At 41.7% G+C, this 288,358-nt stretch overlaps 1 protein-coding gene across 1 annotated transcript; it reads left to right on the plus strand.

Annotated features, from left to right (window-relative positions):
- The first annotated feature begins 38,869 nt into the window (after positions 1-38,869).
- Positions 38,870-192,949, plus strand: KCNH5 (potassium voltage-gated channel subfamily H member 5). The gene is made up of 12 exons (XM_029964152.1): positions 38,870-38,942; positions 40,124-40,267; positions 51,942-52,065; positions 58,784-58,890; positions 63,209-63,337; positions 78,915-79,030; positions 82,551-82,943; positions 97,881-98,310; positions 139,678-139,877; positions 151,423-151,675; positions 162,581-162,777; positions 191,258-192,949. Exons 1-12 carry the CDS (start codon positions 38,870-38,872, stop codon positions 192,203-192,205), a joined length of 3,114 nt encoding a protein of 1,037 aa, XP_029820012.1. The 3' UTR covers positions 192,206-192,949.
- The last annotated feature ends 95,409 nt before the right edge of the window (positions 192,950-288,358 follow it).

Raw genomic sequence — 288,358 nt, forward strand, 5'->3', positions numbered from 1 at the left:
TGTGAAATTTAGGTATAATGTATCGTGGGGGATCTGTGGCTGCTGAAGACTGTGGTGTGGTGCTGTGCTCTGCACTGTGCTGCCATCAGCTGATGCAGCCCCATGAAGCTTTTAATGGTCAGGGCTCCCTTTCACTCCCTTTCATTCTCCCACAGTGGCACATTTAAGTAAAATGAGCCATTTGCCACCATCTTGGAGCTGTCTGGGTTCTCTCCCAGTGTCTGCCATTAAAAGGTAGGAATCCCTGTGGGTTATTTTCCTTAGTTCAGAAGCACTTGGGACCACGCTGTCTTCATGACCGTGTATTTTGCACTGGTGATACCTCAAGAGATTTAGTGGGCAAAACTGACTCCCAAGATTTTCCAATTTTGCTCAACAAAACAAATACGATGTAGATAACAAGTATAGTGAATAATATGGAGATCCATTCTCAGAGAACTATTATTCACTGAGCTTAACTCCAACACAATTTTTTTTCTCTCTTCAGGACATTTGTGGTAATAGTCAGATACAGGTTGCTGTTGTTACAGCAAATGTCTAGAAAGTGGTCAGGATGATCCATTCTCTTTCTTGTCTCTCTAATTTGCACCCTGCAGGCATCAGACCTCATTATTTGGGCTGCATTGGGATGATCTCTATATTTTCTGATGTGCAGAGAGCACATAACTTCTCTTCCTCGTCTGTGGTTGTGGATTTTGGGTAGATCCAGAGGGGATCAGTACGGTGTGGAGATGAACAGATATCTCAAAAAAAGTGTTTATTTCACAAATTAAGCAAAACATAAGAGGAACTAACTTGAAGACAACAAGCAGCTGATGAGCTTCTGTAATTTACATTTCAAACTTCTTTAATGGGCTTTGCTGATCAGTGATAGGAGCAGAATAGCTCCCAGTTTACCTGCAGGTGATCTGGAGACACAGACTGATCTCAGTAGGCATCATCCAGTAGAACATTATCTTAGAAAAGCTTTTCCCAAAGCCCTGGGCCCATTATGCTCATCTGAGCCCTGTGACCATATGTTGCTGTGGCTTTTGCCGTGGGTGCCAGCTGTGAAGCTTTCCTTCCATCACACATTGTCGTCTTCTTTTTCCACTTGGGCATCCAAGCAGCTTGAGAGCTGCAGGAATCACCCCATAATCATACCCTCCAGAGCAATTCCTCTTTAACACCTGGGTCACAGAGCTTGTGATGACAGTGAAGCACAACCAGGCTCCCACTTTCAGTTGTGAGCCCACCAGCCTTCATCACCACCATCGGCTGAGATGAGAAACCCACGCGGCAGGTGCTGTTCAGGTATGCAGTAGCAGAGAAACCAGATGGCTTCCAAGAGCATTTCAGTCCTTCCTGTCCTCTCTGCAGGTCTCTCAGCCATATTTCAGCCCCATCTGAGAAGGGAAAGTGCTGGAGTCCTGGAAGATGCTATGTCTTTCCCTCTCTCGTGGGTGACAGCCCTCTCCTCTGCTTGCAAATGAACATCAGGAATAAGATGCTTCGTTTCAGCCTGTCACTGTTACACAGTTCAAAATCCTCCAGTGATTTTTAGTCCTTCCTGTAGCTCGTCTTCAGAGCTTCATCCACTTTCAAAATGGTCATTGAGACCCATTTTGCTGCGTTAGTTACTGGATAAATAATACAAATAAATAATAATCTCCAGTTCAAGCCATTCACTAAACATCTGAATAGTGGCGTGGTGCTTACATATAATTCTCCTCTTTCTTAGGTGTCTTGAGCACTGTTAATTTTTTTTACCAGGTTGGAAGTAGAGCTCAGATTGCCACCATTTCAATACCTCTTTCCATTTCACCCAGACCATCATGGGCCACATTTTGATTACTGGTGAAAAAAATAAAATAAAAAGAGAAATAAAATAAAAATAAACTTACTTTATAGGTTTTCCCAGAGAAGTAGATGCCAAACTCTCCAGAAATCTGTCCTCATGAGATTTCCCAACTTTTTTGACCAGGTCCTGTTAACAGTCCTTTTCCAAGTTTGTGCTGAGGTAAGGAGGACAGGAAAACAGTCCATTGGGAAATCATACGAGAGTGGGTTCATGTGACAGATCGTTCTGCAACTTGTCATGCCGTGAATAGCAGAGCAACAGCCTTTCAGCACTCAACCATGTCACTGCCTGCCTTGCTTTTGATGGAACTGGGGTGAGTGCGTGCTTGTGGAAACAAGGAAAAACTTAACTAGCGCTTTTTATCTCTGCAAAAGGTCTGGTTTGCATTCTCATTCAATGTTTGCATAATATCCCAATTTAATTGCCATCCTGTTACTGTGGCCCCTGCTCCAATTGCTCTGTGCTGGCATGTAGGATTTGTATCCAGCATTGCTTTGAAGACAGCAGTGGAAACTCACTCCTGTTACACCAAGCATTGTGCAGAGGCCCCGGGGAAACTCAGCAGCTCTGGCCCCTTGCAGTCTAAAGGTACAAGTGACAGTGGGGGAAGCAGGAGGGAAAGGACTATCCAGCTGATGTGTGAGGTACTAGTGTTGCCAGAAATAGAAGCCCATGCCCTTGACTCATAACCACTCGTTATCTCCTGCTAAGATAAATGCCTTCCAGTCACGTGCTGTGCCTAAAGCAGGTTGCTCGCAAAGCAAGACCAAGGCCAGACTATCTGTTTGTAGGACATTTCTGCCATGGGACCTGCCACTCTGCAGTATTTGGGAAGGTCTGAGTGTAAGGTGCTAAAACTGAAAGACACAGACCTGTTGGAGTGAGTTCAGAGGAGGCCTTGAAGGTGATTAGAGGGATGGAGCACCTCTGCTAGGAGGAAAGGCTGAGAGAGCTGGAGCTGTTCAATCTGGAGAAGAAAAGGCTCTGCAGTGACCAAAGTGCTGCCTTTCAGTGCCAAAAGGGGATACAAGAAAGCTGGAGAAGGACTTTTTATATTGGCAGATAGTGATAGGACAAGGGGTAATTGGTTTAAACTGAAAGAGTGCAGGTTTAGATTAGATATTAGGAAGAAATTCTTGACTGTGAGGATGGTGAGACGCTGGCCAAGGTTGTTCAGAGCTGTTGTGCCTGCCCCGTCCCTAGAAGTGTTCAAGGCCAGATTGGATGGGGCTTGGAACAAACTGGTCTAATGGAAGGTGTCCCTGCCCACGGCAGGGGGTTGGAACTAGATGATCTTTGAGGTCCCTCCCAACCCAACGCATTCTATGATTCTGATATCACTATGAAAACTGTCCTCCAGGTAACGCTTGAGCAGGGCAGACAACCTGCAGGGCTCAGCCTGGGACTCCTCTCCATCTCTCTGTTACATGTTTGCCTGGAAATGTTTGGAAAAGTACATTCCCTCTCCTTATCCATCTGTATCAAAGACTGTAAAGCCATAGGCAGTGAAAACCTGACGACACAGGGGCCTTCCCTTAGTTCAGCTCTTTCATGCTCTTCTAGTTGCCTGTCCTTGTTGAGATCATCCCTGTTGACTGGGCTTGAATTTGTGTTTGAACTTGTTGCATCCTGCAGCTCACACCAGCTGCTACCATCGTGCCCTGAGAGGTAAAATCCAAGTCTGGACACTTCCTGTCACTAAATTTCTTTGGCTGGCAAGTCCCTTGATTCCCAGCCAAAGCAAATCAGTTTGGGAACCAAATGTTGGCAAATTTCAGGGTTTGAGAAGAGTGGACTCAACATGGGCTTTAAATGCAAGAGGATATGACAATATAGCTATGAGATCTTCTCAGGTGCACAACTTCATCCCACCTTTTCTTCCTTCCAGAGTGTAGAAACCACATTTACATCTGAGCAGGACAGGTCTGATGGGGCAAGCAATTTCCCATAACCACGGGGTTACTTCTCACAGCAGGCAGCTGCTCACAGCTGCTGTTTCCCACTGTGGACACACACAGCTTTGCTGTTATGATGCAGGGGGAAAACTTGAGCTTTCAAACCCTAACAAGCTATTTGCTTCGCCTTCTCTGTCTCTTCACACTCCTGACCTCCGTATCCAGCCGTGAAGGCATTTTCTGGTGTAAAACTAGTGTTGAGCAGAGTGCCAGCAGGTGAAATCCCAGCCTCTCCTGCTGCTCTGTAATTAGCAGCCCCTAATATGGAGCAGTGTTTGACCCTTTGACATTTTTTCCTAAGGCTTTTATTAATTTGACACTAGTTTTCATAGCAACTCGCCAGAGAGCTGTAACAAACACTCAGCTGTACCTGAAAGAAAATGGGGGGGTTATCTTCCCAAAAGGTTATCCCAAGCGTCAGAGGCCAACTGCGGTTTGAATCCTGGGGAACACTCCAACTGTTTGATGGACAAAACATAGAGAATTAAAGTGGGAACAGTACAATTTAAAAGCAGGGTTTGTGTCACCTTGAGCTACTGAGCTCTGTTATCGTGGTCTATCAAAACTCCTACTCTCCGTGGAGCAGGCAGGAAGGGGACTTTTAACACCCCAATGTCACTGTTTCTGAGGGCACTCTGCCTTGTCACCTCTCAGGTTATTAAAAATAAAGAGTTGTTTCATTTGTTAGCTGATGGAGAATTTTTTCATCTTCTGAAGTGGGGTTTTCTGTTATTTCTACTAAAAATTGATTCTCAGTGCTCTTGTGATCCCTCTGCTCATGCTCTGTCCATTTCTGGTGGGAGCACACTGTTGCACAGTAATTCTTGGACACCTCAGATTGTCTCTTGTTTTGGGCCAGACACTGATAATGGCCACGATAGTGACCATTATCATATAGTGACCAAATGCAAGTTTTCGGTATTGTGTTTTTTTGGCGGACTTAAACTTTTGGTTTCGTGTGTTGTTTTGTCTCAGGGTCCTTTACCCTAATGCAATTTAGTGGCAGTGTTCACCCAGCATATGCTCAGATTCACTGAAGATCTCAGCAAAGCCTCCATAAAATGGCCTGTGGTTGAGGCAGGAATTCTCTCCTCCTTTACTCCCCGTGACAACAGAATATATAATGATTTGTGCCTATTAACTGCAGGTGGTCTTACAGGGGTCTTCCTGATGCTCATTTTGGTGAGCAGGTAAATAGCCCCATGCTGCTGTCCTTCCCCAGTTGCTTCTGTTTGCAGTGAGGTGAAATGAGATGGACTGCAGCTTGCTTTCATTTGCGAAGCAAAATCATTCCTAGGTGTAGGCAATTTTGGGATGAAGGCAAGGACAAAGAGCATCCAGACATCATAAAGCAGCAGTCTGTGTCCAAATCATACCCCAATGCATTTTCACAGCTGCCAGCAGAGAGGGGTAGCCAGCCATATAGACAACAGCTGCATTGCCAAGGAACAAAATTACAGAGCCAGATGTTCTTCTTGGAAGTACATTACACCGAACTTGGTAGATGAGTGCGGTAGCTGCCAAGTGCTTCTCTTATTTGGTCATAGGTAATGATCCCTCTATCAGGGAATGCAGAGGAAAAAGACCACACAGAATATCCTCATCAAAATGTTGTACTTGAAACATTAACTTCTCTTGGACCAAGAAGATTTGGGAGCTCCATGGCAACCTTCACATCTTTTTTGAAAGAGAATGTTGTTTACTACCAGGCATGAAGTGAGAAATTTACAGTTACTGAAGCCAAATGCTTTCAAGGTATTTGCTACTGAAAGGTGACTAAGATATAATTTTTATAGCAACCACAGTTGTTTGTGGGCGCTGTTGTAGTTCTCAGCTCAGACTGCAAGTGAGAAGGAGAACTTCTGGTTCTGTCTCTAAAGCAAATACCTGGAGGTCGGGTTTCTGAGGACGTATTTGTGCTGCAGCCATGCTTGGAATGCAGACCCAGTCTAGCTTTAAACTAGCCAGCTGGGTGTCAGTAGAGACTGGCCATGGCAGTGCTGAGCACCTTCATCCACTGTGTCTGTCTTCATTGGAAAATTTTGAAGCCTGGTGTTGCCTGTGTTTCTGTCTGGAGCTAACACTGTGAGCGTCCTTGGTGCTCTTCAATGGCTCCATGTAGGCACATAGGCTCGCATTCCTGACAGCTAATCAGATGCAGCTCATGAAAGTGGCTGACCTGGGGAATCTGGTTGCCAATGGAGAAGGATTAATAACTCTTTAGCGAGATCCATCCCTCCACATACCCCAGACACCTCTGTAAGTACTAATCTAGTGAGAACTTAGATGACTGAGTTTTTGGAAATAAGTAATATTGGCAACTCTGAGATAACTGGAGAGATAATTCATGTCTTGTGTCTCTTCAGTCATCTTTCTTAAACTCTCTGAATTTGATCTTTTTCTCCTGGGACTCACAAGCAAACCCAATTCTTTCTTGAAGTACCTTCTATTTAATAGCCAAAGAAACTCAAAACAGCGCAAATCCCTCTGCCAAATAAATCTGTCAGTAAGGAACTTACCCATAGAAATTACTTTGGCCCAACATTTCCTGTATATAATATTAAACTTACTCCTGCACCATCAACGAATTTAAGATCCAACATCTCTGGGATTGCAACAGAGCCCAGAAAAACTACAGACCATAAATGAAACCTGCAGATCATACGGAGGGATTTCTTTGCCTCTGATTACATCTAGTTTATGGCCCTTCCACTCATCTGCAGCTGAGGGAGGGAATCGGTCAGGTTAAACACTGAGGGTTTGGAGTGACAGCACACCATGCTGCTTTACGTATTTTCCAGGGATTTAGGGACAATAAGTTTCTCTCCCCACCTAGTGGTCATTAAGAGACTTTTATCAGAGCAGCAGCCTAAACCAGGGTGCTCAGCAGCCCTCTGCCAGCGATGCATTTTCCAATTTTCCCATGCCAGCAAGGGAGGAGGCAGTTGCTCCTTTTGCTATAGGTTATCTAGCTCAGATGAAAGCAGAGGGGAGGGTTCCTGGAGGATTACCTTTGTTTCCAGTGCTCTCTTACACAAAACATTACAAGGGTAAGAAACTGAACTGATGGTAGGAAATGATTGTGAACCAATGACTTGGCAGTGGCCACTAGTTTTTCCTTCCTCTGTAATCCTCCTTCTGTGGGTTTTGTGGTGAGTGAGAGCAACTTTGAAATATGACAGGCACAGAAACATCTTCATTGCTCGATAGCATGTTTGGCCCAGCTGTGGTTAAGTCTTTCTGCAAAGAGCATGGCTTTGGGTGAGGGAAGAGGAACGTGAAATTAAAATGAATGTGGATGCTAAGCAAAGCTGATACCAACTTTCCTAAATTTGAATAAGGGAGCCAGGAGAGTAAGTAGTGAAAGAAAACAAAGTTGTTTGAATTATTCCCATTCCAGTGCCCTAAGGTGTTATCAGTAGCATGGGAAAAATATATATAAAGCAATAACGTGGTCACAATATTAACACAAGACAGTCCACTACCTTCTCAGAGACTTCTCATCACTCACAGTCTATAAGACTGCTAACTGGGGAGTGGTCCTTTGGGGAAAGCAGTGCTTTTTTTCTGCTACCCTCTTTTAAAGCAGGTCATGAAATACAGCACAGAGAGCAGCCCCAGTGATACCTTGTGCTGACTCTGGGTTACCCAGGGATGTCTCCTTGCCTCAGAGCTAAATGAACCTTGCCACGTTTTCCATCTCTTCCCTGTAGTTTTGTTAATCTGCAACTATGAAATGAGAGCAGTGATATTTTTTTTGCTGTGAATAAAACTTTGAAAATGAAAATTGAAAAGCGTAATTAAAGACCTCAACTACATTGAAAGTGCTGGCAGAGGCTTATTATTTGCAGAACAGCTCAAATGTCCTTTCCTCCAGACAGACACGAGCCAGGGAGACCCAGTGGCTGTGCTCCTGTCCCTCATGCACAGGCAGGGTTAAGACAGAGGTCCCAGCTCATGCTGCTATTGTTTCCCCCAACAGACAAAGTTCCTAAAGGACCCTTGTAGAAAATCCCTGGAATTTAGGGCTGCACTGATTTCTTTGCCCCTTATCTCTGACTGCAGAGCCAGGTGCTGCTCCACCATCTCACCCTGACCACACCTAATTCAGCCCTTGCTGATGAGCCTTCCCCTCCTGCACACTAGTAAAGTCTTTTGGTTGAGATTTGAACTTCTCTAAGCTCTATCAGACTGGGACAAGCTTCCCTGGAGAGGAGGCAGATGTTTCCCCTTAGACTTCCCATGAACTGCCTCAGCTATCAGACTGACTTTGTCTTTAATAAATACCTAAAATAGGAAGAGAATCTAAAAGCCCATGGGCACCATGGGAAGGGATCAAATTGTCCTTTGGCTCAGGTGAGGAGGAGAAATAAAAGTCTGGCAGAGGTTTTCTACATGTGACACCATCTTTCTGGAAGGTATAGTGGGATCAGTTGGGATGGAAGAAGTACATGTTAAATTTCTTGTCATCTCAAACCTACTTATTATTTTCTCTACTTGGCTCTACAGAGACCTTTCCTGCTGTGCCTTACAGTGGTGTAATAAGGCAGATGGAGAGAAATGTGCATCTTCTCTCTAGCTCTCTTATCAATACCTTTGTTCAACAGTAAATAACAAGGAAATAGAGCCTGCTTGTCAATGTTCCCAGCTGCCGTGGCTTTCTTTGTATATACAGTCAGATATTTATTGCTAACTGTTTTGAAATATATAACAGCATGGGACAGTGCTGTGGACACATTGTCCACAGATATTACTGACAGCCAGTGTTAGATATCTTGTGTTTTTTTTTTGTTTTGTTTTGTTTTTTGTTTTTGTTTTTGTTTTGTTTTGTTTTGGTTTTTTGTTTGTTTGTTTTTTGTTTTGTTTTGTTTTGTTTTGTTTTGTTTTCAGTAGATGTTTCCTTTTCAGAGGATGCCAGAGAAGCTGTCAAGGCAGTCAAAGGCAGACTAAGTCACTAATTGATCTCAAATTAGGTTAGTTTGGCAGCTAACCCTAATTTACACCTTGAACATCTAAAAGGTATGTTTCCAGGGGTATGTAGGTGCTGATGCCTCACTGGCACAGCTCCATGAGTGTGTAAGGGGAGTGCATCCCCTTCCCCACCAGCATCATGTCTCCCGGCCCCTGCCTGGTCACACCTGGTTCTGGTTTGTCTGTGGGCATATCCTGCCCTCCTTGGTGTGTATGACCCTCGTAATTGAGGCCACCTGCATGTTCCTGGAGCTTTACTTTGCCTCATTAACATGAGGAATGGAAATATTGAGTACAGCTGAGCAGGACTGACCACTGCAGGAGCCCATGTGTGTCAGTCTGAGGACAACTGGTTGTGACAAGTTTTTGCAGGCTCCTGGAAACCACATTATCCTTGTTTCTCATCACTGAAATCAAGACATCCAAAGTCTACCACCTCCCACCTTACCAGTCATCCTGTCAAAGAGGGAAATGAGTTTAGGATGGGTACAACGTGTTCTTGACGCATCCACTCTAGCTTTTTTAAATCACTCTATTGTTCTCCTGGTGTTTATAAACAGATTGTTTAATAATTTGTGCTATTTTTTTTTCCAGACTGATGGTTTTATGGTTCCCCAGATCCTCATTTTCCACTTTTACAAGTGAGGCGTACTCTGTTTACCCTCCTGGTATGCAGCGCAAGTAATTTCATGTGAAGAAGCAGAAAACTGATATTGTAACAACTATTCTGAGTCATCCTGAGGGTCGATCAGGAACAACGGCAGGGATAGGACCTGAATGTTCAGGGTGATAACAAGGCAGCAGGGAGGGGCTGTGCCAACAGTGGGGTCCCACCTTTGCAGAGGGTGGGTGGCAGAAGCAGTGGCTCAGTCAGGAGAGAAGAGCATCTGTCAGACAAGAATTCCACATGCTGGAGTATGGCTGGAATCCCAACATTTGGGTATTTGGCTCCTGGTATTTTGACATTTTGAAAGTGGAGTGTTGACTTGGTGCACTGCTGTCCATCTCCCGGTGTGGAAAAGCCAAACTTGCCTTTTCCAGAATGCACTGGTGGCCTGAAAGAACTGAAAGGTCAAAGTAAGACATGTAGCTTCTGTCATAGCCACATTAATCTCTGGTGTTTAAAAAAAAATGAAAGAACCTTGTAGTTTAATAAAAAGTGAATTAACTTCCCAAACAGTTTATTTTTAAAAAAGTTTATTTTTCTCTGGCATTGCATGATTGACCTATTTTGATGGATTAGGTACTGGGACATGATGCTTATATAAACTTTCTTAATAAGCTATGCTAGGCACAAACATCCCTTATGAAAACTATTATGTACTTGCTGCTGATAACTGTATCCTTGTTATTGTTCAGAACATAATACAAAGCAAAAGAACAGAGAATCCATAAGACACCTGCATAATTAATTACTTTATAATTTTCCCTTTGCTTGTCTTTGCATGTAAGAAAGAAAACGTTTAAATACGACTGTTTTGTGTTTATAGTTTCTGTTTCTCACAGCTTAGAAAATGAAAGTTTGGGGAAATCACATAATTCCGGTGATAATGAATTTTATTTTCTAACACCTTTGATGTGTAAAATAACATGAAATATACTTTTACTTAACATTAATCAGGAGTAGTGATAGTATTGCAGTGATTCCTGAGGCTCTCTGTTTACTGTGTGGGATTGTGGCTCAACCTCAGCCCCTTGCTATGCAATGTGAGTCCTGTGCATGGCAATTCGACTTGATCCACTAAAGGAAACAAAGAGATGACTGAATTCCTGAAGATGAGGGCATATTTTAGCATTTGCAGGATCAATCCCTTAATTTGACATTATCCTTTTAGGGTAAAAACATCAGGATTGTAAACTACAGTACACATTGCAGCATACTGGGCTACTGCCTCCACAGTGCAGAAAGTGATTGAAAAGATGTTGCTACTTCTAGTTACCAGTTTTATGTGTACAGAGGCAGCAACCACAGATGAAATCTTCCATCTCTTAGTAGAACCTGGATCCCCTTTTCCTCAGCAAAGAGAAAGGAGCTGCCTGCTTTTGTACCAATTCTATGAAGAATATAACATTATTACATACTATTCCATGTTGCAGCACATTTTTGCATGACAGACACACTACTTTTTTGGCAGAGCCCCTGGAGAGGCTGTGTGTGGTGTGTGTCTGTCATGTCCTTAGTGCTGCTTGCAAATCTCCCGTCCTGTGTCACGCATGGAAGAGTATTCGGGTCCCCACCTGGTTTAAAGTGGTCCAGAGGGCTGAGATTGGGCTGAAGTTTTTCTCTTTCCCCAATTTTTCCTAATATCAAACCTGAACCTCCCATGGCACAAATTGAGGCCATTTCCTTTTGTCCAATTGCTTGTTACTTGGTAGAAGAGAGTGACCCCCACCTGGCTGCAACTTCCTTTCAGGGAGTTGTAGAGAGTGATAAGGTCCTACCGAGCCTCTTTTTCTCCAGGCTAAACACCCCCAGCTCCTCAGCTGCTCCTTACAGGATTTGTGTTCCAGATCCTTCCCCAGCTCTGTTGCCCTTCTCTGGACATGCTTCAGCACCTCAATGTCTCACTTGTAGTGAGGGGCCCAAAACTGAACCCAGGATTTGAGGTGTGGCCTCACCAGTGCCCAGCACAGGGGGACAGTCACTGCCCTGGTCCTGCTGCCCACACTGTTGCTGATGCAGGCCAGGATGTCACTGGCCTTCTTGGCCACCTGGGCACACACTGGCTCATGATGAAGATTGCCAAGTCAAGTCCCTCTTTTAGTTCTACCATTGTGTTCTTTCCTTCACACCACAAGTTTTAAGTAAACTTTGCTGATGGTTTCTTTTCCCAGTGCCTTTCTGCAGTGCTTTCACACGTGACAGACAAAAGCATTTTAAAGTGATTATTTTTTTCTTAATACTAAAGCAGCTGCATCATGTTCCCAAGTCAAATATCCTCATTATTTAAAACAGATCTCTTCTTCATTCCTTCAGTATTTTGTCAGAAGAAATTAAGTCAGCAGAAAAAACGGTCACAAAGCCCAACTGCCAAATATTTCCATTACAGAGAGCTCTCAGTCAAGTGTCTGCAGACATAATGAACAGGAACTGCAGCCAAGTTCACAGTGTATTGGAGACAATTTAATGAGAAGCTCACAGGAGAGACTGCAGCTTACTTATATAGGCATACCCCTTTTCTCCCTAAAAAAGTACTTAAAAAGTGGAAGGTTTGATGGTAGGGCCACTAGAAGTATTGAGAAAGGAAAGTCCTTTGGCATAGTCTGTCAGTATGCTGATGTGCAATAAATGGTTGGGGTCAGCTGCAATGTACACTCACCTTGGTTCTTGGGGAAATGACACAAGGGCTGCTCAGGAAAATTAATCCTCTGCTTTCAGTGGAAGCAGCAGGATTACTGGCTTCAGTACTCTTATGTCCTGTTGTTCCCTGGTAATGGAGAAGCTGTGTAGGTCCCTGTGGTTGGGAAGGACTGTGATCATGGCCGATCATCTACTTTAGCTTTTAAAAAAAGCCATAGCTGTGAAGACACCTCACAAGACATACACAATCACTTTTTTTCTTTCCTTTGTGGCTGATAAAATGGCCCTGACTAAGGAAACAATGTCTTGCATCCTAAGAATATATCTCAATAGAAGTGAGGTAAAAGTGGGCAATGACAGCAATGTTGCCACTGGCATCACTGAGTGTTTAGGAATACCTTGGAGGTGTTGAACAGCCTTTGGTGCAGAGACTCCTCCGTTTTGGTGATAACCTCACTAACTTAGTGGTGCAACACCTCTAAAACAGCTCAGGAAAGCATCTGCCCCTGATAATATGAAAAAGGAAATAATCAAAATAGCAGAAATCAGCCATGGAGTGTTATTTGAAGATGATTAATTGACACTGACCACCCAGAAAGAGCAGAGGCTGAGTAAATTACACTTTATGAAACAGGGCATTGAAAAAGCTGGAGTATGTGTAATCTTTCCTAAATGGTAGAGAATCTCTGACCAGATCCTAAGTCAATGATAAGGGACATGAGGAAAAGGTACACTTTTTTTTTTCTCTTGGTTAGTTGGTTGGTTTGGCCTTTCCCACTGAGTTATCTTTTTAAATAAAACCTAGGTAAGGGATGTTGGTGTTTGAGCAGTCAGGCCATCCATAAGCCAGGCTGGCAGGTTTCTGACCCTCTGAAGCTGACTCTGAAGGTACATCTGGTACAGAACTAACAATCTGCTGAGGAAACAAAAGGACATTTCCCTTTGGCTTTTGGGAGACATGGAAATGCACAGCTCCCCAGTAACCTACAAAGGACATGAAAGCTGAAGCCTTCTCCTTTTCCAGGAGATGGAAATCCCTTAGATACCTCCTGAAGGCAGGCAGCAAGCTGTTTGCTAGGATTAAGGTTTTGTTTCATTTCTGCTCCCTTGGAAAGAGCTGGTGTCACTGCAAAGACCAAGATGGAAAGCTGGATAGGAAAAAAAAATAAAATAAAAGGAAATTCAAGGATATATTCAAAAGTTAAAGGATGGTGTCTGAGACAGAATGTATTTAAAAAGTGGAAACAGGAAATGTGTCTAAGAAAATAAATGAGTACTGACTGAAGATTTGAGGGGGAGGACTAAACTGACCCAGGGTGTGATTTTGTTGGCTTTTTTTAATGTTGCTCCTGGGATGAGTTTGGCTCAAATTCTGTAAATGTCAAAAACAGGTCAAAAGATAATTGTTGATGTTATTTGCACTTATACTTGCTCATGGTGGTTGCTGTTCACTGCTAAGGCTCCTGAGAGGATTAGTAATACAACTAACGAAGACTAATAATGCAGGTAAATTAGTTTGCACCTGATGTAGTGTAGTGGGCTATTTTTAAAACTGAGATGATGTAACTGGGAAATCTGTACTCATTTTAAAGTTCCAGATGGTTTTAGAGTGAAGTCTGATTTTCTGAAAAAAATGCCTCAGATACATCATCTTCAAAACATCTGTATTTAAATCATGTCTGTCTTGTCCTGTATGATGAGCAAGGTATGTAGTTTCCTCTACTCTTCCAGGAAATGTGATTTATGATTTTATACTGTGCAGCAGAAATAACAAAATGGAAACTGAATTAAGAAGAAGCAAATTTGGTTGCTGTGCAGGGATGGGGTCCAGATTTGGTTAATTACTTCACACTGAAGGAATGACCACTTTAGCTGTGAAATCACTGCCCTGCATGTGATTTGGCAAGTCTTCTAACAACCAGTTCATACCCATAAACTGAACTCTTGACACTGCCTGTCCACCCATGACAGTACAGTGTGATTTTTTTTTTCCCTCTCAGTCCCTGTTTTTCACATGCACATTGTGTTCTTGTCTGGTGTTTGGGGTCTTGGTAAAATTCAGGCTGAACTTCCTTTCAGATTACTGAGTTTGGATAGATAGTTCCCCTGGGACGTGAGGGGCAGCCGAGCAGAAAAGATGAGGCTGCAGAGCAACACACCCTCATCTTCCTTCCCTCATACCAAGTCAGGGATTTGATGTGGAGATAGGGAATACTCCCACAATGCTTTTTAAGAATAAGCTTTTCCCCAACACTTTTCATATACAGATTTTCATATTATTTTCTGTAAAAGTGCATTTAAATGCTCTGATGTTAGTCTTATTCTCTTTCTACCATTTGTGACCCCTTAAAAATTAAGCTGCAGGCCTTGGGCAGCAAACTGAAATCCACCAGCTGGAGTGTATCCCATACCACATTGCTTGGAGCAGCCAACATAGTGTCTGCAAGTTTGGCACGTCCTTCCCTTCTCTGAGCACCTTGCAGCAGTACAGCAAATAAACCAGCTCTCACGTCTGTTTAAAACATGCTCTTGGCCCCTCTTCGGGTAGGAAAATTGTGGGCAGAGAAATGTTTTGTTTAGGTTGGAGTTTTTTTGAGCATATGCATGTGAGGTCTTTATGGAAAACTCTTCTCCAACAGCCAACAGCATGTGTGTGTGATACACATCCAGGAAAGGACTTGGAGGAGATTTCCTGGAGCTCTTGTTCATGAACCCCAAACACCCTAGTACTGAAAGAAGGTTTTGATGGGAAGTCTGCTTTGCAAAATTCCTGGATGCCTTTTTGCCTTCCTGACTTTAATTTACAGGACAGCTTGTTGTGCCCCTTTGTAGCACTAGGAAGTTGTGTTGATTAATATGCGTTACCTGTGTGTTAGTTTTAGTTTAATTTCTGTCCCCAGCTGAAAAATAGAACAAATTGTTGCAAGGAAACTAGTAAACTCCTATGGTGTCACAGAACTGCAGCCAGTGGGTCACACAGCTTTTAAAGCCAAAGTTGTGATGGTCAGAAGGTAAAACTTCAGGTGGAATAACAAGAAAAAATTCCCAATGGTGCATTGTACCAGGCCTTTGAATAATGCATGTAAGGAGCGTCTAAAGTCCAGTAAAAAGGGTAATTTAATGAGCAAGAGGAACCCTGGTGAGTGGGCACCAGGGACCAGCTGGGTATATGGAGGGGTAATGTGGCTTCTGGCCCTTTCTAGTGTGTCTGATTTTGTTCATGAACAATAACTACTGAACATCTTAATCTATGCTTAATTCTGGTTATTGTTAAATGTTTTCTTCTCTGTTGTTTCTCCAGGGAAATGTTAAATTATTCTTTCTTTTTTTTTTTCCTCCCATCTCTCTATTGGTGTTTATCTCTTCCTGGAAGAAATCCAAGTCTAGTAATTAAGGCACTAGGAACAGTCAGAGGTTTGATCAGTAGATAAAACGTAATTATAACAGATCTACGAATCTCTCTGCAGTAAATATTTTAGCACCTTAGGCCAAATCCCCATTAACATAAACAGAGTTATTGGAGATCACACTGTCTTACACCTGCTGGGGATCTGTGTAAAACTGCATTGACAGCTCCATTGTGGTTGTGTGGGAAAACTTAAAAAAAAAAAATTACCTAAGAAAGATGATGAGGTGTGATACTCTGCCCAGCAGGCAGTTTGGATGAAAGATGTGGGTTTTTTCTCACATCCTGTGATATATACTGGCTTATCTTTTTTCCCTTGGCTGTTTTCAAATATCCTGAAATAGAATTATGTCTGTATGGGTAAAATTCTCAGAACTGATCTCTTTGGTCGCAGTGGTGAGTAGTTGTATTACATACATTAATTAGGGAAGTGGTGTAACTTATTCCCTAATTTGGGTGCTTAGGTGAGGGGTGATAAAAACATTTCACAGACAAAAAAAACCCCCAAAATTCCCCAAATCCCATAATTTCTGGGTATCTTGTTTACCCTCCTGCTGAAGTCTGGAGCAGGTTTCCATGCCATAGCTAGTGGCACTCACTATTTCTGGCCTCCCTGACCTGAGAAAAGGGTCTTATGGGACATCCCTCGAAGTTTCCCTCAGCTGTGAGCCCTGGGGGAGACTGAGATCAAGTGTTATCCACTGAACCTGCAAAGTGCCAGATGTTCTGTCGCCTCCTCACCCCTCTGGCATGGATCAAAGGCTGTAAAGGGACACATGGAAAGGTTGCCTGCCCCTCTGGCACATGTGCTGGTTTTGGCTGGGGTAGAGCTAATTTTCTTCTCAGTGGCTGGTATGGGGCTCTGCTTTGGGTTTGTGCTGAACACAGGGTTGGTAATACAGAGATGTTTTTTGTTATTGCTGAGCAGGGCTTACACAGAGCCAAGGCCTTTTCTGCTTTTCATACTGCCACACTGAGGAGACTGAGAGTGCTTGGGAAGCTGGGAGGAGACACAGCTGACCCAAATTGACCAAAAGGATGTTCCAGATCATATGCCATCATACTCAGTGTATAAAGTGGGGGAAGAAGGAGAGGGACATTTGGAGTGACGGTGTTTGTCTTATTAAGTTATCATTATGTGTGATGGGGCCTTGCTCTCCTGGAGATGCTGAACACCTGCCTGCCCATGGGAAGCAGTGAATTAATTCCTTGTCTTACTTTGCTCAGCTTTTGCTTTCCCTGTTAAGCTGTCTTTATCTTAACTCACAAGTTTTCCAGCTTTCACCCTTCGATTTTCTCCCCGATCCTGATGGTGAAGGAGTGAGTGAGTGGCTGTGTGGGGCTTGGTTGCTGGCTGGGGTGAAGCCATGACAGCATGGAAAGGGAAGGACTTTTGGGTGGAACCACAGTCCTATAGGAGAGAAAATTTGCTAAGGAGACTGTATGGATGAACCACAACACAGTTTGAGAAGCCATCCCCACTCCAGGCTGTGTTGGCAGTCTTTTCAGCTAATCAAGACTTAATTCCTAAGGAATTTAAAGATTTTAGCACAGAAAAAATAATGGGAACTGGTGGGGGCGGTGAGCCATGCTGCCACCCCCTATGATGTGTGCTAACCACTGCTGCCAGGTAGAGGGGCTGAAGCATTTTCACGTGTGAGATCTTCACTGAAGGAAGGGAGCTGAGCAATCAGCTTTCTCCTTGGTCACAGATGGCCTTTGTAGGGTTCAGGATCATGCTCAGAAGTAGTAATGGAATCTTATATAGAAATGAACATTTAAGCCATTGGGCAACCTATTTGCTTTACTCCTTCTTGTGGCAGTTGTTTGCAGAAATTGCCTGATGAATATTTTGGAGGGTGCTTGCCATCTGATTGCATCTCACTGGGAGGTGGTGGTTCAGAAACTAAAAGGCATCAAAAGAAAGACAAAAGAGAGGAAAGACGAAAATCAAAAAGAAAGTGAATTTTAAAGTCATGGAAGCCTAGTGGCAATTCCTACTCACCAAGACTGAGGAGCACAGGTCCTGTAGGAGAGGTTAGGCAGCAAGGGCAGCAGCAGTTAGATGGGAACAGACAGCTTATTGCATAGTAAAAGAAACTAATCCCTCAGTGTGTCTTCCTTCAGAAGCAGAAGAAATAATGTAGCTCACTAACACAATAAAGAGTTTAAAGAAAGCATTGAATAAGAACATAACATTATTATAATATGAAGAAATATAGTCTCATTAAAATGTTAGGTACTTAATCCTTTAGAAAACAGAGGTTTCAGGGAGATGACAGTAAAAGTTAAGTCTATAACTCTTCTTGTATTAAGATACAACATTATGTAACATAAAGTATAATATAATATCATCATCATGGCTAGGCTTCGTGAACGAAAATTTAGGAAGGCTCTATCCACGTTTGTTACAAATAATACAATATAGTAGTATAATAATATAATAAAATTAAAAAGGCTTCTGTTCTTCAAAACCAGGGTCCAAGGCTCATCTGGCCTTTCTGGGTGGCCTCTTTCCTTATGTGGAGTTGATATGAAAACACTTACCTCAAGCTCATGTCTGCACTGAACGTGTGATCAAAGAGCAAACCGCGGCGATCTTTAAAGTCGTCACAAAGCCGCATGTCTGCAGAAGACGTATTTCATTATGATTTGGAGAGGCCAAAAGCATCTTTTCCCTTCAAGGTTTGCCAATTCATTTGAAACAAGACGTAAAGGATGCATCTGTGCAAAAGGCTTGGAGTTACACAGCTGCAAGGGGGGGGGAGATGAGTTGTTTATCTCTTCAGAAGTCTCGCGTTCGCGCAAGCAAACGCTGCACAGATTGGAGAGGATGTGCCCCACACCACACAGCGACGTCTGTCTACGTCTGGCTGTGAGTGCTCAGAGGGGAAAAACTGTGGTTGGCTCTGACCAAAAGCAATAATGAGAAAAGCTCGTGGCAGCACCAGCACATCTATAAAACAGAGTGATGTTCCCGTAGAAATATGCCACTGTGGTTAAATACAGACCAAGAGAAAATATACCCCATGCAGATATCTTGATCATATGGTTTCTGGCAGGGGAAAACAATTAGAAGGAGGGATTCTCAGGCACAAATTTACTTTCTTTGGGCTGAGCAGCATTTGTGAAGTAAGAAATGTAGATCTCAGCCATGCCAGATACTCCGCTGCCCTTGGCAGTTTCATTGCATTTTGGTGTCAGAGGGTTGTCCCAGGGGCAGTCAGTAGTTGTGGGTTATCTGGGTTCCAGGGAAACACACCAAATTAGTTTATTTTGGGAAAATGTGTTTTGCAAACAGTGAAGAAAGATCAAAACCCATGAAGTGACAACTTTCATTTCTATGGGATATTTTTATCCTCTGAAACAGAACTTGGTAATGATGATTGAAATGGGAAGTTTTTTTTGTTGTTGTTGAAACTAAAAAAAGAACAAACTGTCTGCAAATAGAATTTTCAGTTGGGGTGGTATTTTTTTGGTGGTTTTCTCCCCCCCCATTAAACTTAAGGACACTTATTAGAAATTACCAGTAGGAGCTATAGAAAGTGGTCTTGTTATTTCCAACTTGTTATTTATATGTGTAAAAGTTAGTTCTTTGATAAATGCTTATTGTTTATCACGGTTCATTTTGGTTTTGTTTTCCTGAAATCCAAGTTCATATTTGGGTAAGAAGGCACCTTAAAGATCATCTCACTTCAAACTCCCTGCTGCATCCAGGGACACCTTCCACTAGACCAGGTTGCTCAAAGTCCCATCCAACCTGGCCTTGAACATTTTCAGGAATGGGGCAGCCACAGCTTCTCTGGGCAACCTGTGCCAGAGCCTCAGCACCCTCACAGTCAAGAATTTCTTCCTAATATCTAATCTAAGCCTGCCCTCAGATCCCCCCGACCTACGTGCAGGACCTGGCACTTGGCTGTGTTGAAGTTCGTGAGGTTTGTTACACTTTTTATATGAGATTTTTTTTTTCTTGGAATCAGTCTGGATAGCAGCTGCTGCCCTCAGATTTGCTATTACAACAAACAAAACTTTTGGTTCAGATATCTGTCTAAGGGCTCAAAGAGCAACTAGACGAGCTTATGGAGGAAGAACCTGCTTGTTGATATTAAATGCAAAGGAAACACCTCTGGCTTAGGAAACTCCTGAAGTGCAAAATATCACAGTTTGGGAGAGTAACCTCAGACTGTACCTTCATATGATTGCCAGGTTCTTGTACACCTTCCCATACACCTGTTCTCAGTCAATGCTGGAAACAGGACAATGGGTCTTTCATCTGCAGTAGTATCTCAGGTTTTTGTCCTTATGTTTTTATTCCATGTCATAAAATCACAAAAGCTTTCCTACTTCTAACATGTTTCTCAGCAGTAACTCACCTGATTTTTGGAGCTACTTTGGCTCCACACCATGGCAGAAAATAAACCAGCTTGTTGATATGGTAGTCTATGTGGCAAATTTTGCGTATGAAACACAAAAGAAATAGGGTGTAGTGCAAGGTGGTGCAACTGGGTAGTCCCCCCAAGTAACTCTGGAAACTGTCACGTTTTGAAAGTAACCACTAAAAATTAAAAAGACGTGATTAAACCTCATGAAAATCCCTTAAAAGTTTAATCCTGGTCCCCAAATTTCATTAAATAACAAGCAGAGAAGTAAACTATTTGTGGTTGGTTCTGGTCATATGAGCTCATTTGTTGCTTTACTTTCTCTTGATGAAATTCTTTGTGAGAGCTGCTCTTAAAGGCAGAAAAAAGAGTGGGTTATTTTCATATATCTGATTTAATAAGATGACCCAAATTACTACTTTTCACTGCTTCCAGGGAATCAGAAACATCCCTGTATCTTTTCTCCTCAGTCTCTGGTGACTCTGGCATCCACAGTGTTTGGACCAGGTGAGTGCGAAAGAAACACGTGGTAGCAGAAGCCCAGTGGAAAGTTTAAATAAGTGTTTCAGACTCCTACAGCACTTGCATGGGGTCATCTGGCTATAGAAATCTTGGAGAACTTTATATTAGAAATAATCAGTGGACCCCCAAGAGGTTGTGACAGTTGCTTGATACAGTCACTGACAGGACAAACTGATAGTAGCTCCACTGGCAGTGCTTTGGTGGGGTTCAGTTCGGCTAAAGAAGCACCCAGCTGTGTGTTAGGGAAGAAAAGGCCTCTCTGCAGATGGCTAAATAATCTGGTTTAGCTGTATTGGAGAGGCTCTTGCACTTACTTGGTGCTATTTGCATTAGCTCTTGTCACACCGGTGAACCTGGAGTGCTGTATTTGCAGGCTCTCTTGTGTTAGCCTGCCTGGAAAATATCCCAGGTGTCAAAAATAAACCCATCCGTCATTCTCTTTTGGGTTTTCTTTTTTTTCCCCTAAACTTTATAGTCAAGAATTGAAGTTTGATAAGTGAAAAATCGAAACACCTTTCAAAAAAGGAAACTACAAATTAAAAAGACATGTTGCCTTAACAAATGTCTTCAGTTAATTTGAACCGGACAGCTGCTTGAGGAATCCCAGAAGGACGTAACATAAGGCAATGCCTATTTTTCACCAGCAGCTTCCAATCAAGTTTACCAATTTTTCTATTATTTATAGAAATAATAGAAATGTGTTCTTTTATAGAATCTTCTCAGCAGGGAGTGGTACTCAACCTCTGCCTCCAATGGCCTGGGCAGAATTGCGTGCTGTCTTTGACACACTGGTCCCTCAGAGCCTGGGAAAACATTAAGAAATATGAGAAGTCCTGCAGGAATGTGGAAGACATCATGTGTCTTGGAGCTTGGTGAATTTCCAGCAAAATTTACTTATGCTCCAGATTCATATTAGTTCCTTAAAATCTGCCATTTGAGATGCTCTTAGTGAAGAAAACTGGAGGAAATTGAAAATCAGCGTAGACCAGAGTCAACCTTGCACAGGGTCTGAGTTACTTGGGGCCTCCTATCTGGATAGAACAGCCTTAGATATTCCTGTGAACCTGGTGAAAATGTCTCCACAATGCAAAGCAGCTTGAAAAGCTAAGAACAGTAAGGAAACTGTGTCAACAAGGGAATAAGGAGTAATAGAGAAAGTCAAGGGGCCTGATAAGTCAATCAGAGCTGGGCAGCAATTTAAGAAACCTCACAAGGATATAAACCAGAGCTGCTCAAATGATTTCTACCAGGAGCTGCTTGACAGATATAAAGACTGGAAGTGTTTGGGTCATTTCACTTCCAAAGGGATCTCAGGTTTTATGTGAGTGCTGGGGAGAGAGAGTGGGATTTGCAGCACCAAAGGAAAAAAAGGAGTAGTGCTCTGGTCCTGTGTATGACATGGAGCTCCTGTATGCAGGGCAGGGAAGGGGATGGAGAGGTGCTAGACAACATGGGGAGACAGACAAGGGGGAAAAGCTTTAAGATGAAAGAAGGTAGGGGTTATTGCCATGGACTGGCTTCAGAACATAAGGATGTCCTGGAACTGCAGGATTTGAGAAATAAATTTGTAGGTGCAGTAAGAGAAAACACAGAAGATTTGAGTAAAAAGAATTTGAGCTAATACTTTCTACATTGAGTCTCTGTTTGGACTAGAGAATATAGGATTAGTAGATCTTATTAATTAAAAGCAGAATTGTGTTATTTGATTTTCAATTAGTAGGTGGATTTCAGCCTCCTAAGCAAAAGCAATAGAGTAACTGGAGACAGACCTGCTCATGCTGCAGTTCAAGTTGCTTTAATCTCTTTTAAGGGTGTTCCTTACTGACGCAGCTCCCTGCTCCTCTGTCTGATCATGCCAGCTCACAAATCAATGCAGTGTATTCACATTTCTGAAATACATAATGCTTTGCCTAAAATCTTCTTATAATTAGTGATGGGTAAAGATCATCTTCAGATCCTGATCACTATTAGTCATTACACACAACATGAAAGAGGGGAATGTGCTTTTTTCCCTTGGAAAAACATCATATCCTTAGATAAGTTTGGTGGTTCATGCAATGGCAGTGCTGTTTCCTGATTCCATTGTGTTTATCTGCTCTGAATCTGTTCCACCATTGGAAGAGGCCGGTGGAGCAGTTAAGTCCCAGAAGAAGCATTTAAGAGGCAAGAGATCAGGAGTTTGGGTCATGAAAAGGAGGAAAACAGGAGAGTGTGATGAGTGGGAGCATGAGGTGGAGGGAGAGAGAAAAGGCTTCAAAAGGAGGGAAAGGCAAACATACTTGGTGTGAGCTGGGAGGATGTGGGGGCCACTGGAGCTTGGCAGAGGGAGCACTGGTCTCAGATGGGACAGGACCCATCACTGAGCCTGCAACTCAGGGCTCAAGGAGACCATAGAGCCTGTGATGTGAAACATCATGTGCATTCCCTGTCCTCTGCTCAGCTCTTGGGACTGGGGTTGGATGTCACCTAGAAGGCAGCTGATATCATGGCAACTCTTCAGTGTCAGAAATTGATGTAACCAGAACAGGAGAATGGTTTGGAAGAGGCAGACAGTTCTGCTTTACAGCATACTCTGATTATATTATGTTTTCTGGTTTTGTTGGCAAAAATCTGCCAGCATGAGACAACAAATGGCTTTTAACTTATTGTTTTCTCTAAGGAAAGCATTATTTTTTAAAGATCTCCGCATTAAATCTGCATACACTTGGAGCCTGAAGAAAACAATCTGAAGGAGCAGGGGGGAATGGAACAGCTGAAAATCTATTTGCTAAGTCCTGCAACGGAGAATATATATTTTAATGTGAAACAGTGATGACAAGGGAAGCTTTAGACAGCTTCAAAGCAAAAGCATCCAGGCAGGCAGTCCTGCAGGACTTCAAAACCTTGCATGGAGACAAAGCTTTTTGTACATCAGAGCTTGAAATTCAAATCAAGCAGAGAGCGAGCCAAGCCAACTTTGAGCATTTTGCATTTCACTTGATATTCTTAAAGGCTGCAAGATTTTCATCATCATTTGCTTGCATCACATGCCATTTGCAGTGCTCTTTTGCAGCTGCTTCCTTGAGCTTTTTCTCCCAGTTTCATTGAGCAGTCACACAGATTTGTAGTGTTTCACATGTGTTTTTTAAGGCTTTTGTTCAATTGGATTCTCCTTCCCTCCCTCCAGCCTCAAAGGCAGATTTACAGGAATTTTTTAGAGATATGACATTGCATTATTTTAAAAGCTTTGCTCTGCTTATCTTCATGGCCTTAGAGGTCACAAAGGACTACATATGAGGATAAGCATCAGGTTCCCCAGCATGGAATAAAGTCAGGATGGATTACACAAAACACTTTAACAGATAAACCCAGATACTCTTTGCAGTATCTCCCCTCTCTCCTATTACTGCTGAGATTTCTTGAATTTATTTTTAAAAAGACAGGAGGGGAGAGTGCTAGAAAGAGCAAAAATATGTCCAAACCTCTATTGAAGAACCTGAAACAACATTTTAATTCCATCCAAATAATGCTGGTTCAAGAGTGGCTCAGTAGAGACATTTTTATGTCAAAAGATGGAAAGAAATTTTGTTGACTAATTAATGATAGGATTTATATTTCATTAATGAATATCCAAAAGATCATCTAATATAAGATGCTTTCAAATTAAGGGCAGAGAGGAAACTATGTTTGTTTTAGTTGAAGGAACAACTGTATATTGAAAAATTGTTGCAGTGACGAGGCTTTGCTGGATTTGATTCAAAGAAATGCTGAAAGCTTGGTTCTTTATTGCCCATGTCTTACAGCATAATTTCAGCTATTCCATCTTTCTCCATATGCTGTTGCAATTAAGGAACCGGTATGTTTTTTACAGTTCTGGCTCAGCTGTGCCAGAGACGGGGAACTGGGAGACTTTGGGTATGAAACTTGGCTTTGGCCAAACCCAGCAGACAGCTGAGGAGACTGGAGGGGTGGAACTCCAAGGCTTTGCTCCCAGGCATTGGCCCACAGGCTGCAATATCAAAACCTGCATCAGCTGCCTCTCCAGTCTTGGTAGGATGAGACCCAGGTGACTGAATTAGCACCAACCAATGCTCCTCCTGGGACAAATAACAAAAATTGTATAAATAGGGCTTGGTTTTACTGGGGCCACTTGTTACTCTGCAGAGTACTGAGGTGCTGGGTGGTGCTTGGGGGTTCATGGTCTCTCATCCTGAGTGCCCAAAGGGTCTGAGCCCCTCAGGGACCTGCAGTGTGTGGGTGCCACTTACAGCCTGGCAGGGGGTGAACTGAATGGCTCAAGAAAAGCTGTGCCCAGCACAGGTGAGGAGTAGCTCTGCCAGCTGGGTGCAGAGGGTTAAGGCAAGCGGCAAGAAGCAGCTCTGCTGCCCTTTAAAGCAGCACAGCCTAAAAGTATGAGGTTTGGCTGTGCATGGTGTGGCTGAGGGAGAGGAGGTTAATTTGGCCACCAGTCACAAAACATCTCCTTGTGTTCCCCCACATTTCAATATTGTTTCTTTTAATAAACAGTTCAGTGTGCCCCTCTCAGTCCTAGCCCTGATATCCCTGGTGTGCTTTTAACCTGAGACAGTCCCCCAAGAAGAGGCAACTACTCTGGGAGCTAAGGTAAGGGAAGGAAATACAGCTAAGTGGTAATGGCTTCAAACTGAAAGAAGGCAGATTTAGATTAGATATTAGGAGGAAATTCTTGACTGTGAGGGTGCTGAGGCACTGGCATAGGTTGCCCAGAGAAGCTGTGGATGCCCCACCCCTGAAAATGTTCAAGGCCAGGCTGGATGGGACTTTAAACAACCTAGTCTAGTAGAAGGTGTCCCTGACCAAGGCAGGGGATTGCAACTAGATGGTTTTTAATGCCCCTTTCAACCCAAACCATTCTGTGATTCTGTAACACTGACAGTCACTTAGACTCTAGGCAATTTCTCCACCTGTAGGGTGGAGACCAGATGTGTCTCCAGGAGGAGCCTGGCATTTGTGGATACCAGTTCTGGGCTCACTTCCTCTGATGAACCCGGAGCCTGTAGTATCATCTCCTCACAAAGAAGAGGAGATGGCACAGGAATCCTCACAAATGTAACAACTTTAATGGTGGCATTTGCAGTAAGATGTGAGAGGATGGTAATTCCTGCTGTGTGTCTCCAATTCTAATGCTATTCCCAGGTCAAGACAAGAGAATGGTCTTTGCATTTTGCTTTGCTGAATAGGTCTGAGCAATTTGTTACTACCATAATCTTAAAGGTCTTTTCCAGCCCTAATGGTTCTGTGATTCTATACTGAGTGATGTCTTTCTGAGGCACAAGATGCTCAGCCAGCTATGGAGGGCCCAGCACCCTCCTCTGGGGGATGTGTCTGCCAGCTGGGAGAGACAGGTACTGTTCAGCTGTGGGTGGCTGGCAGTGATCCTTGCTGAAAGGCAAAGGTACAGAGGTGGGTACAAGCACCAAGCAACCTCCTGACGCTCACAGAAGTGGTTCTCACCTCTGAAGCTACTGACTCTCTTACTGCCACTAAGACCACAGGCAGCAGGAGTCTCTCAGCATCTTCTGCTGCGCAGAGCCAGGTGAATCACTGTGCACAACCTTCACTCAACAGAAAAAATGCTGTTTGTCAAAGAAATTTTGGTAAAAACCCCTTCACTTTAGGTATTTTTGTTTACTTGTTCTTGGGGTTTTTTTAAATGGAGGGCAATTCAAATCGACTACAGAAAACACACCCAGCTGAAGATGCTGTTAGTTTTCAGTTTGGAGGTCTCCTCAGAAATTACTGAAAAGTGTTATGGAAAAGCTAAAAAACCCAAGTAGTTGTTTTCAACACCTGACCCACATTCAGCATTTTAGTTTCTAACAGGTAACACAGAAACCCTCGGTTATATGACTGCTGGTTGTTTAGTTTGGAGAACAGGAGATCAGGGGGGACCTTGTAGTTCTCTACAACTGCCCGAAGCAAGGTTGTGGTGAGGTGAGGGCCAGTCTTTTCTCCCCAGCAGCAAATGGCAGGACAAGAGGAAATGACCTCAAATTGCACCAGGGAAAGTTTAGATTGGATACGAAGAAAAATTTCTACACTGAAAGGGTGTCAAGTACTGACACAGGCTGCCTGGAGAAGTGGAGGCATTTAGAAGACACATAGATGTGGCACTTAGGGACATGGTTTAGTGGTGGGGTGGGCAGTACTGGGTTAATACCTGGACTCAATGACCTTAGAGGTCTTTTTCAGCCTTAGTGATTCTATGATTGCCATGTGCAGTGACTGAGCCTCCAGGACAGGATATTGCAGATCTCTCTTGTTATATGGGCTGGCTTTGTAGGCACAGAAGCGTCATTTGTACCAGAATGTGGCTCCGTGTCTGTAAGGGAGGTGAGAAATTAATTCAGGTGAATCTGGAGCATTATCTCTGTGCCTGTATAAAATCTTAAATGTTCCGTGGGATGCTTTAGTCAGCAGTAGGAGATGAGGAATCCCTGTGTGCACTGGCGAGGGTTTAAGCTGTATATAACCAACAGGGGGCATTAGGTTTATGCTTATTAAATGTGTATTTCTATTCCTAGCAGAGAAAAATGTCTGAATAGTTTGATTGAAAACAGCAGGATGTGAATCTCGTACCCCAAAAAAGATGCAGAATTCTGTTTTTATTTTTTTTTTCCCCGAGAAGATTTAATAACTCTAAGTCTGCCTGGTTTTCTTTCGTTTTAGCTCACATCTATTTTGAGATGAAGATAAGTGCGATTGATGTAATTAACTATCAGATGATTTTTTGTGTGTTTGTAGCTCAGAAAGCACTTGAAAAATATAAGGGTTTCTGGTGCAAATTAGTTTGTATTGATAATTTCCAGTTTTCTAACCAGAAATTAACGTAAGGCTGCAATTACCTCTTTCTGATGGAAATGAGATTCAGCAGTACAGTCAACTCTTGCCCTTCATTATGGAGGAATCCTTACCCTGAGTTATTTGATTACTGAATGCAAAGGACTTCAGTGAGGAGCTACAGTGCAAGCACAAATTGTGGTCTCCGAAAATGAAAGTAATATTTATTACAGAGATAATTATTATGGCTACAACCACTCATACTCCTGTCTGTGGCACTATTCATACACACATTCCTTTCATATTTATATTTTGTATTCATAGCATTGACTGTAGAAGCAACTTCTTTCTCTTAACACATGAAGTTGGAAAACTGTAGCTTGCTCTGCACTCCTCTCACATCCAAGCAGCTGGAGAACTGTTTTAGGTGAAGTGATCTCTACAGTCTATAGCTAACTGGAGCTGCATATGGAAATATATTAAGAGAGTAGATGTTAAATAATTAGGCAATAGAGCTGAGGAGAACTGCTTTCATAAAGCAGTGTCAAAACAAATTGTTGGCTAAAACGTACAGATGCTCTAATTTTCAAGTTGATTTAATTACCTGCCTTATGTTAAAATGGGTTTTACATAACCTAATAACTTTAATTTCTTCCAAAGTAAAGCCACAGTCATGATGTTGAAATAAAGTAAACAAATGAGCAACCTCCAGCAGTTGCAGGGGTTTTTCCAGGGATGCTGTGAGCAATTCTTGGCCCCCCCACAGTCAGAGAAGAGAAATTCTAATGGATCAGTAGCACACAGTATCTCCCTTCCCCTGAGCCCTCTTCATATCTGTTGGTCATTAAAAAAACCCAACAGAATAAGAGGAGTTTGGTTCACTTTTATCCAGCCAGAATGAAGGTGAAGGAGTAACAACTGCAAACAGATAGTCCTGTGGCAGGGTGCTGCAGAGAGAAGAGTTTACAAAGTAAAGCACAGTTTGCCTGAGAAAAATGGATATCATTTTGCAAACCAGCAGGTGACAAGGGAAGGTGTAGTTTTTGTCAGGTCTCTTTAGATGGTCCCTGAAGCAAGGTGGGTTGACACTTCCCAAGCATTTATTCAGATGGTAAATGCATTCAACCAGAGTCTTCCCCAGGGTGCCTAACCCCAAACAGCTCTTTTGGAAGTGGGAAATGCCTGGCGGTGGCACTTCCCAAATGCCTGGGTTGCTCTGTTGTATAACTGACCATCAGACTGCTCTCCCACCACCCTGTGCTGTGGCAGGACACAGCTCCATTTGGGTTCTCCGTGTGTGAGTACAGGGCATTTGGCAGCCTCCTTGGCTGGAGGAAATCCTGAGGATGGTACAAACGCTTGCGTGTCCCATTTGCTGCTGCCTGGTGTTCCTGACCTCTGCCTGTGCCCAGATGGTGTGTTGGATGTTAACAGGCATCTCTGCATTATTAAACAGGTCGTGGGAGCCATCCCAGAGCACGGGCTCACAGACAGTGTCATTAAGTGCCGTATCCACATGAGGTGGACAGCCCAGACCGCCTTCAATGCACACTAAGAAGCAGCTTAGTTTTAATTGTTTCCATCAGCATGTAGGTTTGCCTGCATGAGTAAATGAAACCCTTAAAGACGTCAGAGTTTAAGTTACTAAAAGGTAATTGCTGCAGTAGCTTCCTCTTAAAATCTGCTCCTATTTCTGCATATATATGACTATCTTTTTAATGTTAACAGTAATTTTTCCCCACTACAGTCTAAATGCTCAGAGGTGAACCTCCCACCCAAATCTTAAACACAGGAGCAGCTTCTAATTTGAAAAATAGTCATTATTTGGAGAGAGAGTTGGATCCAATTAATCAATAGAAAGAACACTCACATATCCATCTCTTTCCTCATCTCTCTTCCCCCTCCCTGACGTCTGTTTTTTTGATCTATGTACTGAACAACTTACCATCTGTAGAATAACTTTTCTTTTTGCCCTTTCAGGATACCTTTCCTGTAGATTGCACTGCACCTCTGCTGCAGCCTGGTACTTGCATCAATGAGTGGATGGTGCTAGAGTGCAACTTGTCTGTAAAATTTCAAAGCCTGAAAGCTTGTTGTGGGTGTACTGTAATGCCTTTTAAAGGTCTTAGTCAGGTTTTCCAAAGCATGGATCATGGAGACCTAATATGTGGGTCTTACTTGAGCCCAGGAGCCATATAACAAAATTAAATCCCACTTTGATGCTTGCAGACCTCTTCCAAAGATGGCCTTGGGTTGCTCTGGCCCAAGCTTAGGAGTAGTTTCCTGTTCTTATGTGTATGTGTTGGTCTTGATGCCTCATTTTGTGCCAGCCCCAGAAGCAGTTGTGATTTCTGTGGTGCAGGTCTTTTGTTGCTCTTGTGCACTTTTCTAGAGCAGTAAGAAGGTCTTGAAGAATGGTTAGAGCATGATGGTGTTTGCAGCTGCAGTTTCAGCCCCTGAGTGGTGACAGCTCTGGTCTCCTGTGTCTTGGGATGTGTGTCCTGGGCCAGGAGGGACCCTGTGGTTCCTCCAGCTTCACTGGCTTATCTCTGAGGGGCACCACATCTTAAGACTTCTTCCACAGTCCAAAGGTGCTGCAGGCAGTACAAGGTCTGTAGGCTTCAGATTGGTCACCCACTATAAGCAGAAAGTGAGTTTCTTACATTTTTTACCTGGCATGTTTGTAAACTAAAGTGAAGGAACCAGATCACCTAGAAAATTTTTTGGAAGTTGCTTGGTCAATGTCCTGCCACATCCTTCCTTCTCACGAAGCAGAATTTAATGTCCTTAATGCTTAACTCAGTCTGAACCGCATTTTAAACAGGATCTCATCTATTGAACCACCCTGTGCTAGTGAAAACTTGTGTTACTCTGTATATCCAATAGAACAGCAAATTAGGGACACCTTTTCCATGCTAATCAATTAGTCATGTAAGGTGTTACTGCTTTCCAAAGAAGTGCTGGAGTAGCAGCTGTGTTACTTGTTATGAAAGGTCTGTGTGTCAGCAGATTCTGCCTCCATGTTATGTTTTCTGCAGAGCCAGCAGCAAATCCTAATAAAACTTAATGCAAGAAAACATTGCCAGTGAGGTGATAGGTTGAGATTAACTGCACTAAAAAGAGACAATTCTACGCTAAGTTTTTTTAACTTCTCTGAAGAGTTGCTATTATAAACATACCAATTTAAGAGCTTCTTTTGGCTCCTGTGAAAATCAATATGAAAACTCACACAGAATTAATCAAAAGAAGAAAAAGCTTCCAGCCAGCCACCACTCACCCTAAAACTGGACAGCTAAACTGGGCATAGGCCACCTTCTCACGGGGCTCAGTGGAAATCTGCACTGGGGAAGAGTATTTAGCTGAATTAGATGTTTACTGGGGAATCTATGTTGTTATCCTGTACAACTTTTGCCTTAATGGTTAGGAAAAAGAACTCAAAACTAATAATTTTTTTTTCCTTTTGCAGTTAGACATAACTTGAAGGATAATAAATATGGAAGGGGCAATGTTCTGCTGCCTTACAGAATGGCATGAATAATCAGTTCCTCTGCCATGTGATGCACCCATAGGTAACTGGTTTTGCTGTAGCATACTTTGAAATTAAGGTTTCCATGTCAAACTGAGCTCTGTGAAGTGAAAGAGTATGAGAGCAAGGGTTGGTGTAGATGTGCACCTGGTGTCGTCCTTCTCTCTACCTGAAAAGGAGTTTGGGGCAGGTGCAGGAAGGATCAGGCTGGCAATAAGAGGATCTAAATCTGGTTGTGGATTCTACCCTGATTTTTTTGCCAGCCCAAACACTCTGTCTCAGTTTACTATCTACAGCACAATACTTCTTTGCCTTATCAGCTCAAGCTGAACAATGCAGGTACATGTACATATAGGTATGGTATCTTTGTTGCTGAAACTTTCTGGCTTTCCAGTAATACAAGTTCTAACGAGTGTGTTTAAACTCAAAATTTAGCCTCCTGCTGAGTTCTAATGACAATTTCTTAAAAAAAGCAAATTGCAGTTGAGCTAAGCTGTGATGCAAGTAATTTCCTTCTCAAAGACGATTTTTATAAACAAGTGTATATAAATAGGTTTAAAATTGAAAAAAAGAATCCACCAAAACCCCACAACAACTTGTTTTTAACTGCATCACTGTTATTATAGCATTTTACCCAAAACATATAAAACACTTAACTTAGACTGCCTACATTAGAAGCAAATGTTGTGTTTAAAGCCTTTTTTCTGTTGTTTGGGTTTTCAAGTACATAATTTCCAGGACAATTTAATGTCATCCACTTATGTTGATTCTTCAGCTGCCAAAAAGTCTTGAGATCTTCTAGTGTACTTGAGGCAAAACCCTCAGGCTCTCACAGATATTCCTGTAACACAAAATGTGGAGAACACAGTGGACTCCTAGTCCTGGAGAAGGTTTTTCCTGTAGCTCCTGCTGATTTCAGAAGAATCTCCTGAACCTGCATGATTCTTACATGGAGAAGGGTCCAGAAGAGGTGTCAGATGTGGGAATAGGCTGTAACACCTTGGGAAAGGAAAGCAAAGTGTCTCACTATCCTGTCTGGCACAGCCTTTGCCATGGTCACCACTGATGACTGGCTGGTCTGCCCCCCCTCCTGTCTGCTTCCCACACATCTGCTACCATGTGTGGAAGGAAAAAATATTCAGCCAAAAAAAAAGAGCCAAGATCAGAACTAGAGCTCCTTGGTTCATAGGGTTAGAGACTCTCAGCTTTCACTTCTTTAACAAAGAAAAGTTTTTCCACTTGGGAGTCCCCAAAAACACCTGGAAACATGGTCAGATCACAGCCTACAAAGCAATTCATGTGTTTGAGTCTGCAGGAAGCCTGAAAAATGGCTCTGATGCAAAAAATGGCTCCATTCTCCAGCAGGATGCTTGCTTTCCTCCCATACCCCATGTGTGGCCATGGCCATGTTTGCTGCTTTTCATTTCACACTGCCCCAGATCCTCACTGCTGGGACCGGGACCTGTCAGGACCTGAGGGAGGATACCATGCTATCTGGGACCTCTATCAGCCTTTATCCAGACTATTATTCACCCCTGCCTGAAAAAATATACCTTTCTGCTCTTAGGATAGCATTTACTTCTGAGTTCTGTGCCCATATGGTGTCAAGGATCTATTGTTGGTTCAAGTAGTCCAAAGACCACCCCCTTTCCCCTTCCCCCCCCAGCATGGCACCCTGGAGTTAAGAGCAGGTTTTTTTGTGTATTGAAAACTGAACCCAGGAAGGACCTGTGAGCTTGTGCAGTCCTTGCCTCTGTTACAGATTTCCTCAGACCACACCTGCAAGGATGGTGTTGGAATAAAAATCTAGGATTAGTCAAAAAGGCAAAGAGAAACATAACATGCTTCTGTGAGGTGTTTTTAGCTGGACACTACTTTAAATGCAAAATGCTTCTTTTAAGATAGAACAGTGAATTGTTTCCTGTTCTGAATATTTTCTGTGATGATTCAGCTATTGGCAAAAATAAGCCAAAGAGTATGATGCTGAAGCACGGGAATACTCTGTAATCCCATCTGATTGTTATTTCAGACATTACCTGTTTCTGGGTAGAAATATTTTCCCATTTTAAAAAAAAAAATAGAAGAAGAGAAGGACATGAGTCTGTTTTTCCTGGTTTTCTGTAATAAAATAAATCCAGTGATTTATTTCTGTAAAGTCTGCCAATAAATTATTGGTTTCTGTCAATTTATTTCTCAGGGAGAAACCCTGGAAGAGGAAGTTGTCATGGACTTAGTAGAGCCCCCAGTGATTACCCTGATTAACCTCAGTGCTGACATTTGCTGTCCTTATGATGGAATGATGTTTGTTCCCCTTATTCCACGTACCCTTTTGACCTGGTGGATACCAACCATTTACATTTACACCACATTTACATCCCTGTATGTGACTGTGGCCTTTTTACCCTTGTCCCAAACCATGTTTTTTGGCATCTGTGAGCTGCCATCCTGTGGTACTGGTCATACTGGTGTTTCAGGTTAAGTCAGAGGACTCTCCTCCTCTCCTTTCCAAGTGAGAGTTTGAGATTCCCACTTCTTCTCTTTCAAAAGTCTCAAAGATATGAAAATTTTCACTCCTATCCCCATGTGTTTATCTACCCAAAAATGTGCTGCAGCATGTGTCATGATTTCCTTTCAGGGTTAGAATTATGAACTCTCTACCCTTGAAAAGAAGGAATTTTCCCTTCTTCCAGGGAGAAAGTCCACAGTATTCTTGGTTTGGACCCTGTAGCACCTGCCTGGTGCTGTGATAATGGACTTTAAAAGTTTTGATGCTGTCAAATTCAAGGTGTTATTTTAGGTCATTTCAGAAGCTTTAATGGCTTCTTGTGACTGCACAGCTGGACTCATGATAACTGAAGCACAGTCTTTGCAGGTGAAGGAATATGAAAAACAACATTAATAAAATGATAGTGTTTTAAAGGCCTTTTTCCCAAGTGTTTGATTCTGATTTGAGAAAAGTCCGTGGAAAAGTAAAATTGGGTTTCTAAGCACTCCAAAGGGAGGCAGTGCCTATATGATGGTTGATTTGCTTCTGCCCTTACGTCTACACATTGCAACACAGTCTTTAGTTATATTCCCCACAACATTTCATAAATGTGTATATATAAACCTCCCCCACTGGCTTCCAACTTCTGTGCAACTTTGGCCTGTAATATCTTCGGTGTGCTCACTAGAGAAAATGAAAGGTATGAAGCAATAAAGCAAGGACTATAAAAAGTGTCATGTTAAAAGCAAGCAAGTGGTAGAATTGTTAAATCTCCAGTTAAACAGGGCTCTTCCATGAAGTTGTGCAAGTCATTCAAACCTAGTGTCTACCACCTCCCCATTCTTCCTATATTTTTATAAGTTTGTGGGGAATGCACAGGTTGTGATCTGGAGACATGCTTTGCCCTCGCAGCTGTAACTGAAGTCACTAGATACTGAAAATATAATCTTCTACTGTACTGGGACTCCTCTGCTAAAGGATCCTGGATGTCTCAAGTTGGACATTATGATTTAGCAGACAATTTTGACCTTAATCTCCCTGTGCCCCAGTTTCCTGTCTGATCCCGGTGTGACGAGATAAAATGCAGAAGATGCTCAATGGTACCTACAAAGCACCAGCAGATTAGGGATGAGCACCACGAAAAAATTAATTGTGCCACAGTTGAGCAGAGGTTGGCTGGTGTCCCAGGAATGTGGCACAGGGCCATGCTGAATGAGAAGTATAAAAAGGAAAGGCTTAGCTGAGCCATCCTGAGTGCATCCTAGGTGCATGATACATAGGGAGCCTTAATTATTCCTAATTCCTGTGTGCTTGACTCAGCAATCCAACACTCTCTGAATGCTGTTGCCTCGTGTAGGTTCTGCATCCCTTTGCTTTGGACTGCCAGAGACTAAGGGACAGGAGATCCATAACCTCCAAGTCTCGTTGTCCAGGCTTAACTTGCCCAACCCAACAGAGAATAAAGAATTCTCATTGGTGCCAAATCAGAATCCAGCAAGTACTTTGGCTCCGAGGTTTCATCAATACTTTCCATCAATTTTTATACCAAAAGCAACAACTTTTGTCAAGTTTTTATTGATTTCCTGTCTGCCAAAGTGCTTTTTCAAATTTGTAATGGGGTAAGGAGCAAAATGCCCAAAATAGGAAAGAAACTGTAATTTATTCCCTCCCCCCACCTTTTTTCTTTTCCTCCTAAGTATTTTTTTCAGGCATTATCAGCTGCTGCTATGGGCAGAGGTATTTCCTCCTTTCTGAACAGAATGCAGCAATGTTGTCACATATATAAGCAGATCTGATGCCATCCCCTCAGCAACTTTGAAACTCAGATTCCACTTGTATGGTGAGCAGGATGGTGGGCTCAGAGATGCTGGCTTTCTTCCTGCAGATTCCTGACAGTTCTTGGGTAGTGTTTTTGGAGCCAGTAAAAGCGAATTGACCTTACAGTCCTCCCTGCTGAAGGGAAGAAAGTTGCAGTATGACCTCTGCTGTTGTCACTCTCCAGTTTCTGACAACAAGTGTACTTTACTCACGGAGACAGATTTATTAAGGATCTCATGCCTCATAGTTACCAGAAAAGCCTCTTGTGTCACATTCTTCAGTGCAGTTTCTCTGGACTTTAGGGAGCAAACTCCACCTGCTTTTCCCACAGTTAGCATGCTTCAAACATCTCTCTCTTGCATCTGTTTCCCACTTGAGCCCTTGTTTCAGCCATATACCTCTAAGTCATGAGACATGACACACCGGAAATCAAACACTGCTAATTTGGAGTTCAAAGACCAATTTGTACAAATTTCTTTGTTTATAATAAAAGCTTGCGGTCATCTTGATTAAGATTTTTAGAATGGGAGATCTTCTGTGTGCACCTGAGTTAGAAAACATCTCTGAGCCTTGCCAGGAGTATCTCATCACTCAGTTCTGCTCTCAATATTTTTAGACCTATGTGGGTGAGTCTCATTGGGAGCACAGGGTGGTCCCAGGGAATCTGATTCACCTTATTACACACTGAAAGCAAATGAAATATGAGTCTGTTCAGCAGCTCCAATGTTCTAATGACTCAGGCCATCGGGGTGGATCAGTGCCTGACCTATTTATGCTGGTCTATGTCTCCCACCTCTTCTAGGAGCCCCCTGAGTGATGATTCTGCAATTAATACATTCATGGAAGAGACACTTAAAGTTTTGTGCCATGCATAAGAACCAGTTCTGAAATGTTCAATAGTCCCTGAAGTAAAATAACCCTCTCCTGTAGGTTTAGATTCAAAGGGTCAGCTCTTCACCACATGCAGCTGAACTTTATAGTGTGCACTGTCTCCACTTGCTGTGGGAGTTTGATGCTTGCCCACTGCTGGCTGGATATTGAGTATTGTGCCTTTTGTAGAAATACCAGCAAAGAGGTAAATCACCCTGAGCAGGTGTTTCAAATTTCAGAAGAAAAGAAATAGTGAAGCGGACGAGGAAGGAATCGTGATTACTTTTACTCTGCTACAGCAATGTGCTCTTTCCCTTTCTGCCTTTTTCCTTTTAGGAAAGGAATACTAGTTTCTTCCCTTAAAGAAATAAAGCTTGCAAGCCAGGAAGAAAGAAGAGCTAGGAATCTTCTGATCTTCCATCAGGAATTGTTACATTTAGCTTCATATCCTCAACTTTTCTAAAAATGTTTTAACAACTAATTGACTCCTTAAAATTGAAACTCTGTTGACTTACCTCTTCTGGGATAACAAAAGAAATGCTTTTTGAATCACAGTGGATTTTCTGTCACATTTAAGAACACCTGGTTGAGACTGGGGTATTTTTAATGTGAAAAGAAACTGCTTAGCTGCCCTTTTCCTACTTAACACTGACCTCAAACCTTTCTGATGGTTTCCTGCACGGTGACTTGGTACTGTTTCCAAGCACAGTTTGAAGACTCCCAAAAGAAGACAAGTCTCCTTGCAGTTCCCAGTTTGCTTTCTTTGTCAGACTCTTCTTTTCAAGGTTATCTTTAGCCTCATCCAGCATTCCAGGAAAAGAAAGACATGTCCTCTGGACTTTTTTTGCAACTTTGATATAGAGGCAAGAATTCCACCCCATGTCCTGCCCTTTCTATATGACGTCTGTGACATTTAAAGATACGTTTTTGGAGCTTGTCCCTCTTCATAACCTATTGTTTAACTAGTGCCACTGGAAATACAGCAACAGAACTTAATAGTGGGATCTGAAGTTGAGGATATGAAGCAGGGAGGAAGAAGTGACACTTAGGCATGACTGCCACATCAGAACAGAGATGTTTAGTGGAAAGGATAAACAAGAGGGGGTTTGATCAGTTAATGAAAATGGGGCGGGGGATAAGTAGACAAATCTAGGTTTCAAAACGAGGTTGGGAAACGAGTAGAAAAATTCAGACTGGGTTCAGATTGGGTGGGATTGAGGGAATTGGGGAGTAGAAGTCCTGGCAACAGTGTCCAGACAGATCAGTCACACAGTATTTGTTGGTGCACAGATTAGACACATGATTTAGACATCTAAAACACGTGTTTTAGATGGCTACTGCTCACTTGAAAAAATGAAGGTGTTATCCTCCATCCTCCAATTATCAGGAGCAAAATTTCCCTGTACCTGGGGCAGTGCTCAGCAGGAGCATCTTTTAAACGACACCACTCTGAGGAAAGCCCTGAAGATTTCAGACCTGGGGGGAAAACAATAAATGTTTGACAAATTGGGTCTCGTTCACCTCTTGACCTAGTTTTCTATCAGCATTCCCAAGCTGATTGTAATGGAGCTGCTCCTGATTTGCATTTGTTTAAATGAAATCACAACCAGACCTTTTCCAGGGACAGCAGTACTGGCAGCTGGGAAAGAGCTGGTCCTGAAAAAGCTCCCAGTGTGGTAGAGATTTTAAACTTTAAGCAGAGGAGTTGAGGTAACCTCAGTGTGACATGTTGAACCAAGACTGAAGCACGGGAAGGAGCAGGTGCTGAAAACAGGATGAAAAAATAAATAAATTGATTTTTCCACAGTGGAATGATGTCCTCTGGGAGAAGCACGGCTGCTTGTGCCAACCAGGGCAGGAATGTGCGGCACACCGAGATGTGCTTTGCAGACCATGCTCCTGCTCTGGACAAACAGCGATTTTCTATGTCTTGGTTCCTTCTTAGGATCCTTTCCTGTCTTCAGCAGCATGCAAAATTAGTAGAGGCAGAAGCAGGAGGTGGAGAAATTCCTTCCAGGATTTTACTGTCCACAGATTTAAAAAATACTGTCGGAGTCATGAAAAGGCTGGAGGGAGGAAGGCGGCTGGGTCAGGAGCAGGGCAGAGCTTACACGGAAATTCGAGTGCAGTGTCTCACGGCACTGACTCACCTGCTTCTTTGGGGCTCCGGCACAGCCGAGCCGTGTCCCTTTATAAAACGACAGAAAGGACGTCTCCAGCCCCAAATCTGCCTCCCGTTGCCCCTCACGAAGAGAGGGAGAAATTCTCCAAAAAAAAAAAAAAAAAGTTTGAAAGGCTGATGGCTTCAGGCAAGGCTGGTGGCATTGGTGGCATTTTACACCTTACCTTGCACTTCGCGGTTATCATTTGAGGGCAAAGTGCAGCCGCCCTTCCACTGTGCAACGCAAGCATGTTCCCAAGTGTTTTCCCGCAAACATGGGAACGCCGGTTTAAAAAAAAAAACCCAAAACACCTTGTAGGTGCAAAAACAGGGGGCTTGGGTTTTCGCTTAGTTTCGCTCAGGGGCACAGGGCAGAACTTCTCAGGGGGATCCCCGGAGAGCGCGGGAAGGGGCGGGGGCCGGCGGGGGATGCTCGGCGGGGCGCGGTGCCTCCGCCAGCTCCCCCGCGGGCTCCGCGGGTCCCCCGCCCCTCCGCGCCGCTCCACCCCCCTCCTCCCATCCCTCTCCCATCCCTTCCCCATCCCCCCGTGCCCCCCCGTCCAGCCGTGCCGGCGCCGTCGCAGGCGCAGGGGGGGCGGGCCGGCGGCGGCGGCGGGAGCGCGGAGCGCGGCGCGGCCCCCCACAGTACCGCGCTCGCAGACCGGCCCCGCGGGGGCGCCACTACCATGAGCGGCCGCGGCCGCCCCTCTGCCGACTCCTCAAACCGGCACCGGGCGCTCCCGCCGCCGGCCGGCCCCCCCGCCGCCCGCCGGCCGCCGCCGTCTGCCGCCCGCATGCCGCGCGCACCCCCAGGCCCCCTGAGCCCAGGCGCTGAGGATGCCGGGGGGCAAGAGAGGGCTGGTGGCACCGCAGAACACCTTCCTGGAGAACATCGTCCGGCGCTCCAGCGGTGAGAGAATCCCCCCCTCCGCCCGTCCGTGCATGCATGCATCCATCCGACCGTCCGTCCGTCCACCCGTCCGTCCGTCCATCCAGCTATCTCTCCGTCTGTCCAACCCTTCGTCCCTCCCTGCCGCGCCTATGGGTCCGTGCCAAGCGGTGCCTTCAAGGAACGGGCTCCGCGGTGCCCCGCTGGGCTCCGCCGGAGCATCCCCCGGCGGTCCTTCCCTCGGCTGTCCATCCCCCGGCGGTCCTCCCTCGGCTGTCCATCCCACCGGCGGTCCTTCCCTCGGCTGTCCATCCCCCGGCGGTCCTTCCACTGTCCCCCCCCCTCCGCACTTAGATCGCTATCGCTACTATAAATTTAACCCTTTTTTTTTTCTTCCTTCTTTCTGTGAGACGCCTCTGACAATAAATTGTCATAATTTACTTTTCTAATATCTTCTCTACTCATCGGGTCATTTTTTTTTTTCCTTCTCCTCCTTCTTGTTCTTTAGTTTTGTAATAATCAGACTTGCAATCGTTTCCATTCAGGGGTTCAAAGTTTTTGCGATTCTGTGACACTTTAAAGTCTGTGGCAAAGGTACCGGGAAAGCGGTGAGGGAGTGACTGTGCTTTGGGTGATGCTAATCCTGTGGCTCAGAAAATATGGAAAGAACGGTCTGCAGTTGCTTATCTATGGCCCCTCTGTTAGGTGACTGTGTCGAGGGCTAGTTCAGGACTGTGTGGCATCGAGTTATTCCTTGCTGCTGGAGTGAATTTCACCCTTTCTTGCAGTGCAAAGCACTGAGCAAGAAGACTACATAGCTCCAGTAAAGTTACAATGTGTTTGCAGCCCATGGTCTCTTCGGGTGTGCTGATGTAGATGCTGCTTTAGGCAAGCCCTGTGCTTACATTCTTTTTTAATGTAGTTTTTGCACTGGCACATAACCACAGAAACATAGGAGTGTTTGCAGAAATGTAAGAGACCTCAACTTTGCATCTGCTAAAACATAACTACTTGGTCAGCCCAAATTTGGAGCGACCCTGCCATGGGGAAGCACAGCTGTGCCAGCCTTCATCTGGGGACAGGAGTGGGAAAGGTGGCCAGAGCAGAGCACTGAGAAGAGTTGCCACATTTATTACTAAACAAGACACTAATGGGATGTGATATCGTGGTGAAAAGTGTTCCCTTCCGCCTTCCTATTGCAGAGTTCTTGATGTACCTCACATTTGTACTGATGTGGTCTGATGTGCGGATTTTGATGGCAGGTAGTGAATTAGTGATTCATGGACTTCCAAAGCAGCAGGATGAGGACCTGGAATTTGTTATAAAATGTTGTATGTTAGAATGTAGTAAGCCATCAGCTGTTTTTTTGGGAGGCTTCCTCCCTCTCGTGTTGCTTGGGTCAGTTCTGTGGTCGGCAGCTGACTCCCTCTCAAGCCCTGTAGCTGCACAATCACTGAGAGCTGCTTTCCCGCAATAGTGTATTTATTTCCCAGAATATTAAATGCAAGCTTAATTAATAAGGGTTTATATAGCACCTTCCCTCTGACAATTTCAAAGCGCTGGGTGGAATTTAATTACACTTCACAGCTCCTTGTGGAAGAGGACACACAGAGGCATTCCCAACCTGTTCTTCAATTTGTGGCGTAAATGGGGGCTCAGGGCATCACAGCTGATTTCCCAAGGTCATGCGGCAAGGCAGAGGCAGAGCTGGGAACATGGTTTGGGAATGCCATGCTTTTGTATCATGCTCTAATTAAATCACATGTCCTCCCTGGTGAAAGCTCAGTAAAGCTTTGAGATGTCAAAAATTGGAAAAGCGTGGAACATTGTGCTTTAAAAGCATGTATTCTCTTCCGGCTTTTAACCTGGTCTAATTTCAGAGCGTATATCATGCTGATCTGGTCATTCGTGCTTCTTTTTCTCTGGCACTGGTGATGCCTAAGCATGATGCTACAGAGGCAAATCTGCCCCGTTGGACGGCAAAGAGGAAAGTAGATTGGGAATTTGTTTTTAAGTCATGTAAGTTGTCAGTATTGTGGCCTGAAACATGATTTAGTTCTTATTTTTGTCATCCAAGACATAGCCTTATTTATCCTTTATAGAAATAGTAATTTTCATTGGATTCAGCACTGTTTAATCCAAACTTAATAGTATACAGTAGAGCAAATCTGGTTCAAGTATCTCCTGCCAGTGCTCGGTAGAAGACAGGGATTTGGTCTGCTGAATATCTGCTGAGTTTGTTTTTATACTTCGATTCACCAGTTTCCAAGAGATTTTTCACTGGCAATTTGAGGAACAGGATGAAGGAAAGACTGGTGATTGTTTTTTAAAATACATCTTGAGCATCAAGAAAAGCCCTTCTGTCAACTTTCCTGGTTAAAGAAAGTTATGCTTTGAGATTTGTCACATTTATGCAATCCCATTGCGCCTCTTGATCATAAATCTTTTCCTGTCAACCAGGAGAAGGTTTGTAAATGCAAGTAATAATTTCTGATAGGCTGCAGGTACTGTGGGAAAAATCAGGCAGGTATGTCAGCAGATAGGCTCTTCTTCAGGTGAAATGGAAGCAATGGCTTCAAAATGAAATGTAGGTGGAGACAAATTACTCAGAGTTGCCAGAGATGGATCCGAATAACAAAATTTATAGACAAAATTGTAATAATTTTAATATGTGGAAAATCAGAACTGGGAACGGGCTTAGTGGGTGTGTAGGCTTAGCGTGGTGGTCAGCCTGGTATTAAAAGCAATAATATATTGAATTTCCAGCATTATTTAGGCATTTTCTGTTTAGGAATGTTGTGAACCTTTCCTTTGTACCCCAGCTTTGGCTACAAATGATATTAAAACTGTGGGAGAAGCGCTCACAAGAAAGTGTGTAGTCAGGAGGAAAACACAAAAGAGCTGAGTAGAAAGGAGCAGGGTGGCCGTGAAACGGGGTGGCTGTGGAATGGGGTGGCCATAGCTCTTTGCCCTCTGTATTGGAGGGTGGGATATATGGGATGCTCTGCCAGATGTTCCTCTCCCAGCCAATGTGTTTGGGGAGGATGAAGCAGCTGTCAAAAGTGATGGAGAGGTCCCACGGTGTCCCTTTGCCCGGGGAACCTCTCTTTTGGAGATGAATTTAAACCTCGGAGCTTCTGAAGTGTTTCAGGTCAGCGTTATACTTCGGTGTTTGGACAGCACCAGGTTACAGGTGTTTCCCAAAGCCTTTTGTGGTGGATGGCAACCTCTGAACTGCTTTGCAGGTTTTTTTCCCACACTACAGCTGAGTTCCACTTGAGGAGAGATGAAGTCTGTGGAGAGCAGCGGGGTCCGTCATTAGACTGGCTGCTGCGGCTGGTAAAAGGGACGAGCCCTCAGAAAACACAGACCTGTCTTCAGGGTGATCTCAGTGCACTCTCTGCAATCATCTTTTTTTTTTTTTTTTCTTTCAAAGCACAGTGAAAATCGAGGCTTATCTGAGGCTCACAAAGATTGATACGATCTCGCTACAGCCTTGGCTGTGCCCTGGATCTTAAGAGCACCAGGTGTTTTGCTGAGCTGAAAGAAGAAGTGTTTTGTGAGAGCACTGGGTTAAATCACATTAAGGTGGCTGCCTTTTGCTGCCATTAGTATTTGGGACTTTTAATAAGGACCATCCTTAGGGCAATGTTCTCTCCTAAGATGTTCTCACCGGTCTGTGCCCATTATTACTGATATTTTTTTTTTGCTTCTTCAGTGCATTCAGAGCTCCTGCTCGTACTGACCACAGCTCAGTATTGCAGAAGTGCAGCAGGTACAGAATTGGGCAAGTCTCTAGATCAGGGCTGGGCTTTGTGGACCTGTCCCATGGGCAGAGTCATCCAGCGAGTTGAGCCACGCACACAGGGGCAGAGAAACCTGTCTGTCTTGCCTATCCATCTTACCCTTCACATACTCTGGCAGCAGAAGGATTAAGCGTGTGTTAATGGCATAAATCGTTTTTATAGTAGAGGATGAGTTTGTGAGAAAAGCAACTCTGGGACTTTGCAACAATCTGCAGTAAAGTCTGCTAACAGTTTGGAAGAGGGGCTGAATTTAGTGGAAGAATATAATCTTATTTATTTGACAAGAGTGATTATTACTGGATGTTGGTTCTGTTACAATAACTCTTAGAAGCTTCTTCAGGAAAGTGGGTCTTTCACAAATGTATTTTGACACTGGGCTGAAATCTTATCTCTGTAAGGCTTACATGGGAATTTCAGCAGGAGCTTTAATGAAGTTAGCGTGTAATTCCTGGTCTTTTTCAGCTTTGTGCCATGTTCCTACAAAGCAGTTCCTTCACATAGACCTTTATGCCCTGCTGGGTCCCTGTGACTTCGATGGGATCAACCCTGTTCCCAGGTGACTGTGTTGTCAAGGCAGGTTACCCAGGAGGGGGGAAGGAAACAAGAGTCACATCTGTAGCGCTAAGACACCTTTTTAATTTTTATTACACTGGTACTACGGATAAAATAAGTACCTATTGTCTCTTCTGTCCTTCTTACTAGCTCATGCAGTGTACCTGTCTTACAGGTAGGGTGATGAAATGTTGGTCTCGTGGGAGGTCATACATGTGGGCTTCTCTCCCCTGAATTAAAACAAACTATGTTTCTATCTGATCCAAATTAAATTACACATGCTGCAGAGAGAAAGTACTTAAAAGCAAGTTACTTCAAGTTTACTGGATGTCTGTCATTTGGGATCCTCCAAAAAAACCACGGAGCTCAGCGGTTCCCTAAATCTCTACTTAAAAGTCATGATATGCTGTGGGGTGAAAGTTTCCATCCTCCAGGTCAGCTCAGAAGTTACTGAAGGGATGACCAAGGAGCTTATGTCATTAGGGCTTCTTTGGCATTTGAAGGCAGAGGGTTCCTTTTGCCATTCCCGTGACTGCAGGGTGCCTGCTGATACATGAATCAATGCAAAGTGGATTTTTACATTGAGAAGCATTATTAGATGACATTTGTGAGGAGTTTTCAATTGCAATTGCTCTGCTTTCCTTACTTTTCAAGTGGGCTTGCTGAGTGCAGAAAGACCAAGCGTATCTGACTGCTGCTGAAATCGGGGGTTTTGCATGGTCTAAATTTTTTAATTTTATTAAAAGAAAAAGATGGTTGTGGCAGCTCTGTGCCACTGTATTAATTTAGAAACCCAAAGAATGCTCTATTGCTAGTTAAAGGAAAAGATGGATTTCCTTAAGATTTGATCAGCTGCGTTGTGGTCTAATTTCTAATTGTGGGTCTAGTCTCTATTTAATTTCTTTCATTTCTTTTCTTTCTTGTATTTCTTTTCTTTCTTATATTTCTTGTATTTCTTTACTTTCTTATATTTCGTTCTGTGCCTATGGCTGGTGGGATGGGGCGGTGGGAGAGGTATCCTTTTGTTTTGGGAGAGGCTTGAGCGCTGCTGAGCGTTGCCACAAGAGGTCACTGCAAGAGTTGTTGCATTCCCAGGTTAATGTTTAAACGTGAGAGAGAAGGAAAAAATGAAATTATTGATTTTTTTTTTTTTGAGTAAACATTCAGGTTTTTTTATTGCTGTTGGAACGAGTATACAGCCAAAAAATAATGTCAGGAAGTGAAGTGAGCTGTGGAAATACATTTAATTAGCCTGTTGTAAAATAGTGCTGTTTGGTGGTTAACCGGGATTTTAAGTTATTCTCCTGGAAAGCTAAAGGAAATAGAATTTTCTGATTTGATAAAATTAAATAATAGAATATTTTGGAGTTGGCACTTTAATAATCTGCTTTTTAGAAAAAAAACCAAAACAAAACAGAACTGGTTTAATCATCACACTCAGCGACTGGCTATTTGTAAATGCCAAACCCTGGGTATCCCAAATGGCCAGGGCTTGATTCCACACCCGGCAGCGGTTCTGGCTGTGAGTAGCCCCTGAGGAGACTCTCCTGAAGCATCACCTCAGTGCTGGGCTGGGATCCGTCCTGTTGATAGCTTTGCTTCAGCCACTGGCACAGAGGAGAGAGCAGGGGAGAGGCAGATGAATCTCTGCTGAAGCAGTTTTTTTTTTTGAGATGCAGCCAGGCTCTGTGGAACTGCAGCCAGGACTAGCTGCGGGCTGAGTGTTTGCAAGAGGAGCCCCTGTGTCTGAACAGCTCCCGTTACCACAGTTTTCTCCTCTGGGAGTGTGGAGCCAGCACTCTCATTTGTATAACGCTAGAAATCTGGCTTTTGGTTGCTCCCTGAGGGTGCCTGAGTGAGAGCTACAGCGTGCTCCAGTTTAAATTTAGTCTCGGAACATCTCTGTTGTGTTCTGCATAATTTTAATAGAGAACAGATTCAGCAGTGGCATTTAGATGATAACCTGGATAGATGAGGATTAGTTTAATTCTAGGATAAATGGATGTGTGTGGGAAAAACTGGGATCAGAATTGTATGAAATGTCATTTTTCAGGCAACTTATAGGAATGCTGTCTTGTCCTTATTGCCTCAGAGCTCTTCCTGGGGTCAGTGATGTTGTGCCACAGTAGAGGCAGGGTCTGTTTGTGGGCTTTCACATTCAAAATGATTACAGTTAATTTTTTAAGTTTTCAGGAGGTAAATTTCAGTCAGACCCTAATCTTTCTTCTCTAGCTCACTTGCTAAATTGCTGAAAGCTGCTGTGTTCTCAGCTAAGTGACTTACACATGGATTTAATATTTCAGCCAGTGCTGGATTATTTGTCTTCTGTTTCTTTTGAGGAACACTTATTTGGGGCAGGAAATAGATCATTTCAACATAGTCAGCATGGTGGCACCTTGCTCTGGGTTTAGCCCTCTTTGCATTTTCATGATATGAGTGTTAAATAAAGACAACACTAGCACAGAAGGGTGACGTAAAGAGTTAGTCCTTTGAGAGATTTATTTTTCAGGCAAGCAACGCTTAATGTGCTGGATAAATTGGATGACACTGATGTTTTGCATGCTTTAAAGACACTGGGGAAATAATAGCTTTGTTAGAAAACAGCACTGTGGTTTCATAGTAAGGAGTACAAAGTGTTGGTGGAGGTTGCTGCTTCAAGAAGAGAGGTTTGTCTGCAGCCGACCCTGGAGCTGGAGGGATGTTGGTCCCCTTTGAGGCAAATCTCAGAGGGCTGTGCCCTCTGAAAGGGCTTAGGATTTTTGCTGTATTCCGTGGGGATGCAGTACATCTGGAGCGTGTGGTTGGAGTCACCACAAACAACGCCAGTAGAAATATGCATTGTCAGGGCCAAGACTTGCTCAGGAAAGCTAAAAGAAAATTAAAAAGGAGAACTTTTTTTAGGATACTCCTCCCTGGCACACACACGCAGGGGATCACCACTGGTTTTCCAGGTTGCTCTAAACAAGTCTGCAGCAATGTGCTGACCTTGTGTAGTTATAAGGAGAATCAGCTGACAGCAGTTTAAGTGGTTTGGGGCTTTTATAAGACAACATTAGCAAAAAAGGCAAATTCCAGACGTTTCACAGACCCTGTCTGGTCTAGTCTGCATTTGCTCTGCAGTGGAAGGGTGATAGTTCTGAAGGACAGCTCTGTGTAAATTTGCTAGAGTTAGGAGTTTGTTCCTGGATGGAAATACTGCTTCTTTTTGTTATTATAATCATTATTATTACTTTGGTTCTTCTACTACTTCATTTTTTTAGAACATCTTTTCAGTTGCGAGTTTTCTAAAAAGATCAGTTGCCTATTTTCTCCAGATGAGATGGAATTCTGAAATGGTGATTTAAACAATTTTGGCTATAAGTGGTATCCAAGCATTCTTGAGAAAAGATGATTAGAGACAACATTTCTCACTTGGCTAAGCATATCTCCTGGAATGATTTAGCTGTTCTTGCTCTCCTGTCATTACATAACATGAATTTTACACTGCTTTGGGCATTTTGTTAGTTAAAAGATTTGCTTGCACACTGTGGTGTTTTTATTTTATTTAAATAACAAAACAAGGCTCAGTGCTGTGCTGGGTGTTAGCTACTGCAAGATAGAGTAAGATTAAAGGCTTGCTGCTCTACAGCATTGCCTACCTGTATACAAAAGAGTCTCTATACAAAACAGAAGTGTGGCAACAGCAAATACAGTGCCTTTAAAAATTGTTTCCTCAATTGTGTTTACCAACCTGAAATTTTGCTAACTGTATGCCTCTAATACCCTAATTCTTTGCCATAAGTATTAAACCTTGTAAATAGGAGAATTATAATAGCTAACAAAAAGCCTGATGCCTTAAGAGGAATCTAGCAACTCTGAGACAGATGAATCTGCTGGCAGAGCCCTGCTTCCCTGCTCTTACAGACAGACACTGGGGTTTAGAGGTGTCTAGTCAAAGAGCTTATACAACCTACAGATTTGTGATTTGGGCTCTCTGCAATATATCAGAAAGGGGGATGGGTGAATAAAATGATTGGTGGAGGCAATGACATCAAGACAAGCTTAGAAATAACAAAAATTGACTTTTTATCTCTAAGGAAATGAGAAGTGGAAATGCATTTTCAGTGCATTGGAGAAATCCAAGCAAGGATGAATACATTACCAGAGATTTCAGACTAATCATCATGCAAGTTTTGAAGTTGGCTGCATATTAATGTTTTCAGAGTATGTGACACTGCCCCATGGTCATCTGGATCCCAGTTGCGTAGAGTTTCATGTGCTGGATCTGACCACTGTCTGTCAGATTTACTGTCCTGCTTTCAGCAGTGGCCCATGTCCAGCTGACCAGTGGGGAAGTTCCCAACCTCCGTAGTAAAATACTGGTGAGATTGGGAGCTGCTGTAAATGGAAAGAAAAGATTTTCCTTTCTGGGCCATAGCACAGATACTGCACTAGTTAGTAGTGCTGTATGGCAGAATACAAGCTGTATTTATGCATTACCATCTGTAACTCTGGCTATCCTTGGCAGTCCCTCCTATGATACTGTTCTTTCAGTGAAGTTGTGGTTTGCTTAAATCCGTTTGTTCCAGTGTGGGTGTAATGGATGAATTTGGTGTTGTCCAGTTATTAGTAGCTCAACTCTGTTAAGAAATACTTGTTATTTGAAATACCTCCTATATAACATATTTTTTCAAAAAACTTGCTTGCAGACTGTAGCTCTTGTGTATTGAATCTGACAGGACTAGAGCTGTGGAGATCCCAGTGCTGGTGTCCTTGCTATGCTCATCACTCTGCCATTTGCAGACCTTCTGTTTGTTCCTTTTCTTTTTCTTCTGCAGGAGGCATAAAACACTGGTTTATCTGTTGAAGACTTGAGCAGGCAAAGAGAGCTTGCCTCTACCCTGAAGGGAGTCTGAACACCTCTGGTTTTGGCTGCCTTGTGGCAACTGGAGATGGAGAGGAAATTAGGCTTTTCCTACCCTGGTCTCTTACACCTTGTTCAAGCAGCCAGCTGGAAATGGAACAGAGTGGAATTTGCTAAAGACTAATGGAAATTGTAACCAAAGACACAATTGTGATTGACCTTAGCAAGGAAACCATGTCTCTGAGCTGTAGAGAAACAAAAGTCAGGCATGCAGGTGGATTTAGTAGTCCAGGACTGGCTGTGGATCCATCTCAGGGGAGGTAACTGCAGAAGTGGACTTTCGATGAGTGGTTAGTGGTGGTGGTGTGATTTTAAGAAATTATGACCAAAAAAGAGAGGGTCTTTTGAAGTGTCTTGTAATCCAGTACACGTTTTGGATGTTTGCAGCTGAGTATGGACTGGATAGTGTAGAGTTAAATCTGTCTGGAGTTTTGATCTGGAGAAACTCTGGAAATAGGAAAGAATTAATTGTGTCTTAGTTGGAGAAAGTAGCATGACTCCTGATAAAATATAAGGTAGGTTAAATATAGGGAGTCCTGTGGATGCTGAGACTTGGGTACACAATAAAACCCAAGGGTCACATGCTGACCCTTCTTTGAATTTTATCAAGCTGCTCAGTGAGCAGCAACATTAATGGAACGTGGATTCCTGTGGCTTTGTGCCCACAGTTGAATTCACTGGTCTTTAACAAGAGGTAAACATTGATTCAAGATTTTCCTTCCATTGGAATAGGACACACACACACACACACACACATATTGATAGTGGATCTGGCAGTGCTGGGCTTGCAGTTGGACTCTGTCATTTTACAGGTCTTTTCCAGCCTAAATTGTTCCATGATTCATAGTCACATGTGGAGCATGGATGAATAAGCCTTACTTGTTTAGGAAACAAGGGTAAAAAGAAGTCAGTTAAGTAAAAGAAAATTCGTGAGGACAAAAGAAAACATATTCTAATATCTGGTCAGTTTTATAGTACACATACTATATATCTGATCTAATATTACAAATACTAGTGTCAACCAAGGTACTTCTAGTGTCTTTTTTTTTCCTTCCAATTTTTATGGGATTTTAAAAGAAAACCCACTCATCTATCAATAGTTTGGCTTTATGTTTTGTTCCCTCACATGTTTCTTGTGGACTTATCAGTTTGTTGAGTGCCTTATCAAGTATTTTGAGACCCTCTGATGTGAAGAAGTATAAAGTCCATAAAAGACAACCATTAAATGCTGTTGATCAGCTGCTGGCTGCAACACGAATCTTCTGCTGTGTACTCTGTGTCCTGAAACAGTGACGTGGTGGGAATACACAATCGAGTTTATGTCTGTGGATGGGGAGGCTTTGGAGCAGGGTTATCTGCTTTTGGACTGTGGTCCTCTGGGGAGCTCAGAGATGTGCAGAGCATCCATGAGTGCATTTGGTATTGCAGCCTCTCCTCAGCAGGTTGTGCCCTTTGTGTCGAGATACGTGAGCAGAATTTTGGCAAAAGACAATTCTATAAAGATAGTCTTTTTGAATTTAACCAGAGGGCTTGTAATCTTGGTTGTTTCCTAGTGGGATGGGAAATTAAGAATTGCTTGTGTTCCCATCCTCTCCAGCTGCTGGGATGTGGTGGTGGCAGGGTGGCAACCATGGGGAGAGCCTGGCAGGTTTAGAGGGCTTGTGGTGTCTCCACTTTTCCAAATTGGAGAAGAGACAGGGTGTTGGGGGAAACATAACACAGTGGGATGAGCTACAGTGAACCCTTTGGATCCCAGGGGTTCCACAATGTCCCCTGTGTTACTGTCTGTGCCACGGTGAGGAAAGCTGGGCTGAGTCCCCAGGCAGAGAGGGCTGTGGGAAGCCAGGGAGATTTTATGTAATGCTCAGGCTTTTCTCTGTGTCTCCTGCTGCTTGTAGTGAGGGCTTCTCCCTTTGGGTAGGAAAGCAAATTTTAAAAGTTGACATTTAGGCTTAAGAATATTTGTGATGGATTCAAATAAATGCTTTGAGCTTAAAAGTGTTAGATTTCACAAAATCTAAACTTTTATTTCTCCCATTGGTCGGCTTTTAAATATTTTTAAATCTGCTTTTCTATACATAATCCAATAATCTCCAGATTATTTTTTTTCTAAATTCATGCTTATAAAGGAAAAAGAAATATAATTTTTTTTAGTACATGTTCCTAATTCAATAGAATAATGTTTGCATAATGTACATTCCAGTAGGGTGTAGCTCATGCAAATCCCATATCATTTTATGTGAAAATGAATGTGTGCACCTTAGTATTATGTCTGTAGTTGTCATAACCATTCATGGCTATTATGAGGAAAATTTGTAAAAATATCCTTAATTTTTTTTCCCCACAAGAACTGCTGAAAGGAACATTTCCTATAATTTCTATGCAGCAATGATTGTTAATAGTTATATTTTAACAGCTTTTTAGCACTACTGTTAGTTAGTTAGTTAGCTTTTTAGCACCAGTTAGTTCCATAGCTGCAGTCAAAATGAAATTGGAAACTAACAGTAAAAACAAAGAAAACACTGAAGATTACAATAGACCACAATTTTAGAACCTCTATGAAGGGAGAATATTATTTCTGAAACAAAATTAGGAATGTTTACAGTGTCAATGAACGTAAAATCCCACAACATTGTGTTTAAGTAAAATGGGTATTTCCTTCTCTGGAAATGCCTTACTATAAGCAGGGATGGAAGAATAAAACTATTTTAGGACTAACTCATAATGTGTTGGTGTCAGTCCATGCATATAAACTGTAGGCACTGACTGAAAGAACAGATGACTGAAGCGATATTTAAACCCGAGTTCAGCCTCCCAGAAATACTCCCTGCCCATATTTTGTATTTGCAGCAATGGATGCATGCTACTAGGATGTGCCAAACCCACCTATTTGCATTTTTAGTAGACTGCCACTGAAATTCATAGAATTATAGAACGGTTTGGGTTGGAAGGGACCTTAAAGACCATCTTGTTCCAACCCCCCTGCCACGGGCAGGGACACCTTCCACTAGACCAGGTTTCTCAAATCTAAACTTGCCCTTCTGTAATTTTGAACCCATTACCCCTTGTCCTATTGCTACATGCCCTTATACAAATTCTCTTTCCATCTCTCTTGTAGGCCCTTTAGGTACCTGTTTTGTATTATTTGAATGTGTAAGTCCCTTTGGCACTCATCATGCTAAATTTCCATATCACAGTTAATATCCACACTCCCAGATGTGATGTGGGACGTGGTGTACTATGAGATGTGACGAGTGCAACCTGATCTTCCCTGGCGGCTCCTGACACTCTCTGTCCCTCATCCCAGTAATGCTGCCTGTGCTCTGCAAAACCAGCTTGGACCTGTCAGGAGGAAAAAGTTACTTATCTCAAGTGAGAGAGTTGTCATCAGTTTTGGGCTCACATACAGTTTAGCATTCAACACTCAGTTTGCAAGTTAATTTAGGGTTGATTCCAAGATACATATGAAATAAAAATCAAACATGATAGCTTGACCAGATGTTTTGAATAAATGAATCCTTTCTAAATTGTTAAAACATTGGTGCTTATATCAGTATTTTGGGGTGTAAGAAGCTGCTTACATTACTAGGAGTTATCCTGTTTCATCATGATTTCTTTTCTGATGCCCATTTTGATTTCAGTTCCCTCCGAAACGTCACGATAGAAGTTACCACCATGAATGATTGCTGTGTAACACATGGAGGATTTAATTGTACTTTGCCACTGACAACAGCCCTGTCTCTCTTTTTCTCGTTTCAGAGTCCAGTTTTTTGTTGGGAAACGCCCAGATTGTGGACTGGCCCGTAGTTTATAGTAATGACGGTTTTTGTAAACTCTCTGGATACCATCGAGCTGACGTCATGCAGAAGAGTAGCACTTGCAGGTATGCCCACTGTCTGTCTGCTGACACTTGATGCACTTGTAAGTTTATAATATGCTGGGAAGAACAGGGAGGTTTTGGAAAAAGGATTGATCTAAGACAGGCCTTGTCCTGCAGGAACTGAAGTATTAGAACAGGCTTTAAAAAATGAAAGCAGCAACTTATCCAGAACACGGCAAAGCACTTTGAAATTTATCCTGGCTAGTATTGGTAATAATATGCTCTATCTAATCATGCAATAAAGAATGGGTTTTTAAGTTAACTAATATACTTCAAAGACTTTTTTTTGCTAGGTTGTTCTGAATTCTGCTCTTGCCATGCCAGGAGTCAGTGGACTGTTCTGTAGCCCTCGTTGGCCCTTGTTATTAAGCACACAGAGAGCACAGTAATGCACAAAGTGCATCTTTACTCCCAAGAGGGTGATTAAGCTGCCGATATATTTACTCTAAGCATTGCAGCTTTATGGGTTTTTCCTTTTGTTGGTGGTCTTTCAGGAGCGAGCAGCTGTGATTTGTGGTCAGACATTCATCTGCGCCTTGTCTGCTGCATCCTTTAAAAGGAGATGCTTTGGGGAAGGACTGAATCCCTGATGCGTGTGCGTGTGCGTGTGCATGTGTGCGTGAGCAAGGCAAATAAGGAATAGCTGAGATACAAGTTTGTGTAGGTTTTCCCTTTCTGCCTTCAGGGACTGACCAACTCCAGGCACTGGGAGGAGGGCACTGTATGTCTGGAAGTGTTCAAGGCCAGGCTGGATGGGATTTTGAGCAACGGGGTCTAGTGGAAGGTGTCCCTGCCCATGGCAGGGGGTTGGAGCTAGGTGATCTTTTAAAGTTCCCTCCAACCCAAACCATTCTGTGATTCTGTGATCTACAGTCATAATTTTTGGGAGAAGAGTGCTGCCATACACTGATGATTGACTGATGCTGGTGGGAGCAGGGTGGGCAGTGAGCCTGTCCCCGGATGGCAGTCGCTGCTTACTCCAGAAAGCAACACGTGCTGATGTGTAGTCACTGCTCTCACGTGCAGGGAAGAGAAGAAAGCCTTGGGAATTTAGGATTGCTCTGTGCAGCCAAGTGTCCTCTGATGGGAAATAGACAGGAGATGGGCATGTGCTGCTGAAATGAAATATTCATTCACACAGTAGCAACAGAGTCGATATACTCAGTGGGGCTGAAGGAATAGCCTTATCACAGCTGCTGGATATTCATACATACTTTCCCCTTTGCTCTCTGCCATCCTGTATGTTGAAATAAATTTGCTGTGAGCCAGCACATTCATAGCCTGTGCACATTAAAATAATTACAAGTATAAAATGTTATTTTAGGAAAGTGTTGAGTAAGTGAAGGTTTAGCAATAGCTCTCTGATAATGACTCCCTTGTGCTCATGGGTGCTTATTGTGAATGTGATAGTTTCCTGTTACCATTTGTAAGGATCCTGTTTTGACCACATTGAAATAGGTCATACAGGTGAATTGTGCAGATGCAAATCAAGGGGTAATTGTCAGTTTGTAGCAAAGATTTTTTTTCCTTAATTTTCATTCTATACATCTACCTCTGGATTTTGGGAAGCCCTCTCTACACTTCAAAGCATGACCAATACTGTTGTGTCTGTCTCTTGGACAGGTTGGATGGGGCTTGGAGCAACCTGGTCTAGGTGTAGACCCCATGGCAGGGGATTGGAACTGGATGATTTGTAAGGTCCCTTACAACCCAAATCATTCTGTGATTCTACAAGTTACATATGCAGATTTTTCCTGCTTCTTAGGAGACATCCCACTTTCAGATTAACAGAGGGCTGGACAGATTTTCAGTGTGATCTGACACGCAACATGCAGCCTTCCAGAGCACTGTCTTTGGAGCTGCTCTCTATTGAGAGATACCAAAAGGAAAATGGTTTTGAAACCCAATGGTGCCTGCTTACTCAGTAGAATGTCATTGGAGAGTTTTCGATATCTGGGGCTATTATTTGTAGTATTTTCTGAGTCAGCCTCACAGTCCATTTTTGCTATGTTATGCCCAGATTATACATTTTACATAAAAATTGCTTTATGTGTAATATTTGCTTTTCTGCTCTGTGATCTGGGATGAGAGTGCTGTTGTACCATACCTTTATTGCAGGTTTCGGAAGGGTCTACTTTTACAGCTTTTCAGTGTCAAAAATTCAACTAAATTAAAAACACAGATAAAAATTATGTATGTCTACCCCCTGATTCCAGTTACTGTTATTAGTGATCATAAGTGGGATAAAGGACAGTTTATAGTTTTTGCAATGTTTGGTAAGTTTCCCCCTGACTATAAGTGCCTTCAAATCATCTTTCAACCATGCTTTTCTCCTGGTATTCCAGCAAGTATTTGCTTTATCCTTCTTCTTACCCCATACCCTACCCTGGGACTGTTCATATATCATGTAGATGTGGTATTTGTGGACATGGTTTCGTGGTGGACTTGGCAATGTTGGGTTAACAGTTAGATTTGATGATCTTAGAGGTCTTAAAGGTCTTTCCCAACCTAAATAATTTTCTGATTCTGTGATCATTGTATTCAGTCTTCAGGTGGTCTTGGCTACTACATATCACAGGGAGGGGAGGATAAACTTAAGTCCCTGGAGGTGTGAATGATTTTTGTTCCAGTTCAGCCATAAGTTAGTCCTGTGACAGGCTGGTAACCCCTTTGATTTTGCACTTCTCTCATCTTTGTAATCAGCAACAATGGGCCCATTGGCAGGAAAATCACTTAGTAGAAGTGCCAGTCTCCCTAGTTTCACAGGCACTATATACATATATGTATGTATTTTTTTATATATATATATATATATATATGTATTTTATATTATGATATATAATATATATATATATATATATACACCTTTTAAGGCACAGTGTACATAGAAGTCAGACTACATAATATTGGGTGATGGGAGTTGATATGTGTTCTTTCTGAGTGCACATGGCACCCAAAATTGCATGTGTAGCTTGGGCTGATATATAGAAAAATTGGTGTGAATGAGTGCTAAAATGAATAGAATTTTTAGGTGGAATAACTCATGTGCTTGTGCAGCATTGCTGTGCCAAATGAAAATGAGCTGACAGTCCAGGAGAAACAGGGCATCTGTGACATTTAACCTCTATTTAACCAAAAAAACTTGCCTGGATGTGCATCAGGAAGTCACCAACATCCAGGAAAACTACTGGTTTCATGACCAGTGTTTTCTAAATATTATTGCTTATCAGTTAAGCTCTGTGTTCTCATCCAGCCTTTGGAAGAGAAGGCACCCTTTGAGTGGCTGGTTAGTGGACCTACCCTGGCATTTTACACTTGGCATTCACTCCAGACTTTGCTTTGCTTACCCTTCCTTGCACCCAAGATTTTTATAGGCACTGTTTTCACTGAAACACTTGGTCAGCATCTCTGCTCTCCCTTGTTTTGATTTACTGCCGTCACAAGTGGGATTAAAAAGAGTCTGCAAGGGAAATCCTGGCTCCAGTGGAGCTAGTGGCAAAATTCCCACTGTGTTGAAATAAATGGGATTTTGCATGGTGGGTACAGTGTGGTGGACTTGAAAAAAAACTAGATTTGATACTGAGATGGCACCACTGTGACCTGATTTCTGTGTGTGTGAGAAGGCCTCCTTACTGCCAAAGCTGTTGCAAAGAAACCCCGTTGAGTGTGCCAGTGGGACCCAGGGAGCTGCACTGTTTCTTCTCAGAAACAGTGTGTGCTCTTCAGGCTTTTTAAACTATTGAGGTGCATTTGCTGTTCCTCCTGGGTAGATGTTTGTCTGCTGTAATCAATGCCTTGAATGCTGTAAATCAGGTAGGATTGGATCCCTTCTGTGCTTCACCTGTCCTGGATAATTCCTCTCAGACAGCTGTTGCTGCCCTGGCACACACTGCAAACCTGGACCTGCTCTGGTGCCCGTGCTCTGGATCCTGACAAAGGACAGAGGAGCACTAAATGAAGCTTTGGATGAGGCTTTTCTGTTCAAGGCATGCTTTCAGAGGGAGGTGGGAGCCTAAGCATCTTAAATGACAACTGTTCTGTTTTGAAGATGGAAAAAATATCTAAGATTGTGTCTTTCTCTGAGTATTTCAGTAAGTCTTGCTTCTCTTTGATAAGCCTGTTTTCTACGTAGTGAGATTCCCAGTAGCAGAGTGGGTTTGATATTTATGTCTTGTACAGTTTGCACTCAAGGCACTCGACAAGCACTAAATAACAGAAAAAAACATGAGGCAGAAAAAGACAGAGTGATTGACTGGAGAAGTAGGAGTCCCTCCATGTGTACAAAATAGGACAGACTAAATTAAATTAAACCTGTGATAAGCAGAGATCTTATATAACTCGTACAGTGAAAGGCTCTGAGATTCCTTTGGTGCTGTTAAAAATTACCTTCTGAAAAATGTTTTTATTGTTCCACAAGCCTTTAAAATGTCTCTTTATATCTGAGCATAATATATGATTTGGGTATTACAGGTTTACTGCAACCATAAGCTGCCTTTAATTTAAAACATAAAGTTGATTGATCATGTTCAGCAGCAGTAACTGGTGTCGTCCACCTCTCAACATCAAGTAGGATTTGTCATTTTAACACTAATTAATGATGACTTTCTGTGTTATAAGTCATGTAAAATCAAGCACTGCAACAAATTCTTGCTATTTTTTCCTCCAGGACTATGCAAAACATTGTTTTTAAGTCTCAAGAACACAAAAAAGAGATGCATCAGTGCATTAAAAAAGGCACAGATTAAAAAAGAAATATCAAACTCTTTTTGTTGTCGTCTCATGTATAGGATGTATAAAAGATTATCATCTGAAATTGGGAAAGAAAGGCAGGTCATTTGAATATGAGCAGTAAGCTGTGTTTTGCATCTCCTTGAGACAACTGTGTATGTTAATGATAATCAGTACATTAATGAAGTCTTGTGACTGGGGAAAACCATTTCCTGATGTCAGGCATTGTAGTGGCATCTCCACTGCAGTGCTGTCCCAAAGGTAACAGTTAGGCCACACCATTCATGGAATCACAGAGACATTTAGGTTGGAAAAGACCTCTAAGATCATCAACTCAACTGTTAGACCAATACTATCATCTTCACCACTAAACCATGCTCCCAAGTGCCATATCTTTGTGTTTTCTGAACACTTCCAGGGGTGCTTATTCCACCACATCCCTGGGCAGCCTATTCCAATGCCTGACCACCCTTTCAGTGAGGAAGTCTTTCCTAATAACCAATCTAATCAATAGAAGTCCCTGTGTTACCAGTGAAAAGGCACCTGTAGTAATATCCAGATGTTGTATTCATTCCCATGCCCTGTGCCTGCCTCCATCACCCATGTCAGGCAGCACCTTGTCCTGGGAGCAGCCTCACTGCCTCCCTCGGTTGGCTGTACAAAGAAAAGATTCATGGTCTGGCCTTCATTGAGTACTTTAATGCTTGCTGAGCCAGTAAGCACTATGCTGTTTTATTGTTTCTTTCAGAGCAGTGGACATAAAATAAATGTTTATTGAACCTTTGGAGATCTGCTGATCAATAGGAGAAGCTGCATTGAAACCACAGAAGCACTGATAGCTTTTCTCTTTCATATTCTCAGGGTTGTCTCTTGTAGGTTTCAAGCTGAAGCCCAAACTATTTGTGAACAAAGAGAATGGGAAAAAAAAAAGTCTGATCAATTAAAAGTATATTCATCCAAGTGCCTGAAAGCTTTTATCCCATGTTCCATTTTACTTCAGTTCTGTAATTGGGCATTTGCACAGAGCCGCCTTCGCTTATTTTTAATCCAGGAAAGAATGACAATAAAAGCCTGGATGTTTCCTTACAAAGGCTTTCAAAAGTTAGGTCAGGGGGTTGGGTTTACTTACACCAGCTGGAAGTCTGACCTGGAAAAGAATGCGAAGATGAGATGGTCAAGTGTCAAGAAATAGCAGAGTTAAAATTACATTTTTATATTATCAGCCTGGAGAGGGATGCATCTCTGAAAGCTTTTTAATATTTTCCACTAAACTATTAAAGAAATGCAGTATGCAGTAAGGAAAATGAGGATAAATTTGGTTGTTTGGTAGTAGTGCAGGCACAGCTACACATATATAGTTGTATGAGACAACTCATACGCTTGCTACCCGTACTGAATTTTCAGAACATTACAATCATTGTTCTTCACTGTTTAAATCCCACCTCTATTTGTAATTGGTATTTAGTAAAAGAATTCTGATTATCTTATTATCCCAAATGCATCTTGAGAAGATTAGATTTGTTGCCATCAGTTCAGCCAACAGCCTTTACCTGTAATAGCTTGCATTCCTCCTCCAGAAGGTTTTTCAAGAGGATTGAACAAAATTTGGGAGGTTTTAGAGGTTTTGTTCCATTTTCTCTGTTTTGACAGCAATCCTGCCGTGGCCTGCAGCTGTGGAGATAATGGTTTCATAAGCTGTCAGCTATTTTTCTGTAAGGATATATAACCATATATCCTTAAAGATATACTCAGAAAAAGCACTTAATGAAGCATTACAGTGGATTTATTTGTAGTCATTTACAGTAAGAAGGTGGTCATGGTTACTCACTATTGTAGGTGTCCTTGTGACACTCTAAATATTTAAATGAAGTGTAAATCATAATTAAACCTTGGTAAATGACAGTTCACAGCGTCTCGAATGCCTAGGCTGTTTAAGGTGACTGTAACAAAGTTGTTTGTCTAGAAAAAAAGAGAAACCTTATTTCTTTTTCAGTTTTATGTATGGTGAACTGACAGACAAGAAGACCATTGAAAAAGTCAGACAGACTTTCGACAACTATGAGTCAAACTGCTTCGAAATTCTCCTCTACAAGAAAAACAGTATGTATATATTTGTGTATGGTACTGGGAGTGACAATGCATATTTAAAGTATATAATAGACTAAAATAAATTTTCATTTTGACATATGGGCAAGTTGGGGCAAGATTTAGAGAAGAAACAGGTATTTTGGTTGCCACAGCTCAAGAAGAGAGCTCTCTTTTCAGGACAAGCATTCAGATTGCCAGGAATAGTTGTTCCATGCTATCTCAAGTCTGACTCCTTTCTGAAATATATTTAGTTTTGAAGATTGTTTCCCTGAAGGGAAACTGACTGGGTTGAGCGAAAAGAAATCCTGAATGAGATTCCCCCACATCCCTTAGAAGACTCCCCCATGTCTCCACAAGTGAGAACCCAGACCCTGTTTGCCGCGAGTGGATGCTCCCAGCAGTGTCAGGATGCCTCTGTGGTGTGTAAACCAACACATATGAGCTCTGGTGAGAGTACTAAATTTGGCACGTAGCCCAGGGATTAGTTAGAAAACCAGGGAATTTGTAACTTAATTAGATGCAGGAGCTGGCTCCCTTCCTCTTGGTGGCATTGGGTTTGCAGGAAGTTGCCAGAACCAGAGAAGACTTTCTTCATTTTGTCTTATCCATGAGCCACTCCAGTCACATTTTCTGTCCTACCACACGTGTGGGCTGTACTGCTTCTGGCTTATCAACTTCATAGCACATACTGAGCAAAACCCACGCTGTTGTGTGGTCTCACACTGGACTTGTGCAGTGTGGACATCTTTCCTGAGCTGGTGGTTGCGATTCCTGCTGTTGTCAGTGTAAATGAACAGCCTCCTCCACTAGCACAGACCACCTTCCCAAGATAGAAAGCCAGAACTCTCAGATGAAGCATACTCCAGAAAAGCGGGTTCCTCTACCCTGAGCAGAAAGAGCCTAGTTGATTGGGTTGGTGACTGTGTCAAGAACAAGCCAAGAACAGTCCTGATGGAGATGTTTTCTTCAGTTTGGCTTTCATTGCCCTGTACAGGGTGCAGTTACTGTGGGGCTGGGGAGCTTCCTCCCTGGTTCACCTGCCCAGAGCCCAGTACCTGAGGCTGTGCTTCCCCCTGGATGGGCCTTGGTGCTGGCAGGGAGCACCTTGACAAGCTTATGTTGGAGCTTTTTCTTGCATGTTGTGTCTGAGGGTAGGGAATGGTGTGCCTCAGGAAAGAGCTAACTGTGCCTGACTGCCCCATTTCACTGCAAACTCACATAAACCTTTCATGACATTGAACAGAGCATCCTGGATACCTCCTCTTATGCTTTACCTCTGTTTTCCCTTTTTAGACTAAGTCTTCCTCTATGTGTACTTAAGCAGCAGGAAATGTCATTAGAGTTCTACAATTCTGCCTGCTGCAAGGCATTTTAGCCAACACCTTAATTAAAAAGAGAAGCAAGAGCAGCTCTGAAGTCCAGCTGTTCCTGCAGGTGTCCAGGAGAGCCCTCCAAATGACCTCTTTTTGTTTCCTAAGCATATGGATGTGTCTGTTCTACAGATTTCTTGCTTCTCTGCCCGTTTCCTGTGCAGCTCACCTGGATGCCCCCTCACAACAGGGGAATTTCCTGGGACAGACTCCTGTTGGGTATCTTTGCTCGTGGTGCTGCCCAGCAGTGCCATGTCTTGTGTTTGTGTGATTTCCAAAGGGAATCTCAGAGATCCTGTGCTCTCCCCAACCCTGGCTTCTCTTATTAAAGAGGGTCCTGCTCTAGAACAGGCCATTCCTGAAGTAAATTCCTTTCTATTTTATTTAAGTATGAAACGAGAAAAGCCTTCTCTTGGTTACTGTCCTGTAACAAGCCAGATGGTTTTTGCTTTGGGTTGTGAATTGTCTGCTGGAGCTTGATGATGCTTCAGAGATTTATTGACCTGCAGTTGCCATAATAAAATCTTCACCTTTGCCCAGATCTCCAAGCCTACACTTTCCATAAGTTATGCAGGATTACAGAAGGACTTTGTGGAAAAGTACTCAATATTTCTTTTCAGGCTTGAGTCAGTTCCCATCCATAACATCTGTTGTCAGCTTTCTTCTCCATCACCTGAAGCCCAGAACTTCAACCTCTCACTAATGCTAATAGACTCACCTTTTGGCTCTGGTTCAGCAGCTGGTGTGCTCAGGGTTTGCTTCCATTTATCATAATCGGAGCCTGGCGGAAGAAGGTCCTTCAAGAAACCGCCTGCTTATCCTCCAGGATGAATATTGGAGCAGATAACAAAATAAAGAATAGTTATCCGTTGGTATGAATGTACTTCTGCATGGTGTAGGCAGGTACTCTGTGTAAGGGCTTGTGTTTATCACCTACATGGAGCTTGCAGAGCACCCTCCCATCTGCGCTTTGAAACCGTAGGTCCAGTGGTGCTGCGTACTTCTGATAATGTGGCACAACCTTTTTTTTTCCCTTACCCATTCCTTTATGCTTTTGGCAGAGGGAGATTTTGAGGTTTTCAAGTTGCTGTCCCATCCTGCTCTCCTTTGTCGCAGAGATGATCTTTAAGAGCTGATGTTCTCCAGCAGCATCCGTATGACTGGTGACTTTACACACTCCCTTGGTGTTTTAACCCAGCCTGCAGGTTTCAGGTTCAGACCTGAAAGCGTGCTACAACTTTCTTCTGCTTTGCTGCATTCCCTCGTATATAGGGAATGTACCCTATATACCTCTACCCACACAGCTGTTCAGCAACCATGTTAAGCACGTATATATGCCCTCTCTCTAATGTGTATGTATCTATATGGTAATACTCAGGAAAACTCTTTGCCTGCTTTTCCTCATTTTGCTGCTTCTGCAGCAGTAGCCGCCTTGCCTCCGTCTTTGATTTTTGTCAGCACTGGTGACAGAGTATTTTGCCTCCTTGCTTTCAGAGCTTTTCAAAAGATGCCTATGGGTTCCCAGGTATGAGTGCAAGTAAAGTATTTCTCCAGAGAGCTGCAGCACTCTGTTTTAGTAGTTATAAAAAGTCTTTTATCTCAGGTTAGCAACTGGGAATTAAGGTAATCAAGTAATCAGCATAATGGCTTTGGAATTATAACAAAAAGCAGTCCCACATCTCTCCATCATCCAGTTTACTGGTAGTAAGTTACTGGTTTAATCCCAGTTGAATTTCAATGAACCCTTGTGGATTTTAACCTTCCCCACAGTAGTCCTAGCCCAAATGGTTTTCATTGCCCTCTGGGATGTATCCTGCAGTTCCTGGCACAGCTCCCGGACATGGTGCATTAGAGGGGATTTGGGGGGGCCAGTGGTGCCCATGTGGGATAACAGTGGGCAAGCAGCTTGTCTCAATGTGTCAGCACTTAGGCAGCTCAGGAGAAAAGCCATTCTGTCAACTGGCTGAAAGCACATCAAATCCCAAAGGTAATTAGCTGGCTGTGAAGGCATTTACAGTGCAGCGTGTGTAGGTGTGCGTTTGGGAGGGAGGGGACACAGAGCTTTGCTGGATGGAGAGCGTCTGACATTTACATCCCTGCAGGTGAACAAGGTGTTTCTGAGAAAATTGCTTAAAGTATTCTAGGATTTTACCCCTTATGGAGCAGACCTGCATGTACACAGGGGCCTGCCATGTGTGTTTCAGCCTGGAACACCAGTTTCAGCTCCTGAGCACCTGCAGGAGCCTTGTACAGACAGCGAGGATTTACCAAAAGCCATGCTAACCACTCCAACCCTGAGGGATTTGTTTTGGCTCTTTATTTGATGAGTGGTAGGATTTGAAAAATACTTGGTTTTATTTAAAAAACTGAGTCGAGATAACTGTGTTGGAAGAGTGCTGCACTGGGCAGGGCAATGAGGAGGTGGAGGTATGACCTGAAATGCAAAAAAGAAATCAAGTCTGATTTGTCTTGGTATGACATTTAGAGTCCAACTCAACTCCTCTTAAATATTGTAGTAACATAAAATTTGGAGCATTTCACAGTATAGTCCATCAGTTTTGGATTTGATAGCTCCATAATATATGAAGAAGGAATCAAAGATACCATTCACCTGTTTTTTCTTGCCTTTTTACCTTGCAGACACTAATCTGGTGAGACATGCTGGGAAAAAACAAGAGCAAGAGGGGAAGAATAATATATTTTATTTTAGAATGGAGATTTATAAACCCTGTTATCTCTGCTTATCTTCTGGTTAGATTAATGCAGCTGTGAAAATGGGAATATGTTGTTTTCCTTTGAGGAAGTAAAATTGAAAACTCTGGAAGATGCAGAAATATTGACATATGGTCCTTAACTACATGTGTATTACAATAGCATGTAAATGATGAAGTATTCTGTATATGGGCTGGGGAAAGTTTGTGCTACACCACATTCCAATGTCACTTTTTTCTTTGCTTCAGGAACCCCAGTTTGGTTCTACATGCAAATTGCACCTATAAGAAATGAGCATGAAAAAGTGGTTTTGTTCTTGTGTACTTTTAAGGATATCACTTTATTCAAACAACCAATTGAAGATGATTCAACAAAAGGTAAATATGAAATACATTATTATTTTTTAAATTATAAAAGTGCATGCTTGAGCTTGGACCTGTCACAGGGACATGCCATGTCTGTGATCTGTGTCTTGAATTGAGGAAATATTTTGTGACCTGTCAGAGTTTCAATGTCACTCTCCTAAATTATTGCTTAAAATAAACAAGATAAATCACCATAAGTGGAAATTCCCTGCCAATGTTTTTCCAGAGTCACAAGTCTTCTTTTCTCTTTGTAATTTCATTATTTCATCACTACAGATGGCACTTGCTAAAAATTGCAAGGTTTTGAGTCATTTGAATGCTGTGTTGTTTTGGGAGACCTTTCTGTTACAGGACTGATATCTTCTTTTCAGGAAAAAAATAATTTCAGCTCCTCATGATGAGACATTTCCTCCCTTTCTCGCTCTTGGAGGTGAAATGCAAAGGAAACAGCCTGTTTGAGTCCTCTATTACTGTTCAGGAATGACAACTGCATGGCAGTGGGCATTGTGCTTGTTACTTATCAGCTGCTGGGGATGATGTTTGTTGAAATGCTCTTGTCACCCAACAGCCCATGGCCAGACCTGCAGCCTCACAGAAGGAGGGAATAGTGGGAAAGGTGTGGAGGATCTGGCAGCATCCTCTGCTTTCGTTACAAGACACTTGTCCTGTGTCAGGTTTACATGTGTATTGCTTTGGGTAAAATAATGCACGCCTGCATAAAGAAGGACATTATCCACATCCTATCGTCTCTTGGAAGTTGCCTCCTGATGATTAATTCCTGACTGTGTTTTTCTCTTCGCGCTTGAAGAAGGCTTGATATCTCACTCTGAGCTGTGTGTGCTCTAAGATGTCTTCTTTAGAATAAAGTTGGTGTCATTTGAATGCAAACAGCATTTAAACTAATTTCTTATTATCTAGATAGCACTTATTATATGTGTTTGGATAACTGAAAAGTCAATTTATAAAGGCAGACATAAAACGAAAGGCCCCTCTTTGAGCTAACACCAAATATGACATTTTTTTTTTTGTCTAGAGAGAGTATTATTCATTAAATTGTAAGATCCTGATGTAGGAATACATTCTCAACTACTGTAAGCTTTACTGCCCCTACAATTTAGTTAGCAACCTGCAAATGTTCTTTATTTTACTTTCAGTTCCATAATATGGAATTTTTCTGCCTGGAAATAGTTTGAATTTTTTAAGATAAATGCCAGTTAATTGAAAGGACTTTAATAGTAGAGGTCTGAAGGCATGGGACTGGCTCCTTGCTGCAGTGTATATAATACATAGTGTGAGCTCATCAAGGAAAAAGCTTGTCTTTACAACAATCCTCTTGTAGATTTTCCTATTTGATGCTTTCTGGGGAAACCAATATGTTTCTCATGGGGAACCATTCCTCAAACCCCTGCATTCCCTGGCTCTGCCCCGCTTCCCCCAGTACATAGTTGCACTGAGGAGTGTTTGACTACAGCAGGACACAGAAAACACATTGAAGGTGGCTCTCAAATGCAGAAATGATGAATTGTGCCTCCTTTGGATTCTCAGCCCTGGGAGCTTCATACTCTGCTGCCTTCCCTGGGGAGGCAGGGATGTGCTCCAGGGGCTGAGCTCTCCCCCTCCCCATCTTGTGGCTGAGGAAGAGCAGAATCCCTGTGGCATCCAGGAACTATGTATGTTCCTGTGGGAAAGGGCAAAAGCAGTGAAATGCATAACTTGTGTACTGCTGTTCTGCAGTGAAGGGCACCATTAGGTAAAATGCCAGGTATTAATGATGAACATCACAAAATATTGTCGTCAGGCAGCCAGAGAAGTTTGGCTGTATGTTTAAAGAGCCCTTACTTTTGTTGAAGTCATAGTCTAAAAAAACCCAAAAAGCCAAACAGAACATCCCAGAGGCAGTACAGCCCCATCTCCCAAGTGCCTTCAAGGCATATGGTTGGACCCTTAAGAATCTGCTCAGGGTGCATTGATTAGCATTGATTAGCATTGATCAGTACTTCCAACAAACCTCATAATTACAAACCACTGACCTGATTCTTCTTCTCCTTTTGCATAAATTAAAGCTTCTCTTTTCTTGATATAAGAAAATCATATTCAAATATTTGCACCATTTTACTACAAGGGCAGGAAAACAGCACTATTGCGTTACCCTTTGTGTCTCAACTGTGTGGATCTGCGGGATCCCACGGCACTGGAATCACAGTGTTTTTGTGTCAGACACGGTGCTATGAGAGATACATAATTCACTGTCCCTGCAGATAACATTACAGTGTGCTTAGAAGCTGCCAGGCCACTTTCTTTTTGAATTATGAGATTGGTAAACATATACGCTACAATTTAGTGGAGAATTTCTGAAGTTTTGTAAAAAAGCATTTCAGTAAAATACTGCTGCTGAGTGCTGGGATTTGTCGTTGAAAGGGCTATTTTTTTTTTTCCTTTTTAAAAGAAGGATATTTCTTCAGAAATTCTTCCAGGACCATGCAATACATAATACATAAGTAACTATGGTGCAGATGAGTTATTGTGTATTACTTATGGGAGCAGTAAATTTGAGATAAAAAATTCAACAGAAATAAAATATTGATGCCATTATGCAATAATCTCTCTGTACCAATACATTCTGCACTGTTCAAAGGTGTGTTGCTTTGTTGTGAAGTTTCAGTATATCACACTCCTATGAGGTATTTAAATCATACCAATGGATGTATCTACACTGCAGAGTGTGTCCTGACTCCTGGAAATATATGGTTGGCTCTGCCAAATCTGCTTGCAGGGGCTGCAGTGTGGTTGGCATCTCATGCAGACCTTGCAAGGGAACAGCAGTTTCGGGGGACAGGGATTGATGCTGAGGATGCAGATCTCTCAGAAGTGTTGAGGAGCTTGTCAGATTTGTGAAAACAGGACAGACAAATGAAATAGTTGTCTTACTACAAAGCAAATTGCAAGGGTGAAGTGGGATTTTTATTTTTTTTTTTGGTGATATGGGCTTAGAAACATGTTTGTTTCAAGGGTCTACAAAATACGCAGTTGACATCACGGGGACAAGCCCCGTGCGAGCAAAGGGAGTTAGAGAGGTCTGGGGCACTGAGACAGATGGTGTGTGTCTCTGCTTACCTGTGTGCTCACCATTTGCTGTGTTAATGCTGAAAGCAGGAGGAGGAGGATGAGGATGGGGCTTTGCTTGCCGGAGGGAGTAAAAGTAATGAAAAATTTTCCCAGGTCACCCAGGAGACTGTGAATTTGCTGCAGACCAGAAAGCTGTTGAAACTTAGTGGACTGTAAGCAAGGCTGGAGAAAAGGGATATTTAAAAGCTACCTTCCTCTCATAAAACACAATGACAGAGATCAAAACCCTTGTTTTCTGAGAGGGTACAGGCAGTTGACACTAAAGATTGGACTGGCTTGTTTTCTTGTTACTCATGCTCCTGTCTGTTATTGCTGGGCGATGTGTGGGAGACCTGTGATGTATGGCAATGCAGCAGCCACCAAAAAGTACTGTTGTATCCTTGTAAACAGAAAATTACTTTAAAAAGTGTCTAGCCAGTCAAAATTGCCAAAAGCCCCCAGCAACACAGGAAGAAGCAGCAAAGATGATAAAGGAGGGACAGATCAGCTGCCTGGCTGATGTGTTCACTCCTGGGTGAAGGTGCCACCGGCAGCTGTGCAGGTCTGGAGCGTAGAGAGAACTCTCTCCATTGACTTGGTTTATGGTTTATGGTTTATAGTGCCCCAGCTGCTGAGTCAGTGGATGGATGAGCTGTGGATGGTGCCAGGGTGGAAAAGAGGTGTAAGAATTAGTGATGGGGCAGATGATGACACTCAGTGGTCACTGGGACAGTGGCTTATTTCCTGGTGAAGGAGCTGTGCTCTGTTTTCCTGGTATCTCTTTCTTTCCCTCTCCTACTCCTCTTTGGTACTATGAATATTTGTCTGATCTGGATTCAATACTAAGCAGGAGGTCCTACCTGTGGAGGCAGAGGGCCAGATCCCCAGGAGTCCTGGCTCAGTGTGTTACACAGAAGAGGTGGCAGACCATTACAAGCATATGAAAGATTGTATTATGTATTTTCTTCAAGAGAATAAAACCCAAAGAATTCTTTTTTATTAATGTTTGTACCGTTGTCAGGTCACAGTTGGATGCTTTTATCAGCTTGCTGAGCTTTTATTCTGTCTTTACCCAATGGCCTTTTAAAAACATCTGAAGACTTTCAATTCTTGCAAAGACACACAGTGGTAATAGTCTTATGTTTATTTGTCAGAAAAAAATGAAGCCATTTTTCTGGGCTCTAACTATTAGAAGGGTGGATGGGGCCACTTAAAATGTTAACACCATTTGAAGCCAGGAGTGCTGTAGATTATATCGAACAGAAAGTTTAAGGATAGAAAAAAACCCCAGCATTTTTTGGACTATTAGTGGAGTTTCACCTGGTTGTGCAGTGTTTTTATTCCCTTTTTATTGTCAGTGAAGAAAAAATGTGGCCTCTAGGTAAACTTGGATTTTTTTTTTTTTTTGTCTAGGATTCTCACTGGTTATTTTAAGTCTCTTTTGAGTGAAATATCAGGCTTGTCACCTCTGGAGTGACTGGGAGGTTCTGGTGAATATTGATGGGATGTTGAATTAGGATGCGAAGTTGCGTCCATGAGGCCCCTACAACTCCAGACTGTGTGCCACTAACAGATGGGATCAGGAGATGGCACAGCAGGACCCTGAAGTTGCCTTTTCTTTTTCTTTTTTTTTTTCTTTTTCACTTGGTAGAGCCAGACTTTGATAATCAAGACTGTCTGGGACAATGCTGTAATGCTTCCAGTGATATAACTCTTTATGGTTATATAACTCTATATAATGATACAACTCTATCTCGGAGTGTGACAGGGCTATAAAAAGTGTAGTAGTTGCAGAAATACAGACTTATGCTTGCTAATCCTTGCTAAGCCTATAATTCTGATCCTTTTTTATCTTTAATAAGGGCAAATTATGAAACATATATAACTAGTTGCACATGGGAACTTTTTTCCTTGAGGGGGTATCAATCCTGGTGATAATAGGAGAAGTAGGTGGAGGGATTAGAGCATGAAAATGAAGTTTCTACCTTTAGCTAAAGCACAGTGTACCCTGTTAAATACATCACCTTGACAGTAATCCATCACAGTAATTTAGTAGGTCACAATTTTGATATCCTTAACATGTTTTTATTGCACTTCTCCACGGCTATAATGATAAGGCTCTCAGTACTATAGAGACCCACTTGTTCTCATGCTGTTTCCTTTGCTCTGATCACCAGTTTCACTCCCCAGCGCCTTCCAGGAGATCACCTGCATCTCTCCTTTCTCCCCTGGGTTTTGATTAGCATCCAGGGACACTTGGGCTATGAGAAAGAATTTTGAGGGGGTGACAAGAGAAGTGGTCATTTCCTAGGTGGGTTTTCAGTGTCAAGGATAGACAACTCAGAGGAATGATGCTGAGATATCCTCTCTTGGTGTTTGAAACCATTCATTTTGGATAGGCACAGGAAGACCTTCCAAGGTTGCTTTTTTCCTATTTCTGCAGGACAAGCATCCCTGTTATTGTCTTCAGTGACAGGCTGGTGGCACTTTCTGCAGATAGTGCACAACCTGAATAGTCATGAAGAGATAGTTGTTTCCTGACTCTTAGGAGTGATGCTCCAAAGCATATTTTCTCCCCCCTGCCCCCCATCCTTTCTTGCTTTTCTGCTGTTGGAGACCTGCTGTGATGAAGAAGAGGGAGTTTCCATATCCAGGGCTGTTTAGTTTCCTTCACAGAAATCGAATACTTCTCTGAATCTGATATTGCCTTTGGAGCCCTTTGTGTGCTCCATCAGTAATCCAAAATGCACATTAACTGTCTGAACATTTCTGTAAGTTTAATGTGCAATGAAAAAGAAATCCCGTTGAAATAAAACCTAACCCTGTGAGAGATTGAATTAAACTGGAAGCTGATCTTTAAAGCAGTAGCTGTTTGTAGAGGGATACACTTTCTATGTAGAAAACTGAATACTCCTCAGTCATATGTAAAATAATGAGTAAAAATGCAGTAGAGTTAGAGTTTAAAAGTCTAATCTGTATATCACAGGGCATTGCACTTCACTAAGTTGCTCTTCTGCTGAACCCATAAACTTGTGTGTAACTAAACCATCCCCTCCAGACAAGCATCCAGTATTGATTTAGAATTCTAAAGAGGCTGAGGATCCATGACATTACTTAATATTTTTCTTGCTTTTCCATTACACTTTAGGCTTTAAAGAAGCACCATATTTAAATTAACCTGAATTTAGCTTCTTGCAGCGGCGTCTTCTTACGCATTTTTTTCCACTGCATTAAGAAAGTCCCATTAAGGCATTTACATGTATAATCAAGTCATCACTCCGCCTTCTTTTGATAAAGTAAATGAGTTCAGCTCCTTAAACCTCTGTCTAGCCTGAATTTGGAGGTCTGGTGATGGCAGATACATGGATATTTTTGCTGCCCTTTAATCCAGCTCATGAGCAGCAGTGGGGTTGAAGCTGTGGTGGCCTGGATTTCAGTCTCCCAGGTCCCCAACCACTTTCTGCAACCAGTACTGTGGCTGGGTGGGCTCCCAGCTAATTCCTCAGTACTGCCCATTGCTCAGCTTCACCAAGCCTGGTTCTTACTGTTATGTATACAAGGAACAGGTAACCTTTTGCTAAAGCAAAGCACATGCTGAATTGCTCATCTACCAAGATCTTTGGATCCTTTTCAGAACTGTTCTTTGCTAGGGACGTTCCCCCCCCCCGTGCTGGAGATACAATTTGCCTTGCTTTTACCTCAGTGTCTGTTTTCCATTTAAAACATATTTTAGTGGGACGTGCCCGGTTATCAAGCGCATCATCCTGTGTGACTGCCCTCACTGCTGTTCAGCTTTCCTCTGATCTTCCCGTCCTCTGGCATTTTATCAGTCATTTTATAAGGACTTTCAGATCATAGAGAAAAGCACTGAATAGAAGGATACTTGGCCATTGGGGTCCAGAAGGTTCTCAGTAATAATTTTTTACTATTTTCCACCAACGTCTTGTTGAGAGTGTCACACAGTGTCAGTTCAGAGCAGATTACCCTGCAAGAGGTTTTGGCCAGTCTGTCTCTCGGGTGATTCAAATGCAGCACCAGGACAAGGTGATGTGATGGGATGAGCACTGTGGCTGTGCTGACTTGGGAGCTGGTGGGTCCTTGGCTGCAGGTGGGAGCAAACCAAGGGCAGCCACTGAGATTGTCATCAGGTCAATGGTCCATGTTGCTGCCCAGCCCAACCCCAGCAAGGCAGCACTGGTGCAGGGAGCTGCCCAGGCTCGTTCCTCTCCAGTGCACATCATCTGCATTTGGCTTGCAGCTTGTTCTGTCAAGGTGTTTGGCTGTCTTCCTGAGCCAAATTCATACTCTTATAAAATAATGAAATTAGCATTGGTGGGGCATTTTACATCTTTCCGTGCTGACAACTATTCATTGTGTTCCTTTCCTTTTCTGTTTTATTAAACATATTGAAACTCATTGGTTTTTCTGTCATTTTGCCTGGCACTGAGATCAAGCTGGGTCACCTGTAAGTGCTTGGGTTATCCTGTTTACCCTTTCTGCATATGGGTGCAGAAGCTTTTTGGTTGTACTCTGTAAGTTCTTTAAAAACTTCATCGTTACTGTAATAAATCTAGCTGAAGAAGATTTTTTCCCATATTTCTTTAGCTTTTCCATGTCCATCCTCATAAACCATAATTTCTGATTCACCTACTTACTTTTTCCCCTCTTTTTTCCATCCCTGTGTGCTTCATTGTACGCTGCTTTTTAATTTCTAGACAACTGCCTTTCTTTTGATCCCTAGCCTTTGTATTCCTTTTTTTAAACCATTGAATGGCACCATTTTGCTATCTGACCAACTCCTAAAAGCCAGTTGACTGAAATTTACAGTAGTCAGTATTTTCTTTTTTCCCCCCCCTTCTTCCCTAAATTTGCACTTGTTTTTATAAACTTACAGGAAATAAGTCCTTAGTGGCCCTATGTGTATAAAGCTTAGCTTTAATTGCAGAAAAGTGAAATCTAAGAAGTTGGGCACCATAAATTTGTGGCTATGTTAGAATTAAATTTAAAAATACGTTGTATACCAAATGTAGTCTAGAGGCATATAAATCTTAGCCCTTCTTATCAGTAGGTCTCACAATGGCTTGCAAAGTAGGTCATTAGCATTATCTTCACTTTAAGGAAGAGAAGACTGAAGCTCAGGGAGGTAAAGTGATATGCCCAAGATTATCCATTAGTTCTTCATCCATGTTGAGCTCCCCAGCAGTTGCAGTGGGTGGATGGTAACTGGGAAGACAGCATTCAGCAATAAAGGAGGTTGGATGTAAAAATTTTCCCAAGAGTGCAGTACATTATTGGACAGTGGAACGCACAGAATTTCAATCCAGAAAATTTATCCCAATATTTTGAATTACATTTGAATAGAATCTCAGTCCAGAAATACTTTTACTGCATCATGGGAGTGACTGAGCTTTGTTTGACTATTATGCTACATATTCAGGAGTCCCATTTATCCCTCTCTCTCTCTGACAAACCAAAACCAGGATGATTAAGTTTTACAAAGAGACAATGAACTCTTTCAGCCATACTTTACCTGCAGTAAAGAGCAAACAGCCAGCCATTGTAATGATTTTGCTGTCTAAATGTCTACAAATACTTGGGATTTATACATGCTAACTATTTATGCCAAAGGATGATCCATGTCACCAGTCGAATTCCCTACTACCTAACTCTGAGCAGTGTTACCTTTTGTGGATATGTCGTAAATTATATATTATATAGGCATTCTGCATGTTGCATGCTTCACAGGGAGAGGAGAACAACTTTTCCATGGTCTGGGGGTGTTCCCTACACCCCTGCAGGCAGGAATCAAGATGAGCACTGCTGTAATTGCCCTCTGCAATTATTTTTCACACAGAATATAATTCTTAACCTGAGTGTTTTCACTGCAGTCGAAGGTATGGGATAGTTCCCTGTTATACTGATTTAAAGCCATCATTATTTCTTTTAGGACCAGACAAACCTTGACAAAAGGGTTAATTGCAAGCCAGTAGAGCTACACTAATGCTTTGTTAGGGGGAACTAGCCATGCCTAGGTTTTTCAGAGCAAGTGCACTATAAAGAACATTAACATCTCACCTTGAGATTTTAAACTCTTCATAAACTCTGTTGTAAGAATTTAGCTTTAAAATAGCATAGTATATTTTATGAGCTAAATCTTTTGTTTTCAGTGTGGCTGTTAGCTGGGTAGTTAGATCTGTATTTGCAACTGTGCACAAATCCTGTCAGAGAGACTGTGAATTTTCAACTCCTAATTAAATTATGGTGAGAATTTGAAGGATTTTCTGACTTGCACACAGTTATATTTGAAAATATTTGCTTTTATCTGTGAAGGCAGTGGGTAGGCCTATTGACTGCTGAGGTTTGTTCAGGGAAAGTGGCTTAAGCAATAGTGGACCAAAAGAGCCAAAGTCCTTTTTTGCTCATTAGCCCATGCCCGGGCAGAAACTTTCCCAGCAGAGGGAACTGCCCAGATCTGACCCATCCTCTGGGCTGGAGTGTTCCTGTGTGATGCACAACAGGACCTGCTCCTTGGTATTTGTGGGAGCACTTTCAGAAGACTCACAGTTTTGGGTGAAGTCTAACCAATTCTCTGTTTTGTGACCTTGGGAGGAACCAGAGGGATTTAAAGATTTTATCTGAAGATAGTCTTTAGGAAAGAGTCTTAGAGGTATTTTCAAACCTAAATGATTCTGTGATTCTGTCCCATCCCTTCCACCATCTCTTCTGCTTGGGGAAGCCTTCCTTGCTGCACTTTCTGTGGACAGCTTTCTATGTTTATATGTTCTCTGGTTCTTTTAATGCCCTGCCACACACTGCAACAACATCTTTGACCTGGCGGACATTTCTCCTTACTCAGAGAGGCAGCAGAGATGAGGAGCGGGTGTTGGAGATGGATGGGAGTGTTTGTGTTCTGGATTGATCTGCAGGGTGTATTAATGGGAAGGAGCTTGGTAACCAGAAGGGCAGAGAGAGGTCCCTGTGGCAGTGCAGGAGTGTGGGTGTCAGAAGGTCCCTGCACACAGAGAAAGCAGCAAGTGCGGGGGTGGAGGGGAGGTTTTTGGAGAGCAGCTGCCACAAAGCTGTTCCCATCCCAGCTGTCCAGTGTTACACAGAATGATGGATTCAGGATCTCAGGAAGAAAGTTGTGTGAGCATAGTATTACTCTTGTTGGAGGAGTAGCTGATGGAAAGGCACATGCTGTAGTGAGTAAGATAATTTGGACTTGCTGATGGTGAAGGGACAATAGGATGAAGTTCTAACATGGAAATAGCGTTTCCCCCTCAGGCACCACGTAATTTCTGTAGTGGTGTATGAATCTAGGGAGTGGCTGAGTGAGCACCTAGGACCCATGTGGAAAGCTTTTCCTCCTCTGAGGAGGTGTTTGGGTGCTCTGTCTGCTTCACTTGACTATTGCCTACCTCCCTTCTGTGCTCCTGCACTCCCCCAGGCATCCTGTCACAACATTAACAGCTTCAACTCATGTCATGGCATCTAAGATATGAAAGAAATATCTATTTATTTTTTTAATTGATTTAGTCCTCCTGTTTTTTCTTCTCTTCAGAGAAACCTTTGGCTCAGCCACTGTGTAAAGTATGCCACCAAGTCACCTCCAGCTGTTAGCCCCACAGTCAGAGGGCAGTCCTAATTAGAGCAAGAGACATGGAAAATATCTTGTGGATGTAAAATGTTTAATTGTGTCTAAATTGCATGGAGGAAGAAGAAAGTTGCAGGCTTGGCAGGGCAACATTACAGCTGGGCCAAGGCAGAGAATAGCTTAGTCCATGTCTCTCAGCATGGTGACCTTCTTCATGTTCTATTCTGTTAACTCTATGGGCTTGTTAAATCTTCATATTCAGTTTATTGAGAATGCAGGAGTTTTGTTTTGAGTAATGGACAGGAACAGGGAAATATTTTGCTAGGCTCCTGTTTAAGAGACCCTTGTTTTGGATCATGAGAATGAATGCAGATCACGAGGGTTTTGTTTAAAGCAGGGGTACAGATGCTTCTTGTTTTGTCCACAAAAAGGAAAATAATTAAGGAGAACCAGAGGAAACAATCATTGTATGTGTATACTATTCCAGAATTTTCCATTTGAGGTAGTTAACATTTTTGTCTGAAATACCCAGTTTAACTTCTTGTAAGGAGGAGCAGCTGCTGGCCTGATCTGGTGTGTGATCTGATGATGTTGCTTTTTTTTCCCAAGAATCTGAGTGCAATGGTGCAGGTTCAGAGTGTTATTTTTCAAGTGGTGCTATGGAAGAGAGACACAATCCAGCCGAGCTGAAGAGAGCATCAGAAGTGTTGCTTTTTCTCACAAGTAGGTTCTCCCCCCCCTTACACCTGCTATTTGTGCAGCTCCTTTACTCCTTCCAGAGTGAAAATATCTGCGAGGACAGGCGGTCACTAATACAGGAGATAAAATTATCATTCTTTTCAAGTCTCTCTCTATAGAGGAAAAGAAAGGAGAGAATCGTTTGAAGAAACATTGACAGCAGTAGGCAGCTATGCAAATTTTTCTCTGGTCTATTTAAACATACACATTGGTTTTAAATATAATTCTGAACTTATCCAGTCTGCAACAAGGTCAAGAAATGGAGAAATGTACCCTGTACAGATTATTTCAGACCCGAGGCAGCCTGTATACATTTTCACCTTCCCACTCATACCCCAGCATCTTGCTGCTACGTTTTTTGTTCTCTTGGGTCGTAAATAGGAAACAAAAGAACTGGGCACTTTTTTGTCACACTATTGCAGATGGATAGATATAGATTGGAGCAGGTAAAATAATGCTGGACTTTGTGCTGAATTGGAAAAAAAAAGTCATTTTAGTGTATTCTATGCTTCTTACATCCAGAATCATGAGCTTCACAGGGCTGAAAGAAGTGTGAAAATGTGAAGTCTCTAAATGAGGCTGGAAGGGCTTTTGCAAAAGGTCTGCTCTGGCACAAAGCAAAGCTTTGGTCTTGGTGGAGAAAGGACACGATGAAATGGTTTGTCCTATGAAAAGAAGAGGTCAGACCAGATGAGCAGAGTGGTAACCTTGAATGCTAAAATTTGTGGCTTCTTTCTTTCACCTGACGCTGATGATCTCACTGAAGTGGTAAGGGGGGATTTAGAAAAATCATAGTTTTTCCTTTCTTTTATTTTTACAGCAAAATGATTGCTGTTGTTTACAGCAAAATGATTGCTCCAGCTCTGTTTTCCCTATCTTCCCCATGCATTCTGTATTTGTGGTTAATGCAGGACAGATGCTTTTCTTACCTAAAACAGTGACAAGGGATTTCTTACCAGTTTTGCTTTTATAAGAAGAGATGCATTTTAAAACCCATATTTTTGTGAGTGGTATCTCTCAGCCTGCAAAGCACCATGGAAAAGGATTTCTAGAGAGTACATGAAGCCATCTCCTATCATTACCAGCCCCCAACTCTTCTCCAAATCCTTATTAATCACTGCACAGATCAATGCCCTACACCTTCATAAGTAAAGTAAGGTAAAGTAAGTAAGTAACCTTGAATCTTTAACCATCAGCTGTCAGGAACATCACAGAATCACAGAATGGTTGAGGTTGGAAGGGATCTCTGGAAGTCATCCTGTCTAAACCTCTGTTCAAGCAGGACCAGTTGCCCAGGGCTGTGTCCATGCAGTTTTTGAATATCTCCAAGGATGAAGACTCCACAACATCTCTGGGCAACTTGTGCTAGTGCTCAAGTGACCTGTGTGTGACTTGTGTGCTGTCATCCTCACAGTAAAACAGTGTTTTCCTGGTGTTCAGGCAGAACCTCTTGTGCTTCATTTTGTGCCCATTGTTTCTGGCCCTGTCACTGGGTACCACTGGGCCTGGCTCCATCCTCTTTGCACCCTCCTATCAGATATGTGTACACTTCAGTAAGATCTGCCCCCCCTCCAAGCCTTCTCCAAGCTGAGCAGTCCCAGCTCTCTCAGCCCTTCCTCAGATAAGAAATGCTCCAGTCCCTTAATCATCTTCGTGGCCCTTGGTTGGACTCTCTTCAGTATGTTCATGTCTCTCTTGTGCTGGGGAGCCCACAGCCAGGCACAGGACTGCAAATACTGGCCTCACCACCTCTGAGTAAAAGGCAAGAATCACCTTCCTTGACCTGCTGGCAGTATTTTATCTAAGTCAGCAAAGGATACTGCTCTCTTTTTTTCCAGCACAGACATGTTCAATCTGGTTCCCCAGGTCCTACAGGTCCTTTTCTGTCAAACCACTTTCCATGTGTGTGTCCCCCAGCATATATTGGTGCATGGGTTTGTACCTCCTTAGGTACAAGGCTTTGCACTTTTCCTTGCTGAACATCATGAGGTTCCTGTCAAGAGCTGGAGTAGCTGACAACACTGAGATGTGACAAATTGGGACTGTATCCAGCCATTTGTCTGTGGTGGTTTTGGCTTTGCTGAGCATTTTTCCATCACTCTCATATCAACTCTGTGAAGCAGGATGGCAGACTGAAGCTTGGGGACTGGCCCAAATTTGTCCTTATGGACCACAGGGAAGTGTCTTCCCAGGGGAAGGGGACAGTGATTGTGTGTGCATGTGTGTATAAGTACCTGCACAGGGAAGTGGGTGAACACCTTCCCAGAGGAGAACTGCTCTTTTTCTCTGATTCTTGCTGTGTGATTGCAAAGTGCCAAAAGAAATCACCTGGGTGCACCGTGACCTCCAGCAATTACTAGAAATTGGGCAGAGTTAGGGCAGAGCTGTCACAATGCTGTTACCGTGCTCGCTTGCTCTTTGAAATTGCTGGTTAAGAAAGATGAAGAACAGTTCTGACTTCTGTCTTAAAGCTTGTAGCAGTTTTATAGACAATTAGCAAAAAGAAAAGCACAAGAATTTATTCTAGAAATTAATAGTTCATACTCAGATCACTGTAGTCTCCCTTGACCTTGTTTAATACAGAAAGTGCATATTCCTAATTGAATATCCCTGTAAGCTGAACAAGCATGAGGCATACTCAAAGCTCACATTTTAAGTTTGCATTTCAAAAGTTAATAAAATGCTTCTATTTTTTACCTTTTCCCAGTGAATTTTTTATGTGCATTTTTGAGGTCATATATAAATAGCCAGACACAAATGTTTGTGCTGTGCTGGTGGCATACCATGATATTTTGGGCTGTTCTAATTGCTAAATGATGAACAATGGATTTACATTTGCGTGAATGTGATATCTGTGTGGTAAAGGACAAAGTCAAATTGTACATTATTTTTCTTCCTGAAGTTTCATTGTCTTCTCTGTTCTCTGCTCTTTATTTTATCTACCACTGGGCTTCCCTTAACTTTCCAAGTCTCTGACTCCTGTCAGACAGGAGGCATTTAAAATTAAATCTAGCTAAGACAGAAATGTTGTGTTTCCTTTCTCAGATATTAATATTTCCCCCAATTTTCACCTACTCAGCATTCAAGTTAAATAACATTAAAACATTCTCCTGAAGCCATTTCCTGTCTATAACTTCTTTGGTATTTTATCCACACTCCTCTGTTAAAAAAAAGAGATGTTACACCTGGCTAAACTGAATGTTGAGCATCTCCTTCAATGTCCTTGGGGGGATTTTTCCTTCCTGCATATACCTGATTTTCAATTTTCCTGCTTAACATTGAGGTGCTACACTGCTTAAACCCGTGCCTTTTCTTTGCTACCACCCATCTACTCCATCCATTGACACACTCACGCCAGTTGTCACGTTGGGGTGTTTTTCCAGCAGGACCGACTTGATGAAACATTCCTGGGTTGGTGCTGCTGTCAGTAACAAACTCTGCTTCTTGCTGAATGCTGCAGAAAAAAAGTTCCCCAGGTACATCCCAGTATGTGGATCGCAAGCTGCTCAAAGCAGCTGTTTATCATCAGTATAATAGCTAAATGTATTTCTTAATGCCATTTAAAATCGAGTTTCTAATCTGTCTTTAAAGGCTTAATGATTCCTTTTGTTTTCATCTGAAGCATTTCTGCTGGTGCAGTCCTGAATTATTTTTTTTTTCCTAAGTTTTATTTTTGTCCCTGAATTTTAGCTGGGGCAAGAAACAGTAAAGACTTAAGGATCAGACTTTTGGGGCTGCTCCAGCGGTCCTGAATTAGCAGGAGCCTTTCCGTAGCTGGGGAGGATTTTCCTTCAGCAGGATTTGCAGACCTGGAAAGCATTTGCATTAACTTCAGTGGCTGAGAGTTAGATTTCAGTAGCAGAGTAAGTGCCCAGAAGACTGAAAGCACGATGTGATCCCTCTAATATAATGTGCCTAGCAGGCAGAGTAAAGCACGTTGTGATTTCACTCACATTCACCCGTGGTTGCCTGGAAGGAGCAGTATTTTTCCTCTCTGTCAAGGTCTGTAAACCCAGAGCCTGGGGCTGCTCCGTGCAGCAGTGTAGCGAAACTGGTCAAGTCCAAGACTTAAATATCAGCGAACGCAAAGGAGATTTACTGGCGATGAGTGAGGCCTGAGTACTTGTGACGTGATTTCCCTCTTTCCCGCAGGTTGGACCAAGTTTGCTCGGCTGACGCGGGCCCTGACCAACAGCCGGAGTGTGCTGCAGCAGCTGACCCCCATGAACAAGGCCGAGGTGGTGCACAAGCACTCCCGCTTAGCCGAAGTAAGTGGGACGGACACCAGCCTGCTCCCTTCCCAAGGCAGGAAGAGACTGGGGAGGGGGGGAAACCCCCCATCCTAATTCCCATTGATAAATAAGATTTTTAGAGGGAAATATTTCCCGACTCTGATTTTTTCAGCCTCTCCTCTACTCGTCCTAAAGCACCACTGCGTGCCAAGGCCACGTTTCTGGGACAGGTCACAAAAACATTCTCCATGGGTCGCTTTTACTTACATCAACTGTTTCTGTGCATGCAGTTTTCTGGTTGTTCTGTGACTTTGGGTGCACAGTGTGCTCCTCCATGTGGAACCAGGCTTGATGTCCTTGAGTCCTGTGGATGGTTGCTTACTCTCCCAGGGACATGGGATTGGTAGAGAAACCTCTCTGGAAGCATCCCTATGTGTGTCCCTGGGATTGCACAGGCACATGGGCTGTGTATATACCCCAGTCTCGACTTTCTTACAAAGTCATTCCTGCAGTATTTTACTCATCACTTTTGTCTTCAGAACTGATGAATGAACCTCTTTGGCAGGTTGCAAACATCTCCTTAACAGTGCAGATGGTGCAACAAGTGAATACCTTCAGGTTAACTGATGAAACAGAGGTACTGCTTTCATCTTCATGTCCGTTGGTAATGAAAAATAAATGGGTCAAAAATATATGGTCAAAATATATGGGCTACTGAAAATTACAGCCCTAGTCAACTTGTGCCAGAGAGTTTGTCCTGCGTTTGATGCTGAGAACTGGTTGCTGCTTTAAATATTTTTATGGTTTTTTTCATTCCCTTTCTGGTTTTAGTGAACTTTGATAATAACAACTCAAATTTGAAGAGGAGCATTATCTCCATAGCTCACCCCTTGCAGAGCATAATGCTCCCCTTTATCAGGCTTAACAGTTATCAGCCACTTTCATTAGCTATACACAGGAATAATTCAGAGAGTCTGTGGTGAATGCAGCTGACTAACAAGATATTGTGTATTCTTTAGTGATTTAAAATTAAAAATTCATGCAGCATGAAAGAAATAATCATTATAGTTCAGTGGTCTCCACAGCCACTTGCCACCCACTCACCATGTCAAACTCAGCATGATATTATGTTAAGAATAATAATTATGCTTTTACAGTATCATGGGAACTCCTAAGCACTCCACCACCAGAGGCACAGGGAACTATCAAGCATATGTTAATCGCATTCGGCTTGAGCCCTAAGTAGCTTATTATTCCAGCTATGGTGAGGATGTTTCCAGCTCCTGCCCCAGTGAACAAGGCAGGGAACAAATAGGTCTGGAGAAACCAAGGAAAGAAGTCCCAGTGCTGATTTATCATCGAAGTGTTGAACGCTGATGAGTCCAAAGAGATAAACGGAGATAAAAAACAGATTATGAGGCAAAGCCAAAATGGTGTGTTACGTGTAGGGGAAAGTTTTGGCTTTGAAAGAAGTTTCATGGATTTTCACAAAGGCTGCTTTGAAAAAATGGCTGTATTGATCATTGCTTTAATTCCAGGGGAACACCCATGGATCCACCAGTGAGTTCAGTGTGCCACAGTGGCCAGCTTTGCCCATTGGGTGGTTATAGGAATGTAGAAGTGCTGTTAGTGAATCTTTCCTGGTCCTTGGGGAGGGGACACCTGGAGGCTGATACTTTTATGGGTCTCACCAGGGGTTTGGCATCTGTGAGAGTCTCTGACAAGTGGCAATGGGACTACACTGCTTGGTGTGTGTTGCCTTTCAGCTGGAGTTCAATACAGGGCTTTGTGCTACAGCAGAGCTGGTGTTGGCAAAGGGAGCAGTCATGGGCTCCTGGGGGGCTCTGCTGCACTCTCACTGCTGCCTGGGTAGTGCGTCTAGTGCTTTTCTGGCCACGGGGTAAATTTATGCAATTCAACTGACCCTGTAGAATATAAATGGCTAACTAATGTAACAAGTTAGTTTTTTGTTGTATCAGCTTAACTGACTTTCCTCACAGATCGTGATTGCTAAATATGACCTTAGGGAGGGTGGGAACAGGTTTGCATCCCTTCAGGGTGCAACCTGACATTGGCCCAGATGAGACATGTTGGGAAGCCACATCCCCTGGCAAAGTATGAGAGAGGCTGCTCTTGTTGCTCCTTGGTGATTTCTGAAGAACAGATTTTCAGCACAGCCAGACTTTTACTGTCTGTTTTCAGGAACAGCTTTCTCTTAAAAACATCTGAAAAACAAGACTGCAAAGAATTAATGGAGAATCTGCATCTGTGGTACTTGAATTCATATTCTTAGCTGTTGTGCAGTTTATTCAGAGCCATTTACTCCTCTTCATCAAGGAAGCATCCAGGGGTTTATCAGTTTTACACATATGAGACTGCTGTTTGCAATCCAGCTCTCCCTGGAGATACAGTGCATCAGCTCCAAAGTGGGACAGGTTGAAAAGAGTTTTAAAGTTGCCATAATTATTTATTTTATCCCACAGAGACTTGAGATCCACAAATGTAAAAGGTGTTATTAGTTCCAAAATACACGTGGATCTTTCAGTTGTCAGAGCAATATATTGCCACGTGTGCATTCCTTTGTGCTTTTGTTTCTTGTGTTGGACTGAGATAAGCGGTAATTAGATTAACTGGGAGGAATGTCTTAAGTGAATTTGGCTTGGTTCCTTTGCAGTATTTCCAGTTCCACATTTTCCAACAGTGAGCATACAGGAGATTATAGTCCTGCGCAAAAAATGAGAGGTAATTACAGGAAATAAAAGAGAACCATCTAGTGATATTGAGCTTGTAAGAACAGCAACTTTTTGAAGAAAATAAGAAGGAAGCATGATATTGCCACCAGGGTGTTAGGGCAGGAGTTGTGCACACAATGTTTCATTTTAGGAGGTCAGCCAGCAAGGCTGGAATCTGGTTCACCTTTGATAGGGTGTTGCTCTGGCTCAACAGTGGTTTAAAAAAGAGGTCAGGCACAAGGAATTAGTCTTGTAATGCTTCCAAATATGAGTGCTCATGTTTAGATTAAGTGTTAGGAAGAAATTCTTTACTGTGAGGGTGGTGAGGCAGTCGAAAAGGTTGCCCAGAGAAGTTGTAGATGCTCCATCCCTGAAGGTGTTCAAGACCAGATGAATGGGCCTTGGAGCAACCTGGTCTAGTGGAAAATTCCCTGGTTGGAGATAGAACAGTTAAGGTTGGAAGGGACCTTAAAGATCATCTATGATTCTATGTCCAGAGCTGCAGAGCACAACCTGGTGTGGCAGTACCCACAACCTGTCTATGGAACCTCTCTTCCCTTGCTGTTGGCATGGTTTCCCCTCAGTCCATCTGGAGAGACCTTTTTTGCAGGAGTATCCTTAGATGCCGTGCTGCTCCTATTCATTGAGTGATAGTTGCCTCCACACATTCTAAATAAATCAGATAATTTGAAAACTGTGGGTTGACTTGCAGTGTCCAACAAACACCGTCCCATCTTTGTTCTGCTCCTTACAGAAATCCATAAGACCCCTTATTGGATCATATTGGTTGAAAACAGTAGCATTTGCTTCTCTGTCTTTTACAGGTTCTCCAGCTGGGATCTGATATTCTTCCTCAGTACAAGCAAGAAGCTCCAAAGACTCCACCACACATTATACTACACTATTGTGCTTTTAAGACCACTTGGGACTGGGTCATCTTAATTCTAACCTTCTACACAGCAATTATGGTTCCATATAACGTGTCCTTCAAGACAAAACAGAACAACATTGCCTGGCTCGTGCTGGACAGTGTAGTGGATGTTATTTTTCTGGTTGACATTGTTTTGAACTTTCATACGACCTTTGTTGGCCCTGGTGGAGAGGTTATATCTGATCCCAAACTCATACGGATGAACTACCTGAAAACGTGGTTTGTGATTGATCTTCTGTCCTGTTTACCATATGACATCATCAATGCCTTTGAGAATGTGGATGAGGTAAGTAATTTTAGTCTGTCTCAAAAGGATTATTTTAATTAGGGATTAATTTAGAAGCATGTTCCCAAGCAGCTGACAGCAATAAGAGGCAACTCATGCTCTGTGCAAATACGTGGGGACGGCCTTAAGCTGCTGGGTTTTACCTACAAGACATTCCTGTGTTGGAGAAGAGGTGTCTTATGATTTCAGTACCACGTGTGGGTGTTTAGAATTGCTTGCTTGTCATCCAAAAGCATTGGTGCAAGTCCATATCAAAATGGACTGGACCAGTTGGGATGTCCCCTGTCACAGCTTCCTTTTCAGCTCGTACCCAGCAGTCCTAATCTATTGCAGGGCCTGATGTAAATAATTACAATTCTGTATCTACTCTGGCTGAAGCTGGTGGCAAATTTGCCACTGACTTATACAAAAGCAGAGAATGGCTCTGAATGAGCATTTTTTAAATCCTGCCCTAGGATTAATTTGAACCAGGCTGTAATTTTTTTTTTTTTAATTTGATTTCACTTTGAATGTCTGGCTGGGAGGTAGATGCATTTCTGGTTTGGTTTTTATTGGGTTTTTTTTAAACAGTTCTTCAGCTACTGCTGGAATTTTAGAAACCGTTTGAGGAGAGAAAACATAAATATCTTAAATGGATGCTGAATTAGAGCTTTTTAACTGCTAAATGTGTTAACATTTATGAAATCGAGCTTGCAGCCTGAGCTAATAGAGACCACAAGCAATAACTACGACAAATAATGCATGCACGACTCAGTGTAGAGAAATTCATTATTAAAATGCAACTATAACGGCATTAGGACTTGTTTTAATTTTTCTCTAGAGCCTTTTATCTTTAGGGCCATAAACAGATGAAAAAGCCACTGATAATTTTTTCACATTGTAATAGTTTTTTCTCAGAACATCGTTTAGTGTTTTGTTTGTTTGTTTTTATAATTCTCAAATTCTGCAGTTATATATCCTCACTATATAAAATCTACATTCTTATTTTTTAGTGCAGAATTTGCTGCAAATTTGTAGAGCTCCTTTAAAATTCCATTCCTGTCTCTGTGCTGAGTACCATCTTTTGACATTGTTCCATTTTATTTATAGCGAATATGACAGAAGTGATAATACTTGCAGCTTAAATTCAAGATCATATGAGGGCTGCCCATCTGAAAGCAGGTTGTACAGTCAGGCTGTGTAAGAAGGTGGTATTATAAAGGTTGTAAAGATAATACAGATTTTTAAGATAACCAATTTCAGGCTCAGAAGAACCTGATTTTTATAAAAATGCAACATTATCTCTAGTTTTTGTGTTTTGATTTGTAAAACAAAGAGAAAATTTCTATGCCCAAACAATACATATTTAAATGATGAGCTTAACCTCTTCCTCTAACATATAGATGGGAAATAAACCATCTGCAATATTTGTGACAGGAAAGAGAATCACTGGCATAGTGCATTATAATTGAGACACTTAAAGTGGCAAACTTGAACCAAAATATAATAACAGTAGCAAGATATCATGATCTCCAGTGATCCTGGAGCTGCTGTCACCTGCCTTAAAAAAAATGAGATATTAACTACTTTTTAATAAGAGAACCAAGAATAATATTTGCATGTCATGAAATGGTGTGTTATGGCTTTGGAGCCTCCAGCAGACATTGGCTTTTAACTGCTTTTGTACTTGATTTCAAACCCCACCAACTCCAGTTTTCCCTAGTGCCTGAAAAGAATTGATTTTGAAACAGGTATGTAAACAGTCAGTCTTTCATCCTTGGGTCAACATTTCTCCTTTTCTCTGTCTTCCAAGGGAGTTTTTTTTATTATTATTTTTTGGTGATAAGTCTTCATTTGTGATATTTAAGAGCTTTGAGCTGGTTGGTGTGTTCTGGATGGTTGTAGTTATTAATGCTCTTTACTTTCATTTGGTTTTTAACATACATTTTAACTGGTACTTCTTGTCTGGGATTTAACTTTTTGGCCCCCCAGCAGCAGCATGTTCATACACTGTTCATAGGTAAAGAATAAGGAAATTGATAATCTTAATTTGGAAGAGATGCTCTGATTAAAAGGAGAGTTTCTCATTAGAAGCTGTGTGTTTCCTTCTTAAAGCAAGTAGGAGAGAGAATTCTTTTAGGTCTTGATTTTGATAGGTTTTAACTCTATCCCTTGGCCCTGTGTGTTGGTAAGGATATTTGTAGCTTTCGAGTCAGTGATTGTGGCATTTCAGATAAAGTTACAGAAAATCAGAGCTTAGCAGTAAAGACCTTGGTGGCAGGTCCTGGTGCTTTGAGTTCTTGGTGCAGTGGTGAGGGATGGACCCAAATCAGAGTGAATAGCCCTAAAAGCCAGAGAGTGAAAGGTGACTTTCCAAGTTTCCCTAGTTTGTCCCACCTCCATCCTTCATTTTTCCACATAAAGCATCAAATTCATTTTCTTCTAGTTGTTAAGGGACTAGATGAAAAGGGGAGAATACTATTGCAGGGGGTTTCTCTTCCTCCCTGTGGGCAGATCTCTCATAAGGAAGGATATGGCTGAGGAAGTTTGGGTTTGTGCCTCTCCATTGCAGACTGCTCTGTGTGATACAGGTGCTTGAAGTGGATTAAGATGCCTTAAGCACCAGAGTGCTATTTATAATGCCAAAATTAAGGAGCAAAAACCAAAGATTAAAAAAAAAAAAGGAGTTTGAAAAAAAGAAGTGTGTACTTTCTTACCGAGGGTTGTAGCTGTTCAAATGCAGCCAGTCTTAGCCTGAATAAGAAATGGTGTCATTTCCATCATAGTGTCATTTCCATCATGGGCAATGTTAGGTCAAGGCTGGATTCTTGTGAAATTCCCACCTGAGGCAAATATGACTGCAAATCAAAGTTATTTTGTTGTTCAGTGGATGTAGAGGCTTGGTAGGAGGATTTGATGGAAAGGATTATGGCACACAAATTGAGAAATGGCGGGTATTAAGATGATTTGAGGCAGAATTAGAGGTGTAGGTTTCCATGCCTGGAGTTACAAAGCCAGGCTGTTAGAGTCTGCTCAGGGGGATTGGGATGTGTGACAAGGAGGGGGAAAGATAGGATAATGAGGGATACCTTACACAGCATAGAGTGATCTAAGTTGATGTGATGGACGAGGAATTAAGTGGCTTTAGTAGTAGTATTGAAAGGGTAGCAGAACAAGGTAAAATAGACTGGAGAAAAATGAGCTAAGAGAGAGAAAATGGAATCCTTAGTGGGATACTTACTTTATTTAGTAGAATTGGTAGGATGGTAGTCCTAGAAATCAGAAAAATGCATGAAATCTTTTCTGATTGGGAAGCATTACTTGCACTGAAATACATTCTGGCTAAAACAAAGCCATACAGAAAACCTTTCTTATACAGAAGTGTGAGAGGGGACACTGTAACACAGACTGAGGAATCCACAGCCAATTTTCAAGGTATGAACCAGAATGCATAGTGTGTGCCCAGAAGCTCTGAAACTAGGCTGATTTTTATTTCTTTTTAAATAAAAGAGTTCTCCGAAACTTCATATTTAATCCAAAAATGTCTGTCTGTCTCTTTTTTGCTGAATAAAAAAAATAGCAAAAAAGACACAAAATTTTGGAGTAATGGGTTTTGATAGTGGTGTTTGGATCCAAAGATTTTGGTCCCATGTCAGTCTGGGCTGCCAAAAGCCATTTTTTCCATGTAAGTCACAATTACCAGAATCACATTGTGCTGAAATTGCCAGCAAATGAGTTTACAGCGTGCCTGCGGGTGCTGACCAGATATGGTCAAACCATGCTACAACTCCCTTTGGGACCAAATACATCAATTTGCATCCCAGGAAACCAGCATGTTGTGCAGGTGTTTGGCTCTTGTCCTCACATGGAGCCATGCAACTGGGAGAGTTCCTGGAGCTGAAAGGACCTCGGGTACCCTCACTCAGGTACAGACACACTGATACAGTGCTGCTGAGCACTGCTTTTGAGCTTCTGTAGATAAGTATATTAGGTAAATATTCCCCACATTAGGTGGATGGACAAGCTTTTGACCAAATGCTTTCACAAATAAGGTATTAAATTCAGCCGAAAAAACCTCTTACTATACGGAAGAATATAATTTTGTTTTGTTTTGTGTTTTTGTTTTCTCCCTGAATTTTTACTGAGATTTATGAGTTTCTGAGTTTGTCATGAAACAAAACCTAAAAGCTTGTTCTCACCTCTTTTGGAAATGTGTTCGTAAAATGACATGTCACATGCTGTGAAGAATGGAACAAGAAGTCAGGGTGGTACATACAGATAACCAAATAGATAGTTTTCAAATGAGTTGCATAAAAGATCATCCTTTCTACAAAAATTAGTTTTGTGAGCCAATGGCTGGAAGCGAAAGTTACAGAAATCTAAATGACCTAAACCCAAAGTTCTCTGTCTATTGTTTAATAATTTAAGACTGCATGACCCAGTGGCCTTTAAAATTCAGTGATCTTTGCAGGGCATATTATGGCATAGGGTTCTTGTAGTTGTAATTTTCTTTTAATTATTATTATCGATCTATTTCAGCAGTGGCAGAAACTTCCTTGTATCACTGCAATTAATAGCAACTAAAATAGCAATGTCTGTAAATTGAAAGCAAGTAAAAGCTGATACAGCTACTGTAGCCATATTCACTTCTTCAGTACTTTACTGCAAACATTCCCTTTTCAGGAGGTATTTGAAGGAGGGTTTAAGGGCCCCAGACTGAGTGGCATGTGCAAGGTGAAGATAAATTGATGTGTTTCAATAATGTGGCTTTGGCTCTGAAATACAGTCCCTGGCTTGCTACCTTTTTAAAATCTAGGTGGCTTACCTGGACAAAATAATTCCCAGAACTAAATCTGCAGCCAAGTGTTAAACTACGATGAAAACTCCTAGCAATGTAACAACAGAGGCACTGAACCTGGGACCTGGCATTTTCCTCTTTTTTATGCAGTCAGAAGACAATTAAATATAAAGAATACTGTCATTCTGTTGTAGCATGCAAGAAACCACAATATAACAATACAGTGGCATGGCTATGGTATCCAAATATAAATGTATCCACTGTAGGCATAAATTATGTAGATGGTCAACCATATTCACTCCTGTCACTTACTCCCCCCTATTACCCCTTACTTGCAGAATTGCACCACTTTTCTTTGTTTTTTATTCAAGCTAAGGTTTTATTAAAGTTCTGCCACCGTTTAATTAATTAATCAGCTGTTATTTTTTTTTAAATTAATTATCCAACTATTTTAATGTTACACAAGGCCTGGGATATTTCTGCAGGTTCCCCTGTGGAGACATTAGAATGCCTTCATGATGTGAAGGGCGACTTCTGAGAGGGAGAACCTGAGCTGGAGTCAATGTAGGGGGTGGTGGGAGTGCAGGCAGGGTTGTCCCACGAGGTGGGTGTGACCTGGTAACCTGGTAACCTTGTGCTACATCATTCTCACTTGGATTATGGCAAACTGAACTGCAATTATATGTCCCAGTGGTCTTTTCCCCCCCCCCCCTTTTTTTTTTTTTTTTTTTTATTGTGGTATATATGTTACTGGGAAGCAGATGTTGGGTACAAGCCATTTAATTTAAATTTTTAGTCAGAGCTGTATTAACTGGTAGAGTCCAGTAGGGCAAATTGTGTGTGGAGTACTTCCCAGGGAAGCTTTGAGTCCTTGTGATCTCTTTGCTCACAGAGGAGAGGAAGGCTTACAAAGGAGAGGAGGTAAAGGAAGTAATCTGGTTAGATACTCACTGAAATAATGCTGATGGGAGTAGCACAAATCCACGTTACCAACTGCTAAATGCAGCCATCAGTGGGAGGAAGAGAGTCACAGGCTTAGGGACAGGCAAAATGGAGCCAAGGTGCAGCCTTGGAGAAACCAACTGCATGGCTAATCTCAGAATTAGCAAAATTTTACTAGAGAGATAGCCTTGTAACTTGATGTGAGTGTTTATTTCGTTCAACTCTAACTCTTTGTTGGTGTTACATCTATCCCTTGATGTCAGGGATCTGTGTAGCTCCAGAAGTACTCGCAGAGACTTTGTAGCTCAGGTTACTGTCTCCAGGTATTTCCTCTCTTTTTATTTATGTATTGGTATAGGAAATGTTTAGGTTGTTGCTGGCATTAAATGATCTCCTAAGTTCTGTATCCTGCTCAGAAGCTGTCCCAACCGATGAGTACACCCTTTCTTCTCCCTCCCATTTCACCTTCCCTAAGTGAATGAAAATTATCAGATTTTATTATATCATCTTTTCTTCCCTGGTCGGGCACACTCGTGCACTAACAAATAGTGCAAGATGCACCTCTTAACTTGAAACTAGAAGAAATCACCCTTCCTTTTATAACCTCAGTTATTTACTGTTTGAAATGTATTGCATTGTGTAGTTGTGCCATAAACAGTTCCCTAGAAGTTTATTTATAATGTTACAGCTTATTGACATTTGTGTTAGAGGAAAAAAAAAAAGGAAATCTCCTGAGTCCTCATGGGAAAAAAAAAGATAAATCTCAAGCAATAAATTTAGAGGTACTTTCAGAGAATGCACGAAAAAACCTACTTGTTTTCATTTTGATGTAAGGACTTAATTTTGTGCTCACTGCAGTCACTACTCCCATTGCTTCCAGTGGTGCAGGGTCAAGTATTAAACGGGTTCTGCTTATATCTGGACCCAGGATCTAGAGAGCTTGTCCAGAAGAAGCAAAGCCCTTTACTTCTGTGTGTTTTTACATAATGGAATACAACCCTAAATTCTGTTCTTAAAGTGGTGATAAATCAGAAATGTTGCTTTTTTATTTTGCTTGTTCCCACACTTTGATTTGTAGCTATGCAACTTTATTATATTAATTGTTTACAAAAAAAAAAAAAGGTTTCTGATACATATTGATTTATTTTAACATTAACTCCAGTAAAGCAGCATTAAGGAGCTAACCAGGGATTTTAGAGCTAAGCTCTATTTAAGTAGCTAAGCTCAAAAATTTCTTTTGGGAGTGATTTGCTGGTTACATTTCAAACAGCCTATGCATCCTCCTGGATACTCCTCCTGCACTGCACAGAACAGGAATTTCTGGTTATGTCCCTGCAGGCTCACCTGTTTATGTTGGCAAGGCTCACCGTCTCAGTCATTCCCAAAATCTGTAGGCACTTTGTTTTCTTTTACATTGCGTGCCATCATGTAACAACTGTTTGGTGAAGATTGCCCAAGGTTTACAGAAATCCTGCCTTTTTCACTGCTTCAATACCAAATGCTGAGCTGTAGCTTGACTATACAGAATCAGCTGAATGATTTGTTTGTGTGATTTTTTTTTTGTGTGTGTGTGTGTAAATACTTCTGCTGAGAGACAGGTAACGAAAATTTCACCTATTCATCTTTAAATAAAGTATTTAAAAATGCACTATACATGGTATTCATCTGATGAAACACAGGGACAGGCATAGTCTGCAAGGAGATACAGGCACATTTGGGGCATGGCTCCTTGTGTTCTAGGATGCATCTCCAAAGGAGGTCTGAGGACTCACCCTGCCCTAAAACATCCATTTCTCACCCTTGACTGTAATGACACTAGTGTGACTAGCTCAGATGCAGACCCCTCCACAGTTTGATTTAGGCTGAGGTGAGATGCATCCTCCCCTTGAGATTGTATTTGCCTCGCTTGAGTTTTTCAAAGGATAAAAACAAAAGTAGAAAAAAATAATAGGTGTAAAACTCACAGGGTCCTTCTGAGTCATCAACCTTAGTGAGCAGGTTCATCGTATCACCCATCCCATAAATTGTTCAAAATCTGCCTTTCCTCATGTTGTCTAACAAATCTCTTTTAATTTGCCAACATCCTTGGTTAACTATTTCTTCTCCCTCCCTCATGTTTATCTCCTCAATGTGCTTAGAAGGAATAGTCATTGCCCCTCCCCTGAATAAACATGCCTGTTTTCCTTTCCTTAATCTGAGCAAACTGGTCTTGTCTAGACACCTCATTTATGAAATTTTATGAACATTTTCTTGCCCATTCCAGCTGCCTCTCTCCACAGGAAGTTAAGTTCAAATACATCTCTTTAGGGCAGAGCTGTACATATTACTCCAGGCAGAGAATTTATCTTCACTTTGTAATTGGGGTTTGGCTTTTCCTTGGTGGTGGAAACACTCAACTGATCTGTCCTGGAGCTGGATTAACCTCTTCTGTGAGTGCAGCTCACTGATTGCTCTGAGTCACTGTGGGATTAACCCATATACCCAAATATTTCTTTTTCTCAGTAATCTTTGATTAAAGATCTTTGTAGTTGTAGAATTTTTTGTTAATTTGCCCTGTAATGGGTGCCTTGAGACTCTGTATTGTTAGGCTTTATCACACTTTCCTTTATTCCCACATGGTTATTCTTTGTACTGAGAGTGTGTTCCAAAGGTCATCAGCAGATTTTGTGACCATATACTATTTCTGTTTATTTCAGCAAGGAACTGGCAAAATCACCGAGAGTCGCCACTTGTAACCCCTGCTAGACTTGCTTTTTATGGTTTTCATTTGGCCATCCCTTCCACAAGTTCCTCAGTCATCTTAGAATTCCAGTTATGGTCCCTATTTTCTCTGTGTTTCCTAATAGTTTCACCCCTTGTGTTACCAAAATACTGCATTTCTTTTAGTTAGAAAATGGGCTGTGTTATCAGAGAAAGCTGTCAGGAAAACCTGGATATATCCCAGCTAGCCTACTCTTAGCAAACCTATTGCTGCACTGATTGCATTTTGATTTATCTCAAGGTTTCTAATTACTCTTTCCCTTAACATTTATTCAGGTAATGTATCCGTTTATTTCCTTCTTGATGCATTAGCTTTTCTAGCAAACATCAACGTCATCTCTAGAAACTAATGCATAGGATTTAATTTTTAGTGCAAGCCTGGATTATTTTTACTTCACTGCAGCTTGATCACTTTTGGGGTTTTTGTGGTTTTTTTTGTTTTTTTTTTTTTCAATTTTGAGTGTAAAGAATCTTTGGGTATTTTTTTTAATGTTCTTTACAATGAAAAGTTCAACATGACGTGGCAATTCACACTTTATCCTTATTCCTTTTAGTTTCTAAGGTGTAGTTTTCTGTTGATCAGTTTTTTATTTCTGATATATTGTCGGTTCTCTGCTTCTGTTTTCTTCCTCTGGGTGATTCTTTACAGATTTGTAACTGATGCCTAGCTTTACAAGTTTTCCCCCTTCTTTGAGATACATTCTCTGGATCTTTTGTACCTTTTGGTGTAAGGACATTCCAGGTGTCCTCTGCTGCCAGGTGTCTGACTCTTCTACCTCTCACAATCCAGTTGTCTTCACTTGTTACTGTCTATAGTTCAATAGACTTTTATAATTTATCAACTCTCACCCTTTTGAGAGCAAGAACCCCAGTCCAGTTTACTTTGTGATTGTTCATTTTTTTTAGTGAACGGATTCAATTCCTCCTTCAAGCCAATGGAGATTTCTGCAAAATGCAGTTAGAACTAAAGGTAGTGTAGCATCACTGTATATGAAGTAATTGGCTACTGAATGAAGAAATAAGCATGCTATTGCATCTGCAGAAAATCACAGCCTGCTGTTATTAAACAGCATTTTTTCTCCACACTCATCTCGAGAAAGATAAGTCTCACATTGTGAGGGAGTGCTCTGTAATATCTGTCTCTGTCATAATATAATACAGGTTTGGTTGCTGCCCGGATCAGGACTCTCCCACTTTCTAAGGATGGGTTTAATTTCTCCTCAGAGAAGCTGTGTAAGCGATAGCCTTCAGCTTGTTTGTATTCAGTGGGAGGGGAGAGAGAGACAGCTCCCTGAGGTGATTCATCCCATCCCCAGCTGTCTGAGATGGATTGGGTGAATCACTCCTCTGACATGCCCCACTCTTCACTCACCAGGGAGGAAATCTGGGCTATTCACATAGACAGGATGGTTTGCCATCGGGTTGCAGCATTATGTGATATGAATCCCACCCCAGGAGGGTGGTTGGAGCTCATTTGTGGTGTGGCCATGGCGTGTGCAGGTGTGCTCAGGCTCAGCTTACACAGAGCCACTTTGCTCTTGCTGAGCCTGGGCTGCAAACCCCTCAGAGGATTTGATCCCTTTAATGGCTGGTTTTGCTGAATGCAGGTTGCTGTCATTGCTTGTGCCCCGCACCTCTAAGCATATTAGCTTAAATTCAGCTTAAGGTCTGTACATGCTGCAAGCAGCCTTTGACTGCAGTGGCAGCACACCTTACATTTCATAGAAAGGTTCCAAGCTCTGGTCCTTTGCCACTCCATAAATTCTTTAAAACCACAATGTGCTGAACATCAAAACATAGTGAAAAGTTTTTCTTTTTTGTTTTCTCTGACCTTTTCTGAGACAGTGTTTTCTGTTAAATGATGCACTACCTATCCCCATTTTCAAAGCTCAGAGGATTTCAGTTTTAGAACACATTTAAAATGCATATTTCATTTTTTTTGGTTGTTGCTGATGCATATGTACCCAGAGCTAACAACAAATAAATAAAAAATCATGGAGTGAAATCTAATTGAAAAAGTGCCTAGAGTTAAAAACACATTGTTCCCTAGTAGAAAGAAAAAGTTATGCATGATTTACCATTTCAGCTTACTGGGATTTAATTTTGAGGTTTAAGCAGATTTTTGTATATTTAGATGGTTGAAACTAATGGCTGGTTTTGTTTTTATTTTCCTTTTTAAAAACATTTATACAATAATTTCCTACTGCAGAAAAGACTTATTAGATTAGAAATTAACCAGCTGATGAAATCTTTTTCAGATCTTTCAAACACATAGCTCTGCTGTTCTGCTACTCCTTTAGTGTAGAACAGACTCCAACCTCTCTTCCCTGGTTTAGGAGACATCTCTGGCAGAATCATTCTGGACTCAAATGATTTCCTGCCCTTGTTAACCTTCATTTTCCTTTGGTGACAATGTTCCCTTCACCTTCTTGCATGTTGGGCTCTTGACTCCTGTATAACATGATTTTGATCACTTCATCCTTCCTATTGCCTGGCTTATCAGGGATTCATTAAGTGCAGGAGAACTTTGCTCCCTGTTTTTGCTGGAGGTGCAGAGGTCTGTTCCCACGGTGTGTATTGCAAGTGCAGGAAACATCTTTCTCGGTCTTGTCGTCAGAAAAGTTTAGCTGGATGTAGACACAGAGTTTAGACACTTCTTTAGTCCCAGAAGACTGAAGTTTGACAATGTGGTAACATCTAGGGTTTGAAATGGCAAGATTCAGGTAATTTTAAAGGAAGGAGTGGTCCCTCTGTGTGTCAGATTGAGTGCTGTCATCAGTTGTGCCTCCACTATCAGACTGAATTTCATTTCTTATTGTATCAAGAGAATTTGAGAACACAGACTCTGCAAGGTGCTTGCGTCAAGAAACTTGGGCTTTGTTTAATCATGAATGTCTAATTTAATTCCAAAGTTTGAACATCCATTCCTCAAAAGTATATTTCTGGATAAATTTGACGTTGTCTACATCCTTCGTATGGCTTCAAGTGTCTCCTAAATGGAAATGGTTGTACGAAAATACCTGGTTCAGAGCTACTTCTTGTGTCCTCTCCTGATCCAAAGGCCTTAGAAGTCCCTGGGAAGGTCTCCCGTGACTGACATTTGTAATACTTAAGTAGATGATATGTGTCAGACAGGAATTTGGTTCCAAACTTGACACATGAAATGCAATTTTGAAGTAGGTGGTTTTTCAGTTGGAAGATTTCTGTAGCTGAGATGATTGATGATGAGCAGGCTGAATGTCCTCATCTGATTAGGACATGATAAAATACATCAGTCAAAACCTCAAGGGGCTGGATTGGACGGTTCATAACATAACGAGATATTCTCAGTTAGAGAACACAGATGTTACAGGCAGTTGGCTCAGTTGACTAAATACAGTTATAGAGTCACAAATGTTCCTCCCAGATGGTTTGGATCTTCACTATCAAAAATGTGTGTTATTTACACGATGCTAGAACCAAACAGGATTACATGCTCCACTCAAAATTCCTGATCACCTTTCTGTTCCTTGAGTGCTGAGGTTGCTTCTGTTAGAGCAGATGCTCATCCTGTAGTAGAAGGGTTTCCAAAGTATTCATCACCGAGCACAAAAACAGTTAAAAGAAAAATGAAATTAAAGGCAGCTGGCAATCAGTTGAGTTTAGAAAACTGAATTTCTTAATAGCTCAAACTTAATTCAAAGCAGTTAGTCTTTCAGGTAATTTCCACCAAGGAGATTGTTGCTGAATCTCAGGCAGAGCTTTGCATGTTAACCACTGTGCATTCATCATCAGCAATTTTTTGAGTATGAAGGTATGGACTTGATCCAACCCAGTCCTCAGTGCAATATATCACATGCTCACTTAGTATGTGCTTAATTGCTCTCTTCTAGGTAGTGCTTTATGAAAGAGGCTTTTAAAGTTTCCAATATTGTCTTTATATTTTGCAAGATTAGACATGGAATGTGAATGCTCAATAAATATATCTCTGATATCTTGGTCTTAAAGTAAGGAGTCAGACTGAACTGGCTTTAAAATTTACAGTGAAACTTATTTAAAGGTATTACTCTTTGGAAATAATAAATTACAGTTTCAACTAGAATGAAATATTTCTCTTTGTTTTGTACATAAGAGATGTGATTGTTTTCTGTGTGTATGAAAAAAAAAAAGACAGCATAAACTCTCTCCCAGACTTTGAATTAAATGCTGTTCAAATTAGTTGTTCAGATGCTAAGCTGTCCTCTTAAGTGAGAGAGAGAAGATGTAGTGTCACACTGTAAACTGTCCTGTTCAAGGGTTGACTCTCCCTTTGGGTTTGTGCAGTAGAAAGTGCGGTGTAAGCTGTGTTGCTGGGAGGAACTTAAACTACTGGGTGCAAAAATGGAGACTCCCAAGTTTGAATTCCAGGTCTTTAACTCCTTCCCTAGCCTTAATCTTGGTAAGGAACGGTGAATCTTTAAGTAAAATGGAAACAATGGAAGTAATGCATCTCTGCTTGACCAATGCAACAGGATTTGGTCCTGCAAAAAACCACCCTGCTGTTTTCTCCCTCTGGTTTCACAGCAAGTTATAAAATCAAGGTTAATTCACTGAACCACACTGAAGGATTATTTAATGAAGTACACTATTAAACTACTCTATAGTTTTCTTTTTTTTTTTTAATGTAGATGTTGTTTCTGTGGGGTGGGACCTTCATTCAGTAGTCCATTGTCCCCAGTCCATTGTGTCATGAATGTTGTAAGGGACTTCCCAGTTTACTGGAGCAGTTGGCTGCTTAGAGTGCCTCACAGTCATATATCCTAAAGCAAATAAGTAGATATACATTTAGATGGAAATAAGAATGATGAACTACATCTCTGTCTTGTGTAAATGCAAAATACAGAAATCAAAATGGGAAAATTCCACTTCCCTCTGTGGCATTAGTCATCGTGAGAGCTTGAATGCAAATATAGAGCTTCAATTTATTAAGGATTTGGGGATCTGAAACACATTCCAACAGGATTTGAAAAGCATACAAGAACTGTGCCAAACAGATTACATCTAGAAATATCAGATGTGTGTTACCCTTCAAATGTTAGTTGGGAAAAGGGAAAGAAGATGCAAAAGAGGAAGAAACAGAGGTGCAAAAGAGATGTATGTTTTTCTGGTATGGAAAACTCCAGAAACTCCAGTCTTTTACTGTTTGATAATATAATTAGCTAGTGTTTTGACTAGACTGATTTGATAATGATGCATAGAAAAGGGCAATTTAATCTTGGCGCAGTAACTAGGAATGTTTGCCTCATTGCTTTCTATGTCTTAATTTCTACTTTAAATTAAATGTCTTCAGCTTCTGAATGTTTTATATTAGAAACCTTCCTTTACAAACCTTCTATTTTGAGCCACTAATTAATTTAATGCACAAGTTAGATATATCATGGGATTGCAATAGATCAGGAACATATTTTTGTTCTCTTTCTGCATCTCTAAACTCTATTAAGATACAGCACAAACCATTTGTGTATTGAGGAGGACATGCACATTTCTTATTCCCTCTCAGATGTTTCTATTAACTTCTTGATGGTCCTTGTGCTCTTATTCCCTAAATATTTGTACTTCCATTTATTTGTACTTCATGTATCTTGTGTGAAAAAAAATCAAACCACTGCACAAACACTTGCTTTAGAAAAATATGTCTGTTGACTGGAAAGGAAATTAACCCTTTATGCAAAGGCATGTGCCTTGTGGTCTGTATTACCCTCACTCAGAAGGGTGATGTGACCAGAGTTGTTAATTCCGTGTTCAGTCAGTGAGCCTTCCTATAACTAACAAAAGAGCCACACTTATGTTACCTGGGGTGAAGGTTATTAAGGGGTGGAGGCTGTTGGACTAGAGGAAGCCACTCAGCTCCTCTTTGGTGGATGAGAGTGACAATAGGCAGATTTCTCTTGAGTTACCTGCTATGATTACTTTCTGATGTTTCTTTGGAGCATCTGTTAATGTTGAGGGTTGTTGAAGTAGGTAGACCACTGTTTTGACCAGAATAATAATCCTCTGCTTGGATTTAATAGAATACTCTTCTCTGAGAAACTTTGAGAAGACTCCACTTGGATGGTGTAGTTCCATCTGTGACTGCTCTTCCACCTCGTTTGATCTCCTTGAGGTCAAAACAGTCTCCTGTTTACTTCAAACTGCGAAGTATTGAATCACTCCTTTTAGTAATAAACTTGCCATTTCCCACTTTGGATTCTACAGAACTCTTGCTTTGAAAGACTGAGCTCAAACAAAATAATTTATCCACCTAATGAGTGCCGAACTTGATTCAGCCTGATGGGGACAAAAGCACTGTAGGGGGAGAAGGGTTTGATTTTGTATTCTGTTATCTGAGGCCTGAAAAACTGTATAGAAAGATTTAAAGGGGATGTAGGAATTGCTGTACAGTCTTCTGTGCTAACCAGCAGGATATATCAGATCAAATAACGATTTTTATTCTTTTCTAGGGAATCAGTAGCCTCTTCAGTTCCTTAAAAGTGGTGCGTCTTCTACGGCTCGGTCGAGTTGCCAGGAAGTTGGACCATTATCTGGAATATGGTGCTGCTGTGCTGGTGCTGTTGGTGTGTGTGTTTGGGCTGGTGGCCCACTGGCTAGCCTGCATATGGTACAGCATTGGGGACTACGAGGTTATAGATGAACTCACCAACACAATCAAAACAGACAGTTGGCTCTACCAGTTGGCCCTGAGCATTGGGACACCATATCGATACAACACCACTGGCTCGGGGCAGTGGGAAGGAGGACCCAGCAAAGACTCCTTGTACATATCCTCTCTCTACTTTACCATGACAAGCCTTACAACGATAGGATTTGGAAACATAGCACCGACCACTGATGGAGAGAAGATTTTTTCCGTGGCCATGATGATGGTTGGCTGTAAGTAGAACTCAATTTTGCTGCGTTTAACCCAAGGGGAGTTCTGTGGCTGGCATGAGGGTTGCGTAGCACGCTTGCTGTAAGCTTTCTTGACATCCTAAAAAATCTGAAGGCCCTGTAAATAATCACAAAATGAACTCAGAATTATGGAAAGCGGGAATGGAAATTATGTAGCTGCTGTAGCTTTTAAGTTGTTTGCAAAACTAAGTGTTCTGGGTACATAAGTGTGCCCACAGACAAGTTTATGTTGAATTCAGGGCCTCAACTTTTCACTTTAAAGATGGCTTTTATCACATTTGAAAGGTCTTGGCTAGAATTTGGTTAAAAGTACAAAGTGTATTCCAATTCAGATAGTCTGACTGAGTTTTGCTTATAAACTTGCACAAGCTTGGAAACATTTCATGTGGTTTTATCCAATTCTTGAAATATTTAGTGATTCTATAAAGTGATTGTGTACTTTATTGTAATGGTTTGAGTTACAAGTCCGAATTTTATCTTCTGAATGTGGTGACCTTTGTCACTAGCAAAGCTAGAAGTGAAGGAAATGATAAGACACTACACTGCACCTTTTCTCTGCTTCCTGCTGTTTCACAGCTCCACTGAAATACTCTAAAATCAATAGTGGTAAGGCACATTTCTCATTTCATGTACTGGCAAGGTTAGACCACTGAGCATCTCTACAGGTTAATAGGAATCTTCCAAAGATAGTGAAGACAACTTAAAATGTTAATACCATTTCAGAGAATTATTTTTCTGTTAAATAATTCTTGGTATTTCTCTGTTGCTTTCTATTTTCTGAGCTCCATACAAACACTAAGCAATTATGTAACAAGAGAGCAAACAAAACCTTTTGATAATAAGATCTGCATAATCTCTCTGATAATTATCTCAGCTAACACTTTGAGCTCATCTCAGAGAAATACTGAACTATAAAAAGGAAGCTTTCTTGCTACAGTCTTTCTAGGTCTTTAGAAGATTAAATCCATTTGTTTGGAGATTTTGAAGTGCTTTTTAAAGAGAGGTTGCGGTTTTAGGACTCTTCTTGCAGTGTGGTGCAATGAAATTTCTGCTGAACATCATCTCTACATGATGGGTTGATGTGTTCCAAAACATTTCCAACTTCATAAAAAGCAAATCCCCAAGGCAGAGCATCAATGAGCTGTTGCAGACAGGTCATCAAAACCCTCTAGGTGCTGTTGTGCCATTTGTTGAAACTGCTTTGTGGTATTTACAGAATCTGGAGACCTGGAGAATAAAGTGAATATACAGGATTTTATATATATATTGTAATGTTTATGTCCCTTGGGGTTTTTTTGGTGGGGACTTCTGTTGTTCTGCAGAGGAGGGTCCCACAGAAGGAACTCAGTGGTAGATGGCTTAGGGTGGAGTGAGAGCCATAAAAACATAATGAATTATGTTCATAAAAACATTATGAATTACTATTTATAATGATAACAACAACAACAAAATACATACATGGCCTCAGTAAGTGAAAATGAAGTGGTGATTGTAACCTGCTTTGTATTTGTTCTAGGTGGATTGTGTTCTTGCTTTTTCATCTCTGAAACATGTTAAAGATGGGGAAAACACATTGCAGTATCAAAGCTGGCTTTTACCACAGCCTATGTATGTGCCACTGTCAGATCTTAAAAAGTTTTTATAAGTACTACGTACAAAATTATTAAGTGTCCATGTCAAATTTGTAAGTGGTAACTGTGAGCTTAATAGGTGGAAAACCTTGGGTAGGTTTATATAAGGCTTTTAGACAAAGTCAAATGTAGATTCTAAAATTTAAGAAGCATGGCAAAAGGACAGTTGAGTTGCTTATTGCATAAAAATAATACCATCAAATGTGATGTGTCTTCTCTTGTGAGTCAGGTGAAGAGCATTGTGGACTGCAAGAAGAGTACTTTAGTTTATTTACCAGTGTAAAAATGCTCAATTATCATCAAATGGTTGAATCTTTTGCAATGACATCAATGCAGATTTAAAGATTCACAATTCATGCACATTAGTGTGATGACTGCCCCTGAAATCCAGATGATAATACAGATCAGTTCCTTGATTGGTTGAATACTGGTTAGAAAATACACCAACTCCCAGACATGCACTGGTCATGGGCTTCATACTTGCAATATTCCTGCAAAGAGATCAGACCTGCAGGATTTTATAGACATGCTTTGCAGGGCCAGCTGCTGAAAGCCTGACACTCTGAGCTCCAAAATGAAATAGGAAGGCACAGCAAACAATCAGTCGAAAAGGCAATTTCTCAGGCAATCAAAGTGGCCAGTGAGCCTGGGAGAAGGATTCGGGCCCATGAAAAGTTGTAACTAAGAACTGAAAATTATTTGAGTAGTTTTCGAACCAAGATGTTTTAGTTTCTCTTTTGAAACTGTGTTTTGAGATAAACATTCAGCTAAATTCAATTACAGTTCAATCAATAAAAATCTCTGCTTCCCAAACAGACTCCTGTTATAAGCAGAGAGAGGCTGTGAAATACCTTTGGTAGTTCTCCCGAAAAAGTTTGCTAATACCAATAGTTGATATTGGCAGTGCCTTTTCCAACAGACTCTGCCAAATAAATGTCTTAAACTTAGCACTGGAATCAGAGATAGTAATTCATCACAATCCCAGCTGCCTACTCATGCAAACTGCAGATAGGAAAGGAAATCTTCGCTGCCTTGTCAGCGAGAAGCGGCTTGTTCTGAAAGCCCCAAGTTTCCTATTCATGCCAGCAAAGTTATCAGGACCTGGGAGGAGTATTTGGAAAGACTTGCAAATCCTTCTGGTGGGCAGGATTGCAAAGTGGTGTACTTGTTAAAAATAGCCAGGTTCAGATTCTGTAGGTGCTGATAAAGCATCGCTCCGTGCGGGGCAGTGGCGGGGGAAGCCCTGATGAATGGGGATGCTTTTCAGTTTGATTGGCAGTTTGTCATTTCTTTGTTCACTGAGGACAGATTGAGTGGGATATTTAGACTGAAATACATCACCTGTCTTGCAGGAAAGAGAACTTTGAATAACTTAACCTCATCTTTCAGAGCTTACTTCAGATTTCTTTTTGCCTGACTTGTTTTATCTTGGTGTCCAGTGCTGTTCAGCAATATTTTTTCTGCTGCTTCTTGACACTTGAAAAGCTAAAAATAGCAAACATAAAGCATCCTATGACAAGGGAGCAAGTTTTTACAAGGGTTATTGTTTAAATACCTATTGTGCATTTGCTGCCTAGAGTTGCTGAATATGCATTGAAAATCTGATTTTTGTAGCACCTTTTGTGTTGATCTAGGTTATTTTATCCCCTCTCTGTGCAGAGCAGAACAAATAGATAGGTCTGTCAGATCCTTTGAATGGACGAGGAATCATTTATCATTCAGGAAGGTCCTGTCTTGTAAACCTTCCATTATCTTCTATCACAGCCCCCAAACAGAAGCTCAGTCTCTGCTGCTGCATGTTGCTCTAGTTCGGTCCACAAGCAGGTTTTAGGCTTCTGCAGCCCAGCCATAGATGCAGATGTAAAATTGACAGGGCTTGTGCCTTTCACAGGAAAAATAAAAAAGAAGAATAGTCAAGAGAGAAAACAGAAAGAAACTTTTGGTTCATACACCATTATTACTGTCTTGCAACTCCCCACTGCCAGGACTTCTGTGAGCAGAAAGTCAGTAAAAGGCAAAAGGCGTTTTGGGAAAGGTGGCGGTATGGCAAGGTGAAACAGCTTGCAGAATTCAGGAGAGGTGGGGTTTTCTGAAGGAACAAGAGTTCATGTACTGCCATATGCCTCCTTCCTTCCTGTGCTTCCACTGGGAGAAAAGTGACCAGCTTCCCAGTGTCCTGGCTGAGGCTGGGATAGAGTTAATTTTCCTCCTAGTAGCTGGTGCAGTGCTGTGTGTTGGCTGTAGAATGAGGATAATGTTGATAACACACTGATGTTTTAGTTATTGCTGAGCAGTGCTTACTCTGAGTCAAGGACTTTTCAGCTTCTCGTGCTCTGCCAGCGGGGAGACTGGGGGGGCACAAGAAGCCATGAGGGGACACAGCTGGGACAGCTGATCCAGACTGGCCAAAGGGACCTTACACACCATATGGCACCACTTTTTTCTTGTATTCTTTTATCATATCTTTATTATTCCCCCTCTTCCTTTTCTGTCCTATTAAACTTTCTTTATCTCAACCTATGAGTTTTACTTTTTCTTCTCATTCTTTCCCCCATCCCACTGGGGGAAGAGTGAGTGAGTAGCTTGTGGGGGTTTTAGCTGCCTGCTGAGTTAAAGCACAACACCCAACTTGCAGCTCAGAGGGGCTCTGACACACTCCTGTGTGCTTCTGATTTACCTCTGTCCATGTGTAAAAATGAAATTGCTCTGAATGGCACACAGCAGATTGCAAAGTCAGTAAAAATGTGGCACATTTTTATGTGCCATAAATATGGTATTTACATGAGTTTCTTCGTCCAACTGAGTGAGCCCAGCCCAGTGCATACTTCATCCAGGCAACAACAGAAATCCAGTATATTCCACTGAAATGCTCCAACAATCCTTACTGCGAGGGGAGGTCAGAACATGATATCGAAGGGAAGAGTGTCAATAAACATTGAATACTTCACTGCTTCTCAGGATGTGAAAGACACAGAAAAATCTCTTAGTTACCAATCAATCCCCAGAAGAGCTGAGAAAAGGTGCTTTGTTGTTTGTCCTTTGTTCTTCTTCTTTATCTACATACTTTGTTACTTTGGCATCTGTTTACTCCAGTTTTATGAGGAGGTTGTTGTGAGGGAGATGATATTTTTCAGTGACTGGTTTTAAATTATGGTGAAGACAGGCTTGGTAATTCAAATTGGTTTTGCATATGAGCAGAAGAATTTGTTGTGGTGATTGTACAGGATAGCTTCTCTTGAAAATGTGAGCAATTTCTAGACACTTCTTTCAAAAAATAAGTTTCTAGTTTAATGGCTTGAAATGCTGACTTCTTGTTGACATCTTAAAATACCCAGGTTGATGATTTTAAGGTAGGAAAAGGAAACAGATGCAATTGCTGTCACTTTGAACCCAAGTTCTTATTGTTAAGGGGAGAGATGACAAAGGCAAGTGTGGGTGGGTTCTTCTTGTCATGGAATCATGGAATGGTTCGGGTTGGAAGGAACTTTAAAGAACATCTAGTTCCAGACCCCCTACCATGAACAGGAACACCTTCCACTAGAAGGTGTCTGCTAGACTCATAGATATCTTAGGTATGTCGGCTAGACACATAAATATAGATATCCTAGATATCCTAGATATGTCTGCTGAACACAAAGATGTCCTCCTCTGCTTTTAATTTTACTAAACAAAGAGAATAGGACATGCTCTTCCCTTTTTTAAATGAGTGAGATGCTCTTATCTGAACCACCCCTGGTCCTAAACCCTCCTGTATTTGGCAGACAATGCTCGTGCCATCCCCTCTTGCTGCTGCTCACCTCTTTTTTTGGAGTTGTGACATGGTCTGCCAGGGATTGTCAGTCATCTCTCCGTTGATCCGTCAAACCTAATTCATTATTTAAGTGGGTTCTTTCATTGTTCATGTAACATTCATCAGTTCCCTGCCAATATATGGTAGTTAGCCACTTGAGTGCTGTTTGTATGAATCATGGAGGTTTATCTAGTAAATTTGTTAGGCAGTGGCTGAGCCCACGCACTGACACAACAGTGTATGAATGTAGGAAAGCGCTTGTCTGGCAGACTCCCAGACAAGCAATCCCAAGAGTCCATAGGATTTAATTTTTGATCCTGAGGAAAATGTTATGTGTAAGATAGCACCTTCTAGCAAAAATCATTGCCAGTAACGTAGATTAAATCATATTTCTCATAGCAACAAATAGTAATATGAGAAGGCTTTACATCTGTAGGAACTCATAGGCTGGAGTGTTTAGCGATAGTTGAAATCCAGCTCTGCCCTAAAGGTGTCCTACAAGAGTCAGTTCTGTGTAAGGGCAGTTTCCTTTCATGCAGAGATGTGGGATGTGGAGAGATGTGGCTCTGCATCACCTGTCCAGGAGCTGCAGAAGGATTTGTTTGACCTCTTCAGCAGTAGAGGCCTGCCAATTTTTGCACTGCTCCTTGCAGTTTCTTAAAATGTGGGATGGGAGCGGGAATATGTCTCTTTCAACAACAGCATGGCCCCACTAGTGAGCTCCTAAATGCTTCTTAGAATCACAAAATCGTAGAACAGTTTGGATTGGAAGGGACCTTAAAGCTCTTCTTATTCCAACCCCCTGCCATAAGCAGGGACACCTTCCACAAGACCAAGCCCACCTGGCTTTGGACCTGTCCAGGGACGGGGCATCCATGGCTTCTCTGGACAACCTGTTCAGCACACACAGATGTAATCCTCAAACTGCATTTAGTGGGTGTGTGCAGGATGCTTCCGTAGCCATCAGTGTGACATGGCTGCAGAGCTGGGTGACAGCCTGCACCCCCTGGAGGGATTGCTTGCAGGTTATTGCTGCGTTGGACTTAGCTTGACCCAGAGTGGTTTTAAACATTAAGACAGGGTGTCAAAGGTGTTCCCAGAAGGGCTGATTTGGGTGTATTTTTAGCTGTCTTGTTCTGGGCAGGTGGGCATTTGGCCTCATCACCACTATCCTGCTGGATGTAATACCAGAATTAACCTTCTGCAGCACCAGTACCCTTGTCTTTGAAGGGAGCATATTTTGGTATTTCAGAGCTTGAAGAAGGGTTCTCAAAAGGCAACGGGACACCTGAAGACTAGAGGTAAAGATTTATGTAACAGCTAGGTCAGTGATGCCATTTTAAGTGAGACTGGGGATGAATTTATTAGCTTAGTATTTCAGGTGAGGCAATGAGGAAGGTGATAAATTCTTTAACATCCAAATCAGGAGAGAGTAAAACTGTTCATTTGTATTTACCCATAAGTACAAATGGAAGAAAGCAATACAGAAAGTTACAAGAAGTTGCAAGTGGAAATTTCCCCTTTTGAGTGCCATTGAAAAAGCATTTTGACACTTTTGTACTGCTGAACCATAGTCCAAGTGCTATTAGCTCTACAAAGCATGGATATCAAGATCTTTCTGTGATTTCTTTTAATTGTAAGTAATCTTAGTTATGTCTCATAGATGGAGCAGGAGTATTTCCAGTCAGGGTACTGGTCCCAGTGCAGCAGCTGAACTTGGCAATCTTAATATTCTCTGAACAGCTGCGTGGAAAAGAGAGTATAATCATATCAGTAGCCTACAGTAAAAAAACAAGTTACTCTTAGGGAGTAAAAGGTCTGGCATCATCCACTTTTTAATGGAACTTCAGTGTAAGAGTGAGAAAAGACCTCTAAGATCAAGTCTAACCATTAACCCAGCACTGCCAACCCCACCTCTAACTGTGTCCCTAAGTGCCACATCTACACATCTTTTAAATCCCTCCAGGGATGGTGACTCCACCACTGCCCTGGGCAGCCCATTCCAAATTTTTCCTAACATCCAATCTAAACCTTCCTTGGCTCAGCTTGAGGCCATTTCCTCTCATCCTGTCACTTGTTACCTCCTTTCAGGCAGTTGTAGACAGCAATAAGGTATCCCCTGAGCCTTCTTTTCTCCAGGATAAACAACCCCAGGTGCCTCATCTGCTCTTCATCAAACCTATTCCCCAGACTGTTCCCCAGCTCCACTGGCCTTCTCTGGACATGCTCCAGCACCAGATTGGAGTGGATAGAACAAGGACAGTTGGGAGAAACACTATAGTGGGGCCATATGTGCCTTGTTTTGCTTTAACTCTGGGGTGGCAGTAGATTTTTAGATATTCGGGTTCTAGTTGATAGTAAAAAGTCTTTATATAAAAGAGCTTTAAAACTGTAAAGCAGTCTCCTTGGGAAGCTTTATGGGATTTTTTTTTCAAGGTTATAGCTAGCATGTGTTTATGTAAGGTTTACTTTTATTGTCATTGTCTTAAATGAAATTATGGTGTCAAGAGAGGTAGGACAGTGAGTGGGAGAGGTAACAATGAAGAAAGAAATGTTATTTCCTGCTATTGAGCTATATTATTTAAAACAACTGAAAATTTATGTTAAATAAATTATATGTAAATGGAGAAAATCAACCTTTATGCTCACATATAGTGCAAGTAATCACCTGAGATTATCCCAGAGGGATTATCACATTGTCCTAGATTACTCATAACAACTGTATCTCTCAGGAAGGAAAAAGTTTTAATTAGTCCAACTAGATCAGCAAATATATCCGACTAGCTAACAACACAACACAGCAAAGCTTTATAGCATATTGTGCTAGAGGGATAAACAAATCTGAAATAAAAGGTACCCCCCAAGGTATCACACTGCTTGGATGGAAGGGGCTCAGGAGATTGTGTTTTCCTGTATTGAAGTTTCTGAAAGCCAGGCGAGTGATCTGAGTCTGTGTCTGCACAGAGATCCTTGGCTAATTTTGTGTACTCACGAGAGAATCTCTGTGTGTGTTTGGCATTTAAAAAGGAGAGTTACCCAGCTAAGTCAGGCCAGTTACCACGTAGGTCCTGCCTGATTTCAGTGGAGCTGGGTTCCTCGTTGGGCCCTACTTTCAGTGGATAAAACAGGTATTTGCTGTTAAATCTCATTAACATTGGCCCAGTTTTTCTTGCAGGTAAGTGCTATGGTTTATCATCTGGAGTGTGTGAAAAGTTAGGATGGGCAGTTAAGCAAGGAGACAAGTTGTTTTAGGAAGTGTCCCAGTGTAGAAAAATTGATCATACGAGTGGTATCAGGCCTTAAAATACTATTTTTTTCAGGTCCAGCAAGAGATTTCCTGGCTTTAATTTTGTTAGGTTGACTTTCAGACCTGAAAAACTGTGTGACATTGTTGGACATCCGGAGAGGCTTTGTTTTTTCTAAATATATAAAAAGCCCCAATCTCTAGGAGGTTTCATTATTGCAGTACTGCCTGTGATACTGTAACATGTTTGGTGGTAGTTAGAGATATCAGGTAATTGGATAAAAGATGACTGATACTGGCTTTTGGTTTCTCCTTGCTTCATTTCTGGAGTTCTGAAGGAACAATGTCATGTTCCTCTTGAAAATTCTGAGAGCACTGAGGACTCATCCTGCACATCTCTCATCCTCATTCATCTTTCCTGTAGCTTTTTCTGCAAGAACTTTGGTAGATTCAGGAAAAATTTTCCACTGGTGGAAGCATACTCTACGTGGGAGTGTGACTGCAGGTTCCTCCCCGAAGAGCTCTACCCGTTTCCCTTCAATGTGGAGGAAGGACAGGAGAGGATCCAAACTGGCATCTCTTCCCTGGGTACCTGCTGTGCACCCTGCTGAGTCAAATCCAGTTGTGTTTCAGTAGGAATATTTTGGTCATAAATGATTAAAACTAGTTTTCTTCTGCTGGCCAGCAGCCAGCACGGATGTGTCGAGATGAGTTCGTGGCAAATTAATCTGATTTCTTTCTTTGACAAGATAACTGCCTGGAGAATAAGAGGAATTGAGTAGATACGATATATCTGAACTTTTTAAAAGGCTTCTGACACTTTTCTACATAGTCATCTTGTAGCAAACGAGTGAAAGATGATCTCAACACATTCATAACAAAGTCGGCGATAACTGATTGAACAACCTCTCTCGAAATATAATCAAGGGCTTCACTGTCAAAGCTGGAGGAAATTACCAGGGAAATTTTTGCCCTGTGTGTGATTCCATTCAACATTTTCATTAGCAGAGTTGAGTGACAGAGCAGAGAGAGAGAGAGCACATCAGGAGAGTTATGGGGAGGGTTGCAAGTGGTTTGGATGACAGCATCAGAATCCATAATGATCCCAGTAAATTGGAAAGGCATCCCAGAATCATCAAGGTGAATGTCAGCAGAAGTGAATGCAATGCACCACATGTAAAGAGGGCAAATCAAATGCATAAGTGCAGCATAGGGAATAAATGGCTCTGCTGCTGAGAGGCTGGAGAGGATTTTGGAGGATAATAGATGGGGAAAGTGATAGGCAACTGCAGACTGAGTGTAACAATGCAACAGTGGGCTAAAATCTGTAAATCTCACTCTGCAAAGTATCAGGAGCAGTGTCATAGGCAAACTGAAGAGGGCATTTATTCTGTAGGGACTAGGATTGGCTAGGCACATTTTTTTTTAATTTGTTTTTTTTTAATAAAGTTCCTTAAGGAAGCTGTAGACCAGCTGGAGAGATAGGAGATCAATAAAAACTTGTTACAAGGCAGGATCTCAGGGGAATAGTTGGAGGAACTGACTTTGGCTTAAGCTGATGAAAGCTTAAGGGGTACATGAAGGTTGACTTCTACCATGGAAAAAGTGTGCTTGAGAGGGAAAAAAAAAGTGTTGATCCTCTATTTTTTCTGGAGGGCAATGAGGTCAGTTAGGAGGGAGTGAAAGACTGATGTTGGAAACGGGGATTTCTAACGTCAGTTCACCAAAACTTCTCATCTGTGTGTGAATTCAGGTCATGGGCAGAGCCACCACGAGATTTGGTGGACTCCATTGATAAGTATCTGTCAGTCTGGCTGCAGGTATCCTTGCTCCTCCCTCAGTATTGCAGTTGGACCAGGCAATCCCTTGAGATCACTCCCAACCCTACATCCCTCTGATGTTGGAGAATAAGGTACAGCTGCAAATCCCTGTTGTGTGTTAAGTGAGTCTAAGCTAGCCAAGCTCGCTTTCTCTAGGTCGTTGACCATCCTTAAGTATTTAGTGATTTTTTTGTGGTCCATGATGTAGTGGCTGCAAAGTTTGAGCTGTATATTCACCCTACATCACTTCCATATTTAACCTGTAAGATGTTCATGCACTCACTGGGGTACCCTCATCCCGGGGAAGTTCAGCTCCCCAGGGAAATGCTGTTGTCATCCCAATAGTGTGAGGCTTTGAGAAATGAATGGTAGTGTCCAGTGCTAAAACAAAACTATAATTTTATAATTTTTTTTTGGCAAGTACAAGGTCTGTGTGGTAGCGTTCATATTCTCTAACAAATTCAGAAGGCATTGTTTGGAGGAGATGATTCTTGATTCAGTTATTTATGGAAGAAGAGCCTGTTCTCACTGAGGGTCTGAATCAAGTCCCCCTGTAGGAAACAGAGGGAAATTAATTTCAGTAGAGGAGTTTTGACTTTTTTTGGTTTTTAAAAGCTTTTGTAACTGAAATATAATTCTGAGCTAAATACTCTTGCCTCAGTGTTTTCATCAGGACTTTTTCATTACAAAAATTAAGACTCACACTAGAGAAAGAAAAAATACTGATTTTATGTTGGAATTTTAATTCCACCCCTTTTTTTCTTGTCTTTATTTCTCTAAAATATTTTTGTTTTAAATCCACATGTTTTGGTATAATGCACTGTTAAGAACTGTAAATGGATGGGAGTAGAATTTTCCTTGAAGTTTGAAAAAAGAAGAGAAAAGAGATATTTGGGGGCAATAGCTTTCAGTAATTTCTCTCTTTTTCCAGGGGAAACTAAATAAGTAGATAAAAGCAAGAAAACCTAGCAGATAGAAAAAGATATTTTTCAAAAGTAGATTAATAAGCTTTTATCTTACCTTGTCTACTTTTTTGTTGCATAACAACATGAAGGATTTTCTAATAGAGAAGAATATTTAATTTCTTCTAAAATGTGTAATGAAAATTAAAGCATATTTCAAAGCTCTTTTATGAAGCGTAATCAGAATTGAAATAGGATGAGGTTGATGGAAAAAGGGTTTATAAATATCTGCCACTGATTTCTGCATGGTGATGTGACAATTGCCTTTCAGGTGTTTTTCCGTACTTCCCAGAATGATCTTCTCCATAACTTCACCAGGCACTGAAGTGAGACTGAGAGGCCTGTCATTTCCAGGGTCCTCCTTCTTGCCCTTCTTGCAAACTGGGACAACATTGGCCAGCTTCCATTCAGCTGGGACCTCTCTGGGTTCCCAAGAATGCTCAGAAATGATTGAGAGAGGTTTTGCGATGACATCAGCAGCTCTTTGAGGATTCTGGGATGAATCCCATCAGGCTCCATGGATTTGTAGGCATCCAGTTGGAGCAGCAGATCCCAGACAACTTCAGGGTCTACTGGGAGGTGATCATTCTTGCAGTGATGGTCCTCCAGCTCTGAGACCACCCTGGTCAGTTATCCATGTTGAGGGCAGAGGCAAAGAAAGTGTTAAATCCCTTCTGCCTTGTCCCTGTCCCTTGTTTGTGAGGTGACCATCCTTATCCCATAATGGGCCAATGGTATTTCTGTTCTGCCTATTGCCATTAATGTATTTGAAAAAACTCTTTTTATTGTCCCCCACATTTCTGGCAGCTTCAATTCCAGTTGAGCTTTGGCCACACAAATTCTCTCCCTGCAGTGGCAAGCAGCATCTCTGAATTCTTCCCCTGTCTCTTGACCTTTCTTCCACTGGGCATACACCTTCCTTTTTTGCCTTATTTCCAAGAGAAGATCCCTGCTCAGCCTAGCTGGCCTTCTGCCTCGCCTGCTTGACTTCCAGCATTTGGGAATTGCTTCTCCTGTGCCCTTAGGAGGTGATGTTTGAAAAGTGACCAGCAGTGATGGTGACCTCAGCACCTGCAAAAACATTTTCGCAGGGGACCTTATTTATTAGTTCCCTGAGCAACCTGAAGTCTGCTCTCCTCATGTCCTAAGTTGAGGTTTTGCTGTCACTTTTCCTCCTGTAAACGGAGATTTTAAACTCAATCCCTTCGTGGTCGCTGTGGCCAAGGTGGCCACCAATCTCCACTTCATTCACAAGATGAACTCTGCTGACAAGCAGCAGATCAAGGAGGGCATCTTTCCCTGTGGGTCCCTTCCAACTCAACATATTCTGTGATTCTGTGAATTGGAGATGGCTTGGAGCAAAACACATGTGAAGCTGCTGGTGTCTCGTGAGACCTTGTGGAAGTGAAAATGATTAGTGTCACTGAGCACCTTGTCCCCTTTCTGTTCCTTGGGCAGGAGCAGGCAGGTGTTGCACCCGTGTTGAGGCTGCTCTGCTGTCTCCTCTGGGAAGTCGAGGGGTAGCACTGACTGTTAAATGGGATGTTAAATGGCAGAATTAGAGAGATTTATCTGAAGCATTATTCTCGATTTCAAAATAATAAATCTTCATTGGCAGAACTTCCTTAGCAGTTTTCAGGGATTGTAACAGATGCACATTACTCGCGTGGTTCTTGATGAGCTTTGGAGCAGGATTACAGTTTTGTTTTGTAGATCCCACAGCCTGCTTTGGCCATTTTTGAAAAAAAGAAAACCACTTTTTCCTAAGCTTCAGATTGGGGTCCAACATTGCAGCTATTTTACATGTTCCACCAACTGCTAATGGAGCAATACGGGAAAGCACAAGCTTAGATCGAGACTCTGTTTTACCTGTTAAAAGCCCCTCCAAAAAACCAGGAATAACAGAAAATATTAATGAATTAAATCCTAGAGTGCTTTGCTAAACAGAGGACTTAATGATAAATACTGGGGCTCTCCCACGTCTAGCTGTCTTAGGAACAAGTGAGATTTAAACTCCCCTGCATTACAGACAGAGTTACAGCGAGAAAATTATTCATGGTTTAAACATGGGTGTGTTTTTATTTAAATGCTTCTTATAAGCATTTAAACAAATGCCTCTAAACGCTTGCAATATTACACGGTGTGATTAGAGGCTTTGAAAGTAGTTTAATGGAAGCTGCATCAGAATTGAACACCCACATGAACACCCAGAATAGGAGGGACAGGAAGCTGAGCTGAGCAGATTTGATCCAGCCTAATTAGTCAGGTTGTTGTTGTTTTTACAGCCTATTATTGATACACAAACACACTGTTGAAGAATTAGTAATCTAAAACATTGCAGTTCATTAGAGTGTTTAGTGGTGTTCTAATAGCCATGCTCCATCTGGATGATAATAAGAAATAATGGACCATAGAGAAGTTACGCATCCTCACCTTCTAATCCATTTTCAGCCAGCTGGGAAAGCAACAGAGGATGTTTGCTGAAATATATCACTTTGTGATTATAAATTCAAAGGGAACAGAGTCCTCTGTTCTTTATCTCTGCACCAGGCATTTATTGTTTTCTTCCTTTGTGTGCTGCACTAATATTTCTGACCAAATTTATACTGTGGATAAAGGCACATCATTGTGTCAATATGACACAGACATCTCTGCAGTGGCATGGCATCTTTAATGGTTTTGATGTTGCTACAACTAGAGTGTCAGAATTAATCAGACTTTCTCATAGTTTATTGTCTTTTGGGTTGTAATTGTAGCAACAAAGCATCGTCACGTATAATGGAGGTTGTTAAGTAACGTGTTTTCATGTGTACATGAAAAGGAGAAGGAGTCAGCTGTGGTCTCTTTTAATTGGCAGCATTTGACAGAGAAACAAGAGCTTTTGGGCAGACATGTCTAAAGGTTGAGGCTTTCATGTAGGAATGTGAAACTTTTTAGTTTCATTTACAGATCTGACATCTGTTAGAATTGTGAACTTTGGCATTTGGTAAATATTGTAGTTCTTTATTCCTCTCCAAACCTAGGCTTGATTTATTGGTTTAAATGTTAAATGGCTGGGGGCAGGAACTCCACATGTTTTTGTACAGTGCCTACCAAACCACGCTCCAAGTTACAGGGAACCAAGATGAACAAATTAAAATATTTCAGGAATCAGGAAAAAAAAAAAAGAGTCTGACTGCACTGAATTAGTCTGAATTTCTATAGTTGACTCCACATAACTGGCTCAGACCTTGGGTCTAGTTCAAAGAGTGCAGGAGACATTTAATTTTTACCAATTTACAGTTTAACAGCTGAGTGAAGGCAGAGGTAAATGGGGGATGCTGTCCATTGCTCTGGCTGGTCTAATAGCCTGCAGTCAGGACATTTCATGATAGCCAGGAGTTCTTGTGGGTATGAGCCACAGCATTTGTGGGAATAAATCAGGTAAGCCTTGTAGCTCATCCTAATTTAAAAAATAATAAAATACGTGCATTGTTTTGCTTCAGGGGATGCAGCCTACTAAACAGGACCAGAGGCAATTCTTTCTACCAGGAGCAGTGTGTTCCATGGTAAATAGTTCCAGGATTAATATAGCCAGGGTACATGGGAACAGTACAGATTTGTGCTGAAATTAGTCCCTGTCTCTTGCTTCTCAGAAGAATGTGATGAGCATATGTAGGCATAAATGCCTGACATATCCTGATCTCTTAAATTGATATAGTAACGTGTAAGGCAGAGCCAATATTATTTAGCAGAATGGCAAGATATATCTGGCTGACATGACCAAGCCTCAACAGGTATGTGCTATAAATATGCAAAAGGTTTTGGAAGTCCCGTTATAGACAATGGAGATGTGAGTTGTTTAATATATTAGGCAACATATTCAAAACACTGATGGAGCTTTGGGGAGTTTTATGTCTCATTCACTGCCAAAGAGATCTTGGCTTTTACACCATGTACATATTTTCTGAAAACCTTTCCCATTGCAACCAACACACAACATTTTAAACCAGTTTAGGGATCTGTTCCTTGCTCCCCTTTTACCCTCCAAAACAACACAGATATATTAGCTATAAAAAGGAAGTGTGAGATAACAGCTACTAACAGGCAAGGTTAAGATAAAACATCAAGCCACTGACCTCTGAGCAGTAGGTCTTGGAGTGCTAAACCTTAAGAGTAAATTAATATTAGACACATTTTTTTTTTCCCTGAAGAACAAGAAACCAATTCAGGGTCTCAGTGTTTTTGGTTTTTAGATTGGTTTGCACTTTCTACATGACATTTCCTTGGGTTTTGTTCTTACAACCTGTTTCTGTCTGAAAAATTTTGGATTAACCTTAAAAAAGCCCATAATGAAGTCAGTTCTACTGCTGATGAACAAACATGTTGGTTTTGAATGCTTTTAATATTGGAAGGATATTTTCAAAGTTTTTATGTATATTTTTTTCCCAGTGTGATCAATAATTGCATAGAATTTGATTTCTGCCTATAGCTGTGGTTACTCTTACACATACTTCCAAAAATTAATGAAGAAGACTGTATTTTTCATGTAGAGCTACAACAAATGAAAACCAGTCAAATTAATTTTTCCTCAGATTTCATAAGAACATTCACCTTGACGTTAGAAAATATCAGGCCAAAACAAATTAGTCTCATGAAAGGAAGGAAGTTTAGAGTGGGAGGTGAAACTGTCTCAGCTGAGGAATGCAGTGTTCAGTCTGCAGATGATAAAACTTTTAACTCCCTTTCTTGCTCCAAACTAAATATCCTTATTTTGTTAAAAAAAAACTAACATTGAATATATATGAGTTTTGTGAGACAGTGTTACCTTACTTCCATTTCCTGCCCCAAATAAAATTTGGCAATCAACTTTATATTTGTAATATCCTCTTTCTGTCATTTTATAGTCGCTTCACATTCAAGATTTCTAAATAAAAATTATTAGCAGAGTCAGAAGATGTGGTTGCAAAAGTGTCACAAAATGAGGACAAATTTTATTTTTTTGACAAATCCAGTTCTTAGGCTTTGATCCTATTAGTTCATTTTAGAAGCCAGTATTAAACAACGGACTTTACTGAACTACATTTGGGTGGTCTGGGTGTCTCATAGATCAGATTCAGATGTTTTGACAATTACCCCATTGTTATCCTCAGAGACTCTATCCTCATGTGATGTTCTTCCTGAAATGGTTCCTGTGAAGATGGTAATTAATTTTTTTCCTGATCTTTCTCCCCAAATTGCTGATGTGGCACAACTTTTGACCTGGCGTGCAGCAAGGTAGTTTTGTGTGGCTGTAACTGGAACCAGGCCATCTATGTTGTCCCAGGGCAAAGTCTTGACATAGTTTTTCTCCTTTTTTCACAAGCAACCAGAATGTTACCTCTATGGTTTTGAAAGTGAGGGGAGACCTACAGGATCCATAGCCATGATAATAATTTCACTTTTTGTGACAAGGTAGAACATGGAGCGTGATATCTTGGAAGCTGATTTACAGGGCATCTTTTCATTAACACAAGGAAATCTTCAGCTCCCATCTCCTCTTCCTCTTCCTCTCCCAAGCTGACTTTAGTCAGGGTATATTTGTGATGCTCAGATATGAAAGTGAGTATCTGTTAACTCAGAGTTATTTTTCTTATCTGTAGTAGCATCTATATGTATAGGCAGAAAGTGAAGCCTGTGTTGTGCATCACAGTAGAATATGGAATTGCAAGAAAAAAAATATTTTTTTGTTTCTTTATGAAATTATCCATGCCATCTCATAACATAGTGGGAATAACATGGGAAATAATTGCTGCTAATTAAACATTTCTGATTTAAAACCATTCCTGTAATCTAATTAGGCTAAGTATGTGGCTGAGTATTGTATGGGTTAGTTAATAAAAATATTTTTAAGCAGGGATCATGGTGACATTAGAAAAGGTTAAAATTAGTTATGGTCAGGAATTTTTCTTCCTCTTTTTCAACCCTGAATATATAAATGAACTGGGATGGGAGAGCTGGAAGTGAGGTTTATTCTCTCTTTTCCTTCATGTTAGTAGAGGAGAGATTTTCTGCAGTTGTCTGAAACATTTATCACAGCAACACGCAGAAGTATTTTCTTTCCTTTGGGAGGTGAGTGCTCTGTGTTCTTTATACAGGATAAATAAGATTTTTCACAGAATTATGTTGTCAAAGTCTTTAAGTACAGAATATCAGAGACATTTAGAAATATACTAAAACACTTTGGGCCCATTTCGTATCAGTCATTCTGTTTGCTTTGGCTTTAATCTTGCCCATTTTTCACTGGAAAATTTGATGCACACTTTTACCACAAAAAAGGACAGATTCCTACCTTTTTATAGGCAGTACCTACAGAGCTGTCCATTGATCAAGCACTTAATAAAGAGTGCAGCAAACTTATTTCAAAAAGCAAGGAGTCCCATGTGGCACATCTCTGAGGACCAAGGAAATATAAGTACCAAATAGGTGTGCTAAATTCTCTGGGGGAAAGGATTCCTTCTAGTGACTGCATTATCAGAGCTCGTTTCTGTGTGTTTTGTGTGGATCCCTGAGATTTCACCTCTGCATAGGATGAGCAAAACTATAGGCAGAGATGGTCCAAGGGAAAAAATGGCAGACAAGTGTGGTTTTCCTCTTCCAGACCTTATAGGGGAAGAAGGGCACAGACTTTGGAGTGTCAGTAGTGACCTGGCTTTATGTTAAATCCTGAGGTGAAACTGGAACAGTTTTTCTGTGAAAGGGGCTTTTTTGCAGTGGAAATGTCTTCATGGAAAGGACAGTACACTTTTATTTTAGGTCTCTTGAAATTTCTGTAAGTGAAAGAACCAACATAGTCAGATTGAAATATTTTATCTGGATCTTTTATTCTGTCGGTTCCATGAGGTGGGATAAAAGGAAAAGAGAGTTACAACATCCTCTACTTGGAGCATGCAGGAGGAGAATTTCAGGGCACTTTCTCCTCCTTCTTGAGAAGTTTATTCTCATGATTCTAATTTCATCACAAATTTTAGTCTTTGACCTCGTGGTTTTAATCCCTTTGCTAATTTTACTCCTGAGCTCCAGGTTGAGTGGGGTTTTGTGTAAGCACATCTTTTTATCTGGTACAGTGCCTTCTTAGCTTGTTTCTGATTAAAGGCTGAGAATTAGAAAATGCTTTTATGCACATACCCAAGTGTATTCCAAGGGAGAACAAACTTTTCCTGATCCCAGAAGTTACCGTGAGACATTAAGGGCAGGAAATGTAGGCAGGGGGTGGCAAGTTACCTTACCAGGGGTATCAATGGCTTAGATGAACATTGAATTACTCCTGTTATGCTTCTTGTAAACTTGATTATCATATTATTGTAATAATGTCCTCTGGGAGGATCTGAGTTAAGGAAGGTTTGCATGTGAGTTGGATGTTAAGGCTCAGAGAGTAAGGGGAAGTTTTGGGTTTGAGTGTGCTTTGCCTGTATTTGAACCCAGCAAGGAACATAGATTTACTGACCAGCACATAGCAGAGACCAAGGATGCAGAGGTGAAAGCCTTTGCATTCTGTAATTTCTCTCATTTTAAGCTATTCAGTTTCCCACAGTGCATCAGTTTTTAAACTGAGACTTTAGTTTACAACATTTTAGCCCCTTTCATGAAGGTTTTTATTTTTTCTTTGACTTTTCCCTCTTTTGCCAGTTTCATAAAACCACCTGGTGTTTACTTTTTGTCACTTTGAGTGCTCACTCCTTTTCTTTATTCTTCTTCCCTTCTGTGTGTCACTCTATGTAAATAATCATGTTATTTGGAAAGTTCATTTGAAAGTTACTTGGTTTTGTCTGTGGTGAGTTCCATGGCTGGCAACCACAGTAAGGCATGGAGGTACCATGACACCCTTGTGCACTGGACATTAAGACTTGATTTACCAAGGGCAGAGTGAGTGCAGTCAGCTGGGAATGTTACTGACTCCCAACATCCACATGAACAGTTTTGTGGGGATGTGCTGTTGTGCAGCTGTGGCCTAGAGTTGGTTTTCAGGATAGCCTTGAGCTCAGAGCGTCGTAGTAACTTGTTTTCTGGGCTCTGTAGTGATCTGGTTTTTGTTTCACCTTCCATATAGTATGTAGGGGGTAAAGGGTAATCTAATTGAATTTAGAATTTGATGTTCAACTGCTCCTAAGCAATTATTCCTGCAGACAGCAGGAAGGCATTTTTCAAATGCTGATTTATTTTTTCCTCTCACTGTGCTGGAAAACTCACAGATTACTGCTTTACAGCTTTTCTGTTTGCTTATCCCAGCTTTTGATCAGCTATAGAGCTACACAGTAAAAATGCTGATGAGATGTTCATCCGGAGTAGTGAACAAAAAAGAGGAGGAAATGCATTGTCAAAATTGTTCCTGAATATCTTCTCCTTCCTTTCCATCCCAATGACTCTGTTTCCTAGAAGCTAACTCGCCTGACTTGGGGTAAAATTCATCAGTGCAAATTATCATTACCATTATTATTTAAATAACACTGTTTAATTAAAAAGAAGATTTTGTCTGTTATTCTTCCACCTCTCCCTTTTTTTTTTTCTTCCTCCTTTAAAAAAATTGAATGCCAGCTCTGTATCCACTCAACAGCCTCAGCAATTTAAATATTAAGTACCTGACCATACACTGACTTTCAAAGATGATAGATTGGAACAGCTGTAATGCAAAAAATCTTTGGAAAAGCTACCCAGAACCAAGGATGTCAGTGCTCCCTACATTTTAGTATCTGTCTTAGTGGTGTTTCATTTGTTAAATGAAAAAGCAGTGGTGCTGATAAAGATAAGAGGCCTGATGTTAGAAGTCTAATCTGCTGGTAAAGCTGCCCATGTGTTTTTGATGTTCCTGCAAGTGCCATGAATGCCAGGAGGAAGCCCCAGCCTCATCCATGCTCAGCAACCACTGATGGCTCAGCTGGGTCACAACCAAGGCTTGTCAAAGTTGCACCAATTCGTTTGGCAGCTTTGAAATTGCCAGGTGGGGAAAGCTGGAGCAGGAAAATAGCATGATGTGTGTTGGAAGATGGGTTATGAAGAAACTGAGGTCAGAGGGGCTTTGTGTGCATTCGAAAGCTGAAAGAGGGGAGAAAGAGGGAGAACAACATTTAGCAGATGATTAAGGGACACTTGTGCTGTTTGTATGCCCCAGTGCTGAAACTGTCCTGGGTTAAGGGAAACTGTGTGACCTGGCTTGTGAGAGGAGGGCTGAGCTGTATTTCTTGGTAAGAAAAGGGTATATACGTGTCTTTCATAAGACATGTATGAGATGTAAATATACAGCACTATACACAGTGCATACAGAGACCTTCTCCATGCATGCACAGGCAGACTGGCTCTTTAACCATGTCCTTGACCACTGTGTGAAGCTGAGGGGTCATTTAACCTCTTCCCTAAGATGATGTGATAGAAGTTGGAAAGACTGTGTCTCTATAGTATGGGAATATACAGTGAAAGGAGGAGAGAGCTTTGATATGATGACAAAACCATAAATGCTGCATAACCTGATGTCAAAGTAGCTTAGATAATTTCTTAAATAAGAAGATAAATTGAAATGGACTGTATTTGTAGTCTAATGGAAGCAATAGCTTAGGTATGCTGAATATGTTTTAATTACAGTTTTCCAGGATGGTTCTGAGCCGAGAGTTTTCTTTACGCTTTATCTTGTGACAGATGCTTTATAGGCATTCCAGTCACTCAAGCTGCTATATTTAATGCATGTATTACTGCTAACACAGAAGGTGTTAATACCCAAAATGATGTTTCCTTTGAAAAAGCCAGCAGCATTTATTCTCACTCTTTAATGTGATTGTCAAGATTTTGCTATGTTGGAGAGGGAAATTATGACATTCAAGCCACCTCAGAGTAATAATTCCATTAGAGCACTTTCCAATTCCTTAGCTATGGCCTTGCCTTCTTTAATTAGCAGAGAAATTTAATAAAGATGTATTAGTGAAAGGAAACTAATACTTGGAGTGTTATCTGAAGATAAAAACAAATACCTGCTTTACTGTTACAAGGGTGAGTAAACATGGAGAGCTGAACTGGATCCACAGGATCTTCTCCAAGGATTTGTTTTGAATGGTGAGCACCAGAGGTTACAAAAATGCCCCGCCACAACAAATCTAAGCGCTGGCTAAAGCTACAAACCTTTTAAATTCTGCAGGTGCCTTTTACCTGCTTCCTGGATGGGAGCATGGGCAGAAAAATATGGAAATGGCCAAATGAGTTTGGCAATATCTGGTGAATTTCTTGTTGAACATGGTGGGTATCTGAATGTTGAAAATCCTGGGAGCAGAAGCTTATAAGGCAGAGTGGCTACGAGGATCCTCTGCCCAGCTAAGACCCACCACCACAAGTGCAGTTGGAGTCAGTAGTTACCCTTTGAAAGGAGCCAAGGGGGGTTCACTGTGACAGAGTCACTGCCCTCCCTCTACTGAGGGGAAGCTGATCAGAATATTTCCCTAGAACCTGGGCAACCATCCTTGGTCTGAGGGACTTCAGTCCCTCATCTTTCGCCTTCTAGATGTCCCAGGTCACCTTTCCATCTTATCCCTCTTACTACACCTTGCCCTGGCCTTCTGCCTATTTCTTTCCCAGATGAACTGATTCCTTTGTGACTAAGCCTGGTCACTCTTCTTGACTCTTTTTCCCACATCCTCCTAGTTTCAGCAATCTCCAGTGATTACAGGTCCCTTTGTCTGGTCCCTCCCATATCTTTGCCAACTCTCTCAGTCTCTGCAGAAAAATAGCACAGAAGGTGACATGACACTATTGAGATTAAAAACAGAAGCAGCTGATGATTCTGAGTAATTCCATGGCTGGTCCTTATTGTAACACAATGATGGAGGCATCAGAATTTGCTTAACCTTTTCGGCTTGTGCTTCTTCCTTGGATGTGTTCCATGATGTCCAAAGACCCTAACAGTGATTCATTTTTCACTTTGCAAGGCACTCATCCAAGTGAAATTCTGCGTCCTGAGTGTTTATGCTGAAATACTCTGGCGTGGGAGCAAAGCTGTGTGTGCAGACCAGTTTTGCCTGCAGTACCCTGCCCTGGCTTCTTTTTGTCAAAAAATTTCTATGACTAAGAGCATTTAATACAATTACATAATCACATTAGCAGAAAAAGTAAACTTTTTAAATGGAATGCTTCTTCCAAAATTGGTATTTTAAAATACACTTGCTTCTTGAAAAATCAAATTATCTACGAGGTATTTTTTGTGCAAATGCTTTCTATTTTTAAGGGTTTTTTTTGGCTTTTGCAAAAAAAGTTGAGTACATTAATGAGCAATTGAAAAACATTCAAAAATGCTATAGCCATTTTATACTCCTTGTAAAGAAGGGAGAAAATAAAGAGAATGTTTTCTATTCAGGAAAGGTATACTTTTTTTTGCATAAGTAATGACCTTTTATTTTTCAAATGCCTTTCACTCTATGTTTACTGCTATTTGTACTAAAAGGAGCAACTACAGTACCTTTCTTGAGAAGAAAAGCCGAAAACAGGCAGCTTAAAATAACCACAGTCAGGTGGTTGTTGGGGATAAGGGCAGAGAGGAGAAGGTTGCACCTGTGTTTGCCATCCTGGTGCAGCTGACTTCTTAAAATCTTTGATCACTTAGTTTGTCATTTCTTTCCTCAGTCAAAAATAGTGCTTGGCTAACAAAGCAAAGCACTGCTTAAAAATCTTTTACCTTTCTGTTTTATTCCCTCTTCTGCTGGTGCTAAAATCAATACACATTTCCCAAATATGTCTCTGGAGTTGCTTGGGGCAAAGGAATCAGTCTGCAGGTTTGCTGTCAGAATCATGTTAATTCAGCACCTCCAATAATGCAGATAATGTGAAACAGTGGATTAAAAAAAAAAAAGTGAAACTTCTTGGATTCTTAAAATAGGTGGCAGCTTTTCTGTATTGATTTTGGATGGATCATGAAAAGTTCATACAACAAAAGTAGAAGGATTCTAAAACCATTATTACCAACAACTGGGAAAATTATTTCCAATGAAACTCAGTCCTCATTCCTCATCTTTGCTCTTCCCTTCCCTAACCTTACCCTTACTTTTCCCTTTCCTTCCCAAGGGACTTTTAAAAAGAAGTTCTGTCAGCTCCTAGGAAGGACTGTTGCAATCACTGGAGTTTGATTCTGCTGATTCCAGGTTTATGTAACTTATGTCTCCAGAACGTCTATTGTCACTTTTCTCTCAGTAGAAGATATTACACCTAATACAGACTCTTTTTATCTTTTTTTTTTGTCATTTAAATAAGATACCTATAAATTTAGAACCTGTTAAAAATTATTTTTAGTTAAGAAAAGAAAGTGCTGGGTAATGTTCTTAATGTTCTTTTTTTCTGACCAACTGCTGGTTACAAAGACCTGATGAACAGCCTATAGAGCCTCTAGTTCATCAGTGACAGCACAGTATTAAGTCATCTTTGAGATCCATGCAGAGGACAAAGTCACTGCTTCTCTGTGGACAGGTGTGCTGCCCTTATCATGATTTTAACAAAGAGAAGTTTTAATGATCCAGTTTCTACTTGAAATAAAGTAGGTGAAACATAGTGTGAAACAGACTTGCTTCTGAAAGACTGTGCTATATATTTTTAGTAGTTAATACTGAGAAGTACTGTTTTTTATTTTTCTCTGAAGGAAAATGAAAAATATCATGTGGATAGTCTTGGTAAAGGTGTTCAATAGCCTTTCCCCAATGTCATCTTAGCCTGTGTGAGGACCATGAAATAAAAAAAAAAGTTTTCTTCTTCCAATAATTAAGAAAAAAATCAAGATATTGGATGAGCAGTTGCTTTCAAATTGCTCATAATAATTTAGTACTAGACTGTGCTGCAATGGTAACTTACCTGAATATCCTCATGAGTTTAAATACAAAGATATTCAGTGTGGCCCTCATAAGTCTGAATGCCCTGAATGCAAATACCATTGGAGCATTGCAGAAATCCCCTACTATCAAGTAAATTGGCAGATTATTAAAGCGAGTTAAAATCTATGAGGGAGAATATTATTTCAATAGAAGAAGCTAATTTGTCAAAGAAAGAAGCATTTAACTGATCTTGCCAAAACATCTTTTAAAAACTCTGTGTCCCCTTCCTTCCATTATGTCTGATAAATATGGGACAAACTGACCTATAAAATTTGTCATTAAGCATCCTTAGCTTGGAGTTTTTTATTGTTTAGTGTTACCTAGTGGATATAAAACAGTGCAAAACCAATTAATTTTAATTCCTATCACCATAACTCATCCCCACCTGCCCAAAATTTTTGAATCTAAAAATTATTGTTTCTTTCCAGTTTGGACTGAAAGTTTCCTGAGAAAAAAAAGAAAGTCTGAGCTATATCAATCTCTGCATATTTTTTTATGGGCAAAGGAGATAAATTTACATATATCTATCTCAAGGTGACTCTTTGTGGTGATGCTGGTGTTTTCCTGAAGCCTGTTGTGTTTAATGTCCATGCACTTGGTACCTGTTAATTAGGAGACTGTAAGGGGACGTGCTTTGCCACGTGGGCTGCACACTGACTCTGGGTGACATTCATTTCTTTGGGCTTGTCAAATTATGGAGCAATTAATGACTGTCTGCTCAAGGCAGGAGGACATTTGTGGGGTGGGCACAGATTTGCTTAAATTGTCTGTGAGTCCTTTGCAGGGTTGAAAGGATCATTTCTCACCCTCTGCTCAGTCCCCCTCAGTGTATGTTCTTTGAAGTACTAATTGTTGGCTGATTGCTTGTAGGGGATGAACCTGGAAATGGGCTGTCTGTTCATTTTGTGTAAATGAGATGGGAGATGGGTGAGCTCTTAGTAATTATAATCAGTAAATTGTAGGTTTTGACAATTTTAATTTGCTGTTGTTTTGGTTACAGCACTCGGAAATGTCTTTCATAAGTGAAAATAAATATATTAGCTAAATAAATCAGTCCTTGAATCTACCATCAATCTGAATAATTAAAAAAAATGAAATTTCATAAATAGCCTTATGCCTCTGAAGTGTGAAAGGGAGATAACATCAAGGACTTCAGACACAATGTTGTTATTTGACTTGTTACTTAAGATTTCATTAGCTTATCCCAGACTTGTGGATGAATCATCATCAACAACAATAAAAGCAGGTTTTGCTCAGCAAGTTTGTTAATAATGTATAAATGAAAATAAATGGATCTTTTCTTACCATAAAAAGCTTGGCTATTCCCAATCTGTATCAGATGCATATTGAGTGCACAGTTCTGAAGAGCAGAACCACAGATCTAGTGGTGTGTGTGAATAAAAATAATGGATATAGTTAACATTCTGTTTTGCTAACAACTTTCACAAGGACAAATACAGTATGAGGGTGGTCCATGCTGTGTATTTCAGACTGCCTTAGGTACAAATTTTGGTCCTCTATGTCGAGTCTGTGTGACAAGTGTTGTTTGACAGCTGGACTAAAGGTGCTCTTAGTGTTCACTGTGTAAAAAAACCTGGCTGGATGGCCGGGCTCAAAGAGTGGTGGGGAATGGAGCTGCATCCAGCTGGAGCTACATCCATGAGTGGTGTCCCCCAGGGCTCAGCAGTAGGACCAGTCCTGCTTAATATATTTATGAATGATCTGGATGAGGGGATTGAGTGCACCCTCAGTCAGTTTGCAGATAACACCAAGTGGAGCAGGCGTGTTGATCTGCTGGAGGGAAGGAAGGGTCTGCAGAGGGATCAGGACACACTGAATCCATGGGCCAAGGCCAGTTGTATGATGTTCAACGAGGCCAAGGGCTGGATCCTGCCTTTGGGTCACAACAGCCCCAGACAGGGCTAGAGGCTGGGAGAAGAATGCCTGCCAAGCTGTCTGGTGGAACAGAACCCAGGGTTGCTGTTTGACAGTGGCTGAACATGAGCACAAGTGTGCCCAGGTGGCCAAGAAGGCCAATGGCATCCTGGCCTGTATCAGCAATAGTGTGGCCAGCAGGACCAGGGCAGTGACTGTCACCCTGCACTGGGCACTGGCAAGGCTGCACCTCAAATCCTGGTTCAGTTTTGCACCCCTCACAACAGGAAGGACATTGAAGTGCTGGACTGGGTCCAGAGAAGGGCAACAGAACTGGGGAAGGGTCTGGAGCAAAAGTCTTACAAGGAGCAGCTGAGAGAGCTGGGGGTGTTTAGCCTGCAGAAGAGGAGGCTCAGGGGAGACCTCCTCACTCTTTACAACTGCCTGAAAGGAGGTTGTAGCCAGGTGGGAATCGGTCTCTTCTTCCAGGCAACCAGCAGTAGGACAAAAGAAAATGGCCCCGGGTTGCAGCAGGGGAGGTTTAGGTTGGATATTAGGAACGAGTTCTTCACAGAAGTGATTGTCAAGCATTGGAACAGGCTGCCCAGGGCACTGGTGGAGTCACCATCCCTGGAGGGATTTTAAAAGATGCATAGATGTGGGCTTGGCAGTGCTGGGCTAATGGTCACTGACCTCAAAGGTCTTCTACCACCTAAATGATTCTGTGACTGTATAAAGCTGTGAAATCTTGGACTGCAGCAGAAGAAAACTTTAGGGAAAAAAAAGTTTAGCCCTATTATTCCAGTGAAACCTGGCTGCAAGGATTAGATCATTGATTATTTTTTTATGGATGTGTGCGAAGCTAGGGAGTTGGTGAAGGCAAGATGTTCTGTATAAATTCTTCAACAAGATCCAGGAATGGAGAAATATGGAGTAATTTCTTTGAGTGTCATGGCAACCAGCTCTACTCAGAGGAGGCATCTTATCAATTAGGTTAAATAATTAGGAACAACATTGAGTAAAATGAAGAAAAACAGCTTAGAGTCATGTCAGGTGGGAGGCAGCTAAGCTACTAAACAAAATAAAAAATATGCTATATCACTTCTGGAAGACTTCAGCAGAGGCTGAAAGGAGACATGGAGAGGAGGAAGAAATGGAGAGAACTAATGAGATAGGGAAAAAATTGTAGTGGAAACTTATTCAGATAAAATAGAAAGTATTTGGGAAAATCCTTAGTTTTGTTGAAAATTTATTCTTATTCTAAATTTCATAATTTGAAAAAAATAATTAATATACACAACAAATATGCCCCTGTTTTCAAGATAACTAATAGTCCTTTTTTACTCATTCTCTTACTATGCTTTTCAGATTTTTTTGCACTACAAAGAAACTGGAGAAAAATCCTTCCCTTGGTTTTCTGCTGGAAAGGTTTTAAAAATAAGAGAAAACCTTATTTTGATTTTAAAAACTTCACTTTGATGGTGGAAAAGTAGAACATAGTAAAAAAAATAAGACTCTTGACTTCTACTTTCACTTTAGAAGATTTTCTACAGCTAAAGGTTCTGACTAAGATTCAGATTAAAGTGTTGCTTTTTTTTTGCTAAAGTTTTTCCTATTTCACTGAATTAAAAGCAGCTAAATAACAGAATAGGGAATAATAATTTTAAAAAACAGTACATGTCTCAATTTTATAAAATATTTCATTTTGAATTTTCTAATAAAAAATAGAACAGGGACAATTGACACAAATTATTAAGTATGGAACGAAATTGAATAATTTACCTTTCTTTGTAAAATGTATATATTAATGTGAATTATGAAGTGACTGTGAGGTGACAATGATTATTACTATTCCTAGTTCTTACTATGAATAGGCATGAAGAAAATTAAAATTGTGCCCCCAAAGGCCTTTTTACCTGTCTTTGGGAAATTTCTCCTACAGCTTCTCAAAGGAAAAGATACTCACACCTGTTTATTGCCAACCCTAAGACTCACTAACATCAGCAGCTATTTTCTGTTGACCTCAGTGAATTATAGATCACAACCTCTGGGAAAAATGACTCCAAATTAATATAATTAAGAACTGAAGCAGGTTAGCTTGCAAATTTGGTTCAAAGTGTTTTTATTTAGGTTAGGTAAATGTGTTTTAATGTTATGCTTACTAATATGTACTTGCAGGAATAAGCACTTGCATAAAATGCGAAATATTTGAAAGATTGTTTCTCCCAAACCATCAGTAGAGGAGATGAAGAGTCTCTGTGCCATAGATAATAAATGTATGCCTAAAAAGATTAAAGGAAATATTTGCAATTTGATCAAACAACTGTGGGGAATAAAATGAACTCCTTTGGGATTAGGTTTGCAAAACTGAATAAAAAATTTAAAGAAAAGATCTTTGCAAAGTCAACTACAATTAATAGTTCAGTATAAAATTAATGTACCATGCTGCAGAGGCTTGGGGAGAGGCAGGCTGGAAGGCCTGAAGAGATGTGCTCATAAATGGGTTGTTGAATATAATTTTCATTGGGTTCTAAGGCTTCCTCCTGCAAGGCTAACAGTAGTTTTTTACTCACAGAAGTGGTCTGTGAATGATACCTGCAGGTATCAGTAGCACTCGCTGGTTTATATCATTAATGCAGAGGGACTAAAAAACGTGAATATACTGTCAAACTCCCCATTCCACGTGCAGTGCCTATTCTGTCTGTAATTTGAGATGTCATTGTCCCTAACAAAGGACATTAATGGTATACATGCCCAGCTATTAGTGCCTTGCAACAGCTGAAAAGCAAGTGAGGATGCTTCATGTATTGGTAAAAAAAGTGGGAGGAGAGACCCTGCAGTCATTCCCTCAGCTGTCAGAATATGACCAAATACATCAAAGGCATCAAGGTCACTTAAATTAACCTCTTGCTTTTGTAGCTGATCTTGCTGATATGTTAATGACACGTGATGGTGACACTGGGGCTGCCAGGCTGGAGGGTTGAATGTGTATTTTAGACATTCATTTGCTGCTAAAGAGTTAATGTTCAAGAGACATCCCATAACTGTTATAACTGTTGTGTCACATCTTGATAACTTTATTCTGTCAAATCTCTCGTTTATTTTCACTGGACTTTTAGAGTTGGCTTAGTCACTCCTGGATAACATCCAAGAACAGCTTTGTCCTGCTCTGGGAAATAGTCAGTCCCACTTGTAGTAGAAAGATGATAAAATCTTCCCAATTTTCGGGACCTAAGCTGTGATGCTAGCATAAACCTAAAAAATTTAAGAAGCAATTTAGTTTTACACAGACTTCTTTTTACCTCATAGTTGTATCTAAGTGCACCTTAGGAGAAAACTTAGCTTAGGAGAAGCTTAGGGAAAAAATCCTTTGTGCTGCAGCTCATCTTTCTGCTGAATCCTGAAATTAGGGTTTCTGGCTCGATATAGCAACCCCACCACAAAAGTGATTGTGAAAAGGAATGATGAAATTCAGTGTCAGTACATGCAAATGAATACACGTAGGCAAAAATTAGCTATCTATACCTATACAATGGTGGTTTCTAAATTCACAGTTACCCCCGAGACTGGAAAAGTGTCTTTATTTCCTGACATCTGACTGTTACTGCTGATAGTTCCTTGAAAATATCAGTGTAATATTCAGTACCAGTAAATAAAAGGCAAATAGGATTCTTGGGCAGGTAATTGAAATTAATGTTGTTGCACCACGCTGCGCTGGTCTGCAACAAGAGGTTGTAAGATTAAAAAGGGTGTCTAAAAGGTGACAAGAACGAGGCATGGAATGATGACTGAGAAAACCCTGTGGGGGATGGCTTAGAAAAATCAAGAGTGGTGCAAAGGAGGTGGAGAGGAGCAATCACTCACTTTCTGGAAAGGGGAGCTGGGGGTGGCCAATATAAAGGCTTGGGCAGCCAGCCTTGCAGAATAGAACGACGGAATCCTTTGGCACATACTGTTTTGGTGAGGAAACAAAAACAGAAATGGGTTTGTGGAAAGGTGTTAGATATTGTTGGTGGAGATGGTGGCTGATACGTACCATGGTGTGGATGCAGTGGGCAGTTTAGAACTTCCCTGGGCTCTGGGTTCATGGAAATCTGAAAGGAGTATCCCAGGGCAGGGGTGCACTGTGCACCCTCTTCCTTGAGCTCTTATCCTAAATATCAGGAAGGTGCTGCAGTCAGAGGCTGGATTTTGGCTGGGTGGGCAATTAGTGTGATGCTGCATGTCACACTTATCACTGTACACATCTCTGTGGCCGTATGGATCCTGGGCATCTTCCAGATGGTGTCTGGAGCTTTACAGCAAGAACACCATTGTCCCAAAGAGAGTAACTTCATTGGAGCATCCAAGAGCAGAATAAAGGGATTGTAGTGAAACAGGACATTTAAAAATGCTACGAAACAACCACCAAAAAAAAAAAAAATAGAAAAAGCCTAAGGAAAGTGATAAAATACACTCAATTATTCTCCTCAGATACTCTCCAGACGTCAATGTAATTTCATTGACTTCAGTGAAATTAGTGTTAATGTAGGAATGGAAATGCAGCAAATCTAATTCCAGCATCTCCTTCCTGGAATAGTGAGCAAGAAAACAGAGAGGTAATCAGATAGAAACAAGTGCTGATCAGAAGGAGTTGGACAGGGAGGAGGAGAGCTTCAGGAGCTGCTGCCAGGAAATAAAGATACTTTTGCAGTCTCACATAGTCATGGAGAGTTCAGCAATACATGTACTGAGGCCAGAAGGAAAAGCCAGGGTTTTTTTGTTTGTTTTAGTTTGACAGTATATGCAATCTTTTGTTGTTCTCTTAAATATTCTCTAACCCCCTGTGCCAGGACAACATCAATGGCTGGTAATGTTTCCAGGAATGTTCTTTAATTTTGATATTATGAAAAAGGAAATGGTGGAGAGTTGTGGGACTGGTGAAAAGAGGTGGAGGTAATGTGTGTGATATAGTATTTAGACAGCTCATTTAATCAGAAAACAAATCTGTTTGTAGCCTTTGGAGTGCTGATGTCCAGTTCTATATTTAAATATAATAATGTAACTGTCTGGCTTTGCAATCCTTTAATAGACAATGCAAACATATTTTTGGGGTGTTTCCTGCCATTTTACCATGCCATTGCTGTTCATCAGGATGGTTTGTGGCACTTGCAGAGGTGAACACGCAAGGTGTCTTCCTAGGACCGTAGATGTTCTCTGAAGTGCCATAAAAACTACCCAAATATACCAAAATTCAAATCAACACTGTGTAGGCAATGAAACCCTCTCCTAAGCATGTTCACACAAGCATCTTCCCCAAAGACTCTTCTCCACTGGTAAGAAGTGGCTTCATAGTGGCAATGAGTGACACCAATGTGTCAGGCTGGGAGGTGAGTGTGGTTTTAATACATAAAAGGTTAATTGGTAATGCTGAATGCCAAACTGAGAGGCCAGTTTTTTTCCCCCCTTTCCAGAAGGATGCAGTACAGAGTAGGACACATGATTTAATAGAGTATAAAAGTGGGAAACGTGCTTGTTTGCACAGTTAGGTTTCACTTTGCTATTGACTGTTTTACGAGACAACCACCGAGGATGCTCTGAAGAAGCTGTCAGGCTCTGTGACAGCTCAGCATCTGCCACAGCTAAATCAATACTGCGATGAAGGACAGGTTCCCAAAGTGGATAATCAAAGTAGAGTAAAGCTAATTCACCTTGAAAGTCTGAAAATGTTAGTGTGACATTTTTTAGACAAACCCTGCATTTTTCCAGCAAGAGATGAGAGGTGCTGAGGTCCAGCCCTGAGCTCTGCCCAAGTGTGGCCATGAGTGGGAGTGGGGAGCAGGCTTCACACCAGGCATGTGCACAAATGTACTGATAAAATGGAAATCTGGTGCTAATAATTTGGGCGAAAAGGAGTTCAGATTGGCCCTTATTGCTGGCAGTGTGCTAGGAACTCATGGCTTGGTTTTGTGGAAAATATTTCATTATAATATAGATTTGAGTATATGTGTGAAGATAATGAATGTTCCACATTTTCTTAGGCTTTTAAGACTTTTTTTTTTTGCATAAAAATGTGATTTTCTTTCATTTTTCAGGTTTCTAATGTTTAAAATCAAACGTCTGGAGGGAAAATGTTTTGCTATGGATTATTTTAGTTTTATAAAATGGATTATTTTAGTTTTATAAAACCTGGAGGTGAATTGTTTCAACTTTTTTGGAACTCTTTCCCCCCCCCTCCCCCTTGGTTTTAGTACAAACATGTCAGGGAAGGGGAATTTAAATTGGGAGATACTCTTTGTCAGCATCACATGGAAAATTTTGGATACAAAAGTTTGCTAAGCTCTGTCTAGAGATGCTGAATTTGCAGGATGCAGAATTAGAGGGAAAATGCTTCTATAGATGACTTAGGTAAGTAAGAAACATTATCATTCAGTGAAGCAGTTTTGTGGTCATTTTATGAAGCAGAGTTATTCTGAAAATAATAGGATGGAAACATCATTTTATGAAGCAGAGTTATTCTGAAAATAATAGGATGGAAACATCATCTCCAAATTCGAGGCTTTTAATATTAACAGTTAAGTACTTTATTTTGTTCCTAAGAATACTCTGTAATTACTCACAAAAATCTATCCTCACACAGAGTTCAGGCTGAGTTCTACTGAATAAAAGCAACATTGCTTTACCTGTTCTCTGTCTCATTAATATTTTAAGACAGATGCAAATATGCACTGTTATGGTAACAGGTGTGTTTACCACATCTCTCAGGGCTATGCATGGCTTGTGTTTTATAGCTGGAATCATTTGCTCTATTGTCCCAAATCCATTCTTATAATTTGTGCCGAGATAAAGCTGAACGTTTAATTAAAGGAACAAACAAAGTTAGATTTTAAAGAAGTAGAAAGAATGAGCAAATTAGAAGACTGAAAGGAAAATTATCAGCAGAAAGTCTAAGCCCACTGATATTGTATGTTCACCTTTGCACTGACATACAGATGTAACTGTGTGTATGTACATGTGTATGTATATATATGTGCATATTTGTGAGCATTTAAACCACACCAACACGTAGATTTATACAGCACAAACTTTTGCACAGGCATACACAGAAAAAAGAACCTAGGAGCAGGGAGCTAGAAACATCTTTTAGTACAGTCTAGTATTCTGAGGGTGTGTTTACAAATTTCCCATTATATTTTAACAAGACAGGCAATTTAGGTGGTGTTCCTCAGTGTGCAAGTGATGTACTGGCATCCTGCCTCCAGCAGTATTGCTGTCTTGGGTTCATCTTAATGTGACAAGAACTCGATGTCCCACTAAAAAAAATTCCTTTAAAAGTATTAAAGGCAAAAAATAAAATCCAGCAACAAGCTGTCAGGTTGTTTCACACAGTGACACTGGCAGCTGCCAACTTTGCTCAGAGAACTTTTCTTCTGGAGATGATCCCTTTGGTTCCTGTACTTCATTCAGTAGTGCTGGAGATCCTTTGTATCCTGTGCTTGTTATTGGTGACAGTTTTGACACCGTGAGGCACAGTAAGGAAGGCACATGGGATGGTTTTGATCCCAGCTCTTAGCTCTGGACAGTAATAAGGGTAAGGGCAACACTCTGGGAATATTTCTTTGATGGAGAAAGGGAAGATTTGTGTGATAGGTGGATGACTGTTTGACAGACACAATTCAGCTTTTTCTGAAATACTGGAGAGATTTGCATGGAAATGAGGCAGTGTTAAAGATAATATTCAAAATGGAAAAAATGATAAGGAACAATTGAGCAAAGTGTACTAAAATGGAGAGGATGATAAGGAACAGTGGAACAAAGTGTGCTAGAGGCGTGGCTGGCATTCATGGTGAACATAATTCTCATGAATTTTGGTCAACTTCTGCCTCTCTACTTTTCCTTTGCACCCACTGTAATTCCTTTAGGGAAGTGGTTGTGTTTTAATTAATAGGACTTTGTGCAGTGTGTGAAATGTTGGACGTGCCATTTGGCAAGGGAGTGATGGGTTCCTGAAGAAACAGGAATGATGAAGCACTGGTATAAGAAATGGTTTCGCTCATTTCACTGGTCAATTCTTTTCTGTGTTTGTGTCATACTGTTCTTATAAAAGGAAACCTAAATATTCCACCCCCAACTGTCACCACCAAAAACTGTGACCCACAAGAACCAACTTCCACTGAGTATGAAATATGTAAAAGAAGCCCTAATCAGCCTCTTACTTCAGAGCTCTTAGGGAAAGAGTTTCCAGAATTAGGACCTCTACACTGCAAGATATGGATTTTTCAGCAAAGTGATGTTTTTACCACTCAGTTAACACAGGTTACTGCTATTTGTCTTGCTGCCTGTTGTGGTGTAATTTGCACCATTTTTCAGGCTGTGCCTTCCCATATGATTCTTAGCACTCTAGACTAATGTGATGAGGAAGAAGCAGACCCTAGCAGTCCCAAGACATGTAAAGCTTTCCAGTGGAATGAAAAAGAAGAAAATTAAATGCAAATTCCAACAGGAACCTCCTGAACCTGTGCAGGGCTGTATTTCTGGTGGCTAGCACTGTTTCTCAGGAAAAGGAACAAAGTAATCTAATAATGTGAGGTGGCTGTGGAAGGGGATGTTGAGGACAGTGTGTGTGAACTTTGATTTGAAGCTGCTTAGCATCAGACCCAGGAGCCCTTGGCCCCTCATCCTCAGGTTGTTGAAATAAGTAATTTTGTTGTCTATGCTGCTGAATAACCTCAGCCAACTTCAACTCTTGTCCATCACTGCTACAGGACTAGAAGCCAAACAGATTGATAGCTGTGGGCAATGGTAGCCTTGATTTAAGGCCATGTTTTGCAATACCATTTCAACCAGTGTTGGATTGCAACTCTGTGCAAAAATACAGCTAGTCAGCTCATCATACCTGCACAGTGGCAAGGCATTGGAGCTCAAAAGTAAGTATTTTCTATTAGCTAAGTACGCTCATGAAAAAGAAAAGCTCCCAGTTTCACCATTTAAAAATTAGTGACTGTACAAGTGCAGTTGAAAACCCTCATTTTAATAAGAATTTATGCATAAAGTATGCCAAATGTCTTAACTGCCTCCAAAGCAGCTGTTCTACTCTTCTGTGCAGTGTCCCCTATAAAGGGAAGAACAGTGACTGTGTGTTCCTACAGTTTACTACTGGTAATCATCTTATTTGCATAATTATTTTGTTCTTGTCAAACAAATGTCAGACCTATCTTTTATTATCATTATCCTCTTAATTTAGAGTTTGCATTTCTATAGTATCGGGAAGGTGTTGGGTCAGGAAAATGGGTGTCGGCTGTATCCATGGAGGAACTGTGCATCTTACATGGCTGCAGTGTGGGAGGTAGGAATGTAGGGGTGGTCCCCACCTCCCTTTGGAGGCAATACAGGACACACATCTGGATGCAGACACTGTATGTCAAGCCTATAGGCCAGGATGGTGATGGAATCAGACTGGACATGATGGGAATTTGCTCAGACAACTGTGTGCAACTTCCCCCCCTGATTTCAGCAGTCAGACGGTTTTGTTGAGAAGTTCAGAGCTGAAGTTCTTTGCTTTTCCAATTAGCTTCTCCTCTGCAAAGTGGGTGTAAAAATGCATTGTTGGGGCATATAGAAGGATAAATATATTGGATGGTGTGGCATGGGGTAATAATATGGCTGCAGGAGTAACTGGAGGAAAGTTTCTTTTTATGCTCTGAATGCTTTTGGAAGTAAAATTTGAAAGCTGGTGTACTCTGATGTTGGTATATCCTCTCTGTAAATGAGGAGTAATTGTATTTTAGGACACTAGTGTAAAACTGTTGTCAGCATTGCTGGGATGGAGGAGGGTATTTTAACAGTAAGATATTTGTTGGGGCCAAGGACTCAGAATCCAGGCTGGCCTTCTGAAGACCTGTAAAATCGTGGGATTGTATTGGTGCTTTCACTTGCACAGCTGGCACACAGGCGCTGCGGGGCGGAGGCTGGAGGCTGAGGCTGGCATCAAGGAAGTGCCATAAAACAGTGATGAGGGAGGGGCCTTAGAGGAATTGCTTTGTTCCAAGTAATACACTTTGTTGAAACATGCTGGTGGATTTGAAGGAAGCTGTTTCTGTTGAGAAAGTGGCAGCTTGCTGCTGCTGCATCATCGCAGTGAGGCTGTTCATCTCGGGAGACGGGCACTGCACTGCGCTGACTGGTGTTGCACAGAATTGTGACTGCAGAACGTTTTGCAATCTGGTCAGATGTGTTAAGGTGAGGTGGAAAGAAATAACAGAAAACTGCTCAGCTTTTTAAATAATAAATCAGGCATTTGGGCACTGGGTTTCTCTCTTATTATATTACTGGAGTTTGTATCGAATCTCTCCTGGATGACAGAACTTTAATATCTCTCCTGGATGACAGAACTTTAATAATATTAATCTAAAAATCCTACGGGAATAACTAAATCCAGAAATTAACTGAAGAAGAACCTATGGCTAGCTTCAACATGCAAAAATGAAAATATCTATTTTTCCAGGATGAAGTCCTCATAGAATCATTTAATTTGGAAAAGACCTTTAAGGTGAATGAGTCCAACCATTAACCCAACTCTGCCAAACCCACGCTAAACCATGTCTCCAAGTGCCACATCTACATGTCTTTTAGATCCCTCTAGGGATGGTGACTCCACCACTGTCCTGGGCAGCCTGTTCCAGGGCTTGACAACTCCTTCATTGAAAAAAATTTTTTTCCTAATGTCCAATTTAAACCTCCCCTGGCACAATTTGAGGCCATTTCCACTTGTCCTGTATCAAGTATTGGTTGCTACTTGTGAGAAGAGACTGATACACCCTCACTAATATTCTGCCTTACAATTGAAGTTTAGAGGAACATTGTATATGCTTGGATTAATAGTAGTGTAGCATAGAGCAAGCCATAAGGAAAATTAGGTCTCTCAATCAAGCCTTCAATTCCTTGAGGCAGATGTTCCTATCTGGACATATTTAGCATACAGTCAGGATAATAAGAGATTTGAGATGCTTTGGAATGATTTAGGTAACTCTGAGTCATTTTTTTTCAGAAAGTTCCGTATTTTTAAATAGGCTAAAAGATTTATGTAACACTATTGCTAAATCATTCAGAAATGTTTTATGTTAGTACAAATATAGTAACACACATTTTATATGTAAAAATATATAGTACTTATGTCCTTGCATGTAATTTTGGAGAGATTTTCCACACTGAAGAGTAAAAATAGAAACTAAAATAACAGTTGGACCATTTACCTCACCTTTAGGACCGAGAAAAAAATATTTCTGCATCATTACATCAAATTGATCTCTATAAAATCTAGTGAAGACTGTTTCAGATTTACACACATAGAACAATTAAGTAAATGAGCATTGCATGACAGTAGGAACATAATAGGAAATGTTCAGAGAAATGCAGGTCATTAAAGAGAAGGTAAATAAATGCAGTTTGACCTAAGTAGTCGTTTCATGAAATTGGGTAATTTCACCTTCAACCTCATCTCTCCTGTTTATTGTAAACTGAGAGACTACAATAAAACTATTAAAGTGTATGAATACCTTTAGAGATTTCTTTAGAGATTATTTAAATGCTTTTGCTGTCAAGACAGGCACAGTATTTTATTTTCTTTCAGAACCTTTTGCAAGTGATCTTTGCTGCCAATTCCGCCTGCCAAAAATAATTAAAATACAGCGAAAGCGAAATGCCTTTGGTAGCACTTCTCTGCCTTTGTTGTTTTAAGGTGAGGTGCAAGACTTACGCTTGTCGCTTCGACATTAAATAGGGATCCTCTGAGAAATCTTCACTTGCTAATTATGGGCAGTAAGAGTCATTGATGGAGAGCCTTAAACCTTTGAAGGTAACAGCAGGATTAAATGCCCGTGTATCTGTCCATAGGGAATCCAACGTGCTCCCTGAGCAGAGTCATCTCTGCCAACTAAGGAGCTGATCCAGATCACTGTCCTGTTCTGTCCCATCTCTGTCATATTTGCAGCCAATGCACTTATCCCAGCCTAAAGCTGACTGGGAAAGAGCAGAAGTAGGTAACTTGTATTTTTAAGGCAGACTAACCTCTTCTCACTAGACCCTCCCAAGCAGAAGACCTTTTTGCTGTCGAGGAGTGTTAAAAGAGGTGTAAAAAATGCAATATAAAATACTTTTTTGATATATTTATTATTTCCTTATCAGCACCAACTTGTTTTGTTGCATACCAAGACATGCATAACAATAAGTACTAGTTTTCTATAAATGACCTTCTTTTCTAGTTATCATATAGAGAACAGGGATGGGGAGCAGATTTACAGAGAAAGGTGGATTTTCCATGCCAAATTATGAAAAATCTTCTCTTCCCCAAAAACCTGCAAACCATCCTCAGCTGCTACCAGCATGGGCATAGGGAAGCACCACGAGTGAAGAGAGTCTTTGAGGCGCAGCTTCAAAGCTGTGAAGATCTAAGAAGGTTCCCTTTAAATGTTTTCCAGAGGCCCCACATAGAGTAACCTCTGAGAGAAGTGAAGGATTTGGATGGACTCAACCATGTGTCTTTACCACATCCAATAGAAGGCAAAGGAAGGCTTTGGTTCCCAACAGAGGGATAATGCTGGGTTTGTCTGTGCAGACCCTACAGCCTGTGGGCTTGTGGGTTCTAGCTTGATGAGGTACTGCTGGGTAATGCTTACAGGGATTTTGCAGGCTTGATCCAGTGATTTATTCTATCCTTAATTTCTTGAAGAAATGTGCATTTTTTCTAGTACAACTTTCCAGGACCCTGTATTACGAGGCATAGAACTGAAATTTCTCTTCTGGCTGTATATTTTCTACAAATCGTCTCTGCCAGGAGGAGGATTTAGGCACCAGTTGCTTCAGACAAGCTGTTTTCACCACAGCATTCTTAGCTGTTTCCAACCTGGCAGGTGTCAGAGTTCAATCTCTTTTTCCCAGCCTTACATGGCACTGTTATCATATTTTCAATCAGCCTGTTTCCTCTGTGTAGGTTTTCATGGCCAGTTGGGTTGCAGGCATTATATATGTATATGCAGTCTAGCTGTCATTGCAGGCTTGCATAAATTCTACTCAAGCAGAAAGACAGCATTTTGGGGGCAATTAGGGCTTCTCTATAGATTTATAGTCATAGCCATTTGCAGAAGCATCTAACATCAGAGACAAGGTGAGATATTGCGCCCTCACATACCTGATGAGATGAGTGCATGATAAATCAGCAGCTGTTCTTCAGAAGGATGAGGGATGTTGCACTTAGGAGAAGTGACACTTCATCAAGTTTGTCCTACTGCAAAAGTCCAAAAGAACAGAGAAAGCTGAAGAAAAAAAAAAGTCAGGTGGCATTCATCCATCTAGGCTTTTTTATAATCCATATGCTTGTACTCTGAGTGTTGATATATATCTGAATGGATACAGAGAGAGAGAAAACCTTTCAGTAGTTCACAGCAATCAGTAAAACAAGGAAAAAACCTACCCTCACAACAAGCTTTATTTCTGAACATCACATATATTAATCTGCTGTGTTTTCTAAAACTGAAACCTCATGTTCATTTTTGCTATACGTTGTGTGACCTTGTTTCATACGATCTTGTATTTGTGATGAACTTCAGCGTCTGATTTTTACCTGGACATGTAAAAAGCACTGTGTGAAGTGGAAGTTCAATTTTTCTATTAGGCAGGTTTTAGGAAAGCACCGTGTTTCTTTGAAAATGCCACCTCTCAAATAGGAGTGATGAACAACAGTAAATTACTGTGAAACAAAGTGAGTTTTCAGGAATGAGGTAAAAATGGATTGGGTAGAGGGAAGACATTATGCACTGAGCCATAAAAGGCATTTTTTCCTTTCACACTGGGTTATTTCTTGCCACTTGTAGGCTGCAGTTGTTTTTCAGAAAATGACAATATGGAAATGCATAGCTGATAAAGTACCTCTGAGCAAAGATTATTAAAAATGACAGGCACATTTCTGTGTATTTGATAATGTCAAGAGTAGAGGTAGTACAGCACATTGGTATTATATCAGAATATTTCTCTTTTCAGCATAATCCATAATGTCTGATGTAAGAATGTAATCTTGGGCTTGCTTGCAAGAGTAATTTTGTTGGGACTCAATAAGGCACCTAAAACTTGCTTGACTTTAGGAGCATCTTTCGGTCCACCATTATTCAAGACAGCACTAGTAAAGGTGTGCATTTAAGTTTTGGCTTAAACACTTTGCCAAATTTAGGCTTTAGAATTTAACTGCTCTCCATCCATTAGTGCTCACTGTATCACATTTGTAATAGTATACTGAAGTTGGTGACTTTTCAGTTGGAAAGGCTTCCTTTAAACATGTGATCTTCTCAAATACGGCCTGTGATTTTTTTTGGTGCTGCAAAACTCTACTGACTGAGACTTGCAGAAACATTGGCATGTTTGGAAAGAGAAGAATCAAACCAGAAGAGAAGGTAACTCTAGGAGTGGGTTTCAGGTAGCACATCCTAGTCTACCATGTCCTCCTCCTGCCTAGCCTTCAGCATTGGGACTTTCTATTGTTCACTGGTCCAGTTTTTCTCTCTTTGGAATCATTAGTGACTGGCATCTGGAGCTGGCATCACACAGCCAAGTCATCTGCTGGGGCTGGCTGGGATATTAGACTGTGAAATGCCACTCTGAATCTTTCTTGTGAACTTCTTGGCCTTTGACACGGGATCCATTTGTATCATTATCTCCTTGCCAGGCTTCATGGGTTCCTTTCTTCTCCATTTCATTCCATCTTCGGGACTGAGGCTGTTCTCTACTCATAGCATGTGGTAGCTGAGCCAATCTTAAAGGAGATCAACATGATTACTTCGATAGTGCCTTCAAAGTTTACTGTCAAGCTAAAGCTACATTTGAAAATTAGTTTGGATTAGTATAGAGTTAAACTGCACTTTTTTAAATAACTCCATGTGTGGACATTATCTGTATGATAGGACTGTATTTGTAAATGAATGCACACTGGGTGGCTGTATGAGCTGTATGGGTAAATTCATTAAATAACTCTGTACATGTATGTGTGTGAGAATGTGTGCATAAATAGAAATTTTCAGTTGACATCTATGTATTTGCAGTAATTTGTAACCAAACATAAAATTTTCTGACATTATCCTTGAATTATGATTAGCATTGGCTAGAGCATACATTTTAATTTTCAATTACTTTTTGTTTTTTTTTTTTTTCAGCTCTTCTTTATGCAACTATTTTTGGAAACGTCACCACCATTTTCCAGCAAATGTATGCCAACACCAACCGATACCATGAGATGCTGAACAATGTGAGGGATTTCCTAAAATTATATCAAGTCCCAAAAGGCCTTAGTGAAAGAGTCATGGATTATATTGTCTCAACTTGGTCCATGTCTAAAGGAATTGACACAGAAAAGGTATGAGTACCTGAGGTAACAATTTAGATAGCAGGAGTCTATGTCCATTGTGTGCTTTCTTAGAAAGAGAACTGTATAACAGCATATAACTTACTAACAAATCCTTAACTGCATGCTACTACTTTATTATGTTTGTGTTTGGAACAAAAGCTGGTTGTTTTAAAAATGGACTGTTTTGAAAATATGCCTTTATTTTTCATTATGGTAAATGTTTGCTGCTTTCCAGTATTAGTTTGCCTAATTATTAAACAATGTCAATGTACTTAACTATTGAAATCAATGGGAAATTAGTCTTCAAATTAGTCTGAGAACATGATTTGGTGTCTAAACTACACTGGTATTATCCTGAGAAGTGCTGGCATCTGTGCATTGCAATTAAATGAATTTGATTGGCTTGGACCTTTTGCTGATGCCCAGGACATTGACATATCCATCAGCATAATTAGTGTAGGATTTAATGGCAGTAGAGATTGATCTCCTTGAGCTAGAATCTCTGGGCTAGCACTTCAGGCCTTTCATAGGGAGATACAGAAAACGTGATACTGTTGGCATCCATGCAGGGTAGAAGTCCTACAGGACTTCAGCCCTCAGAAAGGACTGGTCATTTAGGTTTCTTCAAAAGCTGATTAAAGGAGAAGGTCATCTTCTGAGAGTGGTTTATGGTTTGCCAGGACAGACCTCATGACTTGTTCTCAAGGCCTCTCTTTCTTCATGATATGTGCAGTCAATCTGCCTGGCCTTGAATATTTCAGAGAGCGGAAGTCAAATGGGAGGGGTTCCACCTGCAGTGCCTTGAATGTAGGTAAGATAGAACAGCTTTAGGTCTAGATTTTTGGTCCGTGGAGATCAGCGATGCTCCTGTGGCTTCTGTGGACCTGACACACATCAGCTTAAATTAGGCAGTCAAGTTTCAGTAACCATGATTTCCCTCCCAAGAACTAAAAAGTTTCCAAGGGAGTGTAAGGAAGCATCATGACAGATTAATATCTTGAAATATCTAGTGCTTATACAGCTTTGAAGTTCTTTCCTCAGTTGAATCTATTGGGCAATATGGGATGTGATGCAGATTGTTCAGGGAGGCCAAGATGAAGTGTCTACACTAAAAAATTTAGTCTTACATCATGCTGATGCAGCAGCAGTTCTGTTATTAATCATCTGCTGTGAAATGCAGTTTACCGTCATAAATACAACTGCTTTAAGTTACAAAGATTTTTATTTCTTTGATTCTTGTGCTTCAGTATTCCACGTTCTTTAGTATGTTAACTTCTTATACACTAATACTCTAACTTCCCAGTCCTGATTCATACAGTGTTGAGTGAGCTTTCATATTGCAAATACTGTAAATGCATTCAATCCTATTGTGTAAACGTCAAACCTCATGAAAATTCAACTTTCATTTGCATTTATCTCCTTGCAGTTAAGCCAGAGTCCTGTGTTACCCCACTACAGTTTCATTAGATTTTAATGATGCTTTGCAGTTAATTAGGAGAACCTATGCTTTAATTACTGAAATTTCCTTCTATAGTTTCCGCATGTCCGGTTTTATAGATTATAAAAATGCAGTTAGAGCCCTAATTTTCGATTCGTGGTAAGCAGTGTTCTCTGGTCTGTAAGATGGAGTGGCTGCTTAGCTAGATAATTAATATGCCTGTAAAATCTGTGACTTAGGATTTTAACAGTTTTTCCTTGGTGAAGACTTGCCTAAACATAGGCCTGGATCCAAAACCTATTTTACACAGTGGAAGGATTTCAGGAACCTCTACATCTGGACATCAGTAGTTGCAGCTAATTGAGCTTCCCAGAAAAGCCCATGTTACAGAAGAGCAGAGACAAGATAAATGTAAGAACCTGAGCACTGGTTTGAAAATTTTGATGTTTTGTGTCCCGTACAGCCTGCAAGTCTACAAAACCAAAAGCACCTGTGGCCTGTAGTGCCTGCACAGAACATCCCAGGGTCTGTAAGGAGTGTAGGGATCAGGCAGTTTGCTTCCTGCTGCAGGAGAAAGCTTTAACTTTAGCAAAAGGTTGGAAAGCTGTGACGTAGCCAGTCTTCCTACCTGTATCTCCACTCAGGAAGGTGTTATGATGTGCTTCACCAAAACAAATGAGGAAATGTTGTGAATCCCAGCTGAAAAATCATAGAAACAGTGGTACAGTCCCAGAGATTAGTCATCTAGGGTGGATTGTTTCTCTTGCCTTAGTTCCTTCATTACACCTTCAAGCCCTGCCATAAGATCCTCTGCATTTAAATTGAATCTGTCTGTACCAAACCTAGAGCAGGCAAGTGGCTGTGAATACACTACAGGGACCTTCAAGGTACCCAGTGTCAGTTCAGATTTATTACTGTAGATAATTAGTGGGGCTAATGGGATTACACAGCACCTGCAGCTGAGCTGCTAAATCCAGATAGTGCTCCAACATAGGTTGGAAGTGGGGGTTATTGTCCCAGGTTTTGAATTGTTTTTCTGCACTACTTTGTCTGACAGCCTGGACCTGCCCTCAGGGGTTTCTACCAGTCTGGTTTTCAAAACTCCAGTAGTGACATTCTGACCAGTCTGTTGTCTGGATATATTTGCCTCACACAATTTCCCATTCTCCCTAATTTTTATGAACTTCTCATTAAGCTTCTTATTATCTTGCAAAACATGTGTGCTCATGACACATGATAATTAGTGAGGAATTTCAGCTTTTCATTTTCCATCAGACAGCTCAGACAGTTTCCATCATCCAAGGGTGTTTTTCAACCTAACATACATGATTACATCCTAAATTGTTCCAAATATATCTACATTGTCACTTTGGAATGTGTTTTGCAACATCATTTGCCACAAATTTATAATACATTTCATTCATTCAGTCAGGATGTTGAAATAGCTTTGTTTTGAAACCTAAATTCAAAGCACAAGAAGGAAGAATGAGTGTTAGAGTAGGTTCCTATGGTGTTGAACCATCCTAGTATTGATGGAGTAAAAGTAAACACATGTGCATGTGTTTCTTTGATAACTAAAGATTTCAAATACATATACTTGAAATTAAAACATAGGTTAGTAGCTTGATTGGAATTACTACCGCTTCACATGTGTTTTGTTGCCTCAGATCTCAAATATTTATGCTTGAATGACACACTCAGTGTGTAGTCCCAGACAAACTCTTGGCTAAAACTGATGAGTCCTAACGTGGGAACTCAAGGCAAAGTGGAAGTCAGCATGGAGAAGGTAAAATGAAAATGTAGCCCTTGCTGCTTGTGTAGCAAGATGTCCAAAACAGAACTTTGCCTTAAAGCCCCAGTCTGTTTTCCTTGTATGTGGGAGAGGACTTCATCTCCCACACTGAATTGACGGTGCTTTAAGCTCAGAATTTTGGATTCCCCAATCTCCTTGGGAATAGCTCATCTTCAGATCCTTCTTTCAAAGCACAGCACCTCAGCCTGTCTCTGAGTGTTCACAAACAAGGAATTAACAATGACACTAAAAGCATTAGCATATTTATTATTATAACTTAAGGGAAAGCAAGTGGCCTCTGATCCATAATCTTAAATCACTTATCATGAGAGCCCTACTCTTGACAACTGGGATGATATATGTAATACATGCACATGGACTCATCTCCTGGTGTAACAATGGCTCAAATAAGACGGAATTTATTTTATTTTTTTTTTTAATGTTTAACGATACAGATTTCAGAGTCATTCATCTAATAATGAGCAGGGCTAAAAACATGACAAACCTGAGAAGCCTTTAAACTCTAAACAATATCTCTCATCCATCAGAACCTGTTTTTTGGGGGTTCTTTTTGTGAGAGGTATAAAAGAGGCTCTGTATATGACCATTTACAAGCAGCTGAATAAAATCTTTACAGTAGTAATTTGATATATGAAACATGCTGAATTCCAATCTCTTAGTTTTTATTAAAATCTCCAGGCAGCAAATGAGAAATTTATAGGTATTAGCTCTTCTGTAAGAAATAGGTCATTATCCATGAAAGCAAACAACCATTAACTAACATGCAGGTGTTTCAAGGTCTTATCTAATGATGATGCTCTGAAATGTCAGTAAAACCCAAAGATTTTCTCTTCTTGACCTCTGTGCTGTTGTATGGCTTAGAATTTGCTCAGAAAGCAATTAAATAAATGTCTATCATGTTTTAACAGTAGTTTCCTTCAGAAAAGCCATAGGTTGAAAGAGAAAAAAGGCATCTTATTTAGTTTCAACCTGAACATCAATGGCAATTGGGATAATGAGAGCCAATTTCACATTGCACTGACTGAAATGGAAATCATGAGAGAATTACACAGTATTAAAACTATTCACTGCTGGCTCTCTAAGCTTTCATACAGGAGAGATGGGTTTATGGTAAATAGACACAGGTTGTACCTTCATTAAAAGTTAATTTACACAAGGACAATGCAGTTTATTCATGTTTGCTGTTAATAAGTTCTTCAAGAGCCGTAGCAATAATTAGTGATACCCTGAGACACGTAGAGGAATCAGGCTGCCATAGAGGAATCAGACTGCCATTCCTACCATGTCCCATCACATAGAGGTGTCCGTAAGTGCTGGCTGGATTTCCTCATGAAAGACCAGGGTAGAAGGCTTCCAAGACTCGTGGTTAAGGAGAACTTCTACAAAATTAGCTGTAACAGCTGCATACAATTCCCTGCTGCAAAGGGAAGGTAAAAATCGTTTGGACAAGTATTTTTGTTTCGTTGTAGAGGCGAGGTTGTTGGTCGTTCCTTGCAGATCGGGACGAGGTGAACAAGAAGTCGTCCCTCACCTCACAGAGCTGAGCTAGGACCAGGTACAGTGTGAATCCACGGTTCTTTGGAGAGTGGGATGCAGGAGAGATGGTCAAGGTCTCCCTGTCCTTCCCAGAGGTCTGTGAGCAGGGCCTGTGCACCGATGGGGCTTTCTGTTTCCCCTTCATGGATAGCATGGATTATTTACCTCCTGTATGCACTCTGCAGAGCCAGGAAAGACTATCCACAATTATCTCTGACTCTTGGATGTATATCTTGGATGTACTGTCTTGGGACTGATACAGAATGAGCTGTGAACCTGTCATGCTTGAGAAAATGCCAGGGATATGGAACAGCTCACAAGCTTATTTCCTGGGGGAATAAGTACCTGAGTGGATGGGTCAGGCAGCACTGCCACCAAAGGGATGGAGCAGACAAGGGACTGTCTATTCCAGAGACCACATACTGGGGAAGGTCTTCTCCAGATCTCTTTTCATTCTTCATTTCCTTGAATGTCTTTACATAAGGATGGATGTTTGAAAATAAAGCCACCTCCAGAAGGAGCTCAAAATAAAATAATCCACTGATCGATTTCCTTCTTCCAAGGGTGACCTTTGTGCCAGAAGCTGTTGCTCCAAAAACTGTTGTGACTTGAGAAATCCTTTGATGTATGCCATATCCTTTCTGATGTTTCTTTTTCTTCTTTTATCTAGAAAGTTGATTTTTAATGACAGATTTCCCTGTGGTCTGCTATCCTTTGCCCCATTAGAAGGCCCTGCAATAATTTTGCTTGGTACAGATATTACAGCAAAACTGGAAACAATAAAACCTCTAAAAGTATAACCCCTAGGCAACCTGGGATCTACTACCTTGGGTCATCAGTGGATGTGACTAGTGTGCCACACTTTTCAGTGCATTAGACAAGCCAATAGCCCCTTTGCTGTTGAACCACTTGATTCGTTAAAAGAGGCATAGTGATGCCTCTCATCTTCCCCTGATTTTCAAACCCCTAGCCAGATTCTGTCTGTGTTGACAAAATAGAATTTAATGGACTCTACAGCCAATTTCTTGGAATTTTCATAATGTCTCTTATTCATGTTACTCAGCTGAAAAAACCACTTAATTTTGTTACTACACCACCAAATCTATCCATTTTACTCACTGGTTCAGCTCATTTATTATTAATAAGAAAACATGCCAAACTCAACTTAGACATGATTTTCAAATCATGATTTCTGAGCATTTAAATCTAAATGACCTTGGATTCTATTCCAATTAAAACAGAGCACACCATTGCTGCTGAAATTCAGTTCTTAGTGCCAAGATATTCAGTGATGTATTAAAGATTACCCTAAAGCATGCAGGGTTAATTACTGCTCAGCTCCCTATATCACCTCCGAGTTTCTTACAAAATTACCTGATTATTACAGGAAAATGCCCTGTGATTTGCCAATCCACTCTTTTCTTACCTTTGCCTCTTTGGCCTCCGAATGTAACACTTTTGGCCAGGCCTGAAAAAGAATTCAACATTCAAATGAGCCAAATCTTTCTAAAAGTCTGAGTAACTTGGTCAGGTGCCTAGTGAGTATTGTAGTTTTTTTTTGGAAAAAACTGACCTTGATTGTGGCCGCTGAATATGTCTGAAAACCCAGAGTGGCCTTTCTCCACAAAATAAAAAGAGCTATCTGTGGTCTCAAATGGGTAAGAAGTTGGAGGAGTTTATTATATGTATTTTCAAAGCTGACATTCTTAGTATCTCTGATATTTGTTACAGTTATTCAGTTAGGAAACAGTCCTTGTTATTACAGCACAAAGACTGTCTAAGCTCTTTGCTTGAGTATCAACCAGCATGTTCCCTACCTACAGCCCCCAGAAAGTGACAATCCTGTGTGCTGAAAGAGGATTGACAATAGATAATGTTCGTGATTCACTGGCCTCTGCCCTTTTTGTTAATAAGTCTTAACAGATTCTATAATATCTGCTGAGCCATCCTGTAGTGTTATCCAACTGGGGAAGGTTTTTTAACAAATGCTTAAACCTGTAAACCCATCCTAAAAGATATTGTTTGGACATGCTCTTAATCCGTACAGGTTTTTTTTTTCATTCATTTGCTTTTCTTTGAATTTTTCTTATAATCTCTGCTCCCTGTAGAGTTCTTTGAGCTGTTCTAGGGGCTTATCTTAAACTGCCTGACCATGCTGAGGAAACGGATGAGGGAGTTAAAAAATCAGATGAAACCTCCTCCTTGGGAATTTTAATTCCCACCCCCTTACAGATCTCGAACTGAAAAGACAGTGAGACCCTGTGGGTCTTCCAGAGCTGGTTGCTGTCCCAGTCTCTTACAGCACCCACAAGCTGTTCACTCACCATCAGCATTTTACATATACCATGGGGTGCTCTAGAGATGATGATGGTGTTGAATCTCTGCATTGGGTGTCATGTTGGGGCCTGTGCCACCTGGGTGCCAGCTGGTGATGGCAGAGCTCAGCAATTGTCTTATACTGGCTTTGAGGAGGTTTTGCTTTCTGTGCAGAGAGGGAAAATCATAAATGTTATTCTGTGCTTTACTTTCTCCTCTCTCAGCTTTGTAGTAGTTCATGTCTTTGTGGATACGTGTGCTGTTCATGTGTGACACGGAGCCTTGCTCCTTTTCTGGTGGAATCACAGTTTATACAGCCAGCAAAGATTTTCCTCTGGGTAGAATTCAGACTTCTCCTCCGATTTTGCACTGATACATAGCAGGCTCTGTTCTTTCACGCTGCTTGGATGCATATGGGAAAGATGACTGCAAAGTCTGTGGCTGCAGATTTATTACAGAGCAGCTTCTGTAGCAGCACAAGCATCTGGTCCCTGCAGACTTCCCGCTCCAAGTCGTGAGCTCCAAACCCATCAGTTACTAAAGCATTGCTGTCAGTGACCTTAATATCCTGCCTGCCTTATAAACTGCAGGTTTCACTGAGAAAGGTCTTCAAATCTCTAAGGAAATTTCCTCTTAAGAAATTTGTCTTGGTGGTTTTTGCTGCGCTGCTGAAAGAACACACAGGGTAGAACAAATGTCCCAGCTGAACTTTGGTTCTATTAACATGATGTGTTTGAGGCATTTCCTTTACAGTGAAAAAAAAGACTGAGCATTATAGGGTATCCTTTCCCTTCAACTAAATTTCTTTTTTACACCCATACGTGTGCATTTTGACACCATATGGACTCAGGGACAATCATGTTGCTGCTGTTTTGTATCTTTTTAGTTGCATGCTGCCTTAAAAATGCTGAGATCTTAGTAAGACCATTTCACAGTAATAATGTCCAATTCTTGTCAATAAGGGATCATTTTCAGATGATTATTTGTCTGAATTCGAAGTGCTCATTTTCTGATCTTAGGGTCTTTGGGCTATTTATCATTAGCTTCCAAATGCCTCTGTGTGATCCTGTATCTCATTATGTGTTCTCTTTGGAAGCATGAAAATTACTGCTTACTGTGATCTGTGTCACCAACAGCCCCTTTGTATAGTATAAGGAATAGAGAAGTTGGTGGCATCTGTGAGACTCCTTCTGCATTCATGACATTGGTATTTGTGAACACAAAAAGAAGTGCTGCCGAGACAGGTTGGAGCTCATGGAGCCCTTGGAGCATACAGTAAACATGTAGCTGAATGTTGCAGTTCTCTATCTTTGCTCTCTTTTTTTTCCCTACATATATCTACATTTATCTCTGGTAGTCAACAATACCTTGCTATATCTTTAAATATTAAGTATTTTTTTTTAGTTTTCATCTGCTTCACTCTCTGTTCTCAATACCTGTGTAGCAGGCAAGAAAACTCAAATTGTTTGAGTTACAACTCAAACAATACAACTCAACTGTATTTGTTCCTGGCTAAGTCTTGGATCATTACTCACTTAGTGCTGTACTAGTTGATAAGTGCTATCTTCATGTGTCTACGTACAATGATACGCCATTAGGAGAATCACTTTATGAAGATACCAGAAAAATTCTGAATTATGCTTTTTGAGGTGGGCTTTTTCTGTGCAATGGAATTTTATCCATCTCTTCATATTAGGGTGTGTGATGATACATATGTTTGTTGTGTGTCTATAAAAAGAGCAATTCTTCGAGTGCTCACTTTTAATAGTCTGTATATAAGTCTGTATCTGTGAGGAGATAGTATGCTGCTTTGCAGCCAAGTGGCTTTTATTCTTGAGGGACTCAATTACTTTGCATTCCAAAAGACAAAGGGGCCTGGAACATCTCAGAATCTTACAGGAACAACTTCTGCAATAGTTTAACCAATTTCTCCTGCAGTTTGGAAGCTTAAAAGATAAAATTCAGTAATCAGTCACGTATGAACACAGACATTTTTCTTAAGAGCAGTGTTTGAGAATTCCTGGCATGACCTTGTTAAGTTAAAACCATTTACATTTCTGAAAGTATTAAAGGGACGTAAAAAACTTATAACCATCATTTAGGTGCAAGAGTAGATAAAAATGTTAAAAATCATCAATCATGGTACAAAAGAAAGCAGAATTTTTCATTAAGTTACTATTGAGGTGAAGAAAGATGTCATGTTTCTGTTTTATTATAATATAGACAAACTTTCTGTTTGATCCAGAAGTAGGGCCGAGATGAAGCAATCACTTTCCAAAGTAATCTTTGTTTTTTATTGAAAAACTAAGGTGAGCCCATATTTCTCATGGTAAATGGAATGACTCAGGAAAATAGAAGTTTGTGAAATTGACATCTGTCCCTAATAAAATTATGGAAATGTGCTACAGAATGTGGTCAACAGTGACTCAGACAAGACATTACTACTAATGCAAATGATGGTTTATGGAGAATATGTCTTGTCAAATGTGTTTATTATTAATTTTTATGATAAAACACACTTATGGAGGGTATTTTAATGTGTTCTGTACAGCATTTTGTTACAGAAAAATATCATTAACCCAAATTGACTTACTCTGTGTTAAATCAAATAAAAAAATAATTATCTTCTAGCTCTGGGAAGGTGGTTGTAAGTGAGAAAGCCTCATGCAGAGGGAAGTTTCTGAAGAGATACTGTGCTTCATAGTGTTAGGCACAAAAAGCATCATCTATCTCTCTTGTTTTTCTTAGGATGAGATTGAGAAATGACCTGATCATTTCCTATAAACACCTGCATGTGGGAGAGATTCCCGATGATTGCAGGTCTTTTATCTGAACAAGATGAGAAGATTCTCTGGCTGTTGGCTGAAAACTAAAAAAGAAATCACTTCAGAAGCAACATGTTTTGAAAGAAAGAGTAGCTATCCCCTGGAACAACTACCCTATAAATTAAATCAAGGCCTTCTAGGCTATAATTTTACCAGGTATTCTGGGATTGATGTGAAAATTGTTAATGCAAGAGGTTAGTGTAGATGGTTGCAGTAGCCTCTTCTCACCTCAGACTGTTACAGTACAGAGAATAGGAGAATAACTTGTATTACACCTTTTTGCGTTCATTGTCTTTGACTGCAAAGGAACTTTGATATATTTAAATAAGGAGAGGACTAAATATTATTATTGAAATAGAAGCCGTTTATCCTTTTCACATACTGTGTTTTAGGACCTTTAGTAATGCTTTGCAATAGTAAGTTTTATACCTCTTCTTCATTGAATAGAAATTAAAATCGTGGCTTTACTTCATTATTAACATGACCATTTGCCTCAGAGCTCAGTCGGGGTTACCAGAGTCTCTCTCTGCTAATATTCAGTGGTCAACTCATTGACCCAATGTCCCTGTCTCCCTCACTATCTGCAGAGCAAGCTGCCAGATTAATTCCCTACAATGAGAAATTAATCAGTACTATCGATCTGCAGTCTTCTTTATATGAGACTTCCAGAGTGCTCTTAGTCTCATACACTTTTCTGATGATTTGTCCTAGAAAAACACTGAAAGGTTTTGTATGTTTCTCAGTGCAATTAGATACCAGGCATCTGAGGATTATAGGGATGTTAGTGTCTTCAGGAGGATGTGCAAATATTAAACACACAGTTTACAAACCTAACAAGACCCACAAGTTTTCACTTTTTTTCTTCAGGTGTACTTGTGTTGCTGTTTCAGTAGGGAAAGCTATTTAAGGTAAGAAAGTAGTCGAAGGTCTTATTTAATTGGTCTGCTATGGAGATGTCTTGATGTTCACAGGACAGCTTTTCACTCACCTTTACTTTACATTTCATAAGGTTTCATTATACTTCCTTTTTCTTCTAATCTCCGTGGATTTTCTAGTCTGTAAGCCCTCCTGGGCAGGTTATTCCTTATGTCTTTCACTGAAACTGAACCCTGGGTGTGTCTGGATATGTGTCGGTAAGTGGTCACCTACATCAAGACTTTTGAGACCTGGGTTTTTTGGCTGTGAACAAAATGTGATGTTTTCTATTGTGAGTGGTCTGTCTCTGCATGTCTTCAAGGTCCTTCAGCTCTGTGCTCCTGCAAGGACTGAGCATGGCAGCAGGAGGATAGTCTGGGCACCAAGTCTGGAGGGATGACCACAAACAGAACATAGTAGCGCCACCTGCAATTCTGGAAAACAAGTGTGAAAGCTGTTAGGAATGAGCACAGTGTAACAGAATAGTCCTGTCTTCCAAATCACCCTTTCAGCTGCGATGAAAACAGTAGATGGATAGAAAAAGATTACCCCCAATCAGGATAAAGCTCCCACCAGAAGCTTTATGAAATTATGGGATGAATGGATTTCAAGATCCCCCTCAGGCGGACCTTCAGATCCATCCATTGGGTTATTTCATAAAGCCTGGTGTCACTTTCCCAGCTGACTGTTTTCCCTCTTTCTCTTGCTCAGGTCCTCTCGATTTGCCCGAAGGACATGAGGGCAGATATTTGCGTGCACCTGAACCGGAAGGTTTTTAACGAGCACCCTGCCTTCCGGCTGGCCAGCGACGGCTGCCTGCGGGCCCTGGCCGTGGAGTTCCAGACCATCCACTGCGCCCCGGGGGACCTCATCTATCACGCTGGGGAAAGCGTCGATGCTCTTTGCTTTGTGGTCTCAGGATCCTTGGAAGTCATCCAGGACGACGAGGTGGTGGCTATTTTAGGTACAGTGATCTCTGTTGAAATGCTTCTGGTTTGTGTGTATTTTCCTTTTGCTTAGTTTTGAATATTAACTAGTCTTGCTTGACATCAGCTGGGACTACAGGAGGCTGGTGGTTGTCATAAGATGGAGATACTGTGTCTCCAGAGATCCTACTCTAGAAGCAAACCCTTAATCTTTTATGCCATTGGGAATGCTCTTTCTGCCCAGTATGGCTCAGTGGTCACAGTTGCAGTGTCTCTGAGCAGAAGAGAATGGCATCTGTGTGCTCGACATCTTTTAAATAGCCTGTTGGAGGAAATGCACATTGCTTAATATTACTCTCTCAGGAGGATTTCCACATTAACCTTCATGCTGGGATTTTCATTCCAGCCCAGAATAACACCTGCAACAGTCTCTATAAAGAAGCAAAATTGTCACTTGTAGTGAATTGGCTGTACAGAAAATAAATGGTCTGATCTGACCTTGCAAAGAGATAGGGTCACACCATGTGTCAAGCCACAGTCATGACAAGTCTGAGTGATGGGGGAGCTCCAGGTTAACCACCCTGTCACCCCACTGTGTTGCCTGGTTTGCCAGCAGCAGGTGGGAGAGAGACTAATGCAGACTCTTTGCTATCTTGTATGGGATTGGGATGGCTTAGCAGATGGTGGGATTGAGTGGTCAGCAGGGGTGTTGAGGCAGCAATCCTCCTCAGAGGCAGAACCATGTAGAGGAAAACCATCCAGAACCCGTCTTGCCTGGTTAAAATCAACCCATTTATTGTAGAACTCATATCCTGTTGAATATTTGCCTTCTCTTAAACTGGAGCTGTGACTCCCTGTGGCCAAATCCATTTGGTTCCTGGTTCCTGGTTCCTGGTCCGAGGGGGTCCCTCGCAGCCCACTGAAGCTCTGTACTGCTTCTTCCTGTAAGGGTGGCTTCAGAGGGCTCTGTAAGTCTCTCTTATATCTCCTGGGGAATGATTACTTGGAGATAAAAGGTTGTACTTGGGAGTTGCACTGGTATGTGGAAAGAGGGCAGAGAGAGCCAACACTGGTCATGAGTCAGACTTCAGCTCCTTCCCAACCGGCAGCAAGAGTAAGGAGAGGAGGAATTAGGACAAGCATGTAGCTGAAAGAGACTCCTGACATTTCCTTAAAAGCCTGTGTATGTGTGTCTGGGACTGGGGTGGGATTGGGCAGTGTGCAGGTGTGTGGATGAGGCTGTATGGGAACGGCTTCCCCAGGGCATCACTCAGATCCTCCCAGCTGGAGAGTATGAACTTGGGAAAACACATATCCATACTCTTTTCAAATACCTGCTGCACCTTTCTGTATTCTAGTATACACTTAGGTTTTGAAAGAAGAGAGATTTAATGTCAGAATGAATCTGCTTCCATATTCAGATGTGAAATCCTTATGATGAAAGCTCCTAAATCAACAAATATTCCTTGTATTTCAGCTCACTGGGCCATTTCAATTTTATTATTAATCTCAGTGATGATATATTTGCTTACAGTTATTTAAAAACAAAAGCTTTAAGAGTAAGTAGCAGCTTTAAAATAAATAAATGGTTTTTATGGTGAAAACAATAAATATGTAATTTACTGAACTAGGAGCCATCACTAAATAGATTGCATGCAAAACTTCATTGCATTTATTAATGAATATTTTACGTTTGGAATGACAGTAAGAACTTTTTTTTTCTACCTTTTAGATGTAGTAAATCTGGTATCCATGTTAATCCCCATTTGGCTAGAGAGACTTTTAACGTTATCTAGTTAAAGTGAATTACCTTTGATTACCCAAATTGCCTTTGATTCTCTCTGCTGAGGTGCGATCCTGTGACTCAGAGCTGTGTTCGTCCTGTACTACAGGGATTGGCAGAATGTGCAAATGTAACTTAAAGCAAGATAAACTGCTACCTCTAGTCGTAGAACACACTGAAGAGTCTTTTTATGCTCTGGCAGATTATTTAGAAGAATAGTGAACTGAGTAATTATGGGATGTCGTATCCTAAAAATTCACTTGTGGAAGAAAATCTCTCCCAGATGTAGTTGCAAAGGCTTTTATAGTGGCAGCTGTGGCAGCTGAAATAGCGACTGCAGATCAGACAGTGAAGAACATAATTTTTATTGATCTGTTCTGCTTTGAGAAGTTCAAGCACAAGGAACGTGAATCTGCCTAAGGCGGAGAGCAGGTTTAAAAACCTCTGTCTAATGTGAAAACCTCAGTACCTGCTTTGAATGCTCCAAGCATCTGCCATCACATTGGTTTTCCTAGGGAAAGTCAACTTGCAGGACTGTACTATCAGTCTGTCCGTCCTTTCCATGCCCCAGAAGTAACCTAGAGTGGAAATGTGGTAAGTATCCTTTGGAAACTTGTCCTCATTAATTTCCTCTATGAAAGCAGGAACGTGCAGGACATGCTGTCTGCCAGCCTATGCTCCTTGCACAGGAAATAACAGTGTAGTGTGATTTAATATAGGAGTGTGTTATTTGCCTTGCTTAAAGAAAGAGGGAAGAGTTGTCTTTTTTTCTTTTTTAAAACCATGCTCACCTGCAGATGGATTGCTTGGTGTATTTTTACATGTGGAATATCCTAGACAAGTGAATCAGGTAGGGACATCAAAACAGGTTAAGAACCATCGTCTTCCATCTCTTACATTCATGCTTCTGTCCAAAGTGCAGGGCTTCATCCTCCCTCAGGTCCCAGCATGAATCACTTCATGATGTGGCTGCTTTTCCCCTTCTTGATCTTCCCTTATCATGTTCCCTTCCCTCGCAGCCGCAGTGAGTTGGCACATCCACTGTCTCCCTGCCTGCTGAAAGGGTGTCCTCAGGAGACTTGGCATGCCAACCAGGTGCTTTCCTCAGGCTCCACCATGGAGACAGCCATCCTTTTGTTCAGCAGCACTTTTCCTGACTCAGTGGCCCCACCTTTGGTGTTTCTTGGGCTTGAGAGCAGATGAAGCCTAGTGATTGACAGGGCAACTTGCAGCACTGTGACATTTTGTTCTCCCCTGGTTTGGTTTTGTTCTCATTTGTGCATAATTAAATGCCCAGACACTGCAGTAACCAGCATTACAGAAACATGTACAGTAAGAGAATGGCTCCAATTGTAGATCTGGAGTTTATAGGACTCATTAATGGAGATAGCCAGGTGCCCCATTATGTTTCCCTCATTAGTTGCCTCCATTTCTTCAGACCAGGCTCCCACCTTTTGCAGGTGCTGGCTGCTGCTGTAGCAGAGGGTGCACCTGTGCAGAGCTGGTGTGATGAGGTGCTGATATACACTGGAGGAAAGAAGGCACGATCATTTTAACATAACTCATCTGCAGTCTCCAGGATAATGGAGAAGGGCAAACAGTCTTGTCTCTAATTATCAAAACTTTCCCAGCAAGCGAGGTGACCCTGAGAAGGTACATCAGTGATTTTCCACCATCTCAGGCAGGAGTAAACAATTTAACTGCCACTGCTCTACACAGGGAGGTGTTTTCAGCGAAGAATCTCAGGAAGGACTGGGGGTTTGGAGTCCCCAGGCTAATGCAAAGAGGCATCAGCAACCAGAGAGCGCCTAATAATTGTCCCTGCTGCAATTAACCTGAATTTGCACCTGACAAGGAGTTTCACATAATTGGCAATGCAAGCCAAGGGGCTCTGGAAGCTGCTTTCCAGCTCCTGCTGTTTGCACAGCTGGCTGTGTAAGTTGCACAGTAACTTAAACTGGGCATATTGATTAACAAGATTTAAAGAAGTAGGTTTTTTTTCAGCAGAAAAATAATGACCCACCGCGTTCAGATGTTGATTGTAGGAATTGATCAAAAATATTGCTCAAGTTGCATAGCGATAAAAATTGGTATCGACCACTGGACTCCTGGTGGGGGCTGTTGCTGAGTGAATTCAGTTTTGATAGTCAAGCCAGAATGAATATAAATGTAATAGTTCATGTTTCAGCCACACTTACGGTCCTGATCCCATGTGTATTCAATTAAGTCATTTGCCTTTATGTGTTGCATGTTAATTCTCAGCATATTCTGCATATAATACCAGAGCAACCTGTTGTTTATTGGATTTATTGTTATTAGGCAAGCCAGACCTTATTAAAGGTCTGCTTCATAAATTATTTCCAAATGTTTGATCTGGGAAGGGCACATGATGCAGTATCAGAGGAAAAAAGGAAAGCAAGTGTCTTCTTGAGTTTAGGATGACAGCCGAAAGTAGGGATGAGTCTTTTTCTGCTCTAAATCTTACATGTGCTTGGAGGTCAGAAGATGGAGAAATCTTTTGGAGAAAAGATTTTCTCTCATGGAGAGAAGTTCTTTAGAGGCAGAGAAAGTAGCAGCTCCCATTTAGGTGAACAGGAGACCCAGGTGCTCCATAGTTCTCCTCTGGGAGCATTAGTAATTTGATGCTTGAGACCCATGCACCAGCACTTTGAGTTTCCATGCCTACACAGCCGGGCATGTGCTTCGTGCAGGACAAGACTGACCATATGTGATGCACTTTATGACATGAAAAACTGTCAGTGCAATTCCGTCTCATAGTATTAGTGGCTAATTCTGTGATTTTAATTAGTTTAGTTGCAGCTTGGGTTTCTTCTCAAGTGGAATGAAGGTGGCAGAATTTGCCCCTGTGTCAAATCAACTCTGGATATTTTATACTGAACTTTTTTTTTTGTTTTTTTCATGTAAAGTCAACCACGGCAGACTAATTGTGAGCATTTCCCCAGGTTAGTAACATGCACCTGGTAGCAATTTACAGAACAGCCTGTGTCCTATTTCATCTATAGAAAAGTCCCCTGTGTTCCAATGAGTTAAAGCTCTAAATTAACTAAGAGGAAAATGATTCATAAAGTAAGGGTTTGGGGTTTTTTTCAGCTAGCAGAACTGAAATAATTAATGTGATTCAGGCTGTTTTAAAGTGCTGAATCTCAAAGTATTTTGCAAATATACTTTGCAAATATATTTTGCAAATATACTTGAAGGGTTACTGATCTGAAAATGAGTGTGACGTGCTGCTCTGCATTGTGCAGTTCTTAACTGCCTTGAAATCAGTCAAACCTTGCAGGTCTGGGTTGACATCCACAGTACCATGTGTAAGATTTAGTCCTGCTGATACTTGTTCAAAAGTGTTATTAGTTCTTACTGACAGACTTGAATTTTTCACATTATTTTGTAAATTTAATATATTTTGTCTCTATCTGCATGATAGTTAATTATGATAAGAAACATCAATCTTAATTTAGTGCCAGCTGGTGTGTTATAGATGTGATCCACAGCCTCCAGAGTCAGAAAGATTCCTTTCACTGAATTGAAATGTTTTTGAATTAGACCTGCACGCTTCACTGCCAAAAGCAGGAACTCAGAAGTCTTGGCAGCCCAAGAAAAGGAAAATTATTTAAAAATCATGAGATATAGTTCTTTTAAATCAGACTAACAGTTTGAGGCAATCGTATTTGCCTTATGAATTTTGAAGGTGGTGGGAATGCTCATGCTTTCAGGTTTATTTCATCAGTCAGGGAGGATAGAAACTTATTTCGGTATAAAATCAAAATGGAAATAACCTGTCTCCAGGAGCTGGGGCTTCTAGAAAGATATGAAGCACCAGGATCCTTGCACTAAAAATGAGAGAGATGAGGGGAGAATATCTTTATGGACCTTGTGCTCTGCTTGCAGCGTTTCTTCCTGAATGCTGGAAGAAAGGTCAGTTCCTTTTGTGCTTCCAGGTGCAGATGTGGACGGTTGCACTGTGTTAAATAATGCAAAGTACCTTTGCCAGCATGGACTTGGATCATTGGCAGTCTCTTGTTAGTGTTTCTTTGCTAGAAATGCTTTTTGCTCACATCATTCTGCCCTTTCACGTGGTCACATGCAGTCCTGGAGTTGGATTTTCACACTGCTCAGGGATCAGCTCTGATCTGATTTCCAAGGGAGTTGTGGCCCTTCTGGATGCCCCAGGAAAAGACTGAGGTTGAGGATAAAACGTTCACAGGAGCAAGGAGACCTCTCTCACAGTGTAGTGTCATCTCTGCATATCATGGCTGTGCTTACAGGAAGCAGTGATGTCCTAGATGGCAACTGGGCCTGATGAATGTGCACCACTGAATCACCCCCATCTTCTCCAGATCCCCTCTTTAGACAAAAACAACTGTATCAACTAAGTCCAGAAAACCAGGCAGCCCAGCAGCCTGTCTCCAAAAATGATCAATAGCAGATGTGCAGGAGAAAGTAGGAATGTGTGCTTCCCCAGAATATTCTCCAATCCTCCACTGAATTATATTTCAATTTTATTTCACCCAGAGGGAAATCTTTAGTGTCTAATAGCTACAGATAGGTTTTATTCCATGAATATATCCCACAATTTTGTAAACCTGTGCAACCAACTCCAACGTCCCATGATAAGGAGCTGCAGAGCTGGCTTAATCCCTGAACCATCATGGAGCTGTTTGCTGCTCTGGGTAACAGGAGCTGATTCCCTCCCTGCTCACTGGATGTCTACATCAGTTTGGGGCACATCTGTCCTGCAGCCAGAGGTTCCACTGCAGATATATAGACACAGATGTATTTGTGTGAATATTGATACCAGTATATGTAATTATGGCTGCACGAACGTGGCATTTGGTCACTGACCTCCACCTGTGTGCATGCTGTCATCACTTCATAGTTAGTGGGAATTGAAATGATTAGATGAACACTTTCTCTACCTGATACAGTTTTACTGGTTGTGAAGCAATTTCAGCCTTTGCTTTTTATAAGCAAAATAAGATTTGAGTGTGTCGTGACGGAAAGCCGGCATTATTCATCATGTCCAGCTTTTGCTAGTGTGACTGATGGGACTTTGGAGATGTTTTAAAATGGGGGAAATGCAAGCTGGTCTATTAGCTAAGACTGCACAGAAAAACACTTCATTACCTTAAGAAGAAGCTTTGGTCCTGTTTATGTGTTTTTACCCAGTGCTATTTCCCACCAAGAACTGATTCTTTAACTGCCTGCCTAAACTTTCTTCCAAAGGACCCATCAAGCTCCTATGTATGCTAGGATATTTATTAGCTCAGTTTCTGTCCCCATCTGAAGGAGGACAAATTTTGTCTTTATATATATATATATTTATATTTTTATCTCTCTCTATATATATTTATATATATATATTTGTGGGTTCTGAGACACTGTTTCAACAGAAGTCCTTATTCCTGCAAGTTCAAGCTTTTTTCCCTTCATCGCAATCTCCTGGGGGTTTCATAAGGCCCTTACGAATTTTTCTGCCTGGAAGGTCTAGGCATGAGCTGCTGTCTGACAAATTGGCAAGTCAGTCCATGGTTCAAGGCTGTGGAGAATATCTGCCCCCTCAAATCTGTGTGGGAGAGTTATAAAATATAGAAGATGGTGCATAGAAATATCATGACTTATTACATAGTTAAATACTGTATGATTGTCTCTAAATATATTTATGAAAATATGCATGAATATATATATGTATATTTTATGTATTTAGAATGATAGCAGTGTAGCCTATTTCAGCAAAAATTATGCCTCACAACACCCTACATGTCTTACTGTTTTCCATGGTTCTTTCAGTCCCCAAATTCAAGTTTTTATGATCTTGGAGGTCTTTTCCATCCCAAATGAGTCTGTAATTCTATAGATGTGACACTTAGGGGCATGGTTTAGTGGTGGATTTGACAGTGCTGGGTCAATGGTTGGGTTTGATGATCTTAGAGGTCTTTTACAACCCAAAGGATTCTTTGATTCTGTGATTGTATCCTTACACCCGTGTTTCTGCCAGCTTTAATCCAGCAGTGTCCAAATACTGACTCTCTTCCTCCCTTTCCTCACACCAAGTGGAAAATGTATGCAAGCAGTTCCCACTCTAATTTAGGGCATTCTTTTTTTCAGCAGTGCTTTGGGCACTGTGAGAGCAGGGGCAGGAGAATTTCCCACAGCTTTGCTTTCAGTCAGGAGGGGTATTAAGACTGCTCAGGACTAAGGACCATGCAGGTTTGAGAGTTAATGTGCTGAGGCCTCAATAAATGCAAGTCTTTGAGTAGCTGGTGTGTCAGACCTACCAGTTAGATTTTCTCTCACAACTCTGAAAGTTTTTTTTTTATTTAGTTGCAATGTGTAAAATTAGCCTTAGAATCGTAGAACAGTTTGAGACATGTTCCACTAGTCCAGGTTGCTCAGAGCCCCATCCAGCCTGGCCTTGAACACTTCCAGGGGTTGGGCATCCACAACTTCTCTGGGCATCGTGTTCCAGTGCCACACCACCCACTGAGTAAAGAATTTCTTCGAAACGTCTAATCTTGTCCTGAGTGAATAATTACCACTCTCTATGCAGTGAACTACATTTAATAGGGATGAAGTACACTACATTAATCTCTGTATTTATGAAAAAAGACACGTTGTTTTGGAGGATCTGGTAGGTTTTGTTTTCGTTCAGTACATTCCTTAGCACATTTATAACCATCAAATAAGGCTTGGACTTGTGTGGGGAAATGTCAAATTCAAGAACTCTTAAAAGCTTCCAAGATTTTATACTTTCTAAAGAGTATAAACAACAACGTAAGAGGAGTTTGGAGTTTCACCATTCAAATCCATGATGGCTCATGGAAGAGTGAATAAGTTCAGTTCATCATGTCCCACCCTTTCTGAGAGAGCCAGTGCAGTTCCCTGCCTCACAGAACTGAAGACATTGAGATCTTCTCAAGTTTATGAATAGTGGTTTCATTAATCAGTGGTTTGTGTACAGATTCTGTAACACACCGTCGTGCAGAGTTCTGGACTGAGCATCCACTGCTTTCAACCTCTTGACTTAAATTAACTGTGTATTACCTTCAATTTGAAAAGAAAACAAGTGGCTCACTCACATTTCAGAGGGAAAACCATAATAGCCCCTATCGTAGAATTCTGTCTTTTTAAGTGCACTCTGCAGCCACCAAAAGCAGGACTCAGTTCTGTCCTGTGTCCACCTCAGAGAGCAAATCCATTAAGCAATTTTGTGCATTTCAGAAATGGTCTGTTTTCTATAAATTATGTAACTGTGCTGAGTATGTCTGTAAATTGGGTTTTGAACTGTGGGTATAGACAAGGGTAATTAACTGCAAAAGGTAATTTCAAAACAGTACATTGGATAAATTATAATGTTACCAGAAAATGCTCTGTATTAAGGAAAACATTTTAAAACAACTTGTTTTATAAATTATACCAGCTGTGTTATGTATTGTAGTTAATTTTAATTACATCAAAATATGTAGAATTAAAAGCAGTGCAATGAGATGCATTTATAGCCTTTCTAAGGGATGATTCTGCTATAGAGACTTTTGCTAGAAAATAAAAACAGGGAAATGAAGGAGGACTGGAACCATTTATTTCACTCTGCCTGAGAAATGTTAGATATATTTTACTGGATACAATACCTAAAACAGAAATGGAAATAGAGAAATAGAACCTCTGACCCCCAAAAGTAATAATGTTGGATAAATTAGCACTCTGGTTCCCACAGTAGAGTTGAGTGAAATGTTACAAGTTCTTAAAAGAGGAAATATTAAAATGTGTTACCTTTTTATCTCAAAACTATAACATCATTAACCTTCAGCAATGGCCTGCTTGAGGTACCTGGGATCAATAGCCACTGACTAACTGATTTTACTTTCCTTTTAATAACTAACTGCTAAAATAAAGAGCAGGGATATCTTTGGGGTCTGAAACAAAAAATACCCTTTGTACCATGGTTTCTGCTTCAGGATTTGAGATGTCACCCACAAACCACACACCATGGCCCTTGCCCAGCCCGTGGCCACATAGCAAGAGGCAGTTTTTGAATGCTTCTATTGCTGCCACTCCGCTGCCTCTTCTTGGAACAACCACAGAGTCCAAACCTGAAAGCCCATCTCCAGTCTGCACCCATGCTGGTGTTTTTGTTGGGTCAGAAGTGTGATTTTGAATCTGATGTCCTCGTCCTCCCAACTTGTCCAGCTCCATTGTCTAGCATAGGTGTGTGGTGTATGAATTCCTTGCAGAGGAAAGGAAGCCAAGGTGTGTCAGAGCACATCTCATGCAGTTCCGGTCCTTGGAGCTCCTCTGTTCGTGGGACTGGACTACAACTAGTCCCAAGTCCTCAAAATGTGCAAGTCCTCAGCATCAGCTGTTCTGCTACACTGCCTGCCAATGCAGAAGTGGCCTTCAGATGTAATTTTCCCAGCTGGTTGAAGGTATTTATACATGTGGATGTCTAAAGTGTCAAGCCCTTTCTTACTCAGCAAACACTGAAATACAGACTTAAACCTAAGTCTCTATTTAAATGGATGAGTTTGGGTTTAGAACTAGACTTCTGGATGTGTTTAAGATTTAGAGCTGGCTATTTAAAGTTTGAAAGTCTCAGTGAGGGTTTTGATGGGTTTTTCAGAAGTAGTGTTGCCACTTCAATTGAATTAAAAACGTTTAAACATCCTTTATAATGTGGTCCTTGGGCCCTGGAAGCTGGCTCCTGTACCACACTGTAGAGCCGTGAAGATGTAGGAACCTGGATGTCAGAGGGTTTTTGGAAGAGTGGGACTCCTTAAATCACTTGGGAACAGACACCTGAAATATTCAATCACCTGAACATTAGTTAAGTGCTCATTATATTTGGAAGCCTTTGAAAAATCCATTACTTGTATCTTCAGCAACAAGGGGGCCTTTACAATCTGGTTCATATGCTTTGTGACACTTCACAGGGTGATCTATAAATACCTTAAAAACCTGGGGCTATTGTTAAGGATACTCAAGTACCTCAGATGCTTCTAAAACTTTCACCCTTATTAGTTTTCACAGCTGGGGGCTTATGTGAGAATAATTGGAAGTGTAAGGCAGTTTGGAAAGAAATCATCTGTGTGCCAAAGAACACTGCCTAAGCTCTACCTTACAACAAATTTGTCCTGCTGTTTTTCAGGTAAAGGTGATGTGTTTGGTGATATCTTCTGGAAGGAAACCAGCCTGGCCCACGCATGTGCCAACGTTCGGGCTCTGACATACTGCGACCTGCATATTATCAAACGGGAAGCCTTGCTTAAAGTGTTGGACTTCTATACTGCTTTTGCAAACTCCTTCTCGAGGAATCTCACACTCACCTGCAATTTGAGGAAGCGGGTAAGGCGACAGCTCTTGTTTTCTCCCTCTCTCTCACCGTCTGCACGCTCCTGCAGACTGTTTGCAGTGTTTAACAACCCCTGATTCACTCTTGATGTTTTAAGGTCATTGCAGATTGACTGGCCTTTCAATAACTCCTGTCACTGCTTGTAATGATGGCTCAATAAAAGTTACCTGTAGATTTGCAGTTCTGAAGAGCAGCCCTAGCAGGATGATACATGGATTACATTTCTTTGCCTTTTCTCCGTAGTTATTGGTTTTCATTTTGTTGCTGTTTTTTTTTCCCCATTGCATAAATTTATAAAGTTATATTTTATGGAATCATAGAATCCAGATTCTGGATTCCTTAAGGGAAGGAATTAGTCTTTCATCTGCTGAGATACAGTTCAGAGGACAGTCTGATGGATCTGTATGGCATAGGCCAACTAAGAGAAATTTATTGATGTTAAATAAATAAAACGCACTCATCAAAAATACTGTATTAATACCTTCTTCTTGCAGTCGCATAGTCCAGAATTTTAATATGGCAGTGATTTTACATTTACAGCTCACTTCTTAAACCCTCCTGCTTGTTTTATAATCAATCAACAATGCTCACTATCCATTAGTTCTTTCAAAGAACACTCAATCTAAAAATTAATTAGCTATAAGGACAAATCTTGCAAACAGGTTAAGGGATTCTTTAATTCGCATTGCGACTGCAAAATTTCATCTTTATGATTTTTTTATGATTGATGAGGGTTATATAAATTTCATTTTCATAGAGAAATTTCATAGCAATGATTTATAGATTACTGAGTATTAACTGTGATCCTCTAGCTGCTGAAGCACATTTTTCTGCAGCTGTACCTTGGGCATCTCACCTGACAATGTACCAAGGCTACCTCAGTTTTTCACAAGACAGTTTCAGCCTCTGCAGTAACAGGAGTTCAACACAACTAGATTTTTACTTTTTGAAGTCTAGTTTCTCTCTACCCACTGGAGCATCATACAAATGCTGCTTTCAGAGGAGGTTTAGTTTCTAGTGCATTCCTTGTGCTCATTAATATCCCAAATATGGCACAAAGTACCCATGGCAAAAAGCAGGTGGAATGGGATTACAGTCCCCCTCTGTCTGTGCTGGAGCCCAAAAGAGCTGAGTTATAATCAGGTTTGGTTCCAGCTTGTCAGCTTACCTCTGACTTTAAGGTTGTTAACTCCAGACCTGAAGGAGGGTTTTGGGGCTTGAAATCTGGCTCAGGGTTTCTAGCTTATCACTTCTCTGTTGATAAGAAGTGCTCTCAAGACTTGCCTTTAGCAACCCCCTTTGCCATCTCACGTGCCACCAACTACAGCCCTGCCATGACAATTCTGCTCAGGCATTGCTGATGGTGATTTCATGGGACAAGATAATGCCACATACATTATACCAAAGTGTATTCTTTCGTTCTTAAAACCGTGAACCTGTCACTTCAGTTTGCTTCCTGAGCAAAACACGGACATGTCTTTTCCTGACAGGGCAGTGTGCTGGAATTCAACTCTGTAGTCCGTGGATGCCTATGGGGAATAGCCCTCTGGCTGAGTCTTCATGGATTTTCTTCTCTCTCACACACATTTTTTAAGGAAAATTGGTTTCCCTGAAGGGCCCTGGCGTACGGAGTCACCCAGGTGGAAAAATTCAAAGAACCCAAGTTCTCAGTACAGATACCTGCTCCCTAGCTCAGTGTTAGGTACGTGGACTTTGCCATGGGGACAGTGACTCACAGTAAGTAGGAAGAACATTCCTAAGGAAATGTTAGATTTTGCAGAAGGAAAGGAAGTTTTGGCTGAGGGCACGTGTGGGCGTAACGTGAGAGCGAATGAAGAGTCAAAGAAAGGTTGTGTCAATGGGGTACACGCAGAGGGGAATTAATTTAATTAAAAGTTGTGTGCTAATGTCCAAGGTAGTCACCAATCACCTTCATAGCCCGTGGAATGGTCCTTCTAGAAGGTAATCATCTTACCCCTCTTCAGTGCCCAGTGTGGGATGGGAAAAACATCCCCTTTCAATTTTGAGAGTGTCCATGATCACTAACTTTTAAATAATTAGGGACATCAAATGAACTGCACCTGTCTCCTGCAGTTTTAGTCAATAACTACTTGTTTGGAGGAGTCTTACTTCTAGCATTGCAGTAAGATGTGCTGAGCCAGAGCCTGCCTTGCAGAAATTCTGTGTTTTGTTCCTAGGCACAAAGCAGATCATGCTACGTTCAGCACCAGAGACACAACCTAAGTCCTGTTACATAAAGTCATTCAGGGGATTGTTTCAAACCTCCTATCTGCTGAAAGTATACATGATTCCCTGTTGGGCATGGAAGCATTTTGACGGTGAGCTCATCTCTGAGGGAAAGCAGTGCCGTGCAGGACAGTTCCATCAGGCAAGCAGAAAGCAGTTGTTCAGGCAGCGAGGCTGGGCTTGACAGCTGCACTGTACTGCAGCAGTTTGTGCTGGCGTCACGCAATCTAAATGGAAAGAAAATCATTGTCTCCTTTAATTGATTTCAATAGAAATATATACTTAGCACTTTTTCTACATAGTCATCGCTCATAAGGTTTGACATCTAATTATAACATAAATGCGCTCCTTCGTGGTTCTGTGCACGAGAAAGTGGCTGTTCTCACTGTCAAAAATGTATAGGCAGAAGTCTTCTCTCATCAGGTCTGCTCTTTGAAACACACATACGTGGATTTGAGTGCACACACGTGTTTGTGCTACCCTGTCCCTCAGCCAGCACTTTGATGTAGTCCACAGAATGCAAAATATTTAGACATTCAAAAGGCTAATAAATTAATAGTAGTACTGAGCACAAAAGGTTATTTCCACACGACAGGGAAGCGAAAGTCTTGTTGAAGTGGGAAAATAATGTTTTCTCACTCCCAAGTAACATTTAGAGCCTGGCATGTTGAATGACCTCCTTAAGGCATCTGCTCAGCTAAAGTATTGCAGCATATCATGTTCCATGCTCTGAAATCTTTACGGCACATCTAACATCACTAATGCACACTCCAAGGCAGAACCAGGACTTTGAACTTCTTCTTTTTTTCTTTTTTTCCTCACCCCGAACAAGGAAAATAACTATTCTGGAAAGATATCCTTTAAAATCACAATGAGATCACATAGCTGCCTCTGAGTACTGAAAGTTATAAAGCAGTGTTTGGGATGAGTCTTCAAAGAGTTAATTGCTGCCTTCTGATACTGGAAGAGAATATTAATAATGTCTAATTCATTAAGTGCCTTTCAAGATTTCACAGAGCTGGAGGGGGGCCTCTGAAAGCTTGAGCCATGGAGCTTGGCCTGAGGAGGAGAGTCAAGACTGATCTATGGGAGGCTCTGTGGCGTCCCAGCCTTAAGGGGAAGGAACACCCAAGATTCGTAGATGCTTGTGGTCAAAAGGAACGACAGAGGTCAGAGGGTCTGCAAAAGCGTGCTTTTATTTAGTGAATTACACACTTGGCATGGAAATTGGTGTAAGTTAGTCCCTGATCTCCTTATATAAGCACATGGCAGTGGGTTTTGGATAAAGGGATGGAGTGAAAGGGAAGAGAGAGAGAATGATTAAGGAGAGGGCAAAAGAAAGATAGAAAGTAAGGCAGGAAGGAAGGAAGGAAGAGCACCAATCTTGGCTCCAGCATTGATCCAGCTGGGCCACAAGGTACACATGTGCCCAGGCTTCTTGGGGGTACCTGTTAATAGATAGGTTTTCCCCACCTGGAAATAAGTTTCTCATTTTCTATGCAAATTAGTTATCATGTGCAGTCCGTTGTTCCAGACCTTTCTGGAAATGAGTTGCAGGGCTTTGGGGGCCTTGGGGGGTCTTGATCCCCTGCTGCAGTCCATGCCTGCTTCTCAACCTCATTCCTGCACTTGCACTGGACTGTGTCGTGCTGATCTCCAGGAGTCAGAACAGGGATGATTGTCCTAGAAAAGTGCTGCCCTACCTTCATATGCCCCCCTGCTCCATCCACATCCTGTTCTTTTTGAGAGTGTATCATTACCAACAATCTTTGGTTGGCTCCACAGCTATCCAAAAATTGGTGTTTTAGACATACACATTAGCTCCCTTATCTTCTAGGCTTCTACAGACTCAAACCCATATAAATAAATATACATTTTATTGATTGTCAAAATTCAGGAAGGAAGTCCTATAGCAAGCCCCCAAATGTGCTCCCACAGAAAACAAGTGTTCAGCTAAAATATTTTTAAGGTTTTTTTTTTCCCTTTTCTCATCATTACTTCTGTTTGCACCAGATAATGCACCACCTCTGCTGAACTGCAAGCCCAACATAGCCCGTGCAAGTGCAGGGAAAAATCCAACTGAAATTTTGTCCCTCCTGAAATCACAGCTAAAATTCTCCCGTGCTTCAGCACATCAAAGATTTCCCACACAGCTTTTAAGGCACAAAGTCACATCTTGCTGTTTTCTACCAAGGGCAAAATGAGCTGTGTTAAAGGAATGAGTCAGGAGCAGCCTGGGAAGAGGACAATTGTTCGTACCTGACCTCTGGTGCATTTGCTCGTGGAAGGTGTGCTGGAGAGTGAGCCAAGGAGATGTGAGGAGAAATGAGCACCTTTAAGGCAGTGAAATCCCATTCAGAGAGGCTCAGCTTTTTTCCCTGTGATGCTCTTAAAGTCAGGGACAGCACTGAGAGCAAAGGATGTTATCTAATTCCTCTAGCACACTGAATCTATGAGGCTTTTTAGCTGGTTAGGCCACCAGACTGTGTTAACACGCATGTCCTATTTTCCTTTTTATTTCAGATTAGAATAGTTTCTTTTTAAATTGCCTTCCTGTTCTTGCTTGAGATTTTAATGCATTGCGTGTGGTTTCTTGACTGAAGCACTCGTCATTTCTTGTCACGTAGTTTTTAGAGAAGCTTTATTTTAACTTGAATTCTGCATTCACATCTAAAAGTGAAGGTTGTACCAAGGTCCATTCGAGATCCCTGTTTTCATTTTTAAGACCCTCCCGATGGTGTGCTTTATTAGTGAGTGTCCTGATGGAGAAGCAATGTGAGAGACAAAAAGCATCGCTCGGTGTATCAGCCCTTGCCCCTGAAGGTCGCGTGTCTTCTGATGAACCTGAGGACTTTCACAGGTTTTGAGCTCTGAATTAAGCCATTCACAATTACACAGCTTGGTTCAGAGCTGTTTGCACTTCACCAGCTGGTGCTCACACTCAGTCCCGATCAGTCATGGGAAGGGACCAGAGCACTGTCCTTGGGCAACTCTGGCAAACAGAAAACTGGGGGGTAACTGGAGCAGGATGTGCTGAGCACCTCCTCTGCCCTATGGTCCATCTCACTGTCAGATTCCTCATCCATTTTCACCTTTTTTCAGTCTGTTATTAGGAACTTTCTCCATGTGGGACAGTGATGATGGCAAAGCCTATCTGGGAAAAACAAGTATTTCCTTCATTGTTAATGAAGAGAAACAGGGGAGAAAATCATATTTTTTAGGGAGCTGCTGTGACTGATAATGTAGATCAGCTGGTGGGGGCTTCAGTGGAGTCCTGGTCTCCTGTGACAGGGCATGTGCCAACCCCCAGGCTTGCACTCGATCCTCATCCTTCTCTCACTGCTGGTACTTTCCTTGTGCAGCTTATTCCTCTGCTAGTTTAAGGGTCCATGGGAGTGCAGGATCAAGCCTCTGGATAGATCCCTTGGCAGATTCAACAGACCAATTTCTATCATGGCTTACGTGGGCAGCAACTTTTTGGCATGACTCAGAGTTTGTTTGTAACTCAGTGACTTCCTTAAACCTATTGAAAATTAAATTGATCAACTCCTTGGCGACAATGTGTATGGCGTGTTTCCTTTCCCTGCTGGTATCTTGTTAGGGACTCAGAGCATCTGCAGGCTGATACATCCTGCTGCTTGCTGGCCCTAGGCAAGGCAAGGGGACACACAGGGCAGTGCCCAGCCAGGCACAGTGACACCCTCTTCACTTCTTCAGGGTCGCAGCCCATAGCTGTGCTGCCTGTGACATTGTGTTTGGGTGTCTACAGCTCTTGCTTTGTTACTGCAGTATCAGGCAACTCTCTTGTGCCATGGCAAAAGACACCTTTCTCAGCTCTTGCTTTTACTCCTCACTCTCTTTTCCTGTAACCCCAACAAAAGTAATGCACCTTATTCCTCTTTTTCCTCATTATCTTTTTGTTAAGCAATAACGTCAGCTCAATTTGGATATATTTAACAGTATGGTAAATAGGGGTGTTTGCCTCCTCCTGCTCTCTATGTAGAGCTCACAGACCAACCTTGCTCTTAATTTCATCAAATTCCTTTCTCTGTCTCCATGTGAGAAAGGAAAGATTGCTTTACCTTGTCTCTCCCTCTCTGGTCTTTAGGTTTTGCTTCTTTTATGTTGTCACAAAAAATTAAGTCCTATAGTCATAGTTTATCTTCAGTGATTGTTTAGCATGATTACAGAGCAAATAAGTTATACCCTTGACAGTCAATTTGGTTTTATTTTGTTTATATCTTAGCAGATGCTGCAGCCACCATTATGCTTGAAAAAGCTTTCATTTTGGACAATATTTTGTGATTTTTATTGTTTAGCTTTACTGCATTCACATCTATCTCCAAATATGTTAATATTCAATTGCAATATTTCCTGAAGGACTGTTTCACTGATTTATATATAATACCACCTCTGATGATGTCTAGACTTGTATATTGAATGTACATGGGCCAGAAGAGCCCAGTTCAAGCCTTCAAATGATCAGTGCGACCATGTCCAAATTGCTGATTTAGTGGTCCTGGGCTGGAAATTTTTTGAGAAACTGCTAAGAGATTTGGGCCAAACCTATATGAGGAATTTATCAGTACAGATAATGGAGAAATTCTTTGTGTATTTGTATCTATGTGGTTACAGACAGCCCAGCACAATCCATGCTCCACCTTCTGCCAGTGGGAGACCCATGGATCCTCCTGAGTGAGGATTACAGGTCTGAGGCTAGAGTTTTTTCTGCAGTTCTTCCCTCCCATCTGCTGCTCCCCTGATCAATTCTTTGTGTCTTTGCTCCTCTTCAGGGATTTGAGTTTAAGGCATTCAAAGCAAGGAAGTCAGTCCTTGGAGGACTCTGCCTGACTTTGCTAGGTAGAAGAGCAGCATAAGAATCCAGAGGGAAAGCTGCAGAAGGATTAACTTCACCCCTTGGTGCCTGCCTGCCAGAAGGCATAGGGCAGCTGTCTGAGCAGAGTGAGTGCTGTGAGGGCTGTCTGTGGGTTTGCTTTCTTGCTTTTGTAGCTGTGAGACTGACCCTTTTTTGTGTGCCTTCCTCCCTTCCCTCTCCTTTTGCCACTTCATCGTCTCCTGTACAATGGTCTCTTCTGGGCACTCTTCAGGTCACGCCGACTGTGGGAAATAAGGGGTACAGGAGCAATTGCACAACTGAATCCACTCTCTGGAGGCACAGAGGGAGCACAGTGGGTTTTTTTCTCCTTTGACAAGCACAGTGTGCTTCCTTGGTTGTGACCCTGCTCCTGGATAAGTGCAGGAGTTGCTGATAAGCCTGAAATCTCTTGAGTGCCTCTAGAGAAGGACAGCAAAGGTGGTGAAGGGGTTGGAAAGAGTTTCCTGTGAGGAGCAGCTGAGGACTTTGGACTTGTCTAGTTTGGAGAAAAGGAGGCTGAGGGGTGACCTTATTGCTCTCTACAGCTGCCTGAGGAGGGGAAGTGGAGAGAGAGATGCTGACCTCTTCTCCCTGGGATCCAATGACAAGGCATGTGGGGATGGTTCAAAGCTGCTCCAGGAAAGGTTTACACTGGAAATTAGGAAGCATTTCTTTACGGAGAGGATGGTCAAACTCTGGAACAGATTTCTTAGAGAGATGGTCGATGTCCCCACCCTATCAGCATTTAAGAGGCATTTGGATATTGCCCTTAACAACATGCTATAACTTTTGGTCAGCCCCAAAGTAGTCAGGCAGTTGAATTAGATGATGGTTGTAGATCTCTTTCTCCTGTCCTGTCCTGTCCTCAAGGACTTAGGTATCTGACTGAGTGTTTAAATACTTACCTAAAAACCAGGGCACTGTATATCTCAGGGTCTTTGGGTAGTATGTTTTCATGATGCAGTCTGGATTAACACATTCTGCCTTTAGACTGCAGGCAGATGCAGAGATCAGCCAATGCACTATCATCTTTAATAGTGTTTCAGAGCCACATTAATCCCACAGGGTACCAGCAGGCCACTATTCTATTCTGAATATAATCTCTGAGTTAAATACCTTTCTCAGACATCCTGACCATGCTTCTGTGGGAGCAAGAGACAAATCACCAACTCTGTTAAAAGCAGGGCTGAGCCTAGTTCTGATAATCCTTTGGCATTACAGAGGTGGACTTAATTTTTTCCTGGATGTGTAACTTCCCTGTCTGAATCTAAATTAAAAAGACATTGTATGTTGCTTGTTTTCTGTTTTTTTCTTGAGAAATGCAAGGATCTTAGAACAGCATGGTACAGCTGCAGAAAAAAATAATGTGATGCTTTCTGCATGCAGGGACTCAGAGTCTGTTACAAAAGGCACTCTGCTGATTTACCCCAGTGAAAGGTATGAACACCTCTTCTTCAGGCAGGCAGTGCAATGTGGGTGATTTATTTGTGTGTGGAAGGATCATCAAACAGGAATGTCAGGGATGGGCAGCATCCATAGGAAAACAAAAATGTGAACTGGCTGTGCTAGAGTGAAGATCCAGATTGATGATGATTTGCTAATGTGCTTTTTGTGAATTGATACCATTTTCTTATTTAGAAATCTGTCATAATTAAAAGATTCTCCTTAGCTGACTCAGAAACCCTCTGCAGGCTGTCTGCTAATATGAGTTCAGGGCAGCGTTGATTGCACAGGACATGACTGATGATAAAAAAATAAATCAAAAGTTTACTATTTTTAATCTTGTAAATATTAAAAAATGAACATTTTGTGTTCACCTCCCCTCATCGATTAAAATTGATGCTTTTAATCTGTTCCAGCTGCAAAGGAAGAGGAGGGAATGTGCATGGTGCAATGGGAAGCAATGTTGCCAATTCGTTTTTGATTTCCAGTTAAGAAAGTTTTTACCATCAGGCAGGCAGGATTTGCACGGAAAGTGGGGAAAGAGATCTGTTGTGTTATCTCACACCCCTCCAAGCAATTAGCCCAGAGCAATGCCTTTCTTCTTGCTGAGCCCAATCACTGTGTAGTTCTTCAACTTTTTCAATGCGATAACTGCAAAAGAAAGGGGGAAATGTTAAAAAACCCGAAATGTTTAATTCCATCGTTGCTTCCTGGAGCTGAACATCAGACATTTTAGTAACACAGCACAACATGACTTGCAGATATAAAAATGAGTTTCTATTAAACCTTAGTTCTGCAAGACTGGGAATGCCGGTTGCAATGCACCCAAAACTGTGTCTGGGGAAAGAGAACTTCTGCCTGTTCCTTGGGATCATATCAGTGGATTCCTGTAGGCTTCACAGGGTGCAGGCAGAGCTTTAGCATTCATCTAAGTGGGAGTTTCCTGGCTTTGCTCAAAATGGGATCCATTTTGACCCACCCGCTAATGATCAGTAACAACTTCAGAGCAATTCTGCTGTGGAGATAGCACAGATTTTATTTATTCTTCCCTTACCCTCTCTGGGCAGGTTTTTGCCTTGACTTGCACAGAAAGGCTCCTCAAATAAATAAATGAATAGCTTCTCATATGCTAAATAAAACTCCCTGCATAAGGCCTTTCTTTTCTGTGCAAGTATAAATCCTTTAATCTATTATTTTTCAGTACACACTTCACAGATGCAATAATATCCAAATGTGCTGGTTCAGCATGTGATAATCATTACAGCTCTGCAAATCCTAGATTTACCTTACTTTGAGTGGTATTTTGGGTCTGTTTTCTACAGTGCATGTAGGAAAGGATTAAATTGTAAACAAAGTGCAAGAGAAACTGTGTGGGGAAGTTTGCATAAATCCCACTAGTTTTAGTTAAAAATAAAACTGAGCCTGTCACTTCCAACTTAATAATAGCTGATTGACTGTGCCTTTTTTAATTGTCTGCCAGTGGCAGTGGTTAGCAAGCTGCCTTGGTTTAGGTCCCATGCAAAGAAAGACTGGAGTAGCAATTTTGAGATCTGATTAAATACATGCCAGAAGTGGGCATAGCTGTCAGGAGGGACAGGGAAATTCTGGGAAGCACCTGAAATGAGCTGAGTTCCCTATTATTGCACTTTTGAGCAACTTTCTGACAGGCAAAAATACTCCACATGTTTAGGAAGGAGTATATATTATTAATTCATGTTTTTCCACATATTTTTACTTCTCAGTTTTCACAGCCCTTACCCTTAATTTGTGTCCCTTCCTAAAGATAACAGAACCACAATATAGTTTTCAGATATAAGTTAGTGTTAAAAAAAGGAGCATAGTATGAGCATTTATAAAAGCCTCTGATTCTCTTAACTCCATTAATTAAACTGTCAGTGATCTTTTAAACTTTAGGACCTCCCCTATGACTTTTAGGTGAATTTAAGGTTTTTTATTAGTACTCCACAAAGATGTCTCAGCTGCCAAAAAGTTTCTGTATAATGTTTCCTATCTAAGTATTTCCATCAGTCACTGTACCTCCAGAGCAGGGGGACTTAAGCTCTCCATGCTCTGTGAGTACATATCCCTTTGGAAGCAGTCCATTTTCCTCTGGTTTTTATTATGAACAACACTCCTGTTACCACAGGAACAGCTCTGGCTTTTTCTGAGAGCCTAAAACACTTTGCACTCCCTTAAAAATGTGAAAATGGGGACTTGAGCAACCAGCAGATGACAGCAGGAAAGAGCAGCCATTCCAAATCAGGATATTTCTAACCGGTTAGATGAAACGTAGCATTTTTATTGTGATTAACTTTGCTTTTCCAATCTTGCCCATCACTTCCCTGTCAGTGCACAGACTTACAGTTTTCCTTTGCTGTGTCCCTGACCTTATCAGAGCATTTCTGCATCTCAGCAATTAATTTCTGCATCTAACCTCACTGTTTTCAATAATTCTGCCTTGCTTGACTCAACGCCATTGTAGTGAATTTCCATCTCCATCATGTGTCTAAGGCAAATCCATTTTTAAATGTAACAGCTTTGTTGGTCAGAGCAGTTCAATTATGAATGACCATCCTGCTCCCAGGCTGTATTAGCCCTCCTGCCAAAGAAGGCCACAGTAGAAATGTAAATGGATGAACTGAATCATGCATGTTTTTCATGTGTTATTAATTGTCCCTGTTCCCATTTATTAAAGGACTCAGACAACAACCTCAAGATGTTCTACAAAAGTACATGAATAGTAATTTACAAGCTCAGTGCAGCCATGCATTAATATACCAAACAAATGCCTGACTGAGCTGCGTGAACCACCAGCCATAACTTAAAGCATTTTTCAGAAATTCTGAACAAAGGCACTGTTTGCCTTGTGGCCCACTGGGGACGTGTCTCAGGAAGAGCTTCCTCCCGGACCAGTCAGGCTCAAATTCAGTGCAACATGTCAGATAGCTGATAATAGGGTAGGTAAGGAATCTGCTGGGACAGAGACTGAATTTGCAAAATCCCCAACAGCCTCCTTTAGCCTTGCTAGTCTTCTTGGGGGCAGATGCTCTTACTCCATGGATCAGCCCTGCCCCACGAGAGGACCATGAAATTGTAGAATTACAAAATGGTTTGGGTCAGTTTGACTTTAAAGATGATTCCAACACCCCTGCTGTGGGCAGGGACATCTTCCAATAGGCCAGGTTGCTCAAAGCCCCATCTAGTGAGGCCTTGAACACTTCCAGGGATAGGGCATCCGCAACTTCTCTGGGCAACTTGTTCCAGTGCCACACCACCCCCACAGGAAAGAATTTCTTCCTTATATCTAATCTGAATCTACTCTCTTTCATTTTGAAGCCATTCTCCCTTGTCCTGTCACTCCATGCCCTTGGCAGCATTCCCTCTCCAGTTCTCTTGCACTGAAAGAAGCTCTAAGGTCTACCTGGAGCCTTCTGTTCTCCAGGCTGAACAAGCCCAACTTTCTCCACCTGTCTTCATAGGTGAGGTGCTCCAGCCCCCTGAGCATCTTCATGGCTCCAACATCTGACACAGTAGCACATCTGTAGGCATTCTCTGGCAAAACCCACTGAGAAGAGTCAGCCTCCTAGGAGTGCCTGGAAAAGGCCTTCCTGGGAGAAGGGGACTGAAGAACTGCTGTCGTGTGGAAGGCTTAGGGTTAGCTGGATTTTTCAGACAGCAGGGAAAAAATCAAACTAGAGAAAACCAGAGATATGATTTAGCCAAAGTCTCTGAGTTCAGAAGGACCTCTGGGAGGCAAACACAGCATCAAAGATGGAAAGTAACAGAGCCAGAGGTAGAGATCTGTACTTCTGTCTGGTGTCTTTCTGCATCCTTGCAGCAGCATTTATCCTGTACCAGCTAGTGTTTTGTTAATTGTGTGTGCACAGGGAGTGCATTCAAACAGTGTGTAAATAGGGTGCAGCATGGTCACAAATGGGGAGATACAGAATCATCAGTATTATTGATTGCAAAGACCTGGTTTTTATGCAGGTACAGGGTTTTCTTACTAGCCCCAGACAGGAAGAGGGGATTGACTCCAGTTTTACATGAGGACGTCATTTCTGATCACTTTTAAAGCCAGATTTGCCAGAGTATACAATACTGAGGATTACAAACTAATTTGCTTTGGTCTGGAGCAATGAGATAAGCTAAGGCTGCAAAAACAGCAGGCTCAGCCCCTAAGGAGCATCCTGTGTCAGTGCCTAAATACATGGATAGGAACATAGTGCTGATGAGCTTTACAAAGACCCACATCTAGAAAAGAGGTGATGTCTGCGATACAGATAATAGGGAAGATCATCAAGAAGCACATGATAAAAATGGAAGGAACTTTCCCCAAGAATAGATTGGATGTGTAGGCCCAGTAGAATGATACCCACAACTAGGATATAGTCAGGTTGTTAAAATCCTTCCCAGCAGAGCCTTAGCATATTGCCATGAAAGCCCAGGGATTGATTTAATGCAGTCAGCGTGTAAGTGGGAAGGAAATGGCTCTTCACCAGACCATCTGTTTATGCCATTCCTATAACCCCACTAGTTAACTCTTCTGTGCTGTCTCTTCCTCTTGTGGATACCCTTCAGAAATAAGTACAATGCTCTGCAGAGTCATCACCTCCTGAGTTCCTCAGTCACATCTTCTTGCGGTTAGAAAAAAAAAAAAATCCAGTGGTCCCTCTGGGGAGAGGGAGAGTACTTCATCCCCCCGGGGTGTTTGTCGTGTGGGCAGCCCAGTGGTTCTGTCCGCAGGCAGCTCTGGTGCAACTGTCATTAGCAACTTCATTTCTGCTCAAGTGACCTTCAGGGAACAGCACGCTGGAGTTTCACGTGGCTGATGCAGTATTTCCACGCTGTTGTAGAAAGCTCACTAGCTGGTGGATAGCTGTGCTGCAGGCTTTTCTGGCTGTGGGTGATTTCCCTTGACTTTCTGCCCCAGAAAGGAAAAGATCTTCACTGGTGTAGGTTCAGGTATGAGGAGACATTAGCAACATCACTGAAATGGGGTCTTTGCTGTCTAAAAATTAATTTAATTTGATTATGCTATAAATAGAAGGCCCCTGCTCCACTGACAGTTACAGATGCCTCTGAAAAACTGTGATTCCTTCAGTCTCTTGAGCTAAAGCACCCTTAGTGGCAGCTCTACACCAAGCTCCCTTTGGCTAAAGGGAGATGTTTTAGGTGAAAGTAGCACATCCTCTTGATGGTATATTTCGTTTTGACTGGATACTCTTCAATGTTTGCATGCTTATGTCTTGGGTCTTTTTTTCTCCTCAAGGGGCTCCTCCCCATTGAAGCATTGGCTGTGACCATATTAAAGGCAATTACAGTATGTTCCAACAGCCAGCACTCCTTACTCACACACTGCCAACTGAGAGCTCCCAACTGGGAAAAGCTTAGCTCTTGCTGGGTGAGATGTTTCACTTGAAGAATCCCGGGGATACTCATCAAGGTTATTTCACAGAGTTTTCTATAGTTAAATGGAGTAGATATTAAAAGTTTAAATAACCTTTTGGTCTTCTTTTCCTGTTAAATTTGGATTTCCCAATGGTTTAACTGACTTATTTCACATCTATTACACAGTGGGCTGACCCTGTCTTTCCAGAGGTGTTAATTTTTTCCAAGTCTTGATTTCAAATTAAAAGAATTGTCAGGTCACCCTGCCAGTGGATTCTGTGCTGTTTCTCTGAGTTGAGAAGCAGAGATGTGAATTGCTGAACTGCCCCAACTCTTTCTCCCTCGCAGCATCCCTGTGGCTTTGTTTGCAGGGCATCCCATGGGGAAGGTAGGCACAGGGATATGTTCAGTGGTCATTTGAGCTTGAGTTTCATCCAAAAGATCTGTAGACAGGGACTGAGCACTGGCAGCACTGTCCTGGCTTTGGTCCAGACAGGTTCAGTCTTCCCTGATACAGCAATAGGCTGTATTTATGGGTCAGGAAGGAACAGAAATAACTCCAAGGTAATTCTGGCATGGCTACCTGGCTGAACACAGAACAGTGGTGCAGGGTGAGCTTTGGGCTTGAAAACAGCAGAAGCAGAGCAGTTCTGAATGCAGCCTAATTAGAGAATCACAGAATGGATCAGGTTGGAAGGCATCACAGTGGGTCATCTGGTCCAACCTCCCTGCTCGAGCAGCATCATCCCAGAGCACATTGCATGGGATCATGTCCAGATAGTTCTGGAATATCTCCAGTGAGGGAAACTCCACATCCTCTCTGGACAATATGTTCCAGTGCAGAGTCACCCATATAGTAAAGAAGTTCTTCTTTGTAATCAGGTGGAACTCTCTGTACATCATTTCTGCCCATTGCCTCTTGTCCTATTGCTTGGCAACACTGAGAAGAGCCTAGTCTATCCTCTTGGACCTCTCGGATCCTGCCTTTCTGCAGGGAGACACTGCTGTGCTATAACAGGAGTCCTGGTGCCCTTCCCTATGGTGTGGCATAGGCAGGCCCTCATTTTCTGCCCCACGAACATTTAAAAAATCAGGTCCTTGACTAGGATCTAGAAGCAAATAGAGAACAAGCAAATAACTGCCCAGCCCCCAGTCTAAATCTGCTCCACTCAGGAATACTGCCATGTTTTTGAGTTAGCCTGAATCTGGAATCAGTGACTCTCCCCACTAAATTACTGTCTGTTATTAAACCTGATTCAGGTGAGAAATGTCTGGCAGTGACTGCACAGCACGTTTTGCCTCTCTGTTTTGTAACATGGATACAACAAAGCGATGCCTTGGCTCTTCGAGGTACAGAGGCTGCCCGCCATCCCTTTCATTTGGGTCTTTTGCTCGTATATTCTGCCCTTTAAAACTGTTTCTTCGTTTCTAACTCATCACTTCCAAACAAAACTGGTGGTATTCTACGTCGCGTGACAATGGAAGTGCATTGTTTTAATTGAAACTCCTGTTATAAAACGTTTTCAATAAATTAACGAAACCTTGAAAGTGATAAAGTGAACAGAGTAGCTGATAGCACATTCCATATAAACCCAAACTTTCTGAAAGCCAGGTAGAATGTTCTCAATGTCAGGAGCAAGGCTGATAGCAAGGGGTGTTATCTTTCATTGGACCAGTGAATATAGCTGAAAAAAAATCAACAAGCTTTCAGTTGCAAAACATTTTTTCAGGTCTGAAGACTTCAGATTAAATTTCAGACACTTTATATTCTGGTACAGTAATATTTAAGTTAAAAAAGAAAGCCATAATGAATCCAATTAATTTCAATTTCCACTTAAAGCAGAGAGGAGAGAGTAGTACATTTGGGGAACAATTTGCAATTCTTTTGCTGATTTATTACTTTGTAAATGGAGAGACTCTCTTAGGCTTTCATTGAGACCGTTTAGTCTTCAGGCGGAAACACATAAGAGGCAAAAACACTGAGAACAAAATACCAATTCTGCAAATCCTCTGTGCAAATGTTCTGTGTGGCTTTGTGCTGGGGGTATGCAGGAACACTGTGTCTGTCACAAGCAGGGCTGGCCAGAAGCCAAACCTGAAGGTTTTTGTCATTTTTCATTGGAATAAAAGCAAGACCTTCTGAAAATATACAGAGATAGTGCTTCCCCCCTTTCCACCCCTCTTAGAACACAAACCTGAACAGCAGTAAAGTTGTTCTGCTCTGGATTTAATTTCAGCAATTAACTGCAATTACAGCTGAGCCCTTCCAGTTATTTCAAATCCAGAACTCTATGTTCCAGAAAGGACAATGGTGGAAAGAAAGTTAATTATTATATTAATAAATTTCTTTTACTTCTAATAAATATATTTATATGTTTAATCTTTTTGCAGTATGGATTTTCCTACTACAGGGGCTCCGGGCTGGAAACCTTGGTTCCATCCCCCTCCTTCATCCACTGAGCAGCTCAGTGACACTGGGCAAGCATTGTATGGCCTCTCTGTGCCCTGGTGTTGACCTCTGGCACAAGTGGCAGCTGCGTAAATCCGACTTCCTCCAATACTGGAAAGGGAGAGTGGTGTATCAGTGCTGCATATTATTATTGGTGATTGATTTTCTGCTCCAAGTTAAATCAGGCTGAAGAGCAGCCTGTAAAGTCTTTTGGCACTTTTCACCATCCCAGAGAGCACTATTTCTGCAGCCTGCCCCGAGCTCAAACCACCCTGCTGTCATCTGGAGGCTTTGAACTGTCTTTCCCTATCCATGCTGAGAAGCACATCCCTCTTAGGAGATCCTGGGCAAAGTGAAGGCTGTTTTCTTTGTGGAGTTCCTTTTTTTAATCATCTATAGTAAAATGCAGAGACAGTAACTCATCTGCAGCTCAGCAGAGCCTGGATCAATTGACAGCGCTGCTGACTGACATTTCATTAGGCCAGTGCCAACAGCAGATATTGATCCAATGGCTGATACAAGTTTGCAAGGACCCAGCCTGCCTGATCTAGTTGGAAACTGTCCTGTTGGAGGGGCACTGTCTCACAGGGAGCCCAGCACCCTGCAGCTGAGCTAGGAGGCAATGGGAAGCTCACTTCAGCTCTTGAGCCCTGGGGTATCTGATGTTCTGGCAGGATTGGTGGTGGCAACGTGGCCTTAGTGCACCATGTGGTGGTAGATGTCACCATATATTTACACCAGTGTGGTTGTCTGAAAGTCATGGAATGGTCTTGTTTTCGTGGGTGGAGGCTGTATTTACTGGGATTCTACTCCACATCCAGTGAAAGATCTTGTGTCTCTTGAGCTTGGGTTTTTAGCTTTCTGCAGGGCTCCCCTTTCTCAGGGGCTGGAAAATCTATGTAGGTACCTCAGCTCCCCTTGCAGGATTTCTGTGCTATACAGAGAAAAGAAATGTCTGCAAGACAGAAGAAAAGAAAGTCCAGCAAGAGAAGTCTGTTCATCTCTCTGCCTCAGTGCCAGGCAAAGAGGTAGGAGAAATATCTCCCCTGCCCTTCACTCTCTGTAATAATTGCATCTGGAAGGAAGAAAAGAGAAAGGGGAAAGAGGCATGAATATGTGATACTCTCCATCTAGAGCTACAAGAAGTAGCTTACCTACATCTACAAGTAGTTTGCTCGCCTACCAAGTAACTAATCCAGTTTAGACTTGTTTACATGGGAGAGCTATTATGGAGTGAAGGAAGGTGTGAGTTTAAATCCCAAAGTGAATAAACATAGCCAGTGAGAGAGAACAGAGGTCCCCATGAGATGCTACTCAGTAATACTGCAACAGCTATCCCCAAGTTGCTCTCTGCTCAATTTCCCCGTGTTTAACCACCTCTGTGTTATATACAGAAAACAAATTAGACTCTTAGTCAACACGTTTTTTCACCTCTCCGGTCCAATTTAGTCTTTTTATTGAGTTTAGTGTAGGCTTTAGGGTCCTGAGAAGGAATTAGGGGGCTAAACCTGGGTTTTATTGCTCCCAGTTGTGACAGGAGCCCCATAGAAAGGACTATGTCTTTGGATCATGGTCACAGTTCACTCTCTTCTGAGGCCACACAGATCAATACTTCCACTCTGCAATGGACTGACCCTAAACAAGGCTGAGCAGCAACAGACCCTAGTTGAAAACCACCATAAATTCCTAAATAAAATAGCCTTTATAGTTTATTGATTTAAGTAATTTTGTGTGTGGAAGGTGCATTTTTCTCAATTGGATAGTATTGGAGAAATAATTCTGAATCTGGCTGTTCTGCAACATGCTAAAGCATCTGCTGTTTGGTTAAAGCAAAGAAAACAGAAAATAGTGAGGGAAAGAAGTGATAGGTTCCAATTCCAGAGTCTCATTTAAAAACCAAGTCAAAGCTCCCCACTTCCAAAGGTGCACAGTGCCCTTCTTCAGCACCCCTTTCCAAGCAAAAAAAAGAGCCCAGCAGACATCAGACACAACAGCTAATGCTGCGGCCACAGAAGATCCGTGTGTTGTTTTCCCCTGGGTTACAAAGAGAAGGAGGCATCTCTAAGCACCAAATGTATGGGCAGGAGTTGCTCAGGTCTGGGTGACTGGAAAGAGCTCGTGATTCAGGAGACTGAGCTGCTCTCAGATAATGCTCTTATGGTTGGTGTAAATCTGTACGATTGTGCAAAGAGAGGAAGAGGCTTTGGCATTTCTTTTGGAAATCTCACTCCTTAGCTCAGCACGTGCTTTGTTAAACGTGTAATCACACCATTTGAAGAATTTATGTCCATCACTCAAACTGAGTGATCTGACTGATCCTTCCTTGCAAAGTAGGTGTCAGTGATACCCTTAATCAAGGCCTGATGTCTCAGGGGATGAGGGCAGGACTTCGTGTAGCATTGTACATCCATTGTGGACTGCACTAAATGTCTTAGGGCAGCAGTGCCTTGGGCCCTTGTTCTTGAGCTGAAACCCTGAGAATACCTATGTGTGTTTTTTTAATGAACTATCTCAGTCTTGGCAACAGGCCAGAACAGAGATCTCTCTGCTATCAGCCATGGATCCTCATCTCTCAGTTGTGAATAGTTGGCAATGATACAGGGATTTCCAGTTAATTGGAGAAATGAGAGCAGTGTTATTATCCCCTCTTACACTGGGAGAGATGGAGACACAAAGACATGGTGTGATTTGTATAGGACTTCCCACTTGGCCAAAGGTCAGGCCAGCAGGATAATCCATTCCCTTGAATCCCAGCCTGGTGCTCTGTGTGTTTGGGCATGATGCTCCAGGGATGTGACAAATGAGACTTGGATCTCTGCCTGCTTCTCCTCTCTTTCTTCTTTAACCTGGGCATGTTTTACATGAAAACACTATGATTTCAGATCCGTACCAAGTACGAAGTGGATGGGTCAAACTCTGAACTGTTTTCTCCTTAGTATTCATGGCTATTCTCGAATGCAGATCAGCCTAATTGGCTGCCAGCGTGCACAGATGTCTCTCTGCAAGAGTACTCAGGTACTGTGTGAATTGACTGCAAACATGAAATGGTACCAGATTGAAATTTGACCTAGAGTAACTAATTTCTAAACCACAGGGCAAGCAGTAGCGAGGTGATGGAATTTCTGGGCTCTGGGAAGTCAGTTGTTGACTGTTGTTGGGTTCTTCTGAAGGGGGTGTTGGGTTCTTCTGAAAGGGATCTCTCTCTCTTTAGTCGTCCTGATTTTCCTTTGGATGAGCAACCTGGGGGACAAAGATCTTTATGAAGTAATGATGAAAGGACTAACCCCTTCCTTGCACATAAAATATCATTAAATTTCCCTTAAAAGGGCTTTTTCAACATCATGGAAATAATTCTCATTTCCTTGAAGCAACATGACTTTGTTACTTGGATTGGAAATCTTCACATCTTTTACAAGTTGCTTAGGAAGAATCCGTGTGAAAACAGCTTCTCCAAAGCAAAATTAAATGTGCTTGGTACCAAGCTTTTGCTTTAGCATGCTACCGTGTCTGTGAAGTCAGGATCAATGGAAATTCGCAGAAAGGCTATTATTTACTGTTTCTTTTCAAGCAGCCAGCAGACTAACCTACAGAAATCTTCTTTTCCTCCAAAATCCAGCATGAAAGACTGTTTAGTGAAACATCCCTATCCTGGAGATTAACTAATTGCTCAGCAGTCAGTCATTTTCAGTGCACAGCCAAGGACAGCGATTCCTTTCTCACACGCAGATGGAGCAACGGTTTAACACAAAACAGTTCCTGGGACAGGAGGATTAAGGAGAATTTACTGGAGAGCAATTAAAAGAGTTGTTAGAGCAGTTTGTTTTTGAGGCTGAATTTCACATCAAAGCAAAGCTATCTGAGGAGCATACAGAGCAGAAGAACAATAAAGCCATCATTTGAGGCCATCTACGCTGAATCCTTGGAGTGCAGATTAATGAAGTGAGCTAAGCATATATGGAGATTTACAGAAGTAAATTAGGTGAAGCAGCCTAAATGCTGAAGTTGGAAATAGGTGCCCTGGCTTCGATCTCTGTTGGCTCTCACCTTTCGTGACTCCAGCTCCCTTGCACTTCTACCAGGTTTCTTTTTGCTGTCATACTCTGTAGAGGGTTTCTGACCACGCTTCTCAGCTGCAAAGACTCCTGCTAGTGCAGGACACCATGGTGGGAGGCTGCTCTCATGCATGAGCCATACTGAAAAGCTGTTAATAGAAGTTTGGTCACAGCCAGTGCTTCTTGCTGGCCCTTTGCTGGTGTTTTCTGGTCTTGCTAGCTTGTTCTTCCCATCCTAGCTGTCTGCTCCTACCTCCTTTCCCTGCCCTGACCTGGGAGGAGGCATTGCTCCAAACTCTCCCTTGGAGTTAAGAGCTGGAATTGCATCTTGTGTGAAATGCTGCCATTGCCCTCTCTGCTTTGGAAGGGCAGTAAACCTGCAAAATGGGTTTTCAAGGCAGGGAACCAACCCGGACACAAGGAGTTCATCCACAATGCATGGCAGCATCTTCTTGTATCCATCCCAAAGGAAGGTTTGCATTTACAGTGGTTGCTCAGGTCTCTTGCTCTGTGTGAGTCTCACAGGCTGGATCAGATGTAGGACAAATACAGATGGACTATGGATATTCCATAAGGCTGAACTGCAAACTCCAGGTCTCAAGGGCTCCAGTTTCTTCCTAGTTGCAAACAGAAAGGCTTGTGTAGAGTCATTTCCTGTTCATTCATTTCATGTCTAGTCTTTCATAGTTTAACATTTTAAATAACATTTTAATTCATGTAAATAAAAAGGAACATTTGTTAACACAGTGGAAGTTTTAGAAAAAACCAAAAATCTGAGAAATAAGATTTAAAAACATTTTTACATCAAGTATTAATAGTGATTCGTGTTCTCTGGGACCTGCCTACATCTTAAAAACACTTTGGGTTTGCATCAAGCCTGTTTACCAAGGGTTACTCATGAGAAATTGGACTTGACTGGCCTAGTTTTCAGAATATCAAAAAAGAGGGTCCCAGATATGCCTTGTTTTGACAGCTGAACGTTCCTAGAGGGAAGGGGGCTAGTCCTCAAGAACTGAAGCATCCTAGACTCACCTAGTGGTGGGAGTGATCTGAGCAGCATCTATCCTGGATGAGATTTGCAATGCAGAAGAGTGGTTGTACAGGAACAGACACAGACATCTCAGATGGTCTGGAAGGTTTTCCTGGGAAGTGTGGTGAGAACAAGGGGAGGGGGGTGGCTTTCCCTTCACTGCTGGTGGTTCATTTGATTGTTTCATGCAGGTAAAATATCTGGTTTTTTCACAGCCTTTCACTAGGAGCCTCCAGTCTGGCATGGTCTCCCAGGCAGTCGTGGCTTGTCCTCCCTCTGCAGCTTTTAAAATAATAATGTTTGTCTGGAAGGACTGGCTGGTCTCTGAGGATGCATCCCAGCTGGGAATTGGCAATACCCTAGCATGCTGGGGGGGGGATAAAAATAGCATCAGACGAAGGGTATATCACACACATACATATACAGAGACAAACTTTGCAGAGGCTTTTTACACAATCTGCACCAAACCCTGACATTTGCAGTGCCAGAGGTAGGGATTTGAATCCTTCATACCCACCATCCGTGGAGGATGTCTGCATACAGGCGACAGGCACAGAGCTCCCTGTGTAGACACAGGAGACAAACAGGCATCTCAGGGTACAGCTTGTCTGACCTGGTTTAACATCTAGCTGCAGGTGAAATGACTCACAACTTCCAAGTGCTTTTTTATTCTCCCTCCACTGTGCAGGGCTCCTGGGAGGGTGAGTTCAGATGCAGACACAGGCTTTGTAGGTGAGCCCTGTTGTGAGTGTCTGTGCTCTGGAAATTGGGTGTATTTTGTGGTTTGTTCTCAGGAGCAGGAAAACAGCACACTCGTCTGAGCACCACACGTGTTGGGGTATTGTGTGTCTAAATCCTGGGTCTGACGCAAACCCACTTCCCACGTTAGCATGACAAAAATATAAATTACTTTTCTGCGATGCACTCCCAAGATGTGAAAATTAATAGTATTTTCTGCAAACGTCTTTACAAAAATTTATGTTGTGTAGCCCCGTAGCATTATTTCTGAAGAAAATGAGATATATGTGATTGCAGTATTGGATATTGGTTATACCTTTCAAAACTTTAAAATCCATTTGCCAGCTTCAGCTAAGCTTGTGTGAAGGACTCGTCTTGAATCATTTCAGGCCAAGGAGGCAATGGAAGGCAGCTCTCCTATTTCCGAAAAAAAAAGCCTATATAAAAGAGTGCCCAAACCAACACATCTTATGAGGACACTGACCTTTTTTTATGGGAATTAAACATTCCTGGAGGAGTTGGACCAGTCAAAATACTTCTGGTGGGATCTGAAAGCTGATGAAGCAGCTGCTTGGTGGGTCTCAGCCAACTCCAAGCAAACCAGGAGCTACCAGCACTGCAGTGTGGTCCAAGGAAAGGTGCATTTCCCTAAGATGCTTCCTTCATCACTGGAGCTGGCCTGGAAAGTTCCAACTTGCTTTGTCTGCTTGTCCCACTTGCTCCACCTGCAGTGTTTTCCAGCACAGCTGTGGATCTGTGCTGTCAGATGGGTCACTGGCATTCTCCAGGTTACAAAGAACCCTGTATTTCTTCAAATTTGTTAACCTGGTTCAGACTTGATCTTGGTTCCAACCTTAATGATTCTGTGATTCTGTGATTCTATTTCACTGATCTCAGGTGTCTTCTCAGATGTTTCTGTATTAAATAGGAACAAAAATACAGGGATCTGGACAAACACATTGGGCTGTGAGTAACCAGATGCCAGGGAGATGGAGCTTCTATAAGACATTAATATAGACAAGATAGTTATCTCTGGAACAAACTTCTGAGAGGTGACCAGAATCAACATCAACCTGGCCTGTGCTTTAATGAATGTGACCTGTGGGTCACTGAATGGATGTAGCTGTGAGGCCTGAAGTGCTGTGTTTCCTTTCTATTACAGTTTTTGGCACTGCAGAAATTATCTGAGTCAAACCCATTCTTCCAGGACAGGGTCTCCCCTTGCTGCGGGACTCCAGCATCCCTTGCCCATCAACCAGATTTGTAGGATGCCACAGCTTGGGCACTCAGAGTATATTAGTCGCTGTGGAAATCTTTGCATTGATGGGTTTGTGTGGCTTTCCCTCTCTCTCAGTCCATGCACACCCACTGCCTCCATCACCATGACAACTGTGTACCCTTTTGCTACATCACTCTCCATTTATCTGGATTTCTGTGTTGAGGAGCAGGCACGTATTGAATGCCACTAACAACAGCATGGGATGTTCAGGGACAGGAACGGATGATCTCTGGTCAAATATTTCCTACTTTTTAGAAACTTACTGTAGTTCTTCAAGACTTATACCAGTTCTTTAATCCATTCACGTACCTTCATTGGAGTCACTTATTAAGGGATCTTTGTGTATGGAGCAAGGTCAAGGAGGAATGGTTTTAGCCGTGCTGGTACAAAAAAAGACAGCAGACAAGGGATGAATTTCAAAGTATCTGGAAAGGCCACAGCTTTACTGATTAATTCAGCGGTAGATGGGAGAACCTGTGGGTGTCTCAGCCTTGAGCTGACTCCCTGACTTCTCATTGCTGCTGTCCTCATCTGCATTTGGCTTTGGGTCCAGTTATACAAGCTGGCACCTCACAGGAGCCAGCAGTAACATATCCATTGCCAGCACCTGTGGTAAGGTCTGACTTTGCAAAGGATTGAGTTCACAGTAACGAGTTACTCCTCTTGGTGTGGAGGGGAGGGAAAGGAGGTTGAGGTTCAAATCAAATGGAGAATCTCAAGTTGCTGTTGTCTCCCAAATATTTCAGCCCCCATGGCTGGCTATCAGTTAACTGTTGCTTTCTCTTTGCAAGGTCAATAATTAACGTCACCTCTGTTGCTCCTCCTTCACAAAATAAATACATTAAAGGCAGGAAAAACATCCCGTGGGACAGGATTTGTGTTACATGGAACAGTCTTTCACAATCCCATCCATAAAGAATGAAGTCCTACTCTTAATCTCTGTCACATTAATGGATTTAGAACTTGGTGTGAGACAGGAGTACGGCTCTTTACTCCCTGAGGTGTGCTATACACACAGTTAATTCTGTTTCTTCTGATTAACTTGTTTGAAGTTTGTGTCTGTTCCTGGGACATACATTTGGACAGGCCTATGTGTAACCTCTCTGAAAAGGGTCAGAGACAAATTTAAGGTTCCAAAATAAGCCTCTCCCAATTTGCTGAGGAATGTCAGATTGCATGAGGTGTTTTTCTGTTCTAATTTATGAAGAAAAATATCTGGTAATAGTTATTGGACATTAATAGAATTGTCTCCATGTAAACATTTGTAAATGTAAACACATTTTAACTATTCTGGCTTAGTTTAAACATTTGTGGAAGTGGATAAAATCCAACCACATGAAAAAACTCCTAATATGGAAAAAAATGGTAATGAAAAATAGCTATTGGTCTTTTAGTGCTAGAATTCACATCTCTTTTTTTTTCTTTCCTCAGTTCTTTGTCTGTATAAGAAAATCTTTCTTTTATTTTATTTGTACATATACTGACATCAAGTACTCCTGACCAAAACTAGATCCTTGCTGTGCTAGGTGTACAGCTTCCTTGGTTGTGGATGGATGTCCTGAAGAGGGGAAAGTCTCCATGGGATGAAATGATTTCCTCATGATGGCAGAGCAGTTCAGTGGGTGAATGAGGACCAAGACCCCAGTCTCCATCCAAAGGGCCATCATCTCACAGTGTCAGCTGGGATATGAGGGCCTGCCTGGTTAGAAAAAGAAAACAGCAAACAGCCATAAATACATACAGCCTACATGAGAAGGCCAAGGGGAGAGTAGGCCCAGGGCTGTGCATCAGTATTTGCTCCATTGGAAATAGGGCTCCACCAAGGTAGATCACTCCTGAATCCTTGACTTTCAGCTAACTCCCAAATTTCTGAGTCCCTGGGTATTTTCTGAGGTTATTCAGAGTGCAGCAGGCTCGTTCCTTCAGAGGAGCTGCCCATAGTCATTCCAAGGTGTAGCACTTCCTGTCCCAAGAGGAGAAAGAGGAAATAATTTATTAAAGAGCTCTGCCAGGCTCCAGCCTGTGTCCTGCAAGAAGCTGAAGGAACATCTCCTGGGGAGGTGACAGCAGGACTTTGAGTGTGTGTCTACTCCACTGCATGCTCATAAAGGAGGCATAAAGCCCCCAACTGTGAGTGTTTAGTGGGCCCTTGGTCTCGCTCGCTTAGCAGTGATGGTGTTCATCACCTTGGCTGCCCATCCCTGCAGCAGGAACACGTTTGGTTTTCTCCAAAGCATTAGCTCTGTGCTGAGTCATGGCAGCACTCAGGCTCAGACTCCTGTGGCACTGGGCTCAGCTTCTCCAAGTGGTCATCTGGCCAAGTTGTTCTGGGGCAAAAAAACCCTGGAGGCATTTCCTGGCTTTCATTAGGACCCACTTCAGGAGTATGAGGTACAGGTGGTGTGAAATTAATGCAGTCTTGGTTTTTCTTCTGCAGAAGGCACAGCAGCAGTCATGGGTAATTATATTCTGTGCAGGGAGATGACCTCTGCCTGGGGAAGTTTTGAACTGAGACTAGAAAAGGGAGAAAAGAAAGATTGGTCTGGGGAAAAAAGGGAGGTGAGGGTAGTTTACGGTGAAGTGCAAGCTTTTGGAGAGGAATCAAAAACTGGTGCTGTGTTCTTTGTTGTTGTCATTCTGGTCTTCATAAACATTCAGCAGGACAGAAGTTGTCAAAGTTACCTCGTGCCTTTCCCGGTGGCACATCCAGTGCTGCACTGGACAGGGGAATGCTGCCAGCCCCTGCCGGGCTGCAGGCAGCTGCCTGCATTCCAGCATCCCCGGCTGCCTCCAGCCACCACCTGCCAGGCAGACTGGCTGCGGGAGAGGAGGGTGCTCAAGCTGTGAAATAGGCTTGTGGCCAGAAAGCAGGGGAATCATAGAAACATAGAATGGTTTGAGTTGGGAGGGACCTTAAAGATCATTTGGTTCCAGCCCCCTGACGTGGGCAGGTATATCTTCCACTAGAACAGCTTGCTCAGAGCTGCATCCAGCGTGGCCTTGAACACTTCCAGGGATGGGGCATCCACAACTTTACTAGGCAATCTGTTCCAGGGCCTCACCACCCTCACAGTTAATAATTTCTTCCTAACATCCAAACTAAACTACTCTCTTTCATTTTAAAGCCATTCCCCCTTGTCCTGTCACTACATGCCCTTGTAAAACACTGGGTACAGGATTTTTCCCAATTGCAGGTTTTTTTCAGGAACCCAGCCCCTCTGGCCTGACACAGCACAAGGCAGAGCAGCACAGGCAAAGAGGGACACCAGTGGAGGAACCAGCCTTCTCCCCTGAGGCACAACTTAGGGACACATCCTTGCAGCTGGTTGCTTTCACTATTGCAATCTTCTGCCAGAGGTGCTGCGCTGCCCTTCAGGGAAAGAGAAGCACAAACATCACACACAACCCACCTTCCAAATCTGCATTTAGGGAGCGTGGCTTCAATTAAATGTAATTACTCAATTTTGAATCAAGGGCAACTTCTCTTGCATTTATTTGTTGTCTCCAGTGGCTTATCTTAGAGAAAGAGAGAGAAGCTCCATGAGGGCAGCCACTAATGAAGGGGAGCCTCCAGAAGAGGTTAGGTGTCCATGCATCTAGGTCAGAGGAGTCAGATGAAAGTAGCTTCTATGTTTCTCCCTTGGTTTTGTTTATATTTTTTTAACTAGCCTTCTAATGAACATGTTAACCAAATTACTATAAGCAGCTGCATCTATCAGCAGCATGCAAGGATATATTCACTGCATTTGAAAGCTCTCTAACGAAGCTTTGAAGTCCAGCTCATCCCAGATTCATGCGGGGAAGGATCTGTAGCCATCGTGGTACTTCTCTGCTGACTTCTGAAGATATGAGACTTGAAAGTAAATAGATACTGAAATATGGATACTCAAATGGATCTTTCAAAACTACAGCTGACTGTCACGGGGTTTCGTTTGTGTATTTTCCTTTTCTTACCACAGAAGTAAGAATGCAGTCCATATTTACATTTAATCACATGCTGCTTTTCGCTTTAGAATTGTGAATCAGAGAACCAGATTTTCCCTATCCTGCCTCAGTCCCACATTCAAGAAAACTGGGTGAACCTAAATAAAAAAATCATACGAATAACACACAGAAAAATCAACAGAAAGGTTTTTACTCTGTTGATCCTTTCCCAGCTCGAGGCTGAAATTCATTTTTCTGTAGAAGCCTGAGACATGCTGCAGGGTGAAATAACTGCAGCATTAGATGGCATGGCATTATGAACTGGTGGATATTGCTGGGTTTTATGCTGCTTCTCCATGGTGCTCCCAGTACACCTGCACATACTAGGCATACAAACTCTCTAGGAAACACTTGTGTAGTGTGTGAAGCCACACACATAGCCCATGGTGAACCTAATTACACCCTCCAGCCACTCCTGCAAAGCTAACAATAAGCAAAGCTAAAAAGTATTGAGCACATTTGGATTTTCCAGTCTCTGGAAGGCTATGCACATTGAATTAATCTTACAGCTGTGTAGTCTCCACTGAATTACTGTTTCCTTTCGATTGTACTAATGATAGTGACAGAGCACCTGTGAGTGTGAGTAATGGGTGGGTAGGGATCACAGTATTTGGGTTCTCGCTTTCTTGCTTTCTTTTCTTTATTCAGTTTCTTTCATTCTGTTGGTGTCAGGGTATTTTTAGTTCTTCAAGGCTCTATCTTCTACATCAAGAAAAAAGATTAAATCCACTTTTAGTCTATACTTTTAAGAAAGTGTGTGTGTATATGTGTAACCTATATGTGCTGTGGCATACATCTGAGGTTACGATGTCTTCATCAGCTCCATTCGAATTCACTACAAAAAGTTAAGATAGAAAGGAAGATCAAAATTAAGAATTAAGATAGAAATGGCTGTTCTCAATACTGTTTCCCCATTTCACATTAATATTTGCCACATGTGATGTCCTTTGGATACTGACTCTGTTGTGGATTTATTCTCCACAGATCATCTTCCGGAAGATCAGCGATGTCAAGAAGGAAGAAGAGGAGCGCCTGCGCCAGAAGAACGAGGTGACACTGAGCATCCCTGTGGACCACCCTGTGCGGAAACTCTTCCAGAAATTCAAACAGCAGAAGGAGATGCGCAATCAAGGCTCAACCCACGTCGACCCGGAAAGGAACCAGCTTCAGGTGGAAAGCCGGAGCGTGCAGAACGGGGCCTCCATCACGGGCACCAGCGTGGTCACCGTGTCTCAGATCACCCCCATCCAGACCACCCTGGCCTACATGAAAACCAGTGAGGCCGTGAAGCAGAACAACCGGGATGCGATGGAGCTCAAGCCAAACGGAAATGGGGACCAAAAATGTCTCAAAGTGAACAGTCCCATGCGGATGAAAAACGGGAACGGGAAAGGGTGGCTTCGACTGAAGAACACGATGGGGGCCCACGAGGAGAAGAAGGAGGACTGGAACAACGTCACAAAGGCCGAGTCCATGGGGTTGCTGTCCGACGACCCCAAGTCCAATGACTCGGAGAACGGTGTAAATAAAAACCCACTGAGGAAAACAGACTCTTGTGACAGTGGAATAACAAAAAGTGACCTTCGCTTGGATAAAGCTGGTGAGACTCGCAGCCCCCTGGAGCACAGCCCCATTCAGGCGGATGCCAGGTGTCCTTTCTACCCCATTCCTGAGCAGGCCTTACAAACCACGCTGCAGGAAGTCAAGCACGAACTCAAAGAAGATATCCAGCTGCTAAGCAGTAGGATGGCTGCCCTTGAGAAGCAGGTGGCAGAAATTTTAAAATTATTGTCTGAAAAGAACGTATCCCAGATCTCTTCCCCCAAGTCTCATTTATCACCCCAACTACCCCCCCAGATATCCTGTCAGGATATTTTTAGTGTTTCAAGGCCTGCATCACCTGAATCAGAAAAAGATGAAATCCACTTTTAGCATATACCTATGTGTATATATGTATACAGTATATATGCAGAGCTGTATATATACCTTTATACATATATATATATGTGTGTGTATACGGTAAATATATATACATATATATTTTCACTTGCATCCAATATGACTTGAACACACCAAGGATTTTGATATGTAAATATTGCATGTCCAGCTGGATTCTGGCCTGCCAAAGAAAGCAATTATTAACATAGATATTGCTTGTATAATATGCAGTTGACTGCATGCACACTTTACCTTTATTTATAATCTCTATTATGTAATAAAAGAATGACTTTTGTTTAACAAAGGCAATGTACTATTTAAAGAATCAGGGTCTAACCTGCCAATATTGCCATGACAGTTTTGATCTCAGGCTGGGTGAATTGAGCTTTTATTTCCTCACTGTCTTTTCTGCCGAGTTAAACAGTAGATTAATATGACGTGAAGGACACGTTCAGACTCCTGTTAGTATTGTTTCCTGGTATCATTCCATGACAATATACTGTATATTTGGTGATGAATTCCCCTACTCCTCCTACAGGGAGGGCTCAGCTCAGTGGGCAGGGAAGGGCACCGTGCCTGGTGCTGGGGTGGATCACTGGAATTTATTTGTGTGGGTATTGTGCATGCACAGCCTTTTATTTCAAGTATCCTCCTGCTCTGTTAACATCGTAAGTAAGAAATAATAATAATAATAGCAATTTATGTAACAAAATGAAACTTAACAGAAACTCAGTTGCACTGAGTGTTTGGGGGTAACTTCTTTCGTGAAAGCCTCCTTTTACTGATGCCATTTTTATTGAACTGTTAGAGTAACATTATGTAAATTCTCTTTGCAGCACTCAGTGATGGTGTCCGGTTCTGTCAGTATCTTCATTAGCATGTCCCATTTTTGTAGGGTTGAGATTACTCTCCCACTGTCGCCCCCATTGCCCTTGGCAGAAAGACTTTGCATGATGTCTGAGCAAGGGAGAGAACAATCGAAGTTCATTGTCTTGTGAGCAGGTTTGAAAGCCCGAAGTTAAAAGGCTGAAGTTAATCCCCTTCCACCCTCTTTCCTGAGGTCGTTTATCAGTCTGCAACTGCATTTAGAAAGAGAGAAAACGACCATTCAGGGTGAAATTCCCTTTAGTCTAAGGCACCTAGATGATGATGTGTGGGTTGGAGAGTGGTGGGTGTGTAGGGGAGATGGAGTCCTCCCTAGGGTGCTGCCTGCTGCTCTTACCTTGGACTCATGGAAGGTTTCAGTGCAGGAGGAGGGGACACTTCAGTAGGAGGGGACACTTCAAGAGCAGGCTTGCAGTGCCCACCCAACCAGTCGCCATAGTTACTGGTTCCCTTAGGTCTGTGTCAGAGGCTCTGACCCACCTCTGAGCTGACTCCCATCTTCCAATCTTGGATCACGTTCAGATACCATTTCCATCTCCTAGGCTGGAGCATTACTCTCCATGCAGTGTTGCTGGCTTAGCAGGGCTGCAACAGGGCAGGCTTTGCACTGGATCTTGTTTGATCTCCAGTTTCGAGCTGAGATTTTGGACTCTGCTTGTGTCTGCGCCTGAGAGTGGTTGGGTTTTTTGCCTCTCCATTTGCACTGGTTTGAATCCAGGTATATGCAATGCATAGCAGAAACTGCCATTGCAGCTTCAGAGTTGTTGCCTGGTACAGCTTGAGGTCAGCCCAGCAGAGCACAATGGCTTCTTCAGAGAAGGATTCCCCCTGCCTCCAATTTAAATGACCTCTTGCATCAAGATCCCATGTTTTCAAAAGTGCCTTGAGTAAAACACATATGTACCACAAGGCATCACTATGAATCAGGTATATCAAATGTATGTTTATAGTTAGTGGGCATCCTTACCACAAACTAATATTAGATCCATTACTTAACATTAGAAAACTAAACTAAAGTAGAGCGCTTCCTGAAAAACTAACAAAAACCCCAAAACCCAAACAAATAATTTGCAATAGTGGCAATTAGGAACCTGCATCTTAGGGTGAACGTATCTTCAGCTATGAGACCAAAACCCCTAAACCTCAAAAAGCTCTTAAGAAAGCCAAAGAAGTCATTGCTTCTGTTGTGTCAACTTACGGAGGCTTTTGGGGTGATGGTAGTCTTTCATATTTGCTTTCTTTTCTGTCCTGTTTCTACCCCTTTCTTTAGGAAATTATAGACACTCAAAAAAAAACCCCAAAAACAAAACAGTTTAAAAAAAAATAAAGAAAACAAGAGGGAAGTATAAAAAAAGCCACAGAAAGGGAAAGCTCTTCCCAAAGCCCGGTGGTCAGACCGCCCGATCATTATAGTTCTCCACAGCTGCGGTGGCTGCTGTCAAAATTTTCAGTGGTATTTTGCAGCTGCTGTTCTGACACAAGTGCAGTTCCACAACTCTGCAGCCGTGCTTTGGACTGCAAGAACAATCTGCACCTGCAGAACAGCAGGACCTTCCATGTCCTACAATAAATCCCACCCTGGGACTCTGAAATAATGGGGGGGGTTATAGGCTTAGGGAGTTACATGATTGCTGCAGGCTGCTGGAGTCTGCACAGACATTGTGGGTACAGTTTAAGTGCCAAGCTTTGAAGTATTGAATGTTCTTGCCTGACTTGGTTTGCTGGTCAGGACAGACACAGTGTGACTGCCCAGAGCTGCCTAGTGAATAGGTGAGGCACACAGGCTGCTAGGGACCAGGTTTTGGTAAAGTTCCTTGAATGCATGAATCTGCCATGAAGAGATGCTGCAAAAGAGCCAGCAGGATAATGGGGGGTGACTTTTTTAGAAAGCTTTAGCCTTAATGGCATTCCTCTGCCTTTGTGACAGACTTCTTTTCTTTCTCTGTAACTGATATTAATTCTAGGTAGAACTGCATGGCATGCACAGGGATCTCTGTTTAGGATTATCTTGCAAGTCAGGTGTATTTTGTGCCACTTTACAGTGAGAGAATGTGTTAACAGGATTAATCTGAAAATTATTTGGGCGGGCCCAGAATGTCTGTTACAGTTCAAGTGCAACTTGAGTGGTTAAAATGTGTAGTGGCTAAATAGTGTAAAATACCAAGTTCATGAAACAAATATGGTGTTTCCAGGTCCATTCCTAATGCTGCTTTGACTCTGATATTCCGATATTATCCGTGGCAAGTTCAGTGGAACCAGCTTGTACCTTGTAGGAGGCAGTAGCACGATGGGTGTCCTGCAGACACAGTCAATGCAGCCTGTGGGTGGGCTCTCCCAGGCTCTGTGTGATGGAAGGGTGGGCAGCCGGGTGCCCAGTTTGTGGATTTGCTCTGAAAATTTGGCTTGTACAATTCTGAAGGACTTCGCCTCCTGAATTCATGACGGGAGCATTACGTGTTGTTTCGTGGAGTCGTTCCCGGTTCGCCTTTCCCGGCCCCTCGCGGTTGTGCATGATGCGATGAGTGTGCTGCCGACTGGGACATTCCTTTGCCCTTAGAGAAGCATGAGTCATACTCCTGTAGCTCAGGCTTGACTGAAAGCAACCACCTGTAGTCATTAAGTGCAATAAGGACACCAAGGTGTCACTTCCACCCAAGCCAGTGCTCAAGCAGCTACACACCGCGCGGGGGGAGCTCTTGGCTGCATGCTCTCCTTTCCTTTAGGAGCTGTATTCCTGTACAGATGTTCCTGCCAGGTGCTGGTAACAGCATCCTTAGCACTTACCTTGTGCTTTGTGTGTTCAAAGCATTTTACCTGCACACGAGTGGATTTTATCTTTCTGGACTTCGGAATAGAAATAAAATGTGTACAGAAAAGTAAACACTTTCCAAAGCAAATGAACTAGAGTACTTTTAATAGCATTTTTTTTGGTGTGTAATGTTGCATATACAAGGTAGAACAGCACTTCAGGATAATAACTGAAAAAAAAATATTGTTGTAGTGAAGATTCAGTTCTTCTGAGTCTGTATTTGTAAATCCTTTTTTTCCCATTTTTCTGTCTTTGTCAGGGGACAGGGGTTAGAGCAGAGCTGACTCTGGAAGTGACAAACTTAAGCTTTGCCCATTTTTTCTCCCTGTTCTGCAGAAGTAGAACAACTGTAGGGACTTGATGCTGCTGGCACCAAAGTTTGAGTTTATTGCTAGACTCAAGTTCAGTCTTCATTTACCACCACATGGAAAGTAACCCTGTTGTACAGGTGTGAACTGAAGGTTGAATCTGATAATCATATTGGACCTTAATATGTATTTTGGATCCCAGGACAATTTTAGAGAACTGGAAGCTGCAGAAATAACATTGTCCTATTTGCAAGCTGAGAGCAGCCGTTCTGGAAGTAACTGAGACAGTTCTACAGACGTCATCGTTTGCATGGGTCAGAAAACAGATGCTGTGCTCATGAAATAGCTTGGAGGCCTTTTGGGGGAAAAGATGCCCTTAACTGGATGGGAAAACAAAAAAGCCAAATTTGGGAGTGAGGACATAGAGGGATACATTATAAGGAATTGGCGCTTTTTTACTTGGATTTTGAGCATTTAGAAAACCCAAGCCTATCTTTTTGGATGTTGGAACTGGACAGATTGTTTCTTAAAAATAAATATTTTTTTCTAAAGTGAGGTGGCATCAAAGTGATACCTGTTTGTTAAAAGAAGTGTTCAAATACAATTTTCCTACAAAAGAGGCTTTGAATGGGTTTTGTTAATGTTGCTTTTAATGGGCTGTATCTAAAAGCTCTTCTTCAGTTCCTTTTTTTTTTTCCTTTTGTACCAGAAGCTCCTGTGTTAACACATATCTTCATATCTGTAGGACCTATAATGCTCTAACAAACTTGTTAGAGAGGGTTTGAGAAGTGGGATTCCTTTGGAGAAATCCATCTCTTCGTGGCAGCCAGGGCAGTGTGGCTCTCCTGTCCTGAGCTGCAGTGAGAGCTGTGAGCACTGAACAGCAGTAGTTTGCATTTTTCTTGTCACTTCTCATCTGCTCTGATTCCCTTCAGGGAATTTAAGGAAGGAAATAGAAAAGTTGACGCGGTCACTTTTCCTGGATGGCCCCAGCTCTTCACACATGCCTGTGTGGTGCTTTCCCGTGGAGCCCACAGGGAGGAGAACTTTGATCTATCTAGATTTCCACATCTGGGAATATTTTTTATAACTTTCCCTTTATTTTTTTGGTACAAATGGATAACACAATATCTACGTGTTTTATTTGGTTTAATATGTTATAGTGCATTTCCAAATGAAATACATTCTTAAAACAAGGTACCGAATGGAGCTAAAATAGACAAGAAGTCCACATTATTTCTGGCAGAAAAGTGGTGAATGTTCCTACTGACATAAAGAATATTGTGCAAAGATCAGCTCTGTGATATCTAACAAATGACAAACAAACTAAAATCATCCTTACTGAGGGTGTGTTTAGTCAGACACAAAATTGACCTTGTAGTGCACAGTGGGACAAGAAGGCATATATTGATTTTGAATACTCCAATGGTAGAAGCATTCAAAAAGGGCTTGACCAGGCCATGATGAATAAATTGTATTTATTTATTGTATTATGCTATGTTAATCAGCTTCCTGGTGCATGGCAAGTGGAAACAGGAATCTGGGGCAATATTCTCACAAACCTTTTTATCTGTTTTCTATAAAATAGATAAATACATTTCTTCACTGTTTTCTGCTTGGAGTTGTAAGCTTGCTTGGCCCACAGTCTGAGACTATGGGTGTGCACCAACTCTGTATCTGGCTGTCTGCCATGAATACATCAATTAGCCTTAATTAAAAGCCCTATAAAAAGGATTTTGTATTAGGTTGAGCTCAGCCCTGCCCCCTCCAGTGACATGAGTGTGTTTTTTCTGCTTCAGAGCAGATTCAGTTCAGACTGAGCAATGGCAGAGTATATTTCTGCCTGCCTGCAGAGGATGTGTAGACACACCATATGGATATATACCTGCCCATTTGGAATGGGGAATCAGATCTGGTTCATTTAAGACAGGTGTTTCAGACAGGTGGGATAAATCCTGCTCTGGAGGTGCCAGTCTCTCATCATTTACTGTAGAGTAATGACTTCAGATTAGACACTTGATTTGTAGACTGCTAGAGGGTAAATGGAGTGAATCCAACCCGTGATTCAATCTCCCAGCCTGATCTTGTTTGTATAAAAAGGTGTCTCTGAAAGAGTCTGCTTACCATCTTTCCAGCACTGAAGCACTTTCACATAGATGTGACTGACAGTACAGGGAACACTGAAATGCCTCAGCATGCAGCCAGAGAAAAAGTGTTAACCTCCTGAATTGTTAATTAGAGATTTGTAAAGACCAAGGATGCTCAATTCTTGGCTTGCAGTGATCAGATTTTTAAGTTTTTACCCCAATACCATGACAGGATAGTCCAGGGACCCTCATTGTCACAGGTATATAGCAGTTTAGGTGCTCTTCATCCTGATGTGCAATGCTGAGGCACAGATGGGCATCACCAGTCAATTTTTGGACAGTGAAAGACTGTCACCTATTTGGGATCTTTGGCTACTTCGGGGTATTTAGGGTGATAGGAGTTTTATTGCTGAGCTGTGTCGTGCAGTGGAAAGATGACAAGGCTTGGAAATGTCCAGTGAAGGGAAGATTTGTAGTGAAGAGCAGCTTCCAAGGCAGACAGAGAGTGATGGTGGCCCAGGACACAGCAGAACCCTGGCTCTGTGCTGTGCAGTGGGAGGAGAGTGGGGAGAGGGAGGAGAAGGATGTAAAGAATGGTGTCAAAAAATAGTGACAGTATTCCACTGAAGGCCATATTGTCTCTGCACAATGACTGTTTGTGTCTCCAAAATTTATTTATTTGGAATTTGGCAGACTCCTCTTTCTTTCAGGTGGTGTGTAAGGATGAGGCTGGCAGATCTTTCTGGGTGACAGCTGTGGGACAGGGAAGGGCCATTAGAGGAGACTCAGATATATATCCTTAGAGGGATATGTGGGCTTCAGGAGAGCCAAAGCTCTTCCAGTTTGCCAAAGACCTGTTGGAAAGGGGCATGGTATCCAAACCATGTATCATCAATGTATGGACTCTATATTTGAAGCTCAGCCTGCTATAAGCAGGGAGGGTTAGACCAACTGATTTACGAAAGGTCCCTTCCAAACTATGATGTTTTACCATTCAGTGATTCTGTAGATTTTAATAGCACAAACAGGAGGTAAAATTGGAAGCTTCTTAGTGACATTCCATTATTTTCTGGTTTTTAGTTTAAATATCGTACTGAGGAATGTGGTGCCAATTTTCAAGATAATGACTGTTTCTAACAGCCAGTACTCATCAAGCAGACACCAGAGAAATTTGGCATAATCTAAAACTATGGCATATAAATAAATCAAGCCTTTCACCGGGCGTCAGCTAAAATCCACACTTGATGCCAAACACTGAGAATAATGTCTCGGTGACTGTGCAGTTTCTGGAAGCAGTGGGCTAATACGGATGCATCAACAACACCCACACCCTCTTCCAGCCTCATCCCCAGTCCAGTGAAAGCTGATTACCGTGTCTGAAAATGCCATCAAAAAATCAATAGCATTTGAGCTGGTTTTCGGTGTTGCCCTGGCAGACATCCAAGGCTGTAGGAAATGTGTGAAGGGCAGTGGCAAGTAGGTTTCTCATTAGTGGCTGGATCTGGGGGTGATTCTCATCCCTCTGGATTCAGCCTGCTCCTCTCACTGTCTATGTGGACACCATTGCTGAAAAGGCCTCAGCTTTTCCAAAGGATCCAGGCACATCCATGGAGCCTGTGCACATCACTAGAGTCTGCCCCAAGCCCCATTCCCAGGCTTATTCCCTGCTTGTCTAGGTAAATTAAAAGGTTTACACCTGACACTATTAGATTTAACTGACAAGCTATTTTTCCAGACTCAGCAACCTCCTCGATATCTATGATGGCTCACAGGATTAATCACAAAATCCTTTCCAATCTTAGCAGCAAGTCTCCAAATTAAACAGGAATAACAGGACAAGCCTTCTGCCGTTCTGAGGGCATTCTTTTATTAAACAAACATTCATTTTTATTTTATTTTATTTCTGGCCCTTTTGTACAGTCTTGAACAGCACAGCATTCCATAGGATAGCAGGGATTGGAGTGGTTTTTGGATTTTAATGAGCCAGTTTGAGAAGGAGAACTCAAGTGAGACACCAGCTTCACATGCAGTCCAGCATCTGCCACGTGTGTGACCATTTCCTCTGATTTCCTCCTCCAGTTACACCTTTGGTGAACTTCACCACCAGCAGCAATTTGAACTGGTGCCATGCAGTGAAAGTTCTCTTCATTTCCTTGGGCAGACCCTAGGGCTCTCCTCAGCATCTCCTTGTGTGCTGTGCCAGGACATACAGGCACTTTCCTGTCCTGGACTTGGTTTCAGAAGAATTTCCTGAGATATTGCACCTCTTTTCTCTGTCAACACATCATTTTCCTAGGAAAAAAACACAAAAAGCAACATTTTCTGACTGATCACTTGGGAATCCACTTGCATCCAAGGCTGCTGCCAGGACCATTAGTGGGAGGTCACAGTTCAGTTTGTAAATTGGGTGTCTTATCTGAGCCCTCATGGTAAAAGGCATTTTTTTCTAAAGGAAAACAAAATTTCTGCTCTGCTTCTAATTAGTCCTCTGTTGTCCCTGCAGGATTAATTACTGCCTTCTTCACTCGAATCATCAAATGCTGTTTGGCAACAGCTTCTTTTTTTTTTTTTATGATTTTAAATATAATTAGGATCCCTGGCACTACAAACAAGCTCAATCAGGTTGTACTTTAAAATTACATAGCTGAAATGTCACCTAAACTAGTAGTTTAAGCCTGGCTTTTGAATACCAACAACCCCATTGCACTTGGCAGGTGTTCAGAGCTCATCACTTTGGAGTCATCGGTCGGTCAGTGTGAGCATCCTTCTCCTGAAATCAATCACAGAAGGGATTTTATTCTGCAGCTCCTCCCTGGTGGGGCTTTTAGAAAAGAATCATGGGTGGAAGGATGCGGTGGCACCTCCCAACTCTTCTTACTGCCTGTTGGTGCTCTGTAGATTCACGGCCGCATCTCTTTTTACTTAAAGGAAGGGCTGAGGGCCACCAACTGCCTAATTCTATAAAATGGTAAATTCAGTTTATCGAGTGGGAGAGGCAGTAGCTAGCAATAAGGCAGGATTTGGGTTTTAAAAATCTGCCTGGTGGGAATTGGGCAAGCTACCAGAAAGACAAGAAAGGATTTATCTGACAATGCATGCCAAAGGAATGCTAAACATGTGAGCAGGAGAATTTATTGATACCAGAGGAAAAGCTCATTAGCGTTAAAGTGCAAAGCAGGTCTGTAAATGTACCTTTCAGCTGTCCTGGTAAAATCTCTGTGCTCAGACAAGGGGAGCTGTGGCTTGTTTCTATGGAGTGTAGAGCTGGCTAATCAGCTTTCCCAGAAAATTGCACACGAAACATGTTTCCTCAAATGTAATAGTTAGCACTGTTTTATTAGCATGGGCACATTTCACAACTAACCTCAATGTCAGCCTCCCCCTGCCACTGGTTTCACAGTGATTCAGAGATGCTCCTAAAGCTGGTGCTGCAGTATTTCTCCTAGGACAGGTTTGTTCTCTTACTTGCTTGTCACCGATTGTCGATTATTTGCCCTTAAACAGATTTGTGGCCCTGTAAGGGATGTGGGACACCCCAATAAGCCTGCAGCTTGTGGGGCTGCAGTGGAGACAAAGGTTCACCATATTTTGTCCTGAAAACATGCCAGCCATAAAAATACTCTTGCTAACTGTTTAAAGCTCCAATGCCTTATCAGCACAGTTTATGTAACAAAATCCCATTAGTACTGCAAACCATTCTCACATGAATTAGGACATGATATGCTTCATAAACCTTACATACCTATTGACTGTTGTTATGCATAGTGCACTTGGCTGGGCTTTTACATGCAGGTGTAGCTGCATATCTTGGGTTAATTGCTATGTGTTTTGAAAGCTTTGTAATATGAAGAAGAATATTTTGCACAATGAAAGGCAGTGTTTCCCTTTCTTTGTCTGTTTGTTTATCTCTTTTCTCTTTTTCCTTCCTTCCTTCTTTTCTTGACTTCTTGTTTACTTGCCTTGTATCTAGGCTAGGAACTGGTAGAAATGATTGATTAAGTGATGTTGCATCAGCAGATTTAATGAGATAATGATGTTTTGCTATTTGTGTTCAGAAGAAATAATATGCTAATAAGAATTGTAGTTAGAGTTGATTTTTTTAATGTCCTGCTTAAATACCAGCCAGTGACTGAGTGGTTCAGTAAAGTGGTCTCAGCAGATCTTCTAAATTGTATTCTCTATTTCGGAGGTAAATATTTTCAGGCTTTGAGCATCTTGTGTAAATATTCTTATTGTCAGTGGAAATGTTTCCATTAATTTCTCTAACTCTAACCCAGTTCTTGCAGAGGGACCAGGACAGTGAGTTCCAGCGTGGGCTGAGCTTTCTTAAAACTGAGAACTGTGGGTACTAGAATTTTAATTTCAGGCCCTTGCCTAATGCAAATGGGTCCAAGATTTCATGCCCTACTAAATGCTGCATGCTGATTGCAGGCAGAAATGTAGAGGATGTGTTAGAAGATGGGGACAGCAAGGTGAATTGCCATAAAAATCAGCTGAACCCATCAGGGAAAGGCACTTTTTAATTAACACATATTTGAATCCAAAAGACACATTTTTGGTGTCTGAACTGCCAGTAATTTCCATCCAAAGTAACTTCTCAAAATTCATGACTGTCTAGAATATCCTTGCACAAGTCAGATATGTACATAAGCTGTGCAAACTCTCTCTGGGGAGAAGCACAGTTAAAAATAAAGTTATTATTGCTACCACAGAGAGAGACAATGACAGAGACAGGGGGTTGAGCACCAGGTACCGTGAGACTGAATCCTGCTGAATCCCTCCATCTGAGCACTGCTGATTCAGGTGTGGGCAGATGTGCTCAGGTTTTGAGTCCTGGTTGTGTTTCCTCATCTCTGTCCACACCTGGAGCAGAGCATCACAGAGAGAAGGGGCAGCTTGTATAGGACTTCATGAAGTGTAGCCCCCACCCCAGACCAGGCTTCGAAGAGTGAAGTCCTGGCTCTATGAGGGCCAGTTTTGGCATGGTTTTTAGGATTCCTCCCCTGCCTCCCCCATCCCTCTGATATGCTTATGAGTTCCCACTTAGGTTTAAGCAACTACTCACCCTAAGCTTCTAAATGAAGAAAAATATATGAGGAATACATACTGGGAGGAAAGAGTGATGAGGGGTGAGCATGATCTTGCCCGTGTCTGTGCACCCTCAGCTCTGTAGTGGTGTCTGTTGAAATATCCTTGTAAGAGAATGCTCACAGGATTCTCTCAATTAGTGTCAGGGGGAGATTTCTCTAAATGAATTGTCATCGCAGAGGACCTTGTTACAGTCAAAATATGGTACTACTTTTCTAGCTTTTTTTCTTAGGCTTCCCCCCTCACTGCAAATAACAACTGAAAACTAAACTGAGCAGGAGCTGCTGCACAAGCCTGCACAGAGATGCTGAACCTAAAAAACCAGCGTGCCCTTGTGGGATACCCACAAGGTCTGTGCTGAGCATCCATCCTTGGCATAACCTGCCTTCTCTTTCTTTTTCTTTGCTGAAATGCAGCTGCATGACCAATGTGCATCTTTTTTTTCTTTCTGTGTATCTCCAGACCAGCACTCCCTGCCCCACACTTGTGCTGAGGCATCTCTGTGCACCCCTGAGCACCTAACAGGGGCCATGTCAACTCTAATTCCTGATTTGTGGGAGTCTTTCCACTAACATTAGCAGCACTTTCAAAGCATAATGGGCTTTAAAGCCTCCTTTTTTACCCTGAGGTCCTTACTTTGAGTTCAAATTTCAAGGTGTCCCACTAGCTAAAAAACCACCAGGTGGTATAATCGTGTTTGTGCAACCCTCATGGAGAAGTTGGGCAAAACGACCGGTTTTAAAAGCTTGTGTTGGAAAACCTGATCTACAGAGTAACTGCAGCTTTTGAATGTATGTGATTCGCAGACACTGGACTGTGAGGAGGAAAAATATTTTGAGAAAACTCTTTTTTTGCAAGTAAGAAGTTGGGGGAAAGGGTTATTGCTCAGATAATGTTTCTTTTGTTACGACTTGCTGCTCTTTGTACACTAGCCAATGCAAATGACATTCATGTCCCTGACAATATTTTTGAACAGCCCAGCTATCTTTTTTGCTCTTGTTAATATACTGAGGATTTGGGGGGATTTTAAATGCCTCTGCCTTTCAGGATTATTTCTACAAAAGCAATTGAGAACTGTATTTTGACAGCAGGAAGCTTATAAAAACCTAGAGAAAAAAAAAAAATAAAGCATTTGAAACTGAACAGCTATTGAAGGAATGCACCTCTGCTACCATATCTGATCACATCAAGGAAGGACCATCTTTCTACTGAAAATCACACATCAGTTTGTACAGAGGGGATGCTCCCTTGACCACTCGTGTGACTGCCCAGGAGGAATGTGTGGGAACGCTTTCGTTGGTCGTGACTCTCCCGTCACTTTCGGACATTGCCATGTGTGGTCGGTTGAGATCGGTTTTATCTGTAGCAAGCTTCTTGTTGCACTTTTTCTGTTTGCTAAAATTCAACAACAAAGAAAATGTGGGTCACTTTAAAGCATTGGCAGACAACTGTTTCTAACCCAAAGGATTATGGGTTTTAGCACAATGAACTGTATGTACTTCTTCAGGGAGGATCAATGTCGATTTTTTTGTTCCACACGTCTTTATTTACATGTGGCTATATTTTCATTGATACAGAATAAAAAGTGCATTTTATTGACCTTGAGCGTTTGTGTTGTTACTTCTCTTAAGCTCTGGCTCACCATAAAAGTGATAGCTTTTGTTTTCCTGGCCAAAGCCAAACACAATTTGTTGAGATTAATGAGAAAAATGTAATCTTATTTTTATGTGGCTTGGGGATGGGGGAGACACATAAATCTATTGTTAGAATAGAACTTCTCTACAAGACAATAGGAACAATGCTTGGTCTTTGTCCTCGCTAGCCTGAAGACAATAGGAAATAAATCAAGCTGAGCTGGTCACAGGTATCTCATCCATAAAACTTCTATAGTATCTAATTCCCTCTCACAAGCAAATTGAGGTGAAGAGGGAATACTTTATCTAAGTGGATAATAAGTATTGGCTTATAACCTTTTGTTCGTAAAATACTCCATTTTATTTGCTGCAAATGTGTAACCTTGCTTTGAAAAAATTACACTTCAGATGCAAAATGAGGATTGGGACTGTGGAGTAGAGGCAGAAGTGTTTCACTTGATAATTTAAATAATTTCTAAGACGTATGGTCCCTTTACTTCTTATATCATTAGCTTTGTCACAAGTGACATTCCCCAAAGAATTTCCTGTGCCAAGGTACAAGTGACTGTTTTTGGCATAAATACACACAACATTGCTGACAAGTTCTTGAAACCAGAGTTGCTCTTACGCTCCCTCAGTGCAGAAACCAAAGCACATGGAAATCAGTGAAGATTTTTTCTATTCCCTTGCAACAGTCCCTTCCAACTCAGAATATTCCATGATTCAAGATTCTATGATTTAAGTGGCTTTGACCCAAATCCTACAGGCTTTGTCCCAGCCAGGGATGGTGTCCAGGTGTGGAGGGGTAATTATAGCTATGAGAGACAGACTGGCACTAATTCAGTTTGAGGGTAAAGCATCCAAATCTAGTTGTCCACAGATAAGTCTTGCCATCTGTAGGGACAGGTTTTCTGTGGAGAAAACATTTTCTATTTGTGGTGAAAAACATTCATTGCCGAGCATTTTATTTTTTTGACTCACCGAGTGCCTACTCTCAGCATCCTTGGCTGCAGTGAGGAGACCCTGGACTTAGCACAGGAGGGAGAAAGTGCCTAAATCCTTCATGGCAAGCACTGGTAGAACAGGCCATAATTTCCATTGCTGAAAAACCAGTGGCAGAGACTGCTCCTACTGCTTGTCTTTTGTAATTGGGCTTGGCCTTTGCCAGATTGGAAGCTGGCAGCATCAGCACAGCAGCTTTTTCCAAGTGGGAGTCTGGGACCATGTCAAGGCTGTGCCTCCCAGTCCTGAGAAAACGAGCTGTTGGGATGCAGGATGAAGCAGGAGTGGATTCATTTGTAGGAGCTAATTTGTTACTGGCTGACAGCTTTGGTTTCTGAGCAAGCTGGTGACTTCTGTCATTATCCACAGGACTGGTCCTCACCAGACCTCAACCTCCTTCCATCCCCTCCACATAGGGTTTGGATTTTACCCTGCAAGTGGTAAGAATGCTGAGCAAGATGCAGGATCAGCCTCTGAGATTGCTGAGGCACTGGGGGAGATATTTTGCTTTGCAGATTGCTTTACCTGTGCATATTACCTCTACCTAAACAAGCCCTGGAAGCCAGGGAAGCTAGTTAATATATGCACATCTCATTCCCTTTATGAGAACGTCATCCAATGCACTAGGCTGAAGATTTATTCTCCAGGGTTGATGCTATTACTGATTCAGGATCCAGCTATTAACAATAGTGGGGCAGGAGCACAGGGCAGAGACAGAGACTTGGTTCAGTCTCCTTTCTCACATCAATACACCCTTTACAGCCACCTGTCTTACAAAAGCTTTTTCCTAATTGTCCACAGTGATGTTAAACTGGCCAGGCTGGATGGGGCTTGGAGCAACCTGGTCTGGTGGAAGGTGTCCCTGCCCATAGCAGGGGAGTGGAACTAGATGATCTTTAAGGTCTTTTCCAATCCAAACCATTCTATGATTATGTTATTTGATGGAGAATGAGGCTACAATGACCATCTTACACATCTGATTAAGGGAAGTAATGAAGATGGAGTGAGCAAGTTCTTTAATGCTGTAAATTCTCTGATGGTTAACTTGGCTGCATAGAAACAAAACAGCAAATTAGGGCACTAACTGAGCCAGGCACTGATCTTTTGCAGTGCACAACTCAGAAAATGAGATATATACCACTGGTTTCAGCCATTTTTGAGGCCACTTTGAGCACCTCCTCCTCCTGGTCAATAATTTCCATCTAGCCAGGTCTGTCTGAGTATAGTTTCTTGTTCAATTGGTTGCACCTAAGAAAGTTTATAAATCTTTACCTTCAGGCATGAGCAGGCTGGTCCTGCAAGCATAAGAGTGGGATGTTTGAGGCATCTGGGCAGCATGGGGCCCATATTTGAAGAGGGAATCACATGCAGCAAACCCATCTCTGCAAACACTTCAGTGGCAGCACTGTTCAGTGTTTTTTTGACTGCCAGCACCAGTAGCTACTCAGCAGTCACTGCCATAGCTTTTTGGAGATTCTCTTCTGCCCTCAGTTAGATAGAACACACACCCTGATTGAAAATAGAGCTTTGGCTTGCAAGCCATTCCCAGTTTACACAGACCATATGAAAGTTTTGTTTCTCATTATCCCAGTGCAACTTTCAAGTGTTCTTTTAAAATACGCTCTGACAAAGCGATTCAGAAGGTGAAAAATCTAGGGTAAATTAAACATTATAGTAAAGGGTCTCAGTCTTCATCTCTGTATCTTGCCCTACTGGCATGAAGAATTGGCACAGCTTCGTCAGCTGGGAAGTGCCCCTGAGGCATCGAGGTGACTTTCCCAATGAACAGCAAATTGTGCTGTCCCAGAGAGGATTCCTTCACAAGTGCTGCTGCCAGGAGTAGTGCTACTCAACACCTCCTTTAACAAACAGGAGGAAGGTCTTCAGAGCATCCTTGTGCTGCTCAGAAACGGGGATAAATGAGGAGGAACATCTCTCAGCCAGCAGGCAGGGCACAGGTGCAGGATGTGAGGCCAGCTAAGTGCTCCTGACATGGGATGGTGCTGGCTGTGAAGAGCCCTCAAGGACAGGTCTGGCAGCACATCACCAGGCACTCTGAAAACATTGCTGGAGCAGAGCTGAAGTGTGCCCTGTCAGGAACTGCCATTGATTGGTAGGAAGATGGACCGACCGATTTAATAAACCTCTTCCATCTCTCTCCTCTGTAATTCTGTGACATTTTCTCCAGGAAAGTAACATAGTTCCAAATTAATCTGATTGCAGTGAAGCAGACTGTCATCAGCCCCTGGAGAGAACAGAGTGGTGTGATCCATCTCAGCTGAGAGCAGGTGAGACCACTGCCCCAATAGCATGACAGGGTGCCAGGTCTGTCTACTAATAATTAGCAGGGAAATAAGAAAAGATGGGGTAGGGAGACAGACTGAATCCATTTATTTCCTTCTAGTAAATAAAGAATGGGAAAAAAAGAAATGAGATGAGAAATAGATGGATAGACAGACATGATGGATTAGTCAATCTTGCCATCTACTTATAGGATTATAAATCTGTGATATAGACATTACTCAAAGAAAAACACATTGCTATGTGAGATCTAAGACTGCAGAGCAGCCTCTCTTCAACATGGGAGGAGAATTTGGGCATATTTAGCTGTTTTTCATACATATATGTGTGTTGTAACATTCAAAGACCTCAGCTCCACTCTGCCACAACTTGGCAATCCCCTGGAGGCAGGAAGTACTGGTGGGAACAGCTGCAGGGAGCTGGATGGATGCAGGCCTGCTGCCTGTCCATGGTTCACATTTTTATTCCAGCCATTAGGAATGACTGGAGCCTGATACAGGCCTGAGTAGTGCAGACATGGGAAAGCATGTCTCTCACTCAACAGGCAACAAGTGAAAAGTCAAATCTGTAGTCATGGAGCACAAGAAAAATCAGAAGACACTTACAAGGATTCAAAAACTTTGACAAAATGTTGTGCTTGTTTGGATGGAAAGAAAGAAGGCAAGAGGATTGGAGAAGTGCAATTCTGTTCCCAGTGTTACCCCTCTTCTCCAGTTTCTTGTATTCTTCCATTCAGATGCAATTCTATTGGGAGCAGAGAAAACATTCATTAGAAATAATTCTCCACAGAAACAGAGCAGTGAAAAAGACATGCCTGGTTTCATGGGTGGCAGAAAGTCAAAGGGTATGAAAAGAACCACAGTGTTTCAGAGGTAGCTCAGCCCGTTGTTATTTTCCAAACTTTCTCACAAGGGTCTTGCTTCATGTTTGGGACACCAAACTTCCTTCTGCAGCAGCAGTTTTTAAATAGGAAAAGCCCTGGATCAATGCACATAAGGAGACTCTTTGAAACCCATTTGTAGTTCCCAATCTGATAACAAAAAGTATATTATTCATCTGAAATGCCTTCATCATTCTTGTCTGCTATTTAATTTGTGCAACGATGCCAGGAGCTGCAGAGATTTCTTCCAGGCCACAGATCACCCACCCTAAAGATTAAAAAAATCAGTCTTTCACAGCATAATTTTTTAATTGTCTATGCAGTCAGCTTTTCTTAGTGAAAAATGAAATGTGCCAAACAATAGTTTCTAAGACTTGTGCAGACTTTTGCATCCCTGTAGGAGACAAGGCCTGGCCCAACACAGACTTATTTCTAATAAACCTACAGATTCAAACGGTTGGGAAACTACATTCTGGGAGGCTGGGATGGTGTAAGACCTTCCCAGAAGACTCACTTTTCCTTTAGTAGGGTGATATTTCTTTCCTTTTTCCTTTTCCATTTCCTTTATGTCCTTTTTTCTTTCCCTTTATTCCTTTTTTTTTTTTTTTTTTTTTAATCTCTCATTTCCTCTTGTCCTTTGCTTTATCCTTTTGAGCTCCATCAAGAAATGGAGACTTTTGTTTTGCCTAATTCTGCTGTATCCAGTAAGGCTTTTTATTCTGGTCAGATGACTTTCTCACTCTATCAGGGAAAGCAAAAATAATGGAAGGAATCCAAGATATCAATTGTGACAGCAACTGTATGCTGGTAGTCTAGCACACTCTATATTTCTAGATAAGCTTGTTTGAAACAAAGACAACTAAAGAAAACAAACAAACAAAAAAACCCCCAACCTGTTAGAACTCGACAGAACTAACCCCTCGCCATATGATATTTGCTAATGAACTGCATGCAGCGAAAAACGTGTGAGAATCCTTCCTGTGGCTTTTTGGGGAGAGTGATAAATTAATTCAAGTAATGTAATAAGCAAGTCTGAAAATGGGTTGTGGTGGGTGGTTGCTTCCCCTCCCCTTCCCCCCCCTGCTAAATCTTACCATAAATGTTTCCCTCAGCAGATGCAGACGCACATAATTTCTTTCGGGATTTTATAACCATGACAACCAGTTTTAAAGGAACGTTTTCTGTTTCCACAGTTCAAATTAGAAGTGTATCCAAAAAGAGGGTTGTAAAATGAGCAGAAATAAGCTAGTATTTCCACATCTTCCTCAGAACAATGGAGTGTTACATTTTTGCTTTTATTTTTACATACAAATATGATAAAATGTAAAATAAAGCTTCTGTACCAACTTTTACTTAAAAAAAAAAAAAGAAACAAACACCTTTTTAAAAGGAGATTTTATTCCCTAGCTAAAAAGCCTTCATTTTAAAGATAGTGAAATTAAATCTTTCTCATTTAACTCATGTTAGATTTAATGATACTGTAATTTATAATGCGTAAAGCATGTTGACATTTAATGCATATGACTTCTTTGAAGTTACATCCTTTTAGTGGAGATGAATTTTGATGAGTTTTACCAAAGGAGTTGAAAGAGTTTAGGTAAGCTAAAAATAACTTAAGAGTGAGTTTAATCTGGGTTAGACACTGTTCCTTTTATTTTACATTGAAATCTCATTAGCAGCAAGGTGCAGAGAACCTTTCAAGGCTTTCAAATACTTTAAAAATCGATGCCAAGATCTGAACTGGAGTCACAGAGAGGCCAGTAGAGAACATGCTGCCAGTGCTGGTGTCCTGATGACCTGCTGAGCTGAGATTTCACCCCAAAAGGCTCCTCTGTGCTCCCATTTCTTTTTCAGGCTATGTCCAGCTCCAGCCAGGGCCCATCAGCCCTGACCTTCACATGCTCACCTGGGGGCCCAGCACTGCTCATTAACACTGATACTGCTCCAAAGGACCAGGGCAATAGAAAAAAGATGTGTGCAACATCCATAGAAACAGAGAGGAAGATGATCCTATCAACATCCATAGAAACAGAGAGGAAGATGATCCTATCTCAGAATTCCCATATTCCTTACCTAGAAGAAACCAGAATAATCCTTCCTACCACCTCTAAATAGAAGGCTGGGAGCTTACTTGGATGCAAGCACTGAGCAGTGCCAGGCAGGGAAAAGATCTTCCCTCCCTGCTGTCAGAGCTCCAAGAAATGTAGTATTCATTTGGGGTTCCTCTGTTCAGCCCTCGGTGCCTGACTTACAGCTGTTGATATATCAGTTGATCACCCAGACCTGGTTTTCAGGCAACAGAAAAAGACAGAAAAGACTCTGTGTGTGTATGTGTGTGCCCACATGCTTGTGTGTGTGCATGCACGAAACAGGGTGCATGCACGAAGTCAGATGAGCAGTTCTTCATAAACATCTCTCCCTCTCTTGATTTAAATTGGGAACATAGAACCTCACAGAGAGGCAGGTCCATGCCTTTGCACAGATAAATCCCACCTGTTCTGTGAGGCTCTAATCTGGCAAAACATCCCACTGTAGCCAGCAGATAACTGTGAACTGATGGTCCCTGGGCCTGGAGTGCAGCAGTGCTGTCAGCCTCTGGTTACAGCAGCCTGGCTACTGCACTCATGCTTCCTCTTGGTTCAGTTCCATGTTTTGGCTACAAGAACATTTATTACCTGGATTATTAATTTTAAACTCTAGTGGGCTCACCTGTGTTTAAACAGTGTCAGCAAGGCTTTTTCAGCACTGGTGTTTTGTGAGTATGTCTTTCCCATTACACCTTTCACATGATTAGTCCCTGGTTTGTCATTTCCAGCTCCATATTTCTAACCCATCTTGAAGCAGTTTACATAATGTCTCTGTGGAGTTGCCTTTGTTTGCCATGTTGCCAAAACACTGTGTCAGCCTGGCTGGGTGATGCAACCTTCCTCTTCTCCCTATACAGGGTAAAACCCTCCTATAAATCCCTAGAAAATCGCCGGGTTCATTTACCATCTGGCACACGTGAAAACTTGCTTCACAAAGAGGAAATGCACAACATTCAGCTGATCCTTTCTGCACAAAATCACCATTACTTTGACATTATTAAGAGATGCAGGTTTTTCTGTGTAACAAAGAGCAAATTCTTCACCCGTGTGACTGGGGATCCACCTGGGGATGCAGCAAATGAAGATGAGGTTGTTGTTTGTTACAAAACCACTGAGGACTCAACACTTGTGTAATTTCTCCTAAGGGATGACTAAGGTGACTTGGTAATTCCTCCCCTGCAGGGGGGGGTCTGCAACTCTATCCTGAGAAAGTAATTTTAGCCCACACTGCAGTCCAGTTTTCCAGTCTGAGGTTCACCATCAGCAGAGGGGCTTCTACTTACCCAGTTGCACACCACTGCGGGCACTGCTAATTGATGGTCCACTCCAGCTGCCTCCCCAGCTGGACACAGCTCCTGGGCAGCACATTGCCTTTTCTGAAGAAACACTTCAGTGGCCCCTGTGCTGTGATCCCCTGTGAACGCTCAGACCTGTGCCTTTCTCCCTCTGACTTGCTGTTTGTCATATGTCCAACTTGAACCTTGGTGTCAAGCCAAAACAGGCTGCTGGTACAGGACTACAATAAGCACTTCATGTTTCTGTTATCTAATCACATCTTTACATGCTGAACAATAAAATCCCAAATAAAGAAAGCAAAATGTTGCCTTAGAACAAGTGTGGGAGACAATTGCAACCAAGAACTGATCATCAGGAGAGCAGCACACCAGGAGCAAACATGTAAGAAACAGGTATACAGAAGAGAGATGGGGTTTAATCTAGCACAAAGACCTGCTTAGGTTGAGTGTTACAGAAAGTAATAATTTTCTATTATTAGTACTATCTTTATGTTAAATTTCATGACACCTGTCAGCTGTGAAAGCAGACCCTACAGCCATATGAACACACCAGAGCCATCACTTATGTGTTTTTAAGGTAAATGAATGGATCACCAACCCCTGAGAACAACATGCAGACTTGCAGAGGAGGTTATGACCCTGAACCACTGCATGCTCCACCTGGATATCAGCAAGATCTCTGGGAGAAAAGAAGCTCACAGTTTCTGGCAGTGCTGGTTACCAAGGAGTGACGCTAAACTTAGTGCTCTGAAAGCACCTTGCATCTCTTTCCTGTTGACACATAAGTTAGATCTGACTATGATATGGATGTGCATGTGAGAGAGACTCTGCACGACTAAATTTCACAGCAATAAAGATTTCTTTCTCAGAGCCCAGCTGAATTCTCAGTGCACTGCTGAGCCCTTATTGCTCTCCAGCACTGCAGTACCCTCACAGTTGCTGCTGGAGCTGTGCATCAGAGCTTGGCAAAAGCCAGGAGAAGCAGTCACTCCTTTATAAGCAGAATTAAAGGCAACAAAGCTAAACAGACCCATTTCCCTTCCCTTTTAATAGCAGGTCAGTGACGCAATGTCTCTAATTAGCACTCACAGTTGGCCATCGCTGAATTGCTGGGAAATGTTCAGTGGCCAGCAGGTATCTTGACACCCTCCCCTTTTGTCAGTGGTTACTGTCAATCACAAATGCTTGGGCTCTTGACTGCTGTTACCTGAGCTGAAGAGCCAGCTATTGCAGTCTGGTCTTCAGATGGGGTCAGAGATTTTTGTGATGTGAGTGAAGCGAACAAAAAAGTGGGCAGAACACAGAGGGAATCTTTCACAGACACATCTAACCTTCGTGATACCAGGACTTAAAAATAGGTTTGGAACAATTTAAAATTCCTTCCCAATGTTGCCTAGATCTGATCTAATAAGAAAATGATGGGTGTGATTTTTGAGCAGGAGTGAATGCATATGGCATTTACCATTTAGAACAGAGTCTGTAAGATCCAGCAGCAACATGCTTTCCATTCCAATCACAGTCTACACACACCCCTGAATAAAAATGTATGTTATACACACGCTCACACATGTTCCCAAGTGCATGCAAGTAAAATTATTGAAAAGATGAATTGAAGTGAGAAGGAAAAAAGAAGAGGAAGATAGCAAGTTTTCACCCTTTGGATAAAAAACTGTGTTTGGAGTGATCACTAAGGAAATGGCAGTGTAAAGCAGTGCTGTTCCCATTGCTTCTTTTTCTCCCCTAGTTAGTGTTGATCCTTCCTTTTTGGCCTCTGCAAAATAAATTAAGCTTAAGGAAATGCTTCCCAGCATCAGTGATGCAGGACTCCTCCAGGGCTTTGTTTAGCTTGTGAGGAAGGGCCTTTTCTACCATGACCAAGTCCATGCTGTGAAGGGCAAATGGGCAAATACAGCAAAGCCCACTGCAGTGTGAGGGTCTGCAATCCCATGGGAGGGAAAGCACAGCTTATCACAGAGCTGCGCCCTGGCTGAAGGAATGAAAGGGTGTTTTTGTCCCTGGTGACTGACAAAGATCACAAATGTTTTCACCAAGCAATATTGCACAACTGATTATCATTTGACTCTATGAATGGCCCTACTCAGAAAGACAAGAACTCTTAAAAGAATAAAAATAGAAAAAATTCTACAGGTTTTCCTTTAGGGATCATCCCCTGGAATCAGCTATGACACACCTAGTAAACATGTGAGGCTTGATAGGGCTGAGTGGTATATTAGATCCTCTTCCCAGAGCTCCTATATTAATTTTATCACAGCTCTCAGGAAATTAAATACATTTTATACCATTCCTTCATTTGTGATGTACCTGACCTTGATCTAGATTTAGTTTTTTCCAGTTGGCTCAAATTGGGCAGTCATAATCCCTCCTTTCTGCTGTTGCTGAATGTGAAATATCTGAATTAATGAAGTCTTGTTTCTCTATCACATGATCTAAGCTGCCAAAATATTTACTTTCTCCCTGAGTGATGTACAAAAGAATGAAAATGTAAATCATCTACGTGTTCCTTCAAGCTCTACTTTACATATAAACTACCAACCTTGCTGCCTTCTACTTTCCAAGCTGTACACTGCAACACACAAAGAATGCTCAAATTCTGTAAAATTTAACTACAAGTATAAAGATAATCCTGGGCATGATGGGCTTTAGACCCACTTAAACTGCAAAAATCAGCTTAACCAAACTATCTGCTTATACTGTATCTTTGGACTAAGTCCCTCAAATATATAGCTTTCAGCTCACAGGATAAACCAAAAGATATATTAGGAACTTGAATGAAACCATAAAGATTAGGATAGCTAAGACTTTAAAGTTCTTCTAATATTCATTTGAAAGTGGAATCTTTCCCTAATGGGAAAGGAGAGCTGAAAACCTAATAAAAATACTTGTACTTTATGTCTCATCTAATGAACGATCCTGTAACAAATGTTAATAGTTAAAAAAGGCAAAAGCCATTAAAGTGCTATTTCTCAGGCCCTGCTGTCATAACTCCATATCTTCAATGTAGCAAAAGCCAACTTAGTAACAGCAGATCTGGCCCACTGTGATTGTAAAGAAGTGGATAAGCATCTCATCAGTATTATGCAAGAGACATTCCTTCACATTATCTCCATACTGTTACTTCCTTCCCAGTCTCCATGTGGAAATATTCCACAGTTTGGGATAAAATAATTTAGGTGCAAATAAAGAATTTATTAGGATCAAATCAAGGAGATGCCTTGGATTAACACATAATATACAGAAAAGGAGTCTTATCTCTTGATTCTTCTCTTCAGTCTGGAGGCATCTTGAGAAATGTGACTAGGACAAAAGAAACCTCCTGGAGTTCAACAACAAGGCATGCACAGTTCTGCAGCTGGAATTAACTCCATTTTATTCTGCAGGCTAGGATCTGCCTCAATGAGCAGCAGTCCTGCTAAAGAGGAACAGGGGGTTATGGTGAACAGGTTCAAAATCAGCTGAGTGTGCACCCTGAGATGGTGGGGGAGCTGGGCTTGTTTAATCCAGCAGAGAGGAGACTAAGGCATGGTCAGGAGGCTTGAAGTGTAGTTCAACTACTTGAAGGGTAATTGCAAAGATTACAGAGGCAGATCAAGTGGAAGCAGACAATATAAAAGGGGGAGACACCCATGAATCACCATTTTGGAGGTTCAGGTGAAATGTTTTTGTCAGTGGTGCAAAGCCAGAGCAAGCTGCACAGGGAGCTGCTCTAAGGTTCATCATTGGTAACCTCCAAGACAGCTAGATGCAATCACGTCTGACCAATAAATCAGCCTATAGACCTCCAGGGTCCTTTCCAACCAAATCCTCTGTATGTGATTCCTGCAACAGACATGCTAACCCACCTTTCTCCGTTTGTAAAACCTTCATTCTCCCAGATAAATAGAGCTCTTATGGTATGTCACAGAGTTTTGACTGAGCACAGGTGTCTTTGAGCCTCTAAGGAAAACTTTTGATCAGAAATCTGTTTTCTTTGTGACAATCTGTGTTACAGATTTGTTTTGTTCTTCTTACCCTCAGGGTACTGGAAAGCAGAGAAATAAAAGATTGCATATACCAACACAATAAGAAAAAAAATAACTAAGCATAGGGTAACTTCTGCTTTCAGCTACAGAAACTTTGTCTCATTTGAAAGAGGAGTTCTAGCTACAGAGCCAAAAATAACTTATTGAGTAGGGCTACCAACAGACCTTTGCTTGCATGAGTCTGAATGGAGGATGGGTCACAGGCTCAGCTGGTGCAAGTTCAGCATCTAACAGTCAGTGGGAATATTGTGATTTACACCAGCTGAGATATGACTTTCTGTTTCTATTTTAATAAATCAGCTGAGAGAATAAATTTCTCCTAACTTGCCTGGCATGGTTCTATTAAGATGTTTAACCACACTAACACAATGACTATTTTTTAGTGCAAACCACAAATGAAACATCCTCTGTGCCACATAAAGCACATCTTCCAGCTCAGACTGATTTTAGAGGTGCTAATTATATTAGTGTCGCAGGAACTACAGTAATTCACTTCTAAAATCCATTTAATTTCTTTTTAATTACTCATGTTTACCAATTCCTCTAGATTCAGAAAAGGCTCAAAATTGCAGTTAGCAAAGAGGGCTTGAAGCGGAATGATTAAGAACATCTGGCATATACATAATTATGCCAGGCAATTTATTCTGCCTTTACCATTTCACTATAGCCGTGGTAATGAGGTAGAGCTGGATTCTATCACTTTTTTGAACATTTAGAAGTACCTTACTACACAGACAGTTTCACTGAAATGACTGGCAATAATTAAAGTGTATAACACCAAAAACTTCGGAGAAACAGTTGTAGAATCTTTCCCTTACTAAGTGGAGCTGCCAGCCCCAGATATGTGATCAGCTTTGCCCATGAATGAATTCAGTCAAGTTTGAGTTTATCTGAAAAAACTATCTGAATATCACTAACTATAGCAAATACTGTGAGCAGCTTGTTGTATCATAAGAAAAGTATGAATAGATACTAAAATCATGTTGATTCTGCCAAGATTTTGCCATTGGAAGAGAACAGAAAAAAAAAATCAGATTATGTCACACCATACTATTTCAAGGATTTTTGAAGTTAAACATTTCATTCTTGCTTTAAAATGTTGCATGTTCCAGGAATATAGATGAGAAATTAAGTAAAGGATTTTACTTTCAAATCAAGTTCTACTTAATTTTCCTTTGTGGCCAACTTAAAAGATTTAGGTTCCTTGAAATTTGTGCAAGGCCGAATTTCCAAAGCAGCTCAAGGAAGGGATGTGAGCTTCACACATAAATTGCTGCCTCAATATGGCTTTCATTATGCAAAAGGTGAGATTGGCTGATCAGGGTGACTCTTTCTGCCCAAGGGTGTATTAATTTTATTTCCTAACTACCATCTTTTTAGATCTCTTTATTCTTTGCAACCACTGACCAGGCACAATTCCTGGGCAGTGCCATTAACCCTAGCATTACCAGCTTCTATTCCAAGGGTGGTGTGACAACCTGGGAGAAGACAACTCCAGAGAATATTTCAGGATGGCTTGACCAATGTCATGAGTAACCTTCAGACCCTGCTGACTGCAGAAAGCCTGACAACCTCTATATAAATTCTTAAAATAAAAAAATGAGCAAAAAAGAATCAGTGAAAGGTAAACTCCTTTCTTTGCAGTGCTTCACAAGAAATGTATTGCCATTTGCATTAGAGTCTCAACAGCCCAATTTGAAAACCAATAACATTCCTCCTGAAAATTCTGCATTATGGGTTTCCATAAGACATGTAATGGAAAAATCCAGCCCTACTGTACAGTCAGAACATCTTTCGCTGGAAGGAGACAAGGCTGAATAATGAAATTTCAAAGCAATAATAGTAGGTCTGAAAGTTTTGGCATTCTCCAAAACCATGATTCTGGGTCACCACAGTTCACCACTCTGCCCAGTTGATGGAGGAACAGCTCATCCTCTTCACCTGGACTAGCCAGCTTTGGGAACACTTCATGTCTATGCATCAGCAAGGGCTCAGAGGAGGTGGGCTAGTGCATCCTCATGAAATCCTCTTCTCCCCATGAAACTAATTGCAAAAAGAGTGATGACCCAGGCCACCAGCCACCCAACTTTATTTTTAAGGATGACACAATACACACTTCATATGCCACCTGTGACTGCAAGTAAGCAAAACTATAGGTAAGAAATATTTTCCAGTGGTAAGCAATATTCACCATTTCCTTGTGCTGTTTCTTCAAGTTCTTAGCCCAGGACCTTTCTTCTGCTGTCTCCTGTTGTTATCATTCACTTGTTATTGACTCTTTGCTGCCATGTGGAACTGATTTCCTGTTTTCATTTAGTGAATCAGTCAATTCTGCTACAAAATTGACCCTTAGTTATTTTTTCTTGTGGTTTTCGAGTGTCTTTTGCTCCATCTTCCTGTTTGTCCCTTTGTGCAGCTTCAAAGTACCTTACATTGGTCTGTACTACTCTTGTGAATACAAGTGGCATTTTATTGAAGATTCAGCTTTTCTTCTGTGTTCTCTGTCTGCCAAATATTGAACCAAGTTATTTTGGAGACTACTGTTCGAATCCAGGCACTGAAAATGCATATGCTTCCTCCAGACAGACTTTATAGGATGCAGTCCAAACTTGATTTGAGTTGGCCCAGCAGCTTCCTCTACACAATAACATTAGCATTTCCCCGCATAAACTGAGTCTTAGAAAATTCATTGAAGAATGTTTTATTCTGGAAAAAGAAAAAAAAAACCAAACCCACACCATTTTTGTATGAGAGATGCATGTTCCAATCTCAAATTCAGATTTCTTTCCATATATATATTGCCTGGGCATACGTTCAAATTTCTGCAAGGGAATTTATTTCATTCTCTTTCAAAGGCTGAACATAAAGATTCTTTTTTATTCTAGTGGTTGTTGCTTTCATTTGAAATGCTTTATTGACATATTTGCGTGCTTCTTGCCGTATGCAAATTTTGCATCTATGGCCAAGTCATGATCTGATTCCTCCTCAGAGAGTCAAAGTGGCTCCTTGTATTTTAGTGGTGGAACCCCTGAATTAAATCTGTTTAACTGAGATGATACGTTTAAGTCTGGCCTGCACAGCTCTAGTGACTGTTAATTTTCCTGGTTAACACAAAACTGCACCAGCAAAAATGGCACCTTAAATCTTCCCTCCTGAAAACCACCTTTTGGTCACCAGTTGTCAATCCATTGAGACAACTAAGATAATTTTCAGGATATGTCTGATAAAGGTGCTTAAGCACAGACCTATATTAGTTGTTGTTACCATTGGGGTTTGGCTTTTCTGAAAACAACATTACCTTGGATACTTCTGGCTACAGTGTCAGTCCACTTGGCAGTAGTTTTACATGAAGACGAGTCTCAACAGACCCACCAGTTCACCCTATTTTTTTGGAACTACAGTGTTGCTGTGAATAGCATAAGATGAAAGACATGAAAAGAAAAAAAAAATAAAAAGGTAAGGAGGCAAAAATAACTGAACTAAGTAGCAAACATGGAAACTCACAAATTAGCTGGTCCAAAGATTTTATTTCTATGAAGTACTTGTTTTCCCAGGTCTCAGATAGCCCATTTCTTACCTTGTGTAAGTACAAACACGCCATTTCTGTTCACACTAGCTACAATGAAGACAGAATGAAAGCTTTAGCCCTGAACAATGGCAATTTCCATCCTTTCATCAGATTTACATACAACCTTTATGATGGTATGAATCAGTGTTGGCATCAAACCCTGTTGAGGTGTGCTGCTTTTGGCTGGGTAGAATTAATTTTCTCCACAGTGGCTTGTGTGAGGCTCTGCTTTGGATTTGTGCTGGACACAGGGTTGGTAAAACAGAGATGTTTTTGTCATTGCTGAGCAGGGCTTACACAGAGCCAAGGCCTTTCCTGCCTTTCGTATGGCCATGCTGGGGAGGGGCCTGGGGGTGCTTGGGAAGCTGGGAGGAGACACAGCTGACCCAAATTGACAAAAGGATGTTCCAGGTCATATGACACCATGCTCAGTATATAAAGTGAGAGGAAGAAAGAAGAAGAGTGGGACATTTGGAATGCTGGTGTTTTTCTTCCTGAGTAACCATTACGTGTGATGTGGCCCTGCTCTCCTGGAGATGGCTGAACACCTGCCTGCCCATGGGAAGCAGAAAATTAATTCCTTGTATTGCTTTGCTTGTCTGTGTGGTTTTTGCTCTCCCTATGAAACTGTCTTCATCTCAACCTGTGAGTTTTCTAGCTTTTATCCTTCTCTGCCTGATCCCACTGATGGGGGAGTGAGTGGCTCTGTAGGCCTTGGTTGCTGGCTGAAGTTAAACCATAACACCAGCTTCTGTTGTTTAGTGAAGGGGAACAACACTTACTGAGCAAGATGGTCACTGAGCCATTTCAGTGCAGGTGTATGCTGCATGCAAGGCCTGATAAATAAAACACTTCCTTTAAGAGAAGCTGTTTTCGGTTGCTTATAGCTCTCCCATACTATCACTAAAATTTTCCACTCTGAGAATTTGTATAAGGAGTGGTTGCTTAGGCTTTTTTTCTGGTTTTGATTATTATGAGTTTTTTTTCCTTCTAATTTCTTTTTAGGTAAAAAAAAGTGAAGAACAAAAGTTCGAGCTTTGAAACAAGAATAGAAGAGAACAGGAAACATATTTTCCTTTGCTGTCTTAAAATAATATTGGCAAGTGTTTCTGTTTAGTTTTGGTTTGCTTTGCTTAGTTTCAATAGAAACCATGTGCACACTGGAATTTAGTGCAGGTGTGCTCTTCAGGATCGCAGCTCTGCCTTTTCCTGCTGTCATGAAAATCCCCCAAATCATAAGGCTCAGTTTAATGGATTTTTTTTTTTTTAAATGAATTTGACTGTTAGTACTTTTAAGGGTGGAAGTTTTCACCTCAGAAGATTGCACATCTCTGACACATGTGATCCCTCTTGCACATGACTGGAGTGGAGCACTGGCCCTGTGGGGTAGCACATGCTGCAGCCTGCAGTGGTGAATGTGCAGCTGGGCTTTCTCTTCCGTTACTGCTGAATCTCACTGTGTAGCAGTCAACTGAGTAAACACAAAGGACAAGATGAAGGGGATGAAAAACACCCAAAACAGGAGGCAGGGGCAGCGATTGGGGGCAAAGAAAGGACTAGATGAGTTTATGAGGAGGTTCCAGCAAAATGGCAGAATAGAGAAAGAATGAAGAGACAAGGCAGGGTCTGGACTTGGGAGAAGGGGATAAGACAGGATTGAATGATACAATAGAAAAAAAGAGAACAAAAGACCACATTGGAGATGTAGACCTGAAGAGCTCAGCTTATAAATAGAAGAGCAGAAGGATCTATTGAGATTTCCAGGGAAAAACAATGATGCTTTGGAAACTTAGATTAGAATTCTCTGAGTGTCCTCAGATACCCCAAAAATGGTCACATTACTTCAGTGATAAACCTGGTTAGTGAGGAACAATATAGCAGCAATAAAAACAGCTTGAAACTACACTTTTTCCAGCAAGGGGACAAGAATGGTGTCCATTCAGGTACTGGAGAAGTCAGGAGGATTAGATGGTGATCGGTCACTTAAAGACCATATCAGAAAAAGTCTGCAAAAATGCACTTTGCACAAGCTCTTTAAAGGTGGCAGTTAATTTCTGAGTGTATAGCCCTTCACTTGATGATGTTCCTGGAAAATGATAGTTTTCTTGGTAACAAACGATTGTTTAACGTAAGAGTTTTTGAAACACTTGAGGGCAATTGCTGTCCACAGACTCTAAGTGAGCCAAATACCAAGATGTGCTAAGAATCTCACCCTTATTTTACATAAGTTTTCCTAAGGGAAGAAAGGCTCCTTAAGATATAGAGGATCAGCAGTCTCAATGAGACTATACTGAGGTAGGAAATAAAACAGGAAAAAAAAGGAAGAAAATCTGAAACTTTCTTTCCCTAAGAAATGCAATGTATAGTTACTTTGGGACCGTTGGTATTGTAAATCCATCTCACACTGCACTTGAACTTGTTCCATTTAAGAATTAGCTGATAATGCAATTTTCTTTCTGTATTTTTCCTCTCAGTTGATGAATAGAAGTAAGAAAGTCTTTATCAGTAAATAACAAAGCAATTATTTTTTAACAATTTCAATTTCTTAGTTGAAATAAAAAATGAAACTATTATTTCTTCCTGAAGTTCTTTACAGAAAATCAGCACACCCTGTCTCTGAAACGTGATATGTGTAGCTCATAGGCTTTTACTTCTAGCCACAGCAAAAAGACCTTCCTTCCCTCTTTTACCATTGCTACCTCTTGCAGAGATAGTAAATGCTTTGACTTCAGTAACTGATAACCTCATGTCAAGGTGGGATGAATGACTATTCACCTGAACTGTGGATAGCACAGCTTTTGTTTGAACCTCAAATTCTTCCTAATTAAAATACTTCCTAGTTTTTTCCTTTCTATTGGAGGGGTACTGCCTGCAGGTACCCAAACTGCAAGTGGCCAGGCTGATAGAAGAGGACACGGACATGGTACAGCACAGCACATTTCAAACACACCATCAGTCATGTTAAACATGCCATTTTTGGAGGGATGAGATATGTAAATATACTATTAAACTCAGCTGAATTGATGTTGTTGGTTTAAACAGTAAACCCAAAGAAGCTCTTCAAGTTATTGATTTCTGCAATGCATTGTATGCATTTACGTAAATCTAATTAAAACACTGTGCATAACCCAATTACGAGCTATTCCCTTACAGCAAGTTTTATATTTATCTAAGCTGGGCTGTGCCAGCTGTGAGACATAACCCTGGATTTGCAAATAGCTATTGTGTAACAGCTGAAGTGGTCAGAGAAATACACTGAGGATTTTGTCTTTTTCCCAACGGATCATGTACTTGTGGATCAGGATCTCTTTTTGCTTTATCAGGTTGCTGAGTTGTACTTCACTGACATTTTTGTGCTATCAGATTGCTCAGGACAAGTTAAAAACTTTAATAAGATAAAGTTGCAAAATTAAAAACCAAGAAGCTGAGAGGCTGAGGGACAACAGAAAACCCTCACTTTGTATTCTACTAGGAAGTGGGGAGGCAGGTCTGAAGAGGTGATAATAGCACTCTGAATTGCTCTTCAGGGAAGGTAGTCTCCCTCCACTGGGAATATAACAGCACTGGTAACACAGAGGACTGTCCTTCAAATGCAAGGGTCTAGAGAAGTTGCCCAGAAAAGTTGTGGATACCTAAGCTCTGGAAGTGTTCAAGGACAGGTAGGATGGGGCTTTGAGCAACCTAGTCTGGTAGAAGGTGTCTCTGCCCATGGCAGGAGGTCAAAATGAGATGATCTTTAAGATCTCCTTCAACCCAGGCCATTCTATGACTCTGAGTCTGTTGCTAGATTCTCTGAATAACCTTACTCCAGCCTTTAGGCTGAATAAAGCATCATATTTATATTTTAATTGGGATTGTACCAATGTTCATCAGAATTCCCCAGACATCCCAGAAATGCAGGCCCATCATATGAGTAATAGTGTCAGAAGACACTTCAGGGACCAGCTCTTGCCATTTTCAACCAACACTATGCAAGGAAATCTCTCTACAATAGTTCTACACCATGTTTGTGACAGTAATAGACTGTGTAAATTTTTCTAGCATTGGATGTATTATAAGATTCAGGGGGAGAAAATGGTACATTCAGCTTTTCTTTCCCTGAACCTCCTTGTCCTCTCCAAGAGCACTTCAAGAAGTACTCTCACTCAAGGCTCAAATCCATGCTCTCCACAGTTTATGAAGAAGAGGTAACACCAAAGAATTACTTCCTAAACCTGGGAAAAGGGAGAAGGAGGATAAATCTGGTAGACCATATAAGAGAAGGAGTAGTGAAGTAGGAAAGCTCAGGTAGGCATATGCAGAGGTAGAGAGAGAAGAGGAAAGGAGAAGACAGGGAGGTAGAGCACTAGTGAGGGTGGTACAGAGCCAAGGGACTGTGAGCAGAGCATGACTGGGATAGCACAATGACAGTGGGAAGAAAGGACCTTAGACTTCCTCCAGTGAGTTACTTGCTGTTTCATCCCTCTGAGGCAGGAATAGATGCTGTTGAGTGGAAAGCCCAGGCAAATTCTAACCTATGACTCTCAATAAATTATTTTTCCTTTCCTTTCTCTGTTTCCTGGATGTCAGAGGCTCCTAAGGACAGCTCAGCTGGACAGTAGCTTAGTACCTATCCGTACTCAATTAGAACTTTCCCAAGCAACACTTCAGCTCCCAGCACAGTGCCTGCAGAGGCAAAGCTGCTGCTGCAGAGCAGCATGACAAGTACCAGCCTCTCCTCGTGCGACCTTTAAGCGTAGGCTTGGTACAGTGCTGCAAGCATTCCCTGGGGCAAGTGAGATTGACGTGGCAGCTCAGCACATGTACTACCCAACTCCAGGATTTCAAACTACATGCTCCTTCCTTCCAGTTGGAGACAAGTTTATGAGCTTGAGCAGGCAATAAAAGCTCCTCTCCATGCTAACGAAATGTCCAAGTCCTAATGGATTAGTAGTTTTCATATCAGATTATATATGCATTTTTGCTGATAAAGGCAGAGAAGTCACTCCTATTAGGCTTTCAGATTCTGTTAGCAAAAATACATCTCAATAGAACACAGTGCCTATGGGATGTAAACAGGACAGAAAAGGCACTAATACATGATGATGGACTGCTCAAAAACTGTGCTTTCTTCCAACTGGCCAGAGCACAGTCAGGCAATGTGCAGAAATCTATTGCTGATGTAAAGAAACCCTGTAGGCACTTTTCTGGAAGACCATGAGTAGCCACACTCCCTGGAGCTGTTCTGCAGCCATAGTCTGGCATGGGGTCCCTGGAGCCAGGAAACATTTTTCCACTCACTTCGAAGAGTTCAGGCACTTCTGATACCAGAAGCTACTCCACATATCTCTTTGTGAATCTTATGAAAGAACGTTGATCCCAAACTCAACCAGTAACTTTCCAGCCTAAAAAACTGCAAGCAGCATTCTGGGATAAAACACCAACACCAACTAGGCAATTCAACCAGAAAGCTGCGTAGGTCATGTCTGTGCTGTTAAAGGAAACAGCCTCAGACACCAAGTCTGAGTGGAACCAGCTGGCTCACAACTATCCTGTTTACAGCTCACCTTTTCCGTCCCAAATTTGTCTGGAAATGAGTTGGACAGGTCAACAACAGAGTTGAAGAGTGAATTACCAGCTAAGCGATGTCAGCAATAGAAGTCCAGCCCTTAAGCTGGTTCCCTGGCTTTCATTTAGCAGCACAGATGTTCCCTAAAACCCTGACAAGGGGTAAGACATTGCTGTGTGGTTGGACTACTCTGAAAACACAGAGCAGCTCTGTGATGCTGGAGAGCAAAGTCCATGCACAGGGTGGTGGTAAATGTAGAACTGCTGTAAGACTCAACATGCAGGAGCAAATTCCTGGCTGCAGATCCCCTGCCTGTGCTCCATAGGTGCTCAAATGCTGAATTTCAGAGCCTGGATCACCTTTCTTGGGCACTTCCTCCTTCCCATTCCTTGTCACCCATCCTGTTGTGCCTTGTAAGTGTGTTAAAGCCTCTGCACATGCCAAACATTTGGTGACTCTTCTGTGGAAGCAGTTTAATGTACAGGACAAAATTGACTCAACCAGAGGGTACTTTGATGACATTTTGTACACATGACTGTTTATTTTTTTATTATTATTATTTTTTACCTTTTGGAAACGTTTCCATTTGCTATTTTGGACCTTAATATACTGATGCCATTTTCCATTTCAATCAGTGCTGCTGCTTGTTCCCCCACTTCCATTTCTGACTGAGTCTAAGGTAACTTTTAGAAAGCAAGGAAAAGAGATAGATGAATTATGGCATTTGAAGTCAGAGAAAAAAATTCTGAAAGGAAAATGTAATTAAGAAATAAATTGAAAAATGGAAGCACCTGTGATACAGTGACCAGGAATGACTATTTTGGGGGGGGAAGCCATCACAGGCAGCTTAATTCCATTTCATTCTGTTGCTTTGGGATTTGGACTGTTTGTTCATTTATTTGGATAAATGGTAAGTCTATTCTATTTGCACTGTTAGATATAATGAGTATTATTTTGCATTTAATTAAAATACTGACACATTCCCAGCGATAGAAAAGTTTCCATTACTTTTCAGAAAGAGCTAGGTCATTTGATTTGTTGGACATAGTTATTAACTGCTCAGCGAATACCTGGAATAGAAATAGTTTTACCTGTTGGGAAAAGCACTATTGCTCCTGTGAAAACAGAGGTTTCAAAGAGATTGAAATGTCTAGAAGAAATTCAAGGTGGGAAGGGAAAATTCACAGAAGGGTGACTGTAAAAATGGTAAAGTGACATTTTGAGTGTCATTTGTATCAGTCATTTTGGCCAATGACTGATACAAATGTAATTGCACAAAGAACCATGAGTACACTGGGACAGGAAGCACTGCTGAACCTATATAAAGTGGAATGAAATGCAATAAAGATACTGTTATGTGAAAAATGACATTAAGGGACTGAGCCAAAGCTTCCCACAGTCTGAATTTGCAAGGTATAAAAGAGAACCTTTTCTTAAGTGAATTTGCTGCTTTTCCAGTAGTGTTTAAAGCTGCTACATTGCTATGGGAGGGGATGAGCAGAGCAGGAGACAAATCCAAAACTGACTCAAAGTCCAAAATTACAAGCCAGAAAAGTTCTGCTCGACAGCAATTCTGTGCTATCATTCTCTTCCAGCTACCTCCTGGCATTTCTTCTTCTGTCCTCCTGATATTTCTTTTTCTGTCCAACAACAAAGCTACTCTTCCCAATACCAGGCTTCTCATTCCTACCAAAGACTGGGTAAGCATCTAGAAATCAGGGAGGGAGGCAGCAGCTCTCTCTGGAAATGCCTACTCTCTTCAGAGCTACACCTAACAAACTTACAGAATGAGGTCTATTTTTCTGGTCGTTTTTTAAAAAATAAAGTAATTTCATTTTTCAGAGCTTTTGGCACCTGGAACAAGACAGGAACTGGAGAGCTGCCATAGCTATCTCAGTGCTACAAGGGAAGAAACAGGTCCCTTCATCAGGTACCTTGATATGATGGGAACAGATGCTATCCTGGGATACTGCATGAGCATTAGAGCTTCTCTCTAGCCCCTCACACTTGCAGGTCCCACTTACAGGACCTGGGAGCAAGGTCCCATAAAAGATCTTGTCTAATAACACAGAAGTGCATTTCTTGGATGGGTCTGGAGCCATCCCATTACCACAGAGCATTAAACCCTGCCACTACTTTTACCAAAAGTTGCAGGAAAAACATGTCACTGCTGAACAAATCAGGAGTATGAATACAAAAAGTGCTATAAGCAATCTCAACTCACAATTTCTTAGCAGCATTTTCAGTATGCTGTTCACTTCTGTGCTGTCACATATTTAGTAATACAACCTTAACAGCTGAAAAAAGGTTGGAGCTGCCTAATCTCACCAGAGCATCACAAGGGAAACCAGGGAAATGGATGGGATGACATTAATCTAGTTACTGGGTTTATGAAATCTAAAGTACTTATTAAAAGTAGAGATGAAAATTTTAAATTGTTACCAGAACTCTGAGAATTTGAGAGCAACAACCTGCATAAAGAATAACTGAGATGAATTTATAGCATTTATTTTATCTTGAGCTTCCATGAAAAACATGCATCCAGTCTTGTTAGTAATACATCAGACTTGGTAGGGATCTAGAATGGTCTAGACAGCAAGGTTTCAAGTGCTGGTGTCTCTACCTCCAGAGCTGGGCAGTTTATTATGGGTGTGGAAGTTTTTCACACAGCAGCTCTGGGAATTACAGCAATTGAAAGTTTCGTGAAAGTGTTTTTACACCAGAGAATTACATTTTAGCAGACTGAAACCACACTGTGAGCATAAGGATGTGAGGGGAAAAAAAATCAGATGCCAAACCAACACACAGAAATATTTTCTAAACAAATATTTCAATATTGTTGCAACCAAACAGGATCACAGACTTACAGAATGGATGAGGCTGGAAGGGATCCCTGGAGACCATCTAGTCCCACACAGCCAAGAGAAGAAGGTCTCAAGAAGGGTATCCTAGAGCTAGTTGCTCAAGGCTGCTCGTCTACCAGGCCTACTTCATTCCCCCAGAACATGACCCACCTGCATTTTACAAAAGTTCTCAGATGCTTCTGAAGTTAACACTGATGGCCAGGACTGTGGATTTGTTAAGATTAGAATATTAAGTTTATTCAAATAGGCTCTGTTTCAGTGTATTTAGGAACATATTGGCCTATGCCAACAGTCTGAGGAAGTAGAGAAAACCTGAGTTATTTTATTAATTTTTTTCCCAAATATTTGACCCAGTGGAATCATGGGGACACGGTATTCTTTGATGGACTGCACGAGGTAGGTGCACAGGGTGGACACATTTGTGAATGTTCATTTTTAGTACAGTAGCATGGATCAGTACTGAGCTCTTACCACAGCTTTGTGCATCTCAGTCTTTGGGGCTGTGCAGAGCAGTCCAAGGCCACTGCTCTGAAGGGAAGACACCAATTTCTTCACATGACCGGTTGATATCACTTGACACTATGCTAATAAACTTGCTGAAGTACACTTCTAGGCAATAAACAAAGGTTCTGAGAATGAGGTGTCTGAAAATGGGAACACAAGATTCCAAATGAAGTACTATCAAAAGGCCATATGTGTTTGTTATAAGTTTGTCTACTGTTCTTGTAAACTAGTGTTGACAACTGTTAAATTACTTACACATACACAATCTTTCTTGCCCAGAGAATTGCAAAATCAGAGGATCAATTAGGTTGGAAAAGACCTCCAAGATCATCAATTCCAACCTTGGACCAACCACCACCTTGTCAAGTAGACCAGAGCATTAAGTGCCACACCCAGTCATTTCTTGGACACCATCGGGTTTGGTGGCTCCACCACCTGCCTGGGCAGCCCATTCCAATGCTTAACAACTCATGAGGAAATTCTTCCTAATGTCCAACTTGAACCTCCCCTGGTGCAGCTTGAGGCCATTTCCTCTCATCCTGTCGCTAGTGGCCTGGGAGAAGAGTTGCTATTTGGATGCCCAGATTTGAAGAGACATCAAAGATGCACAGATGTTTCTGGATTACCCTTGTACAAATAAGATTCCATTAGCAATCCAGTGTCACTAGTACCCTTGGAAGTTTTGGCCAAGCCTTAGATTTTCTCTCCTTCTGCAGCTTCATTCCTCACTGACATAGAAAATTTCACGTTTCCAATGTGTGTGAAACACCAGCCCTGAAAACTAAGGCAAGATTCCACATTTCCTAATCTATCCAGTCCAAAGTAAAGTGAGTTATTGTTCCCCGACAGCATTTTTCATACATCAGCATGACCTGAATCCTAATAGATTCACATGAGCAGGGTCTTGCAGTCTCTCCTCTCCCACCGTCCATTTATGTACTACTGGGACATTGATTTATTTGTGACAGAAACCTTTATCCTGAAACTTGTATATATTGGTTTTATCTCCTGGTATTCACCAGCCAGGTGGTCTTGCACGGAAATAGATCTCTCTGTAAAATAAATGTTAACCCAGGATGTTTTCAATCCCAGAGCTTGTTGAAATATTTGAGCCTGAAGATATTTTCCTTGTGGTTTCATTGAAAGTGAAATGCTTCTCTGGATACTGTTTTCGAACTATTATTAGATTTAAAAAAAAGTAAATGACTTATTGAGGTTGTCCCATTTTGTTTTGAAAATGTCACAAGAGATTTGTTCTTACTTTAATCAAAGCAAAATGAATAAGCCACATTGAACTATATTTATAAATTATTTTATATTGGTTTTGATGCCTTTTTGGCATTTGAGTGGTTCCAAATTTAAACAGTTTGGAACCTCCGTTATCCAAAATTTTTAAGAACAGAATAGATTCTGCTTCTTGCTTGCCTTTCAACATTTGTATTTATCACAGAAAGAAAATAGCCAGCCAAGTGATATAAATGTTGGACACTTGTTCTCATTTACAAAATGTTTTACTTGGACACCACACAGTTTCACCCAGGTAAGAAGCTCCTCCTTGGCAGGGTAGTCTAAATGGATACAAACAGGCCAATTGCACTCCTCATTCGGTGTAATCAGCTGAAGACAGCAGAAACTCACTCCTTGTGCTTGAGGACTGTCTAAAACTGCTACAGGTACCTCATTTGTGATTTGTTGTGCCTTATCAGCTATCACTCTTCCTGCCCTGCCCCTCCGTTCTTGGCTAGAACTGGAAGGAGCCGTGGAAGGTATTTCTGTGAGGTCTGATGGGTGAAGAGGCTCGGCACAGCCTGGTAATCTGCATTTTCAGCCCAGAAAGCCAACTGTGTCCTGGGCTGCATCCCCACAGTGTGGGCAGGAGGGCAAGGGAGGTGATTCTGCCCCTCTGCTCTGCTCTGGTCAGACCCCACCTGCAGTGCTGCATCCAGCTCTGGGGTGCTCAGAACAAGAAGGGCATGGAACAGTTGGAGACAGTGCAGCAGAGACCACCAAGATGATTAGAGGGAAGGAGCACCTTTCCTACAAGGAAAGGCTGAGAAAATTTGGTTTACTTGACCTGGAAAAGAGAAGGCTTAGAGCTGACCTAATTGCAGCCTTTCAGTACCTGAAGGGAACTTACAGTAAAGATGGACAGAGAGAGAATTTACAAGGGCATGGAGCACCAGGACAAGGGGGAATGGCTTCAAGCTGAGAGAGAATAGGTTTAGATTGGATATTAGGAAGAAATTCTTTACTGTGAGGGTGGTGAGGCACTGGAACAACCTGCTCAGAGAAGTTGTGGCTGCCCCATCCTTGGTAGTGTTCAAGACCAGATTGGATGGGGCTTGGAGCAACCTGGTCTAGTGGAATGTGTCCTTGCCCATGGCAGGGTGGTTGGAACTAGATGATCTTTAAGGTCCTTTCAAACCCAAACCATTCTAAGATTCTATGATTCCATGCCTCCTTAAAGAAATGTGTCAGAGATGTAGAACCTTTCCATAAACCTTCAAGGATGATGAAGTGATGCACTTAATGCCAATAACTGTTCATAACAAATCTACCTCTACTCAGTCGCTGAGGTCCTGCTTTCTTTTCTGCATAAGCCCCAAAAGCTGGATGTCTGTATACACACCATGAAGTTTTCTGCAGAGCTCTTTGGTAATGCACTGTATGGAGCCACAACTCGGAGGCACCATCCACAAATACATGTTGCTGCATTACTGAGTTACATCATGTTATATCTGCGACAAGGGGAGGAGTGTCAGAAAGAGGGACAAGCTTGCAGGTTTCTGCTCCCACACCAAGCAATCCAAACTAAATTTTTTGCATAGTGAGTCTGTCTGTAAATTTGGGCTAGCTGTGACTCCTCCAAGAAGACAAAGAGCATAAAGATGTCTACATAGGAGACAAACACCTTTTGGACATTTTCAACTTCTTTATTTTCCATGGGAACCAAAAGCTGGAATATTTTTAAAGATCAAGATGTAAGTATGCTTGAGATAGCCAGGCAAAGTGTCCTTCATGCTCTTATCTCTGGAAGGTGATGTCTTGAATATTACAGTTTTTCTATTTGGGGGCATTTCTAGATTTGTCTACCTATGCCACTGCTCAGATCCATTTCCAAAGTTCTGGACCCCAAAGAAATGAAAGAATAAGAATATAATTATAATAATTAAATCCCTTAGGGAGGTACCTTTAGAGATAGACTGCTTTCCAGCACCATCCTCTCTAGTTTGCTAGTGTTTGCAGCTCTCTAGTGCTTTATAATCTTAGTTTCCACAAATACTGTGCAGACATTGGTGATTTATTCCTGTAATTATTGTGATCTTGAAGTACCAAATGGAGTGTACTGTTCTGTGCTAAACATTGCAAGTTAGATCCCACTGGTCAGGAAGGAGAAAAGTAGCACCACTGAAGTCTGTCTAAAGCACATTTCATTCCTTGCTTGGCAGTCCATCAAACCAGATAGTCTACAAGACAAAGATGAGAGGAGGAAGCACATGCAATCCATCTTCTTTCAGTGTAAGCAGTGCATGCAAGTTATTCATATAGCATTTTAAATTGTGTCCCTTGGTCCATTGCTTAAATATGAGTGCTGACAACAATTTGGAGGCACAGGAAACTTTACTATTTCATTGCAAATCGGAATGAAACCTTTAAGTATTTTAAGAAGTCATGAAAATAATTGGTAAAGCCACTTTCTCTTTGTTGCAGTCAGACAATTGGGTTCCAATGCACCCAGAGTTGTGATAATGGTGTAAGCTGACATAAAGTAAAAGCTTAAGAAAAACAACAGAAATAACAACTGCAACCTTCCAAAACAAAACATTGTGCAGAAACAGAAACGATAGAAACATCTGTTCTCATAGAAAAACATGTTTGTAGATTTTTTTGTTAGAAGTATACATGAAAATGTATTTATTTGCTTAATTTGGGACTCCTGACCTAATAGTGAGTTAGATGACAACCCACTGTAATCCTAATAAACAATGAAAAGCAAAAGTCATCCAGGCAGTGTATCTCTGGAGCCAATGTTCATCAGAGCCAGAGCATGCCAGTGTTCTCTTTTCTCCCATCAGTTTAGCAACCTGAAGGAAAGTGGGTTTGCACTTGCCTGACAAATTTTCCATGACCCTAGGTGAAAATGAAAGCACAAAAGGAGAAATTAGTTCCCTGGACCTCAGCTTAGCAAAGTGATTCTGCACAGATTCAAAGTGGTTCTGCAACAGAACCATGTGGAAGGTGTTCTCTTGACACCTGCCCTTAAGATATTTGTATGTTAAGATTCCCTCTTGGTCTTCTCTTCTCCAGGCTGAACAGGCCCAGCTCTCTCAGCCTTTCTCATGAGAGGTGCTGCAGTCCCATTGCCATCTTTGCAGTCCTCCTCCACCAGATCTGCTCCAGGAGCTCCATGTCTTTCTTGTACGGAGAAGCCCAAAACTGGACACAGCGCTCCAGCTGTGGCCTCACCAAGGCTGAATAGAGGGGCAGGATCACCTCCCTCAACCTGCTGGCCACACTCTTCCTAATGCACCCCAGGATACCAACGGGTACACTGCTGGCTCATGCCCAGCTTGTTGCCTGCCAGGACCCCCAGGTCCTCTGCAGAGCTGCTTTCCAGCAGGTCAGCCCCCAGCCTGTACTGGATATTCCTGCCCAGATACAGGCCCCTGCACCTGCCTTTGCTGAACTTCTTTAGATTCCTCTCTGCCCAGCTCTCCACCTGTCTGGGTGTCACTGAATGGCAGTACAACCTGCTGGTGCGTCAGTCACTCCTCCCAGCTTTGGATGATCAGCAAACTTGCTGAGAGTACACTCTGTTCCCTCCTCCAGGTCACAGGACATGGCTATACATCAGGTGTAGCACACTCACATTTGCATCTGAAGGTGGGTACATCCCTCTGCCCTTTGCTGCACCTGGACATAAATCCAGACATCACTACTTTCTCAGTTATGCTGCGTATTGGATCACCAGCTCCCCATAATTATTCCTCTCGTTATCAATAATTACAGTGCATTTTCCTTCCCATTTTCTTTTCTTCATCTATGTTTCCATTTGCATTAACTCAAAAAACTCTTGGGTTTAAATCTGGTCTCGAAGAGCTGTAATTCAGGCAGCACTGTAAATCAGGCGTCTATGTTGGTGTAACAGCCACGTAAATGAGATTGGAAGAGACTTGCAATTTCATTCTGTTGAAAGAAGGCTCTTTGCTTTTTCAGGCTAAGTTAACTTAGCCTTCCTCCTGAGAGATGACCATACTCAAATATGAATCCACGAGGTAGTGGAATGAGCCTGAGCAGCACGCAGCAAGCTCTGAATGCAAAACAGCCACAAGCAGCTCTCCCAGCAAGCCAAAAACCTGAATATCTGTACTAGCAATAGTTAATGTTCTGTTGAACACCTCTGAACTGTGATGAAGCCAGCCTCGAGAAGAGGCTTTGGGTAAAATCACAAATTAAAATGAAAGGTTGTGGCATAGGTTCACAGCTGTGTTTCATGTCCGTGCTCATTTAAAGGAGGCAGACTTGAAGGCGGTTGTGGAAAGCAATTTATTTGCTAGATGTACTCTGGCTTTCCACCCAGAGGCATCAGGAAGGCACGCGGGTAGTTCATTAGGGTTGAGGATATATGGCAACTCAGTTGCAGACATTTACCTTCTAACTTCTCATATCAAATTCTTGCCAAAACTTCATATCAACACATATAGTCAATTAGTGGGGACAGAGAGCAGGAAATGCCATCCAGAGTTCTTCCTGCATTGATCAAACTCAACTGAGTGTTGCTCCACAGAAGTCTCCCTTTCCAAGCAAAACTTCACTAGAATTTCAGAACTGCATGTGCCCAAGAGCCACATTAATTACCCTGTAATGGCACAGCACAGCCTTCCAGTGTGCTGCAAGCTAATGCCTCACAGATGTAACGCAGGATGCACAGGGAGCTACTCGAAGATCTCCTGGATGTCTCTCCAGTGACATGGGAGTGCAAAAAGTAGAACTAAAATAAATAGCCAAAGTGAGAGTTAGGATCCTGAGCATAATAAAACCAGGTTCCCTCTACCTGTCTCCCATCTCTGTAGCTCAGGATGTGACCTGCACAATATTCATCATATTGCACATGTGACAAAATAGTGTATTAGATTTAGGAAAGAACAGATGACACAAATGGTGCTGTGATGTTCTGTACACCTTACAGTGCAGTGGAGGTTCTGTGATCCTTGTCCTTCCCTGAAATGGCCCATGGCTCTCATCATGCTTTTACATGAGCCCAGAGTCCATCCATCCTCAACGAGATACTGCTCTCCACAAAGGGTGCTGGGCTGAGGTGCACCCCTACTAAACTGTCTTTATAATCAAGAACTTTGGGCCATAAATCTCTGCACTCTGGGAGAAACACAGGCTGGAAGCAACACCCGGAAACCACCCCTGAAAGAGGGAGCTTTCAGGAGGAGCAGTTTGCAAATGGTGTTTCCCTTTTCATTTGTCAGAATCAGATTTCTGTGTTGATTATGTGCTTGACACAAAGATAGATCTCAGTAATTAATATCTTGTGTCAAGCTCATCTTACAGCGTTGAAAGAAGTAATCTGAGTGTCACTGTGATCCATTTGAACTATTGAACTTCATATCGTTTTCTGCAGGATCACTGTATTTACAGGGCAGAAAGCACTAAAAACCTCCTATTTGTTTTCCTGGGAAGTTTCCAGGGGCACACATCTGCACAGATTCAATTTATAAAGGATGTTTGAAAGCCAGGATACCACTCTAAAGTAAAGCACTATGAACATAACAGACCTGTTATTTTTTTAAAAGGAATACACATTCTTTCTGGTCCCTCTGGACAATCTTCTTTGTACCCACTTTGCTCCTCACTTTTGGCAGTGTTGCTCTTCTTGGACTCCAAATACTGCTCACATTTCCTTGATCTCTTTTAATGCCCACAATACTAAATGTGGTCTATGTATTTGTCCCTAAAAAGCATATGACAGAGCATCTCTTCAGCCCTTCCATGAGATGCAGCCTCTGCAGTGCAAGAACAGTAAAGGCAGCAAGAAACCATGCAAAAGTCTGTTCCTGTCCTTTCACAAAACATCTGAGCCAAGTCTCATGCTCAGGAGAATATCCTACTTCCCATATTAGGAATTAAAGTAGTCTTAGAAGGCAGAAAGTAAATGTAAAACCCTGCAGTGAATCAAAAGAGGGAAGAGTGAGGGCAATGGGCACTATAGACTAAAAAGTCTGGCACCATGCCCTTCAGAAGTCATAGAAGATGAGGATGAAAGCAGTGGGAGAGAAGAGATGTTTAATAAACTAAGGAGACCACTGGTTTCCTGACACCTTGCTCTCTGTTGGTTGGCAAAGCTCAGCTGGATGAGGTCAGTCCGCAGTATCCCCATTTTCAGCCAGACACAAAGGGAATTTTCTTCTGTTACCACAACTTTCTAAGGAGTTGTTGGGTGCAGCTACCTCTCTTTGGCTGCAATAGTTTCATTATTATATTTTCTTAGAACTTGGTACATTAGTTTCTGAATAGCCTTTTTGCCACATGATGTGTCCATCTCCAAATATGCAGAAACGGGGTGAGACTTCCAGACAATCTCTTTCTAGACCCAACCTGATCCTGACAGGGATGGAGATGGATGGGGAGCACACTTCTTTTGTCTTCTTGATAAGAACCTGCAGGTGACATCCAGGCAACCTAAATTTTACCCAAGTTCCAGAAACGTTGCAGCCTGTCTGTTCTTCAGCAGTGGTTAATCCTTGCATCTCTACCATGTCCTCTGAGGTGGCCAGAAGGTTCCCTGTGTGTCCACAAGAAAGGGCAACACTTCCTTGACTAAACAATGGTGTTTCAGCCTCCAAAGCCTCAAAATTTTATGCTTGGTGAAAGATACACTCAGTAGGGCACTTGCCTCAACAAGCAGTCAGAGAACCTGTCCTGAAATAACCTCAGATGCAGATCTTTGCCTTGAAGGGGGTTCAGTCCATCTCAACTGCCTGTGTAAGAGCACCAGTGATATGGTTTGAAGCTGGTTCCCTGCCAAGTCCCCAAACCTCACCACAAGACTCCACCCCCACCCAAACTAAGGGAGAAGAGGGAAAAAAACCCCAAGAGAACAGAAACGAGAGAGAGGCAGCTAAAGCAATATATATAAAAATATATTTACACTTATATTACATTTATATACAATTGAAATATATGTACGATTTCAAAAGGGAAAGGGAAGGGGGAAGGGAAAAAGGAACACAAACAAAATAAAATATACACAATCAATAGCCCAAGATTGAACAACTAAAAGAATTAGCAAAAGAATATCTTACTACACTAAAAGAATTAGCAAAAGAATATCTTACTACTCTCCTTGGGACAACAGAAAGTCGCTCTGGAACGATCGCCGGCAACCTCCGTCTCCCAGGGTCGGCAAGGCCTTACCAGGCCTCACTCCCCACCACGACAGACTCAACAGCAGAGAAACTCACACCTCAAAGCCGCTGGAAGGAAAGAGGGCTGAAGGCCTTTCCTCCTTTCTTCTTATAGCCTGGCTTATGTAAAAATTGTAGGGAATACCGGGTAAATCTGGGCCCTTCCTCGGTTACAAACTGGTCACCAAGGAAGGCCCAGACTAAACTACCACAACCAGAGACACCTGGCTACTGTGGGATGGTGCTGCTGGGTGGGTGAGGATGGAGAGTCATTTACTGCCTTTCCTGGGACATGGAGTAGCCAGGAGCAGAGGAATTGCAGGGCAGTGGAAGAGCAGCTCAGATGCCTGTGCATGGTCTGGAGCTGATCAAGTAGGATTTTCTCCTGGCTTCACTTCACCCAGGCTGTGAGGGCCTCATGTCGGATGCTGGCAGCTGAACTACCTCTGTGGTTGGTGCAAGGACAAACTTCACCACTGCTCAGGAGAGATGGGCCCATTGAACCAGTCGAGGGCAAAACACTTGCATGAACCTGACATTTAGTTTTCAGAAAGTATTTTAATATGTATTTTATATTTCTTCAATTTACTTCTGACTAATGATTTGCTTCATGCCCCCAGAACTGGGGAAGGAATCAGACAGGCAGAAACTAATGCAATGAAATTGGTTTAATGTCCTCCACAGCATTGGAATAAAATTTGAACAGAGTGCTAAAGGAACTACAGATAGTACATTTATGTTGAAGTGGAAAAAAGAAAATTCTTCACTCATCAGAAATGTCCTAAAATAAGCACAGCAATATCAAAGCCAATTAGGGAGACAGTGATGTAACTCAAAGACAAAATAAGCAGTCTTCTGTGATGTGGTTTATGAACAATTTATCATCACACTTTGGCTTCAACAAGAATATAGTCCAATGAGCTACTGGTTTCAACTTACTTTTAAATCTCTATAACTGACTCATAATGATAGACTCTGGGCCTGACAGTGGTGATAAAATCAACTATTTCTAATTATTCAAACTCGACAAAGGGTTTTCTAACAGAGGCAGCAAATATAAAAGATATTGAACTGAATTAATTTTCTTTTCTGGATTCCCAGCACTACTAAAATCAGTGGATTAGTGGAGAAAAAAAAAAAACCAAACAAAAAAACAAACAAAGAGCTTGTGTGTTGAAGAGATAGCATAAGTCAGTAGCCAGAGGTAAATGCAAAGATAATTTGTACTCCTTTTGAGTCTCATTGGGTTTTTTTTTTCAGCTCGACTATTCCTGATATGCTCCATGATCCATGCAGGACTGGGGACCTTCTGGGAGGCATGATAAGATGGGGAGGGAAGATGGTTTGGGAGAGCTGACAACATGTAGGTATGGATAGGGTTTGGGTGCCTAATACCCCCAGCATCATGGGAAGAGAGCACATTAAGATAAACAGAGGGGATGTCCACTTCTGGAGGAAGGAGAGGAGCATGGATATTTTGCACCCTTTGCCTAGTGCACCAAATTAACACAAACCCCATGTTTACACTAAAAGATCATTGCTGTTGTAGAAGAATTTGAGAATCCTGTTTCAGACAAGAGAAACCATTGAGAATGCTGAAAATGCACAAACATATCAAATATGAAATGTATGGATACTTGAGAAAGGCTTTATCAAGGAATAAACAAAGTGCACACATAAAATTTCCCTGACCTTTCCTTCTACAAATCAAGAAGATATGCAGCAGAGATGACAAGCCTGAGCCTGGTTTCCAGTGAGCTTCAGGCTCAAACTAGCCCAGCAGAGGGAAATGGAAGAGCGTCTACTGTTACATGATGAGCAACAGTTCATATGATGGACACATGGACTTCGATTTAGTTTGTGAGATGGAACAAATGGAACAAATCCATTCACAAGTTTGCTAATGGGGACAAATTCCTTACACCATACTAAATGTAGAATGTAAACAATTATGTTTGTTTAGAACCTTCAGCATCTCCCCTGCTCAGAGGATCCTCAGCTTCTGTGTCCCATTTCATTTAGTTAATCTGTTCAACTTCTCCATTCCTTCCTCTTTCCTTTTGTCATATACACTCCCAGTTATCAACCAAGTAATAGTAACTCAACTTGCTGGAAGATGGTGCATTCATTCTTTTGAGTTTCCTAGCTTCAGAGCAGCCACAGAAAAAACAAAGTTGAGGCATTAATAATTTTAGTTACATCAGCAAAGTGAAGGGCTGATACATTCCCTACCGAGCAACAAATTAAAATAAGCCTAAAGCAACAAGAATTTTCTGACTTTTCCATGTGTGTTTTTAATTCCATGTCTCTGGTGGCCACCTACAAGGAGCAGTATGTCAAAAGCTTCCCTTAACTCTGAATTTCAAGTCTGAATGATATTATTAGTGTCAGCAGAAGCTCCACCATGCTTATTTAGCTCATGCAGTATAGATGCTGTCTGCCAGGCTTCCTGGGATGCCTATCCAAACCTGGACAGGACAGCCTTCCTCAAACAGGAACCCTGTGGGAACTGGGGAGGTCTTGGTCAGCATGAAGGGATTCAACCTCAGTCATGCGAGTGTGGCTGAAAATAAAAACATAGCTACTGCAATCCTTTCTGAGGATACACTACCAGGCCTCATCGCCTGTATCTCCCGCTCCCTCATTAGACTTGTTCCCATCAGAGTCCACGACATTTCTGAAAGAAATTGGTGCATCAAACTTTCGCTGGTCACTCAAGCTAAACTAAGGGAATAATTAACTCAGACAGTCTTCCAGAAATGAAAAATAGTCAGGAAAGATGGGAAGACATACAGACTATGCCATGGCATTTTCCCACTCCCATGACATCTGTGCCATTAATCCCAACAGGATGTGCAGTCCTGTCTTCCCAAACTGCAGGGACATTACAGCAGTGAATTTGTTCATACAGCTCTACCTGCCAGAAAGCCTGTGAGTAAATCCTACTGCTTGCATTGGAGGAGAAACTGTTCACAGTTTTCAGCCTGCTGCTATCCAGAGTCAGACCTGAACATCTGTATCGCTCAGCTAGCAGCAATCAAAGCCACACACTATTCTTTGCCACTTCACTCCTCCATCACAGCTCCAGCTAGGCTTATTCTCCACTCCTGTGAGTCAAAAAAGGGGACAGAGAGCACAGGTTCAACTCAGGGAATGTTTCTCAGATAAGTTCTGCTTTATAAGCCTGCTTGACTTTGTTCACTGCTATCTGAACTGCCTGAAAAGATATCAAAAGCAGCCTTTCCTAGCAACAGGGTGTTAGAAGAGGATCAGACGTACAATACCTGCAGTACCTAAAAATGGAGTATTGTACTGACTACAGTCAGTCAGTTAAACCTAAAAATCCTAAAATGAGAGCCTATAATTCTAGGTTTTAAAGGGATGATTTTCCATTTGAAGATTTTTAGACTTTGACATCTAATTCTTTAGCCCAGTTGGCTGAGGGTGCAGCTTGTCTTATGAAGAAAGCTCTGCTGCTCCCCAGCCTCTCATTCTGGGGGCTGACACCTGGATTTGCCTGACACCCCACCTTGTGCTGCTTTTCTGTGTACAGTGACTCTGCTGTAAATGCCATAAAACAAGTAGCAAGTAGTATATGGTTGTTTTTCTCCAGCAGCAGAAAAAATATTCTCCAAGAAAAAGATTAGCAATGGTTAAACTGTTCTAAACTATGACCAAAGTCTCCCAAAACAACTGCATCATATCTTTTTGCAAGTTTGGGAAAATCTAACAGCTTCCTTTTTTATTATTAATATTTCTGAAAATTTACTGTGTTCAGCCTTTACCAGGAGTGCTGAGGCTACAAATGCTTCTTGGCATCTGTAGACAGTAATATCCCTCATCGTCTGGTGGCAATGTACTTTTCAAGCCTAATATTCATAAATCTTCTAAATGCCCCAGAGATAACCAAGTACTACTGTGTACCACTGTGATAACCTAAGGCACAGAGAGGGTAAGAAACTTTTCATGCATTACCAACTGAAGCAGAGTGGGGTATTGAACTTCCAAGGCCCTATCCCTCATTTTTCTTCCAACCACTCACCAAGCGTTTGGTAATTATAGCAAGATATTCAAACTTTAGCTCCTGATTCTTTTCGTTCCCTTCAGCAAAATCATTAACTTTTAAGATTTAGCTCATTTCTTATGCAAATGTAAAATACATTTAAAAACCTTAGCAAGGAGAACTTGGATTTTCATTAAGGAAAATCCACCTCTCAGTGAGAGAGAGATGGGGCCAATTCCTGCAGTACTCAGTTGCTGCCTTCCCTTCCAGAGATCCACCTTGCAAGCAAATGTCTGATCCAGCAACCACCCTCCTGCCTTGCAGCCACTTTTGGATACTCAGCTTAATGCCAAGTGTACATTATGACACCAGTGAGACAGTGGGAGGAGGTGAGATTTCACAGCAAGGTATGGGGAGAGAAGGGAGCAAGAAGGAAAGGCAGTGGAGCAGGAGCACCACAGAAAGGCTGGATCTCCTCAGATGAAAGTGGTTTGAAGGTCCCTGGTGCAGCATCTTGTTGCCTACCCCTTTCAAGCCCTCTTGCAAAAATGAGGAGGACAGACATTGTATATTGCCTTGGCTCTCTGCCGGGGTTGGGCACACGGTCAGCCTGGATACTGATGAATTCAGCCAGAGGCCTCCAAATTGAATTCACACCTTTTCCAAAGCAATTTCTGTGAGGTGACACCAGTGGATGTATTTTTCATTTTAAAACAAGAAGGTTATTTTAACGGGGATTAGTCTTGGACTGGAAGGGGAAAAAAAAATCCTAGGAATAAGCTCGGGATATTGAATTTTTCAGCGCTTTTAATCAATGTGGGTAAAGGTCACCATCCACTGCATCTCCTTGTGCCATGCCCTAGTGCTTCAGCCACTCTCACACTTGGGGCTATCCAACACATACTCCAAAAATCGGGGTACACATGGACTGTCTTTTCAGCTGAAGAGTCCTCCAGAGTCCTATCCAGGATTCCCCTGGGCTGTTGATGAGAGGACAAGCCTGTTTAGTGAGGAGCTGCATTACCTTGCTAAGTAAAGTAAAAAACTGCACAACCCTCCCAATGGGGAGGTGGCAGTAAAGAGGGTCCTAAACACCTTTAAGCTCTGTTTGCAGCCTCTCTGAGTCCAATTGCTGCTCTGATAAGAGTGATCCTCAGCCTGTGAGCTGCAGTCTCTGGAATGGAATGAGCTAAGACCACACGAAAGGGATGATCTGTCCCCACTTTAGCTCCATTCTAACAGGCAAAGCTGGCAGAAAAAAAGGTTATTCTTCGCAGGACTCAGAAGTAGGCTCTATTGCAGGGAAACGAGGAGTGAGGTGTTGAGAAAGCTCACCTGAGAAATCACCCTTGGGGCTGAGGAGAGGTTCGAGTTACCCATCAGGGATCACAGAAAGAGCTAAAATATTGGAAGCATGGGATCTGCCAAGTTCCTTAGTTCTAAATTATGCCCTTTGATCACTTCTTGCCCCATATACCCCAAAAAAGATGGGAAGACTGGAAGAAAGAGAGGATTATTGGTATCTATTCCAAAACGCAAGGACCAGCTCATACAGCACCTGCCAAACTGTCTGCACATTTGGAAGCTGGGCAGACTCACCCCCTGGGTCTGCCTGAAGCCTTCTGACAGAAGCTGCTAGAGGAGCAGGTGCTTTGTACAGACTTTATTTCCAAGGAGGTGAAAAGATGACAGCGGTGAGAGAACGAAGCCACTCTCTGTGGAGTGGTTGCTGGAGGAGTGGGAGAGCCTGTCTCAAATAGAAGCCTTGTTGCAGTTTCGTTACTCTGGTGTGAAAGCAAAATTGTGTGTCCAGGGGACTCATGGTGCAGTGCTGTTTTTCACATTTAACCTTGCTCTTTTGTTTACAACAGGAGGAGAAGAAGCGATTCTTGCAGTGCAGCTGAAGGGAGACTTCCTCTCCAGTAAGTCTGGCTGACCAGACTTTTACAGCATCTGGTGGCTGAGGATGTTAATATATGTTTAAAACACACTGAGATCAAAATCAACTCTAAGCAGATACCTGAAGGCTCCCACTCCATCTGAGGGTATTTTTTGCAGAAGTTCTGGCTGAGCCTCACCAATATGCTACTAATTTTTTTTTAGAAAGAATAGATCTAGAAGAGCAATTTCCTGGATTTGCATTAAAAAAAAAGAATAAAAGAGAAAAAACCCCTAGTTCATACCAATTCCTGTTAGAGAAAGAAAGCACAAAATAGGCTAAAAAAGACAGACAATCCTGGTCAGTCAGCAGAACAACTACCTAATTACAGATGCACTGAGGTTGTTACAGTCTTGGCAAAATTAAAAGCAATTAAGAAAATTACCTGATTGTCTTAGAGAGCAAAAAGCAGAGAGTAAAACCGGCAGTGATTTGCAGAGTCATTGCAGGAATACTGACCAGAACGTCTCTGCCTTACACCCCTCCTGACAGCACCTCATGGTCTATTTTCATCATCCTAGATTGTCCCTGAGAATAAAGCATTTTGTCTGATCTGTTAATATACCCAAGCAGGTTTGTAAGGAGAGACAGCAACCAGTGACTTCTTTTTTTAGCCACATGATACGAGTCTCAGACTTCAGGGCCACTGCTGCTGGCAGTGGCTGGTAAGAATTTCACATTCGTGTCTTATCTTGCTGCAGAATTTTATTTCTGGTTGGTTGCTTTTTTTCTTCTTTCTCTGGACATCGAAGAGCAGACAAACTTCAACATGAGAAAGAGGCTGCTTTTCTGGGGCTCATAACAATATTCTGCTCTTTGAAGTATGCAGGGCTTGCACTAAAACACCAGTTTTGGGGCTAGGAGGGAATCTTTCCTCCAGGTAAGGTTGGCAGGAATTTTGAGACTTTTCTGGCTTGCCTCCTTTATGTGCCTTTTCTCTCTTATATAATCTGAAGAAAAATCTGTTTCTTGGGTTCTCTGGTATCACATGAGTTTAAAAACATTGATGATTCTCTCGACTTCTGTTCTCTTTCTGTCCTACACTTAATGCATTTGCTTATTTACTACAGGTCTAAATGGGACATGATTTACAGTGCTTCTTTTTTTGAGTGGACTTTTTTGAGTACTGTTTGGTGTCTTGCTTTTGCAAAGGACTGAATTCAATGCCCTGGGTTCCCTCTTCCAAAACCATGCTTTTGTATTTCAATTACCTTTCATTTAATGCAAAACCTCCAACAATTCACATCAACGAGATGAAGCATTACCAGGCTGCTGAGATTGTACTGCAGATATACATGAACCTGGTAATTTTAGTGTATCAAGTGAACCTACCTGAAAATTGGATTCTACATGTTACAAAAATGCTCCCTAATGTCTATGTTTTCCTGCAATCATTCTATTCTGACAGTGTCATGAACTCACTTCTCAAGGGCTTGAAAAAGGAGGAGGGCCAAACTTTTGTTAAAAATGTCCAGATATTGGTTACTTCAGCCTATGCCTGCAACATTAGCTTTCCCTCAGTGCAAGAGCACTTTCAAGCAGCATTTTAGCCATGTGGTTTAAAAGGCCAGTATTTTAGGAGCCACAGTCTTTTATGAGGATTTTGTTTGCCACTCATCCTAATTACCACCTCCTACCTTACAGATTCTCTAGAGCAATGGCTAATGTTACAGGGCCAGTTTATATAACTTACTTCACAGGCAATTCTGTTTCAGCCTCAGAAAATAACAATAACTGCATGGGAAAACATCTTGTTTGGTTTTCCCTTAAAGACATAGTAGGGAGTGTGCTGGCTTTCTGGTCTGATCATTTTTATTTGCTTCTGTTTCACATATGTATGATATGGCACCTATAAGGTCATTGTGTGTGTCTAGTGACACTCCAGTACACATATATTCACTGAATCATCAAGGTTGGAAGAGATCTTCAAGATCATCTAGTCCAACTGCCAGCCCAGCCCCACCATAATCATCTTTAAACCATACCCCTAAGTGCCACATCCAGACTCCCCTCGAACACTTCCAAAGACAGTGACTCCACCACTTCCCTGGGAAGCCTATTCTAATTCCTAAATATTCTTTCAATGAAAAAATCTTCACTAATATCTAATCCAAACCTCACGTGGTGCAACTAAAGGCTATTTCCTCTTGTCCTTTCACTTGAAGAATGGCTACAGCCTCCTTTCAGGCAGTTGTAAAGAGTGATAAGGTCACCCCTTGAGACTCCTTTTCTCCTGGCTCCCTCAGCTGCTCCTCATGAGACACGTTTTCTAGACCCTTCACCAGCTTCATAGCCCTTCTTTGGATACTCTCCAGCTCCTCAGTGTCCTTTTTGAAGTGAGGACATTTTGAACACTTCCTTATGGTAACGACCATCTTCTAAAAGTATTTTCTACTATGCTTTCAGCAGTGCCTATGAGAATGAATGATAATCCATAATTGGAAGCTTCCTAGGAGCCCTATTTAATAATATTATAATATAATGGAACAAACATAGAATAATACATTTATTTTAGTTGGAAAAGAGCCTAAGATCATGAAGTCCAACCACTAACCCAGCACTGCCAAGCCCATCACTAAACCATGTCCCCAAGTGCCCCATCTACACACCTTTTAAATCCCTCTGGGGATGGTGACTCCACCACTTCCCTGGGCAGCCTGTTCCAATGCCTGACCACCCCATCAGTGAAGAATTTTTTCCTAAAAAAACCCAACATTCTAACATGCACACAAATGATATATTTGCTTTTAAACAATCTCTAAAGTGTCTCATGATATTTTAGTGCAACGATTTCTAGAAAAAGTTCTTTATGACTTAAAATATTATAGTAAGGGGTTCTAAAGCTATTCATCAAAACAGTGGATTCATTTGTTACTGAGCAATAGGAATAGTTCTTGGGTGCTGAATAATACAAAATCCAGAAAGTATGGGAATCTTTCCAATGTCTGTAGCCATGAACATATTGATGCTCTGGAAACATAGCAGTATAATATACTTTCTTTTTACAATATTGAATATTAATGGCAGAATACCTGTGTTCTCCACTAAATATAAGCCATGATGCTTCAACAGACATCTTTCAGAGACAAAATACATATATTCAATCGGGTGTATATTTTTTTCAGTTTTCTAGTTGAAAGTATTTAATTCATAACAAAGGTAGGTCAAGGGAAAGAAATACAGGGAGATTGCATTAACAGTCTGAGCATTTAGACTTCACTGGATGCTGGTAGACAAGCATTGATGGCTCTTTACAAGCTCACATAGATCGTATTGAACATTTTCAACCTTTTCTCAGCTGGGAAGATCGAGACTAGAAACTGAAACCTGTGGCCCACACTCAGGTTTCAGTAAGACCAAAGTTAAGGCAATGACCACAGGGAGGAGACTGGGAATGGGACTTATATCCTTCTAGGAAGCCTTCACCTGAGGATGGGAGCGTGAGGCTCTGGCTGGGAAATACCCTTGGCCACATCTCTTTTTATGTGGGGTTTGAAAGTTCACACCTTCCTTCTGCTTGGTGCAGTTAAGAATCATAGAATAAGATTGCATTGGAAGGGACCTTAAAGACCATCTAGTTTCAACTCCCATGCCGTGGATACTGACATCTTCTGCTAGACCAGGTTGCTAAAGTCCCATCCAGCCTGGCTTTGAACAATTCCAGGGACTTCCTTTCTCCAGAGGACAAGCTTGCTTAAACATACCACCACTGAAAACTCTGTGTTTAGGTTGTTCTCACCAGCAGTTGTGTCTAGCTGAGATCTCCCTGCCTTCCCCAGCTTCTGCCTTTCTGAACTGTGGAAAGGACAAACCAAATAATACAACTGAGAACAGTCACAACAGTGAGTGCAGACTGCAGGCTGTGCCAGGGCTGCCCTGCGAGCAGGCAGTCCAGTTTGAGCAGAGTCCATTAGTTGTTCCTTTAAAAATGACACAAAATTTGGACCCAAACCCAACTGAAAAGCTGCAAAGCACCCCAGAAATCATTACAACCATCTGGCCCTGTGGTCAGCAAGGAGCTTGTTTTCCCCACACTGGGTAGCACACCTCACATGTTTTCAAGGATTACTAGTCACAAAGACCGAGTGAGCAAGAAATACAATATTTGAGCTTTGGTCTTTGGAAATATCCTGTAGCAAGGCACTACTTGGCCTTCTGCTTCCTTTAGATATGGGCTACCACCTTGATGGATTGAAGTGCTTGTGCTCGGAGCAAGTACATTGACAGTGACGCATCCATTCGGTCCTCGGGGTCACCATCGACTGCACTGCCCCAGTCAAGTTCATTCACTGCAACATTTGTCTTGCTTACACCTGCCAGTGCTGCAGGGCTGTAAGTGCAGAACAGCCTTGACAGTGCGTTAATCAAAGGATAGGAGAAAAGAAATTAGGAAGCTCCAGCAGCCCTCACCAGCAGACTCCTACCTCTGAGCAGGCTGCGTGTTGGGGTGAGCTTGTTGCTCACTCCAGTGAAATAACATCTGTAGAACTTTTTGCTTTGCCACAAGCATAAAATCAGTGATACCCTCAGCACCATGTGGTTTGCTCTAACAAACCCCTAGTTTTCTTCCTTGTATCCCACTGCTACAAAATGAATTCTCAGGATCTCAAGATCTTAAAGCTGAGTGACTCAAGATATACATCCAGGAGTTCAACTCTCTGTATAAACTACTACCAAACCTTTCTTAAACTGAGCCCACTTTAAATAAGCATCAATTTCTCTGGATTGTACAGTTAATAGTCTAAATGAACACCCACTACACACACATCATTGTTTTGTACATTCCTGGATATGACAACTACCTCAATATAAATGTCCTATCACGACAAGTAGCCTAGATCCAAGCAAACCAAGAACCTTGACATGATTAATATTCAGATTCAGATTCTTCTGAAAGGATGCCAAAATTTTGCCAATTAGAAAGGATCTTACTAAACAAGACTGTTACTGGGTCATGCAACTTCTGAACAAATTCTATTCTTACAATAGAAGCATAGATTCTCTTTCCCAAAAAAACCGCTTTGCACATGTCTATGGTTTTGAAGAACAGATGCTGAAGGAGAACAGCATTTGTTAGCTGTACACAGAGATAGCCTGAGTGGGCAGTCAACTCCAACTATTTTCTTTTCATCAGAATATGAACTAATGCACGTCTAACAACATAACAACTAGAGCAAAGCTCCTAGTTTCCCATTTTTTTGTTCAAAAGATAACAGATACCAATTTGGAATATGCAGATTTTCTATTAAATTGCTAAATCTGCAACAACACACGGCTGCCCATTTCGCAGTAAAACTCTATATTTCAAACACTACAGACTCAGACAAGCATGCAGCATTACTGGATAGCTCTCAATCTTGATTAAAACAGTATAAACTGGAGGCAAATTCTCTCATACAGTCAATTAACCCAGATTGACACTAAAACAACTGAGAGCCCAGGAGCCATGAAATGTCTTTATAATGCTAGTTTAATTATGATCAGCTTTGTTGTCTTAAAAGACTCATTGTGTAACTCCATATAAAGCAACATGTAAATTTATTCTGGTATTATTTCACAGTACTTTCATTTGCAATCTCCTAATATATGAATATTGAAAGAAAGCCGCAGTTCCTAATGGTTAGAGACACAAAGAGATCTGCTCTCTGGTTTCAGATCTGCTGATGACCAGCTAAATAATACAGGTCATGCCTCTCCCTTACATTTGCCTGCTGCAACAGGACAGCCAACTCTCCTCTGGTCAGCACTGTGAAACCACCTATCTGTATTATCATAGAATGGCCTTGGTTGGAAGGGACTTTAAAGATCATCTTATTCCAATCCCCCTTCCCTGGGCAGGGACACCTTCCACTTGACCAGGTTGCTCCAAGCCCCATCCAACCTGGCCTTGAGCACTTCCAGGGATGGGGCAGCCACAGCTTCTCTGGGCAACCTGTTCCAGTGTCTCACCAACCTCACAGTCAAGATTTTTTTCCTAATATCTAATCTAAACCTACCCTCATTCAGTTTGAAGCCATTCCCCCTTGTCCTGACTACATGCTCTTGTAACAAGTCCCTCTCCATCTTTCTTGTAGGCTGCCTTCAGGTTGCATTATTAAAGATAAACAACAAGAATTAAAACACATTTCACTGAAGACTTGACTGAAGAGGTTGGGTATGAGATAAACTTCTCCTGAGGTGTCTAATGATCTATCATTAGAATGCCTACCACACCTCCACCTTGCCAGCCTCTTTGAAAGTTAATACTTGTGGTCAAATAAAAAGCTTTCTTTTCCCTCTTTTTCTAATTTCCTGAACTGTCTTTTCACTTCCTGCACTTTCCATTTCTGATCACAGTGTTTAATTCCATCAGTAAAGTCATTGAGTCATTTCATTATTCACTTCCGTCTGCATTAACGTAGATGATGCATCAAACTTCCCTGCTAACTCCCCTCCCCAACTTGCCTCTCAAAAAGATGAGAAGTTCCTGCTGAAAAATCATTCCAGCATTTCTGATTTGACACATTAGGTGAATTTAACTACTGGTTTGTGTAACAAAAGCAAATAAATTCCTTTGACATATGCAGGGTTAGAAGCCACACAGGCATTTCTGAGGCATGGTCTGGCAGAGTGTTTGCATAACATTGTTATAAAAGCACAAATACTTGATGGCTATGGAGCTTATGTTATGATATCCCTACAGGGTGCATAAAACATGGGTGCATGACATCCTGGGCAAGTCACTCCCACTGGAGGAGCGAGTGTCTACTTTTGAAAACATTACTTTCTATTTCAGTTTGAAGACAGCGTTGCTGGTTTTCGTTGTTGTTGCTATAGCTGACTGATCCTATACTCTGGTGATATATTATTCTCCCTCGCCTGCCTCCCCCAGTCACTGTACGTCTGTCAAAAATGTTAGAACTGGTTGGCACAGTTGCACCATGAGTGGGAACAAGCCAGGTCTTTTGGAAATCCTATGAATTTTCATAGCGTGAAGCAGTTAGCTACAGCACCTGGCTGAAATTTTAGTGCTCTTCAAGACATTGAAAAAAATCAGTCAGCACTTAACAGGTCTGAATTATTGAGGCTGGAAGCAAAAAAAAATACAACCACCCAATATGAAAAAAGAAGTCAGTCACAGAGGACAACTGTGAATTCTGAGAAAGTAATTGGAACATTTAATAGACTTTTTAAAAGCCCTGAAAGAAGTCGTGAAGTCCTCAGACACTGAATTAAGATATCCACAATAAGCTCTTCCGAAATGGAGCCTGTGAGGTTTCAGAAGTTGAATAAATGGCAGACTTCATACTCAGTGCCAAGACTTCAATTCCAAGTTTTAGTTGCTTCACTTCAATATTGTCTAAACTTACTTTTTTTCCCTGTGTATTGGGATTTAGAAACGATGCTGTGCTGGCAGGAACTGTTATTAGGTGCTGAAAAATTCAATCATGCAGAAGGGAGTGGGGTTGGGGGAAACGTATGCCAGGTTATTTATTATCTCTCTATAGGTGCCCTGCATTTTGTCAAGGCAGCATCCTAACAAAAATATCACTGAAGTTACAAAGACAAGAATGGAAAATCTAGTTAAAAGTCTGGAAATTCTGCTAGCAGCTCTGCATTCAGTCTAGTTTTATTCAGCTACATATCTTCAATATATGCCAATCTAATTAAGAACTGGTGAAGAGCTATTAATAGACATGTATCTTGAATGCTAATATTGTGGGCTTTATGCCCCTGCCTAGCAAAGCTGATATGTTAGAAGTAATAGGAGTATTAGTGTTAGAGAGCTGTCACACTTGCAAAGGCGGGTGAATAACTCCATGTGGGAGAGGATCTTCCTCTCCAAGAGCCCCTGTAAGCATTAACTGTGCCCCTCTGCCTACCCGATGCAAAGACTTATCATTTATAGCTCCCAAGTGGTTCAAAGAGGATTGACTGGTCTTCAGAAAGCACAGGTGAGAAGGAATTTAACCAGAAAGAGAAGCACTTTGCGAAACAGCATCTAATAGCTATCACCTCCTCCACCCCTACACATGACCCTGTCTAGCTGTTACAGCCCTTTGAGCTCAGTTCTCTGAGAAACAAATAAAGTCACAGCCTCCATCAGAAAAAACCAAGCAGAGACCAGGCACACTGCAGAGCAGGACTGGAGGCATTCTGGGCAAAGGTAGACTCTAGGGGACTGCCAAAAATGTTGAGTTTAGCAGGCGTGGCTACCAGTCCAGTCAGGATGGAGAGGGAACGTCTTCTCAGGTCTGGTACCACAGCCTGGTGCTGCAGAAGCTCAACATCTTTTATGTTAGAAGGAGAAACAGAAGACAGATGGTCATCACGAAGCTTTAGTGGGTTTTCCTGTCATTGTGGCCTAGACTTCCATCCCCATGCTTAGATAGATACCTTGGAGAGAGGAAGGGAACTCAGTGAGACTTAATTATTAGGTCAACTGAACAGAAAATGAGATGGGTCACAGAACAAAACTTCTGTGATTCCTTACTGGATGTTAGTTATCTAACTGTAAGACAGTTAATTCTGCATTTCTGTCCATGGGCATTGATTTATATTTTGCTGTTTTTACTCAAAGTATCACAGGTAACAATGGAATAACAAGAAGTCAAAAAAGGCTGGTTGATCAAGTCTTACAACAATAAGTGCTTTTTTTGGCAAAATTAGGAAATGTTGCAGGAAGGTATCAAATTCCATCAGTACATTCACCGGAAATTTCATTTCACTGTGATAGATTCAATCACTTTGTTTCAATAGAATAATTTTAGCTACCATTGTGACAAGCAGAAATAAGAGCAAAATGTTCTAAATTACCATTGCGAAGCATTTCAACCAAGCTTTTCAATGTTTCTGGAACAAAAAAATTCCCAAACTTCACTTAGAGTTGAATTTTGACTTCTAGTGCTGGTTTGACAACAAAAATTGTAAGTTTCCTGCAGAATAAATATTACATTTTCTGACCAGTCACCTTCAGTAAAGACATTTCAAATGTAATTTAGAGTAATACAAAGGGCCTATTTTCACACACTGCTATGGGGCACTATTCCAGTTGTCTTTTGGTCTACCAAAATCCTTTTACTCTTCTTGCAGGGTGAGCACCAAGGAATATTTCATGGACAACAGCAGTGAGCTACACACAGTACATCAGTCTGAAAAACTAGCCAGGAGGGGTGTTGATAACTTTAAAATGTTACAAAGCCAAGTTCAGACAAATCTAATAAACCAAGGGAAAGGAAAACTATTTCAGAGAGCACTAGAAAGGAAGAAAGGAGAGGAAATAGGTTTAAGGGAACATATTTACCCATCACAGGATTGACAATGGATGTAACACAAAATTTGCAGAGATAGAAGGGCTCACAAAGGTTTAGTCCCTGTGTTTGATAAATAACTCAGACTCATACCTTCCACTACTTTATTTTTGAAAGTTATTTGTGTCTGAGGAAGAGTGGAGGTAGACACCCCTAAGGAATTTAGGTTTGTGTGCATTTTCTTTACCCACAGACTTGGCGCGCACTTCTTTCCAAAGCAGACTCTGCTTTTCTAGAAAAGTTAATTCCTCATGAAAAGGCACTTTGTAAAAGGTTTTTTTTTCTGTTGAGAACAGACCAGACAGGTATTTCTGTGGTTCCTTCCAGCCTGCACAAGCTCACCCCCCACACCTGGACAGGGCAAACAATGGAGATGAAGCACCCCGGAGGAGTCACACAGAGAGGTTTATTTGAAGGATTTCTTCCCCTCCAACATGCTCAAGGACTTGCACAGTTTGAAGACATTTAAATGTTCTCTTTTTTTTCTTACTGATATATTTCACATCTTAAAATAGTGCTTCCTCAGCCGAGGGATAACATGGAGGGTTGCAGAAATGAGCATTGCGTTCTACAAAAATCTTGAGCAAATTTGCCCAAGAGAAAGAGGAGAAGGCAGCATGCACATGCAGAGGCTGAGATGCACATTTTACACTGGGGCAGCACCAAGACATGTTGTTCCACCTCAGCCACCTGTCATCATGAGAAAACCTGCCTGGATTAAAATGGGTTGGAACCCAAATGGGTCCTCTCAGTGTCACTCACAGTCCTGGGCAGGAAGAGATGTACAAAAGGGATCTCTAGGCTGCTCCTCTGCTTTCTCTGCTACCCAATCATACAAAGGCCAAAAAATGCTGTTAGATCACTTCTGCCACCTCCAGAGAGACCCCACAATCTGCTTGCTGTCTGGCCTCTCAAGGGGCCAGAGTGACATGAAGTCAAAATGCTAAGTTGGAGGAACCAGAGAGGGTTGTTATCAGCCAAGAGACTGCTAATGGGACCTTTACCAGCACACACACTGTCCTTCTGTCCCCATCCTGCCTCCATATCAAACCACCCTTTCCATGCAGCAAGGATCCACGTCCTTCAGCCTGGTCTTCTGGAGATCCTTTTACTAGGAGCAAGATCGATGGGGTTGTTTAAAGTATCACCTCTTTCCTGAGCTTTTCCATTTCCTCCCTGAGTTACAACTGAGTTAAAACAGGTAGGAAAAGAAGGGAGTGTAAACCTAAAGGGTCTGACAGAGGCCACAAGTATGAATCTGGGAATGACAGAAAGCAACAAACAGCCAAATGCCTTTATGGAGAGACTGCAGAGATGGCTGCACTGCACCAAGAGCCGCTTTCAGCAGAGGGGCACATTGCCAGGATGTGTTCGGGGCAGATACATCTGAGCAGTTCTGAGTCCTGTCTGTGCCTTTCCTGGTGTGAAAGACACACTCCTTCTGCAGGCTGTGCAATAGGGGTGGATTTCATTTGCTTTTCATAGACATCTGTCCTGAGTATCAGCCAGAACGCAGAGATATGACTTTGACAAACCAGCCATCAGCAGGATTTTATTTCCCAGCCTCTCTTTAATTGCAGTGTTAACGTGTCGAGTACCACAACATCGCTTTCCCATGACCTTTGCTGTTAACCAGAGACTTCAGGGCAAGTTGGATTGCTTCTCATCCTCAGCAGCAGCTGTGGGGAGCAGTCGATTGCATTAGGCAATCTGCAACCAGAGGGACTGACTCAAAAGCACTAACTGAAGTGTGAAATTTGCCTTCCCCTCTCCTCTTAATCAGCCCTTCACATTTAAAACCCCTGTATTTACTTTGATGCCATCATGCAGGAGGAACTAGCTGCATGAATACAAATGATAGTTTATTCATTAATTATGAATATTCATTAGGTGGGCTAGCTAGTGCTAGTATGCTCCTGTTTGGGAGGGTCTCAGCAGCATGACAGAAGGCTATTTAAAAAGCAGTATAATTTTTAGGGGACAAAGTATCTAGGAGAACTGAACAGTTGTCCAAAAGGCCAGAACATGTAATACACATCCAGACCCTGCTGGGATATTTTCTTGCAGGGCATATCTGTATTTTCCATGTCCATTAGGTCAAGCTCTGTTCTGTTACTGTTTCCTGCTGATGCTTCTTGTCTCAAGCATGCAAGCAAACACAAAGCTTGTGTTGCTTCAGGCCATGCAACAGTGCTGAATCTTTTGTGTGGTCACACCACAGCTCTGCTGGCTTTCCCATGCATTCCTGTTCTGAAGATTGGCGGTCCAGTTCACAAAACAAAAATATCATTCCAAAGAAAATTTAAATTTCCCACCTGAGACACAGTCAAAAATCCTTTTGAAAAGATAGAAATTGTTTTATCCAATATTACTAATATGCCCTTTTATCTCATGCTTTACAAGAAAAACACCCACATACTGGATATATTAACAATGCATGTTAATAAAAATACAGAAAAAGACACAGAGAAGTTAATGGCTTCTAACCTTCCAAAGGGCTTCAAACCTTCCAAAACCACTTTCTCTTGACAGAAGAACATGGCTACCCTCCTCACACATTCCTCAAGGAGAGGCTACCAGAGACAAAAGTAGCTTATGTGTGCTACACCACTCCTTGTTATCTTGCTCTGACCTTGGGCCCTGGAGAAAATAGTTACACTTCCCACAATTATAAGGAAATACTCTGAGTTCAGACCACTTCACATACAAACTGCTTGGTATTGCCTGTGCTGCATTAACAGGGCAATACAAACAGAAAGGCAGGGCTCTGTGACAGCAGCAGTGTGGTGAACTGGTGATGATATTGGTCTAAAGGCTGGTGTCCCTGCTCATGACAGAGGGACTGGAACTAGGTGATCTTTAAGGCCTCTTCCAACCCAAACCACTCTATGATACTGTGATAATTCTCCTTTTACCCACAGCTATACTGTATATGTCACTCCTAAAAATGGTGGCCCTTCATTGGTGTAGAGTATTTATAACAAGGGAGACGCCTCTGGATCCTTCAGCATAAAAGAGGAATACGAGGTTTCTGCCTTCATTACTCTCTGAACAAGCTTATGCACACACAGCAAATACAAGGTAATCTTCAAATATTTCTATCTCAGGGCCACACAAGTGGGATGAGTTTGTGCAAAATGATCAGTAAAACATGCCCAATTGGTCTGAAAACTTTGGCTCAGTTAGAGGGAGATGAACTCTCCCAGCTCAGTCTTTGACAAAAAGCAGGCTTGTCTATAACCTGCCCTGAGTGTTATGATAATCAACATCACATCTCAGCTGTTAGTCTGTGATCAGGAGCTGTTTGGGATGGGAACAGCAGAGGATGCTTCATGCCAAGGGATCAACACATCTATCTGGGGCAGTCGCAACACAACCTACCAGTCCTACGTCTGGCTCGTATCCATGCTACTCATCCCTTGCTCTCATAAGAGCTGAGCTCCATCTGCAAGCTTAAAAATGGAAAAAATAAGCAAACTTTTTCTCTCCCTTCATCAAATTCTGTCTAAGCAGACAGCTTTTAAAGGCTCAGCATTTTTTGAGTTGCAGGTTCCCTTTAGATTTCTCATGAAGTGGTTGCCCACAGACATCAGATCTGCTTGAAAACCTTTGCCTTCACCAGCAGGAAATTAGATGCACAGTTGCATTTCCACAGGGTTTTGGAATGGTCTCTGTGGCTCACAAAAGAGAATGTGGAAGAGGCAGGTTTATGTCACAAGTGCAGACAATAAATGGTAACACACGGTGGGAGGATTTATTTATTTATTTAGCAAAAACTCAGAATGAAAAAGGAAGACTTGAAAGGAAAGGGCAAATGTGATTCTTATTTTGTCCACCACATGGAACTTCTTTTCCTAATCCTTCAGCCATTTGAATATGACTGTCCCTGGAGGCTGCTGGGATCAGAGAGATGAAGGGGCAATCCTTCATGTTAGCGCCAGTCCTTCACTGTAAAGGCTCCCTGTGCACTCTTTCAACTTTCAACTGCCCCCAATTATATGTTTTTAGTATTTGAAAATGTTCTAGGACAGCAGGGGCCTATCTCACCCGTGTATTGTTCATGTCTGTACCCTCTGCCTGCCCTCTCTCTCTTTAAAACCTTGCCTTTCTACAAAAATTAACATAATAGTCATGTGTCCCAAAGGGGGAAAGGTGGGAAGACAGAGGAGGTGCAATCCTCTGGTACATGCTGCCTATGGCACGTTTGTACTCTGAGGTACTTTGATTACCACACCTCTGCTACAGGAGCAGTCAGGCTGGGTGCACACCTGGGTCAGGGCTGTGCAAACCACTGGACCCTCACCACTGAGGGTCTGTTTGCTGCAGCCAAGCCTCAAGCTGCTGTCAGGCTTGATGATTTGAGCTTCAGATGGAGCTGGAAGAGCTGGAGAGAGGAGAGGGCAAAGGCCACCCAACCCTTACGCAACTGTGGCTGTGGTGACTGGAAATGGGGCAGTGAATCTCATCTGAAAGGATGAAGGAATGGTGGCAGACCATGCAGGGTAGACTGGTTGGTTCTTTTCAGGGTGGGAACACATGAGGCCGTATTCTTTCTACACAAAATGGGTGGATAGCTGGTGCAGGCACCCTTGCTTCTAAACTACTCTGAAGAAGATGACGCTGTGAGGTCCACACCACCTGCCAAGGAGACTCTGTACTTAAACTGAGAGATGAATCTCACACAAGGGGATTCCTGGAGCTACAACAAACAGGGGCAAAAAGCTTAGCTTTCAACTCCCTCTATTGCATTTTGCACTCATAAAAAATCAGCTGAAGATTCATCTAGTCCCACATCTATCTTCCTTGCTATTTGAGGATGAAGCTCATATGCCAAGCCTACCATAACAACCAGCTAGCATCTTCCAATAAAAGCTAGATAGTCCACAAAAGACCCAGGGAGTGAGCTCCTGTACCTTGGGTCACCCAATATTGGAGCCTGTGTAGGAAACCATAAGGTAATAAAGATACACCATTTAAAAATTCATATCTGCATAATGAGTCCTGCAACTTCTTTCTTTGCCCAGAATGAGTCAGGCCCATATGACCGGGGAAAGGACTCAGAGCAATAGGGCAGCACAGTTTGCTCCAAGTTGTTCACATAGACATTAACACTGCAGAGAGAGTTTGGAAATCACCAGGTCCTGCTGCAGAGCATCCAGCAGAGCACAGTGTGTTGCACAGGCTGCCATCTTGGTCATCCTTATTAAAAAATAAATCATGTACAGAAACAGAGGAGCATCTTTGTGCTGCTCTGTAGGGGCTCCCGATTAAAGCACTCTGCTGCTTTTAATGACCCTCAAATCTGACCTTTTAATGCCTGGCAGGGGTGCAGGGCTTTGATTTTATCAAGGACACATGAAAAACAGATTCAGATGATTAAGTTAATCAATAAAACCTTTTAATTCTCCTTTCTTTGTAGAAAACTGGATGTCTTAAGGCACCGAGAAGAGAGGAAACTGTCCTGATGTATCCTCATTTCCTCATCACAGATCTTACTGTGATCTTCATGGAACAGTCACAACCAGTGATTACCAAATACTCATCTTTACCTGTGGATGGAGCCTGGGAAGGACTAATGAGAACATTTTGAAGTGGGAAGGAGAAATTTTAGTGCCTGTACCATTCCCTTGGCCTTTGTTTCTTCACTGCTATGTGCAAGAACTTGTGCTGGTCCATCCTGACTTGCTACCTGCTAGAAACCCTGAAAAAGTAGAGAAGTATAATCCTTACTGCTTTGAATGCTCACCCTTCTTCCACCTGAACAAAATGCCAGGTATAAGCTTCCTCCGGACATGAGGTACGGAGAGGAAGGGAATAGGTCATCTAGTCTTTTATCTGCCTTTCCCTATGAGAGTCCTCAGCTAAGCCTTCAGGAGCTGTAGGATGCTCTCAGAGAATCTTCCCGCTCAGCAGGGCCCATTGAGGGACTTGGGAAGAGAAGGAGAAATGTGTAGGGCATTTCTGCTAGCAGGAGAGCAGCAGTAAAGCCAGAGGGAGTGCTCTGCGAGTGTGAATTCATAGCAGTGAAAATGTCTTAATTACCATTGCCCCACAGTCTTTCCTCTCTTGTGGCACAGCCTTGCCAGGTGACGTAAAATATATATTGAGATTGTAAGGTCAGGAGGAAAGTCTGTTATTACGTAGTTTGACTTTCTGTGTAACGTATGCTGGAGAACTTCCCGGGGTTTTCCCCCATTTCGAGTCCTGTTCTATTTTGAAAAATACCTAATCTCATTTTAAGAGGTGCCAGTAACAAACAGCTGACAAAAACACTCCACGTTTGCTCCAGGGATTACCTTCCATTGCCATGAAACACACTCTAGTTCTAGTCTAGTTTTGGCTTTTCTGGAATTCCCAGTGCCTGCATACAAGGCTATGGAAAGGAAACGCAGGTTTAGCAAAGATGCACATATCATGATAGTCTTTTAGAACATCTACAGCTTGAGGAAAACCTCTTTCACTGGGATTGTAGCCCATTTTTCTCAAAGACAACATGTACCAGCCCTTCATAAGGTGTTCACCAAGAAGTTAGACCCAAGTGGCATTTTCTGCTCTCTATTTGGGTCTGTCACTGTAGCAAAGATTCCTTTTAAAGACCTTATTCACAGAAGTTATTGCAGGCATATGGACTTCAAGCACCCTGACCTACACATTAAAACTATAACCTCAGTCTATGTTCAATAAGGGTTAACAGTGCTAGGATTTCAATGAAGTCCCCAAGTTTATTGCATTTTCCAAAAACTAATTCTAGGCATCTTGCTTATATTTTTCTTTTTAACTTGAAAGCAACTTGTTTTCATAAGAATATTAAAAATACAGCTTTGTGATACTTTTCTCTCACCTTCCAACCTATGTTAGCAACTCAGGTTGGAGTGAACCCAAAGTGTCACTTTTGGACTGTCTCAGAAGATGGAGTAGATGCAATTACTTACATTCTTTAAAATATGATTGATCTAATGCTGTCACAGGAGAACTCACACTGGGTTCTGATGGCACAGACACTGCTGAAGTGAACCTAAAGTGTCAGTCTGTGACTAAGATACATAACGAAAGGCAGAATAAATTTTTTTGAGCTTAGGTCAAAGATCCCTGATGCCTCATGGAAAATTCTGAAACATGCTTGGAGATGATTTTGCTGACATATAATTTTCTATATTTTTCTGTCTATTTTAAGCACAGTCCTGTGCTCTCTTTGTCATCGATAGCCTACATACTTATGCAATATCCTGGGTTATGCATCCTGATTCTTGGATGAACAGAGGATCTTTCAAAGATATGGATCTCACCTACTTCTTCCATCGAGTCTTTAACCAACTTTGTGATCTTTTGCTAGACATGTAATTAGGACAGCTGTCAGGAATTTTTGGGAGGACGGAAATAAAATTACTATTATTCTTCATCAAAAACTGCTGGCTGACTGAAACCAAACCCCTTCAGGGTTTGGATTTTGATGATAAGCTTATTTAGGCAAGGTTTATTAACATCAGTCCAGAATTAATGATTCAAATGAGACAAAATTTTGCCCAAACCAAACACAAGAGGGGCTATTAACAAAATTATTCTTCCTTAATGTGAGTTTGCCAATTACAGGTGCATAAGGTGTCAGTAAAGATTCTGAAACCAAATCTCCTGCAATCTAGGGAAAAGTCCTTACATTAAAGCACTTGGCTCATTGTGACAGTCTGTCTCTTTTCCACGATTCTCCTGTTGGAGCTGTTCCCTTCTGTATTGTACATAAAAAGTCACGGGGAAAGCAGAAATTCTGCAGACTCAGATTTAGGACACTCAATCCCTAAGAACAGGGAAGAGTTTATATGTCAGCAAAACAGCAGACCTATAAGAGAAACCAGCAGTCACATTGAAGTGGTCATTTGTCACTCAGAAACTGGACAAATTTATCTGAGGAATAAATCTAGAGAGAGAAAATACTTTCTGGAGCTGGAAGCATACTTGGACTGAATCTCATCTCGTGGACATGGCTTTACCCTGACTATCTTGTGGCCTTTCCCCTCTGATCAGACATTTCACAGTTACCATCTGTAATTGCAGATCAAAAGCTTCTGATTTTCTGAGGCTGGAGTTTCCCCACAAGATACACATCAGTCCTGTCTGGGGATGAAAACCATCATAGAATAAAGATCACAGACTAAGTAGGGCAGCATAGTCCTAGCCTTCAGATCCTGGTCCTGGGTTATAAATACAAAAAGAAAAGAAAACATGACAATCAAAAGAAATTTCAAAGTTTTCCCAGCAAAGATACCACAATAACACCTGTGTATAGGGCAAATGTGTCTGTGGGGCCTCACATGGAAGCAGGACCAGCACAGGAGCAGAGGGACAATTTACAGGAAGACCACAGTGACATGGGCTGCATCTCAGCTTCCAAAGTCTACACATATGACTGGTGGGTGAGGAACACTTCAGTACTACTTGCTGTGCATTGTCCCTGTCTTCCCTTATATCCACATCTCATGAGGGATCTCATTCCCACTAGGCTCCTGCATCCACACGAGAGGCTTATCAGTGAGGCAGCAATAAAATAAATGCATTCCTGAACATTTTTTACAAGTTAATCATCATTAAAGCCAGACTAATAGCAAAGAAAGTGTCCAAAACCGGGAGGAGAAATTATCTGGGACCAAGTTCCCAGCAGCTCCATGCTGAGGGAACAGAATGACCTCTGTGGATTTATACCAATGCCAACAATCAGCTGCATACCAAATGATAAGGGTAGAGAAGCACCTGTAAAAATATGCAGAGACAAAGAATACACAGATGTCTACAATTTGAAAAAGAAATGAGAATTGTTCACAGAGCAGTAATTTGGATCCCAAGTGGATCATGTTTGTTATGAAGCTAGAGGCAACAAGTAGTTGTGAGGTGGTTTATCACCTAATAAAATCACTGACAATAAAACCACTAAACTGCATTTATGAAAGATATATTAACATTGCATTTGGCAGAATAAGTGGCAGAAGGACTCGAAGCAAGGTGGCATGGCTGGTCTAATCAAGTCAATCTGTGCACAGCAATGACACGAGGAGACAGCAAATGACTTCCTTAGCAATTCACTTGTGTAATTGACCAAGAAAATATGGAAAACTATTGAAAAAGAAGCTGGTGCAAGAAAATTAACCGAGAGGAACAAAATATAAAGACAAGAGTTCCTAAAACGTCCTTGTGTTTATAAAGGGGTGTCATAGACTCTGTTTATGTCTTGTCCACATATGGAATGATAAAGTCACTGAGGGAAAATCCATGCTTCTAAAAGGATGTTGAAGAACTGCATTATCTTAAAGATATAACTTGAAGGAAAAGAGAAGAAACCAAAGCTAACCAGTAATTTATCATCAGCATGATCTCATATGTGAAGCTATCTTTTCATAAGAAAAGTTTCCAGCACAAAATCATCTATTTAAATTGAATTTCTCTCACAAACACACAGACTGAAATATTTGAGTTATGTTGAAACATTGCAGCTTGATGTTTCTCCAAAAGTTTACCTAAATTTTTCAGTACAGTTTAATAGATGTGCTCTGACCCAACTAGTGTAAACACCCCAACCCATTATTTTTCATGGAACAGAACTTCTGATTTCCATTCATACTATTTTCTTTATCAGAGAGAAACTTAAGATGCAATTTAAATGAAGGAAAGAGACAGGAACAGTGGAAGCAGGCCCATGCAGAAGATTCTTTAAACCAGCAAATGTAGCAATCCTTGGAGAGTTAAATCTACAAAGTCCAAATATAGAATGGTGAAAATAGCTAGGCATAGGAGCAGAATGCTTTACTATAATATAGCATACCATCATCTGACCTTTGTAAGTGAAGATCAGATGTTTTAATAAAATGTATACTCCATTTCAGTCTTGAAGTACCTGGCTTCAAGAAAAATAAACTTCTTTGTGCAGGAGGCCAAACCAGGTAATTACAACAGCTTAAACTTAATGAAAAGTGGTAGCAGGATATGTATGTTGTCAGGATATACATGCTACTGTTAGTGGCAACATCTCTTTGCTGGGCCCCTTTTGCCTACTAGAGAGAACGAGACTTTCATCTGGGTGAAGAAGTGATTGAATTTCAGACTACGGGTGGAATATTGCTCCTGGGTTAACAAATTAGTGAGTGTAAAAACTTTTGGAAGGTTTTCTTTTAACCAGACTCACTGAAAAGATCAGTACTGAACAACAGCTTACAAATCCAGCTAAAGTGGTTTTGCAGCTGGTGCCTTTTCTCTCTCACCATGCAGATGTGCCAGATGTGTGTCATCCCAGCTCAGAGGGCACCGTGAAGGGCAGGTTAGAAGTAGCACTTATTCGATCAATCTGCTTTCCCCTTGTTTATACAAAGCATTTTTTGGGGAGGGCTATTACACTGTAAAAAAACTGGAGAAACAAGCAGACTTATAGGAGTGACAGAGGTCCTGGGAAACTCTTGTGGCAAGGCTCTTAAGTACTTCTGCTACTATAATCCAATTCGGGATTATCATAATAAAAAAATACTTTTAACTGTGAAATGGAGTGTGTGCTGTCCTCAGGACTGACAAAAAATGTGTTTCCATACACAGTCTGCCAGGGGTGTGCTCTGCAACCAGGTGTGACACCTGGCTGTGCTCAGAAAGTGGCTAAATATTTTACCTGCTAAAAAATGGTAGACAAAAAAAAAAAAAAGGACAGGAGGTGCAATCGCCATCACCATCCAAATTTAAATTAGCAAGCAGATACTGTAGATTTTCTGATATAATCTCAGATCCCACTCTTATCCCCAGAAGCTTTCCAGCTGTGATCACAGTAACAATCTTGTAGGGCTCATCTTGATTTGGTGTGAACAATTTCCAAAAGCGAGGTCAGGAGTTTATAACAATTAACTCAAGTGGAAAGATACTTGCAGGTACTGACATCCCATTCCTTGATGCAATCCTGCCTGTGCTGTCAGGAGGACACACCTCTGCCCTTGATCACACTGAACTGCTTGGAGTCACCACACAGCAGAGTTTATGGTGAAGCTCCAGTCATGGGAATGAAATACAGCAGAGATTCCACTACAGAGGACTTAGTAATCTCTCCAAAAGAACAATCACCCTGATTTCTCTGGCTCTGAGTGACACGTTTCTGCAGAAATTTCCTCCTACCCCTTTTCTTCTGTTTGCTTGCACAGTTCAAACAATTCTGAGATTTTGCACCTGCCTTGTGCCACATCCCCATGGAGCTTAGAACCTCAGACAGAAAGCAATCTGAGATTGATTTGATTACTGGATACCCTGAGGAATCCAGGACATACTTATTATGTGTTTTAATAAAAATACATCATATATTTTGGGAAAAGTATCCAAGGAATAGTTTTTTTCAGATTTTTGAGGCAACCACTGTTTGGTGAACATTTGGTCTCCAAATGGCTGCTGTAGGTGCACAAATATCACAAGATCATAGAAAGGTTTGGGATGGAAGGGACCTTAAAGACTATCTTGTTCCAACCTCCCTGCCATGGGCAGGGACACCTTCCACTAGACCAGGTTGCTCAGGAGTCCCCACAGTCCAGCCCTCATGCACACAGGGCTGAACCACACACACAAACCATCACCATCACATTTGCAGTGAAGGCATCTGGGATGTTAAAGGATCCCTGATCTGCACAGGGCTCACAAAAGCCTTCTAACAGAGCCCCTCAGCTCAAGAGCTTCTCAGCGAACTCCTTGACGACTTTTTTCTTGCTGCTTCTTGGAACACTGATGAATTACTTTGTTTTCAACCTCACACTGGGGGCCTGGACTGAGCACTTTCAGACCTGGTGTGGCCCTGACAGATACTCCATGGCTGGACAGGCAGATTTGGAAAGGCACTATTAGAACTTCAACTCACTTCTGTCAATGACCCCAGATTTCAGGGCAATCAGCTCCTTCGCTGCACAGCCAAAAGCCTCACCCTGATCTTGGGCTGCATTTAGGAAGAAAGGAATGTCCAAATGACATTTTACAAACTACTGACATGAAAGAATAGGACTCTCATGCTGCTGGTCAACAACACAGGAAAAGCATTGGATTTATCAGCAGATATATGGGCAATGAGTGCTGCAAGACAGAAGCATCCGTCAGGATTCTGTCTCTTGGGGTTGGGCTGGTTTTTTGCTTGGCTGGCATCTGCATGCTGGACTGCGCATTCCCAGATGAGATTAAAATAATAAATATGATTAATTAACAGCATCAATACCAGTCACATATCTACATTACTGCAAAGGTTAATGGCTATAAGAATAACCTTAAGATAGTGGAGCAAAAAGTTGTAGTATTCCTTAGCAATCCGAGGGAAAGGTGAAATGAAATTGTCTTACAGTGCCTGCCAGATCTGCTGCTGACGTCAAGCCACCTTTTTCTGGATGAAGAATTGTAACATTAAGCTCCTAATAGTTAGCAAATCTATTTTAAAAATGTTTCACAAAGGAGTTTAAAGCTCCAGTTTATTCAGGAATAGTTTGAGGCGTAGTTTCCTGCTCAGGGGCTTGTTTAGATTACAAAGATTACAAAGGGAAGCTGCAAATTCTGCACCTCATAGTGTTGTTAAAACATGGATAAATCTCTATTTCTGAGAGATCTATTCTAGCTGAAACAGAGGCTGGGTTGCACTGCACAAGGCAGAAATTACTGGGAGGAATACTCAGGCCTGTGTGAGGCAGGAGTGTAGAATGGAGTGCTATAAACAGCCTCTTGTGCATTTAAATTATGGCTTTCTGGTGCAGAGAAGTACAAAACTCATCTCCCCGAGTATGTGAGAACTCTAAACGGATGCAGCCCCTAGGGAAGACACACAGGATTTGATCCTTTGCTATCTGGTGTTCTGCTGGATCCACAGTTCCAGCCCACACCCAAGGAAGCATTAAATCCACAGCTCCAGCCCACACCCAGGGAAGCATTAAATAAACTTCCTCTACAGTGCTGCTTTCACACTCCATCCTGGCTATCACTCCCATTTGGGGCTCTGTGCAACAGAAAAAACCCCAACAGCTCTGTGCAACAGAGAAATGTTGGTGTTTCTTTTCATTGCAACCTCCCTCGAGGGCAAACTTGGCTATAAGTAATCACCAAGAAAGAACAACCAAGTACAGCCATCAATGTAAGGGAATTCATTCTTCCCCTCTGTTCAGCACTTGTGAAACTGTATCTGGAAGGCTGTACCTGCCTGGGACTACAAGACCTCCTGAGATCCCTTTTAATCCAAATTATTCAATAATTACCAAGGTACTACTATTACTAACCTCATGTATTGCCCAATTCATCACACACAGAAACAGTGGTCTCCTGCAGAGTTTCACAACATATTTCACTATGGAAGGGGGTACCAGGCAGGAGAGAGTGGAACATGCCTTAGAACTGACATTAGGATCATGCTCAGTCACTAGCGACGCAAAGAGAAGAGCAGGAGGGTAAAACCAGCAATTCAGGCTAATGTGAAAATGGAAAACACTGATATTGGGAAAAATTTTTAAGGCCTTCTGTTATTGGACTGATATAGAGAGGGGTATTTTAATGACATTCCAATTAGTGTGGGCTGAAAAATCAAAACAAAACTATTTTCAATAACTTTTTAATATACCTTAGTTAGGGCAAAATATGCTGCCCTGTGATATTTTCATTTCAACATGGGCAAACAAAAGTGGCAACTAATAAGGACAACTGCAAATAAACATAGAAGTAAAGAAGTCTCATGCCTTTTGCAACTCCAGAAAACATCTCAAGCTAAAAGTTCATCATAGAGGATACAGAAGCTGGAGAAATCCTTCCATTCCAGGACAAAACTCACTCCTCCTCAGAAACAAGCAGGGACACTGAGTGTACAGTAACAGTTCAGTTTAGGTGTTGCCTTGAACAGATGATACTGCATGAAGCTTGACTTTGTCTGAGATATTTTTAAATCAAATGCTAGACAGAAGTATTTAAGAATAGTCAAAAAGCAAATGTCCATGAGACCTGATCCAAGACAGAAAATGAGACAGTGAGGTTCTCTCTTGAACTTTTCAGCCCATGAGCTTGGTCTGTGATGGAGAAAGGGTGATAAAACCGGGATGTTAAGTAGAAGACAACATATTGGAGCCACGGTCCATGCAGATGCTAAGTACATAGCTGTCTCTTGGCAGATTTAACTAGGTTTGACTTAAAACAGACATTTATGAAGATATTTGCTGGGGACAGGGCTGTCAGTTCACTGTCTGGACTGTGTCTGATCTCTCCATGTGGTATGAAGGAGTCTGAGTGCACGCTGAGGCTTTTCCCTCACACAAATCTCATGGTGCCTAAAGCCGATGCCTGCAAGGGTGTCTTGGGCCACCAGCTGGCACTAGGAAAGGGCCTGGAGCTTGCTTTGCAACATGGACATGGTCTGCTCAGTGACAATCACTGCTCAGAATATCTACAGGAACAGGGCAAGACCTGAGAACATAACTGGGAAGAAGAGTCATATGAAAATGTGAGAAATAATACAACCTGTACAAGATGCTTCCCTCAGCTGGAGCAGTTTTATATAGCTAACAGAGATGGGCCTTAGCATTAAATGCCTGACCTGGATAATGTTTTCACATTGGATAGGAAAAAGCACCTTTTCTAATCTACTCAAAACCCACTCCACCATTCAGTCTACATTTCCTTTCATTTAGCCCTGTTCACTCTTACTAACTCCTTTTGTTTTTTATTTTTTTCTGTTCAAAACTTAGGAATAATTTTAAATGGTAGAAATGACAATCTCAAGCAGAATCTTTCTTTCTTAATACGGGTGTTTCCTTCTTCAAAAGCAGCTCAGCTAAAACTTCCTTTCTTCAGGTACTCTGGGCAAAAATACAGAGGCAAAACCTCAGAGGAAATTCGAGTTAAAAAAAGGAAACCACATATCAGGAAAATCAATTTCAAGAAATCTTTCACAGGCAAAGCTTCTTCTACAGAAACTGCTAACAAAATTACTTCATTTTATTTATCCCAAGTAGAAGTTTCTCCTACGGGGTGTTTGAGTTAGACAGAAGGTAGCTGTAGAAAAGGATAGAACTGGGAGTTCCTGTTCCCTCTAAAGCACAAACACTTTAAAAAAAGCTATACCAAGTACTGGACAGGGATTTTTTGAAAATTTTATCTATTCTGACCTGTGAAAATTTTGGGAATGCCCAAGTGATCCCATCATACCCTGGGAGAAAATTAGGGCTCAATGTTTTTTGCTTTTGGCAAAGAGAATAGACTGTGACTAATCGCATGAGGGATGCTCGGCTGGACTCTGGCAAGCTGAGGGACGGGCACTGCTCTGCCAGGAAGAGTTAATCCTGGCTCTTCTGTCATCTAATTGCTCCGAGGATCAAGATGAGGATCTTTCCCTCTTGGAGGAGATGTTCCAGTTTTTTAATCAAACTTTGGGCAGAAGAAACAGTCAGGCTGATCCTCTGGGCTCGTTAGGGCATCCACCTGCAAAGCAGTACCTGTGTGCTCCAGAGCCTGATAAGTGTTTCATGGCCAGTCAGGCAGCAGAAAAGCTCACCTTTCTTTTTGTAAGGTGAGCTAACACAGCTGGTCGCAGCTTTGTGCCTCAGATGCTGAGCCAAGGTAATTTTGGTTTCATTTGTCTGGGGGCGGGGGGGAATGGGCAGCTACAGTAAGACCTGTTACCTCTACAGGTAGAGTATATGAGTATTGAAAGGATCATGTTCTGCATAGTCCCTAAATATAGGGCAAGCCACATTATTCACATTGCATCTTCTAACAAAAACTGTGCTGTATATTGGAGCCAATACAGTTGCTGCTGGTTGTTTTCAGTGAGACTAAGAACACTCTAAAAATAGAAACCAGTCAAAGAACCAAAACTCAACAGCAGCCTGCGTCATTGCTGTGTATCTTCAAACTATAGCAATATGAGATGATAAATAAAAAAGAGAGAGAAAACCTCCAGGCCATAAAAAACAGAGGAAAGGCATAAGTTTCTTAGGGGAAAAAATCCTTCTCAAATGCTGCAATTTTAAATGAAAAACAACAGAACAATAAGATTAGCATTTTATTCATTCCAGGACACAGAGAAATACCTCCAGTGTGCAAAGAAAAAAATGTTGTGGCCAACAAAGTGTTTCCTATAAAGAAGTACAAAGAATTGTTTAGAGCCTTGTATCTTCAGCTTGGGGACCAAAGATCCCCCACCCCAAAACCAGCATCAAACCCACAGTTTCTTTGAAGCTCTTGTCCATGTTTTAGAAGGCTGTTCAATCAGGTCTAGGGTGGTGATGTTCTTATGTATTTTCTCATAAGCAATTTCAGTACTGAATAATCCTTACTATCAATCACACTCTATTTCCAGCATGAATTTGTCTGAATTTCCTTTTCCTCTTTTTTGACCACATTCTGTCTTCACTAATCTGAAGACCATTCCCCAGTCTCAGAAGCCATCCATCACAAAGCTGGAAAACTATCTCACCTTCAAGCTCAGTCTCTCCAGGGCACAAGCCCATGCCTGGAGGCATTTCTGTATCTCTTTCCCAAGTTTTCCAATCTCTATTTTTAGGATGGCTACCAGAACTGAACGTGCTGTTGCAGCGATGGCCTCGCTAATGGCACCTCTCTTCACCTCCTAACCAGCAGCACCAGGTCTGTGATACCCAAAGGTCCCAGCTGCTCTTGTGCCTCACCTGTCCCTCTACACACCCAGCTGCCTGTTCCTGCCCTAAGGCCCCTCTGTCTCCCGTCTACTTCCCCAAAGTGTCCCTCTGGGCAGACACACACTGAGCTGGTCTGAGAAACCAATGAGGTGGGATAAAGATTGTGGAAGGTGAGACTCCAGCTTTTGGCAGCAATGTGGGCTTCAATTAGATTATAAAACCACGTTTTCACAGCATTTCAGTGCCTCACCACAAAACCCTGAACAGAAGCAGAGCCAAAACACCCAGAGGTACTCAGTGCTACACAGGCCACTTAAATATGCTGAGGAGGATGGCGTTTGGGCAAGAGGAATGTGCTGGGTGGTGAGCAGAGCAGGTAGAGCTTCCTCCCTAAATAAGTTCCCCAGTGACCCTGTATGGGCAACACTGATGAACACCAATCCGCTGGAGCGCTGCTGAAAGGGTCTTTGGATGGGACTGAAGGGGGTCATGGGCTGCATGGACTATCCAAGTACTGATTTCCAGACTAGCCTCCTTCTTCCTCAGTGGAAAAATAATGAATATTTTGTCTGCATGTGCTCAATGATCCTTGCACTCTCCGAGGGTGGGTGTGAATGTCTGCTCCCTCTTCCACCCTTGCTGTTTGTCGCACATCAGGCAGTCACAGCAGGGTTGCTGCCCCAGCCAGCACAAAGTGATTATTTTTCTCCCTTTTTATGCTAACCTAACTGCTTGAAATAATGAGCACTTATTAATTCACCTAATATTTATTTAGCAATGAGGGGGCAATCTGGGAGTTGTTTTCCTTGCAGTCACGACTGTGGTGCCATGAGCAGAATCTCTATTGCCTTCATCCCTGGATGGAGATGGGTAGCCCTGCTGCACAGGGGCAGCTATTTCCTGGTCCTGCATTATGAATGCTAAATTTAAATGCCATTAAAGCTACATCATGGAGGCTAAAGCTTTCTAAACAAAGATAGAAATCCAGAAGAAGCTGCTACTGTTTACTTATTCACCTTTTTAAACAGCATTATGCACTTAACTCTTCAGAAAAGAGTTTTAGGAGAGAAGGATCCTAATCACAGGTCCAAATTTGTTATTCTTAATTTTCTTCTGCTTTTTACATCTATATTACAAATGTGACATTTTTTTGGGTTAAATCTAAAGAGGACAGATTTCCCGCCCCTTCAGGAAATTTAAATACGAAATACAAGCAGTTGTGCTTGGTGAGGTTTATCAAGTCCTGTAAATTAAAATTTCATCTCAATTCCCACTGCTAATGCTAGGCTGTAACACAATAACAAAAAAATCTTTTATGACTAAAAATAGATTAATGAAAATTCCATTGTCCAGACTGAAACAAATGCAAAAGCAGAACTAATGGTAAAAAATCCCTGGAAATCAGTAACATATTAAAAAAGGTTCCTGAGTGAATTAGACAAAAGCAAAAACGTCAAGAGCTTTCATGCAAGTCTTCCCTTGAGAACTTCAGTAATTCTAGAGAAAGTGGGAACCCAGCCTGGCTGATCATTGTTTCAGCATTGGGGAAACAACAGTGCTGTCTGCCTGACTCAACTCTCACTTTCAGGATTTTGCCTGTCTCAGCTTTAACACCAAACATAGTCCAGGAGGGGATTCTTTTACCTAAATTTCTAAAGAACATAAGTCCTGCTGTTTTTCAGTGTCACCCAAGACACCAAGCTGCTTTTGAAAGTCAAAAAGTCCTTGCCTATGGTTTTTATGATGGGATTTTCAGGCCTGTAGACTCTTTGATTACAACTCAATATCTCAGAAGAAAGCAGCCCATTCAGTTTGCCCCTAATCACAAAATCATAGAATGGTTTGTGTTGAAAAGGACCTTGGAGATCATCAGGTTCCAACCCCCTGCCACTAGACCAGTTGCTCAGGGCCCCAGCCAACCTGGCCTCTGTTATGCTTTATTTGGAAATAGTGAGGTTTTCGAATGTTAGCACAGCTTCAACCACCAAAAGTTAAGTTTGCATTTCTCATTGAAACTCACTGGGCATGAAATCAAAGTAAGACAGAATGAAAACTCAAAGAACAGCTGTCCCTGTCCCAGATGCCACAGCACCAAGGAACTCAACCTGAGTGCACCTCTCAGCATTCATTGGCATGCTTTCAAGATACAGATAAATATTTATTAATGTGAGAACATACATGTATATTGCATGATGAGAAATAATAGCAGTCTTTTTCTTGATTTCTTATGCTCCCTTACCTGGGGTTATGTCTTCCAAAATATATAACACCAAGCACAGAGAAACCTCAAAGAGTTTCTAAAAGTACCTCTTCAGAACGCTGTGCACTACTAGCACTATCCTGTTGACAGAGATTCCATACTGAGGCACTGAAAAGGTAAGGAAAATGAGAACTGCTTCTTAATGATGCCTTCCCCAGTACCACTGTGACAAATGCAACCGAGAAACCACATCACTGTAGGACAGAGGAGTGCAAAATATATTAAACAAACAAGAGATCGATGGAGAGCAAGGATGAGCAAATCACTGAAAACCCAGCGTGCCAGTGAAAGGCACTGGATTAAGTGGAGTTTATAACTACGAGTTTAAAGACAGAGATGATCTCACTTTGTTCCCTGAACTAGAAAGGCACATGTCTAAGTGCAAATGTGAAATCTCACATGAAGACACTTTATTGAGGGTATATTATGATCCTGATTATAAATTCCCCAGGCTCTCCTGGGGCTAATTTACAAAGGTTTGTATGCAAGCCTAATGCTAGGAGATGAGAACATGACAGTCTTTAATACATGAAGAAAACCTGACCAGAGTACTGTGATCAGGTACCAAAGTACCAAGAGTACCAAAGACAAAAAACCTATTGAGCTTGGAGCCAGCAGATCTTACAGAGATGTCTCAAGAAAAGTCACATTTAAGGATACCTTATACACTGCAGAAGTCAGCTTGTTGCTGAAGTTGAACAGTTCTGTTCTCTTTGAACAGAAACTGAGGGAATGAAAATGTCTTGTGGTTTCTTTCTTTTTTTTTTCCCCACCTAAAAAGAGGGATTCTGCCTTTCTTAAAAAATTTCAGTGTGCTAGGGAAAATGGAAAACCAAAGCACTTGTATTCTGAAAAGGTCTTAGATTTCAGCAAAAAAAATGACATGTGTCTGGCATGATGTTGAAATGCCATGTGCTCTCTCCATCTCTCTAGTCTGCATTCCCTATGGGAAGCATGGAGATGGGATCCAGGAGTCTCAATGCAGTGCTTTGGTGGGGGGTGGTCAGGAAGCCTCGTGAGAGAAGGGATGCACAAGGTATTGAACTAGAGCTCCCACGCTGTGCTTCAGCAGCATTTCTAACCAGACAAGGAGGAGGAAGTGAAGGTGTCTTTGATATTTTATTTTTTTTCCAGCAGGGAGAAATAAATCACCTAAAAATTGTCAGTTTCTGGTTTTACTGACTGAAAAGTCAAAAAACTTCCATAGGGAAGCCTTACACCCCCTCTCTGCTCCCCATCCACATTTGGCTGACCAGGTTTCATGGGGACTGGCACGCTGGTGCAGTGTTTCTTTTTAGGGAGAAAGAGGAGACTGTAGTCTGTCTTATCTTAGGGAACTGGGTTAGAGGCAAGAGACAGATGACAAGGGTGGTTGGGCATGGTGTTGGCAGGGTGTCAAGGGGAGCTGAGAGGGGGTGGGAACCATCTGCCTGGAGAAGAAGGTTGCTGAGATGGAGGTAAAAGGGGGTGGCAGAAAGAGAACAAGTTTGTGCTGCGTTTCAGAAATACTTCTGGTTCAAGTTTGAGAGTGGAGTAAATGTGGACACCTTTGGAGTCCACATGTAGGGAAGTTATTAATGATGCTCAATATGAGCTTATTTTCATTGAAGAAAAGGGGGGTGAACTCACCCTGGGGAAGTTAACATTTGCCTTGCCTCATAAGGCTATGGCAAAATTGAATCAACCTGCTGGAAAGTGAATTTGAGCCACAAAAAAACTTCAAGTGGGTGACTCATGTTCCTTCTAGGTATACATGCCAGAGGGTCTAATCATAGGAAACTGAATGACAACCAAAGATTCCTTCCCATGTTAAAGTTATCCTTTCCCTGCATGCATCATTCATCCCCACATAAGCAGCTTCAGAGAGAAAACCATCAGGTGTGCCTGTGTCTATAACCCTGAACCTGAAAGATTGGTAGAAATCCAATCTTTGCAAGTTTTCTGGCCTTACAGAATCATGGGCATGCTCATGAAAATAGATGTGCATTCCTAGTTCATATCAGCCTAGGTAAATGCCAAGGAAGATCTCCAGCCAGGCAGCACTCAGAGAATACCAGCTATAACATAAAACTTGAGGAAAGCAGAGCTATAGACCACGTGGGAACAAGAGCAGGGTGAAGATGAAAGCAAAAGAATTGATAAGGAAAATGACATTTTCTGTGGTTGTTCAAAATATAAATGGTATACTAGTGTTCTCATATGAAACGAGAAGTCAGTGTCAGGCAAAACAACAAAACATCCCAGAGATACAGAACACTCAGCAGTATCAAGAACAAGTACTAGTGAGCAAGTTAATGTTGTTGTGATATGAGCCCAAATGAACCAAAGGTCTCATCTGGGTTTGTGCAAGCCTTTCCTACCTGGTAAAAAAAAAAAAAAATAAATAAAACCTCAAAAATATCAAGTTTTAGTGGAATTTGAAGCAGAATACTTCCCTTCTTGCAGAAAGGATAATTGAAAATCACCAGGAAAGCTAGGAAGGCAGAAGCCAAATGAAAAGGGGCTTATCAGCTTCCCTCCCTCTACATCTTGGCAGAGCTAGTTCCAGCCTTCAGGATTTGCTTTGGAGTTTCCCAGTCACAAAAAGTCTGTGAATCCCTCCCAGTTCCAGGGAAGGTTTTTGTCTCTGTCCTGTGTGAGGTCTATCTCATATCCACACTCTTCTCAGACTCTCTGCTGTAATGCTCACGCTGTCTTTCTCCTCTTGTCATCTGCACCCTGGAAATGTGCCTCCTTGACCAGGTTCCACTGAGCCCCAAGCACAAAGCAGTCTACCTCCCTCCAGAGCCACCACTCAAGAAAAAGATTTAGAGAGACATAACATACAGACCAAAACCAGTTTCATCAGACACCACCCTTTGGCTTGCTTGAGAACACAGCTGCCTGTAAATTAGCAATTCTGGGGCTCCTTTCTTTCCATACTCAAACTTCCAGGCAGAAATATGTGTTCATGAGCCATTAAATACTTACAGACACACCTACTGTCCAGACACTTCTCAAAGTTTCTAAGATTGGACCTGTCCTGGAAGTTGTGCCACTCATCTTCATGGATAAAGAGCACTGATAAAGACAGATCTTTGAGGAAATGTAGCCACAGAAATACAGATTTGCTTATTTATCCTCCTCTGGATAAATGGATAGGGAGGATGGGAATGGTTGAGGTTTAACATTCTGAGTCTGCCAAGCTCCTCACATATCAGGTCTCTGACACAGGCAGGTACAGACCTGGAGAGCTGTTTCCTGCCAGCCCAGCCAGACTCTTAAGTACTGGTAGTGGAGTCTCAGTCCCTCTTCCCCCTTTTGTCTCTCTAAAGAAAGTATCATTATAAACATGGAAAACCGTAATTGTGAATGCATTTTTTTATCAAATGCTCAAAATCAGCTGTATTTGTGATCTCAAAATCAGCATAACATTCAAGTATATGCTGAAATCCTATTGAGGTCAAACTAACTGGTACAGCCTACTCTGTTGCTTGAAGTATTTGTATTAAATAAAATTAGACTAAGGATGTCAGGGTTTCATATATGGCAGCTCATTTCTCCTGTTTCTGAAATACGTGAAACTCCTCCCCATTCAGAATTCAGGATTCATTCTTTTAAGCAGATCTGACTGTATCACATCCAGCTCAAGAGAAAGACCAAGGAAAAGAGATACAGGTGGCAGATATGCAACCTCTCTTCTTCACAGTAGTAATTTTTGTATGGTGTAAGTCCCAAAGTACAGGGTTTTTTTTTCAAACACACTAAACTGAATAACAAACAATTGGATCACCTAAATTTTAAAAGAATAAACCTGGTTCTGCTTTTATCACAATCTGAAAATACCGAAGGGGAGAAATAACTGGAAATCTCATCAAATTCTCAAACTCCAAACAAATCTAAGATCAAATCCACGAAAAATTATCTTTGCTCTGCTGAGCACTCACACTGATCCAGGAGGCCTGCTGGATAAACCTATCTTGGACAGGAAGTCTGTGGAAAAGAGGAGATAATTGCTGTCACAAAGGCCAATATAAAATTTCATCTGAGGATGAATCCAAGTACCCAGTGCAGAGCCAACCCTCCTGCAGTCAGGCTGAGTGGAAACTGAGAGTGTCCATATCTGATGTCCTGAAAATATTTTGGCATGCTATAGCAGAGTGATCTGTTTTAACCACCAGCAAAGCCACTGAAGATCAAAAGATGCCCAAGGATCCCAGTTCCACCCAGGGCTCCTGGCTCATCCACAAAGCCACCCTGTCTCCTCATTTGGGCTGTTAATTGTTTGATACAGAAGGCTCCAATATGAGCTTCAGGGGACATAAGGGCACACCTGTAAGTGACATGAGTCCTCCAGAAATGGGAACTTGTTCAGGTAAATAATTTGATCAATACTTGCAGACATGAACACTTCCTCTATGGGAAAGGGAAGCAATCAAAAAAAGAAAAAAATTAAATTTGTGAGGTAACTTGTTCTCAGTGATTAACTCAACTAATAATAATCAATTTCATTATTTAGTCTTCCCGTGATCTACTAATCTGAACCTCTTTTTCCTACCTCCCAAGAAACCTCGAGCTAAAAAGCAGAGGAATGATTAATTTTTTAGCATGAGACAGCCTGACCTTGTACTCCATTAAGCAGAGTGTTTCCATAGTTTCCATGTAATTTGTCACAGATGAGTTCACCTATGTACCAAACAAACTCTTTATATTACCAGACTTGCACGGAAAATAAAATCTGATTTGCTGCTGTTTAATGAAAATATAAAACCTAAAGTGAAACTTAAAAAAAACAAACATTCATATTGTCTGTAGATGACCAAAACCAAGTATTTTTGGCCTGTCTCTGTGAACTTTCAGGGCTCTTCATCAAATGAACAGACACTGTGAAAACCTGAGAATTTCTGAGGAAAAACCTTAGGACAAAGCCTGGATCCACTGTAATCAACAGGATTTGGGCCATTGATTTCAAAGGATCATAAGGCTACATAGCAACCTGTTAGAATTTAATTTCAGAGCTTTAATTAAAGGCTTAGTACCAGAGGTCCCATTGCTTCCTGCAGACATTAAAGGTTGTCACTCATCTGAGGATTCACAATCCTGTTTTCAGTTCTCCTGCTGCTGCAGCGAAGGCAAAGGCTCTGCTGATAATGCCAGGAGAGCACACATGGAAACAGCTCAGAAAGGTCCAGCATCCCACCCATCCCACCCCACCCAGACGTATCTGGTGGTTGGAGCAAACCAGGAGAGGAACAGAGCAAAAGAAAAGGGAGCAGCAGCATGGGCTGGCTCAGGCAAGGAGATGGATGCACTCAGAGTGCTCTCTGCCAGGGACTTTGCTTTGGTAATGGGGCTGACTGACCTGATGAGCTGTGGCACACTGCACTTGCCAGCATCAGCTGGCAGCAATCCAGAGGTGTAGCAGGAGGATCAGAGTGGCTTTGGGATGAGAGTTTTATTTTTCCCGCAGCTAAGTACAAATGAGAGAGGCTGGGGGAAGGGATAAAATATTAACTCAAAAACTTTGCACTCTCCTGGTTGCTAGAAAGGATTAAAAATTTCCTGAAAAGTTTTTTTTCTAAATCAACCAAAGGACTTAGCTGTGAAAAAAAAATAAAATAAAAGAGAACTGTTTTGATTTAAAACAAACCAGCTTGTTTGGGATGCCAGAGTCCGCATTTACAGAGGAATGTTGGGGTTTTCTCCCCTAAATTTGTTGAAGGGGAATAATTTGTGGTGAAATACAATGAACATCAGCAGAAATAAAGCTTTTGTGCAAAGTTTCACATACCCAGATGTGTTCTTCCCTCATCTCTCTGTATAAAACACATGAGGCTCACTTGAGCACTCTCTCAGAAAGTACCCAGGAGCACTGAGCACATGTGGACTCCCAAATCTGGGAGTTTCAAAGAAAAGACTGAATCTTTTTTTATAGAGATATTAGGAGAACAGATTGTGCCACCCTTTTTTAATGTACTGGCAGCTGATTTAAAAGATAAAAGTATATTGCAGCCTTCAAACTCACCTGCAAACCAAATGAAAATGCCAGTGGAAATAGCAGAGCTGACAGAAAAGGAAGTATTTCTACATAAGGACAGTTCCTTGGGCAATGTAAAATGACTTAGTTCAGTTGATTCCAAAAGAGCAGCATGAGTTTAATCAGACAAGGATTGGTACAGGGAATAATGCTGCAGGACACCCAGGTAAGTGCCGAGATGGAATTGCCCTACCAGGCAATCAGCACCATTCAGAAAAGTGATAAACAAGGAATTAATACTGCTATGATTAGGAAACTTTCTGCTGTCCTTGAGAAATCAGTGGTTCCTGTACTAATTTATAGGCAAAAACCAGTGCAACATAGATGTTTATTGGTACTCCTGAAAAACAAAACAGATAACAAAACTATCTGTAAAACACTAACTTCACAAAGTTGTGTTAATGTGAAGAAAATTTCCTCACCTGCAATTGGTAAAACTTTGTCACTGGTTTCGATGTGATGAAGTTATACTGGTGAAATATATCTGCACTGTGAGCGTGTGCATGTGCCTTCCTCTGTAACTTCATTGTGGGTTTAGGGACTGAGAACCACAGTAGGGAAATGATTGATATCAGTGATGATAACTCAATTCTACATCAGCATCAAGTAGTCAATCTTCTGGCACTCTTAAAACAAACGAACGAAAAAGCCTGAATAATGTTCTATTGATGTTCTGTAAGAGCTTCTCCTTTCTGATGTTATGTGTTATTGCTGCAGCTTCTTCCAAAATTGTAAAGATTTTTATTGTTTACAAAGTGAATTATGCTCTCATATCTTTTGTCTTACTGTTTTCCCAATTGCTTAGCAACGATTCTCCACAAACAACAACAACAAAAAAAATCAGAGCACTCTTTCTTTTATGTTGTACATCAGCAGCATCATGGTACAACAGTGACCTCAGACAGATGAACACGCAGGACACATTTGGTCCATTATGATAATCCTGATGTTCTGTAAAGGGTCTATGTACATTAATATTGAAATATTGCCTTTCTGAATCTGTAACTGCTCTAGTCCTGAGGCTACAGCTTTATAAACACCATCTTCCACATTCAATATTTTTGAAAGTGCTACTCATTTCCAGTTTTTCCTTTTAAAGATAAATCAGCCCAATTCCAGAGTTTGAGCTAAGTCAGAGCTGTGCTAGGTTGAAAAATCCTGAGTTACTGATCCAACAAGTCAATACACACAACACTGGGAACACCCCTCTATAGCTGTAACCAATACATAATATCCACAAAATCAGCATTATTGTAGTTTTGACTCAAACAGCCACAGTGATACTCATCGTGTGAGAAGCATTTATTTGTACCTTGATAGCTGAATTTCCTTTCTTCTTCATCCTACAGCAAGCCCAATGTCCTAAACTGACTATTTATATATTTAACTGACTGTTATATGCTAAATGAAAGACTAATAGATATAAAACTTTTCTATTTAGGTATTCTGTCCTCCCAAAAGTTTCTGAATGGGGAAAGACAGACCATGAGATGATGATGTACAAGTGGTAAGCAGAGCAAGGACAGAAAATATCCCAAATAATGTGAAAATAAATGACATCTTCTCAAAACAAGTCAAAGGGTCAAACTGGAACATCAAGGAGGTGCCAGCCCTACATTGCCAAGGGAAAAGCACTGCATTATCTAATATTATTTTCTATCTTTAATTTTAATGAACATCAAGCTGCTGTCTTCAACGAAATGCATTCCCAAATGGGAAGGTTAAATAGGTTTACAGACTCATATTGGTTTTAGAGTGCACTGAGTTGGATGACTTCTAAGATAGGCTGGTCCAGCGCAATCAATCTTTAGTATAATTTTGGAGATATATAATAAATACATAGTGTGTACACGCAGGCCAGAACATCTCAGCATTGGTTTAATGAATTCCCCAGTGGCTTGAACTTTTAACAGTAGCCTGATATTTTTGTTTGGTGGGGACTTCTGCTGTTCAGGTGACAAATACCCTAAGTTTCCATGCTGAAACTCTCTGCCCATAATGCCCTGGCCCCTCAGTGTCTATGTGCAACAGTGCTTTGGTATACCCTCATGCACCAGGTAAAATTCCAAGTGGAGTTTCTCTATTGTGGAGAAACTAAGACATTTTATTAAAAATTATATGTTCAAAGGTAGAGAAGTCCTAGAAGGTTGTGTCTGTTACTATGGACCCCATATTTCTAGTTCATAAAGCCCTTTGATTAAGCATTTGGGAGAGAGCTACCCCATCCCTGCTAAATTAACATGGTGGTGCCTTTCCAGTGTCTGACAGACAGCATTTAAGTGGATTTGGGGAATGAATTGTTGCTGGTTTCCTTTGTCCATTTCCACAGCTCACATTTTGTATTTCCAGGTGCATTTAATTTTTCCATGCAAAGTAGAACTTGTCAAGAAAAAGGGAATCCCCAAATATGCTGGCAGAGTTTGGCATCCTTTCAGGGAAGTCTGACTATCATATGCGCAGGATGGATACCGAGGACCCAGAAATATACAGTTCTGAACACCCAAGGGAAGATTTTTCAGATCCCTTGAGGCTTTAACTCTAGAGAGCAGAACCCATGTTTCTTTACCTTGAAATCTGAGCCTGTGTCCTCTGAACTTATCCAATGTACTTTGTGCTCTCAGAGCCCAATAAGTGCATTGCGCCGCAGTGTAAAAGGTAGGTGAGCAATAATTGTAAAGGGTTATCATAAACACAAGATGTACAGCAAGTGCCCAGGACATAATTCATTGCCAATAATCAGCATTGCTTCATTGCAGGGTCTGAGACTTTCTCCTGCCTTTATGAGAAGTATTATTCACAGGCTAACACGTGCTTCAGTTTTGCTAAGTGAAACGTCTATCAAGACACGTGCTATTCAATACAGTTCAACTCCAGGACACTTGATAAGGTTGGGCAGAGGAGCAGTTCTGAGATATTTAGCAATTTGTTTGCAAGCCCTGTATAAGGAACATCCATCACTTTTAAAATGGAACAGAAAACATCACTTCTGGGAGTCATCACTGGACTCCAAGTTCTCCCCTTTCTCATGCACTGAGCATCACTGACTCCCACACCGAGAAAGAGCAGCCAAGAATTGACCTGTCTCTGCTCAAGGCTCACCCATTCACAAGCAGGGAGAGCAGAAAACAGAGGTGGAAAACAGAAGCTCTGTTCTATATTCCTACAGCCAAAGACCATGTACACCTGGAAACAGACGTGGATAGTTCAGGGGAAGAGTCTTCAGTGTGGCAGCTCTGCTCTGTGGTTAGAAAGACTCCTCATACAAACAGTGAAAGACCTTCATTTGTGTCAAGAGAACCAGACACTGCTGGAAACTCTAGTTCAAGTCAGAGTTCAGCTGTGTGTGGGCTGCACAACCTCACAGAAATTACCTGGATCTGACACCACAAACAGCAATCCCACCTTCTTCAGCTGTAAATGGAAATAACCACTCCACTTCTCTCCCTTGCAGAACTTAGCAAGGCTGAAGTCCAGTGGAGGCTCAAGGTGCCACCATTCAAACAAGGAGCACAGAAGGTGTTACACAGATGGATCTCTTAACACGTTACACAGCAAGCAAAAGCGTTTATAATATACTCAGTGCAGTTCACTGCTGTCTATTCTACCCCTTCTTGAGTCTTGCAAGGTGTCTATATATTTATGAGAATTTATGTGACTCTCAAGGATACTTTCTTGAAGTGCACAAAGAGCTCTGCCAAATAGCAAAGGCATTTCTAACCTAAAACAGACATCCTTGTACACCTCAGGTACAAGCTAAAAGAGCATCCTGTGAAAAGAGTTTTTATTCTTTAACCTTTTCCCACATCTGCCAGTGCAGGTAAAGGCCAGAAGGACTTATTCCAATAGCTTGCTGCAGTGCTGTAACAGTCTATCAGACTAAAAGCTGAAAGAACCAGCACCCCAGGCACATACTGCACAGCAGAATTTAAGTAGCTATGCGAAAGCCAATATCCGTATTTGCAAAGCAATCACAGCTAGGGAGAGCATAGCTGAAGGGTATGGGCAAGGCAATATGGGAAGACAAATTATTCCCCAAGGGAACGTTGCATTCCACGCGTATTACCTTTACATAGAGTTGATTACTTTCAGCGCCGTGCAAAAAGGCTGTCAAAGAGTACTTCAGTGGCTGTTATTAGTGCTGATTTACAAGAAATCTATAGTAATTTTTGAAGTATGGCAGGTTGGGAGAAGACATTAAAGCGAAGCAGTTGGCACACAAAGATAGACTTAAAACTCATGTTGAGTTTCTCGCTGCGGCTCCGCTTGAATTGATTCACCTGATACACAGCTTGGGTTTTGCTGCCTTCTATAATTCTGCCCTGCTTTTGCTACTTCTCTAAGTGCAATGAGTCTGTGTTGATTCCTTACAAACTAATCAGCCATTGCATACATACTAGGTTCAGATCATGTCCATTTCTTCTTCAACACAAAGGGTCTTTACCTTCTTTGATGTTTCTTAAGCAAAATAAACAGAGTAAGACTTCCCATCCTGAAAGATCAAAAGACCCATAGCAGAAGTACAAGAAGACAGAAAAATCTCATACCCAAAAACATTCCAGGTACCCTAGAATCACTCACTCATGTTGAAACATGGAGTCCTTCAGGACATGCCAAGCTCCCCATGCACAACACCCAACAAGTGTGAGAGAGAGAAGGGGTGTTTGCATTCAACAGAAGACTCAGTGGGAACTGAGCAACTCTGGAGGCATATTGAGACAGCAGGACACGGCGTGTCTCCAGCAAGATGTCCTCATCCTTTGAGCCATTGGGCCACAGGGCATCTCTGGGCTGGAAGTAGACTGTGCAGACTGCAGTAGAGAGTGTACAGGCAGCAGCCTGTTCAGACAGTGTACAACTGTAGCAGATGACTACAGTGTTACTAACAAGTCATGTGTTTTACCTGGGCTTCCTAGACCACACAGGACTCCCACTAATTCAGGTACTTTTCCCCTGTGCAGAGACTAAGTTTCTGCCAGTCCTGAAGGTGAGGTGTGACTTAATTGCACACCCTGATGTATTTACAGGCTGTTGGTTACCCTGAGTGGGTCATTTAAATCTGTTTGGGACAGCATCTAGAGTCTTGCAGGAGGATTTTTATCATCATAGTTTTACCACCTCCTTTGGTCCATGACCAAATCCTGGAGGTATTCAAGATATGACTGGATGTTATGGTGCCATGATCTGGTTGACAAGGTGATGATCAGCCAAAGGTTGGAGTCAATGATCTCAGAGGTTTTTTCCAACCTAAATTATTCTGTGATGACATCTTCAGAAACGTGCTGACCATAGGGTTACAATACCCAGAATGCTAACTCAGCGAAGAGATACACCGCCTGTTTCACTAGGGCTTTGCAGGGTAACCACAATTTCTCACACAAGGCTTTCACCACTGCAGGCATCAAGCCTGACTCTACTCAGCTAGAAAAAACTGAGAACCTGAAGTAATAGGAAAGGTATTGCTAACCTGAAGAGATGCCACTAGATTTTGTGGGACTGAAGAGAGGCTGGACAAACCCAGGAGAGATATTGCTATTTAGTAGTGCTAGCAGTCCCTGTCCTAGCAATACCTTGGATAGTTTGAATTTTAGCCCAATGTGAGGGAAAAAGGAAGAAAATCCAGAGTTTTTGTCCCAATTCCTTCTTGCTGACTATACACTACAGCAAGTACTGCGGCTGGGTGAGTCATTCAGAAGAAATTGGTAATTTGACATTGTTGACCCATTTCCATTTCACAAATCACTTCCACCATCGTGTTTTTTGGTTTTTGTTTTGGGGTTTTTTTTGCAGTTACATTTCTGCAAGTCTTTCTCAACTTCTGTCGGGGTGCTGAGTGCTCATGAATTATTTATTGTTCAGTATATAGAGTGCACTGATTTGTCACCAAATCTAGAAAGTGATGGGGAGGTTCATGGGTCAGCTTCAAATTAAAAGCAAGTAAAATTTCTTTCACTAACATTTACCTAGGTAAGTTCAGATAAGACTCTCAGATACTTCACTGATTTCATTAAAAATGTTTTAACTAAAAGTTTTGTTTATCAGTAAATGTAGAAAAGTAATTTAAAATATTGTATAAACCACAAGAGAAGGCTCTAGGAGAACTTTCCTGAAATATGTCTTTGTGTGAATTTCTATTTCACATGTGATTGGTGGTCTTCTCAATCAGCAGTTTTTATACACTCTTAGAAATAAAAATACACGCCAATAATTCTGCATCTAACTTTATAATATTTGTAACCAAAATGCCTGAACAATTTGCCAACAATACTAAAAATATATACATCTCCCAAGCCTTTATTCTTTATAACCTGTAAAGGCTGCAGCCATCAATTTCAATACTTATTTGGTACATTACCTCTTTGCCATGTTGCTGTCATAATCATAAAATGTGATTGATGTATCTTCATCCACTGTGTCTTTTAGACAGGTTTATTGACTAAACTACAAATGCTCGAACTCAAAGGCTGTGTTCCTTTTACAGAGGAATATTTTATCAGCACGTTTCAAAATGAAAAATCTATTACAATTCCATCTCTAATCTGAACAGGGCTTTAGAGTCAGCCTTCAGACAAAACTTCTACAGCTGTGCATTTACTAAAGTGTTGCACCTCAAACTTGTTTCATACTTATCCCTTCTGAGAATCTATCAACTAAGTATTTATTTATTTATTACAGCTCTGCCCAAAAGTCAAGAATAATCTTTCACAAACTGTTTTATTTATTTTGCTGTTGACAAGACAATAAATCAAGTGCCCAGTTTTTATTGCATATGTAAATATAACTCTATGAGATAATTTGCAGATTCAAAGCAGAACAGCAAATAATTATGATGATAAAATAATGTTGGGAAAGGAATTTATCAAAGCCAGTTTATTGCTCAAATTATCAGCAAGCAATTTGAACTTGGATGAAATGAGAGGGTGGTTTGACTATTTGTGCTAATAGTGATGACCTGAATTTATTGCCCTTCATGTAAATGGTGAAGTTTCCATGGAGAACAACTGGGAGCAGAAATAAATCTGACCTTAGGTTCTAAAAACATGGGTCTCATCATGTACAGAAAAATGCCACCTGAAAGCTACAACTAGGTTTGTTTTGGTGGCTTTTTTTTCTGAGAAGAATAGGGGTTGATTTTAACTAACCAAATGGAAATCTGAAGTTATCCTTTCCCTTTTAGCAGCATTTTAAACAAATGTCCCCATTGCCTCTGTGCTAATGTTGATAAAGTCAAGGCTAACATATAGCAAATCAACACTGTGCAGGTTACAAATAATCTTATTTTTCCCTTTCAGAGAAGCCAGTGTGAAGTTTAGCATGAAATTAGCCCATGGAAGTACAATTTTGGTTTAGAGCAACCACCAGTGTCAGTCTTCAACCTGAGAAGGTCAAGTGCCATTGATCCATTTCAGCTGGGAGATGAGCTGGAGCAGCACCACTCATGGGGTCAGGCAGAAGAAAATGTCTTGATGGGATGGGGGCATGAGAATTGCAGCAAGTCTGATGTGGAGGGTGAAAGGAGGAATGGGGTGGGAAGTGGGAGAAAAAGCTGAAGCAGCACTGTGTGGGCTGTGGGGAGTCAGCAGCACTTCTGCAGTGCAAGGGGGAGTAGAGAAAAACAGCACTTCACCTGTGATGACACAGGACTGGAATCAAAGATGTGCAACCCAAACTTCTCTATTTTAAGCCACAGGCAAACTCCCTGGAAAGCATGAGACAGCTTATGTGTTAAAACTTCAGTGTGGCTGAGTCAGCCCCACGCTTAGCACAGACTTCAGCTGTGTCACCAGAAAAATCCAGTGTCGCTACAGGGATTGCAGGAGCGCTTCCTGGTTTTGTTCTAGCTGGGAATCTGAGCACCAACACCTATTAGTTTCTGCCAAAGAAACCCAACCTAGTCTGCTGATCAAAGCTTTGGAGACTTGAACTCAGTTTAAAGCTCAGCTTCACATTTTTAGTGGCCAATGCATAGCAAAAGCATCAGAAGAGGCCAGAGGAGAATTAACCACTGATTATTAAATTAGAGGGAATACTCAAACATTTCAGTCTCTCAAGTTAATGTTGAGCAGAAGCATGTGGGCAAAGACACAACCTTTATTAAAAACACTGCACCAAAGTGAAGCTTGATCTATTATTCAATCAATGCTCTTTTGAAGCAAATGATCATTTTACATAAAACTTTTTTCGTTTTTTTTTTTTCTTTTCTTTTTAATGCCATGTCTGCTGGGGGGGTGCAGGGCACTAAATATCCCTGGAAAGCCTTCATGCAGCTGCAATGAGCAAGCAGGGAGAGGAAAGGAACAGTCTATTTACAAAGCTATAGAAGACACAGTAGTGGAGTTTTTTTTGCACTTTCTGTGGGTGCAAACAGATAAAAGGGCTTTGTTTAAATTTACTTTTTAGATGAGACCACAAGAAAGCTATTTATACTTCTGGTCACACTGGAAGTCCATTTTTGCTGACAATAGAGGCCTCACAGGTATATCTGCCTGCATCTTTGTGTAAGGAGAGAAAAGCTACAGGAAGTAAACAGAGCCAGAGACCTGACAGTGTGGAGACTGAGCAGGGAGAGCTGGCAAGACAAATCAATAAAGAGCTTGCAGGTGCCTGTAAGACAAAGGCTGCTACAAAGGCAGTCTCTGTTGGAAAAGAAAGACATAGGGCACATGGTTATGTATTAAACAAAATAGTCTGGCAATAGTGTAAACTGGAAGTCTGACCTTCTAAATGAAAAGGTAAAGAGCTCTCAGGGCCCTGCCCATGGTGGTGAACATGTTGGAGTGGGATGGAAAGCAAAGCAGCCTTAAGTGTGAGAAGAGCTCCCTGTCCATGAAAGGGAGAGACAGCATCAGTGTGAGACACATGTGGGAAAAGGCAGGAAAGCAGGAGACAAAACAGAAGGCAGCTTTGCAAAAATAGCAGCCAGTCAGAGAGGATGGACTGGCAGGAAAGTGTGTGTGTGCACAGGCACATGTGGTGGGGGCTGCGTGGAGTGACAGCATAGCAGTAATTTCTGCAGACAAATCATTTTGGAGGCTGAATAGTCACAGAATCACAGAATACACTGAGTTAGAAGGGACTCACAAGGATCATCAAGTCCAGCTCCTGGCCCTGCACAGGACCATCCCCAAGAGTCACACCATGTGCCTGAGAGTATCACCCAAACACTTCTTGAACTCTGTCAGGTTGGTGCTGTGACCACTTCCCTGGGGAGCCTGTTCCAGTACCCAACCACCCTCTGGGTGAAGAACCTCTTTTTAATATCCAACCTAAACCTCCCGACACAGCTTCAGACCATTCGCTTGGCTCTCTGATCCCCACAGCAAAGAGATTTGTGCCTGCCCCTCCTCTTCCCTTCACGAGGAAGTTGTAACTGCAATGAGGTCTCGCCTCAGTCTCCTGCAGTCTGAGCAGACCAAGTGCCCTCAGCCACTCCTCATACAGTTTCCCCTCAAGGCCCTTCACCATCTTTGTTGCCCTCCCATCAGCTGCCTCAAAACTGAGGGGTTCCATTTTTTTCTTTGGAGAGAGAGACCCAGAACTGCAGTTTCCATAAGACTCTGCCCTAGAATAGCCCAGGCAGCAGCACGAGACTTAGTCAATAATCAGGAAAACAAATCATCTTTACAATCCAGATTCACCACCAGCAGAGAACAAAGCTAAACTAGGAACTGAAGCCCTGTCTGTCCAAAATCAGAGGACAAAAGCATAGGAACTTCAGCTGGCTTTGGATGGCTGAGGCTGAAAGGGACCTCTAGAGATGGTCTAGTCGAAGTCCCCTGCTCAGAACATGACGTGGAAGAGCACGTTGCTCAGACTGTGCCCAGTCAGGTTTTGAATAGTTCCAAGGATGGAGATTTCACAGCCGCTGTGAGCAATGATTCACCCATTGACCACATTCACAGTAAGAATGTTTTCATGTGTTTAGACAGAATTTCCTACCCATTTGTGCATGCAATGCAAGGTCTAAAAATTAATTCACAGAAGAATGGCCCATCTTGCCCTGTGCTACACTGGCCCTCTTCTCTTCCCCAGGATTTCAGAAGGAACAGCTAACTCATTGCAAATCTATGTGCTCCCATTAGGAAAGGCTTGGTACCCAGCTAAAGGGAACAGAAGAACATCGTTATGGTCAAACTACACTGTTGATTTTGCAAGTAACATGAGAGACAATGGCCATCTTTCTTGATGGAGCTCATGTGTCCACAGCCATCTCTGAGCAACTAACTGTCCCTCATCTGTCATGAGGGTGGTGACCATTGTGCTTTACAGAAAACACATCCCACCCCAGCACCTCCCTCAGGGGCCTGGGAAACCAGGGAGATAAGGCCAGTGCACTACAAACCCTGTGCTTAATTATAGCAGCATTTCCAGGTTCTTTTGACTGTCCAGGTTTCCAGAGGAAGGGGGAGGAAGATTGGAGAAAGCAGGACTTTGCTAACCAAAACATGTATGTGAACTGAAAAGTATAATTTCTGTCACTCAAAAGATTATTTATGGGAACAAAATGGGAAGAAAATACTGAAGACATACTGAAGTACTTAATTTCTAACACATGTTATATATAATTCTGTCTCCTGTACTTAAGCTTTGGATTCCTTAACTTACATATTCAGGCATATTAAATATGCTTTTGATTTCTAAACATAAATAGAGTTTTCTTCATGGGATAGGAAATGCTTCAAAGCACCACGGAACCTTTTCCCTCAATATTG

Source organism: Manacus vitellinus, unplaced genomic scaffold (assembly GCF_001715985.3).
Source record: "Manacus vitellinus isolate BGI_N305 unplaced genomic scaffold, ASM171598v3 scaffold_6_pilon, whole genome shotgun sequence".
NCBI classification, from domain to species: Eukaryota; Metazoa; Chordata; class Aves; order Passeriformes; family Pipridae; genus Manacus; species Manacus vitellinus.

Excerpts from the sequence above, each read along its gene's own strand:
- KCNH5 (XM_029964152.1), top strand. The coding sequence starts at position 38,870 with ATGCCGGGGGGCAAGAGAGGGCTGGTGGCACCGCAGAACACCTTCCTG. Across the intron at positions 58,891-63,208 it reads TCTCCTCTACAAGAAAAACA|GAACCCCAGTTTGGTTCTAC; the intron begins GTATGTATATAT and ends TCTTTGCTTCAG. Across the intron at positions 63,338-78,914 it reads TGAAGATGATTCAACAAAAG|GTTGGACCAAGTTTGCTCGG; the intron begins GTAAATATGAAA and ends TCTTTCCCGCAG.